The 273317-nt window shown below is 45.3% G+C and overlaps 1 protein-coding gene, 1 long non-coding RNA gene and 1 pseudogene across 4 annotated transcripts; 2 read left to right on the top strand and 1 right to left on the bottom strand.

Moving 5' to 3' along the window:
• Positions 1-31112: 31112 nt before the first annotated feature.
• Positions 31113-31704, top strand: LOC102970232 (annotated as a pseudogene).
• A 44580-nt stretch (positions 31705-76284) lies between these two features.
• STAC (SH3 and cysteine rich domain) lies at positions 76285-216032 on the top strand. Of its 2 annotated transcripts, none has more exons than XM_042956631.1 (11): positions 76285-76476; positions 134555-134801; positions 168078-168178; positions 169915-169996; positions 171148-171263; positions 177766-177844; positions 188194-188258; positions 189967-190055; positions 206602-206653; positions 206770-206907; positions 213821-216032. In XM_042956631.1, the coding sequence occupies exons 1-11, from the start codon at positions 76366-76368 to the stop codon at positions 213917-213919; spliced, it is 1179 nt and encodes a 392-aa protein (XP_042812565.1). In that variant the 5' UTR covers positions 76285-76365; the 3' UTR covers positions 213920-216032. The 2 variants fall into 2 exon arrangements, with proteins under 2 accessions (XP_042812565.1, XP_042812564.1); XM_042956630.1 differs by having other exon boundaries at positions 134522-134801.
• LOC122230608 lies at positions 117938-123859 on the bottom strand. Of its 2 annotated transcripts, XR_006207615.1 has the most exons (3): positions 123320-123859; positions 121061-121186; positions 117938-118009 (listed from the first exon to the last, which is right to left on the bottom strand). It is a non-coding gene; the product is annotated as an uncharacterized LOC122230608 (long non-coding RNA). The 2 variants fall into 2 exon arrangements; XR_006207614.1 differs by lacking the exon at positions 117938-118009 and having other exon boundaries at positions 120981-121186.
• Positions 216033-273317: the final 57285 nt, after the last annotated feature.

Below are 273317 nucleotides of genomic sequence, written 5' to 3'. Positions count from 1 at the left end.
GGCCATAATTAATACTGTTTACGAGGAAAAAAATAGAGACATGTGTTCATAAACATCAGTAAAGTGCCAGGAAAGGGACTGGATGGACACACGTAACTTCTCACAAGGTTGGCCATGGAAGAGCAGAGACGGGGGCAGGATGCCCGTGTTCTTTTCATTAGTATCATTGGTGTTAGGAACGTGACTGAATACTAAATGTTTTTAACAGAAAAATTATCATATAAAATTCCCGGATAATTGGGGGAGATAGAGCTAGAAACGCTGAACAAGTAAAAGCAGAGGAAAAAGAGCTAAAAGGCATAAAATTAAATAATAAAAACTCTAAAGATGCTGTGAGACTAAGAATCTCAGATAATGAAAACAAGAACCGTCACTTGTAACGTAAAAGAGCAGAGAAGTTAGAAATAGATACCGGACAAAGATGAATACGTTTCGACAGGTAACAACATTTGTAGGGATCGAGTATAACTCAAAGCAACAATTATTAGATGGGGAAAAAGAATTATTTTGTAAGGAAAAAGGTACAAATGTCTAAGAAAGACATAAATGTCATGAAGTTTTATGTACCGAATACCATGCCTTTGAAACGTATAAAGCAAAATTATTAGAAATCCGAGAAAACCGTCCAAAACAGCAGGATAGCTCATGCTCCTTAGATTGATGCTATATCAAATAAGTATAAAGATAGACATACGGTAAAATAACGGCACTGAGAATGCACATTCAGAGGCAGCATAATACAACAGTGAAAATGGGGTCTGCAACCCCTTGGCCTACAGCAGAATCCAGTATCTGCCGCTTACCAGGTGTGTGACCTGGGACAAACATTTACCTACCTGTCTGTGCCTCAGGTTTTTCATCAGGTAAATCTGTCCAGGAAAAAAAAAAAAAAAAAAAAAATATATATATATATATATATATATACACACACACACACACACACATATATATACACACACATGTATATTATATATATATACACACATATGTATACATATATCTATATTTTATATATTTATATGTATTTTAATATTTATATATTTATATATAAATATAAATTGTGTATGTATATATATACACATACACGCAATAATGCTTAAACTATATAATGTGCTATGTAAAATAATTCAGAATTTTTGGTTAAATGTGTGCATCTCAAGGACACTATACATGATCAGAATTGGTGGCAAAGTATAAAAGTGGCCATTTACTGTAGGAAGAACTGAAAGATTTATCTCCCATAAAGAGCAGTTCTCAATGATTTGTGAATCCTTCAAACTATGCAAGGGGAAGGATGAAAGCTATTTGAACGGAAGTGGACAGGGATGGAAAGCTTTGGAACTCGTATGTAAACTGATATGAAAACTTGACAAAGATGTTAAATAACGCACACGCAATTTACTTGCAAATTTTGATGTAAAATTTCCTAAGGGGAGGGGCACCAGGATGCCTCAGTCAGTTAAGCCCGAGGCTCCTGGTTTCCGCTCAGGTCATGATCTCATGGTTTTGGGAGTTGGAGCCCCATGCAGGGCCTGCTTGGGATTCTCTCTCTCTCCTTCGCTCTCTGCCCCTCCCCCACTCATGCTGTCTCTGTCTCTCTCAAAATTAATAAATAAACTCAAAAAAAATTCCTAAGGAGGTAAAGAGTACACTTATGATGAGCACTGAGTCACATATACAATTGTTGAATCACTGTGTTACACACCTGAAACTAACAGAACGCTGTGTGCGGAATTTTAAAAAATAAAATAATACCTGACACATATTTTACATAATGCTTTTCTAAATAAAAAAAAATAAGTGACAGGGCTCCTGGGTGGCTCAGTCGGTTAGGCATCTGACTCCTGATTTCGGCTCAGGTCACGATCTCACAGTTGTGAGTTCAAGCCCCACGTCAGTTTTCTCTCTCTCTCTCTTTCTTCCTCTCAAGAATAAATAATTAAAATAAGAAATGTGACATGATAAAAACATCCTAATTAATTTAGGTAAATGATTCTAACAATATCTTAAGAGTCTAAAACCCCCATTACAATTTTAAGTACAATTTATTCCGAGAAGCAAGCCTAATTCAAAAATTTAAGCCCACTAATGTTATCATCAGCTAGTATTTTATACAAGACAGATGAAAATGACAATGCTATTATTACAGTAGGTTTGACCCAACAAACTGGTAAACGTTTCAAAGAACTGTCATACATGATAAGGTGACAATTAAAACCAATGTACAAGCTCCTCTTAGTCTAAACTGTAAAAGATCACTCAAATGAAGCCACACCCACAGGAAGGAGTGAAATGGTGTTTGTAAGGACCCCTGAGCGAAAGAATGCGCAGCACTTGAATAACTGCAGGGGACCCCCTGTGCCTGGGGCCCCCAAGAGCAAAAGGGGAAGAGATGAGACAGGAGATTGGACAGGAAGCAGGGGACCAGGCGAGAGGGCATAGTATTTCCCGTGCATGGCTCTCCATCAACGATCCACAGAGGCCTGTTTCTTTCCTGTGCTAACATTAATGTACGTTAACTGACTATTTAAGGTGTAGTGTAGTATGATTTGCCATTTTGTTTCAGTTTTTCACTGAGCATTTTTATCATATGCCCTGTCTCCTCCAGTCATCGCACTTCAGGGTTGCCTCTCATTTGTGTTCTGCAGGAAAGGGTGAATTAGTGATGAGTTGGACGTACATGACCCACTCAGCATAAATCCTGTCGGGAGTTCATTTTCCCAACGGGTTTTTGCAGGGTAACTTGACGTGGGTAGCAGCGTTTCATAACCATATAGATACGCGTACATAAACATGTGCATGCAAATGCCTATAGATACATATCCAGACACCGGTACATGACTGTGTACACGGAGTGAGCTCCACGTACATTCGGTCATGCGCTGAGGTTCCTATCAGTTGCCATAATTAGTTCAAGGAAGCACAGCTAGGCACAGCAGATTTTTTATGCCAGGCTGCACAAGTCATTTGTCCGAATATACTTGCTTGTTCTTTCTGGGGTAGGATCTTTTGCTCAGGGATGTCCCCGTATTTAGAAAGCAGGTGACTCAAAGGACCATTCTGGAAATAAATGCGGGTTCCAGGTAACTGGCAATAAAGAAGTGGAGATTGGCAGTTAAAAAACAAGAAACGAAGCACTTGTGTTCCAGAACTTTAATGAGTTTTGACCTGTGGCCTCAAAGACCTGCTGTGGCCTCATGGACACTCCTATTGGTGAGGAGTTAGAAAAACGAAAGTCTTACAAACCGGAATTTGACCCTGAGGAGCACACCAAGCTTCCATTTATGAGTCGAGTGGTGTTCACGATACGGTATTTCAGAACATATAGAATTCAGGGGAAAAACTGTAATATTTTTCTTTTCTTCTTTGAAGCCTCCTGAGAGCCCTCTTTGACAATAAAGTTTTAAAACTATCTAGTGATTAAATGCTTCTTAAAACATTTCCAACAGTTCCCCCAGAAGATCTTTGGTTTCCTAAGCCCACAGACCATTTCCATATCATTCTCATTCCTTTTTTACTGAGTCATATTATTATATTTTGCTTCATTTAGGTTCTATAGGTGTGAGTTTCCTAACCCGGAGACGGTGGGTATATGCTCGGGGCTTGACTATTTCAGCGGTATTTTTTACTGAAGTGGTATTTTTCTAATTGACATACAATGTTATGTTCATTTCAGGAATACAACATATTGATTCAACAGTTCTACACATTACTCAGTGTTCACGAGGATAAGCATAGTCACCATCTGTCATAATATAACATTATTACAATATGCTTGACTGTATTCCCTATGGGGTACTGTTCTTGTCCATAACATACGTATTTTATAACTGGCAGTTTGTACCTCTTAATCCCTTTCATCTATTTCACCTTCCTCCCACCCACCTCCCCTCTGACAACCACCAGTTTGTTCTCTATTTAAGAGTCCATTTGGGTTTTTGTTTATTTGTTTCATTTTTAAATTCTTTTACTTAATGTGTTTATTTGTTTTTGAGAGAGAGAGACAGAGAGAATGCAAGCAGGGGAGGGCCAGAGAGAGAGGGAGACACATAATCCGAAGCAGGCTCCAGGCTCTGAGCTGTCAGCACGGAGCCCGATGCGGGGCTTGAACTCGTGAACTGCGAGATCATGACCTGAGCCGAAGTCAGACGCTTAACCTACTGAGCCATTTTTATTTCATTTTAGATTCCACATATGCATGAAATCATATAGTATTTGCCTTTCTCTGCCTGACTTATTTCACTTATCATAAACCCTCTAGGTAACATCCACGTTGTCAAAAATGATAAAATCTCATTCTTTTTTATCGCCGGGTTATATATATCACATCTTCTTTATCCATTCATTTATCGATGAACATTTAGGTTGTTTCTATATCTTGGCTATTGTAAATAATACTGTTATAAACATAGGGGTGCATGTATCTTATCAAATTATTAGTTTAATTTTCTTTTGGCAAATACCCAGTAGTGGGATTACTGGATCATATGGTGGTTCTACTTTTAATTTTTTGAGGAACTTTCATACTGTTTTCCATAGTGGTTGCACCAATTGGCATTCCCACCAATAGTGCACGAGGGTTCCTTTTTCTCCACATCCTTGCAAACACTTGTTGTTTCTTGTCTTTTTAATACTAGCCATTCTGACTGGCACGGGGTGATATCTCATTGTGGTTTTGATTTGCATTTCCCTGATGAGTGATGTTGACCATCATTTCATGTGTCCGTTGGCCATTTGTATGTCTTCTTTGGAAAAATGTCTATTTGGGTCCTCTGCCCATTTTTAAAAATTGGATTGTTTGTGTTTCTGATGTTGAGTTGTATAAGCTCTTTATGTACATTGGATATTAATCCTTAATCAGAAATATAATTTATAAATATCTTCTCCCATTCCCTAGGTTGCTTTTTTTGTTTTGTTGATTGTTTCCTTTGTTGCGCAAAAGTTTTTTATTTTGATGGAGTCCCGGTAGTTTATTTTTGGTTTTGTTTCCCTCACCTGAGGAGACGTATCCAAAAATGAGTTGCTATGGCCAATATCAACGAGGTTGCTGTGTATGTTTTCTTTTAGAAGTTTGATGGTTTCAGGTGTCACATTTAGGTCTTTAATGTAGCCTGAGTTTATTTTTGTGTATGATGTAAGAAAGTGGTCTAGCTTTTATTCTTTTTCATGTTGCTCTCCAGTTTTCCCAGTAGCATTTATTGAAGAGACCATCTTACCCCCGGTGTATATTCTTGCCTCCTTTGTCACAGATTAATTAACCATATTGGTGTGGATTTACATCTCGGCTCTCTATCCTGTTCTGCTGATCTATATCTGTTTTTGTGCCAGGACCATACTGTTCTAATTACTACAGCTTTCTAGTATATCTTGAAACCTGGGATTGTGGAACCTCCAGCTTTGTTCTTCTTTTTCAAGATTGTTTAGGCTATTTGGTTCCATACAAATTTTAGGATTATTTGTTCTATGAAGAATGCTATTGGTGTTTTGATAAGGATTGCATTGAATCTATAGTTTACTTTGTGTACTGTGGATATTTCAACAACATTAATTCACCCAATCAATGAGCATGGCATATCTTTCCATTTGTTTGATTCATCAAGAAACAGAGAGGACTCGCATAAATAAAATCAGAAATGAAGGAGGGTAAATAATAACCCACATCACAGAAATACAAAGGATTATAGGAGAATATTATGGAACGTGACACGCTAACAAATAGGACAAATTTGTTTGTCCTAGAAACATATTAAGTTGTTGTTTGAATACTACCTTAATAATGACCCCCCAAAAAAGGAGTAGAGGCAGGACTTATTTTGTGAAGGATGCTTTCAACGTGCATAAAGGCAGATAGTAAGGTGGAAAACGGGCGTTGGGGGTGGGGGGTGGGCAGGGGCGACCATTACACAGTACTGTGTGAGACAGTCATCTCTGTCAACTGAGTCATCACTCAGCCCATTAAGAATGAGAGAATGCTGGGGCGCCTGGGTGGCTCAGTGGGTTAAGCGTCCGACTTCGGCTCAGGTCACGATCTCGCGGTCCGGGAGTTCAAGCCCAGCGTCGGGCTCTGTGCTGACCGCTCAGAGCCTGGAGCCTGTTTCAGATTCTGTGTCACCCTCTCTCTCTGACCCTCCCCCGTTCATGCTCTGTCTCTCTGTGTCTCAAAAAGAAATAAACGTTAAAAAAAATTTTTTTAAGTAAAAATAAAAAAAAAAAAAGAATGAGAGAATGCTGAGCTGGGGGGAATAAAAAAAAAAGAACCACAGCAAGGCGGTCTAGCACATTCGATCCGTGATGTTAATTTCATTTTAATTTGTAGGATTTTTTTACTTGCAAATTTAACTTGGTTTTTTTTTTTACAGGAGCAAAGCCATAATGTTAAGAAGTATCTAAAACTTTAAATGTTTCTACTCGTTTATACTTTGGCCGTGTCCTTTTGCATCATAATGAAACCGTCTTAAATCAACCGGAGGGGTCTGAAATACATTGTTTTCCCTCAACGGGGTCTCTGTAGTCTTTCGGTTTAGAAGTCCTGCTCCTCTAGCCGTGTCTTGTCACTTCAATTAGATCTGAAGCTTCTCAGGGAGAAGCTCTCATTTCTGCCTCGATATCCTTCAGGTCAACAGTTGTTAACATGCTCATTAAATTACCAAGAAAAAAATGAGACATGTTCTTAAAATGTTGTTTTATGATCTTGTGCACGTGAATGCTCCTTCCTGGGGCCCAAATTTTCGCTCGTGGGATATTATGGCTCCCCATCGTGTTCCACCGGTAGGGACAGACGTGCTTGTCTTAACAAATGTAGAGGCGAGGCAAAATTCAGAATAAATTATCTCAAAAGTGTTCTCCAGCCTTTTTAATCAGTCCAATTTGTCCCCTATAGAAAACTGACGCGCTGAAAGGTCTAAGTGGCCGCGTACATTGATTTCACGGGAGTAAAATTTTGAAAGTCCGAAAAGCACATTCTTACATGCTTTGGTTTTTCTGGAAACTAACTTGAACTGTGTCCTACTTGGCTTTGCCGCAGTGACCCCCAACTCCCAAAGGAAGTACTGTGTTTCGAAGTGGTAAAACCTCTGATTCCCAAGTCCTGACACAGAACGGAGTTTCCATGTGGAAAACTGAAACCCACCAATTAAGCAGAGACACGGAATAAAAATAGCTTTCCCATCTCAGCTATCACGCTGTAATGGGACAGGCTTTGTAAATTTCCAGAAAGTGAAATAAAAGTGTCAGTTACTGAAATCTTAAGGCGGGTGATGTATGATGTCATGTAATAAAACTTTAAATCATGAGACGTAGTAGTGCCACTCAGCAAGCCTCGTTGAGGAATGTTGGAGAAATCCCTGCAGTGGCCAAGTCACCCACATTATATCCTTAGAACCAATAAAAAATACCCTGAAACACATATTTGAGTGAGACCAGAAGCCCGCTACTCTGTATAACCCTGCCGATGTGACATACACTATGAAGAATCAGTTCTTCCTCGGTAACTAGACTCCGGTTCAGAAATTCTGGGTCGATTGATCAGAAGGTTAAGCACTGATTTTTGTTTGGGGATTTTGTCTCTGTTTTTGTTTTGTTATGTAAGCTGGCACTGTATTATAATAATTGTATAATAGTAATTATAATAATATAATAATTGTGTAATAATTACAATAATTGTATAACAATTGAATAATAATTCATCCTAACCGTTCAGATTCTACGGGAGTAGATGACGGGAGGGTTACAGTTCCCCCTCTCTCTTCTCTCGAATCTACTTTCTAGAGCTGGCCAACTGTTTACAGTTCGGTTTCATCTACCCAGACCACTGAGCACACACGGAAATCGTGTTTGTTAGACTCGCGGCGGGGAAACAGCGCCTGCAAATTAAAACGGCGAGTGGAGTTTATCCCCCTTGTTACACGGAGTTCCATTCGGTGGACTTATTCCGGCAGCCACTTAGTGAGCGGGCCCTGGGCTCCAGGCGTCCACCAGTTCAGACGAAGCTGTAGGGTCCCCGCTCACAAGGCCGTGTCACAGGCTGGTGGGAGCCGTCTGTGGCAAGGAGCCGCCGGGCCAAAGGGTTTGCTGCTGTCTAAAGAAACGAAAATGCCCTCCCCACCTTCTCCTTGTGCAGACTGGGGCTCTCAGAAAGCCAGCGAAGCTGCTGATGGCCTGTTGTGCCCACTGGCGATCAAGTCCAAAGGGGACGAACGGGAGGAAGAGCCAGAGGCGGGACGAGGCACCGCAACCTTGCGGGTGGCCTCGCGTCACCTCCTCGCTGCTGCTGACTTGCTTCTCCGGACGCGGCGGTCACTGTCCCCTTTCCCCCACCCCGTGCAGTGGCCTGGCATCCCTGAGGGCTGTCTGAGGACATTCCATCAGGACGTCCGCTCAGCAGCACAGATCCTGAGTCTCCAGCGTAAGGACACAGCTGGGGGGGAGCCCTTCCCACTCTCCCGTGCCCTGACGTGCTCGTTGCTCGGTTAGAGACGTTTAGGAAGGGGCAGACTTCCCACATGCCGGAGTTTGCTTTAGGACACTTTCACGATAAGTGACCTACTGCCGAGCGATGCCCTTTCTTACCTGTGCCATCGCAACGTTTCATGTGTGAGTGTCTGTGTGTGTTCACGGATATTTCGACGGGAAGAGCATTAGAGAGCCAAATCTGCTAAAGATTGCAAGTGAGGCTTTCCGGGCTGTAGGAAATATTTGTTGCTGTTTTCCCATCCATCCCTCTGGGGCCAATAACCATGAGCCAGATAAAGAGAGGAAATGCAATTATTTTTGGTGCTTCTGCGCTGAGGCAACAAACCTCTCCCATGGCCTTTCTCTTGGCTCGGTGAATCTGCTCTGACAATTCTTCCGGCATTCGAGTTTTATTTCTCCAAATGCCACACGTGGAAGCATCTGCAACCCTTTGTCGTGACGGCCTCAGGAGGGATATTTCCCCAGACACGTTCAGAAGGAGTTCAAGTTCTCTGCCACCAGCCACCAGCCACGATGCTGGGCAGGAGGGGATCCTGCCCACGGTCCCCCCGCTGCCCTTCCCTGCTGTCTCCTCTCCTCTCTCTCTGGAGCAGGATGACCAGGAGACAGTGGTAGGATGCCGTTTCCAACATCCGAGACGAAAGCAGGCCTCCAAACAAATTATGTGCTGGAATGTGTTTTATTTAATTGGAAAAAAAAAAGAAAAAGAGAAAAAAATCCTATAATGGCAACATAGGGACAGATGAGCGGTTTTAACATTTTCTTGTTCGTTTGTAGTCCTTCTATTCTGTGTTATTCGGTAAAATGTTACACTGTAGGCACTTGTTCGTGAAGTTATGTCATCTTTACGAAGACTGATATAAATGTCAGCACAGTAATTCATTAAGAGCCTGTTCCGTGGGCAATATCCCATTTGCCCGTGTTTGGGGATATTCAATTTTATTTTATTGTCATGCTTTATAACAGCACCATAAATGATATACTCATGTGTGAGTAACATTCTTATAGTTTAAGCAAAATTGTCTTTAGGCTCCCAGAAGCAAAATTCCTGAGTCAAAGGACTGAACATTTTTAGAACTACTCAGATGGATTGTCCAACTGCTTGCTAATACCGTTCATGCTCTCAAACATTGTGGGGTCAAAAATAACCAAATGGTTATTTTTTTTATGAGTGAATATTTTTTAATGTTTTTTATTTATTTATTTTTGAGAGAGAGAAAGGGCACAAGCAGGGGAGGGGCAGAGAGAGAGAGAGAGAGAATCCGAAGCAGGCCCCAGGCTCTAAGCTGTCAGCGTAGAGCCTGACACAGGGCTGGAACCCATGACCCGTGAGATCATGACCTGAGCCGAAGTTGGACGCTTAACCAACTGAGTCACCCAGGCTCAGTGAGTATTTAAAGGACATTTCTTCTCTGTCCTTGGCTCAGTGTTGGGTGCATCACTTGTTTGGACAACTACTGTTGTTCAGGTTTTCATCATTTTGAAATGATCCTGTCATAAGAAAAAATTGCACCGGAAAGAGGAGGTTTGTGCCAATGCCATGGGGACGGCTCGTGGATCCCTGCCTTCCTAAGGATGGTTTTGTTTACACAACGTGAAAGGGCTGTGCAGTCGCGCAGGGTGGAATGCTCACCATCCGTGAGCAGGGTGCAGGGGAAGGGGCTCCCTGTGCCGTAGCCACTCCGCGAGGGACTGTGCGTCCCAGCCCTGGCCTCATGTTGAGCCTTAATATCACACCCTGGAAAATAAAGGCGATTTGGAAAATCAAGCAAGAGACTGGTATCAAATAGACACACAGCAAATTGTGCTCCCCCCCGCCGCCCCCCGCCGTTAGGTAGAGAACGCTACTCTTTGAAGGAATTCTATATAAAGTCTTTCAGATGCTCACCCCCTCCCCTCCTGGCTCTGGTAAATAAACTCCATCCTTCCCCCTTAAAATCCAGATGCATGTCTCCAAGTCCTCCCTCCCCTCACTTCCTGCCACCTGCCCGTCCCTCCCACAGGCTCCAGCAGCACTCGTCTGCTCTCAGTGCCCAGAACATGCCAGGCTTCGGGTGGTCTGAGGGTCTTGGCGCTTGGTTTCTCCCGCACAAGGTAACTCACTGCCCGCCTCTCTTCTCGTCGTCACGCAGGCATCAGCCAGGTGTCCCCGCAGCCTTCTCTGTCTTCCCTGGCTGAGGCCCCTTCCTCCACCGAGGCAATCTCTACCCCACTGCTTGATTTTCCTATCTTCACAGACCCTATCGCTTCCCAGGATTATGCTACTCACAGAGGTGTTTACTTGCTTATCCCAGAAACCCCATTCGCTGCCAAATGCCCAGGGCCCAAAACACTGCCTGGCACACAGCAGGCACCCACCAGCTATTTCTTGCTCCGGAGCCCGGCCGTAACTCGTGCGTAACATCGTGAGCAACAAAACTTGTCGACTATTTTTTTCAACCTTGCCGAAGAGTTTTCTTTTTTATTCATCACCAAGAAATTATACGTGGCAGTGCACTTAAAATGTCTGTAGCACTGGTCACACTTCAGCTTTTGCAGCAAAACCCTCCAGATTCATGCTCCAACGGGCCCCGTCTCCACAGTGCAGATCACTGATGTGAGAGAGCGTGCATTTACAGTGACCTCATCCGAAGGGGGAATGGCGATTCTTTTTCTCACCAAGTCTGCAAGGCTTTTACGTAGCCCTACCTTCCCGTGGTTGTGGAGGGAGAAACCAGCGAATTCAGGGGGCTTCTTTCTTGGGGACTTATTGTGAGATTAATCAAAGCTCTACTTTTGTTTGATTTTCGCTCATGCCGGCCCATCTCCTTTGTCATTACACCAGCCTGTAAAAATAGCCGGCACATAAATTATGCATCAGGCCTTTAAATATCCTGGTCTTTCTCCTTTCTTGCCCGAGGAGAGAGATTGCAATGCTTTTAGGAAGCACGTGTTGTTTCTACTGCTAGACTTTCTCTCATCGTACTAGACCATTGTCTTTTTTGAAAGAAACTGATTTGGGGTTTTTTTTTATTGTTTTTTCAATGTTTATTTATTTTTCAGAGACGGAGAGACTGAGCCTGAGCAGGGGAGGGGCAGAGAGAGAGGGAGACACAGAATCCAAAGCAGGCTCCAGGCTCTGAGCTGTCGGCACAGAGCCCGACGTGGGGCTCGAACCCACCAACCGTGAGATCATGACCTGAGCCGAAGTCGGACGCTTAACCGACTGAGCCACCCAGGTGCCCCGAGAAAAACTGATGTTTGATGAGAATCTTTCTCCAAGCAACACATCAACACACACACACACACACACACACACACACACACACAGGCTAATGAAAGACATTTTTTAAATTCAAAGTAGGAAGCAAAATAACTCATTACAGGAATTTGCTATATGATTGGCACATCATATAGAGGCATAGGGCCAAGGGGGTGCAAAGAGGACTTTCCTTTTATTAGTCATGTTTTATGTCTTATATTTGAAAATATGAAAATGTAACAAAAAGTCAGATTTTTGAATTCTGAACAGTGTATAGCTATATTTTTATACTAAATTTTTTCCAACTAATAAATGTTTATAAAGAAATAAGTGCGTATTTTCACTCCAAATCTCTCTTGATTAAAGTAGGAAGGTGAGGGGCGCCTGGGTGGCTCAGTCAGTGGAGCACCAACTCCTGATTTCGGCTCAGGTCATGATCTCGCAGTTCATGAGTTTGAGCCCCGTGTGCAGAGCCTGCTTGGGATTCTCTCTCTCCCTCTCTCTGTTCCTCCCCTGCTTTTGCTTTCTCTCTCTCTCTCTCTCTCTCTCAAGATAAACTTTAAAAAAATTAAATTCAAATTAAAGTAGGAAGGTGAGACGATCTATAGACCAACAATGTGAATACATGAGACAAATGAGTTGGGCCATCCTATCCCGGAGGAGCTCACACGGTAAGAATTTGCTCGGTCCCTGGCACTAGGCCAGGTGTTGGGCACATGTTAGAGGAAGCTCCCTGCACAGAAGTAATGCAGAGAGTACTGATGCGGAAGACAGAGGAGGGGAGAGCATAATGTTTCAAAAGGTGTAATTCTGGAGAGGGAAACTCCAGGGTTCAGGCACACATCTCTGCCATTTCTCGAGATAAAGCCCAGAAGAACAGTTTGGAGAACACCAGAAGCCTGACTTGGTTTTTATTTAAAGGTGTTTTCTATTCGTAAGATTTTTAAACAGCTAGCGAAACTGAATTGCAAAGACTAAATGTGATTTTTAAAAAAATTTTTTTAATGTTTATTTACTTTCGAGAGAGAGACAGAGAGACAGAGAATGAGCAGGGGAGGGGCAGAGACAGGACGACACAGGATCTGAAGCAGGCTCCAGGCTCCGAGCTGTCCGCACAGAGCCCGATGCGGGGCTCAAACTCACGAACCTCGAGATCAGACCTGAGCCGAAGTCAGACGCTTAACCGACTGAGCCACCCAGGCGCCCCTAAATGTGATTTCTAAAAATTATGGACAAACATACATAGGAACGCAAAAGTTCAAATCGGAATCAAGCAGGAAAAAGAGGTTAACTTGTGGATGCAATTACATGATTGAGTGCATTTTAAAATATACCCTAAATGAGATTTTCAAAGTCTATGAAAACCATTCAAATAGATACTTAGTGCTTTCTTATTTTAGAACTAGAGGTTCTTAATGGCAGAGGGAAGCAGAGGAATATTATGCGTATGAAGAAATCATATTCTCTACATTTGTGTGTGTGTGTGTGTGTGTGTGTGTGTGTGTGTGTGTATTTAATTTAGCTACACTCAGAAATGTGGTTCCGAGACTTTTTATGAGGAGTTTTAGCATAGCAAGCAGCAACAGGCAGCCTTCGTAGAGAGGAAAAGATCAGACCACGTTTTCAAATGCCTTCTCATCAGAATCGGAGGCTTATAGTGAAATTCGGGGAGTCTGAACCCAATATCCCACCCTGCAGCCTTTTCTCAGCAAGGTGATGCCGCATAATGGTTTCCAGAAGGAATCTGCTGAGAATCCCAGACCCCAAAGCGGAGCGGTCCGAGGAGTCCGTTAGCCCCAGGCAGACGGGGGCCTGCTGATTGTTTCTCTCAGACCTGCGGGACCCTCGGCTCAGTAGACCTCCCTGAGCCTGGCTGTGCCGAATGCTACTCCTTCCTGACACCCCCTCCCTCCGGGGCCCTGCTGCGCCCTGCGACACGGTTCCTCCCACCGGTGTAGACACGATTCTCAGCTTCCTCTTCTCCCTTTCGTGACCCGTCTTTGAGCGATTTGCAGATTCCTATCATCCGTCTTGCTAGAGCGGATCTCTTGCCTAAGCTCCAGACCCACCCCGGCTAATGGCGCAGACTCTGAGAGGGTCGTGGTGGTCAGGCGTGACGATAAGCACACGCAGAGAGATCTGCAAGGCCGGTTTGTCCTCGCTGCTCAAACTTCCCAGCACACTCTGGTCCATACATGCTGGTGCCTCAGCCGGACGGGATGGCTTTCTCGTCTTACCGCCCCAGTTTCCAGACCTTCGAGGACACCCGCCAGATTCACGACGTTCCATGTCCTCTACGAAGGGCCTTCTTCCTGTGATGCTGAGAAGTGGTTCTCTGAGCCTGACCAAACCCAGAAGGACATAGCAACCTGCTCATCTGTCTTTCCTGCCCTGACCGACATTCCCTTTCTGTTTACACACCCATCGTGCCCTGTACGTCCCCCCGCATTCAATCAGGCACAGACCCTCTCTCCTTGTGGTCTCTTAGGCTTGTCCTCGCCTCCACCTTTCTATTCCCACCCCCAGAGTTCAAACCTTTATCACCTCTTACCTGCTCCCGTATCTGCTCAGCCCCCTCAAGGGGACGTTGTCTATTTCATACCCCTCTCGCCTTAAATTCAGAGGTGTGACCGGCGTCATCTTGCTCTCCGAGGCCACTTACATGTAAAACATGGAAACAGACGCATTGTTTGCAGGCACTCAGGCAGTTAACCTCCATCCCTCCTGTTCTGAATAAACTTCCGGTCAGCCTCTTCATCAGTCGACGAATAGGTCACCTTCCATGTCCTGACGTCACCCTGGGCGACTTCCGTGTCCACCCGGACGGCACATGAGAGCATCCAGCTTCCCAATTCCTCAAATGAGCCCACTCCAGTGATCTCGCCTCCGCTTCCTCCTAAGCCTCACGTCCCCTTGGCCACAGTCTGGACCTCTTCTTTTAGGCCTGGACTAATGACACCTCAGCCTTTCAGCGCTATTACTCAGTCCCTAAGGCTTCCGGAGTTTCTTAAACACACTCTGCTAAGAATCATTTTTCCAGCTCTCCCCCTCTCTCTCAAGCCCTTTCTGCCATCACTTGCCTCAGTATCAAGGTTAGACCTCGGTCACCACCGCTTCGGACACAATCGTACGCGTGGCGGTAACTCCCTCGCCCCTGCCTTTGGGCCACGTATCCCAAAACAACCCTTGTCTCCATTTCAGTGTCTACACCCAGCAGAGGGATGCCACAGAAAACCACACGCTCATGCAGACTATGGTTTCCAAACTCAATTCTCCAAAACCAGACATAGAGACCCTCCTTCCCACGATTCCTTCCTCCACTCCACTCCACGTGGCCCTCCCGGTGGCAGCTCCTGGAACCACCTCCACTGTCGGCTCTCCTGCCTCAACACCTGCCTTCTCACCCTCTACCTACTTCTTCTAGAAACTCAAATACAAAGCACTTCAACTCCCTGTCAACCTGCGAACTGAGGCAAGCACTGAGCTGGGCGCTGAGGGTAAAGGGGACGTAACTTGGGGCTCTGGGCCTGTGGACCGCGGTGGGGTCTTGCCGTGGGGGGAGGCACGGGCTCAAGGTCTGCTCTGCTGCACGCCTTACCCCACCTCCTTCATGACTTTGAACTGGAGAACAGAACGGTTGTAAGTTAACGCCGACCTCTTGGGGCACTTGAACGCGTTACGTTAAATGAGATAATGTAGAAAACTGCGTATCTCCACGGTGGTTATTAAACATTGCCGCCCTGCCCTCGCCCTGGAGGAACCCACAGGTCGTTGTGGGCGACGAAGCCAAGCAAACAACCACCTGCGACGTGAGAAGGACGTCTTGGAGGTGTGACCACAACGACGGGAACTCAGAGGGCGTGTCGGGGGGTGGGGGGTGTTTGGTCCAGGTGGGTTTGGGTTATGTATTCTTACTTTTATATCCCTAAACTGTTATACACATGCATGAAGGATTTGTTTGGGTTTGAGAGAGGATTCAGAGAAAGGGGGGAAGAAAAGGGCCGCCGTTCTGAGATCCGCAGGGGTTTTTATGTGATTCAGTTCAGGGAGTCTCGGCATATTTTTCTCAAGCAAACATAACGTGATTAATGTGGCTTATTATTGGAGGAAGAGCTCTCCTGACACAACTGTTGGTCCCCCTCAGATCCCGAGGGCTGCCCGGCAGGAAGCCCATCTCGGCTGGTAATTCAGGAAGAAGAAATGCATTTATAAGTGGCAGTCTTGTTTATGAAGAATCTCGCTGTCTGACCGAGGACAGCAGCGCTCTACTTTACGAAACATTTTGTGAAGCATGACAGATGTCCGTAGAGGGGCTGATGCCAACCTGTGTCTTTCCCTTTGGCTGGCTTCTCTCGGAGCTCAGGGTTCCCAGGCCTGTCCGATTCACCCCTCTGCTGGTGGTCCTGGAGCTCCCCAGGACGGGCTCTGGGCTAAGTATGGATGGTGGCCAGAAACTCTTTCTGCCCCCAGGGACTATCCAGTCATTGTCCAGTGTGGTGGATTTCAGTTTTAGCAGATTTCCAACATCTTCCTTGGAACGTCGCTAAAACGGATTACAATCCATAAAACGTAACAAGGAAGAGTAGTTCTGATTGGTGCCAGGAAGTAAGACCTAGAACTACCCTCTTTGGAGCAAACTTGGAAGGAAACAGGGGTGGTGAGTGAGGGTTCAGATGCTGCCGGAATTCGGGGGGAGAAACATCGAAGACCCTCGGGCATGGTGGCCCGAATTATGCCGTTGACAGGATATCATCAGGTTAGCCTGACCCCCTCCATCCCATCCTGTAGATACCTGCCCCTTCTCTCCAAGTACACCTCCAGGGAGGGCGGCTGCTGTACCATAGGAAAGCTGTCCATTCATCCCTCTTTCACGCCAGAGTTCGAAGGTTTCCGTCTTTTTCATCTTACTTTCCAGCCTCTCTCTATCCACGTAGGAGCCTTGGATTCACAACTCTGCTCTGTGGAGACGTTCATCTACTTCCTTCCGATGGTTGTGTCTGGGGTCTATGAGGACTTCTGTTCCATCAGTTTGCAGCGCCTCCTGCTCTGGGACATCGCAGGCTCTCCCACGGAAACCCCGACCTTCGCCGAGGGCGTGGTCATCCCATCTAGGGTGACCAACCGTCCACACTTGCCAGGGACTTTTGTGGGGTCCAGCTAAGGGATCTCGGACCTTTAACTCCTCTTCTGTGGTGTGGACCAGGGAAGCGGGATGGAACTCTCTCTCCACCTTGTCCTGCCCTCATAATTACTCTCTCACCCCCCCATCCAGGATACCAAGCACCAGCTCCCCCGTCCTGATCGTTACAAGGAGCTAATCCTGTCTACAGCATCTGCCTTCTGTCCCGCAGAACCGCCCCCCCCCCCCCCGCTTGGCGGAGAAACACAAAAGCTGGCTGTCCTTTGACCACCAACAAAGAAAGGAAACCCTAAGAAGGAAAACAGCCCAACTAATCAGCCTGCCTGCCATATAGGCAAATCGTGGGGCACCGTGCCCGATCCGTGGCAAGCGGTAACAACGATTATTTTTCCTGTGTGCCAGATGCAGTCAACGCAAACTGACACACAAGGGCCTCACAGTCAGGCAAGAGTTGCTGAGTGACTCCTGGCATTAAAAACTGTATCTGGCCTGGTATGTGTCAGGTGGGTCCCATTTTTCTGGAGTCAGGAAGACACTGATAGAAGGCACATGGTCCGCAGGATATGGGAGGACAGCGCTTGCCGCGGTCAGAGAGGCTATGTACAAGTCCGCCTGTGCATGTTCGTGTCTGACGGTTTCTCCTCAGGGATGTGCTCACGTGGCTTCCCACAGACTTCTAAATCTTCCCCTGTGGTTAAAATGATCTCCTTCCGCATGTCTGGGAATGAAGTAAGAGGTTATTTCTCTAGATCTCCCTTTTATTGCTCTCAGTACGTGCTGCAGGGTCTGGGGACGTCTCATCGTCTATAGCTGACGGGGACAAGGTTTTAAAAGTGGCTTGTTCTCTTGCCCTTTTCTAATGAGGTCAATAAACAGATACACTCATGAAACGCTCTCTCTGCACACTTTTGTTAGCTGTGCATCTAGAGATTGCCCCGGAGACCCTTCCTTTAATTAGATTCAGTGGGGGGTCTAGACACTTGCACGGTGTGTAGAGTTTCTTGGTGTCCCTCTTCAGGTATGCGTTTAGGAAACTGCAGTTAGCACACGACTCCAAAACAAAGCATATTAAAAATTCAGATTTCTTCTTCAGCGCGCGGACAACATCATCACTGAAGCTCCTCGTACTGCTCTGCTTTTCGGATGGTTAATTTCCCAAGTTGAGGGAATTCTGTCCCGTTCGCCACAACTCTGTGGACAAGAGTGACAGCTGACAGTAGCCTAGAGGTGAAACCATAGACCGTGGGTGGTTCATCCATAGGATCCACGACAGCCCTTTCAACTTACGGATCCGAGCATACGCCGAAACAGAAACATCGATTGGGAGGACGAAATGTATGTACAGCCCTGTGTTTTGATACTCGTGTGATTAAAAATAAGGACGGACTGTTCACCGTGATGGCATTCCGACATCTGAGTCACGGGAATATGATGATTTTTGCCTACCCGAATATTCTGTTTTCTGAATACGGGTAAATTGCCGGTGTGTGACAAACTAGCATAACTACGGCGGAAGAAAATAACATAAATTTGGAGATAGAAGTGGTTTTCTGTTATGGCGGAGAAGGTCTACTGACTCTAGTGCCCAGCGGACCTGGAAGGTGACTCACCATGGCAGGGACTCAGGGCACATCAGATCCAATGGGACCCCGGAGACCCAGCTTTACTGCCTCACTTCATGGGGAAGTGCTAAAGCCCTCGCCGCCAAATGTCTGGCTCTAAACCCTCCTGTTCTGCAGAGCGGTAGCTGGGTTTTCTGACTCACATTTGAACTGCTTTCACGTGGATCGCAGTCTTAACGAGAACGGCTCATATAAGCCCATCAGCTCCTTGCCTGACACACGGTTAGACTCTTTGAAGAACTGAGGATAAATGTTAAATGCGGATGCTACTCACACATAAAAGAGTGGAAAGTCTGGAAGTTCCTGGCATGAGCCAGGCTTGGCTCCCTAGACGGACCTGTCTGGCTGGGGTCGGGCTGGGATGGTTGGGCTGAGGGGCTCCTCTGTCCACACGGTCCGTCATCCGCCAGCAGGATGGCGGCGGTCCAGGCTTGTGTGCGTGGCTCCCAGAACACGGGGTGGAAACTGAAAAACCTCTTGGAGGCTAGGCACGGAACTCGTGTGCTGCCGCATTCACCACATCGTGCTGGCCAGAGCAAGCCGCGAGGCCAGCCCAGATTCAGGGTGTAAGGAAGCTGTTGCTCGATGGTGGGAGCTACAAAGGAGTGTGGCCACTTGCACAAGGAAAGCAGTTCCAACGGGAATAACCTAATGTGAGCCTGGGTTCTTCCGGCACCCGGACCGAAGCCCAGATACAAAGATGAGCCGATTGAACAGCTTATGATAATTGAGTCCCGGAGCTGGAATTTGGGCTGGGGCAAAGCAAGGCCAAAACGAGGCTCTTAGCCATAATTCTTTACCGCTCAAGTCAAAGAGCAGCTCGTCCGAGTTATTCGTATACCCAGACCAGACATACCACGTGTCTTCCCCGGAGCCTCGGTTTATCTGCCAGAGTCCTTATCTTACCCTGCTACGAGGAAAGTCATGTTCGTACCTTGATCCCCGATTCTTGATTTAAGCTGCTTGAGGGCAGGTGCTACCGCTTGTCAGTTACTGCATCTCCTGAAGCATCAAGCATAGGAAGCCCACGGAAATGCACTGGCTACACTTTTAAGACTGTGTGTGTGTGTGTGTGTGTGTGTGTGTGTAGTTGACACACAATGTTACATTAATTTCAGGTGCACAGCATCGTGATTTGACAAGTTTATACAGTATGCTATGCTGGCCACAAGCCTAGTTACCATCTTTCACATTATATCACTATCGTTATGTATTATATACGTATTATATCCTCATTGACTGTATTCCTTATGTATTATATAAATCATTGACTATACCCTTATGCTGTGCCTTCCATTTCTGTGACTTATTCATTCCATAACTAGAATCCTGGACCTCCCACTCCCCTTCACCCATTTTTGCCAAATCCCCTACCTTCCTCCCCTCTGGCAACCAGCAGGCTGCTTTCGGTATTTATAGGTCTGATTCTGCTTTTCGTTTGTTTATTCATTTCTTTTCAGATTCCTCTTATGAGTAAAACCATATGGTATTTGCCTTAGTCTGACTTCTCTCACGTAGCATAATACCCTCTAGGTCTATCCATGTTGTCTCGAATAGCACAATCCCATTGTCTCGAATAGCACAATCCCATCGTTCTTATGACTGCATAATATTCCTCTGTGTGTGTGCACTTGTGTATATGTATATACACCACATCCTCCTTATCCATGCCTCTAGCTTGGCTATTGTAAATAATGCTGCAATAAACATAGGGGTACATGTATCTTTTTGAATTCATTTTTTTTTCATTTTCTTTGGGTAAATACCCAGTCGTGGAATTATTGGGTCATACGGTATTTCTATTTTTAATTTTTTGAGGAACCCCCATACTATTTTCCACAGTGGCTCTACCAATTTACATTCCCACCGACAGTACATGTGTGCCTTCCTTGTTCGCCATATCTTCATCGCCTGGGTGGTTCAGTCGGTTGAGCTGCCGACTTCGGCTCAGGTCGTGATCTCACAGCTTGTGAGTTCGAGCCCCGCGTCGGGCTCTGTGGTGACAGCTCAGAGCCTGGAGCCTGCTTCGGATTCTGGGTCTCCCTCTCTCTCTGCCCCTCCCCTGCTTGCGCTCTGCCTCTCTCTCTCTCTCTCTCTCTCTCTCTCTCAAAAATAAATAAACATTAAAAAAGTTTTTTTAGTGTCTATCCAGGTCCTCTGCCCATTTTCTGGTGTTAAGTTGTAGGAGTTCTTTATATATATTGGATATTAACTCCTTATTGGATATATCATTTGCAAATATCTTCTGCTCTTCCTTAGGTTGTCTTGTTTTGTGATGGTTTCCTTTGCTGGGCAAAAGCTTTTTATTTTGATGTAGTCCCAATAGTTTATTTTTGCTTTCGGTTTCCTTGCCTTAGGAGACATATCTAGAATAATGTTGCTACTTTAAGACATTCACATTTAAATTTGTAACTGAATTTGTTCTGTAGTTTATCTTCTATTTAGCTATCTTTAGGGGGCTTTTTAAACAATGTATATCTACTTTACAAAAATAATTTGGAAATTCCTTTTTTTGTTTCATGAAATAATTGAAGTATCATTGGAATGATTTCTTCCTTAAAAGTATAGTAGGGGTGCCTGGGCGACTCAGTTGGTTGAGTGTCTGACTTCGGCTCAGGTCATGATCTCACAGCTCGTGAGTTGGAGCCCCACGTCGGGCTCTGTGCTGACAGCTCGGAGTCTAGAGCCTGCTTCGGATTCTGTGTCTCCCTCTCTCTCTGCTCCTCCCCTGCTCACATGCTGTCTCTCTCTCTCAAAAATAAATAAAGATTAAAAAAAAATTTTTAATAAAAAATTTTAAAAAGTATAGTAAAATTCTCTGAAACCACCCATACCTTATAGGGAGGCAGCCTTTTGCCCCTTTTTAAAATTTTTCTATCATAATAAACTTGTTCAGGGGTGCCTGAGTGGCTTAGTCGGTTAACTGTCTGATTCTTGATTTCAGCTCAGGTCATGATCTCATGGTCGTGAGATCAAGCCCCACACTGGACTCCATGCTTAGCATGAAGCCTGCTTGGGATTTTCTCTCTCCCTCTCCCTCTGCCCCCCCCCCAAAATAAATAAATAAATAAACGTTTAAAAGAATAATAACAAACCTGCTCAAAATTTCTATTTCTATGAGGGCTGGTGGTAGTAATTTATTTTCCTAGACAATCATCTTCTTTCAAAGCTCTCAAATTTATTGAATAGATATGAGTGTAATTGTCTCCAATCATTCTTTTAATTTATTTCCCATGTATCTGTGTTGACTTCCCCATTATTACTGCTAATTTTGGATATTTGTGCATTGTCTCTCATTTCTTTAATTGTAATTAGCTAATGATTGTCAATTTTGGGATTTTTCCAGAGGAATCAAATCTTGCACTTAAATATTAGCTTTGCCATGTTTCTATTTAATGTGATACTTTTATGCAGTATTATAAAATATAACACTCATACCTAAAGGTTCAAGGTAATGAAATAATGTATAACTTCATGAATTATTATTCAGTTAAAATTTGTATAACCATCACTTAAGAAATTGAACATTTCCAGAAACCCAGAGCCCCCAGACATGACCCTTACAATTTCAACATTATCCTTCCCCCTTAGAGCTAAACACACTGACTTTTGCGGTCATCATTCTTTGCTTTGCTGAAGAACTTTAGCAACTATGTTGGCAACCTAAAAACCATAATTCAGCTTTGCCCCTTTTGGACGGAATGACACAGCGTGTATGCTTCGATTATTTCATGTAGCTATGTGCAATTGAAGACTGTTAATTTTATTGCTAAATAACATTCCATTGTACGAATTTCCTTTTTTTTTTTTGCTTATTTATTTATCTTTTAATGAGATGGGTAATCTTCCTAACTTTTTACAATTACAAACAATCTTGTGAAATGTGGTCTTCTACCTCAACCCTAATGCGTGTCTCCACAAAGATGTCCTTAACCCTTGGGTCCATGGATAGAATTCAGAGAATCCATGAACTTCAATGGGGAAACATCGCATCTTTATTTTCACTAACTTCAATCTGAAATGTGGCATTTTCTTCCATTACAGATGTAGACAAAAGAAAAGCAAGGCCTATACCTGTAACTTTGTCACAGATAACTTTGTTGTGATACAAACAACAGATATTTTATGCCAGGTTATAGTTGCCAGTGTCTAGACCTGTGTGTTCATTTGTGTTCATCACTATTTTGAAATCATGGTCGAGGGGCGCCCGGGGGGCTCAGTCGGTTGAGCGTCCGACTTCGGCTCAGGTCACGATCTCGCGGTCCGTGGGTTCGAGCCCCGCGTCGGGCTCCGGGCTGATGGCTCGGAGCCCGGAGCCTGCTTCCGATTCTGTGCCTCCCTCTCTCTCTGCCCTTCCCCCGTTCATGCTCTGTCTCTCTCTGTCTCAAAAATAAATAAACGTTAAAAAAAATGAAAAAAATTTAAAAAAATGAAATCATGGTAGTTATTAAACCTACTAGCTGCTGTTATTTAATATATTAACAAGGATGGACAAGTTTTACTATGGCACAAATCTGTTGTTTTAATATTTGACAGCGGTTTTCTGACACAATTGTTTTCCTTTGTAAATTCTATGTGTACTATGTATTTAAAATTTTTTTTGAGTTACTGTGAAAAAGGATCCCTAGGCTTTATCAGACTGCCAAAGGGTACCTGTCACAAAAATAGTTTGGTATTCCAGGGAATGTAACTGGGAGGAGAATGGAGTTTATGTATCAGTCAGGGATGAACTAGGCTAGGCTCTAGTAACAAACGATCCCCAAATCTCAGTGGTTTAAACAGCAAAGGTCTATTTCTCACCCACTCTACATCTCCCTGTGTCTATCTTAGGGAGCTGAGGATCTCACTCAGCAACGTAGAAGGCTAGAGTTTCCGTCACGTAAGAAATGACTGCTGTAGCAAGGAAAATGGAATATGGCAAATTATTGCATTCGACCTTAAGGCGTTCACACGAAAAGGAGTGACACATTTTGCTCTTGCTCACGTTTCATTGGCAAAAAGCAAATTACATGATGAGACCTAACTTAAACAGAGGTGGAAACAAAGAATTCCATCAAGTGTCCAAAAGAAGGAAAAACTAAAACTGTTGGTAAATAGCTTTATTGGCTATCGGACTAGACATAGCTTCAATTTTATGTAATGCCCAGCATGTTTCAAAAAAAAGTTTGTCAGTGGACGTTCCCATCGGCACTGGAGAGAAATCTGTCTTGCTCTATGTGTCCTCAACGACACTGGTATTGTTGCCCTTTTTTTCATTTCGGTTATTCAACTTGTTTTAAATTTCCTTTTCATGGATCTTTTTACATATGAGTATTAGCCCTTCGGATACCCTGTTTTTTTAAAGTGCCTGTTCAAATCACTTGCCCAATTTTTTTAAAAAAGATTTTAATGTTTATTTATTTTTGAGGTGGGGGGAAAGGAAGAGAGAGAGAGGGAGACACAGAATCAGAAGCAGGCTCCAGGCTCTGAGCTGTCAGCACAGAGCCCAAGGCAGGGCTCGAACTCACGAACCCTGAGATCATGACCTGAGCCGAAGTCAGACGTTTAACCGACTAAGCCACCCAGGTGCCCCTTGCCCATTTTTAATTAGATTGTCTTTTTCTTATTTATATTTCCTACATTTATCTAACTTACATTTTATCCTTTTCTGTTATCCTCTGTTCCTCATCCCTTTTGTCTCTGTGCTTACAGAGACAATTGCTTCATTAATTTTTTTTTAATTTGGGGAGATAGATTTGATGACAGTTTTCATGTCTGCCAATGTAACATAAATCTTTTTTATTTGTAATTTTCTCCCATTCCTTCAATCATCTGTTGTGGTAGTTTTTGTTTCACTGGTAGCATTTTGTGAAAGATCTGTTTGGGGTCCTTTTAATTAATTGCTCACAAGTGAATGAGATCAATTCTTCCTGGACTGGCTAAAAGCAGGCAGCTGATTGAAAAGGGCATCATGTTCCTGACTTTGAGGAGTTCTCATGAAACAGCGTTTTGTGGATGGGAATGCAAATCTGTGGCCTTAACTTCTTCCCAGACCACCAAGATGGGCATCTGTGACTCCCACTGTGAGCCTCTCTTTTTAAAATCGCCTCATGAACACACAGTTTCCTGCATAAATGCCTAAGTATTTCAGATTTGGTACCATTGAAAATCTAGGGACGATCCTGCGGCCAGATCAGGCACCCAGCACCTGCTGTGACAAACGAGGGATTGTTAGTTTTGTACTAAAGTCCTGGCACACACATAGGGAAGTACCCTGATTTGGCTTTTCGTGAGCACTCTCTCTGAAGCGTCCCACACCTCTGTCGTACTAGAGTTGTTTAGCCTATTTACGGTGCAAGTTTTCAGGTGTATCTTAGTTCCATCAAACACTGAGGCTGTCTTTCTATTTCTTATTGTCCTAGTTTTTACGAATACAAAAATAGACAGACAATACCAACTTTACATCATCTTTTTGAAACCAGAAGTTCATCAAAGGTTAAAAAATGAGATGGGACGCCTGGGTGGCTCACGTCGGTTAGGCATTGGACTCGTGGTTTCGGCTCAGGTCATGATCTCACAGTTCGTAGTAAGCTCGAGCCCCGTATCCAGTGCTGTGCTGACAGTGTGGAACCTGCTTGGGATTCTCTCTCTCTCTCTCTCTCTCTCTCTCTCAAAATAAATAAAAATTAAAAAAAAAAAGACTTCGTGTCTGTAATTGTGTCAATTGATAATAGCAATTTGTGGATCAGGACTGTTAGAGACAGGAGTCTCCAGATTTAAGAACCGGTAGAAACTGAGGGACAATTTAATGTGGTACGGAAGAATTGAGAGGAAAAACATTCTCATGCTCACAGAATGTAAGAAGAACCTAGATAATTTTCCTCGTATGATATTTAGAGCAACTCAGAGCATATTTCCACATATACTCTATACTCCTCTGAAACGTGTGTATTTACTGGGAAGAAGATGTCAATGCTAGCGAGGACCTGAGATATTCCAATAAAGACAACAATGTGAGTTACAACCATGATGCTGAAAGAGATGTTATTTCTGTGATAGGAAACCCTCCGGTGGACTTCCTTCATTAGAATTCCTGAAAGATCCGTGACCCTCTGTCCATCGTTGAAATAATCCAACCCCTGACAGTCTGACTACTTAAGTCACTCTCACCTCGATACTTACGTTATGCTTACACTTACCTGTGCTTTCATTCCATTTAAGACATAAAGTTTCAGGGTGCCTTGCTGGCTTAGCCAGAAGAGCATGTGACTCTTGATCTCAGGGTCGTCTCACGTTGGGTGTAGAGATTACTTAAATAAATAAAACTTAAAAGCATAAAAATTAAAAACTAAAGCATAAAATTTTATCCCATTTCATAAAGATAGATGGATGAATGCACAGATACGCCGGTGGGGAATAGATCAAAGATCTCTATAAATGAAAGGTGTGGATGATGGTTATTTTAGAAATTCGTAGGATTACTTCTGACTCTGAGAACGACGGGGTAAACATACCAGATGTATGCTGCTTTGTGAAACAACTGAAAATTAAAAATAAATACACAGATAAAATAAATAAGACAACAGTTTCCAAGACACCTTGCAGGTGACGTAAACAGTGATCCTTCAAAGAGGGAAAACAAATCAGTTGAGCCCCACAACGGCCCTAGTCTACAACCTGGAGAAAGTTTCCAGGGGCGCCTGGGGGGCTCAGTCAGTTCAGCATCCAACCCTTGGTTTCGGCTCCAGTCGTGGTCTCACGGCTTCATGGGTTTGAGCCCCGCATCGGGCTCTGCGCTGGCAGTGCGAACCTGCTTGGGGTTCTGTCTCTCCCTCTCTCTCTGCCCTTTCCCTGCTCGTGTTTTTTTTCTGTCTCTCTCAAAATAAATAAAAAGAGAGAACATTTCCAGTATGTGGTACAGGAGGGAATCCAAGCAGAGCCCAGCAGGCTCCCTAAATTGAGGGGATGGACCGGATATTCTTGTGAGATCGAGGCAACTAGAATTTGCAGAACAGAGTCACGGACAGAGAGCTGCACAGAGAGAACATGCATATCTTACAAAGATCCCACCATCTATCTGTTCAGCAGAGATCATCCCATGGCATGTGAGGAAACTACCAGAAGCCGGGGAAGAGCCATCAGAGAGGATTGGAGGGGAACCAGGCTCTCCCACCCAAAGCTGAGACGATCTCCCACCGGCCAGACTAGAAAAGCTCCTATTTCACAGAGCAATAAGCAGAATTCACAGAAGGTTCTCATCTTGGTGGTAGGGAACAATTAGCCCCAGACTACATGCTGCTCCCGTCCTAGTCCCACCTAACAAATCATAGAAATAAGACATAAAGGGATCAAACTGTTCGTAAGTCAGATAACTGTCCCAGGACAGAGCTTAGGAATATTTACAGAAATGCAAAAACGTCCAGTACCCAACAAGGTAAAATTCAGAATGGCTCACATCAATTCTAAGATTACCAGGCATTGCAAAAACAAACAAATAAACAAACAAACAAACAGGAAAAGATGACTCCAATGAGGAGCAAAATTAATCACAACTGACATAGAACTGATAAAGATATTAGAAATAGCAGACAAGGAGATCAAAGTTATTAAAACTGAATTCCAGGTGTGCAAAAAGGTAAAAAGATCCCATTCGAATGTCTAGAGATGAAAAGTCTGATGACCTAGATGAAAAAAATTTAAAAACCCTGAATGAGTTTAATGGAAGATTAGATATTGCCAGAAAAAAAAAAAGTAAAAAAGATCAGTGAAGTCTAAGACATAACAACAGAAACTATCCAAAGGGAAATACAGACAGAAACCATCAAAAAATGAAAACACCTTCAGTGAGTTCTGCGGCCCCCAAACATTACAATATATATTGAGGGAAAGGACAGAGGAAACAAGAAAATGATATGAACTGATTTTTCCAAATGTGATGAAAGCTGTAAAGACCCAAGAAACTCGATAAACTCCAAGCACAAGAAACATGAAGAAACCCTAATCAAATTGCTGAGAACCAGTGATACAGAGAAAAACCTTAAAAGAAGCCAGAACAACAACCACCAAAAAAAAAAAAGCCAGAAGAACAACAACAACAACAAAACACACACACACACACACACACACACACACACACACACACATTATACACAGAGGAACAAAGAGAAGAATGACAAACATTTCTCACTGGAACCGGTCTGAAGAATAATAGCGCCCCAAAGATTTCCGTACCCTTAACTCCTAAACCTATGAGTATATCCCTTTACCTCGACAAAAGAGGCTGTGCCGATGTGATTAAGGTTAGGACCTGGAGATCGAGAGAGAACCCTGGTTTATGCGGGCGGGCCCAATCGAATCACGTGTTACAACCAGAGAAATCTTCCTGGCTCTAACTCGGGATGGGACCCGAGCTAGCTGTGAAGGTGGAGGACGTTGCTCACAAACCAAGGAGGGCAGCGACTTCTGGAAGCTCAGAGAACAGCTCTGAGTTCAGAGCCAGCAAGAAAACAGTAAGCCTGACGCCACCCACTGCCGAAAAGAAGTTCATTCTACAAACGAGCCAAAAGGGCAGGAAACTCTGTCCTGGGGCCTCCAGAAAGTAACACCATCCGCCGACACCTTGATTTCAGCTCCGTGAAACCCACCCAGGACTGATGACTGACCGAACTGGAAAACAAGGGGTTTGTGTTGCCTCAAGTCCGGACTTTATGGTATGGTATGTTACAACGATGGTATGCAACCAATATGGAAAGAATGCAAGGGAGAAGAGAGGGGAGCATTATATTTAAAGCAATTAAAGGGAGGGGCGCCTGGGTGGCTCAGGGGGTTAAGCGTCCGACTTCAGTTCAGGTCACGATCTCACGGTCCGTGGGTTCGAGCCCCACGTCGGGCTCTGGGCTGACAGCGCGGAGCCTGGAGCCCGCTTCGGATTCCGTGTCTCCCTCTCTCTCTGCCCCTCCCCTGCTCGCAACTCTGTCTCTCTCTCAAAATAAAATAAAGACAAAAGGTATAGTCTACTTTAAAAAACATAAAATAAAAAAAAATAAAGTAATTAAAGGGGAGAAAACACTATCAACACAGAATAATTCAATGCCCAACAAAATGTTTCAAAAATGGAGATAAGGTAAGGTCTACTTCAGATATACAAAAGCTAAAGGATTTCATCACAAGCAGGCCTGTGTTGCAAGGGTTAAAGTAAGTTCTTCTGATTGAAAACGAGAGCCAGCCCAAAGGAAGTAAGAGCACCAGAGAAGATCACTACCTGAGTAATTTTATGAGAATGTTTTTCCATTATTTAAATCTCTATAAAGTTAAATTGATTGCAGAAACAAAAATAACAACATATTATTTATATGTTGCTTAATATTGTGTATATAACATGCTCAAGTAAGATGTATGGCAATGATAACAGAAAAGCCAGGAGAGGGAAGTGGAAGTAAATTCCTGTGAGCTTTTTATACACTATGTGAAGTTATAGAATGTCACTTGAAAGTAGACTGGGAAATCCACATATAAGTGAAAGCATATGGTATTTGTCTTTCTCTGATTGACTTATTTTGCTTAGCGTAATACACTCTAGCTCTATCCACGTCATTGCAAATGGCGAGATTTCATTCTTTTTACGGCTGACTAATTCCATTGTGTGTGTGTGTGTGTGTGTGTGTGTGTGTGTGTGTGTGTGTATCTTCTTTAGCCATTCGTCAGTCGATGGGCATTTGGGCTCTTTCCATAATTTGGCTATTGTTGATAGTCCTGCTATCAACATTGGGGTGCCCGTATCCCTTTGAATTAGTACTTTCTTACCCTTTGGGTAAATACCTAGTAGTGCAATTGCTGGATTATAGGATAGTTCTATTTTTAACTTTTTTGAGGACCCTCCATAAGATTTTCCCAGAGTGGCTGCACCAGTTTGCATTCCCACCAACAGTGTAAGAGGGTTCCCCTTTGGAGATTGGCATCTCGCCAATACCTATTGTTTCTTTACTGTTGTTAATGTTAGCCATTCTGACTGGCATGAGTTGGTATCTCCTTGTGGTTTTGATGTGTATTTCCCTGATGATGAGTGATGTGGAGCCTCCTTCCATGTGCCTGTTGGCCATCTATATGTGTTCTTTGGAAAAGCGTCTATTTATGTCTTCTGCCCATTTTTTTAACTAGATTATTTGATTTTGGGGGCTCCAGTTGTATAAGTTCTTCATAGATTTTGGATACTAACCCTTTATCAGATATGTCATTTGCAAATATCTTCTCCCATGATGCAGATTGCCTTTTGGTTTTATTGATTGTTTCCTTTGCTGCGCAGAAGCATTTTATTGTGATGTATGTAAGTGTGGAATCATGAAATTCTACACCTGAAACTAATATTACACTGTATGTTAACTAACTGGAATTTAAATAAAAACTTGAAAAAAAAGATAGACTGTGATATTAAGAGGTATATTAGAACCCTAAAGCAATCAACAATATAGAGCAAAAAGTTATAAGTAACCAATCAACTCAGATAAAAGGGAATCATAAAATGTATTCGACTGATCCAAAAGAAGGCAAAAAAAAGAAAAGAAAAAGGAAAAAGGGGGTAACAAAGAGCAGATGAGACCAAAAAAAGCAAGATGATAGTTTTGCACCTAATCATATCAATAATCACATTATATGCAAATGAGCTCAATACCCCATTAAAAGCCAGAGATTGTCAGATTGGATTAAAAATCAAGATCTAGTTAATGATACTATATTGTATATTTACAAGCTGTGAAGAGAGTAGATCTTAAAAATTCTCATCACAAGAAAAAAAATGTAACTCTGTATGGTGATGGATGTCGACTAGAATTATTGTGGTGATCATTTTGTTTTCTATGTAACAAACATCATATTGTACACCTGAAGTTAATATAATGTTGTGATATAATATAATATCATATAATATCATATAATATAATGTTATATGTCATGTTATTTAAAAAATAATTTTAAAAAATCAAGAGGCCGGGCACCTGGGTGGCTCAGTTTAAGTGTCTGACTTCAGCTCAGGTCGTGATCTGATGAATTGTGGGTCAAGACCCACATCTGGCTCCAAGCTGACAGTGCAGAGCCCGCTTGGGATTCTCTCTTCCTCTCTCTCTGCCCCTCCCCACCCCCACACACGCGTGCTCTCTCTCTCAAAATAAATACATAAAATCAAGATGCAGTGATATGCTGTTTACAAGCAACACTAAATATAAAGACACAAATGGGTGAAAGTTGCAATGAAAAGTATGTCATTTTAACACTAATCGAAAGAAAGGATGACTATATTAATATCAAAGCTGACGCAGAGAGAAGAATGTTACCTGAGATAAACAATGTAAAACCAAAAGCTGGCTCTTGGAGATCAGCAAAGTTGATGAGTATCTAAACAGACTGATCAGAAGTAAAAATGAGAAGACGCATGTTACCAATTTCAGGAATGAGAGAAGTGTTGTCGCCGCAGACACTAAAGCTTTTGAAAGGATAACGATGGAATATTTTAAAGATATTAAAAGAATAATGATGGAATATTTTCTGCAATTTTACGCCAGTAAATTCAATAATTTAGATGAAATTAACAAATTCCTTAAGGACGCATAGTACCAAAACTCACCCAAGATGCAACAGATACACTTCGGCAGCCAGCACGAGAGCAATGGGCATCTCTGGGGACAAGTGGCAGAAATGCCACAAGACCGGTGGCAAGAGAAAGCCCCACCACAGGAAGCAGAGGTATGCGCTGGGACCCCCCAGCATACACACAGTCCGCGCTTTGGGGAGGGGGGGGCAGAAAGAAGTCCCGCGCCTGGAGGCTGGATGTGGGGACTTCTCCTGGGGCTCCCGGTGTTGTGCACAAAACAAAGGTTGTTCCTGTTATTTACAATGCATCCAGCAGCCAACTGGTGAGCACGGAGCCCCTGGTGAAGATCTTGCAAGGTGCTGGAGGACGGCACACCCTACCCACAGCGGCGTGGGTCCCTCCAGCACTGCCCCCGGGCCACAAGAAGGGGGCCAAGCTGACTCCCAAGGAGGAAGAGATTTCAAGCAAAAAACGATAAAAGCAAGTTCAGAAGACATTTGATGAAAGGCAAAAGAATGCCAAAATCAGCACCTTCTGGAGAGGCAGTTCCAGCAGGGCAAGCTTCTTGCGTGCATCTCGTCAAGACCAGTGTGGCCGCGGCTACGAGCTGGAGGGCAAGGAGCTAGAGTTCTGTGTGAGGAAAATCAGAGCCGGAAAAGGCAAGTGAATCGCCCTCCCTCCTGTCTTTGGTCCTGTAATAAAGGTCTTTATTGCTCAACAACAAGAAAAGATGTAAAAGATCATGTGAATAGTCTAGTAACGAAGAAACTGAATTTGTAGTTAAAAATCTTCCCACAAAGCAAACTCCTAGGTCCATGGCTTCATTTATATTTCTACAAAATATGTCATGAAGGAATAGTTAGTACCAGTTCTCCTCAAACTCTTCCAGGAAATTGAACAGGAGAGTATCTACCCAAACGCCAATCACCTGTTACTAATTGTTATATATTGATATAGTGAAATATTACACGACGATAGTGAAATATTACACAACAATGAAAACAGAGGGTCTACAATGATATGCATCACACTAATAATTCTTACCAACAAATGTTGGGAAACAGACTCCAGGTACGTTTGCATAACGTACGTGTGGTTCAGTTCAGCGCGTAGAAACACGGCCAACGCTAATCTGTACCGTTAGAAACCAGGAGAGTGTTACACTTGGGAGGTAGAGGGTATCTCCTGGAAGGAGGCACATGCTGGCAATATTCTATATCTCCATCTGGGTGCCAGATGCGTGCCTGTGTTCATTTCGTGAAAATCTGATGATGCAGACACTTAGAATAAATACATACGTTTCTATATATGTACGTATGTTCAATAAAACATTTTTTAAATGGTAGACTCGCAAAGCCTTTTTCAGTTTCAGATGTTCTCTGTTGAATTATGCCTGTTTTCATTTTTCTAAGCATAAGGCAACAGATTTTCTAGCTTTCATGCTGTACAGATAAGTGGGTCTTTCTTGGAAAAGCAACTTTTCCCTCATTATCTCTGTAACTAGATGATCTCTCACTCCACGAGCAACCCACAGAAGATTCTGTAACTTTAATATTTTTGTTGTGCTCTAGTTTTATGGGTAGTTTTCCTTCCTTACTTTGGCTCTGCAAGAGTTTGCTGCCACACAGCTGTGCTAAATCAAAGAGAACGTGACTTATCTGCTCTGTAAACACAGACAAAGCCAACACAGCTGATGTCCAAGTGTCACAGAGGGTGTTGTGAGCAAGAGATTTAAATCTAAAAATCTGAAATAATAAAGCCGTACATGAAATTCTTCGGCTGATTGAAGGCACGAAAAGAAACGATTTTGTCTTCAAACAAACGTTCAACTGTGGCCGTACGTATTTTGGCTAACTTATTTTGGATTTAGGTGGTGGTTTTGCTGAGGAGGTGTTGGGGTCCTTTGCTGACTCTCAGCTACTCCCAGGGTTTACCCCAGTTATCCCAACTTGGGATCCCAAGGAGAACGACTGTGGTCACAGCCACCTCACCTCCACAGTCCCATATCACATCTGGCTACTGTTCAACACAAATTAGACTGAAATGGCACAGAGGATAAAGCAAGATCAATGTATGTAAGTATGTGGCCAAAAGCCTAAAAGCAGTGATGGATGAGCCCTACTATTTGTGCCTGAACATTAGAGGCTATAAGTAAATAGGCAGAATCATAGAAATACAACGTTGACTTCATTCTAGAAGGTTTGCTCTTCCCTTTGGACATGACCGCATTTTCTTAATATTGTGTCATTGAATGTTTAACTATATACTGGACAAAATATTATGTGTGAGTGCATAGCTTACATGTCCTAGTTTTAGCCCCTTTATCATAATTCATAGAAAATACATGTTAGATCTTCAGATTTCCCTAGATTTTGCTATACTTTGCACATGGTGGTAACATCTGCATGATGGCACCACCGTATAATTTCTGGATTTTATCATTAATTGGGATTTTCCTTGTTCTTCAGTTCGTAATGCATTTTTTATAAATGTCCTAAAACAGTTGGAAAAAGAGATTATAGATTTTTTTTTTAAGTGGGCAGCAGAATTTTGTGTTTCTATTATGTGTGCGTTTACCTCTTTAAAACAATTATATAAGCCTCATCGGGTTTTGTTTGTTTTGTTTTGTTTTGTTTTTGGTTTGGTTTTTTTGTTTTGTTTTGTCTTGTGTTTCTGTCATAGAGATTTGTGCTAATGTCAAAATGGCAGCAATGGTTTTGTTAATTTATCATTTTAATGCTGATGACTTTCATTTGATATGTTGATATATTGTAATTTTACATAGTACACTTAATCCCATTTTAGTATCATTATGGATTTGGATCTTTGAAAACTATATATGAAGTTACAGTTTTGAAAATAGGATTCTAATTTGACTAAGATTTAAAAGGGGAAACCTAGTTTTAATACACTTTTATGGAAAATAGTTAAAGGTAATTTTACTTCATTTTTTTGTCCTCCTTACTTTATAGATTAATATATCTAAAATAAATCGCTACACATTTAAATGTAAATACATAATATAAATATAAATAATAGTATATTATTATATTATTAATATAAATTATATAAATAAATAATATCTAAAATAAATAATATTTTATTTAGCAAGTCAAAGTAAACTTTACCTGATGACAGAGACTCAACATATATAAAGTACAAATTAACAGCTCCGCTAGGAGAGACTAAAAAATTCACCATCGTCATGGGAGATTTTAACATCAGTTTCTCAATAAACAACAGATTAAGCAAACCAAAAAACAAACAGAACTTTAAGTAGGCAATTTGAACAGCAATGTTGACAAGATTAATCAATAGACATAGAAAATTAGGTGCCACACATTTTTTTCATACACACAATTTACAATGATAGAATACTTTATACCCCAAGACAAATCTCAGTGAAAAATGTGTAGCATTGGAAACAATGTGTTCTCCAATCACCAAACAATTAAACTAGAAAACAATTTTTAAAAGGGTAATGAAAAAAAGTATATACACATATATACACACACATATCTATCTGAAATTAAGAAACGTTTCTAAATAAATAATGACTTGCAGAAATTAATATAAAAATTAGAAAAATATTTAGATGCAAAATATAATTCAAATACTACATATCAAAATGTGGAATAGACATAGAGCTAACTTTAAAAAAAGAAAATATGAAAATTAGAAATTACTAGTGAAATTAACAATGTATTTTTTAAAAAAGAAAATATAGACCATTTCAACAGATGCAGGAAAAGCATTTCTGAAATTAAACATATATTCATGATATTTACTTGTTTGTTTTTTTGATAAAGAAGAATAAAAGAAAGAAACCACATGCTATCGGCTGGATGGTGTGTCCCCAAATTCACACTGAAGTCCTAATCCCGGTACCGCAGAATGTGAGTATTTGAAGAAAGGGCCTTTAAAGGGGTGATCGAATCCAAATGAGGCTGTTAGGGTAAGCTACGTCCGATCTGATCGGTGTCTTTGTAACAGAGGAAATTTGGACACAAAAGGAGATACCAAATTTGGACACAAATTTGGACACAAAAGGAGATGCGGGAGCACAGGGAAGGGCCGTGTGAGCCCAGGGAGAAGGCAACCCTCTGTAAACCGAGGCGAGAGCCCTCGGCAGAAAGCAACCTTGCTGGCACCTTGATCTCAGACTTCCGATCCGGGATAAAATAAATTTCTGTTGTTTAAGCCGCCCAATGGATGGTAGGTATTTTGTTATGGCAGCCCGAGCAAACTAACACACCGTATGTTAAAAAACAAAATAGAACAAATATATTCTTTTATGTTGAAATGTCCAAAGCATTCCCTCTCAGATTAGGAACAAGGCAATGATAACCGCCATCAACTCCTTTACTCTGTATTTTATCCAAAGTCCTAGTCAATGTCGTAAGAAAGAAACAAAGCGGGTAATGATCAGAAAAGAGGACACACTGCTGACGCTTTTGCAGATGATCGGAGCTGCACATTTGAAAAACCCAAACACGTTATTAAAAGAGATGAGAGATTTTAGCAAGACTGGTTAGCAAGAAAACAGTGTCACATTTTATATGCAGTGAACAATTGCATGTAATTTTATGTAATTGAAATGTAATTTTAAAACATTTATAAAAGCATCAAAAGTATAATATACTTAGAAAAATACCATTAAAATGTTAATTTTCAGAGAAAACTGGATAAAACTTTAATGAAAGTCATTAAAGAAGAACTGAATAAACAGTGATGCGTATTTTGTTTCTGGATAAGAAAAACCAATGCCGTAAAGATGTCAATACCCCAAACTATCTAATGGAGTTGATACAATTCTAACCAAAATCCCAAAGCCCTGCCCCTACCCCCAGGTACTATAAAATTTACAAGGAAAACCAAAGAGCCAGAACAGCTAAGACATTTTGCAGAAGAACAAAGAGGAAGACTTGCCCTATTAAAAATCAAGATGGATTTTAAAGCTACAATAATTAAGACAATATGCTAAAAACACCAAGATGGACAAATAGCACAGAATAGCAAATAAACAACAGGAGAGAATTTTCAGACATACAGAGACTCTCACATATGTGGAAGCTTCCCATGTTGCACAAAAAGCATTTCTGACCAATGGGAAAATGATTGATGTCTTAATGGCCCTGGGAAAATTAGATATCTATTTAAAGATTAGAAAATGGACGGGGCGCCTGGGTGGCTCAGTCGGTTGGGCGTCCAACTTCGGCTCAGGTCATGATCTCACAGCTGGTGAGTTTGGGCCCCGCGTCAGGCTCTGTGCTGGCAGCTCGGAGCCCGGAGCCTGCTTCGGATTCTGTGCCTCCCTCTCTCTCTGCCCCAATCCACTCGCATTCTGTCTCTGTCTCTCTCAAAAATAAATAAACATTAACGAAAATTTTTTTAAAATATTAGAAAATGGATCCTTTCCGAAAGAAAGAAAAAAGGAAAGAAAAGAAAAGAAAAGAAAAGAAAAGAAAAGAAAAGAAAAGAAAAGAAGGAAGAAGGGAAAGAAAGAAAGAAAGAAAGAAAGAAAGAAAGAAAGAAAGAAAGAAAGAAAGAAAAGAAAGAAAGAAAGAAGAAAGAAAGAAAAAAAGAAAGAAAAAAGAAAGAAGAAAGGGAGGGAGAAAGGAAATGTGTGCTAATCATGTAACTTACTTAAAAACACCTCTAAGTGGCTTAAATATGTTAAAACAAAAGTAAAATATTTTAAACTTACATAGGTCTCTGGGTAGAATATGGTTTAAGATATAAAAAAGGAACAAACCACAATGAAAAGACATATAAAATCAACTGCATTAAAAATAAGGTGTTCTATCTAAGTGTTGGTTTCCAAACTGGCCCGCGTACACATGCGGCAGGGAGAGACTGAAGAGACAGTCACCTGCAGGTTGGGAGGTGGCAAGTTGAACAGGAAGGGAACTTCAAGGCCAGGAGGGCTCTGCACCCACTGCTACAATCCTAAAGGTTTGCATACAGGCCTTGGTGGGACCCAGTCATATATTCCGTCCAGATGGTCCCCAAAACACCTTACTCCCTTAAGGCTATGACCTTGGAACAGCTCCTGGTGTGGAAAAGGCAGATGCAGCATTCATTCCAAGGACAGTGGATGAGGTGAGCAGCCTCTGAATGTCAGGGTCCAGCTCCTGGGTCAGCTGGGGTCACATGTTCTCGACCTCCAACAATAGTAAGAAAGGCAGAATATGTTTGCAAAAGCAGAAACTGATAGAGGAATAGTATCATAATTAGAAAACAAAGTAAGAAAAAAATTAGACAACTCGGAAGGAAAAATGTGTGAGAGATAAAAACAGATGAGGAAATCCAAGTGGCGAACAAACATACGGTAAAAAAAAAAAAAAAAGTTTTAACTTCATTTGTTCTTATCAAAAGCACAATAAGACACAATTTCACTCCATGTCACTGGAAAAAAATTTAAAGTGCTCTTATAAAACACTCTTGACATTTTTGATATACAACCACAAACACAACTGCATGGCCAGCTACATACTCTATTAAAACTCTTGGGGCGCCCGGGTGGCTCAGTCGGTTGGGCATCCGACTTCGGCTCAGGTCATGATCTCATGGCTCATGAGTTCGAGCCCAGCATCGGGCTCTGTGCTGACAGGTCAGACCCTGCGGCCGGCTTGGGATTCTGTGTCTCCTTCTCTCTCTCTGACCCTCCCCCACTCATGCTCTGTCCCTCTCTCCCTCTCTCTCTCCCTCAAAAATAAACATTAAAAAAAAATTTTTTTTAAACTTAAAAACATTCATTGAGTGAGACGTACAAGAATGTTCAAAGCAGGAAAAAAACTGGAAATCATCCAAGTATCTATCCAGCGCAAAATGGATTAGCAAATTGGGGCACATATGAAAATGAATGGACTACAGCCACACGCATCAATACAGATGGCACCTAAGAACTTACAGGAAAAATGCACATCCTAGAAGAATGTACTTGGTTTCGTTCCCTGTATATAAAGTACAACAGCAGGCAAAAACTGAGCAATACTTAGCTTGAGGAGACAAAAACGTGTGGAAACCATAAAGAAACCAAGGAGATGATGAACACAACATTTAAGAAATTGTTAACTTAAGGGGGGGAAGTGGAATAAAATTAAAGAGACATACATGAAGTTTCTAAAGTACAGTAACATTCTATTTCTTAATCTGGGTCATGAGTACATAGCTGTTCATCTTAGTATCTAAAATATGTATCATTATAAAAATTATGAAAAAAGTTAAAGACCAACGGCCAATATCCACCAGGTACAGAGAATTTAGGAATTTGAAACCACTCGACCCTTTAAGGAAAACACAATGCAAACAAAATTTTTTCCGGAGTATCCAAAAAGAAAGAAACATTTCCAAAATACTTTTTAAACAACCCTATTTGAATACCAACCTATAAAAGGTAAACTAAAACACAGCAACATAGAAACCTGACCAAATTCGTGACTATTGGTACAAAATATCCATTAGAATACCAGCAAACAAAAACCCGCAGCACTTGAACCCAATAGCACTTTCCTCCCGTTAACGAAAAAATGGCTAAACATTACGTAGTCTATTAATGTAAGTCGTTGGCTCAATAAGTCAAATGAGAAAAAAAAATACGGCTGTATTCATAAGTGACAAAGTCATTCAATAAAATAGAAAAAGAATGAAAATTTTCAGGTAAGGTAATCAAAATGAATCTTCAGCCACCCCACCCTCCCCCTGCCCCACCACCAAGAAAACCAACTAGCAAGTATCCAGAGACAAAATACCATTATAAAAATCCCAGGACCTAGGGGTAAGGCTGGAGCACCCCGTTGGATGACATTGATTTAAAGTGCTCACCTGCCGTAGAGAAAGAGAAACAAAGTAGGGCAATGTGTATCCACTGACAAGTTATAGCTATTTTTTATTTCATTTTATTTTATTTTATTGTATTGTATTTTATTTTATTTTATTTCATTTCATTTCATTTTTAAACATTTACGTATTTATTTTGAGAGAAAGAGAGAGCAGGGGAGGGGCAGAAAGAGAGGGAAAGAGAGAGAGGTGAGTACTGTCAGCACATAGTCCCACATGGGGCTCAGACTCTAGAACCATGAGATCATGAACTCCGCTGAAGTCAAGAGTCCGACGCTTAACCTACTGAGCCCCCCAGGCGCCCCTACCTATCATTATTTTAATACATTTGGTTTTTTAACTTCTAAACTAGAGCTCTAAAGATTTCTTATAAAAGTATTAAAATATAATTTGTATGTGACTTTCATGTCCTAGAATTTTCACATGTATGTTTTTCCTTTGATCCTCCTTGTGGTTTCTAGGTACAGCAACTATTTCTTTTTTTAAATTTTTTTTAATGTTGATTTATTTTTGAGAGAGACAGATACAGAATGCAAGCCAAGGGGGGTGGTGCAGAGAGAGGGAGAAAGAATCTGTAGGCTCCAGGCTCTGAGCTGTCAGCACAGAGCCTGATGCGGGGCTTGAACCCGCCAACAATGAGATCATGACCTGAGCCGAAGTCGGACGCTCAACCGACTGAGCCACCCAGGCGCCCCTACAGCAACTATTTCTTTGACACTATCCTATTACGGGCAACAAGACTAAACCACGTATATAATTGAAAACTTTCTATATGTTGTACATATTATTCTATCCGAATTTTTTAATTTACTTTGGTCTGTATTTCCCTTCTTTTTTCCCCCCTTTTATTGTTGCTATCTATTTGTTTTGTAATTTCCTAGACTGCCAACATTTTATTTTTAAGTCTTTCCAGAAAAACCTATTTGGCTTTCTTGATCCATTTGGTGTCTTTTACTTCCTTGATTTGGTGCTTTTTAATTGTTCATTTCTTCTATTTTTTTAGTTTGCTTTTTTTCTTTACCAAGTCCTTTCAGCAACCTTGCATTTTTATTACTTTCTAGAGAATGCATAAAGTATCATAAACATGACCTTGGCAGGTGTCCTCACGTGCGCTTGATGGGCTCCTTTACCTGAAAAAACCTGCCTTCCTTCAGCTTCACAGCAATATCCACTCCTCCTCCTCCTTCTCTGACTCCTGGCTCTTCTTGCTTTGTATTTCCATCCATCACCTGCCGCTCTCTCCTCCTCTGTGTGTGTCTTCATAGATACTAGATCTTGTATATTTGTCCTCCAAGCCTTATCATATTTAAATGTAAATAATATTAATAATATCTCTTATGATCCATCTTTTTGTGGGTTTGCTCTATTCTCAGATATTTCCCAAACTTGAATAATAATGATTTCTCTCTCTCCCTCTCTCTCTCTCTGTCTGTCTCTTTTAGAAAGAAAGAGTGTGCCAGCAGGAGAAGGGAGAGGGGTAAAGAGACAAAGAGAGAGAGAATCCTAAGCAGGCTCCATCCCAGCTTGGAGCCCAACGCAGGGCTCTATCTCACGCCCCTTAACTGAAATCAAGAGTCGGTCGCTTAACGGACTAAGCCAGCCAGGTGCCCCTGAATTTGCTTTTTAACTTTTGTGATTACATAGCACCCTAATTAGATTTGTTTCATGGAGGTCCTACCTTCTCAATTTGCTCTGAACATTCCATCTGGAATGTTCTTAAGGACTTATTAAAATAGCAACCTCCCAAGTTTGACATAAGAAGGAATTTTGAAAGCCAGCTTTGAAAAGAGATGTTGAATACCAAATAGGGAGATGCAAGCGTGGCTTCAGGGACAACCAAAGAGGAAGAGAGTGTCCCGTGCCCTCTCTGCGATTTTGTCTAGTTTTCTCCAAGCCACGTCTGCAGCCTGGCTTTCTTGCTGTTCTGTGTAACCACAAGTCTTAAGCATTACAAAACACAGGTAAGATGAAAGGCTGTAACAAATACAATGAAACAATAACCAGAGTGGAGAGATTAAGAAGAAGTAAAACTGGAAACTGGAAACAAAACAGGAAATTAAAATGATTAGAAGAGAATTTTAAAAACAGCAAACATATAAATCCAGTAGCAAAAAATGATGTACTTTATATAAAACCTTAGGAAGAAAAGATAAAAAGCTGATCAGGCATAAAAGCATATAATACGAATGCGAAACCAATAGAGCATAAAAACTGGTGCCAGAATATTAGTTAAGGAAGAGAAAAGGAAAAGTTAAGGATTAAGAATCAGAGGACAATTAACATTTTTTTAAATGAAAATGAAAATCCAAGTGCGTCAAGGGTCCCCAAAACCTTGCTCATGGTTCACGATTCACTAGAGTGACTCATGGCACTCAAAACCTGTGGGCCTCGTGGTTATGGTTTATTATGGTGAAAGCACAGAATAAAATCAGCAAAGAGAAATGTACAGGGAGTAGCGACCGGGAAAACCCAGAAGCAATCTTCCAGCTGTCTTCTCCCAGTGGAGTTAGTAGTTGGGCTTAATTCTCCCAGCAACGTGTCTGAGGACACGTGCAAAGGTTTGCCAACCGAGAAGCTTGCGGGAGCCTTGGTGTCTACGATTTTCACTGGGGCTCCGCCTGTGGCCCCCGCGTGACTTACCTTATCTACCCTGTGAGTCCTGAGGCCGGGGCACCCAACAACACTCTCATCAGGCAGAATATCCCAAGGACCCATTGCTCATTCTCCCAGGAACCAGCCACTGGGTCTTTCTTGGGCACGTACAAGGCTGGAGCAAGCCAGGCCTGCCGAGTTAACCCTTTCCAGCACAGTAGAGTAGAAAAAAAGAAGAAAAGAAAATGGGAAAGAAGCAAAAAGATGGGAAAACCCAAGAGCTAGAAGAATCCAGTGATAAATCTAAAAAACAAAAAACTCAACATACATCTCAGAAACTAAATCTATCAAATCATGCCAAGATTGTGAATTGAAATAACAATACAGAGAAACAAAAGAAGGGAAGGAAGTGAGGGAAATCAGTTGGAGGCAAGCCAAGGGAGATTCGGGGGCACCCCCTTCCTTCCTTCCTTCCGCCTCTCTCCAACGGCACACGCCCAGGAATGTCCTAAGTTCTTCCAGCATCCATCAAGGCGCACCGCCCTGGTGGGAGACACCCCCCTCTCCAGCAGCTCAGCCAGCAACCACCTGTCCTATGCCCACCTTCCACCAGGACTGTTACCACTCTGTTGTGCTTGTAAACGATGCAGAGCGTTGATGTAAGCATCTGTATTGCAAGCTGTGGCTTTGCTGCTTCACTAATCATGTTAGTTACATCGTGGCTGTTTTCTCATCATGTTAGTTACCTCTCAGCTGTTTTCTCATGATGCATCACCTGCCCGGAGTCTACCCTTCTTCACCCCCATGTATCTACTTGCAGAAATGCAGAGATTGCCCATTAAGGACAGCAAAAAGCCTAATGAACATCATGTCATTGTAAACAGCGGAGGTCTAAAAGCTTCCATGTTAACCTTCGAGAGCAGGACAACAAAGAGAAAGAGAGAGTGCCACAGGCTTTTGAGAGCCTGTTCCACTCCACTGCAAAGTGAAAAATGCATTTGCTGAAAGCAAACCGTCACCACGTATGAAAAGCTATCAGGGCTCCGAGTCCAATTAGAGAAGAAGAAAAAAATCAATAGCGATTCACTTCCTTGTTAGAAGAATTGATTTTCCGGATAAAGTTCACAATATTCTTGGAGTTTGTCTTAATCATTTTCTGGCAAAATGGCCTGGTTCCAACTCTCCCCAAATTGTATAGTTACATCGAGATCAGTGGTGTAGCAAAGCAGGGAGTTGCAAATCAATCTCACCAAAGAGGACAACACATCCCTCGGACAGAAGGTGGACAAAATACCAGCCAGTCGTCCCGTTCCTGCCAAATACTCAGTTGTTCGTTTTATCTTTTTTAAAAATCGAGGCAAAGACCACCAGCTTCCAGTTTCCACATCAAAGTGCTATCTGGTTTCAGTTTTCTCGTAATGACAAACAAAGCTCTGCCCTTGAAGCCTGCTGCCTTCCAGCTGTGCCTCTCGCCGGTCGCATGACCTTGAGAACATCATTTCACTTCCCTGAACTGCTTCATCTTTGAAAAAGAGGTTGGATTTGACGGTGTGCGCGCTAGATACGCGAGCGACTGTAAAACAGCGACACGTTTTCCCCGCTGTCCGAAAGTAGAGCGCTCTCACGAAATCTTAAATCATAAACTGAAAGAGCATAAAGCCGAGTGTCCCTTACTTTCCGAAGGTTCACTTCGGATTCACAAAAGACCTACATAAAATCTGCCACGAAAAGGAAGGTCCTCTTTGGATTTCTTTTGGGTAGCAGAAACGGGTACCAATGTAATTTAACAATTACAGGTAATTAAGCAATTCTGTGTCACACACACCGACCCTTCCCAGCCACTCCATGAAAAGGCCAACATTATAATGCGTTTTTATGCACGCGGGCTCAGGGGCTGAGGGAGGTTTAGGTACTTTGTCCAATCTTAACCCTCACCTAGGGCGACGCGAAACATACGCTCTGGACCCCTATGCTCCTAAAAAGGATTCTAGAACCAAATAAATTTGGGAAACACCCCATCCTATGGTCCCCTTTTGGCAATTTACATTTCACATCAGCCTATGAAAAGTTCTGGGGCGTCCTGAAGCAAAGACACCGGTTCATCTCAACATTTCTCAGCTAGTTGAATTCTAGAACTTGCCTTTTCATGTACTATCCAGCAACATCCCAAAGTAGAGGGAAAAGAACGCCGGACTAAGAATCAGAAAATATTTGAGTTCTTGTCCTAAACATACGCGACTAAATGTATTACTTGCGAATTGCTGGGATTTCATTATTAAATTAGTGAGACACCTACCATGGCAAGACTGGAGGCGCATTAAGCAAAACGCAACAGGGAGAAGCTTTTTTGTAAATAACACAATACTACACAAATACTAAGTGATAGTATCATTAATTCTTTTTTTTAAGTTTATTTATTTATTTTGGGGGGGGGGAGGAAGCGAGAGGGAGGGAGAGAATCCCAAGCAGGCTCCACATTGTCAGTGCCCAATGCGGGGCTCAAACTCACGAACCATGATCATGACCTGAGCTGAAATCAAGAGTCAGACACTCAACCGACTGAACCTCCCAGATGCCCCAACGGTTTCCCAGCCACAGCCAATACTTTGTCACTCAGTCATTCATAACACTTTTTTTTATAAGACCCTTTTCTTTCTTTCTCTTTTATTTTTTTAACCACCTAGTCCACTCCGAAACATCCAAGGAGCAAATAATTGAATCCGTTCAAAGGCCTGTTTCTCTCACACTCATTTGACACGAATCCCCCTATTCAAGCTTGATTATTTCAAATAATCGCCCTAAAAATCAATTGTTATAAAACACACAGGTGCTAGTTGAGACTAGGTTTTAAAGTCGGCATATACATAAAGCTAGTATTGTCCCAACAAATCACATACACATTACCTGCGTATAACAACTTGTGTTCTGCAGCTCAGCCCATCGCACGTTTTATTCGTGTCCATCATTTCTTGGCTTTTTCCCTATTGTGGCTGTCATGTTTAAATGTCCTATACATCGTCTGAAATACTGATATGTCACTACTGTGTGATACCTGAAGATTGAGAATTCGGCCTGAGGAAAATCTCTCTAGACTCAAGGAGTTTCAGTGCTCAAAGTGCCATGAAACATCCTGTGTGTGTGTGCGTGTGTGTGTGCGTAAACTGTGGTCCACAGGCCAATTCAAATCCTGCCATCCTCCTATTTTTGTACAGCCTGGGAGTTGAGGGTAGTTTTTACATTTTTTGCTGGTTGCGAGGGGAAAGGAGAAGTGTGTTGTGACAAGCGAAAATGATACGAAATTCAAATACCAGCGTCCTAACGTTTCACCGGAGTGAAGCCACACCTGTTTGCTTCCTCACTGTCTGCCGTATGGCTGCCTTCACAGTGTAACAGCGGAGTTGAGTAGCTGGGACAGAGAGCGGAAGGTTGGCAAAGCCTGAGACATCTACTGTTTGGCCCTTTACAAAAAAGTTTGCCAACCTCTGCCTTATGCTCAGGCTTTTCATCCAACGTGTTCCGGCTGAGAAAGTACAGTTATTCCACTGAACACACATTGGGGACAGATTTGGGGGAGTACGCTGAGTTAGCTTTTTGCCTTAACTCACAATGGAGGGCAGTAGGGGTTAGCAGAAATCTCGCAGCTTTGGGCCTGGGTGTGAACCTTGGCTCGGGGTTTCTTACCATGGTCTGTTCTCGAATATGCCGCTTGAACACCCCCATTCTGCATCTCCTCGTCCGTAAAGTCAGACTCACGAATTGAGCCCAGCGTCTACCACAAAGCAGTCTTCCGAAAAACGTCAGATTGCTCTCTCGGGGTCCCAGCGAGGGCGGCAGGGGACACCTGAGGAGTGGACCCCGCAATTCAGTTTGCAGTCCAGACCACAGCACAGTGGGAAAATGAGGAGCAGACCAGCAACCCCCCCCCCCCCCGCCAGCCCTCTTCCCGCAGCCTATCCACAGCACTTTTGGGTCTAGCGGGCTGCAGAATGACACATTTCAGACCGATCATTCGATTTAGCCCTCCCTTCTTGTAGACAGTGACCTAGCTGCCCGCCCTCCTCTCTGGAAACGTGCTTCAAGCCAGACCTGCAGCCGGCACCCTCAGAGGAAGAACCGTGGAGAACATCAGTGATCATCCCTACAGTTGGGGGAAAGGCAGAAGGTGTGCGCGGCTGGAGAACTGGCTTCCCAGGGCTCAGACCGACCAGTCACATGAGGTGGACACTGTCTCTGCCCCCCAGCCGCCCCGTGCTGAAAACACAAAGCACGTGGGCTTTGCCTGGCCGTGAGCTCAAGTGCTTTTAGGCCTACCTACTCGCATGATTCACGGCTGCCTTCCTGCAGGGTCAGAAAATGTCCAGTGCGGCGCCCTCCCCCGGGTCCCCCCGCGGCAGGCTGCTGTACCCACCCCCAGACTTCTGCGAGTGACCGCTGTTGCTAAGGGGCACAGGGGTCCCTGCTCAGGAGAACCGCCCTCCCCCGAAACCTTGCGGTCACGGATGTGCTCCCCTCCTCACTGCAGGAGCAGCCCCAGCCGAGATAACTGGAACAGGGGTGCCGGAGGCTGCACAGCATTGGACGGACCCATGCCCGGGAGGGTGAGGCAGGCCAGGACCGGCCTGGCATCGGACCCCCCATCGGAGCACCTCACTCAGCAGGCGGTGCACACGCGATCGACTACGGGGCCAGGTGTGGACATGGGTGGGGGGGGGGGGGGGAAGAACAAGGGGGCCTGTAAGGGAAGGAAGTCCAAGATTGTTCTTGGAAATTATAATCTTGGAGTTAACGCCTGAAGGCGCGGTAGTGGTTTAAAAGCCAGCACAGAGGGAAAGATGGACCTTTTGCAAGGCTAGGCCAAGAGGAAGGCCAGGGGAACAGCCCTGGCTGGGGAGAATGCTTACAGAAATTCAGCCCCGCCCTTGGTCAACCCGTGATGCTATTTGACCTCCAGCGCAGCACTAACCTGTTTCGTAAGGGGGCTGTGCCAGGTCCGTAGGGAGCTTAAAGAGGACAGAGGAGGGACAGCGGAGTCTGCGGATCCTGAGGGCGACTGAATGGGTTTTGCTCCGGTGGCTTAAAACTGATCAAGTACGGGCGTGAGGTGAGTTATCTGAGTGTGGTTTTGATTTGTATTTCCCTGATGAGGAGCGACGTTGAGCATCTTTTCATGTGCCTGTTGGCCATCCAGATGTCTTCTTTAGAGAAGTGTCTATTCATGTCTTCTGCCCATTTCTGCACTGGGTTATTTGTTTTTCGGGTGTGGAGTTTGGTGAGCTCTTTATAGATTTTGGATACTAGCCCTTTGTCCGATATGTCATTTGCAAATATCTTTTCCCATTCCATTGGTTGCGGAAAACAGTGTGGAGGTTCCTCAAAAAATTAAAAATAGACCTACCCTATGACCCAGCAATAGCACTGCTAGGAATTGACCCAAGAGATACAGGAGTGCTGATGCACAGGGGCACTTGTACCCCAATGTTTATACCAGCACTTTCAACAATAGCCAAATGATGGAAAGAGCCTAAATGTCCATCAACTGATGAATGGATAAAGAAATTGTGGTTTATATACACAATGGAGTACTATGTGGCAATGAGAAAGAATGAAATATGGCCCTTTGTAGCAACGTGGATGGAACTGGAGAGTGTGATGCTAAGTGAAATAAGCCATACAGAGAAAGACAGATACCATATGGTTTCACTCTTATGTGGATCCTGAGAAACTTAACAGAAACCCATGGGGGAGGGGTAAGGAAAAAAAAAAAAGAGGTTAGAGTGGGAGAGAGCCACAGCATAAGAGACTCTTAAAAACTGAGAACAAACTGAGGGTTGATGGGGGGTGGGAGGGAGGGCAGGGTGGGCGATGGGTATTGAGGAGGGCACCTTTTGGGATGAGCACTGGGTGTTGTATGGAAACCAATTTGACAACAAACTTCATATATTGAAAAAAATAAAGCAAAAATAATTATAATTAAAAAAATAAATAGAAAGAAAGAAAGAAAGAAAGAAAGAAAGAAAGAAAGAAAGAAAGAAAGAAAGAAAAAAGACTGATCAAGTACTGCAGGGAGTGGAGGACGTTTAAAGCAGATGAAGGGGGGGCCATGGAAATAGTCCGTCATAGTAAAAGGAACCATGGCTTCCAAGGCAGGTCGGGGATGCGTCCGTAAACACATCCTGGGGCAACGGAGACTGAACCGGTGACCGAGGACTTCAGCGGGAGAGGGGGGAGCTGAGTCCCTGTGAGACGGCACCTGGCTTCACCGGCAGAGGAAGAAGTGACAAAGGGCCAGCTCGCCAGAAAACCCAGGGAACTTGCTGTGGCCTGGAGGAAAGTGTTGGCTCCCAGGGAAATGTGCAAACGTAATTCCATGCAACCACCTTCTACACTAGACGGCAAAGGGCGTGCACCTTCTGGGGAGGCGAGCGTGTAAGTTGACGCAATGAACACACACTGGAAACGTGCTAATGAGAGGTCATCTTACCTAAAACATTAAGAAACTAATCAGTTACAGTATAGTTAGTTATACAGTATAGATCAAAGGATCAAAGGATCAAAAAATCCTTGAGATCAAAGAACTGTATCAATGGCGTTGGTAGCTAATTGAGCAGAAACACTGATTTTCAAAAATATCAGTTTATTTGAGTGAAAATGTACCAGTTTTATTTCTTACTAACCTACTTTTTTTCCTACAACTTCTTTATGAAACAAGTGCGTATGTGTGAGCTGGCAGGAGAAATAGTTTGCAGTGTTTGGACTAAATGTGCGAGAATTTTGAAAACTAAGTTTTATTATTTCCAGGATGGCTGATAGTCCTCAACTGTACCGAATTACAGTGGGCACAATGGAATCAACAAGAAAATCATTATTTATCACATTGTATTTTTCTGAATTATGTTTTCAGTCATTATTTCTGTGTGTTTTCAGTCATTATTTCCCGTATTTCAGGAATAAGTTTGTTTTGGAAAGAGATTTGTTTGACCAAAGCTAAAAGAGATGGGAAAGAGCGTATACAGACCACTCGTTAATAAATGGCATTATGGTTTGAACAATGCTTGTCAACACGATATTTTTCCTAGCTGAACATTAGGAGGAATTTTTTCCATCTTTTGGCCTGTTTTAGAACCTCATACTGAGGTCTCAGATTCTGTGGCTTCTCTAGGAAAAGGTGATTTTAAAAAAGCAAAAGTCTCACAATATAAGTTTGAACTGTTTTCCGTTTGGAGACTTAATGTTAAAATCTTTTCATGGAAACCAACACATTTAAAGGTATTAGAAATTTGTGTATAATATCACTTCTCGGCCTTTTGGCTAAGATCAAGTGTAGAAATATGTGTAAAAAAACTTGGAGAGCTAATACTAAGAAATTCTCTCTCATACATTCCAAATTGGGTTGGAAAAATGTCTTAGGCTTGTTGTGAATTTTTGTGGGCACTAATCTGTTAAAAGTAAAGTTACTACAGAATATAAAATTGGAAATGCCCTAAAATTTGTTTGACTTTTAACCTTAAATTAGTTTGCTCTTTGGTAGAATATTAGTCATGGTTCTCTAGAGAAACAGAACCAACAGGGTGTATGTATATAGAGATTTATTTTAAGCAATTGGCTTATGTGTTTGTCGAGACTTGCAAAGTTCAAAATTTTCAGGGTAGGAGAGCAGGCTGGAGACTCAGGAAAGCACTTCCGTTCAAATCCAAAAGTAGTCCTACTACCAGAATATCTACTTGCTCGGGAAAGCCATTCTTTTTCTATTAAGGCCTTCAACTCTCTGGATGAGGCCCACTCACCTTATGAAAGGTAATCTGCTTTACTCAAAGCCTACTGATTTAAATGCTAATCTCATACATAGAAGGGCATTTACAGAAAAATAATGTTTGACCAGATATCTCAGTACTGTGGCCCAGCCAAGTTGACACATAAAATTATCCATCACAGGTGGGGAGGAAGAAAAACAAAAAAAATTGAAATACACCCAAAATGACCGGGAATCACACATAACGGTATTGGGGGATATCTAGATTTTAGGTGAATGTAAAAATAGAACTGAAATAGGCTATAACCACTTGTACTCGCAACTTTGACGACATGTTTTTGGTGGACATAGTCCATATTGTCAAAGTCACAAAGTTTTATTATAAAAACATTCCCTGCCAAAGTCTTCTGATTTTAATACGGGCTGTGTTTCTCTCACAGTGGAGTAATAAGAATTCTGTTTTCTGATACTTTCCAATCTGAACGATTTGGCATAGTGAAAGCTTCCGTAATAGTTACTCTGGGGGGCGTCTGGGGGGCTTAGTCGGTTAAGTGTCCGGCTCTTGGATTCTGCTCAGGTCACGATCTCGTGGTTTGTGAGTTTAGGCTCCACGCTGATAGCCTGCTTGGGAATTTCTCTCTCTCCCTCTCTCTCTGCCCCTTCCCCTCTTGTGCTCTCTAAATAAATTAATTAATTAATTAATTATTAAATAAACAAACTTTAAAAAATAGCTACTCTCTATATATCAGGGCCGCTAAGAAATTGAAATTCAACGCTAAGCAATCTACAGTAATTTTTAAGTCGACAGTGGCTCCGGTTAAAAACACAACAGGGAAATCGAGGGAAAGAGCGGCAACAGTCACAGAGGTGGTTCCATTTATCATGGGGCCCAACCATCGCTCAAAGGCCCCTCTTTAGCAAGACCACGTGATTCCTGTTGCTCACAATGGACCATGAGAGAGGCGAGAAGAATTTATCTCCCGGTTGTCATCTCCTTTTGATCGATGGTCTAACCCATAGCCCGTTAAGTCTCCTGCACTCCCCGCTCGTGTAAGTGGGGGTGCCGGCTGGGGCCCATTGGGTCTCCTGTCTCAAGTGGGGAGACCAGGAGCAACACGCCTCCGTAGGGGCGTCCGAAGACGTGCGGTCCGGTGTGCCCGGAGAACGTTTGCTCAGAGCCCACAGGGTGGCTGTCGTGGGTTGGGCTCCCTGGGAACACAGCCTGAGACAGAGATTTAAGTACAGGTGGTTTGATGGGGGAGGGGTGCTCTTAGGAACACCACCACGGGGAAGTGGGCGAGGGAAGCAGGGGGCATCCGGGCAGCCCTCCATTTCAGTAAGTACCACGGTGAAGTGCGATGCCCAGGCCCAAGGTCCTGCAGTCTGCTCAGGCTGAGAGAATCTGCTATGACACGGTAAGGGCTGTGTGACAGAAACCAGTCCTTGTACCATTTGGTTATGCTCATACCCCACCGTTACCTCTGGCTCGTCTGCTACAATATGCAGGGCCTCTGTTTTTGGTAGAACATACTATTCTTCCCTGAGAAAATACAGTTCAGCAGCCCTGAGGTTTACTTCGAGGTCGGAGACCACCTCAGTCGTGTAAAACAGTAGAATTAGGAGGAATAAAAGTTAGAGGAGATACAGCACTGACACAGTTCGCCCAGCCCAGCAGCCGGAGCCCCGCCCCTTGTGGAAGACAGGATTGAGCATGCCTCTTTGCCGGAGACCCAGGCAGACGAAAGCCCACAGGGGCCTGAGCCAGGTTCTACCGGCAAAGACAATTCATTCTGGCTCCCGAATAAACTGAACGAACAGAACAGACTCTCAGATCCCTTGTAAGCCTGCCCAGCACTCTTTCAAACAGTCTGTCCGTAGTGACTCACAGTGAAGGACTCCGCTGTTTTTCGGGCCATGTCAAAACAGGTTATCGGTGAAGAATAAACTAGCAAAAAGGCTGAGGACCTGGCTTCTCTTGATTGCAACCCACTCCTGGGGACTCCTGACTCTGATGCCCCCGCCTGCCGGGAAGGAGAGGAAGACGCAGGCCAGGTTCATTTTGCATGAACGGTGTAAGGAAGTAAATGAGGAATGCTAGGACCGTAGTTGGTCACCAAGAACCCCTCCCAGCCAAGCTGGGTTTCATTCTTTGGCATCGGCGCACACATCATTGTGATCATGGGGTCACCTGCATCAAAAACAAAGGGTTCAAATTACTTGAAGAAAGCCATCTTTGTAAACAAGTGCATTTAAAAAAACAAAAACAAAACCAGAAGCTTGAGGCAGGAAAACGCCACCCAGACATATTACAAGGAAGTAGGATGTGTTCAGAGATACGTGAGCCCCGCCAGAAGAGAGGATTCGTGGAGGTCCAATAGTGACACTTTAGTCATAAAAAAGGAAAATGGTCCTTACAGTCAGATGGAATACATTGAATCTGAAGAAGGAGAGATTCATCCGTAATGATATCCAAAAAGGAGAGAGGAAGATAGTTCAAAGTGAGGTAAACGCTGGCTGCATTAAGTCACAAATTTCTGATATTGTTCATTGACTATGTTATGAACTGGTAAACCTAAATTATGAATTCTACAGTAGTTTCCCCCCCAAAAAACGTTTTATGAAAAATTCTCAAACATACTAAGAATTTTACAGTGAACATCCGTACGCTCACCCCCTAGATTCTAACGTTTTCCTGTACTCCCTGTCTCACGTATCTATACTTCAACCTTCCGTGCCCCTAGCGTTAGTTTGCTGGGACCACCAGAACAAAGCTCTACAGACCAGGTGGCTGAAACAACAGAAATTTATTTTCTCACGGTTCTGGAGGCTCGAGGTCTAAGATCCAGGTGTTGGCAAGGTTACTTTTGTCTGAGGCCCTCTCTCGTGGGCTTGCAGATGACTCCCTTCTCTCCGTGCTTCCTCTGTGCTCTGCATGCTAAGATACTCCTCTTTTATGGGATTAGAACCCACCTAATTACCTGCTTAACCTTTAATGACCTCTTCAAAGGCCCCATCTCCAAACAGGTACCTTCTGAGGCACTGGAAGTTAGACCTTCGGCACAGGAATTGGGGAGGGACATAATTCAGGCTGTAACAACCTCCTTGGACTCTTCTCGTGCTTTTTCAAAATAAATTGAAAGCATCAATACTCTTTCTCCTGTGAGGGACTGTTGACTTAAAACTAGTTTAACAAACCCAGATGAGTTTCATGCAGACCAAGCCTTGCTTCCTGCTTTTTACAATTTTTTCACTTCCCTGACTCTACTGAGTTTCTGCTCACCCTCCCCGCCCCCCCCCATTTCCTCCCTTTTAAATGCCCAGTCACTGGGGGCACCTGGGTGGCTCAGTTGGTTCGGCATCCTACTCTTGATTTTGGCTCGGGTCGTGATCTCACGAGTTCATGAGATCGAGCCCCATGTGGGGCTCTGCGCTGACAGTGCAGAACCTACTAGGGATTCCCTCTCTCCATCTCCCTCTGCCCCTCCCCTGCTCGTGCACGCACTCTCTCTCTCAAAATAAATAGGTAAACATTAAAAAAAAAAACTCCTTAAAAATAAAATAAAGTGCCCAATCACCTCTGTACAAGTCAAAATTGAGTTCATTCATGCTACACTCTTTTCACTATTGTAATAGTATATTACTAATTAAAATCTGTCCATACCACTCTAACTAGTGTCCAGCTGTGTTTATCTTGGACAGAGGGTGAGTTAACAGTTAACAGGCTCTGTCATAAACATGGATCATTTTATTATTACACAGGAAAATAGTGCTGAGGGGTGGGGTTGGGGAACAGTAAGGACAGACAAGCAACAATCATAAATAAAATTCTTTTCGTAGAGAGAGAAAAATTTAGAAAAGCATGGAAAAGATAAGTTCTGTTGACAGGGCTGTGACGATCAAAATGAGGATATATTTCATTGGAGGAAGCAAAGAAATGAAGGTGGCTCAGTCAAAAGTAACTTCAAGGAAATGGGTTGGTGGGTTCAAAAGAACGTGTACAAGTCACCGTGGATGTCGTTACAGGCTGCACTGTGTCCCTCTCAGATTCATATGTGGAAGTCCCAACCCCCAGTGCCTCCGGACAGGGGGTGGGGTAAAATATTTTCATCTTTGTGGCCATAAAAGTTAGATGTGCCAAGAACAGTCTAGGTATGACAAAATGAAGCAGAGGTCCGATGGAGGCAAAATGGAGGATACAACACTACTGACTGCATGCAGGGAGCCTCTTCACCATGCTAGTGACCATACAGTAAGTGAGAAAACATTAGGACTGGGGACTGGATTGTGTTCCCCCCAAAGTTCTCACCCTCGTGTTCTAGGATTCTCTCGGCGGGGTCTTGTTCTTCAGTAGTCATTAGTGGTTCTTCTTGTGAGGGAGAGTGAAGTTAGGAACAACCAACCTATGTTGTCATCTCAGTGACACCACCCCCAGGATTCTTGATTGACAGCTTTTTTTTTTTCCCTCCAGCCTTGCTTCTGTTATTCCATTGCTTTCTGGCCTCCATGATTTCTGCTGAGAAGTCAGATGTTAATCTTATTGGGTTTCCTTGTTAACCAGGAGTCATTTTTCTCCTGCTCTACTACCAGATTTTCTCCTCATCCTTGGCATTTAGTATTTTTGCTGTGATGTGTTTATTTGTGTATCTTTTTCACATGTATTCTACTTGGAGTGTCGTGAGCTTCCTGGCTAGGTAGATTAGTGTTTTTCAATAAATTTGGGACGGTTTTATCTTTTTTTTTTTTTTTTCAAATTATTCTTTCTCTTTTTATTCCTCTATTTTTGGTACCCCAGATCCTTCCTGTGATTAAAAGACCCTGTAGGAACTGGCCTCAGCCTTCCTCTCTAGTGTCTATTAAGCCACCTGCTTCCCAACCTTGCTGGGCTGCTTTAATGTCCCCAGATGGCTTCTCAGCACCTTTATACACATGGTCCTGCACCCTGAAAACCATCTCCTTCAGGCATGGCACAGATAACCTTAATTCATGTTTCAGGTCTCAGTTGAAATGTCACTTCCACCAGCCCTCTCCTGACCCTAAACTTAAATAGTCTCCTATGCTATTTAGGGTAAATCCAGCTGCTCTAAAAACTGGACTTCAACACCGAAATGGCTCAAACCCATAGAAGTGTGTGTCTCACTCACAAAGTAATTCAAGGCAGGATAACTCAAGCACACGGGTTGATGGGGTCTCCAAGTTCTTCAACACGTGGCTTCTAAGATCCCCGTGATTATTTCCATCCTGGTCGGCTAGACCAGGGTAAGAGCATAGGGAGTGTAGATGGGAAGTTTTATGAGCCAACACGAAGTTGGCAGGCATCACATCTTCTCACATTCCATTGGCTAAGATGTCTGTCAGGTGACCATGCCTAACTGCAAGGGAGATTGGGAAATGTAGTCCAGCTGTATTCCCAGGAAGAAGAGGAGAAATTAGATGTGGGCAAAAAGGCAGCGGGTTCTGCCATAAGGCTCCCTTCTCCCCTTCCATTATGCACCTGATATTTCCCTATCGTAAAGCTGAATGCGCATGTTATATGAAAGACATGTAAAGTCTCTAAAGGCAGGGACGGGGTCTGCCTATTTCCACACTATATGCCTTGCAAGCCCAGCACGTGGCTCTCAGCATACATTATATTGAACTTTCTGACATTACTGTTTTGTTTCTCATAAAATGTCTAATGTCAGCAACTTCAAAGAACAATCTTTGAGACGCGTATCTGATGACCTGTCGTTCAGCAGTGCCTCTCCCACAGGTTAGCAGAAACTCAGAACTCAAAGGCTTTTTAGCTTGCTTCTTTCCTCTTGTCTTAAGCCGTGTTATGCAATTTAACTCCTTGCCAGGGAAACGCTTCTAGAACAAAATGTGCTATGGACTACCTTTGAGGCCAGTCTGGGGGAGGAGTGGGGGAGTGGCACGCAGACCTCCACTTAGGTTGAGGAGAAAGCTTTGTCATGCGTGGTTAATGAATGACAGGCCCTCAGTCCTATTCCAATTAAGCAAACATTTGTTCAGCATCTACTATGTGCCAGGCACTGGATCCAGAGGCAAGGACACACGGATGATTACTGCCTTTGAGGAGCTTATAGACTTGCAAGGGGCTCACAGTCAGTTTGTTTTGGAAATACCCCTTTGGCAGTTTTCAGAAGAACAGGCCAAAGAGAACAGAAAACCATCTGGGAGATGATTTTTATAATCCAGGCAAGAGATGGTGTCGCATATTGTTTTCCTTCAGGGCTCTTTCTTGCTGTTTTTCTTTTTAGGGGGACAGAAGGTGGGAGGGGAGGTGGTGATGGGAAGGGTGAAGGGAATGGAGAAAACAGCTAGTCAAGGAGAAAGGCAGCTGTCCTTCGCCTGCTGATGAGAGACGAGGGGAAGCCACAGAAAGGTGTGAGAAATAAGTCTATCAACCCAATCAAAGGAGGGACACTCAGAGCGCAGCAAAGCGAGACTTTAATCAATATTCTGGCAAGAACCGATGTCTGATGGACAGGCACACTGGGGGCAGTTACAGCAGACAATTTATCTCCTAGCGTGAAGTCCCTCCCCTGATTCCTCATTGGCTAAGTACTACAGCGGCAAGTCCCTCCCCTGGTTCTTCATTGGCTGAGTACTACAGAGGTTACGGCCTTACCCGGACAATGCCTATGCCCACCTAAGGCAAAAAGTAGTCTGATTGGAACGCACGTACATTCCCTGAGGTGACGCAGAGACTTTCAGGCCCTCCTGCCTTTGTTCTTTGGCACATGCTCATTGCAAAGCCAGTGAAAATAAGCCTCCCAAAAGGAGAGGGGCAGAAGAACCAGGAAGGGAAGTGTCTAAGGGTCTGGGACTCCACTGCCAGCGGGCAATTCTTACATATTTCTAATAGGTTGTGAGCCTACTGTTAACCAGACAGCACAGCATTTATTTCGTATTCCTGAAAATGAATCATCTCCCTTCTCATGAAAAGGGGCTGTGCGGGTGAACGTTGGGGATGCCGGTGCCTTGTTTAGATGGTGCTTCAACAAAGAAGCTCCCACTCCTTTCCAATCCCTTGCAGTAGAGACATCTGCCTCTGAAATTAGGAAAAACTGGGATCACAATGACGTCAGTAACTGAGGCCACACAGCCTGGACTCCCCCTCAATCCTCGTGAGTGCGGCGCTGGAGAAGCGGGGAAGGAAAACCCACCCCAGGGCGTGTGCATTCCATCATTTGTCAAGCAGGAGCAGTCTTTTTTGCTGGGTCTTTGTTGCTCCCCGGCTCTGAGCTAAAAATAGACTTTCCAAAGAAAGCTCCCTTTAGGTGGTCCTACCAAGGCAATTTACATTATCAGCTCCTAGCTTGGAGACTAATTTGGAACACTCCCGCATTTGACGTGCTCCATTTTTTTTTTCAGGGGTGGCTGCTTTTTCACCACGAACTCTAAGGAGGTGCTCACCACAGGGATCTCAAAATCTGGGGTCTGGAAATAGGACAGGAGGTGGGGGCGGGGCTAGCACAGTTTAGGGGTCAGGTAGACTCCAATCGGGTCCTCTGCGCGGGGCTGTCAAATTCTTCTGCCTATTTTTTTTTAATTTAAAATTTTTCTGTTTTACACGTATTTATTTTTGAGACACGGAGTGAGACAGAGCACAAGTGGGGGAGGGGCAGAGAGAGAAGGAGACACAGAATCCGAAGCAGGCTCCAGGCTCCGACGGAGCCTTCGACACAGAACCCGACACGGGGCTGGAACCCACGAGCCGTGAGATCGTGACCTGAGCCGAGGTCAGTCACCTCACCGACTAAGCCACCCAGGCGCCCCTCTTCTGCCCATTTCTAATCCTAGGTTAAGGTTAAAAATATCTGCCCACATAATTACACTCCTGGAAGCTTCCTACCAAACCCAGTAACTTTGTGGGGTCACAACTCCCTTTTAAAACGCATGGGGGTGACGGGTCAGCTGGAGAGTGGTCTGCAGTTTTCACTGTCGAGGCTGAAGGAGCATTCACATCAGAGCACAGAGCCCCTCCAGGCGGTCCTCAGATTGACTGGCAGATCGCATCCAGGTCATCCTGAGCAGTGTCAGAGAGCCTGAGCCTGGAACCCGGCCGCATGGCCGCTGCCACTGTGGAGCCCAGTCGCAGTGGGGAAGCGCCCCAGCCATCAGTAAATAATAAGCTGTCACTGTTGACCCTGTGCCAGTGACCCCTTTCAGTGGCCTGACCCTGCCAGGTCTGACTTCCGTTACCAAAGGGCATGCGTACACAACCAACCCATCACGTTGTGAAAAGAGCTTTCAGAGACAATTTTATTACTTGGCCAGTTTGACAACTTCATGGAAGGACTTCAACTCTAAAGATGAGGACACGAAAACTTGGGAGGGTTAATTGACTGGCCTGAGTTGAAGCGTGGCCCAATTTCAAGTGTCAGAGTTCTGGAAATAAAACTGGTGATTCTTTTAGTGACGCTCGACGTCTGGTAATACGTTCCTACCATCCAGAGACAGGGTCTCTCTCACCATGTGTTAAAATCTCAAATTTTGTTCTCTATTTACCGATTCAGCTGGTACGGGCTAAGGGCGTAGTTTGTGTATCGGGCATGTGGGGGCTTTTGCTGTTATTGTTTTATTTCATTCATTATATAAATAAGTTCCATGTACTCTAATAAAGTAAATTCCTTAATATACCTTTAAAGTATTCCTGCTGTTTGAACAGAGCCTCGTTTGCATTATCTTTCTCACTTATTACAGGGAAAGAGGAAAGCTATTGCGATTTCTGTTTTAAGTTTCTAACCAAGTGCCCAACTGAACTCTCTAATGAGGTTTCACGGTCTCTGAGTTAGTCCTCGTGTGCTTTTCAAGTAGACAGCTCTGTTATCCGCAAATAACGATACGCTTACTGTAAAATTCTCCTGGGCCTCTCTCTCTTACCTCCTTCTCCTTCCCTCTTCCCTAACTGCCATCCTGAATTGGACTGCCTTGAATCGGTAGGAAGGAAAATGCTCTCTCTATGGTGGACTGAGGGCAGTTGAGATTCAGAGAAAAACTCCAAGTTTCAGTATCTCAGTGGCTTTCGGGAGTCGAGGAGAGGCCTAAAACCGGCTGCGGCCAGCTTTTGAGAAATACACTTAGAGAGGCAGGTCTTTCTGGAAGAGCTGGAGGCAGTGGCCCATTCTGTGCACGGTTCCGATGGACCAGTGGGCAGTAAGGCCCTCGGCGAGTGACGCTCCCTCCAGAACCAGAGAACGTCTGTCCCCTGTTCAGACAAACTCTGGCAACACCCAGATGCAGGATTGCCCAGCAGAAGAGCAGACCCCCCTGCCCAGCACTACACAGACCCCCTGTCCATATGTTCACATGCGTTGGCTTGTCTCATGTGTCTCTTGGGGCTGGTCCACAAGATTAAGAGCCACCCACCACTGAGGGCAAAACGTGACACCGTGGCATGATGGATGTGGCCTCAAACCCTGGTCCCACCACTTCCTGCCCGTGAGACCACCTGAGAAAATGCCCAATGTCCTTAGCTCTAAAATGGTGTTAATATTTGTTTCTACCTCACAGGGATTTAGGGAGGACCCAATTAGTAAATATGTGTAAAGTGCCGAGAACAAAGCCTGGCTTATAGAACGTGCCCAGCAAATCTCAGCTAGAATTGGGCCTGGTGAGTGAGCCTCATTAGAACTAAGGTTCTGGCATGCTCCGATGGGAAGACTTCGGGAAGGATGCTTAAAATTTCCCATGAGTCTCTCTGAGCCCCATTTCCCTCATCTGTGGAGTTAAGAACACCTTCTCTGTTTACCTTTTAGGAGGATGACTTGAGAGAAAGTATATAAAACGGCTGAAACGGTGACAAACTAAAGTTGGTTTCCTTCCCATTAAATGTCTTTATTAGATCATAAGTTCCGTGAGGATGGAGACTCGCCTCGAGGCCTAAATACGTCAGGGGCTCAACTAGATCCGAAGAGGAAGCAAGGTTTTGCGCTAAGTAAGAAGTTGTAGGAGTAAATTCCATTCATCCTTCACTCTGCAACGGAATCACTTTTTTTAGAGCTACCTTGACCTCGGTCTTGTCAGTGCCCCTTCAGTAGGATGACTGAAGGAGGGTCAATTTAAGAAACTATTTACAAAGCGATAAATGCAATTGGAGGGCTTCGTAGGGATAGCGAGTAACACAGGGCTGGTAAAATCAGCACAGGTGTTCCTACCCCTCGGCCTACAGAATCAAAAGGCAGTGCTCGTCCCAGGAACCTGGAAGGAGAGAGTCTTCTAGAAAAAGTCTCTGTGAGAGGCGCTGAGCTCCAGGCAAGGAACAAAGCCAGCCCAAGGTCACCTTGCACAAAGGGAGGCAGAAAAATAAATATTCTGAACTCTCTCACCCACCTCTTGTCAGTCTCCTGCTGGAGCTCCCCTGTGGAACTCCAGCCAGAAGCCAGGTGGGATGAAATTAGGCTGGCCAGATTTAGCAGATTTTTAAAATGCAGGACACACGGGTAAATTCCAAGTTCAGATAAACCGCAAATAAATTTTTAGCCTAAGTATATCCCAAATATTTCAGAGGACATACCTATGCTAAGTCCTTATTTGTTGCTGATCTGAAATTCAAATGTTAACTCTCCCCCCCCCCCCACCCTGTATTTTATCAGGCAATCCTAGACGAGACATCGCTGATGGTTTCCATATAGGTCAGCCTCCCCGAGCAGAGAGCAGGATGGAAAGCACAGGAGAGTGGTAGGAAGTGGATTTTGAGAGGCAAACGCAAGTCAATTCTTTTGCCCCAACACATTCAGGATTTTTCTTTTCTATCTGGAAAAGTTTGAAACTCTAACACAGAAAATACATGAGATCGCAAACACTGCGATGGCATCCCTGGGTCAACTAGGTCCTAGCCCTCTCTAAAAGCAGCCTCCAGAACCGTGAGAAGTAAATTTCTGTTGTTTAAAAGCTACCCCATCTCTGGTATTTTGTTAAGGCAGCCCAGATAGACTGAGCCACCACCATTTTCCTTCTCCACTGACTGGTCCTAGGAAATTCCCCATGAAGCCAGAGGTTGAGGGAGAGACAGTGAAGGTGTTGGTAACATTCTCTTTTTAAGCTGGATCACTTATTTGTACATGAATGTTTACAATTAATATTTGTAATTTCCATTCATGTTATATATCTTGGTTGTATTTGTGCAAAAATGAAAGAAAGAAAGAGAAAGAAAGAAAGAAAGAAAGAAAGAAAGAAAGAAAGAAAAAGAAAGAAAGAAAGAAAGAAAGAAAGAAAGAAAGAAAGAAAGAAAGAAAAAAGAAAGGAAAAAGAAAAAGAGAAAGAAAGAGAAAGAGAAAGAAAGAGAAAGAAAGAAAGGTAGGGACAGGGAGGGAGGGAAGACAGAAGGGAGGGAGGAAGGAAGATTTAAAAAATATACCCAAGTAAGTAAAACATGTCTAGTTAATTAAGCAAGTGGTAGTTTTCTGTACACCAGTTACTAAAGAAAACTTGGCTTTCTCTTTGATATCAGTCTGAGAACAATGTATTAGTCACTCACTAATTTTCAATATTGTAAATTTAGAATGGAATTCGTAGAACCTGGATTGCAGGATTGGGAGTGAGTTTAGAAACAATACACAGAAACTAACACATGGTGGAAGCATAAAACAATTACTTCTTAGCAATATTAAGAGTTCTTAACACTGTGTCATTTTAATATATTCTATTCCTGTAACACAATTATACCACGTGTATTCTTTCCAATTAATAAACTTAAATTGTGTGATGAATTGAATATTATAGTCTCTCTTGATCTTAGGGTTCTTGCAAACAAAAGATGATTTCAAAAATCACAAATCTCCAAGGATCGTAAAGTAGGAATTACAAGGCCAAATACTCATCAGCATTTCAGTTTTAGTTTTAGAGGTTATGTCTACTTTTGGGGTTTTGTTTTGCTTTTGTTTTTTAGAAAGAGAGAGGCAGAGGGAAAGAGAAAGAGAATCTCAACCAACTGAGCCACCCAGGCTCCCCAATGTCTCCTTTTTGAACTTATTCTATTTTACAGCTCTTCCTCTGGGAATTAGTCATTGTGTCTATAATTCTGGCAATGCTAATATTTCATTAATGTGTTCAGTGAATGAATACCATAATTTGGGCACCCGCACAGAAAACGTCTAAAGAATTTCAATAGCATTTTAATGCAGTTAGACTAATAAGAAAATGGGATACTCACACGGGAAATTCTTTGCGATAGTGCTGAAGGAATTTTGTTTTTTTAATTTCAACTAGAAAATTAACAACGTAGTTAGTTGTGGGTGGAGAATGCATCAGGAAACGGGGATAGAATCATAGCGCCAGAAGGATGTGAGTAGAATAGCAGAGAGTATCTCTCTGAAGGACCTGATTTGACCAGAAAGGAAACGGGTACCTGAGACAGTGAACAGATGTGCCATACCATGGCAAGTATTTTTGGCTTTATGTCTCACTGGGGCCAGGCGTGTCTGGAAGATTTGGGACGGTAAGTGGCCACCATAAGTCCCTACAAGGTTACACCAGCTGATCCCGTCAAGATCAGAGGCCAAGACACGTGGCCAAAGCCAGCTTTAAAAGCACCCAAGTGAAGAACTGAAACAAAATTAACACAGCAGCACCAGTGGCAGGACATGCTTGGAAGGAACTGGAACGCAACAATCGTGGCCTTCTGGAAAGGGGTGCTGGTTTGGAAAACAGACTGGATTTTAGGCGCATGGTTTCACGGGATTTGTAAGATTGAGTGAGGCACTTGGCTTCCCTGAGGGTCTAGTTGGGTTAAGAATGGTGAGATTGGGCTTTGCACATAGTCCGTGTTCAAAAGTGTTATTTATAGGGGCTCCTGGCTGGCTCAGTTGGTTAAGTCTCTGACTTCCCCTCAGGTCATGATCTCGCGGTCCGTGGGTTCGAGCCCCGCATCCGGCTCTGTGCTGACAGCTGGGAGCCTGGAGCCTGCTTCGAATTCTGTGTCTCCCTCTGTCTCTGCCCCTCCCCTGCTCGCCCTCTGCCTCTCTCCCTCTCTCAAAAATAAATCAACATTTAAAAAAATTAAAAGTCAGGTGATCGAAATATTTTTAAGTAACACCAGTGGAAAAATTTTAAAACCTACACCAAAATCATTTCCTTCACGATGACTGCAGCTGGGGAAGATCGGGGCTGAACCACACATGGAAAAGAGGAAAGGATTGCATTCGCCAACGGTGGCGGAGACGTGCGTTATTCTTTTTTATTTCTACCTGCCTGAATCTGTTCTTTCGATTAAAGTAGCTTTAATTCAAAAATAACAACATACAGAAAGTTAAGCTCAACGTTGAGATCTACACTGGGGGACGCTGACGTGGGAAATACCACCAACACAACAGTTGTGCCCGTTCAGAGCCGATGACAAACGAGGGGTGAGGCCCAGAGAGAGGGAACCAGACAGAAGAGCACCGAACTGGCCCTGGAGGCCTCCCGGAGGAGCCAACACTGGCCACGGAGAAGAAGGAAAACACAGGCAAAGCCACGGTTCTCAATTTAGCCATGGGGCCCTCGGGGCAGTATTTCATCTTGGCCTCGCTATTTCCAGGAGGGAAGGAAGGAAGGAAGGAAGGAAGGAAGGAAGGAAGGGGCTTCCGAGGACGTGTTTCTCTTAAAGTGCTTTTTGAGCATCCTCCTTAACAGTCACAGACAAGCTGGGGAATCTCAGCTGCACCCCCGCCCCCCCCCCCCCCCCATCCATCCTTGATGTTACTGAACCGAGTGCAAAGTTGGCTCTTCATGCCTTTCTCGTTCGGTGCCTCTAATGTTCATTTCCCTAAAACACTCACTGTCGCTGGCATTACAGGAGCCACGTAAAATCAAAGAAGAAGCAGAGTACTTCTCTAAAATCGAGGGGCCGACAATCAAATGTTGACGATCGCCTTTGCCAAAGGATCCGAGCACGTTGAGCTGAAGGCGGCCACCGCGAGTGTGGCCAGTTGTTCTATGACGTCGGGAAGAGGCCGCAGCTGCTTGCCAGCAGGTGCCTTAGCATGACTTTCTACAGGAAGTCGTTTTCGGTGCCGAGCCGGTACCAGAAACTGGGCCAAGCATCAGGGCCGTAGATACTAGTGAGGCCTAATCCCCGCCTCGTCTGGCGAGTGAACACTGTGTTGTGACAAGTGATTCATTCCGATGTGATCAACGCTCCAGTGGCTGGGCGCACAGAACAGGGGTGGCCAGAGGGCAGCAGAGGGAGCGGGAGCCGAGCAGGGGGGGTGTCGCATAAAGAGAAGGCGAGGTCCCTCCCCAGTGGGGCGGTGTTCTTGGAAACCACGAAGGGATCCGTTTTCGGTCAGTATCAGGCACGGGGGCTTTGGGGTCAGCGTTCAGAGCCTGGCTCTGGCACTTGCTAACTGAGGTCGCGCGTTTCCAAAAGCGGCCCAAGTCCCCTGCTCGCCTCCCAGCGGGAAGCTCCTCCAGGCAAGAGGGGGCGTCCCCTTTACCCCCTTGCGCCTGGCATCGCCATGCCCCCTGCCTTGGGGCACAAGCAGCAATCTGACAAGCCCTGAGCACCGCAGCTGGTCCTCTGCGGGCTCCTGGGACGCCGAGACCAGCCAGATCGCCCACTGTTGGCCGAGAGACGGCGAGACCCGGCTGGTAGGTGACCTCGGATGCGCGAGGGACCCCGAGGAGGCTAGCACTGGAAGCACCCAGCTAAGCCCACCGCGATTGCTCACCCACAAACTTCCGAACCGAAGCAACGGGTGCTAAGTGCTAAGCTAGGACGCAGTTGGTTGTGAAGAAAAGCTAATTCAGAGGCTCAGGGGCTCTGGATAATTTGCTTCGCCTCTTTTTTTTGTTTTTGTTTTTTTAATTTATTTTGAGAGAGGCAGAGACAGCGTGAGTAGGGGCCAAGAGAGAGGGAGGGAGAGAATCCCCAGCAGGCTCTCCACTGGCCGTGGGCCTTGAACCCACGAACCGTGAGATCACGACCCGAGCCAAAATCAAGAGGTGGCCGCTTACCCCACTGAGCCGCCGGGGGCACCCCCATGCACATCTTTAAACTCGGCTCCCTCCTCTCTAACGTGGAAATAATCCGAGTCATCATCTCGGAGGTTGCTGAGAGTGTTAAATAAGAAATCACTCAAAGGCACTCACAGTGCCTGGCACATAGAAATAGTGACTATGCATAGTGGCCCTAGGGGACGCTACATGCCCTGTAACTGCTAGCACCATAAAATGTCCTGTGACATGTTTTAAAGACACGCAATGGGAATTTTTATTTCTTTGTTTGATTTTTCAGTTTACGTGGGTGTTTCACATGTCGGCCAATAGGTTTTGAAATGCTATTTAGTGAAGTGCTCTGCTTATGTGGGGGTTTGCCCCTAAATCCAACTTTCTGTTTTTTTAACCATTGCCTCTGCACCACAAAGTTGAGCAGCTGAATTTTCTGTTTTCTTTGACTTCTTGGCACATAATGGCCTCACATTCATCTCCCATGGGAGAGGTGGGGGTGGGGGGGTGGGGAGTATGATGTTCCCTTTTCAGTAATGTAGATGTAATTTCTTTCAGGTAACTTCAAGTAACATCTCATAGCCAAAAGTGTTTGTATCCTAACTGGAGTCAGAAATTGGCATCAACTTAAGCCGGCTGCAATGACTGTGTACTATTTACGTTTTGAAATTGTTCCTTCTGTGATTCCTGGAGTCCCCCTGACCTTCTCTTCTCCCCTCAATTGTAGTAATCCTGAAACATTAAAACCTTGCTGAAGGTAACACCATTGTCCTTCCGGATAGAACCATCAAAAGAATCTTCGGTGATGCACTTATGAATGGCAGTTTCCTGGCAGGCAACAGCATCATTCTGAGTTCTATCTGAACCTAAAACATGAATGTTTGTAAGAACACACATAAGGGCTACAAAAATCAAACTTCCAGCCACAAAGTCTCCTAATGAGGGAGCTTTTCATTGCCATGTTTCCATTGGTAGCACGAGTTTCTCCAATTTGTTTGAACTAACTTATACCTAGGCTCTAATTATCTATGCCTGTGAATGAAAGATAAGGTGTTTAAGTCACGAGGATATATCTGATTTTCCCCACTTGTATTCTCAATCCTGGCAGGGGCTCAGTTCGGAGGTGATATAACATAGGAGCGCTTGACTCTGCAGTTAGAATGCCTCCACTCAATTGCTCTGTGCCCTTGGGCAAGATGTGTTCCCTCTCTGGTCTACAGGGTCCTCCTAGACTTCCTGTTGCTGTTGCGTTTCTGGTGATGGAAATGGCATGGCTTAGATCACTGTTTATGGGTAGGGCACAACAGTCAATGTCAGTGCTATATACATGGCTCTTTTTTAATGAAAATGATATTGGAAACCAAGATCTGGGCACTTGGGTGTGTTTGTTGCTACTGGGCGTACTTTCTTGTAGGTCTTCTAAAATAGCAAAATACAAATATGTGTGCATACCACCCATGTACATGTGTGTGTGTGTGTGTGTGTGTGTGTGTGTATACACACACACATTAATAAGGTATATGTTAATATAAGTGATAAGGTATATGAGGTGTATACATAAGGTATGGATATAATATATAAAAGATATATATATATATTTATATATTACTAATCTCCACACGTAACCATCTGTGTCTATATTAAGTTACATATGAGCTCAGATGTCTCCAACTTTAATCCATTGCCATGTGGCTCATTCTGGTCCCTTCCCTTACGCATCTGTACATCCCATGCCAACAGTGGGAACCCCGGCTGCCACCATCAGCTATCATCTGCTATCCATTAACATAATGGTTCAATTTCAGTATGCATGGGTAACCCTTGCAGAATTGTTAACCTCTATCCCTGTGGGAACAACCTGATCAACCAGAGTACGGTGCTTATGTCCTCCCCTCCAGGTCAGATAGGGTTCTGAAAAAGTGGTTTTTCTCGAGTTTCTCTGGAGCGTTTGACTTTGTTATGGAGAGTGCCCTGGGCCTAAGGCAAAATGGTTATTTTGCCCTCTCTCTGCCCAAAACATGAGGAGGTTTTTCTGTGATCTTCACTGTGAGAATCCAGTGAGAGTCATAAAAGTTAAGCCCATGAAAGCGTGGGTCCCCCCCCCCAAGACGGGGTCCCCAGAGTTTCTCACTCTCAAGTTGTTCTACCCTCAGCTTCCAGAAGTTCATAAAAATTTGTATTCAGTCATTATTTCTAAAAGTTTATAGCTCCAGTGACTTGGGCTCCAAAGAAGCAGATCTTAGTTATGTATAGCATTTTTAATACTTGCTCGAGGTATGACATTATGTATACATGACTTAGCACAATCTACTGGTGTTGTCATTTGACCAGTTTGAGTGAAATATTAAAACCTCGCCTTCTTTACATTCCTTTTACCTTCCCTCATTCATAATATGTCTTAAATATCCTCTCTACATACCTTTAGAACCCTAGAACTGTCACTGTTTTTCCTTTAGCAGTCAAACATAACTTATACAACTCAAGAAGAGATTGAAAGCCTGCTCTCTTTACTGATAAGTTTTGCTTGCTCTGTTTTTCTTCTTTTCTCATGCATCCAGTTTGCTTCTCTTATCATTACCTTTCCATTTGGAGAACTTCCTTCAGCCGTTATTTACGATGACTTTCTAGTAACATATCCTCTGAGTACTTTCTAATCTAAGAATGTCTTGATGTCCCCTTCATTTCTGAAGGGTATTTTCATCGATCATAGAGTTCAGGGTTGATGGTTCTTTCCTTTCAGTACTCGAAACAGGTGCTACTTCTTTCTGGCCTCCATGATTCCTGATGAGAAGTCCTTGGTCATTTGAACTGGGTTGTATGTGTGTTTTGTTTTGTTTTGTTCTGTACCGTGGAAAAACAAGTATGACAAGGGGCTCCAGTTTTTTAGCCATCACGGAAACGAAACTAAAGCCACAGTGATAAAATAAAACATAATGCAGCATCCATGTTGAGGAGACAAATGGAACCCATAACCAATGCTTATGCAGTCACACCAAAAGTCATATACAAGGTTCAAAGCAGCCCTATCTGTGGTTGGGAAGAAATGAAAACAACAGAACAGTCCATCCACACACACTGGATTAAATAAATTACGACAGATTCATACAATCAAATTCTAGACAGCAAGGGAAGAAAATACATTCAACAGCACGGGTCATCATCCATTTTAAATGATCTTTGCATACTTCACTTTTAAGTTACTTTTCAAAATGAAACTTTTTCCTGCAATAAGTTAGAAAGACAAAATATGCTATAGTGCGATGTGTTTTATGTGATTTAAAACACTTATCCACATAAATTAACTCCACAGATTTCGCAGATAGGCATACATGTCTAAGGTGTATATGTGCAAACCATGATAGTGGGTGTCATTGAGGGAAGGGAATTTTGAGAATGAAGTGGGCTCTATTTGGAACAATGAATCAGACAAATTAAAATGAGAAAGGGGAATTGCCAGGATTGATGATGACATCTCTAGGCCCCTCCACTTCCCCCAGAGTAACAATAATATAATAAATAGCCACAGAAAACATAAGCAGAGACGTAAGCTCATAGCAAGAGGCCAAGAATGGCCTTCCTCTTCTCCTTCTGGAAAACTACTCCTTACCTCCCAATGATAATGTTTTCCCCTTGGGTGAATCTTCCCCTAGCTCCTCCATAGAATTGCCTCTTTCCTGCCCTGGTTGCTCTCTTTTCATACTCATGGTTATCAGTTCTGCCTTCCTCAATAAGCAGAATTTCCCTTTGGGTCAGAGAAGAGGCATATACCTCTCTACATCCTTGGACCTAATAAAGTGCCTTGTACATAGCAGGTGCCAGCCACTGTCAATAAATAAATCAGCAAATCAAGTAAGGACTTCATTTATTTAGACACCTCTACCTTAGTTTGTAATCATCTCAAATATCTTTTTTTTTTTCATTTTAGGGGGGAAAGGGCAGGGGTGGGGGGGGGGGGGAGAGAGAGAGAGAGAGGGGACCCCAAGGAGGCTCAACACCCAGCACGGAGCCTGACGTAGGCCTAGATCCCACGATCCTGGGATCATGACCTGAGCCAAAATCAAGAGTCTGAAGCTCAAGTGACTGAGCCCCCCAGGTGCCCCACGATCTCAAATACCTTAAGCCAAGAAGCTTCTTCCTCCCATGACCACACAAGTGGTGGTCATGGCGACTCACTGGATAAGGTGGTTGAGGAAAAGCAAACAGTAAAATGCTGCAGGTTTCATTTAAAATCTGGGTGTTTCTCTCTTTGCCTACCGTGGCAGCTCTAACCGCATTCTTGGGAATTCCAGGATTCCGCACAGCACAAAGCCACCAGCCAGGCCGGGCATCCTCAGAATACTAGGCCGTTGCTTGGTAGGCTCCTGCGTTCTGGCACCTTGCATTTCAGGGAGGAAACAGGGGACCAGTCAACAACCACCTCCAAAGGTTTGTCTGAGTAAGGCCACCGTCATTACTGACCCCTGCATCATCATTACCTGCATCGAGTCACCTTTATTAACTGAGCAGACAAAATCCCCACTTTTCTGGCCGACTCCGCCAGAGTAAAGACAGATGAAACATAGGGACGCTTCCCAAGCGCAGGCTTTATGGGTAAGTTGCCCTCGGCTGCAGAGGAAAGAGAGTGGCATTTAAGGCTTAAGGCCTGAGTCATCTTTTCCAAGCCGATTGTCAAGTGCCTGACGGATGGCTCATGGCTGCCAAGTGAGTTACCGGAGGAACACAGAGGGTTACAGAAGGCAGGAGGACAAAGCAGTAATATAACCCCTCCCTGGAAAACAGTAAAGGGAATTTGCGAGGTTCATTTGCCCCCAGCATGACATTACAAGGTTTTAGAACATATTTCAAAGCAAGTGCAAAGCTTTGGGGATAAGGAGCAGGAACTATTATCCATTTTTGCTGGAGTTCTGGTTTTTCGTTTTGAGAGTCCCTCCTACCGCTCACTTCTAGGGATGTCGTGTAGGATACAAAATGATTAACGGAGCCCACCCTGGATATTCATAATCCTCTGAAGGCTGTAAGTGTGCGAGTTACACGTGCGTTTGCGTTTTAGGGCCCCACAAGGGGAACACGTAGAAGTCTCCCTCAGCGGGAGCCACAACTCTCTGTGTCGGCCAGGCATGAAGATCCTACGTGTGTCTCTTAGAACTCCGGACGCTGGCTCTTTCTTACTCTGTGACCCATCCAACCCTCCAGAAATCCTGTGATGCTTTCGTCCTCTCTTTGTTCCTAACCAGTGCTATTCCTCCCAGGCTGACTGGGATCCAACTTTCCCCACGGGCCGTTTGTAAGAGTATTCACGATGATTATTCAAAAGATTTCTCCAGCATTTCCCTGTTGGTTTTTTTTTTTTTTTTTTTTGGAGCAGTGCACGTGAGATCAGTACATTTTACCCACAAAGAAAAGGAACCGTAGTTTCCTAAGAACCAAATCTGAACACCCCTGCGTGAGCACTCTTCCCTCCCCGTGTCGATACTGTACATTCTGCTTAAGATCCCTTCCAGCAAAACCACAGTCACCTTTCAAATCCCACTGGAACCTTCCTAAACGTCCTTTCCACGGGTGGGCTTTATCCTCTCCTGCCTGTGCTCTCGGATCATGTTGCTCAAGCCCCTGATACAGCAGCAGTCTCGCTGAGGGTCACGGTTGGCCTGAAGTTTAGAGTCTGAAGATGTGGGCTGGAATCCCTACTCTGCACTTAACCATATCCCATTAGGGAAGTCACAAAAGGCTCTCAGGCTTCCGATGACCTCATCTGCAAAATGGGTCTAATAGTACTTACCTTGCCAGGTTGATGTTTAGGAATACCAGAGGGACAGTTTTTAATTGCCCTCTAACAGTTCCTAGCAAAAATCATAAACGTTCCTTCATAAATAAATAATGGCACATTTATACAAATGGGATACACACTCATTTGAAAAAGCATAATGCATACTTATAGTTATTGAAACAGATCTATCTCTATGACATTTTATTAAGGGAAAGGAAGTTATAAAACCACTCCGTGTCCAGAGATCATTTTTATGTAAATACACATAAATTTAAAATATACCCATATATACATGTGCTTTGAGAATGAGGCTTACCAAAATGCTAATGGTTGTTACCAATAGGTGGTAGAATTTTGGAAGATTTTTAATTTCCCTGGGATTCTTTTTGATATTGGTGGAATAATGACAAAGGTATTGACTTGGAAAAGAGTATGGTATGGTATGGTATCACATGGTATGGTATCACATATAATGGCATGGTATCACAATAAATTTGAAAACTCAGGAAAGAAACATGTGCCATTGGTAGTTCATTCATATATTCCAAATCTGAATAAAGCAATGAACACTGGGGAGCAGTAAGCAAGTAGACAGACACTGGTTTATTGTGCCATATATTAATTGACTTTGCACAAGTGTTCAACCTACGTGAGTTTCAATTTTCCCCTCTACAAAAGAGTTTTTCATCAGACCCGTAAACTTCTCTCCAGACTGACGTGTTATCTTTCACTCTTTTAATGAATATTAACTGAGCACTATTATATGAACACCTAAGTACCAAAAACAGATGAAGAAGAGGAAACACGAAGTCCTCAACCTCACAGAACTTAGATTCTAAAGGACACGAAATAAGAAAATAAAGAAACTGGATTCTTTAGATGGTAAGCTCTAAGGTCCAAAACTAGCAGAGAGCTGTCTGTGGGGAACAGTGGTAAGAGATTCTCAGATGCAGAAAATGGCAAGAAGTACCAAAACTGGAAGAATAAAACAGGCATTTTGAAGAACAAAAAGGCCAGGGTGAAGGGGTTCTCCTGTCTCTTAAACTATTACCCTGAACTCATAGAAGAGGATATATAAAGGTAAATGCTAATTATTAATCAAAAGACTAAAATCTGTAAGAAATTGTAGGTATCTATTGCATCTGAAGTTTCTAGTTAGGAGCTATTCACAATTTTAGAAATGGGATACCTCCAGCTTGTTGCTACTTTTCAAGGTTGGTTTGATGATTCAGAGTCTTTTGTTTGGCCATAACATTTTTAGAATTCTTTTTTCTAGCTCTGTTAGAAATGCTGTGGGTATTTTGATGGAGATTGATTAAATCTGTAGATTGTTTGGGGTAGTATGGACAATGTAACAATATTGGTTATTCCAATCCATGAGCATGGGATATCTTTCCATTTGTTTGTGTCATCTTCAATTTCTTACACCGGTGTTTTACAATTTCCTGAGTTCAAGTCTTTCACCTCCTTGGTTAAGTTTATTCCTAGGCATCTTATTATTTTTGGTGCAAATGTAAATGGGGTCGTTTTCATAATTCCTTTTCCTGCTATTTCATTAATAGTGTATAGAAATGCAACTGTTTTCACATTGTACATGCATTTGGCTGTAAGGGACAGAAAACCCAACCCAGAGTGAACATTTTTGAGCAAAATCATATGACTCATGATGATGATGATGATGATGATGATGAGAAATCATATGAGGCTAATTTTGACCAGGCATTTAACCCTCTAATCTTTACAGAAACTCTACAAAGCAGGGATCATTATCTCATTTTAGACTTGAGGCAACCAAGGCTAAGACAGATCAAGTCAATTGTCTAAGATCTTGTTGCTTTTCAGTGGAGGAGTTGGGATGTTTGAACATTAGGCTCATGGCCCTTCCACTCAGTTCAAAGATTCAAGTCTCCCTCTAATCTCCCAGAGGCTATAGCCAACTAGAAGCAGCCCACCAATTTGCCTTTGAGAGAACAGATCTCTAAACCAGCTCTAAGAGGCTGCCTTTTGTAGGTCCATCCAGTGGGAGATCGTTTCTACGCAAACAGTGCTGTTCAAATACAACCTGCTATTATCATTGCTGGCATTATTATTAATTGGCACTCCAAAAAACAGGTTAAGGACCAGGACACTGAATCTCATTCGCCCTGACAATGTGAGTCTCCAAATTAAATGATTAGCTTTGATGCTGAGGGGAGACTAATCAGGAGTTGTTGTGAAGACTCGAGTCTGGCACGAACAGTCGCTCAAAGTAGGGGCTGGTGGTGTTAGCGGTAGGACTTTGGGCAAAGCATTAGGTTTCTCTGGCATGCGGGCAACTAACTCCCTCAGGCAAGGTGGCCGGAGGTGACGACTACTTCTGGCCTTCCCGGGGCACTTAACAGGTTGGATGGTAGCAATTGGTGCCTCCTGACACATTTGTCTTGACTTCTTGCCTGTCGCCTCCAAAATGTAGATGTGGTTATTATTCACTTTTAAGAACGGAGTAGGCAACTCTTCATTCTTTGAGGACCCTCCCTATGCTGCCATTATGCTTCTGGCTCGCAGTCCACGTGACTCTTCCCTTGAAGGCCCGCAGCCTCTTCACCAGATCTGGGTTCCCCATTTGCCTAAGGGGCGGCAGAACAGGGCAGCCCAAACTTGGCCCGGGAGCAGAATGTATCTTATTCCAAGTCCCTGTTCCCACACTCACTGTGGAACCTAGCGTAACCATTTTATTACATGAAAGATGAAATGAAATAATATGTAGAAAACTTCTACGACATAGAAGAAGCCCAGTACAGGTTAGCCATTATTAGTATCATCAGTTTGATTGCCAAACCCCATGCCCTTCACATATCTAAGATATTCACAATGACTATGATGCAGGAGACAAGGAGAACCAACTTACTGAAACCCTCTCTCCTTTATTCTTGTCAGTTCCCCATCCCCTGGTCATTCCGATCACCCTCTCTCTTCCTTGCCTTGCTATTCTTGTTTGTACCCTTCATAAGCATGGCTTTTAAAGGTCGTAAATAGTCTTGCTAGTAGCCTTTTACCAAATGGCTCTAGAAGAAGTCAAAGTCCACAGCTTGAAAGTCCTGTCCACGTATCCAAACTTGGATCAGAACAATGGGAGAAAGTCGAAAGCATGAGACACTTTTCTGCCCAGCAGCATTACTGCAGGAAGAGGTTGCAGGCCGTCACAAGGAAGGCTTGGCCCTCTTTACAAATTAACAAAATGCGTAAGTGACCCAGTAGTGGTAGCTCACAGATCAAGTTTGGAGAAAGATTCTTGCACCCCTCACACTTGTGCTGGCTTGATACTTAACTAGCAACCAGAGAGAAGTGGACCATGAAGGGAATGTGCAAAAATCACAGGGTCCCGTTGCAGACTCAAGACTTAGGATAATTATTTGCAACCTGAATTTCCTCAGGCTTCCCCTGCCTACAGTAGAAATGAATAGCCATAGCTAAAATGTCACTGCAGCTTCTGACCCCGGCTCTTTCTTTCTCCATCTAGTGCATGCAGGGCTCTCAGAGGAACCAATGCCTGGGCTATCTTAGGAGCCTTTCCTTCTCTCACCATCTTGTTTGCAAACATTGTGCCAGGAACTGAGGAAACAAGATAACACGACAAGTTCCCTGCCCAAGAGCAGCTCACGGGCCAGGGGGACGACAGGACGCTTCGTCATTGATAACTTGGGACAGGATGCCATGTGCATATGGCATTGCTTTGGGAATCTCAAGCAGACCAAAGGGGTCAAGAGAGAAGCTTTCAAGAGTAATAAACGTTTGGAGATGTGTTTTGAAGCATAAGAGAAGTTAGCTAGGTGCCCAGAAAAATAAGACGGAAAGGGATTTACGTGCAAGAAATACATGAGCAAAGGCTGGCTTCGTTTGGGCAACTACAGGTAATTCCACGATCTCCTAAGAAAGGAACCTACTATTTCTCAGACCAAGGAATTCTGTTACTAGGGCAGAGGTGGGGTGAGGAACAAGGACGTACTAGCTTCTTTCCAATTTCCCTCAGGGGGACAACATTTAACTTGTACCACTGGCTAATGACTATTAACCAGAGCTAAGCATTTACGAAAATGCAGAGTGATATCATACAGCTGCCCTTCAATTCTTAAAAAAGCAAACAAGATCCAAAGATGAAAAATTCCTTGTATTTGTCACAATGTGCTTGCCCACCAAGATTGGACTTGCCCATTGGCCTTGGGGGGAGCGAGGAGGGGTTCACTTCCTTGGAAGACCATTCTCTGCCCACACCCTTACTCGGTCCCTGCATTTGTGTGCACTCATTATGTCCCTATACTTTTCTCGATCACAGTTCAAAAAATGTGTGTGTGTGTGTGTGTGTGTGTGTGTGTGTGTGTGTGTGTGTGTGATTTAATTAATCTCCGCCTCTCTCTCTCACCAGGCTCTACATTCCAGGACAAGAGACCGAATCTGTTTCCTCCCTGCTCCATCACGATTTTCTAGCACCAAGTCTGGTCCAGAACAGATGCTTGACAAAGATGTGTTGAAACTGTTGCCCCTGTCATTGTGTCCTCTGGTTGCCACTCTTGTGATTTCGGCTGCTCGAATTTCGTACCTGTTGAGCAGTTAGGAATTGCATTTCGAGGAGGAAAGAGCTGTGGCCATTTGGGTTAGCCCATCTGGCCTGGTCCAATGAGAAGCTAGGGGCCACTAGGGTATTCGGAGCTCTCTGAGAGCCAAATGCCCATTAGGAGCCTGGCACTTAGAACGGGAGCTTTTAATCGACGTCTACGATAGAAAGAGTAGTAAGTTCTCTCCAAAGGACATGAGCTAAGGCAAACATGCAGGACCAGATACACAATCCCCAGGATCTGATACCAAATGAAAATGCAGGGCCCCTTGTTCAGATATTCTCAAGAATTTCAAACAGACCCATAAATCCAGAGAACAAACTGGTGCCTGCCAGAGGAGAACGGGGAGGGGAAGTTGGGCGAAAAGGGTGAAGGGGAGTGAAAGGCACCGGCTTCCAGTCATGGAGAGAATAAGTCACCGGGATGAAACGCGCAGCACGGGGAATATGGTGAGTGGCCCCGCAACAGCATCCGATGGTGACACAGGAGAAACGCACGCGGCGGGCACAGCGTAGGGAACAGCGATGCTGAATCACTGTGTCCTACACCTGAAACTAATGCAACATTGTGTGGCGTCTACCCTCCGGCCGAAAACAATTTAAAAGTTAAAAAACAAGAGGACTTCAAGATGGTGACAGGAGAGCATCAGAGCAAGTCCAGCGGCCCGGGTGAGACCGCACAGGTGGCGTTCCCACGACGCTGGCCTCGCCCAATTTACGGCTGATCGGGAAAAGCTGGACACAAGGTCACGATTTTCTGTTAGACAACCGAGGGAGGTTTGCATTTATGAAAATGAAGGCCTTTTAAATGGCCAGATGTACTTCCTTTCCCTGCAGGCTGAGGAGGGGTCTTGGGAAAACTAATGGATCCTTCCGTCCCCGTACCCAATGGGGCCACCTCTGTGTTTCCAAAGGCTTCCTTAAGGCACACTGGTTTGTCCTTCTGCGAACAGCCCTGAACTCCTTGCTATCCGGCAAAGCCCCGTGGGCTCTTCGGCCTTGCAGAACCGCCTCCACCTGAGGGTCCAGGGTCCAAAGACACGGATTCTGAAGCCAACACGGGCTCCAGTCCCAGCGCCGCTACTTACAACCCAATGACTTGGAGCAAAGTGCTTCGCCTCCCCAGAGCCTCGGTCTCCTCGTCTACAGCGTGGAAGCGACGGTACCCGGCCCAAGGGGGCGGCCGCGAGGACTAAACACGGGACACAGCGCAGAGGGCTGCGCACACGAGCGCACAAAACGGGGACGCAGCCTCGCCCGCACCGCGCTTCTGCTTTAGCCCAAAGCCGACCGGGGAGCGCAGCCCGCCTTCGAGCAGGGAAACCCCAGCTCTCTCCCCACGCCCGTCGCTGCGCCCTATAAATAGCCGAGCTAAGTCACCGTCTCCGCCGGAGTCGCTGTTCCTTGGGGCGAGGAACCGGGCGGCTGTCGCAGGTGCTCCCTCCAGGCCGACTCCTCCTCGGGCGTCTCGTCCCCGCACCGCCCCCCCTGGGCACCCCCGCGCCGCCCCCGGGCGACGCGCGTCCGGCCGGGCGGCGGGACGCCCCGCGCCTTGACCCCCGCCCCCCGCGGCGGCCGCGCAGCCCCGCCCCGCCTCGCCCCGCCCCGCCCCGCCGCCCCGCCTCGCCCGCGCCCCGCTGCCGGCTGCCAGTCCCGGCTGCCAGTCCCGCCCGTGCGCTGGGCCGGCCGGGGGGCCGCGGGCGTGCGCACCGGCGAGTCCGGGGGAGGGCGCGGGGGCGGCGGGGCGGGCGCGGGAGCCCCCGGGACCGGCCGCTGAGCGAGCACGCCGGCGTGCGGCGGGAAGGCCGGCCTCGCGGTTCCTCCGGGAGCCCAACTCCGTTCCCGCGCCGCCGCGATGATCCCCCCGAGCGGCGCCCGCGAGGACGGCGTGGACGGGCTGCCCAAGGAGGCGCCGAGCGCCGAGCAGCCGCCCTCTCCGGCATCCACCGGCAGCCAGGAATCCAAGGTACCGCGCGCACTCGCCCCAAGAGAGCACGAACTCACTCTCCTCCTGCCCTTCTCTGTGTCCACCGTCGTGTCCCCGGACCGGCGCCGGTGCCGGCGGGAGACGTGCCCCTAGCTGGAGCCGGGCTCCCCCGAGACCTGAATGTCGGGCGGGACGCGCGGAGAGCTGCTGGAGCGCGTCGCGTGGACCCGGCCTCCTGCCCACGCAGACCCGAGGCTGCGCGGGCTTCTCCCCCCCGGAGCGCACGCCGGGCGGTGCGCCCCGACTCCCGGGCTCGGAGAGACCGCTTTCGCGGGTGCTTGGCGGCCGGGCGGTTCCGTGCTTTCCGCCCGCCGGAGCCCCAAGCGCGGGGTGGGCGTTGAGCGGCTTCTGAAGGCTGAAGGAGGATAGACAGCGAGGGATGCGCCTGCGGAAGGGCCGGGGCGCCTGCGGCCGGCCGGGGGTTGTCTGTGTCCCGGGCGTCCCCGAGGCGAGACGTTTGGCTTAAGGCAAGGGCTCACCCCTGACTTCGGAGACGCCGCGCGAAGGGAAGAGCCGCGTGCGTGGGAAAGTTGGTGTTCCTCCTGTGGAAGTTAGTACGGGAAGAACTTACACTTGCTTTTGCGGGCGGCGCTAACGCGCACACACAAAGCCACCCCCGCAGCACCCCTGCGCGGTTCCGCTTCCTCTGAGACGCTGCTGGGCGCCAGGCACGTGCTTGGAGATCTCGGACGAGGAGGGCGTGAAATGGGGCCGCCGGCGGTGACCCGCCACATGGCCTCGCGGCCTGGGGTGAAAACCGTGCGACGGAGCTTGTGGTCGTGAGGGTTCCTTTACGTGCGGGCTCCCGGCGCCTTGCGCGGATCTCCTCGTGAGCTCCCCAGGCATCTTCGGAACGCCGGGCAGGTCCTGTGCAGGAGCGAAGGCAAGGGGGATGCCGGTCTGGAGGGCAGGTCGGACGGGGCAGAGAGAAGCCTCATCCCTCTGTCCCTGTGCATACACCCGTCAGAGCCGTTGGCAAACCAACAGGATCAAAATCCCGGCTAAGCGGCTCTTGGTGTAAGTGCTGCTGGGCTCTGGGACACATCTCAGCCTCTGGCAGTAAACCATCAAAGAGAGCTTGGCATGTTGTTTTACTTTACTCTACTCTACTTTACTTTACTCTACTTTACTTTATTTTACTTTATTTTATTTTATTTTATTTTATTTTATTATTTTATTTTATTACTTTATTTTATTATTTTATTTTGTTTTATTTTATTATTTTATTTTATTTTGTTTTATTTTATTTTATTTTATTATTTTATTTTATATATTTTATTATTTTATTTTATTTTATTTTATTTTATTATTTTATTTTATTAATTTATTAACTTATTATTTTATTTTGTTTTACTTTATTATTTTATTTTATTTTGTCTTATTTTATTTTTTTATTTTATTTTATATATTTTATTATATTATTTTATTATTTTATTTTATTTTGTTTTATTTTATTTTATTATTTTATTTTATTATTTTATTAATTTATTATTTTATTTTGTTTTATTTTATTATTTTATTTTATTTTGTCTTATTTTATTTTATTATTTTATTTTATATATTTTATTATATTTATTATTTTATTTTATTTATTTTATTTTATTATTTTATTTTATTATTTTATTTTATTTATTATATTATATTATTTTATTTTATTATTTTATTTTATTTTATTTTGTTTTATTTTATTTTATATTTTACTTTATCTTATCTTGTTTCATTTCATGTTATGGCCGATGTCTGATCAGGGATATATGGGTCAACTTGCCTAAATCTCAGTTGGAAATGGGGCAGAAGCCCCACCGCCCCCCCTTCCAGAACCACTGTTAAGAATTCATGAAACGGCCCAGTACCTGTAAGAGCTCCATCAGGGTTTATCCTTTTCCTTCCTGAGCTGAGGCCGATCCACCCCACCACGGATGATCCACCCCGAAGCAGCCTCACGTCCTGCACACACACACCACCTCTCCTCTGACTGGAAGTTTCTGGGCATCTCATCACTGTCTTGTCACTGGCCGTCAGCCACCTAAGGGCTGTGGGTGGTGTGGGTTAGTGGCCGTCTCAGAGATGATCCAGAATACGGTAAATGAAGGCGGCAGAACTCAAGAGTGAGACTAGTACTCAACTTTCTCAGTTGGGCCGGCCGCTCCCGCAGTAGGCTGTTCTGGAGAGGGCTTAGCATTTGCGGATGCAGCAGCATGGTTTAAACACACTGTATGGATTTGCTATTTATAGATACCCCGATGCAAATTCCTTGGCAGAGGAAAAACTACATATGCGATACCCATAATTATCCACTGATTTATCTGACTGTGGTTTCAAATTTCGCACATGCCAGTTTTTCTCCAAGTGGCCTAGACACCTGAAGTGCGCGTATACGGCCCAAAATTTATGGTCGGTGTTCTTGTCAGTGGAGATGGGCCGCCGGGGGGCCATGAACCCCAGGAAACTGAATGCAAAACAATGTGGCTGAATGTGAGTTTTTTGGGGTGGCATTGGTGATATTCTCAAAGCCCTTGTCCCTCAGAAAGGCTGAACCGCCTACACCTAAGAAGGCTCTATTTATTCTACACCAGGAGTGTCAGATTTGAAAGCTCACGGCTGTTTACACGGATGTTCCACCCTGAGGATGGAAGGAAAGGAAGGAAAGTAGGAACCAGGCATTAGGAGGCATTCCACTTCTGAGATGGTCTGTGAAAATACCACTAAAATGTTTTAGGTCCCTCTGAGCATTAAGCTTCCTCAAGAAAGACTTTTAAAATTACTTCCAAAAAAAAACAAAAACAAAAAAGAAAACCCTTTTCTTCTCTGATTGGAAGGGTGGCAAATACCCTTTGTAGAAATTTGAAAAGCCCAGATCAAGAAAAAGAAAGAAAAAAAAAAATCCCTCATTGGCTCACCATCCCGAGGTGACTACCGATAACATTTTGATCTACGTCATACATCTATTTTAAGATCTGCTTTTGTATTCTCGTAGCTGAGCGAACTATGGTCAGCATCTGCTGAACGTGTGCCGCGTATCAGGTACAACTTGAATCTTCACAATCACCCTGTGAGAGGGACTTATTTTATGAATAGGAAGCAGAGCTCGGAAAGGTTAGGGGACTTGCCCAAGATCACAGAGCTAGCTGAGGGCCACAGCTAGGCCAGAGCCCCAGGCGGCATAGCTCTGGAGCCCAGCCCTCCACCCCTACTCCCTGTCCCGCTTGGGCACCGTTTGCCTTCCTCCTGGTTCCCCTAACACCCCACTCAAGCATTCCACACGCCACTCAAAGTCGTCTACAGCAGTGTTTCGGGCTTCTCTCGAGAAGAAATCTTTGAAAATAAATTGAGCCACATTATCGTGTGAAATGATGAAAAACCAAGTCTTGTCCAGCTTCTCGGTGTTTGGTTTTTCTACTGTCCCCCTCCCCGCCCCTGAAAATATACTTATGGAAACAACTAAATGGGATGTCGCAGAATCATCTAGAAAGGGGGGGCCGCAATAAATCCTTTGGTCGAGAGAGTCCATTAGGAGAGGACGATGATGGTTCAGTGCCCTGAGCCCATAAGATGTTTCCAGAAGTCCACTTTTTTTGCAGACTGTTTGGAATGGTACATCATAGATTATGGGCGCTGGGAACACTGGGGATCATCTACTCTCAGTGTTTTTTTAAATTACGGATACTTTCTATTGTGTATATTGATTTTGGTATGGAAAATGTCAACATACACAAAAGCAGAGAAAACAGTATAAAGATCAGTCGGTCTGTGACTAATCACCTGGCTTCACCAATGACCGATTGATTCATGGATGGTCTCTTTTCATCTCTTACCTCCCACTACCGCCGCCATCCCTCCTCACGCACACTGGATCATTTGAAACCCAGTTCCAAACATCGAATCATTTCATCCATAAATATTTCAGGCTGCATCTCTGAAAGCTTCTTTGGGAAACATGACTACCATTATCACATGCTCACATACTTTTCTGTCGAGGGTCAGTAAATTCTTGGGGGGGGCCACGGATGGTCCTTGGGAGATCCATGAACAACCAGAACCGGCATTGAGCATCGTGCAGTTACGTGTAGATGTGCAGCATCCAGGGAAAGGATCCATGGCTTAGGTCAGATCCGTAAACTATCTGTCACCTTCACTGGTTATTTAAATACCCTCTCCTTTTTTCTCTTGAGGAAACAGAGGCCAAGAGGAAGAGGCAATGACTTGCCTAAAATCACACACATCGCTAAGTGGCAGTATTTTTGCTTGACAACCCTGTCTCGGAGTTTAGTCCCCAGGGCACATTCCTGTAAACAGAAGTAGTAATGTAGTTCATGTGGTTTTCTTTTTCATAAAATTAGTTGCATTGAAAGAGTTTGAGAGCCACTGATGAACCTCACCCTTCTGTCTTTCCATTAACTATTCCAGAAAGACCACAACCTCATTTTTTTTTAAGTGCTGACAGAGAGCATGGAATACTAAGAAAAATGTCATGTTTCAGCATCTCTTATTTCAATGAGTGTCTTATTGGTAACATAGAAAACCTTACGAGGGTCTAGTATGAAAGTTTAATATGGATGCCCTTGGCCATCACTTATATGACCCAAGGTCACATTTTGATGATGTGGAGAGATTATAGGTTTTGAGGTCCAATAGACGAGAGTTGAGATCTTTCCTTATCGGTTGCCCTGTGACTGTGGGATAGTTGCCTAACCTCTCTGAGCCTCAGCTTCCTAATCTTTAGAGTGGGCATGCTGATACCCATTTGACATGTTTTGTTTTGTTTCTGTAAGGCCAGTGACCTAATACGTTTTAAGCATTTAAAAGCGTGTGACATTGTTGACTTTCTCTTCCTGCTTCACATTAGATGACTTCTGTCACCAGCCAACCCCAGATATCACCGGAATCATTTCAGTAACCAAACCCGATACTGCGATAGTATAACTGAGTTTTTCTCCCTTTGGACTATACCGATGCTGTTGACTGTAGAGCGTGTTACACCTTAGCTGTTTTGTATCCCCGGGAAGATAAGCCACAGACTCACCAGCCTGTGGCTTCAATTTTGAAAGGGTGATATAAGCCACCCAGTGGCCCACTGGAGCCAGGAACCAAGGACTCCCCTTCTTCCTGGATGGTTCTCTCTGAACGTGGACCACCATCCAAGTTAGGGGAGAAAAATCTCTTCACCATGAGGATGCATCTCCCAGAAAGGGCGTGTCCATCAATCAGCGGCTGTTTATTGAGTGCCGTCTTTATGCCCAGCTTGTCCCATACACATACATGAAGCTATCGTTGGTAAGGATTTTAACTTCTACTCAGGGGAGATGATGGCACCTTGGCTTTGCATCCAGATCTCTTGGGGAGTCCAGTCCACAGGTTAGAGCGCTAAACTGAAATCTCTGAACGAGGGTCCCAAGCATGAGTATTGTTGTAGAGCTTCCTTCGCGATTTCATTGTACAGCCAAGTTGGGGGAACGCTGGCTTAGGCCATCAAAGAAACCGAAGAGAGAATAAGAATTGAGTAAGAATTGTAGACTGTCGAGATTCTCTTCTTTCCAACCACCGTACCTGAAGGAACCATTTGTGATTACTCCTCTTCTTCCCTTCCCATGTATCCTTCCTTTCCAAACAAATGGCTCTGACAAGTGACCCACTGTTGACTTCCACACGGCCAGATAATCTTAAGCATGTCTCAGATGCAGCTGGATTTACAAGGCTAGCTATGCTCTTATTATCTTATTTTCATAATCAAAAATAAAAGGTGGAAGACAGAAAACTACAAAGAAAAAAGTTCTTTATCATACAACCTAGATATAAGGGTTGTTTCGTTACTTGCCATACTTTTCCCACTTACGTTTCCTTTATATGTGTGCACACACGTACTTGAAACAAAATTGGAACAGTGTATACGTAAATGCACATGTACTTTTTCTTGAACCTGATGTTATACAGAAATTTCCCATATACTCTGAGATAATCAATAACATGAATAATAAAAATAGTACTTTTTCTTGAACCTAATGTTATACAGAAATTTCCCATATACTCTGAGATAATCAATAACATGAATAATAAAAATAGTACTTTTTCTTGAACCTGATGTTATACAGAAATTTCCCATATACTCTGAGATAATCAATAACATGAATAATAAAAATAGTACAACATTCTACTTCACCGTTAGGCCGCATCTGTTTCATTGGTCCCTTCTGACTGCATATTTAGGTTCTTTTTACCTTTCACATATTTAAAAACATTGAAATTTGGGGCACCTGGGTGACGCAGTCGGTTAAGCATCCGACTTCGGCTCAGGTCATGATCTCACAGTTTGTGGGTTCCAGCCCCGCGTTGGGCTCTGTACTGACAGTCCAGAGCCTGGATCCTGCTTCAAATTCTGTGTCTCCCTCTCTCTCTCTGCCCCTCCCCGCTCTCACTCTGTCTCTCTGTCAAAAATAAATAAACATACATACGAACATACATACATACATAAATAATAAAAACATTGAAATTTATATCCTGATACATAAACATTTGAATATATTTCTGACCGGTTTCATAGGAAGTAGAGCTGTTGGGTCTGGATATAAACACTTCCAAGGTCTCTTACTCTCATTGACACGGTGCCCTCAAGAAAGACTATTACCGTAGCTTTTCATCTCTTAGTAACTTTTTTATTGAAATATGGCATCCTACCAAAAAGTGCACACATCATAAGATTCCAGCTTAATTAATTTTCAAACAATAAACTTTTGATCTGTCTGTAACCAATGCAAAAGTCAAGAAATCAGATGTTACCAGCACTGTGGAATCTCCCTCAGACCCCCTTCTCTCATCTCTAGCTCCCCAAAAGTAAACGATATCCTTCTAACACCATAAATTAATTTCAGTCATGTGTGCTTTGTGGAAATGGAATCATGTAGTGGAGACTCTTTTATGCCTGGCTTCTGTCACTTAGCAGGATGTTACGAGCTTCATGTATGCCCGTGCGTGTAGCGATCATTTTCATTTTCCTTGCTGTATAGCATTCCACAGTAGGAATGGTTCACTATGTATCCACTCTACTGATGATAAACATTTGGATTGTTTCTTGGTTTGGGCGGCTTCAAGTAGGACCCTATGATCATCTTATATATGTCCTTATAGATATCTTATATATATTCTTATAGATATCTTCTATCTATCCTTATAGATATCTTCTATCTATCCTTATAGATATCTTCTATCTATCCTTATAGATATCGTCTATCTGTCCTTATAGATATCTTCTATCTATCCTTATAGATATCTGTTGGAGCAGCATTGCTGGGTTGTAGGCCAGACATGGGTTCAGCCTTGGTAGGCATTGTCAGCTTTCCAAAGTAGCTGTACTAATTCATACTCCCTCTAACAATGTAGAGTTCAGCCTCCTCCTTATCCTACCAATACTTGGTATTATTGTCTGTCTTTTTCACTGCAGCCGTTGTCATAGGAGATTAATGGCATCCCACTGTGTTTTTAACTTGTATTTCTGCAACGAATAATGAATTTAGCAGTTGGCAGTTTTTGTGCTTTTTGGCATTTGAATATTCTCTTGGGTGCAGTAGTCGGGCAAGCCTTTTGTCTCTTTTCCTGTTAGGTTGTCTATCATTTTCCTTTTAATTTATAGGAATTCATTACATGATTCTAGATACAACTACTTTCAGAGATAAATGTATTGGAGATATCGTCTCCTACTCTGCAGCTTACCTCTTCTCTTCTTAACAGAAATTCTTATTTAATTAGTTTATTAATTCACCCTCTTATGGTTGTTAGTGCTTTCTGTGTTCTGTTTATGAAATCTTTGCTTACCTGAGAGGCATGAAGGTATTCTCTTACATTCTTTCCCAGAAATGTTATGTTTTGCCTTTCACACACAGGTTTATAATCCACTTGGAATTGCTCTTTTGGTATGGTGTGAGGTAGGGGTCGAGATTCATGATTGAACTGAATTGCCACCTTTGTTCTACCCGTGATATATACCACTCAAGTGTGTTTGCTTCTGCAAGTATCCCAGGGTATCATTAACTGAGAAGCCAATTTTCTGTTACTTCTTCAGTTTGGGGGTTCTCAGACCAAACTGTGTTGTAGAAATTCGAGCCTCAAATCTATGTAAAGGCAATCTGTGATTATGAATTCTCAGGAAATATGTATGTTTGTGTGTATTTTCCACTTTATGGCTATGCTAAGATTTCTTTATCATCAACCCAAGTTGGTGAGAAATTTGTTTCTAGTTCATTCTTTCTTTGTTTTTCAAATATCCCCTCTATCCAATCCCCCTAGGTGGTTTTTTTTTTTTTTAATTGGTGGTAAAATGTGCATAACATACTATTTCCCATTTTAACCATATTTTTAAGTGTACAGTTCTGTGACATTAAATACATTCACACTGTTGTGCAGCCCTCACCACCATCCATGTCCAGAACCTTGTCACCTGCCCAGACTGAAACTCTGTGCCCATTAAACAGTTATTCCCCATCTCCTTTCCCTGGCCTCTGACATTCTAGTTTCCAATTCTATGAATTTGACTACTCTAGGTACCTCATATCAGAGGAGTCACGTAATATTCATCCCTTTGTCATTGGCTTATTTCACTTACCATAAATCTTTAAGGTTCATTCAGGTTTTGGAATATATGTCAGAATCTCCTTTTGTTAAGGCTGAATAGTATTCCATTGTATGAATATGTCACATTTTATTTATCCATTCACCCATCAGTGGACATTTGAGTTGCTTCCACTTTTTGGCTATTGTGAATAGTACTATTACGAACTTGGGTATATAAATATCAGTTCAAGTCCCTGCTTTCATTTCTTTTATGTGTGTAGTCCAAAGAGTGATTGCTATATTACATGGTAAGTTCTTTGTTTGATTTTTTGAGGCATCATCATATTGCTTTTTCCCCACTGGCTGCACCATTTGAGACTCACAGCAGCAAAACCCTTGTTCACAGGAACCAGGGTTCCAGTCTCTCTGCATCCTCTCCAACACTTGTTATTTTCTGTTTTGTTTTATTTATTTTTTATCCTCCTGGGCATTAAACGGTATCCCATCATGGTTTTTATTTTGTATTTCCCTGATGGTAAGTTGAGCATCATTTCACGTACTTATTGGCCATTTGTATGTCTCCTTTGGAGACATGCCCATTCAAGGCCTTTGCCCGTTTTTAAATCAGGTTGTTTGGGCTTTTTGGTTGAGTTATAATATCGTAGCCTTTTACATCAGAAAATGTGAAGGACAAAGACATATGGGGTTTTCTTATTGTTTTAACTACACACAGGGTTATTTCTATGTTTTAAAAACTAGTCTTTCTTTTGCATATTATCTGCTCATGTCCTCATCCATTTTAATAGAACATTCATCCATTTCCTATTGATTTTTAAAAATTCTTTATAAATATTAAAGCGATGATCTTTCATAGATGTTGTAACATTTTCCCAGACTGAAATTTGCTTTTTGATTTTATTACATTTTCAATCTAGAAGATTTCTTTTACGTTGTTAAATGTCTCAGATTCATTTAGCTGTGGCTTCTTTTTTCCATATATTTAGAAGAGTCTTCCCCACCCTGGGAGCAGATAAATATTAACCTGTTTGTGTCTCTAGATTCTTAATATATACTTGTTCATTTTATCACCTTAATCCATCTGGAATGTATGGTGTTATGTGGTGTGGAAGAACTCTAATTTCTCCCCCAGAGATTAATAAGTATTTCTAACCCATTTATTGAATAATTCATCCTTTTTTTGCTGATTTGAAATGTTACATTTATTATGTAATAAATGCTAATATGTACTAAGTTCTCCTTTAGAGTTATCTGTTAAATTCTAGTGATTTTACATATATTACTATAGAGTATTTTGGCATTACTATTATAATGTTTTAATTATTGTAGCTTTATAATAGATAATTGGCAATGCAGGTACCTCCTGGGAGTTTTATTTATTTAGCTGCATGCCTTTTTTGTTTTTTCATCAAGTTACAAAAATAATATTTGGAAAGTACTTGCGTGAAACTTTGAAGATAGTTTCAGTGAAATCTTTACAAGTGACGGGATTTCGTATCCAGGAACACAGTATACGTATCTTTCGTCGTCGATGTGTCTTTTATGACATTTGTAAGTGCTTGGGAGTTTTCCTCAAATACTTTTTGCCCAATTCTCTGTTAGGTATTGTTTGGGTATTTTATACTCTGGGTTACAGTTCTCATCTGTGGTGAGAACTGACATACAGGAAATTTGTTTTATATTAATTTTATAATCTAAGATCTTTTAGGTTCCGTTTCATCCATTCCATCAATAAGGAAATACAGTGTCGCTTAGTGGTCCAAATCCCACGGCGCCACTTTGAGATGCCGCTTATATAAGCTTCCCTGTCCTTCCCTTTCCTGACCTTCACTGTTCTTTCTGGAAAGTGAGCATAATCCCGTCTGCAGCATCATCGCTAGGGTTAAATTAAGGAGTGTATGCTAAGCGCTTACCACAGTGTTGAGCCCATAATAAGTAAATGCTAGCTATTGTTATTAGATTATCATAATACCTGCAATAATAATTTTGCCTCTCTAAATATAACTCTCATTTTTGGAGGTGGGGGAGTAGAGTAGGCTTGGGATAAGGCTTATTGCATGAGAACTCCCCAAATAGGGTAAATATGAGCGGAGGTATGGAGCTAATACCTGGCCCACTTTAAATGTGAGCAATATTTTCCTGTAAATGGACACTGTCTATAAGTGTTTATTGTGCAGTTGTTGGTACAACGGGGTGGCCTTAGCACTCTTGTTCATCAACCCACTGTGAAAGTCATTACAAACTTACACATTCCGCCTAAGAAATACAAGGTGGTGTTTTGCAAATTTAACTTCAAGACAAATCCATTTGCAACCAAATCATTTCTTAAGACCTCCTTCTCTACAAATCCCAGACTTCCCACTCCTGTTCCCAATTAAACTGAGACAGTCTTTCTTGTGTTAAGATGGGGAATGTTCTTAGCTTACTAAGAATTTCCATCAAGAATGGACGTGGAATTGTTTCCAGCAATTTTTTGGCAAGTATCAAAGTAATCATGTGATTTTTTTTTTTCCTGTCCTTTGGCCTCTTTATGTGATGGATTATATTAATAGATAGCCTAATATTAAACCCTTCTTACATTCCTGGAAAAGATCCTACTTGGCCATGAGGATTTTCTTTTAATAACCTGCTGGGATTTGATTGCCAATACTGTATTATTTTTACATCCATATACATAAGGGAGATTGTTCTGTGACTGTTACTTTGTGTTCTTGGTCAGATTTTATTTTTAAGAACATGCCAAGCTTTAGAAATCAATTTGAGAGGATGTCCACGGAGGCTTTCACTTGTTTTGTTTTTATTTTTTCTGTGGAACAATTTGTAGAACCCGGAGCCCCTCATTTGATGTGTGGGGGAAAAAACCCTGCTAATAATATCTAGACCTAGCACCTATTTTCAAATAAATTTTGAACACATTGTTTTTGATTTTATTCTCTTCTGTCTTTCTCTCTCTCTTTTTTTTTTTTTTTTTTTTTTTTTTTTTTTTTTTTTTTTTTTTTTACAAATTGGCATGATTCAGGTTTGTTAATTTGGGTTTTTCCATAAGCTTATTCATTTCCTTTAAATCTTAATAGCATCTCTGGATGAGTTGTCGTAGAAGGAGCCCTGCACCTCCCCTCAATCTCTCCCTATCCTCACTTTCTCTAGCGGGGTGCCCCTGCGCTCCCATGCTGTGCACACCCGGTTTTGTAGTTCTCTGTGTTTATACAGCATCGGTGCCTCGATCCGGGTTGGGATCGGGGGCTTTGTTAAACCCCAGTGCCCCCTCCTTAAATCCCTCACTGCGTTGATTCCCTTCCTATTGGTAGAACAGTTCCTCTCTGGCCCTTTGGGCTATCACTTCCCCTCCAGCCGTCACTCCCGTGTTGGTCCTCCCCAGCCTCCTGCTGTCAGCCCTCAGTCCCTTGTCACTCTCCGTCATCTCTCTGCGTGCCTCCTGGCACGTCTCACCTATTTCCATTTCACCCACCGGCCGGTAACTTGCAAATCTGCATCCAGCGCTGACATCGGTCTTCTGAGCTCTCGACTGACATACCCGGCTACCTTTTGGACAGCCTGTCTTGCTCCCCCCCCACCCATACCTTTTCAATTCAGCCCCCCTCTCAACCAAACCCCTCGTTCTCAACTCAGATGCCAGCCCAGTTCTTTACGTATTCTCACCCGCATGTGAGCATGATGCACGAAGTCCACCAACCCGAGCCCGAAAACCAGAAGTCATCCTTGATGACCACCCCCCAGGAGACAAGATGACTGTCAGCCCCCGGGGGGTGCTTCATTGATCTGGAAACGAAGCTTGTCCACGCTGCCGGTTGCTAAGGGCCCCGGAGCTTGAAGTTCCCATCGGCATGTTTCCCCCAGGGCCGGCCGCGGCTGTGACCATGGCCTGGAGGACTGAGTTCGGACACAAGAAGAGGCCCGAGAGGAGGGATCCGGAACAGGAATGCCACTGTTCTTTGCCCCCCAAACCGACATGAGGGAAAGTAGTAAGAAGAGGTGCTGGAGGACCCCCGGCTGCCCTCCCTCCACCTCCAACACTCTAAGTTTTATCAGAGCAGGGTAACTTGGAGAACTCGGGGAGGGATCCCCACGGCCCCTCGCCCCGGTGATGCTGGTCACTGGCAGAAGCCCTGTCACCGTGTGCCCGCCCCCCACACAGATCTGCTCGCCTGCTGATCCCGCCCTGTTGGCCACCCTCCCCAGGGTCAGCACCCCCCCCCCCACACTCCGCAGTCACCTGCCCGCCCTGGCGGGTCTGTCTGTCCCCTGCGATGGCAGAGCCAGGCCCGCTGTCACCCGTTGCCGCCTCACTTCTGGCCTGACCGTTGGTGACGTTCACGGGCTACAGGTGACTCTTCCGGATACCCTGGATTTTTCAGTCCTTGAGCTTTTCTCCTCCTAAGGTCTCATCTTCCGTTCCCTTCTACATCCCCACCGGCTTCTGTGATCATCCCCGAGAGGCTTCCCGTCCTGGGACCTGCACCTGGCATCTTTCCATCTGATCCCCTCTGACACCTCTACTCCGGGAATGTTTCAGCCCGACCAGACCATAAAATCCATTAGGCGGCGAGCTCACTGCCTTTTATTTGTCCCTCACGCATTTTAGGTTCCCAGATTCCTTTTTGTCATCATCGTAATTACTCCCTCGCCAACACGCTGAACTCCTGCGCCCTTCTGTCCCTTTGTTCAGAATCGCCTAGAGAAACCTCAACTCTGCCTGAAGCCAATTTCCCACCTACTCCATACCCACACTTCTGGAGAAAGCAGAAAGGACAGATAACAAACAAGGTGACAAAATGCGTAACGTTCATTTCCGGCAGTGCGCAGGCTCTGTGGAAGGGTGTAGTGTGGAAGTGCGTAGCATTAGAGCAATTTTACTTTTCTGATCGGGGACGGATTCTACGAGAAAGTGACCTTGAGTCACGGCCCGGAATGGAGTGAGGGTGTCAGCTGTCATTTCAAGATCTAGGGTGAGGGGAGAGTAGGGGAGAGATCTGGACAAAGCCCTGGGCGGGAACAGGTTTGTGTGCCTTGAGGAACAGCAAGAAACCTTGGGTGCTTGTGGCTGAGCGCTGAGCCCAGAAGGCGATACTCACCTCTAAAGAGTTAAGTCCCGGGGCTAGAACCGTACTGTCCAGTATGGTAGCCGTGACGTATGTGTGGCTCCCTGATTTTAAATCAATTAAAAACTCAGTTCTTTTGTCACCCTAGCCACGTTCCGAGTGCTTGTAATCATCTATGGCGAGCGGTTACCGCAGCAGACACCGTCGGTTACGGAACATTTTTATCATTGCGGAACATTCTTCTAGACAGCGCCAGCTAAATCCTGTGGGTCTGCAAGGGCCATGCTAAAGAATCTGGATTTTGCTCTCACTTGGAGAGACCACCACTTGAGAAAGCCCGGGAGGAAGCGGGTCTGGACGGTACCGGGTTTACACCGTACAAAGGTTCCTGAGGCCGCTGCACGCATCGGGACTACAGCATAGCAAGGGTGGAAATAAGGAGGCCGCTTAGAAAGCTAGAGTAGTCCCGATGAGGGAGAATGCTGTGTGGGCACAGGTATCAGTTGGCGGAATCTCTAAGAAGCGACAGGCTTCAGGGTAACATTGTGAAAGGGGAACCCATGAGATTTGCTGTGAGTGGTGATGCGAGGCGTGAGGGAGAACGAAGAACTCCGGACGCTTCCTAAAAAGTTAAAGGGAGGAAGCCCTGTGCAAGCATGTCTGGGTAGCAACCGCAGTAAACTTGAGCGACGTGGAGCGTGAATTCTGTCTTCCGGGTGACCTTTCAAAGATGGAGACAGGATTGGCGCGATTGATTTTGCACATGGGGAAGAAGGCGCAGGTCAGGAAAGTCGACGAGGTCAGATGAACGCCTTAGAAGCTGGGCAGAGGAGAGAGTTAGATTTGAAGAGTGAGGACGAGAGGAGCCATTAATGCTGCACCAGGGAAGTGGCAGGTGGACCGGCCTGGAGAGAACCTACATCGGGAAGGGGAACAATCCAGTCTCAAGAACCTGCAGAGGGGAAAAGGGAAGGAGGAGGAAAGAGCAAGCCTGAGAGGACTTTCAAAGACCAGGGCGAGCGCCTGGTTCCTCCACGGAGAGCCAGGCTGCACGGGGGTGGAGGCCGTGTTCAGCCAGGAGGCCCCTTAATAAGCTGAATGAGATTTGCAGACTGATTTCTTTAACTACATCTCTTTAGATGATATTGAACCGAGGTTTCTTCGGGTGGGGTACATGTGACTTCGATACACATACGAAAAAAAATTTATAAATTGGATCTCTGTTCATTGAACAGTATTTTCCTACTGACTCTTGTTAAGAAATTTGAGACGAGGTTCCTGGGAAAAGCAATAATAGTCACATGATACAGATGCAGTAAATCTTTTAAATCAGATTTATGATTGAAAAATGCTAGGGATGATTTGCTGATAACATTAATACTACCATGCAAACTCAGTGACGACGTTTTGTTCCAGAAGCATTTTCTTGGAGTTCCATATCTTGGGGGAAGTGAGTTCCTTCCACCTCAGAGAAGTACCAGGAAACCTTATCAGGGAAGGACGCTCAGAAAGGGGTCATCCTAGTTGGTCAGACCTTCCTGATAACAGAGAACATGTCCTCGTGTGTGCCAGGCGTTTCCCTGTTGAGAATCGTCCTTGCAAATCTCTCTCTAATCTGGCTCACCTTTCCCTGCCTTCCAACCCAGAATATGCCACATGGAATTTCATTCACTTATAACAGAGGTGCACGTGCTCTGTCAATTTCAAAGCAATTATATCGATTTTGTACTTGACTTTTCCTAACGACTCGGGATTCCCATGTAAACACAAGTTATTGAACTTTATGCACGTAGGGGAGTTTTTGTCCCTTGTACCAGGGATTCTGCACTGCGGTACTCTCCCGGCTCTTGTGCCTGATTCCACCATTTTTCTAACCTTCCTTCTCGAAGGCCATTTCTCTCTGCAGACCGCTTTGAGGCTTTCAACTTGCTTCTTCTAATTTGCTTTCGTGTTGGAAGATCAATCAATCATCAAACTGGTTGGAATTTCATGTTCCTTAAAACAGAATGGAAACTGAACCCTAATGGACTACCAGGTTAAAAAAAAAAAATCCATGCTAAAGAAATTGACAACAGAGGGAGATAAATAGAGGATTGTTGTGTCTTCGGGGTTTGTTTCCTTGTTTGTGATTTTTACTTAGTGATTGGTCTGGAAGTTCATCAGGCTTTTGCTGATACATCCTGGTTCTTGGCTGCATTTTCTACAAGCCAGTTTCTGAGTTCCTGATAGGTTTTGTGTTTCCTAATTCTTGCTTAAAAGGCAAAGCTGGTATCCATTTGTTTAATTAACACATTTTTACAGGATGCTTCATATGTTGGTCAGTTTGTTGGGAGTCACCCCCGGAGGACCTGACCTTCCAATTGAAACATTTGAAAAGATAAGTTCCTAAATACAAGGTCTCATTATCGTCAATTACTGTAGTGTGGATTTTTTTCTAACTGCCATAGCGGACTCTTTATATAGCCTGTAGATACAGCCAGGCAGATACATAGCCTATAAGCGAAATGATCCAGATAAATGTTCCGTGAATAAGTTACGTGAGGAAAGAAAAGGAGCAAAAGGAAAAAAACATCCAGCTTACAAAATTAAAACCTGCAGTTACAGTTCTTCTGATGAATTCGAGGAAGCACACAATGTAAAATCAGGAGGCTTCACGTCCGATCACGACTCGAGCCACTGAAACCCCTCAAACCCTCAAATGTGCAGATTCTTGCTATGAATGCCCTTTTTCCTGGAAGGAATACATTCAGTCTGGGTCTGATAACCCAAGTTCTCTAGAATTTCATGGGTTTTATGAACTTGCCTGAGAAAGCAATATGCACTGTTTCCTAGGTGATTTGTTTGTTCCTGTGGTTAGAATTACTTCGGCAAAGTTCCTTTCATAGACTGCCCGTAGGATGATCTTTGCAGATAGAAGGAAGTAAAAAAAACCTGATTCTCTAATTCATAATAAATCATAGGGTCGAAGACGAAAGACATTTTAAACTGCTGTAGGGAGCCAAGAGCAAAGTGCCAAGCCCTTCAGCTTCATGGAAGGACGCTTTCTGGTTTTTTTTTTTTTTTTTTTTTTTTTAATGTGTAGTTTTGAGAGAGAGAGAGAGAGAGAGAAGAGAGCACGAGCAGGGTAGGGGCAGAGAAAGAGGGAGACACAGAATCCAAAGTGGGCTCCAGGCTCCAAGCTGTCAGCACAGAGCCTGATGTGGGGCTCGAACTCACGAGCCGTGAGATCATGACCTGAGCCGAAGTCGGACCCTCAACCGACTGAGCCCCCCAGGCACCCCGACACTTTCTGGTTCTTCATTGGACCTTCACTTATAAGTCTGTCCATAGCCTGGTTGGACATCAGTCCAGAGAGCCTAAATCTCACTCTTAAAGCCCATGCACCTGGTTCCCAGGCTCTGGACAGCAGCTGTGAGATTCACAGTGGCCATTGAGGAGCCACAGCTTTGACCTCATCCCCAGTGGTCAGATTCACCAAATCACATAGAGGAACCTCGGAGGAAGCCGGCTTCCAGCACATAAAGTTGATGTACCTGCAGAAGTTACCAGGCTTCTCTGTTTTTGTTTTTTTTTATTATTATTATTCCCTTATCTTTCACCTTAAGTTGGGCCCTCTAGAAGCAAAGCATGAGTTTCAGAAGCATGTAATTTACTGAAGGCATGCTCTTAGGAAAAAACCTACAAGAAGGGAAGGAAGCAGGAGAGGACAGGAGACGGGACTGAACAAGAATGCAGCCTAAGGCGAAGTCTTCCCTGGTCCACAGTGGGGCTCTGGGGCATCAGCTGCACCACCGAGTTGTCCCCGTCTCAAGGCGACATGACTGGACTGTGTCACTATGTACGGGTCAGTCTTTGGCCGGAAGTGGAGGGGTGGGTGCGGGCACGTACATCATCTCCTACAGGAGACACTTCCCATTGGCTGAGGGCAATTCCCAGAAGAAGGAGCCATCCGCAAACCAAAGCAGCTGTGAGGTGGGCTCAGGGGCCCCAGTAGAGATGACTCGGGTGGGGGACCCATGCCCTCCCCCCACCTCTCCCTCTGTTGTTTTAGCCAGAGTGGCCCTTTCCCTCTTTCATGCTCCACACGGTTAGGAATTTTGCTAACATCTTTGGTCAAAAAACAAAAAAAACAAACAAAAAAAAGAGTGCTGCATTTGAAGACAGTCTGACAGACACCAGATGAAAGCATATAACAGCTGCTGGCTGGGGGAGCTGGTCGCCTACGCCATAATGCAGCAGGTGACGCAGAGCAGGAGAGTAAGCTAGGGATCTTGGTGGGACTGAGCACTGATGGAATCCCATATACCACCCCCCCCCCAGGAAGTAAGGGCATTTCAAGAAGGATGCCACGTGTTACAATTTCAGTTGGCCAACTTGAAGTGCGGAAAGAGCCGGGGGCGGCCCAGTTGCCTTGCTCCTCCAAGATGACCTTAGTGGTCTTATCCTCTAAGGATAAGTGGGCATCCTTTTAGCCTCAAGATAAAGACCTCCCCCCTCCCCCTGAGAAACTTGCTGCCATGAGGAAACAAACTCCAGACCCTTAGAAAAATTTTAACTAACGTGACTTGCATACGTGGGCAGGTTTTTAGAGAAGTTCTTCCGACTGACTTAGAAGTCATTGGAATCAGTGCCCGGAGCCATCTGCCTGGACGGTGGCTCTAGGTTTCGTGGGTTTGACCGCAGAACCATCAGTTCTGGGCCTCACACAGCCCCACACAAAATAGGAGCACTCGTGCTCGAGTGTCGTGGGAATATTGGGAGAGATGGATAAGGAAAGAAAGGGATGAATGTGCTTTAAAAGGGGGTGGAGATAATGCTCAGGTTTGTGGGCATAAGGCAACAAAGTAACCGTGGCTGCCCTTTGGAAGCTTTCAAGTTCCAGACCCGGTGCTGGACACTGTATATTCATCACCTCCCTTGCAAACTTCCCAATTTGACAGATGATAAGTAGCCGGTAAGTGTCAAATTTAGGTCATCGTTGTCCAAACCTGGGCTGCCATGTTCCAGATTCAGCTAGACCATAAGATAGGCAAATAGATACAGAAATAGAAATATATAAATAGATACGTTGTAATAACTGTTCATCCATCTGCTGTCAGATGACCATCTGTCCGTGTGTTCTAGAACTGTCTGAGAAGGTCACTGGATCGTTTTGAATCCTCGAGCATAGAAAATACCACGTGGAAAGAATGGATGAGATCATCCCAGACAATCCCGTAGCTTCAGGGTTGGGGAAACTGAGGCCCAGGGAGGTTGAATTCTTCTCCCACTTCCACAACAAGAAGGACTACCCGAAGCCGCAGGACAGACCGTTTAGGCATCTACACTGGGTTAGGAAGCCTCATGAATCCCTCCAAAGAACGCCGGAGAGCAGTCGGTTGCCACGTGAGTGTGCACCAGCATCATGCTAGGGAGGGGAGGCTGTGAAAACACAGACGAGACCCTGCCCCCAGAATCTCTGATCCGGTAGGTCTGAGATGGGACCTATTTTGCAGTTCAGACAAGGTTCAGGTGATGTTGACACTGTGCGTACAAAGCCTTTCTGAGAACTGTGGCCATTGAAGCAGCTGCCTCTGTGCATCGCTCTGGCTATGGTTATATACAGGGGTTCTCTTGACTCAAGATAATCTGCACGTATGCAAGGGCTCCTGCCGCGGCCTCTCTCAACCCATAGATGGCCAGAATTAATTCACTGGCGGGAGGGAAGCATCAGGAGCACGCTGATGACCCAGCGTCTCTCAGCCTCCTGTACCGACCGCCTCCTTCACCGGCTGTGGACTCGGATAAAGAAAGCAAAGGAGGTTAGCTTCACGGGACTGAGGTTTTCCTTCCCAAAACGTCCAAACTTTTGCGTCAATTTTGAAACCACCAGGAAATCAAGCCTCTAGGAAGGTTGCTTTCCCTTCATTTTGGAGTCATATTGGCCTGTGAAAAGCAGTCTGTGTCCCCTCTGGAAACAGAGAACAGATGGCCAACTGGAGGTTCATGAAGGAGGCAGGGGAACCTCCCAGCTATGCATTTCCTTGGCAGGGATTTCACATCCAAGGCCACGCACAGCCTGAGCCTGCCTTTTCCAGCATATTCATGGAGGTTTTCTTATGCTCAGGAAATACTCTTTTTTTTTTTCAAAGTCATAAACAAAAAGGCAGTAAGGCGCATCACTTCCGAAGTCTTGCAGAGAGATACCTTAAGAACCCAGACAGAAAATGCCAAGTCGAATTGGAGCCACAGTTTCAGCTGCCGCAGGGAACCCAAGAAGCCTGCGCTGACTGCTCTAGGGACGTGGCTGGAGATGAAGCTGGGAGGGCTGTAGCCACAGGACTCTAGAGCTGTGTCTTTAGGCACCTGGGGACCTGCTTCCTCTGCCCCTGGGAAGACAGCAGTAGGGATTCTCCCGCGCATTGTGTCACAGCGAGCAAAGCCAGCCACGTGATGCATGGGGGCTCGTGCAAAATGAAAATACGAGCTCCTTGTTCAAATGCCATGAAGAATTGTAAGACCGCAGCGGAAGAGAATTAAACCAAATGCAGGGCCCCTGTAAGTGCGACCACACACAGGCCTTCACCGACGAAGCCGTCCCTGCAGGAGAGCCTGGCGGGGCAAGAGCGCTGGCAAGGAGGTGGGGGGCAGACCTTTCCCGGGGACTCGCTGTGCAAGGCGATCTGCGCACATCGTTTCATTTATCCTCATTTTACGGTTGAGGAAGCCGCAGGGGCCCAGGCCCGGGGAAGTGACCTGACTTGCCTGGAGGCCTGTGGCTGCCAGGGGTCTACGCTCAAGTTCATACCCAGTTGTGGCTCTGAGTCCCGGCCGGTTGGCTGGTTGGTTTTCCTTTTTCCGTATCCACATTCTCAAAGCGGCAACAGCTTGTAGGGGAAGGCTTTACATCTGTTTTCACATTTTATTCCCCACAAAGCCAAAGTAAACATTTAATATATTTTTTTTATTTTTGTGACTTTTTTTTATTTATTATTGAGAAACAGCATGAGCATGGGAGGGGCAGAGAGAAGGGGAGACACAGAATCCGAAGCATGCAAATGGTAATAGCAGGTGCCATTTGCTGGGTCCTTGTTTACCGACTGCTTGCTACTCACCAGGCTCTTTAAATCCTGTCTGCAATCCTGAGAAGAGCCCCCTTGTCGTAGGTTAATACTCAGTCCGAGGTAACCAAACTGAGGCTGAGAAGGTAACTTGTCCAAGCAAATGGTCAGCCCTGCGTTATAGGTCATCAACGTCTTGGGGCGCCTGGGGGGCTCAGTCAGTTAAGCGTCTGAGTCTCGATTTCCGCTCAGGTCATGAGCTCACAGTTCGTGGGATCAAGCCCTACGTCAGGCTCCCTGCTGACGGCGCGGGGCCTGCTTGGGCTTCTCTCTCTCCCCCTCTTTCTCTGTCCCTCCCCCACTCACTTGTGTGTCCTCTTTCTCTCTGTCTCTCAAAATAAATAAAGAAACTTAATAAAAATAAAGATCATTACAGACTCGCCATTCAGAAACCAAACCAGGTGTAGGTGTTTAATTGTCTTTCCTCTCAAAACTCCCATTGGCATAGCAGAAACCGTATGGGAAGAGATCACATGGCTGACAGTGTGGGAAAACCCGGAAAGATAGCGTCAGCAGGCTGGAATTGGTGAGAAAGTTGTGGACGATTTGAAGCAGAGAGCATTGAGGTAATGGAGAAAGCAGATGAGAGACAGCTGTCGTCCAAAGCAGGGTCTGGAGTTGGTAGTTACGCACACGAGTGCAGATGTCTCCAGAAGATCCCTGGAGACTGAGTCAGCAGCCGCAAAGAGCAGGGGTAGTCTCAGCAGGCCGCCAGGTAAGTCACGAAGAGCTGCCCACCTTACAGAGTCCCCGTCATTCCTCCTCATTCTCCAAATTTGCAAAGAGCTAGAAGCACGGGCTTCTGCCCGAAGCGAGCACCTCAGGAGTTGAGTCTGAACAACGCAAAGCATCGGCCTAGGAGGTCACCCAGAATGGATGCAGGGCCCAGGCAGAGGGCCAGAGCCCAAGATAATTCCAGACTTCAAAACTCCTGACTACAAGACAATAACAGAAGACAGCTCTACCCAGGAATAAGATATATGAGGGGCGCCTGGGTGGCTCAGTCGGTTAAGCGGCCGACTTCGGCTCAGGTCACGATCTCACGGTCTGTGAGTTCAAGCCCCGCGTCAGGCTCTGTGTTGACAGCTCAGAGCCTGGAGCCTGTTTCAGATTCTGTGTCTCCCTCTCTCTCTGCCCCTCCCCTGTTCACACTCTATCTCTCTCTGTCTCAAAAATAAATAAACGTTAAAAAAAATAAAAAATAAAAAAGATATATGAAAGCATTCAGTTCTCCAAGTAGAATCCTCTGGACATTGGCATTTATGGGAGTGTCCGTCCTGCCTACTTGATCCCCAGCCACGTACCCCAAAGCAAAGGCTGCCTCTCCACGTTCCCGAATCTGACAGACGCAGGGGAGCAGAGGAGACAGACCCCAACCCCCCCCCCATGATCATGCTAGTTCGTCGCCCACAAGTATGAACAGAAGCACGTACGAGAAGGGCCAGCATACGAAAACCCGGCACACTAACCCGGAGAAACGAGAGCTAGCGCAAGGATTATGGCCACACGTAAAAACTTCCCAACTGGCAACTGCAGAGACATTCAAATGTACCGTGACCGTATCAGAAGAATGCGTTTCTATTTAAAACAAACCATCAGAGGATCGGAACAAATTTTGGGGAAAAAAATGGGGTTTCCAAAGTAAAAACAAAACAAAACGATCGGTGCAAGGTCTCAAAAGGAGGGTAAACAACTGTGAAGACAGAGCAGCAAAGGTGGAAGGTAATGTGTCCCCCAAGAGATACACCCAAGGAAGGTAATTTATAAGAGAAAAGTCTCCTATTGAAAGTAGAAACGAGACCAGCCCAATCATCACCACTGAGAGAGAGCAGCGAAAAGAAACAGAAAAAAATAAGAAGAAGAAGAAGAAAAAAAGTTCAACTATGGAAAAGAAAGTGGGTAGAAAATTACATAAAATTGGCTTTATACGTTCAGATTGGAAGGCCCCAGTCCATGCCAAGCGATAAAATTATTTCTCATAACCGAGGAGAATGTACCCCCAAAAAAGCAAGGGCAGTGAAACACAAATAAATATGTAATCCCCTTCTTTGGTAGGAGACAGGAGAAAATTGCTTTGGCTCCACTGATGCAGGACCAGTTGGGATCCCTGATTACCAAAAAGGATCCCTAGCAAGCTGGGATGTATTTACTTGCTGTAGGAACCACCCCGTGAGTCCCTTTAAAGGAAGGAACAAGGCACGCACACTCACCGTTGCCTTGGAAGTTCCAGGATGGGAAGCATGAGCAAGAATTAATATTAGAAGCAAAGGGACAAAGCTTCCATCCCTGAGCAGTTGGTAAGAAAGTCTATCTGTTTAAAACAATCAGTTGGAACTCTTACGACTAATAGGATACTTGGGTACGCCACAAGCTCAGAATCAAAACAGAAAATCCGTTCGTTGCCTTCGAACCAGCAAGAACGACTGTGATATACCTCGGAATGTCTTTAACGGGAAATCTGCACATCCAGTGTGACGGAACAGGCAAGCGGTATGGAAAGACAAATATGTGTATTTAAGTGAAAAGACATGACATTTTTATCCACCCGTTCATCTTAAGTAGGCTCTGCACCCAGCACGGAGCCCAGTGCCGAGCTTGAACTCACGACCCCGAGATCAAGACCTGAGCCTAGATCAAGACTTACATGTTTAACCAACTGAGCCACCCAGGCTCCCCAAGACAGGACGTTTTCTAGATGGGCAGACTCAAATACTGTAAAGATGTCAGTCCCACTCAAGTTAGTTCTGATCCTAGAATGACAGGACGTTTTTTTATTTTTTTATTATTATTATTTTTATTTATTTATTTATTTATTTATTTATTTATTAACGTTTATTGATTTTTGAGACAGAGAGAGACAGAGCATGAACAGGGGAGGGGCAGAGAGAGGGAGACACAGAATCTGAAACAGGCTCCAGGCTCCCAGCTGTCAGCACAGGGCCCGACACGGGGCTCAAACTCACGGACCGTGAGATCATGACCTGAGCAAAGTCGGACGCTTAACTGACTGAGCCACCCAGGCGCCCCAGGACGTTTTTTTAAAAAATGAAACTTAGTGGCGCACCTCGGTGGCTCAGTCGGTTAACCATCTGACTTTTGGTTTCAGCTCAGATCAGGATCTCAAGGTTCCTGAGATCACGCCCCACATTAGGCTCTGAGCTGACAGCATCTAGCCTGCTTGGGATTCTGTCTTCCTCTGTCTTCCTCTCTCTCTCTCCCTCCCTTTCTTTCTGCCCCTCCACTGCTCTCTCTCTCTCTCTCTCTCTCTCTCTCTCTCTCTCTCAAAATAAATAAATAAACTTTAAAAAAATGAAAATTAGCAAGTCCAGTCCACTATCCTTCTTGGGGAATTAGTGGCAGTTTCCTGAACCTCTCTTAGGCACAGTCTCTTCATTTGTAGTATTGGGATCGTTAGGAAACCGACTTCAGAGGGTAACTGAGAGAATTAAATGAGTAACACGTGCAAGCACTTAGCACAATGCCCGACCCACAGCAGACCGCAGACAGTTCCGTTTTTATTATTATTACTCAATGTGCCTGTGCATTTGTGTATACAGATATGCGTAGGGTAACGGTCATTGCTGCAGCGCTGACAAGAGCAAAAATTAGAACCACCCCAAATTGCCTCCAATATTATAGTGATCACATGTAATACACCGTATCCACAGCGTGGAAAAATATTAGTAAAACTTATGATGCGTACGTCTGTAATCTGATGTGGAAAGAACAAGTCATGGAACGAAATGTAAGATTACTCATGTATTTAAAAAGTATTGAAATAGGGGGCACCTGGGTGGCTCCGTCGGTTAGGCGTCCGACCTCGGCTCAGGTCACGATCTCGCGGTTCGTGTGTTTGAGCCCCGTGTCGGGCTCCGTGCTGACAGCTCAGAGCCTGGAGCCTGCTTCGGATTCTCTCTCTCTCTCTTTCAAAAATAAATAAACATTAAAAAAAATTTTAAGGATGGAAATGGTAGATCAAAGGATAGATGCCCGAAATTTTTAAGTAACAGTATATATTGGTAAATTCTGGAATGTTAAGAATGGTGATAGAGAGGCACCTGGGTGGCTCAGTCGGTTGAGCGTCCAACTCTTGATTTCAGCTCAGGTCACGATCTCACGGTTTGTGGGTTCGAGCCCTGCTCTGTGCTCACACGCTCGCTATCTCTCTTGAAATAAATAAATATACTTTAAAAAAAAAAGGATGGTGATAGAAATTATATAAAGTAATTCTCTTTCTTTGTGACACACACAGCAATCCCCCTTTACTGTAGGAGATGTGTCCCAGGACCCCCAGGGGACGCCAGAAACTGGGGAGTAGCAAACCCTGTATGTGCTGTGTTTTTTCCTACACTCACATACCTTAATTTACAACATAGGCACAGTAAGAGAGTAATAATAACTAATAGTAAAATAGAACAGTCATAACGGTTTAGTATAATAAAAGTTACGTGGATGTGGTCTGTCCCAAAACCTCTCAGCGAACTGCACTCATTCTTCTCGTGATGACCCGAGAACATAAAATGCCTGAGAGGAGGTGAGAATGACGTGGGCATGTGACCCAGTGCCAGGCCGCTGTTGACCTTCTGATGATTTGTCGGGAGGGGGAGCCTCTGCTTCCGGACCGCGGGGCAGAGCAACCACGGCAAGCAAAACCGTGAATAAGGGGCGGGGGGGGGGGGGGCTACCGTGCATCCACGTTATTTGAATTTTGTTAAAGTTCATATATTGTTCATTTTTTTAAACTGTAAAATAAGAAAAAAGATTTTTTTATTATTATTTCAGAGAGCGGCGGGGGGAGGGGGGGAGAGAGAGAGAGGGAGAGGGAGAGAATCCCAAGCAGCCTCCACGTTCAGCACAGAGCCCGACGTGGGGCTCGATCCCAGAACCCTGGGATCATGACTGAGCTGAAATCAAGAGTCAGGGCGCTCAGCTCACTGGGCCATGCAGGCGGCCCCAGGAAAGACGTAGACCGTTTTTATGGGTCTCACTGGGCTTTAGGAGATCCGGGTGCCAGAGAAGCAGCTTGTGCATGTCCTTCCCTTCCTGTATGGCCCTGTTCGCACCCCCCGACCCCGCTCCCCTCCCTCTTGGCTTTCGGAGCCCCCGTGCATTTAGCCACGACCTCTCTGGCAAAGCCACAGTGTCCGAGCATTAGGCCACCAACAGAGAAAGTCACCGGGGCCCCGGCTCTAACCGAGGCCTCCTCCGGGCCCTCCGTGGAGAAGCAGCCCTGCCCCCAGCTGTCAACCCCCATCACCTCCTTGCTTAACACCCCCCACCCCCCCGCCCCGGGTGCAAGCCCTCGCAGCCAGGCGCTCTCCCTTCTGGCTTCTCCGCTCTGGCCCGGGCTTGCTGTCCCCGACGCCTGTGCGGCTCTCCGAGGCCCAGCCTCCCGCTGTGGCCTCTGAAACCTTGAGGCAGGGTGGCCATGCTTGTGAGGGGCTTCATATTTCCTCCACCTGGTGGCTCCCCGAGGCCAGACCTTCCCCAAGACACACAGCCCCCCGCAGCCCTCTCGGTGGGGGCAGCTGCGGGCCCCGTACCCCCACCTCGTGGTCGGAAGGAGGAGAAGGGTCCAGCCTCCCCCCTCCCCCACACCATGCCTGCCTCTTGGCCATGAACCCACCCTCACTTGTAAAAAATGCTTGCTCTCGAAGCCTGGCGTGGCCTCAGCCACACGTGACACTCCAGCCACTGTGAACCACGTGTGGTTCGCGGAGCCCCTCCTGTGTTTCTCGATTCCCTATCTCCGCCCTTGCTTTTCCCTCTGACCGGAAGCCTCCTCCGAGTCTCCCAGGCGCCCCTGCACACAGACTCGGAGGTGGAGAGTCGCATGCCGGGAGCTCCCTGAGAGGCGCCCTTGAGGACGGTCCCTGGAAGAGACCAGCAGGACCGAGCAGAAGGACGCGTTCTGCTTCGGTGCAGTGACCACAAAGGCCTCAGCCCGCTCCCTGGGGAGCTCTGAAGCTAGGGTGGCCCATCAGTTAGGTTGCCCCAAATTGAGGGAAGGGCACATCGACCAGGCCTCAGCGGAGAAGCAGTGCCCTCAGACGAAGTAGATCCCTTCATGGAGAGCCTGTAGCCACCGGCATCCAGACAGCAGGGGGCGGCTAACCAGGCTGTGCACTGCACCTTCCACGGGGGGGGGCCTTCTCCATGCTCCTGTGTGCGTATCTCGCTGCACTTGCCAGGGCGTGCCACGATTCAACCGTCTTCTCGCTGGACCGGGGAGTCCACGAGCCAAATCCAGCCCCCTGCCTGGTTTTGTGCCTCACATTTTATTGGAGCCCTTTCCTGCTCACTCGCTTACGTATCTCCTGTGGCCATTTCACGCTATCACAGAGCCGTTGTGAAAGAACCATGGCCCCCAAAGCCTAAAATAGTTTTTAAGTGGCCCTTTACAGAAAAAGTTTACCAACCCTTGCTCTGTTGTCTTATGTATCACTCCATAACTGGTGCCTGGAAATGAAATTTTGGACGAATGACGAATGACTTCACGTAGGGGTGAATGACCGGTCCATACACGTATCACGTGTGGACCGGGGTTCGACTCTCGGCGGTGCCATTCAAAAGCTGTGATCTCAGGCACGTTGTTTAACCTAAGTCTCAAGTGTCTCATCAAGAAAATGAGACTTATATTACTTCCTTTTCAGGGTTGTGGTAAACACCAAGTAAGGAAAGCATGTGTAGATATTTACTACGTGTTCATCGCAGTGAAAGCCATCAGGTCTATTCAGAAGGCTACGTGACATTTTTAAAAAGCCTGGAATGGGGCGCCTGGGTGGCTCAGTCGGTTGAGCGGCCGACTTTGGCTCGGGTCATGATCTCGCGGTCTGTGAGTTCGAGCCCCGCGTCGGGCTCTGTGCTGACAGCTCAGAGCCTGGAGCCTGTTTCACATTCTGTGTCTCCCTCTCTCTCTGACCCTCCCCCATTCATGCTCTGTCTCTCTCTGTCTCAAAAATAAATAAACGTTAAAAAATAAATAAATAAATAAATAAATAAATAAATAAATAAATAAATAAAAAGCCTGGAAGCCTACTAGGGTGGACCACATGTTCGCGTGTTTGCTTTATTCAAAAATACATAGGGGCACCTGGGTGGCTCGGTCGACTGATGACGCGTCCAAGTCTTGATTTCGCTTCAGGTCATGATCTCGCGGTTCATGAGATCGAGCTCCGCGTCAGCTCTGGGCTGCCAGCGCAGGGCCTGCTTGGGATTCTCACTCCCCCCCCCGCCCCTCTCCCCCCTCTCAAAATATAAAATTAAATTAAAATGAAATGAAATGAAAATAAAGTCAAATAAAAACGTTAGCACCTTCCAGAAATGCAAGACCTTTTCTGCTGCCTAAATGTGACACACAGCCCTGATGATCCTCAGAGATATCATGCTTTATGCATCTGGCCCGGATTATAACTAATTGGAGCAAACCAGAACCCATAAATGAAAAGTGATGCCGTTTGGAGGCGACAGCGGATCAGTCACCGCTCTTCCGAATTCCATTTCATTAGCAGGTGCAGTCATGCTACAGGCCAGCCCCGGGAGACCGTCTCTGTGACAAGATTTCCAGAGGAGACAGTCCCTGAACATTTGATGGGGCTTTTACTGCCTTTACACCAGCAATCTTGTTAATACTACGTTGTGATTGGTTAAGGGAGCGCTAGCTGCTATGAACCACCAAAGCTTGATGGCTTAACTTGCAAAGAATAAGTTTGTTTCCGGCTCATCCAAAAGTCCAGAGTGGGCGTATTCATTTCTATCGCATGACAAAATACCACGAATTTGGCAGCTTAAAACGCCCCACGTGTATCCGGTCCCCGTTCCTGTGGGTCAGGAGTCTAGGTGCAGGCTAATGGGCTCCTTTGCTTGGCTTCTATCTTAGCAGGACAAAACTGAGGTGTCAGCCAGCTCTGCAGTCTCATCGGAGTTCCAAGCTCACCGGTTGTTGGAGGAATTCAGTTCCTGGCGGCTGCATGGCCGAGGCCCCCATTTTCTTGCTCCCCCCAGGCCAGGGGGGCTTCCCAAGGCCAGCAGGATGACCTCCCTCCAGTCTGCTAGGACGGCATTTTATGTAACATAGTAATTCTGGGTGTGATCGCCCCATCATCACCTTTCTCAGAGAATGTGTCCTAGCCGAGGCCGAGGCCGTGCTTCATCATGTTCACAGGCCCTGACACACCCTGGGGCAGGGGTTATGTATTTGCACCCCTAAGGCTTTGCCTTCCTCTTCCGTGTCTCCCCTCCTTCCCGTCATTCTGTACCGAGGGTCCCTGTACGTTTAAGAGACCCTGGGGGTTGCCTACCCATAGCCGTTTACTCCTCTTTCTCCTAAGGAAATGCTATCGCCTTAGTAGTCACCCTAGTGGCAGCCCCGTTTTTTTTTCAGGAAACACTGTGCTCAGCTCATGTACCAAGGAGGTAAATCCTGATTGATCTAAGCCAACCATGGCGGTTTCGTTCTCCTTGCCAGCGATTGGGGTAGGAGGGACACGTGTCACTGTTCCCCGGCCAAGAGGCGGAGGGCAGTCTGATGACGAGCTGCTGGAAAAGGTTCTCCAGGCCAGGAAGATCAGACATAAGGGAAGATGTCTGGTCTGCTGTTCGATAGGCAGCCATTGTTTGACCATGAGGGAAGCTAACTTTAAGGCTGGGATGAGGAAGGCAAAGTCACATGATGAAAAGAACTCAACTTCTTCGTGATGTTATTCTGCTGCCATCCCTTAGTGACTCCCTGCCTTACAGCCTCTTGTTATGTGAAGCAATATCCTTATTAGGTTGAATCTAGGTTTCCTAATACCTGCAGTTATAGGTACTAAATAATCTGGGGGTGTGTGTGTGTATTAATCTTAAATTGTGGCACCTGCCCTAGATCACAGTGAATCGGTGTCAAATATTGTATTTCCTTTATTTACGTACATACCGTAGCTGCAAATATTAATAACAATGTTGATGATGATGACGACGGCGACAGAAGCATAAAGAGGAGGTCCCTCTGCCCAGGGCATGGTGTCAAAGTCACCAACATGAAATTTGCGAAATCCGTTGCCCTCAGTTTTACTGAATGGCATCTAGAGGATATACATATAGATTTGGCATATTTCCAATAGCCCTCGAGATTCAGTGCTCCCCGGTTTGAAGGTCCAGAGTGAGTGTGCCAGGACAGATTTTGGAGGAGCCAGTGATGATTTGGTACTTAGGTCTTGAGAGAATGACTCTTTCCGATCCAGATCAGGGAAGCAGAGCGATCCACAATCGGAATTAGCTGGTTTATGCATATTAAGGTGGTAAAGAGGTAAATAGAATTCAGGCTCAGGCTCTGTTAGCATGGGGACAGTGGTGTTGATTTTCCCAATATAAAATGCATTCTAAATATTGTAGTGTGTTGAATTTTTTTTTTTTTTGGCTTTTGTTTTTGCCATAAGTATATGCGTCCCAGCAGTATGGATGATGTGAACTAAGTGGTCCTTGACCCAGAAAGTCAAGCGAACTCTTGGGGAATTGTATGATGAGACATACATGTATATATGTATGTTCAAAACTAGGGCATTTTGAAAAAAAAGAGAGAGAGAGAGAGATCTGTTCATTTCCGTAGAGTCACATTGCTCGGGATAGGTTAGCAGTAAATCTCTGAAAAGAGTGGAATTTTTCTCTTCCCTTCAAGGTGTATGGAAATGAGAATTGAAGGTAAGATCATCTGGGGTGGTCTATTTTTAGAGAATGTGATTTGCTGAGGGTATTTGTCATTCACTCAGGAGGACAGCCAGCTGTGAACCACGGCAGACATCCGTAGTAAAAGCCAGCTCTTGGGGAGACAAAAAAGAAAATAATCTTTCCATTCTTGAAAAGCATTAAAAAGGAATGTTATCAAGCCAAAGGCGGGCGAGACAGGCACTGGGGGAATGAGAAAATTTAAGGCATCTTCTGCATCTGTGCGTGCGTGTGCTATTTACCGGTGTGTGTTTATCAGTGCATGGGCGTGAAGCTACGTGTTCAGTGGGTTAGGAGCGTCCGTGTTGCGTGCTCCTGTAAATGTAAGCAAATCGTGGCTAATATTTATTAGGTTGATACTTTGCCCCAGACTCTGGGCTAAGAGCATCTTGGAGATTCTCTCTTTGAATTATCTCAACGGCCTATGTTTTCGATTCACAAAGGAGTGAATGAAGCTGTTAGGAATGAGAACCAGAATGCAGACCCCAGTAGCTTGACCACTGGGAGAAGTCCGCTCCCCAGGGCCCTGGGCTCTTACTCCATTACCATGCTGCGTAAAGTGTAACAGCCTATGTTTATGTGTGTGTGTGTGTGTGTGTGTGTGTGTGTGTGTGTGTATTTTGTTTGTTTCGGAGAAAATCTTAAAGGGAAGCTGTTCTCTCTGTTGTCTGCATTAAAATCCAACCGGCACATTTCTCAGGCTGAGGCAATTGACCGAACAAATAAATACACCCATCTTTTCGGTCACGTATCAGCGGGCTCGGCAGCAAAATGAGTTGCAAGGCTAAAATCTCAGGATGCGTGTTGGTTAATTCCTGACTCATCTCTGTCTTCATCTTCAAGCGCGTCTTATAACCTATACAGCTCAGTCTGGTGCCTTGCCAGCTGGCCTCTGGCTTCATCAGAATAGTTTGGTGCGATGTTCGGGACTGTAAATTTAGCGGATTTGAACTCTCTGTATACCACGTCTTCACATGGGGATCTAACAGTCATCTCAAAATCAACCCAGCGAAGCCAGTCGCCCTGTTTCCATCCCCTCCCCCATCACATGTGCTTCTCCCCACCGTGTGACATCTCAGTAGACGCCACTCCTCAAATGGTGACGGCTCGGGACACGTTCTTGTCTGTATCCTTTCCTCCTCCTGTCTTTCCCTCAGTTTGTTCTGGTCACTGATGTTCAAGCCCCTTGGCGTTCCTCGAACACACACAACAGACTCCCGTCTCAGGTTGCGAGGATGGCCAGGCGCAAAGGGTGCTTGCTGGTGGGGGATGTTCTCAAGGTGCTTTTAAAGAAAACAGCCAGGAGGGGCGCCTGGGTGGCTCAGTCAGTTGGGCGTCTGACTTCTGCTCAGGTCATGATCTCACGGTCCGTGAGTTCGAGCCCCGAGTCGGGCTCTGTGCTGACTGCTCGGAGCCTGGAGCCTGTTTCACATTCTGTGTCTCCCTCTCTCTCTGACCCTCCCCCGTTCATGCTCTGTCTCTCTCTGTCTCAAAACATTAAAGAAACAGCCAGGAAAGGCAGGCAGGACTGGCCCGCAAAGTTGCACCGCCACCGTAGGAAGCGAGACCACGGCATCTAAGCCAGGAGAGAGTGTTCCTCCAGGATGAGGCCTTTCGAGGACTTCGTGTGTCCGTCAGGCCAAGGAGCGTGGGCTCTTGCAGGCCCCACATACCCTGTGATGAGGCAGCACGGGCAGGCATAGGCGTGGGCTCGGCTGCCTTGAGGGACCTGGCTTGGGTTCTCGACTCTGCTGTTTGCCGTCAGTAGACAACCCCTCTGAGCCTCGGTCTCCTCGTATTTCAAATTTTTGCAGTGCTGTGCTTCCCTACAATAATATTTGGGGTTTGTCGAAAGTCTGCATATAATCTTGCGAGTATGGTATATATACTCTGTACCCGTTAAAGACATCAGCTGGATGAGTTAAAGATAATTTTGGCTAAAAGTGACAAAAAAAAAAAACAAAAAAAAAAAACCACCAGGCTTCCAGTGATAAACAGCTATGGGTTTGTTTTTCTCACGTAGCAAGAAATCTCGAGATGGGAAGTTGCTGGCCTTGGCACGGCTACTCAGCAAAGCTGTCAGGATTTTCCCTTTCTCTGCTCTGCCGCCGTGGCCTGTTGGCTTCCGTCCTTGTGTTTGATGTCCTGAGACGGCGAGGTGGCACTATAATTTTAGACAGCGTGTCTGTGTGTCAGACAAGAAGGAAAGAGGGGAAGGCAGGGCCGAATACGTCTTCCCTCTTTTGTCGGGAAAAGGAAACTCTCCGGAGACACCTAGATCGGATGTACATTTCCTTGGCCACAGCCCTGTCGTGGCCATTTCACGCTGGAACAGGAAAGCTGGGCACCAAGCTTGTTGTTCCAAGAAAAATGGAGGCTTTGCAAGGAAAAGGGAAGCAGAAACTGGAAGTTGGGTTCGTAGCTAACGGAGTCAGCCAGCTAAGACTCTTACAGGGAAAAAAGACTGAATACTGCTTTGGGAGAGGCACAATTGAGAGCTAATCCAATCTACAAGGAATTTATAAGCCTTGGGTGGGGAGACACAGAAAGAGAGTGGATCATAATACCCTACAAGGTGAAATAAGAACTTGGACTACAAGCATTAAGCTACAGCAGACCCAAGAAGCAGTTGGTTCTTATTGGAACAATGGAAGAATCTTCATGGATCCAGGAAGCCGTGATCTTTGAGCACTTCCTGTATACCGGGCATTTCAACACCAATTGCTAAGGTTTCCCAGTGAACAAGACAGAAAGCCTGCCTGCCCTTCCGGAGTTCACATTTTCGGAAGGATATAGACAAGAAACAAACAAATTCCAACTGTTGCAACCCTGATGTAGCAGGTGGCTTTCCGAAAGGGTGAGAGGGTGTTCCCAGGCCGAGGAACGGCATGAGCAAAGGCTCGGAGGCAAGAAAGCGCCCCCTGCGGGATAGAGGGACGTGGTAAGACTGGGCTGCCTGCAAATGTCTGGCTTGGTCAGAGTGAACAGAATTGATTCCCGGGCTCACCACTTACTTGTACCCTGTGCTTTACCACTCTGACCCTCAGTGTCGTCATCTATATAGGAATAGCGGTCTGTCATAGAATTGTAGAATGAGTTTAATGGGAAGGTGTGTGTAAGTGTCACGGTATGTAACAGTGTGTATGTAAGTACACAGTAACTTCCCTATGAATGAAATCTGGTTACAAGCAACAGTGTTCCGTTCATTGTTCCTCTTCTTTTGAAAACTGCTAAATTAGCCGTCCCCACTGAAGCCACTCTTTTCCCAGTTAATAGAACATTTCCAGTTATATGCAATGAGCTAAGACTACACAACAAGTAGAAAAAAAAAAAACCTAATTCATGCTGATTAAAAGAGTCATTTGAACTAACTTGCTTATTCATTCTTTCCTTCAGTGTCTTTTAGTACCTGTAATATTCCAGTCATTACTCTAGGAAGCATTGTCCGATAAAAATGTAATGCAAGGCATTTAAGTTTTCTAGTGGCACATTATCACAGATTTTTAAAAGCAGATGAAGTTAATTTCAAAACTATATCTTACTTAACCCGATATCTAAAACACCATCATTGCAATATGTAACCGATATAAAAAATTATTGCAGAGAGGTTTTACATTCTTTATTTTTCTCTTTGCACCGAGCCTGCCAAGTCAGGGTGTGTTTTACATACAGCGCATCTCAGTTCAAACCAGCTACGTTCTAAGTGCCCTACGGCCATACGTTGCCATTGGTTCCAGGTCGGGCAGCACAGCTCTGTGCACTGGGCAACCAGGAATGAACAAAACAGACAAAACTCTGTCTGCTCTTGAGGATTTTATGTTCCAGTGAGAATGACCAAACTTGCCTCTCTAGATTTTTTTTATGAATTGGGGTGCAGAACTTATGCCTGGATTTTGGTATGGTAATACTGAACTACACAACAGACAATGTGTTCTTCGTTTCCTTGTGTTTCTAGCAGAGTCACCTGCTAGCTTTCCATTAAAATTCCAAACACTGATCTACCATTTCACTATTAGACGTTCGCAGCTCTGTTTTACAAACAGAAATCCCCAACCTCTTGCCAGACCCCCTGCAATCAATACCAGACATAAGCCACACTAACCTTCTCCATTTTGGTTTGCTAGTTGCATTGGTCAGTTGTGCAGCTACCCTGACAACAGTCCCCAAGTCTCATGGTTTATCATTGCGAATGTTTACTTCTCACTCCCATCAAAGATCAATGTCAAGCACATGCCAGAAATTGTTGTTAATGCTATAAAACCCACCAGTATTTTCTTGCCTGGTTTGTGACGACTGGGTCTGTTTAAGAGGTTTTCCCTACCCTGGGCGCCAAGATACTCTCCTTCATTTTCATTCGTTAGCTTTCCTCTTCCACATTTAGATTTTTTAAAAATGTTTACTCATTTATTCTGAGAGAGAGGAAAGGGGCAAAGCAAGAGAGAATCCCACGCAGGCTTCTCACTGTCAGCACCGAGCCCAACACAGGGCTCGAACCCATGACCTGAGCCAAAACCAAGAGTTGGACGCTTAACGAACGGAGCTACCCGGCCGCCCCCACATTTAGATTTTTAATTCAACCGTGAATGTGTGTGTGGTAAAGGAGAGGAAGGAACCCAATTTGTCCGTCTCTGTGGAGTGCTAATGTTTTCCTGACAAACTGTTGTAGCATTCACACAGTTCTGCACACACCCACACACTGTTTCAGGGTTCTATGTTTAATTTGAGTCCTTTGCTTTGTATAGTTATACATAAATAACACGTATCTTTTTATTCCTGTGGCTTTGTCGTATGTCTTCAAATCTGGTTGGGATATCACCATCTTACTCTTCTTTTTCATAGTGCCTTTACTCTTTGCTCTGATCGTTTAGTCTGTAGGGTAGTTTTTATACTATATTCAGATGTTAACCTGTTCAAAATACCCTGTTGGAATTACATTGAATTTTTACAGGAATTTGGAGAGAATTAACTTAGTAAAAAATGTTAGGTTGTGCCATCCATGAACATGGAATACCTTTCTATTTATTCAGGTATTTTTAGATGTCCTTTAATAAAACACTTCACTTGCCTACAGAAAAGTATCCTCGCTGCTGTCAGCCTTTCTCTTGAGTTCTGTATATCAACTCTTAAATTTTTATATTTCGTGTCTCCACATGTCGAATTGGTTCTCTGTGACAGTTTGCTTATTCCTGCATCGTGCTAACAGTGTCCCTTAATTCTTTGGGATATTTATTATGCCTGTGCTAAATTTGCATTCTATTCTGGCCCATTGATTTTCTTCACTGTATCAGGTTATTTTTCCCCGTGAGCTAACATTATCCTGGGAGTATCTGCTGCCTTGGCTAGTGATTTGTACCTGGTGGGAAGTCCATCAGATGCAAAACCCCAAGCTGTAGACCATGCCCCTGATGAGTTTTAGTGGAGAAGGATACACCAAGAGCAGACGGCCTCTGGTATTGTTATCTGGACCCAACCATTTCCTGTTTACAGCCCCCCTGTCCCAACCAGGTCACCCTGCTCTTCAGGAAACTCCCCCACACCTCTACACTGGCATTTCTTTCATATCAAGAGCTGCCATATACCCCTACATGTAGAGGGGAAGTCAGGGAGGAGTTCGGGTGAGTCTGTGGCTCGCCCATGGTATCTCTGTCCCCAGTGGCAACAGGCATCTGGAGATCCCTGATGTTACCCCACGCCCCCAGCTGGCCCCAAGCTGGCATCGCCGTTTCAGTGCCCTGCATGGACAAGAGTGTGGGAGACAGTGAGCTTCCTAAATCCCTGTAGGAGAGGAAAAGGGCCTAACAAAAAGTGTTTCCCCATGTGTCTCATGGCGCTCAATTCTCTTCCAAGTTTAAGCTGTGTGTGTGTGTGTGTGTTTGTTTTCCGATACGATGGAACCCAAAGACCTGCTGGTTTCTCTATTTTCCTATGTTGGGGAGCCTTGTATGTGTGTGTGCGGCATCTCCAACCCCTGGGTATGATTCAGGAGAATCAGGGAGCACAGTCTGCTTAGTCTTCTTTTGGTGATAAATAGTATACTTCACGCACACACATAGACACACGGTGACACACACATACACACTCGCAAAAATTTTCTATTGTTTGCTTTACTGTTGATGACCAGAATTTTTCAGAGCAATGTAAGTAATAGTCTATTCCTAGAATAAGCCCTCATTAATCACAAAATATAATCCTTTCAGCAAACAGATTTATTTGATTTCCTCCTATTGTATGTAGAGTGTTCCCCCTCTGTATTCAGAAATGAAATTAGTTTGTAGAATGTGGATGTTTGGACCCTTTGGGGACCATTCTCCTCATAAAGTTCAAGCAATGGTATTTATAATAGGGTGAGGAAAGAATGAATTACAAAGTCACCCATTTGTATCTATACTATGGTGTAGCTCACAAAGTATAGCATTTATTTGCTCCTTCGATTTGGTGGGGAGGGGAGGAACTTGACCATGACACTGGATCCAACCACCTTTTTGCAGATGATTATTTTCTGTATTTTCTATGGTAATTGAGCTAATTCACTATTCTGCCATTTCTAAATAAATCTTAGTGATTTATTTCTTTTTCTTAGAAAGTTATCTTTTTAAATTTAACGAAATTTTCAAGTATATTACTAAAGGATTGCAAATCCCTTGCATTTGTGATTATGCCTCCTTTCTCATTCTACATTTTGTGTATTTAGTGGAGATGCTTTTTTTCCTCTTGATCAGAATAAAGTGTTTTCTATTTTCATATTTTTTAATACACTAGCTCTTGAATTCATCTATTCTCTCATTTTTCTTTATCTTCTGCATTTATCCATTAAACACTGTCTCCTGGTTTCCTTGTACTCATTTCCTTGTTCTTTTTTTTTTTTTAAGTTACGTTCTTAGTTTGCCAATTTTCACCATTTAATCTGTAACAATAAAATCTTTTATGGCTTTGGAGTCACTCCTGAATATATATCCCCTAAATTTTTATAATTATTATTCTCATCATTATTTTCTGAGTATTCTAAAACAGAAGTGGGTGTGTGTGCACCTGCAAGCTGATGAAATGGGGAGGGGGAAGAGTTCATTTCCAAATGTTTGGGTGTTTTTATGTTGTCCCTTATTTGCCTTCTGGTTGTTAAATTCTTGTCCTATAGCTCTGTGTTCATTGTACATGCCCCACCTAGTTATCTATGTTGAGGAACTCATTGAGGATTCCTTTGTGGTTGCTTATAAGATAATATTTGTGAGTGTTTCGTGGGCCCCTGAAAAGAAAACGTATTTACTGACATGTAGAGAACCTAATACTCCCAATTAAATCAACATTATACATTCAACTGTTCAGGTATTTTATGTTTCTTTTACAGTGTTAGATTTATCCTGGATTGAAGAAAATCTGGTAAAGTCTTTATGGATTCATTTCATTCTCTTTCTTTTTAGAGTTTAAAAGCTTTATACATTCTAATGTCTTGTTATTTGGTGCATAACAGTTCACAACTGTTTCCACATCATTATGGATTGTGCCAGTAACCACCAACTTCCCATTCTGTCCCACTCACATTTTCCTTAAGTTCTACCCTGTGTGATATCAATACTGCGAGTATCCCTCTCCTTTGTGGGTATTTGCCATTCTCTTATTTAATCTCTAGGAGGTATTTTTGTTTGGGTGGGGGCTCTTCTAAAGTACATTTTAAATTTAAGAGGAACGTAATCTGTTAGCACTTATTTACATGTGTGTGATTTTATCTCTGTCATTTCATTTTCTCTTTCTAAACGTTTTCATGCTCCTTGCCCTTTTCTTTTCCTTTCTTTCTTTTTTTTTTTTTTTTTTTTTTTTTTTGAACGATTCTTTGCTGTAGGAATTATTTTTCTGGTAAGTTGAAGACAATACAATTTTATACTCTACTAGTGGCTACTTTTTAATTTTTGCTAACACTTATTGCAACTATGTGAATTATTACTGTTGAGAATAGAATAGCACAGTCTCCTTTTTATCCTGAGGATAATATGATAATAATAACACCTGCCTGATAGGGCAGATTCGTAGATCGAAGCGATGGTACGTGGAAGTTCTGTGAACAGTATGTGACACATAGGAAGGACTCAAATGTCAGCTGTACCTAATACCGTTGTTGTCATCCCTGTCACTTTTCTCCATATAGAATGAGGAAATTAACACAGCCTGATTTCCTCTCCATCCCCTCCCCCCACCGCCCCCCACCACTGGCCCCCACTGCTTGTGTTTTGTTACTACAAGTCATGAGGTTTTCGCTCCTGTTAAAACACTTCTAAGGGCACCTGGCCGGCCCTTAGAAGAGGATGCAACTCTTGATCTCAAGGTCTTGAGTTTCAGCCCACATTGGATGTAGAGATTACTTAAATAAATAAACAAACTTAAAAAAAATTCTAAATCATCTGTCCTCTGTTTAATTATAAATTGAGAACAGGTGACTTTTCTCTGCGACCTGTTTGTGCCAGTCATTTTAACTTACCCATGTTTAAATTATTTCCAGCAAAGTCCTTTTATTCCTTGTGTTCTCCATATTTTCCCATCCTTTGCTTTCTGTGCTCGTGAATGGTCATTTGTCTGGGCTTGAGAAGATGTGGGCCATAATTTTGTCTCAGGGTGTTTCAGGTGATAGAAGAGAGATTTGAAGTGAGACTGGGGTCTCTTTCTGTAGGGATGACCCCTCTTCCTGCCTGTGTGCCCGGATGTCCTTCTTCACTGTTGACGCCTCACCTTTCTGACAGGATACTTCAACATTCCGGCAGGAGGAGAGATGTCTCTTTTCACTAGGCTGACCCGGCACACGGTGATGCCCTCCTTGACAGATTTGGGTCTGTTTTCCTCATTTAGCCAGGAACTCGCTCTTATCTTTGAGCAGTGCAGCTACTTTAGTCATTCTGAAGTCTTCTTCAGGATCCAATTAGTTCTTGATAGCTTCTCTAATCTTATCTGCTCTAACGATTTTCAGCTGACTATATCCTGCCTTTGTTTTGCGTGGGATCCTCTCAAACATACTTGCCCACCCCCCGCCCCCTGTGTCACTGGATCGTCCACCTTCCTGCTTTCACTTCTCCTGTTGTTTGATCTTACTGTGCTTCTACTGGTTTGTTACAAATTCTTTCCTTAACTCTTCCAGATCCCCCCCCTGCTAATCTAGTTTGGTCACTCCAGCTCACGGATCTCACTTTGCAGGGATCGTATTTCCCCAACTGGGTTGAGCGCACAGAGTAGAAAGTACATGCGATTTATTTTTTATTCCAGTAGCGATTAGGTTCTTCCTATGCTATCTGAGTGCTATAGTCTTTACTCCTTTTATGCTTTAGAAGTTTTCACAGGCACCATATTATTGATTTGGGTTTTATGGCCTTTCATTTCTAAGGGAAAAGAGTTTTTCAAGATCTAGAATTTGTACCTGAACATAGTGAGAAAAGCCTCCTGTGAACACTTTAGTATTCCCGTTGATTTTGTTAGAGCTTTTTTTTTTTTTTTTTTTTTTTTTTATATCTTAAGCCAGAAGGAGGTCAGTGGGAGTGTATATCATGAGTTAGGTGATACACAGTCTCAGGGACCACAGAATAAGCCAACAGTAAGTCCTCAGATCGTGTAGGCCATTAGCAGCAGCCGATGATAAACTTGACTCCAGGAAAAATTTTAATTCAGCCACTGTAAACACATTCTGGGAATAAAGTCAAAGATAAATGACGAATGGAGAAAAATATGTACTACACAAATACAAAGTAAATTTATAAATCTATAAAACATTTATGTGTCAATAACAAGATTTATAACCTACTGGAAAAAAAAATTACTGTCTTGAGCATTTAGTTTCCGCTCATTTATTCCACATAAATCAGCTTGTCAACATAAAAAAATTCAGTCCTGCTGATCATTAAGGTATGGAAAGTTTTTAAAGTCTGGATACCATTTTTTACCCGTGAAATTGGCAAATACGTAAAAAATATATAACAAGCTTGGCTAAGGTATGGAGAAAAAGACACTCTCTCATATCAACCAACGGGACTGTGAATTTAAAAATAGATATTTTGGGGGCGCCTGGTCAGTTGAGCCTCCGACTTCGGCTCCGGCCATGATCTCCTGGTCCGTGGGTTCGAGCCCCGCGTCGGGCTCTGTGCCGACAGCTCAGAGCCTGGAGCCTGCTTGGGATTCTGGGTCTCCCTCTCTCTCTGCCCCTCCCCCGTTCATGCTCTGTCTCTCTCTGTCTCAAAAATAAATACACAGTAAACACAACTTTAAAACAATAGATATCTGGCCAAGCAAATCTACTTCGAGCACTAATGCTTTTAGATATGCAAAGATGTAAGTACAAAATGTTTGCACCAGTGTTGTTTGTAATCGGAGGTACACCAGTGAGGGTAAGAATAGGCTGCTGTAACAAAGAAGCCCAACAAATACTCAGTGGCTCAAGAAATACTTATTTCTTTCTCTCATAGTTTCAAGGAAAACTGTTCAGGTAAGCAGGGCAACTCTACTCCTCGTGGTCATTCAAGGACCCATTTCCTTCCACGATCCTGCTCTCCCATTTTCTAGCATGGCCATAACCTCCATGGTTGAAGCAGGATCAACACCACAGCCATTTTGCAGCTGGGGCGGAAGGCGGAGAGAGGTCAGAGCAGGCGTGCACACAGCCTGACAGCCTAGTTTCAGAAGTGACACATACCGTGTCGTTATACTCCATTAGCAAGAATGCTGTCCCACTCGTGCGATTGTCTGCCGAAAGCTTTGGGAAATGTAACGTAACCCTATACCCAGTAAGAAAATGAAAATGGATTTTGGCAAACCAGTGCAGCCCTCTGCCTCAAGAATATGCTAGAAACAATCCAATGTCTGGCCCTTCTATTTGATGGAATATTAGGTGCGCGAGTAAAGAATGAGTTAGATCTCCCATTCTGTTAGATACGTGTGATAGAAAGATCGCAACGTACCTTATGAAATGGAAAAGCAAGATATGGATAAATGTGCACAATATACTCACACTCGTGTTTTTCAAATGAGGATGTGCTGCACACTTACATGCAGGTATGTGCACAGGACATTTCTGGAAGATGAAGCTGTTAATGCTCGACTCTGAGTTGAGCCAGGGATCTAATGTGAGAAGAAAACTTTTCAGTAAGTCCCTTTTTGTATTGTACAATATATATATATTTTTACCATATGTATGCATCAGTAACTTTGTAAAGTGTAAATATATACATACAAATAAGTTCTTCCCTTATTAATTCTTGCCAGCAATTATCTGTTGCTATAAGCTAGTGTCCAGGCTTATTGTCAAACTCCTTTCTTCTTAGGTCCCTGTCTGCCTTCTTACGCCTTTAAACTTGAAGTTCCTTTCCTGTGCGGTCCTCATTTTCTTGCCTTTGCCTACAAATAGTCTATCAGCCTAAAATATTGCCACCCCCAAACCCTGCATTTTCCAATATTCTTTTTGTTTGTTTGTTTCTGGCTTGCAAGACTGAGTTTAGTGCCATACTAATGCCGTGGATCATCTATATATCCCCCCAAGATGAAAACAAGGACAAGGGGCATGGGGTAGCCCTCCTCATCCCTAGCAGAATGGGTGACAAATAGCAGGGAGCTAATAAATACGTGTTGAAGTGAAGAGATCCTTTCACCCACTTAATTTAAAAAACATGTATTAAGGGCGCCTGGGTGGCTCAGTCGGTTAAGCGTCCAACTCTTAGATTTCAGCTGAAGTCATGATCTCACGGTTCGTAGGATCGAGCCCCACATCAGACTCTGTGCTGACAGTGCAGAGCCTGCTTGGGATTCTTTCTCTCCCTCCCTCCCTCCCTCCCTCCCTCCCTCTCTCCCCGCTAAAATAAATAAATAAACATTTTCAAAAGCATTTATTAAATGACTACAAGATTCCTCTCTTAAGTAGCTTCTCTGCTCCTTCATTTTTTTTTTCTGAGTTTTCTCTTTTGGCCTGTATATTTTCTCCCAACTAATTTCCGTCTCCTCTTTCTCAAGGACACTAACTTCAGAGTCCAACCATGCACGTGTTCACCAGGGAACAAGGAAACATTTTTTTTTTTAATAAGTAAGGGAGTACATCTATATGAACTCACGGTTTTTAATAGTTATACAGATAGATTGATATAAAAATAAATACACATATATATATGTGTGTGTGTGTGTGTGTGTTTGGGTATATGACTACTCATGAATATATTTCCCGGTTCTGTCTACTGAGAGAGCCTCAGATGAGTATCATCCCAGTGGCAATGAACACATCTAGTACCTAGATGTCAGTTTGTAAGAACCATTACAAAATGAAACTAACCAGGCTTCCTTGGAGAAATGGCCGACTGCAAAATTGGAACAGAGAAAATACGAGATATGCCCAGAGAGTTCTGCAGTGTTAGAAGGTAAGGAAGTATTCAAAAATAATTGGGGCATGTCAGAAAGGACACAGATGCTAATCTAAAGGAGCTCCCAATGACCAAACCTGGGACAGTTTGAGCAATAAAATAAATAATGATGTTAGCAAATTGTAACTCATGGAATAAAGCAGGCATTCCTCAACCCACACTAATAGAAATGAGTAACTGAGTGAATAAATAAATAAATGAAGGAGAATTCTACAACAGACTGCTAATTAATAAATACAGAAGGAAAGGGCTGATGGAAATCAACATCGCCATTAGGTAAAAACCCCATGTGATAAGTTTTGCAGGCAAGAATCCCCAATAGATCCTGAAGTGTGTGATGAGAAACAGGATATTTGCACGGTCTCAAAGTATTTCTCCTCCACGAAACTCATTCATTACGGGTACAGAAATATGCAGTAATTTTACGGTGCAGCCACCTGGCAGGAATCACCTTAATCCAGCGACCAAAGTTAGTATCACCAGTAATGGGACATACTTGACACTTGATATACCTGAGTACATCCTAATATGCTGCACTGAGAAGAATGTATCATTTTTGTCCTATTGTTACGAGAAATATGTAGACTCAATCTAATAAGAAAACATCAGACCCAAATTGAAAGACGTTCTACAAAAATACTGGCTAGTAGTCTCCAAAAGGGTCAAGGTACAGGAGATAGACTGAGAACCTGGTATGGATTGAAGAAACTAAGAAAACAGGACTAGATGCCCTGTGGAATCCTGGATTGGATCCCGGGCTAGAAAAAAGACATTCCCGGACAACTAGCAAAATTCCAATAAGGTCTATAGATTCGTTAGTTTTCTATCGGTGTTCATTTCCTGGCTACAGCTTACTACAGTTGGGTAAGGTGTTAATATTAGGGAAACTGGGTGACCGATAGATGAGGACTCTACTATTTTGCAACCTTTCTGTGTAGATAAAATTATTTTTAAAATAAAAAGTTGAAAAAACGAAATAGGTCATGCAGTTTATCACCGCGTTACTCTCTGGTAGGTGAGGGAACCCAGAGCCTTGAGGCTGAAAGTTCAGAATAATTCTCCAACACCTAATGGCTAATGTTTAAAATCAGTAGTGTGTTGGTTTGGTTTTTTTTTAATCCCCCTCATTTAGTGTCATCTAACTCTGGGTTTGTCTTGTTTTGTTTTTTGTCTTTTTTTGTTTGTCTTTTGTCTTTTTAATTATCCGGAAGAAGCAACTTTTTTGTTGTTCGTCGGCAAAGGAAATTGCCCTTATCTAATCTTTAGCGAGATAGATTGCTAAACCCAGAGAAAGTGCCAGATGAGGCTCTAAACAGTGGGATTCTTGCTCCTTGCTGCTCTGATTCTCCAAGCTGCCTTTAAAGCTGCAAGCTGTTTAATCGAAAACCATTTACTAGGTTCCTGTAAATCTAATGGGCAGCTTTAGACGTGCTCTACAGTGGTTTGAAAATGAAAAGTCAAGGATCATACACAGTGTATGAAATACACATAGGATGCAGCATACAAACTGACTTAATCTATTAGCCACTTTTTTCAAGGCATATGAGTAAGTTTTTCCTGAGTAAATACAACACTAAAGAGCAGAACCAGGCTATGGGAAAGCTATTCAGGTGGGAACTCAGAGCTTGGGTTCAAGTTCTGATCCCGTCACTAATTATATAGCGTCTATGAAAACAAGTCTTAAATAGGGATAGGGACACCAGTTTATTGGGTGTGCTGAACCCAGTGGGGTGCCCTCAGCTCTCGGTTTTATTTTTCTTCTTACCCTCCTCTCACATGGTTGGTTGGAATTCTGTTCGTTGCCTCTTGACAACGTTTTGGGCAGATGTCATGGCTTCTTCCATTGTTGGTCATAAGAGTCTCATTTTCAGGTAATAAAAGTTCTCCCCATCTGAAACACAACGTAAGCCTGACAGTTACTTCACTGCCCTTCCATTCATCTGCCTCCAAGCCCCTCCCTGCCTCCACCCACAAACACCCCCCGCTAAGGCTTAGTTCAGCCTTTGTTCGAGAACTTGCACCGGGAAAGTGAGCTGGGGTTGCTTCCTTCCTTCCGTCTCCATCTTGTCGATTCGGCCTTCACACTCACCCTTCCCCTTGTGAATCAGCGGGGCGTTTTGCACACAAGAGCTCCGGGAGGCCTCGATCATGTCCCGCTCTGACAGGTGATGAGTAGAGCAGACCCTCTCAATGGTCGGAGGGCTGATGGCACTGATCGGAAAGTCTGTGAGCCTGGGGAGCACCTCGCCCCCCTCCACCCCTAGGAGTGTCATCTAGCCTGACTGCCTGCTGGCACAGTCTCACACACCCTTCCCGGCACCACGGCTCCCTGGGCCCTGCTCTGCACAGCCTCCACTTGGCTGCTGCAACATTCCTGCTAGGTCAGTCTTGGAAGTAAGTGCCTGAGAACCCCAAGGACGCATATACAGGCCTCATCCCGGCCGCTCAAGGTGTCTCGAGGCCGCCCGGCATGTTGTAACTGCTCAAGAATAGGTAGGAGAAGGAACATTTTCTGGAATTCTCTGCAGGATGCTGGGGGTAAGCAGTTTTTCTGGTTTAGAGTGAGCCACACCTCTCACTATTTCTTGAGCACCTATCACGTGCCGGGCTTTGTTTGTGGCTCTGAGATACAGAAGTTAATGGAACAGTGAAACTTCTCTGCCCTCCATGGTGACTACCTTCTAGTTTGGGGGGCAGATCATCAACAAGTGAATGGATGAGTATATAACATAAAATGTAAAGTGACAAATAGGTATCATATGGCCCCCGATATGATATATGGAGAAGGTCATAGCATCACTTTTATGTTTCTGCCTAAAATGCATAATCTAAATCTTTGAAGACACATCAGACAAGCCGAGGTTGAAGGACATTCTGCAAGACAGACAGATTCTACAAGCTCCGATCTATCTAAAATAGAGCTGTCACGGGGTTCCTGGGTGGCTCAGTCGGTTAAGCATCTGACTTTGGCTCAGGTCATGATCTCACGATTCATGAGTTTGAGCCCCACATCGGGCTCTGTGCTGACAGCTCGGAGCCCAGAGCCTGCTTTGGATTCTGTGTCTCCCTCTCTCTCTCTGCCCCTCCCCAGCTTGCGCTGTCTTTCTCTCTCTCTCCCTGTCTCTCTCAAAAATAAATAAAACATTTCAAAATAAAGTAAAATAAAATAGGGCTGTCCCAAAGACAAAAGCTGAGCCACTATTCCAAATTAAATGAGACTTAACTGCACTTATCATGGGGAGCACTCAGCAATGTATATAGAACTGTTGAATCGCTATGTTGTACACCTGAAACTCATAGAACATTGTGTGACAACTGTCCTTCAATTAAAAAGAAAATACAGGAACACTAAAAGCAGTGAGTAATCTTAGATTAGATCCTCAAGGGTTGTCAGAATTTGAATATGACTTGCCTAAGAGATAATAGTATCTCATCAGCGTTAATTTATCGCATCGCGTTTACGTAACACAATGCGTATCTTTGTTCTTGGCAGAGACCTACTGGAATATTTAGGGATAGAGGGTCACGGCCTCTGCAGCTCGTTCTGAAATAGTTCACCGATGAAAACAATAGCAAGGATGACAACGATCAAAACAATACCCGTTACTGAGGGAGAATAATAAGAGGCAAATCTTGCAAACGTCCATAATTGGCGAAGCTGAGTGTAGGGCGTGAGCAGCATTCGTGGAACTATTCTTGCCGGTTTTGTGTGGGTTTCAAGGTTTTCAGAACAAAAAGCCTAACTAAAGTAGCAATAAGCATTCTGAAGAGGGGCGGGGGCGGGGGGCAGAGCGTGGGGGTCAAGGAAAGTCTCTTGTGAAATGACCTTTGTGCAGAGAGCTGGTGGAGGGGAGAGTCAGCTGTCTGTGCGGACGAAAGAGCTTTGCAGGAAGAGAGAACAGGAGCAGAGGCCCCGATGTGACCGCGTTCCTGGTGCCTTTGGGCACCAGCACAGAGACCGGGGGCCCCCGGGGCAGAGTAACGGATGAAGGACGGCGGTCAGAGCGGTCACAGGTCCGCTCACCTCGGGTCCGAGAGGCCCCCGAAAGGACGTGAGCTGCGTTTTCGGTGCGATGAGACACTCGGGCGAGGTTCTGAGCCGGGGCGTCCAGCGGCCTGACTTCCATCTGCGACAGTCACTTCGGTCCACTTTGCAGGAAGGAGAGGACGAGGGGGCAAGCAAATCGGTTGCAGCTGATGTATTTTCCCGGGTGGCCCCGAGGAAGCAGTTGTGTGGGTGAGACGGGATGTCAGGCTGGACCGGGAGAAGGGCGGAGGCAGTGACGCGAAGGGAGTGGATTCCGCACGTGTCCTGACAGTCTCGTTGGCTAGTCTGTTGGCTAATAGACCGGATACGAAGTGTGAGGGGGAAGCTGGAGTCGAGGGCAGTTCTGAGGTCGGAGGCCTGATAAATTCGATAAAGTGGCACGCCGTTGACCGACTGGGGGCCTGGAAAGGGAGGGAAACCGGCTGGGGGTCTGCTTCCTGGGCCCTCCAGCACACAAGGCCACCGGTTCAGGGCCTGTCTCCATGGGAACCCGACTCTCCCGTATGTTCCGCCAAGATGCCGCCAAGAAGCCTTGGTTCCGCCAAGAAGCCTTGGTTCCCGGTGCCTTCTCCATACAGCAAGCGAGAGGGAAGCAGAGCAGACCGCTGCTCCCGTGGCCGGCACCCACCCCGGCGGCATCCACCCGCAGGGGGTGGTCTGGGAGTGACGGGGCCCATTTTAAAACCACAGCTCCCTTTTACTCTCTGCCTGTCCGTGAAGGCCGACATATATACTGTAGAAGGTGCTCCCTGCCCCTGCAGGTCGTTGGGTCATCTTACGGCCATCTCCTGGTTTTCGGGGTTTAGCCCCCTCATCGGGCTCGCCCGGCCACCATCGCAGCTCTTCAGCCTCGCGTGTGTGCCCTCACCTCTCTTGCCCCCTTTGAATGTGAGGAGGAGAACTTTCCCGTTGGTTTCAGGGCTCGAGGTCAACAGGCACACACTCATCTGTCTCCTTCCGTTCCACCCCCTCACGCCGCAGACTGGCCGGACGCACCCCTGTGCCCGTTCTGGATCCTTGGCCCCAGCTCCTGCCTAAGCCGTGCAGGCAACCCTCCCCAACCCCTGGAAGAGAAGCCTGCACAAGTGGGTTGGAAAGGGGGAGACCAAAGCCATAACGCAGCGGGAGAGGGTCAGAGTCGGCGTGGCTTGGAGAGAAGCGGGAATACAAGAGACGTTTGCACAGGAAAAGGGGTCAGCCTTGGGTACTGGCAGAAAATGGCGTTCAAGATCAGGGATGAGAAAAACTCAGAGAATTCTTCCAGAAGATTCTAACAGGCCAAAATATCGAAAGGATGAGTCTACTTTAATGTTCTCACTACCAAACGGGGACAGCTCCAACATGTAAGGCAGGAAGTCGTGCATTCACGTATTCAACACGGAATGCCCGTCCCCATCCCCAAACCCACACCTGTGGGCTGGCGATACGAGAAGGAAGAGAATAGCTCTTGAGCGCAGTGTATAGACTGGAAGTATGCAGAGGGTTAATCGTGGTGGCGTACTATTCCTACAGGGATGGCGAGATGCCGGGAGCTGCACAGAATCGGAGAAGTCAGGGGAGACTTGGGACAGGGCGTGGGAAGGAACATCGGAGTTGCAACTTAGATAATGGACAGAAGGTCTCCAGGTACGTGTGTGAGGAAGGACAGGCGCCGGCAAAAGGGCATGGCCAAGCCAAGCCACCCAGGCTTCCATTCTTCTCGTAGAGACGCCAGTCAGACTGGATTAGGGCCCACCCTAAAGGCCTCGCTTTAGCTGAATCACCGATTTATAGGCCCTGCCTCTTGGGTGCCTGGGTGGCTCAGGTGGTTGAGCATCCGACTCTTGATTTCAGCTCAGGTCATTACCTCACAGGTCACGGGTTCGAGCCTCGCATCAGGCTCTGTACTGTCAGCGTGGAGCCTGCTTGAGATTCTCTCTCTTTCCCTTTCGCTGCCCCTCCCGCTCATGCTCACTCTTTCTCCCTCTCTCCCTCCCACCCCCAAAATAAATAAAATTTTTAAAAACCCTTTAAATAGAAAGAAAGAAAGAAAGAAAGAAAGAAAGAAAGAAAGAAAGAAAGAAAGAAAGGCCCTGTCTCCAAATACAGTCACATGCTGAGGTTTCAAGGGTTAGGGCTCGAAATATATATTTCTACATATATTCTATATGTTAATATGTATATTAATTTGGGCTTCTATATACTAATTTGGGGAACACAATTCAGCCCATAATAAGTCCCTACCATTTGCAAGGCACTGTGGGAGGTGGTGTTAATAAATGAGGCCCAGCATAATCAAGTGTCAATACTTTTGTTCCTTCATCCATCACTTCATCAGTAGAACCATTTAATGTATGAATCAGAATCAAGAACGATCCCCATTCTAAACTCATTTGCCCCTGAAAAAAAAAAAAAACAGTTTTTCCATCTTTTAGAAGTCACTTTTCCATTTTCTCTGTGTTCATTGGCCTTCCTGGGGCCCAGCCCTCTCTCTGCTCGTGGGAATAAAAACCATGATGTGGTCCCTGGGGCTGTATCCCTCCTCGGAAGCTGTCACAACGGTGACAGCAGCAGCGGAGAGGGGACTGGCCACGGCATCAGTCTGCCCGGTGTGACTTCCACTTGCTGGGCCACATGGTTCGGGCTCAGGATTCTCAGTCCCAGCCTCCCGGTCAGGCAGGCCCTGTCTCTGGCGGGATTCCGGGGCTCAGGAGTTTACTCCCAAATGGGCCCACGGGTTCCATCCTAATCCAGGTCATGCCCATATCCTCCCTGAAAAAGGGCCCCCTCGCCAAAGTGTGGGTGAGAAATGAAGACTTCCGAAGATTCCGAGAAGAAGAACGAGGAGGTTTATAATGCATACCCTCTCCTGAATTTATTTTCTCATTGCCTTTTCCCCACACGCCTCCCACATGGCAGCCTGCCCCCTCCACCCAGCTCACCTCTGATGTACGTCGTCGTGCAGCTCAGTCCCTCACGCTGTAGATCTCAGCCTCCTAAGGGCTTCCCAGAACACAGTGGCATCTCATTCCTGTTATTATTATTGAGTTTGGTCTTTGAGGTACCATCTTCCCTTGCCTCTGTCTTCTCAAAGTATTTCTTCTGAGCACGTGTAATACTCTTTCCCAAGCGGAATCTTGAGCCACCCCTGAGGGTGATGGAACGGCCCCGGGATTGTGAAATTGGCATCCACACGAAGGGGAAGGATAAAAGCCATGCTCCCCACCTCATGCCAACCAGAAAGGACAGTGGTGTTCGGGGGATTTTGAGACGTTGAGCGTTAGGACGTGGCCCCTGAGTGCCAGGATTAGGCTACGGGTTTAGATGCTCCTCGTACTTAATCCTGCACAGGCAGACATACCTGCAAGGCAAGTGTTCTTATCCCCATTCTGTGGATGGGGAAGCCGAGGCTCAGAGAAGTTAAGTAACTCCTGTGTGCTCACGTTGCCGGAGACCCACAGGCTTAGAAGGGCAGAGCCTTGAGTGCGTCCTCCTCGGCTTCGGGATCATCCTCTGTCCCTGCACATAAGATGGTCCTTAAAACCGTTCGTCTCCTCCCCATTAAGCACGTCCTCTTCTGTGGGCCTCGGGAATGTCACTTCACGTCTTGTGTCTCGTTCGTTCATCTGTCACTTGGGGGTGATAGTTGCCCTGCTCTATTCACAGGGCTGTTTCGTGGAAAGGTACGTCAGATAAAAAGTAGGTGTGTGTGTGTGTATGTGTGTGTGTGTGTGTGTGCGTATCGCTGTACCAAAAGAGTGAGGTATTAATTATTACCTTGATGTTTGCCATGAAACAAGATCTAACCGACTCACTGTTGGTTTAAACGGTGTAGGTGAGGACTGTTCTCAGGACAGAACCAAGAAAACCCCAAACAAAACTTCCACCACCTTTAGGACTTTCAGAAAGGAAGATGCTGGTATCTCGGGAAATTGATGATCTTCAATTTCTCCGGCAAAGAGGAACAGGTGAGGAGTAGGCAGAAGCTCCCTGCGACCACAGCCTTCCTGTTCTAGCCGCCGTGGACCTGGGAGCTACGGAGAAACGCCTTTGGAGGAGACACGGCAGCTAGCCTGACGGCCAGAGGGAGCGGCTTCCCAACCTGTCCGTCCCCGGGGTGTGCCTCTGAGACGCCCAGGTCCTACCCCGACTTGGCGTTCAGAGCCGGTTTCTTCCTCCGGAACACCTGCCGTGGGTCTCTGCGGCTTACCATCCTCTACGCTCCTTCCACCTGGCTGCCGTCCTCGCCTCGGACACCTCCCCACACGCACCCATACACGTGGCCTTCATCACCGTCGTTTCCCACTCTTGCCAGCACGCCTGGAGGGCCCGTCGGGCCAGCTTCTCGGGAAGGGTGTGCCACACACCGGGTATGTTTGGAGTCCAGTTGTGAGCACCGCTTAAATCCCGTGGGGACCCCGGCGCACCTGCTCGTGACGCGCTCGCTCCTGCTTCTGCATCCAGGTCTCCAGTCTGGCTCTTGGCGCTCATTCAGTCCATCCATCAGCCTGCCTGGCCGTCATTTAACAAACGTGTGTAGAGGCTAAGAGCTGGGACTCTGAAGTCAACCCGTCCTGGATGCTAATCCTGACTCTGCCACACTTTCTGGGTGTTTGGGGGCACGTTATTCCACGTTATTTCGGGGTCAGCACGAACATCAAAAGGTAACTTACATACACCCTTAGGGCAGAGTCTGGTGCATAAGAGGAGCTGAATAGCTATTTGCCGGGGTAATGAATGTCATTACTACGTGCCAGGCACGTGTCGGAAGTCGCCTGATGGTCTGGAGAGGAGCCCAGAGCGGACGGCAGGAAGGACGGTGAGATGTCTCCACTCTGCACACTTGGGTCACGCAGGAGAGAAAGTCCCTGTCCACCTGCCGGGAGGGTCAGGCAGGAAGTCAGAGAAAAGCCTTCAAGGACAATGAGGCATTTTCCAGGTAGGCTGGAGTGCCATTTCCGGGCAGAATGCAGGCATTGAAGGCTCATGCATCACTGAAAATGTGGGGGCTTCTCTTACTGTGTCTGCGCGCCTGGGATGGTGGAGGGGTGACTAGAGGATGCCGGGCAGGTGTATGTATACCAGGGTCTTGTATCACACAGTGAGGAGCCTGGGTATATAACCTACAGGTGAATGGGGCAGGGGGGCACTTACACGGTTCAGTTGTGTGTCTAGAAGTCACTTCACCCTTTACGGTTTGAAAGAATGTCTCCGGACTATTCCAGACGCCATTGAAAGCTCCCTTTTCTGACATACCAGAATAGGCCGTGATGAAAACACTCTGCTTATCACTTGATAATATAATTTAGGGTCTTGTGTCACCCTTGGACCGTCTCAAGCATTGCTACTCGTCTCCAGAGTTAGATCTTAGACTTCCTATAAGTGGAGACCGTTCAAAGTCTTTTGTATTCCCTCACCGCGCTGAGCGGTAAGGGAACTCAGCAACCACCAAGCCCTTCCTCTCTCTTTACTGGATAGATTCCAAGCTAAGGAGCTTGAGGGCCTGCCCAAGCCACACCGCTCATTGATGGGCCTTCAACCGATCATACTCAGTAACCGTTGCTTTGCTGACATACTCACAAACAGCCAGTTCTTGCTGGTTTTGACCAAGCCGGGTAGATGTAAGAGGACTATTAACTGACTTTGAAGTCACATCCAAACTGAAGCCAATCAGGACCTGGAATAGATTGTGTTTGTCTTAAAAGAAATCGGGCTTCAGGGCACCTGGGTGGCTCCGTCGGTGAAGCATCTCTTGAGCTCGGCTCAGGTCGTAATCTCACAGGTGGTGAGTTCGAGCCCCATGTTGGGCTCTGTGCTGAGCGTGGAGTCTGCTTAGGATTCTCTCTCTCTCTTCCTCTCTCTCTCTCTGTTCCTCCCTGCTTGTGCCTGAGCACTCTCTCTTCGTCTCTCTCTCTCTCTCTCTCAAAATAAATAAATATTTTTAAAAAAGAAATCAGGCCACGAATGGGTCAGATGTTGGTGAGATTGCCTCAATAATCCACATGGATGATCGCTACCATTCCAGCTGGCACCAGGAAGCTGGGGCACGCCAAACAGAGGGTTTTTTTTACCGGGGAGGACGTCAGGGGTGGAAAACCTTACGAAAGTCCATTTGACCGAAGGGGCTCTGGAGTTGAGAGAGCTCTGGATATGGATCTTCATTCCACGGCTTACAGCCATTTCCCGTTAAGGTCCCCCAAAGACATTGTCCAAGCCAACCCCTAGCCCTCACGTGACTTATTGGATAAGCTTCGTTCTTCTCTCTTCCTCTTGAATCGTTTTATTCCCGGAGCTTCTAAAACCTCCCTCTCTTTCTTCGCCAGTGTCTCCTTCTCAGCTGCCTTTGTTTTCCCTCAATCTTCTTGACCTTGTAATATTTCCCTCGTCTTCTTGACCTCCAGGTCTCCTTCCTCGGAGCACTTCTCTTCAGCGTCGCACTAACCGCAGTGATCTCATCACGTCTCTTGGTTGTGAGTACTACCTACGTGCTCATGACTTGCACATGTATTTCCCCAGCTCAGACCTCTCGCCTGAACCCGGGGGTCACATATCCAGCTCCACGTGAAATTCCACATAAGCACGTCAAACTCACTTTCCCCAACGCAACTCTGCCTCCCACTCCTTGCCCACACCGACTTGCTTCTCCTCTAGGGCTCTTTATTTGAAAAAATAGGCCCTCCGTTTGACCACTTGCTCAAGCCCCAAACCTTGAAATCATTCTTGAGCCCCCTCGTTCCTTCACACTCCACGTCTCATCCTTCAGCAGGCCCAGTTGGTCCCACCTTCCAAATATACCCCAAATTCAGCCATGTTGTACTGTAACTCGGCCAAGCCAACCCAAAAGTAATTCTCCCAGGATAATTGGAAGAGTTTCTAACTGGTCTCCCAGCTTCCATCTTGGCCTCCTATAGTCTGTTTTCTACACAGCAGCCAGAGTAACCCTTTGGAAATTCAAGCCAGACCTTGTCACTTCCCTGCTCATGCTGTCACCCTCAGGATACGTTCCAAGGCCCTTGCCCTGGCCTGCCAGGCCTAGCATGAAGCTGACCCTTGACCTCTCTGCCCTTTTTCTCTTTCCACCTTCTGCCCCAGACACACTGACCTCTGGTATTCCTCAAACAGCCACCTTGTCAGGGCCTTTGCCCTTGGTTTCCCCCGCTACCCAGAATGCTCTTCTCCACAGTGCCTCACGACGTCACTTCTTGTGTGTCTCTGCTCTGGTGTCACCAGACAAGCCTTCCTTGTCACCTCCTAAAGCCTGGCTCCACTTCTGTTTCCTTCATGGCTCTTATCCTTACCCAAATGCTATTACGTACATCTCTGATTATTTATTTACTTTCTGTTTCTACCCACTAGACCTGAAACCCTTAAGGGAAAGGATTTTACTTTCTTATGCTGCTGTGTCTGCAAAACCAAGGTCAGGGCCGGGCTCATAGTAGTGACACAATAAATATTCCTTGAATGAATTATTGAATCAGTGAATGATCTCTTGCTCATCACGTCACGAGGATAATAACATGAATTAAAGTATATAGAGCCGTTTCTGGCAAATGGCAAAGTACTCAAGAGTATCTGTTCCCTCAACCATTATTATTATAAAAGGAGCCGGGCTGTGGCAGTGGGGCCTGGAAGCTAATCATTTTGCGGTTCCCGCTATTATCAGGGTTTGCTTCTATTTCTGCATTGTATATATTCCCATCTGGCTTTTCCTCTTGGGAATAGTTGGAGAAAGTGTGTTCCTTTGAGCTCACTGCTCAGACTTTGTTTAACTTGTAGGCATTTCTTTTAAGCTGTCCACTTGAAAAAGAGCTGTCACATTGGCTTCCGAGGCAAATTCTCCAGCTCTACAGGCAGGCAGGCTCTGAAAAGTCTGACACAATTTCCAGCCGCATCCCCCAGGACAAGGAAAATGCTACAGGTGTCTTGGCATCATGCTAACCTTCCAGGGAACACAGAATGCCATATTTGGCAGGTTCTGAGGGCAGGAATAAAGCACATGAGCACAGGAGGGAGACCAGACCGGACGTACATAAGCAACACCCCATCACCTTCCCTGTCCTAGCAGGGAAGAGACGCACGGTCTGTTAGAGAAGCCTTAAAGGGGAGTCTGATGCTCCCTTTGATAAAAAGGCATTCCCCCCCCACCTTACTACTTCTGAAAAATTGGAAAGACATAAAATAAAGGAAATAGCTCCCAAAAATATACATTTGCTTTTTTGCTTCACCTCCCTTCCCATTCTAAACGTACACCAAGAGTAGTTCCATCCCCCCTGGGGGTGAGGGGTAACTCTCCCTCATCCCGCCTCCATCACCTGTCAATCACTGGCAGTGCAAACAGGGTGGGTTTAGAGGCAGGTAAATTTCATTCTGAACCTTGGTCTTGATCACGTGAGCTGTGTGACCTCGGGCAAATCCCTTAACCTCCCTGGGCCATTTCTCCAGGGGGAGAACAGCAGTGCCTTCTGGATGATTGGGAAGATAAAGAAGGGGCGCCTGGTGAAGCCCTCCGGGTAGGTGCCATTATTATCATCAGAATGGGTGCTATTGTTCCGTTTTGGAGACGAGAGTAGCCCATTTATTGAACCATCAGAACTCCATGGGGGGCAGGGGGAGGGGAGACAGAAAAAGACTTTATTTTTCTATGTGATGATATTTAGTCTGATAAACCACCCTCGCCCTAGGTTGCCACAGCCCATGAGAAAATCTTGGCAGATTCCTTAACTTCCTGGTCACTTGAATTTATTAAAAATCTGTCTAAAATAAAACTCTCGTCCCATCTATTTAATCCCTCCTTCCTCCAGCACCCGCCCGGTTCCTAGCTGGAAGGAACGGAAGTGAGGAAGGTCTGTTCTGCTCCTTTATGGTTTCCGGGTCCCCACCTTGGTGTGGCTGTTTCAGCGAGTGCTTTTCATGCCCCGTGTCACTTAGTTTTGCTAGATAGGGAAGGTCCTCTTCACAATAAATGCAGGGCTCCCAAGGACGCGTGGCCCTGCTCCCCTGTATCAGTCAGGATGGGCCAGGTTATGGTACAAGAACAAACAACTCCCAAAGAACTCGTGAGCTTCTCCTCCTCCTCCTTTGATGTTTGTAGCTCCTCTGGTGGGTTTGGGCTGTAGAGAAAAGGGCCCACTGTCTCTGACCTTTTAATGTAGGGTGTTGCTGCTTCTCTGGCCAGAACTTTCTGGCTAATGATGCCTCATTGCTGGCCTTAGTGGGGCTCCGCTAGAGGGCCCTGCAGGCCTCTTCCCTGGATGGCTCCCTGGCTTCCCACAGCCACAACCAACATCTCCTGGGCAAGGAATGACAATCCCACCACATTCCAGGAAGGTGGGAAGAAGCAACGTATTGCATCTACATACAATAGACACCCAACCTAATGATTTCAAACACCAGTCATCTCTTTAGTTGATGGTTCTGTGGGTTGGCGATTTGGATGGGACTCAGCTCGACGGTTCTTCTGGTCTCATCTAGACTCTTTATTCCACGCAGGGAAACAGGGTGGCTGTGCTTCAGGGGTCTTGCTCATGTGATGGGAAGTGACGGGACTGTGTGCCCGTCATCATCCTTCAGGCTGCACTGGCTTAGCTCCTGTGGCAGTTTGGTTTCCAAGAGGGAGGACAGAGCATGCCAGGCAGCTTGAGGTCTGGGCTCGGAACTGGCTCGGAACTGCTTCTGCCACCTTCTCTTGGTCAAATTCCCCAAACCAACAAGATCCAAGGAGTGAGGAGATACACTACCTTGGACTGGTGGGTCTGCAAAGTCACATTGCAGAGGTGAATGGGGAAGGGGAAGGGTAGAAAATTGGGGCGTTTTTGCAGTCTACCCCAAGCACCGAAGACCACATCTTCCTGATCTTCTATGGAAGAGGTTGGAGGGGAGATGCAGAGGTGACTAGGTTTGGCATGGGCTTATCAACTCATCTTATATATCCCGTGGGGGGGGTTGACCACACTTGCAGGGGGCCTTATTAGACGAGTGTGCTTTACCACCTTTTTATCTGCAGCTTTGGGTCAAAGACATTAATTCCAGGCGACAGGCAGAGTCCCCTTGGACATTCAGTTACGAAAGGAAACTACCTTCTAGGTAAAGTGACCTCTCGCAGACCACACAGCCACTAAGCGCTCCGTTCCTCTTATTTGGGCGAAAGGGAAACGTTTGCACAAAAGGGGCAGTGAGGAGAAAGCATAGTAAATACCACGGACTTCTAAAAGGCCACCGTGGCTGCCATGGACAGAGCAAGGTACACACTGGTGCAAGCTGTCACGGGGACCCAGAATCTGCCAGTCCCTGGAGCCCATGACAAGGAGCGTCTCTTTAGATTTAAGAACAAAGGAGACTTCATGAAGCTTCAAGAAACTTCATGAAGACCCCCAGGCTCACATGCTCACTTCTGTGTTTCCAAAAGACCCTTCTGGCTCCAATGTGAAGGCTACATTGGTGGTACAGACCGGACCAAAGCCAGACCTTTCGGAAATTAAGGCTTTGCCAAACCCATGTTTTAACCCTTCATAATTCCAATTCCGAGGTCAAAGGAAAAACGATCCTGTTTGCCATGGCCAAAACCCAGCAGCAAAGCAGGGAGAAAGGCAGAGAAGGTCAGACAGATAATCCCACGCACACGCCCACGCCCAGATTACCCGTCCGTACGCTTCAGACCCACACAGGCTTGAGAGTTTCTAGTTCGTGTTCCGTGGATACTTTGGCCACGTGGATTCCCAGTCACGCAGCGGCCTCTCTTGCTCTGCTGTGTATAGAGATGGGTGGCTGCTAAGTGACCATAAGAGAGAACATCCAGCAGAGGTCCTGGCATCGTAGACGCGGCCACCGAGCCCAGAAGGTCGAACGCTTAGTCGTTCCAGTGATTCAAATTCAGAAGGCAGGTGGTGTCAAAAGTCCAGTGTCACGGGACATTCTGATGGCACGCCGGTAGGACCTCCAGGAGCAGGGGCAGAAGCACAGGCGCCGTGCGTGCTCTTTGGGTCTTCTGGCTCCGGAGGGGGCGGGGAGAGAGCGGGCCAACTCCCTCCAGGCCCTGACCTCGTCCCACCCACGCGGGGACGCGCGTGAGCCACCTTGGGTCCGAGGGTGTCCCGGGGTGGGGGGGGGGGGGAATGGCACAAGCGTCTGCAGCCGACCTCACCCCCACAGCCTGAGTCTGCATGATCGATCGTAAGAGCGTGTTCTGTCATTGCATTGCAGCTCCAGAAACTAAAACGATCACTTTCTTTCAAGACCAAGAGTTTACGGAGCAAAAGCGCCGACAACTTCTTCCAGAGAACCAACAGCGACGTGAAGCTGCAGGCGGACATGCTGGCCGAGGTCAGCCCCAGCTCCAGCCCGCTCCCTGCGCCCGGAAGCCTGACGTCCACACCCACCAGGGCCGCCCTGCACCCCGGGGCTGGCGGCAAGGCCCACGCCTTTCAGGAGCACATCTTCAAGAAGCCCACCTTCTGCGATGTGTGCAACCACATGATCGTGGGTAAGGCCTCCCCCACCCCCACCTCCAGGTCCCCGCGCCCGCCGGACAGGCCGGTGAGAGCGGTGCGGCCCGGGTCCGGGTTCCAGGACGGGTTCCGAGCCTCAGAGGCGTGCACGAGGGCAGGTTGTTTGGGGGATCGATAGCTGGGCAAAGGGAAGGGAGGCAGGACGGGGCAGAGGGAGGCGTTGGATGGTGAAGCAGGTGCAACTTGGGCCGGGTCCCCGGGGAGCCCTGTACGGTCGTCTGCTTGGAGGCTGGAGGTCCGGGACGTGGTGCCCCTGCCTCACCTCTCACTGCGTACGGGCAGCCCTTGGGGAGGGGGCAAGATCCTGAATGGAGCAGCTCTTTTTAGCCAAGGGCAGTTGGCAGAGAGGGAATCGGTGGGAGGCAAGCAAGACGTGGGACGCTTGGGCGTGGAATTCTGCAGGGGGGCTCGAGTGACACATCACAGCATCCGCTCCAGGGCGCACGGCGACGTGTGTCTGGGCAGCCTGGGGAGGGGGGTCTGTTGCTTGGTGAATTACAAGCAGATGAGCCAGACGGGCAGGTGTGGGGGGGATGATTCTGGGGGAGGCACTGAACGGGGCGGGAAAGGTGATGGAGCCGCCATTACGTCTCTGTGCCTGGCACGGACCCGCTCGTGGCGGCAGCCTGAGAGTCTTAGGGGGTGTGCCCAGATGACAGGAAGGACCCCCCAAAACGTCCCAGCTACAGGCAGTTCGGGTGGGATTCAGAGTGAACTTGAACCCGTTGTTTCGAGAGCAGCAGTATACCCTGGTAATTGACCCGTCACCGCAGAACAGGAAGAAAGCGCAAGGAGACAGGCCTGTGTCTGCTCCCAGGGGGCCCGAGGATGTCCCCCCCCCCCCACCATATCCCCGCTAGGAGAAGGGAGAGGTCATCCCAAATGGAAGCGAGGCCGAAAATGAAAGATGCAGGGCCGATCCAGTTGTGCCCCGTCTTCCTGAGATGCCCCTGACCCTCCAGAGGTGTCGCTGGGCCAATTCGTGGGGTGCCCTAAGTACTCTGAGGCCAACAGGTGTGGGAGATCTGCTCCCGCTCGTTGACGTCCTAAACGCTTCAGAGTTGGGCTTGGCCACGAACGTTTCAGGGAGGGACGCTGTTAAGGTCCAGAACCTCAGATTCGCAAGCCGGGCCCGGGGCCCAGCGAGGTCCCAGGCAAAAGCTGGTATGTTCTCTAGCCTCACGGCCCAGCGCTCCTACCCTGACGCAGGCACTTCTGTCCGACCCTGCCGTGTCCCCTCCACCAATTTCCTACAGGCTGGCATCCCTTCTGAGGGTGACCGTTGCCTCAGGTCACATTCCCTAGAAGCAGAGCCCCAGAGGGGAGTTAGACGTCTGGGATCTGTTGAGGAGGCACCCTGGGGAGAAGGGGGAGGGAGGAAGCAGATGGGGCAGGGAAGTCGCTAAATAAGGAAGCGTCCCGCCTGGCGGGAGTCTGGCTCCAGGGTTACACAGCCCGGCCTTCCTGGAGGCCAGCCTTTTGTATCCTGCTGGCAGCGGCCCCTCCCTCCTCCCATGGTGGAGGCCCTTTCCTAACCCGCTGGGTCCAGTGGCTCATGCTCCGTTGAAGGCAGTTGTCTGGAGAAAGGGGTCGCTGTGGGCCATGGGGAGCCAGCATACACATCACATCTCCGGAGCAGTCAGGGCTTTTCGCTGCTGTCACCGATTATCACAAATCTAGGAGGTTAAAACAACACAGAGTCACTGTCTCACAGTTCTGGAGGTTGAAAGTCCGCGGTGGGTCTCAGCGGGCTAAAACCAAGGTGTCAGGAGATACGTTTCTTTCTGGAGGCTCTAGGGGAGAGTGTATGTCCTTGCCTTCTCCGGCTTTGATAGGCTGTCCACACCTTGGCCTGTGGCCCCTTCTGTGTTCAGAGTTATGATGGCAGGTACGTCTTTCTCACACTGCCGTCTCCTTGGTCCTCACTGCCCCTCTTGCACCCATCTGGATAATCCTTCCATCTCAAGGCCACCTGACTGGCGGCCTTCCTTCCGTCTGTAACCTTGATTTCCCCTTGCCGTGTAACGTAACATGGTCACGGGTTCTGGGGATTAGGAGGGGGACGCCTCTGGGAGGCCGTTCGTCTGCCCCCGGACACCCGGTAGGGGTATCTGGGCAAGGCATCAGCAGTGTCCACCACAATCATAGAAGAAAACTTCGGTTGAAGATCACAAGACTGGCCTCTGTTGGTTCCTTTCCATCCGGGTTCTGAGGCCAGACACGTGATTGTCGTACTCCAGCCGATGGCTTTGTCGTGTCGCATGGTGAGAGGCCATTTTCATTTGGAGTGGGCAAAGAGACACCTTTCTGGTCAGTGCACAGAATGGGGAGAACGCTGACCCGTATTTTTCTCCTGCCTATTCCCATGACATAATTAGCCTTTCCCTTCCCAGATGAAATGAGGTGAGGGGGTGAGGATAGTAGAAAGACTACGTTCATGGAATCAGCCTGAAGTTGAATCCCATGCAGCCGTGTGACCTAGTGCCAGTGACTCACCTTCTCTGAACCTGTGTCCTCATTCTATACAGCTATGAAAACCTCAGGGTTTTGAATGGATTCATGAGCTGGCAGATGGGAAGCACCAGGCATCTAGAAGGTTCTCCGTAAAGGGAGCCCATTGGAGTTGGTTATCATTAGAGGAGAAAATAGTCATTACTCTCCTGAAGCAGAGAAATCTATTCACAGGATAAACCAAATTAGTTTTACAGAAAAAAGTTAAGCTTAATAGGCATAAATAGTTGGAAAAATAACGTCCACACGTTAAGAAGCCCCTCATCTACATGGCAGTGTTTTAGGTTCACATCGAGGATTGTCTCTAATTCTCCATTTCATATTTTATAAGGGATATGGACAAGCGAGTGGGTGTCTAGACGAGTGATCGGAATGGTGAGCGGTGCCTCCAAACAAAATCCTAAGGAAGCTTTGGGAGTTTGGTGTGTACGAGACTTGGGATATGCAGCTGTGTTTTAAAGTACCATGTTGGGAGAGTCAAGAGACTCATGCTATGCGGCTTTAGAGGAAAGGGTTGGGAACAAGGAGCAAAGTTAAAAGGCAAGTTTCAGTGAGACTATAACCCACTTACCCCAGGCACTTGACCTGTGAATGAATGGCTTCCCTTGTGAGTGCTGAGTAGTTTAACGTCTGTCAGGCCGTGGTCATCCGAAAGTCTTTTCTTACTTCCTTATCTATCTGATAGTCTTCACAATGAGATTTGAAATGTCTGAGCTTCCCGAAGAAGCCCACGTCTGTCGTCGCCGAGCTCGGACCTGTCAGTGGTTTCCAATGTGGCCAGGAAGGCGGGATTCTACGTTTCCCTTCACGCTTGGCCGAGACCCGGTTAAGGAGTGGGATGTTCAGAATGGGGAGGAACATCTTCCCGTCTTGCAAACAGACACACAGGGCTGTCCTCATCTTCAGAGAACCATTATCCATTCACACTCTCATTTTCTAGCCACCATTATTCATGTTCTTCCTTAGAACAAGCCACATTTCAGAGCAGCGCTTGTATCACTCAGGGGTTTCTCAGTAACGCTGTGTAACAAACAAGTCCTCTCAAACGCCAACACTTGGAGTAGCCTTCTTTGACTCTTACTCAGGCATCTTCAGATCAGCTGGGGTTTGGCTGCCATTGCATATGCTTTTCTTCTTCTCTTACCCCTTCCTTGGACGAGTGGGCCAGCCCGGTTGTGCTCTCCTCATGGTGAGGACAAGTGGAGGCATACAGAGTTTCTTAAAGCCTTGGATTGGCGGCATTCCACCAGAGCGTGGACCCAGCCCACACCAAGGAATGGAGAAATGCTCTCAGCCTCTGGTGGCAAGGACTTCAGAGCCACCTGGCCAGAGGCACAGGTACAGGGAGGGGGGAAGAATGGGGTCCATGATCCAATCTTCCTCCGTGCTTACTTAGGGTGGCCTCTTGATTATCGAACCTCTTTTGTGTGGTAGACTGCACGAGTCTTGGGGGCCGTACCACCCTTCCATTCCATTTCTCCATCTGGAAGTGATGATTTGGATCTGACTGTGAGCATGGTGGGAGAGGGTCTCGTGTTCCATGCCCAGGACACTGAGAAAACTTGGCCTCCAACCTAGTCTGCGCGTCTGCCTAACATTCTTCCAAGTCCAATGCATCACTTTCAATTCCACACAAATTTGCACCAGGCCTTTTCAAGGCAGTGCTATCCATAACCCTTAAATGGGTGGTGCTGTGTCTCTAGTTTAAATCTCACTGTGACTGGTGTGAAAAGACAAAGGAACATGTGTTTTGAAAATGAGTGACAGAAATGAGTTTGCCTCTGAAGAATGTCACAATCAATACCCTAAGGGAGGATTTAGGTACTTCTCAAGTACAGCAACAATTTTGAAGGACTCCCATCTTGAAAATCACCAAGAGATGTGCCCCGTGCTGAAGAGGATTCTCACTGTACTTTTCCTTTATTAGAATTAAATTTATATTGTAGCTGCCATTTTATCTTGAAAAAGACAGAGGGGTGCCTGGTGGCTCAGTCGGTGAAGCGTCCTACTCTTGGTTTCCGTTCAGGTCATGATCTCACAGTTCGTGAGATTCAGCCCAACTTCAGGCTCTGTGCTGACAGCACAGAGCCTGCTTGGGATTCTCTCTCTTCCTCTCTTTCTGCCCCTCTTCTGGTTGTGCTCTCTCTCTCTCTCTCAAAAATAAAATAAATGAACATCTAAAGAAATCATCATCAAGGCGCACTGCTCTTTTCCAAGATGAAAGCAAAAGTAAAGAAGGCAGGCTCCTTCTAAGAAAGAGGAAGGAGAATGAGAGAAGCAATTTGAGGCAGGAAGAAGGGGGAAAGGGAGGTGGCCAAGGAGGGAGGTGAGGAGAGGAAGCTACGTGAAGCAGAGGCTGGCAAATGTTCTCACTTCCTGAGACGAGGCACGGAGCACGCTAGTCTGGGATCGCAGGGCACAGTCCATCTGTCCCCTTTCTCTTTCCCTACTCTTCAGACTTAGCCTCCTGTCTCTACATGTATCACCTGAAGATTCATTTCCTTCCAGCCACAGGTCATTTTCATATCCCAGATTCCAGGGAAAGACTATCTGCTGCTATCTCCTGAGAGTGACATTTCAGAAAACAGTATTAGAGCAGGTTTTTTTTCCTTTCAGCTGAGAACCAAAGGCTACATCATGATGGCCAGGAAAAGTCAAATCTCATTTGTGAGGTTTTCTAGCTGATGGATGTTTGTTTAAAAACAGAAGGAATCTGGGGCGCCTGGGTGGCTCGGTCAGTTAAGCATCCAACTCTTGGTTTTGGCTCAGGTCATGATCTCATGGTTCATGAGTTTGATCCCCACGTGGGGCTCCACGCTGACACCATGGAGCCTGCTTGGAATTCTCTCTCTCTCTCTCTCTCTCTCTCTCTCTCACTCCTTCTCTCTGCTCCTCCCCTGCTCTCTCATTCTCTGTCTCTCAAAATAAATGAAAACTCTTTAAAAAAATAAAAAGTAAAAGGAACCTGGCATTCTCACTGTCTAGGATTTCTAATTTGGAATGGACACTCATTGGGTTGATAGGGCGTCACATTTGTTCCTTGCCTGACTGTGCCCTAAAGCTGGGAAGGCTACACATTTTCATCTACCAGTGAAAGTAAACCAGGACCCCACCTGTATGTTGCTAATTTCCTCACCTCTTTCACTCTATAGCTCGTTCCCAGTCGCCAGCTTTGCCCTTGTCCTCAGATTTGCACCTCCCCTGCAAATGTGGCACACAGACCCTTGGGTTGAGCAGGCACTGTGGCAGGCCCTTCTGCCAGTCTGATCTTTGCAAGCCAAAGACGGTCAACCCAACTTTTCATGGGACATAAGAGAAATAGGTAGGTGTACCTCAGCCCCAGTGCTGACTTTCCCAGCCTTTGAGTCAAGAAGACATGACCCAGCCTTAGACTGGGAGAATCCTCTTGGTTTAATGGACATCTTTTCCCCACCAAGCGGATCAACTCTGGCCACCCTCAGGCTTTGGCCATGGGCATGAGGGGTGGGGACTCCTCTGCATCATGTATCAACTTAAATGTATTCCATCAACGGCACCCTCATTTTGGGAGAGCATTGAGTCTGCTTGCGGTAATCTGCCTCTCATTGAAATTTCAGAGACTTGAACAAGTCAAAATAACTATCACCATATCTAACCTATCACCATAACTATCTCAATGCACGAGTCCACTCCATCGGTTAAAGAGGTTTTTTTTCCAAAGGACTCCATTCTCCTGTTGACTGTCTCATGCCTTGTTTCCCAAACTATTTTTTAATTAACTAAATGTTCTTAGTCGGCATCCACTTAGAAGACAGCCTATCCAACGGGCTCCTATTTCCTAAACACATACTTAGCAAAACAGCTGGATGTCCGTGCTTGACATGTCAAGTTGCGTATACAGTCACTGCGCAAAGAATCGTTCACCTTCAAACCATCCGAGTGGCGACCGCCGGGGAAAAAACTCTGGCTTTGTTTTAGGTGAGCAGCCCCAGAACTGGACCTGAGGTAGAGATTCTTGTGAGAGTGGTTTCTTGTGGAGCGTGCCCTCAGGAGAAGGGATTCGGATTCTGCTGCCCTGCGCAGAAGAGGCAGGGCAGGGGCGTGCTCGCAGTCGGAGTTGGCTTCAGACCGAACAGTCACAGCATCGGCAGGAGAAAGAACTCAGATCTGGACAAGGCACTCACAGCATCCCTACATCTGTAATCTTAGATGCAGTATAAAAGCGTCCTCCACTACGAATGAACATAAAATGCAGATGGACCGTGGCCTTGATGTACCTATAACACCGTGTTACCATCAGAATGAACGGTCACATGGTAACATTATAACATGAGGATATCTTGCATGACATGAGTCCAAGGCCTGTCTGCTAATGCTCGTTTGACCATTAGTTTAACTGTTTCCTGACCTGTCCTGACGTCATCTGATTGCTCAAAAACAGCCATAAAATATTAACCAAACGTTGAATGGAAGAAAAAACTACACACACACACACACACACACACACACACACACAGATGCATATACATTTGTACATAAAGCTAAAAAGACAAGACAGTGTTGACTCACCAGTGAAGTCGTCTCTTGATGGGAAAGGCCAAAACAGAAATCAAGGGGAATATGGAAAAGCAAATGTCACATCTGTGTGTTCTTAGAATAGAATGAAACCTCTGAGCTGCCATCAGTCGGTTGACCAGACGATTGTTTTAGCAGCTGTACAGCTTCTAAATGAGAAAAATCACAAATGCTCTCTAGGACCTTTTTCTTAAGTTTCATGTAGATTGCTTTCTTTTGGGTCATGGTACGTGTCCGTCTTAAAATCCAGTACGGAGACCTCGGTGCTTTGTCCAACGGGATCCTTCTCCTCTGGTGTCTTCACTGCTTCCAAGTAGCACTAATGTAACTGCTACTTTTTTTTTTTACCAGAGGACAAACTTGCAATATAACGCCCGGTCCGACCGAGGTCATTTCTTTGTATTCTTTGCTCCTCTGGCCCCCTTGAGAATCGTGTTGATGCTAGGGGCGTATTTGACTGAAAAAATACGGAGCACAGGTGGGGTGTGGAGATGGTGACTCTACCAGATGAGGAATGTTCGCAGGGCGTGGCTGTGTTTGGCCTGGAGAAGCCTTCGGGGAGCACGATCAGGGTCCTCCAGGAGCTGAAGAGATCCCATCCAGAAGAGGGTTTAAACTCGCTCCGGGGTCTCAAGTCCACAATGATGAAAGACACCGAAGGGAAGAGCTTCTAAAAATAACTCCAGAAGCGAGCTCCGCAGGTTTGGGGAGGGGGCGGATTTTCCCCCAATAAAGTGTATGTTTGGAAAACGCTGTGCGCTGCGCTCCCTCTGGATATTCGGAGCCCGAGTTAGCATTCTCAAGTCCTGCGATGCTGGAAACTCCCGAGCGTTATCAGTGGAGAACAGGCAGTGGAGCAGAGGAATTATAACCACGGAGTGCTCTATCCCGACACCTACTTTTCCCCGATTCCACTTGGCTGCTGTTGAAGAGGGTGGGGCTTGTATCTCAATTCAGAAAGCCCTCTCAGTGCTCACAAAGGCAAATTCGTTAAAGAGTTCTTAAGACTCCAGTTCAGGGCCAGTGTTCTCAGAGAGCATTGGACTCGGCGCCTTTCAACTAAAGGGGCAGAGAATACTTTTAAGCTGCCTTCTTCTGTCGGTTTCCCAAAATGTGATGCCTGCTGCCGCGTGCTAAGCCATCTCTCCCAGGAAACGACTTACAAGAAAAAATAATCCACGCTCCTTCCAGGGGAGATTGAACAGCCATGGATGCTGGTGGGCTCCAAGGAAGGAGGTTTCTTGGAGTCTCACGCAGACGTGGAGGCAGCCGGGGGGTGTGGGCTGGTGTTAGGCTCTGGGGCATCTCGTGGGACCTACACGTCATTGCCTTGAAAATGAAAGACCCTTGACCAGCCCCCCCCCCCCAGACATCCTGCTCCCTGGGGACGGTCCCGATCGTGGTTTGGGAGCCCGTTTTCAGTGTGCTGGCGTTTTGTCTTTCCTTGTGGAACATCTTTCCTGCTCCGCCTCTCCATCTGTCCCATTCCGAGATCTGCGAAGACCCAGTTACAGTGCTTTCTCGAGTTCCTTGGTGGCCACCTACTTCCCTGAACGTTCATACCGTTCCTCAAACAGCCTAGACTTTGGTGAGCCGCTTGAAGACGTGAGTCTCCCTGATGTGCCCGTTCCCATAGCAGGTAGCACACACATTGCACGCACGGAGGTTTTAGAAAATGCTAATTAGCGGGTGGGGAAAAACCAGTCTGCCCTGAAGTACGCCAACAGACGTAGAGGCGAATTGGAACGCCTGGATGGCTCAGTCGGTTAGGCACCCAACTCTTGATTTTGGCCCAGGTCATGATCTCATGGTTCGTGGGATCGAGCCCAGCATGGGGCTCTGTGCTGACAGCACAGATCCTGCTTGGGGTTCTCTCTCTCCCTCTCTCTCTCTCTGCCCCCCGCATGCACATGCCCTCTCTCTTTCAAGGTAAATAAATAAACTTAAAAATAAAAGAAACAGAAGTAAATTAAAAACAAAACAGAGAAAGAATATGGAAAATTCCTAATCCCTCTGAAAGTTATCTCCAGGTATATTAAGGCTTCAGCCTGCTTTGTAAAGGAAGCTTGACACAGAAGCCTTATTTCTTCCTCTGTGACATTTCTCTTCATTTCCCCTTTTTGTTGCATATTTTAACGCAAAGGTGGCACAAAGGGGGTCATAACAGGGATATCTTTATTTTGCATTATAGCCACATACAAATACAAGGCCATCCCATCCTGTTTAACCCTCGTGTCCTGAATTCCCACCGTTATAGTAAAACCCCCAACTTCGTTTTGTGTATATTTGCCTTTATCCACCTTTGACTTTAAACCTTTTTTTTTGGTCACGTTATCTAAGTGCTGCTTTGGCAACTCAATATAATTGGACTTTAGATTTCTTTTTTTTTCCCCCAACTTGAATTTTTATTCCAAATTCGAAGAGATTTATGGATTCGCCTTCATTGCTCTGAGTGAAATAGTTGGCTTTCCTTCTGTCTGTTACTATGCAGTTTCTATTTTGTGTTTTCTGTTTCCTTCCGGTGTGTGTGTGTGTGTGTGTGTGTGTGTGTGTGTGTGTGTGTTAGTCATGTGGCTTGTGTGTTCTTTTCCTTTTATAACTTCCCGTGTTTGGGAAGATATGTAATATACTCTTGTCCTAATGATTACCTCTGAGGTTTTCCCAGAACACTGTTCTTCCTCGCCTCTCAGGTTATTAAAAGGTGAAAATACATACGACACTTTGATTTCTCCGTTACTCCAGATAACTTACCAGATTTCTAATCCTGACTCAAGTAAGTGTGCCACTTTTGTCAATCCAGACTTTTACTTTTACAACTCCAATGTTTTGCAAGTCAGACCTTTGAGAATAAGTTTTAAGATACATGCACACCTTATAATAAGATTCTACATCTATTTAGACGGTTCTAATTGTAACTGATTTCAGTATTTACCATCTGTTCTATTACATAACGTCTCCACTCTTAAGCTCTGTTTTTGTTTTGTGTCTCAGTTTCCCGGTGTGTATTTTCAGTACCAAAGGCATATAGGAGTGAATGGCCACGGGGCCACTTGCTTGGCTAATAAACCTCTTGCAGATTGGGGCCGACCGAAGAGCAACTCAGGGTTTCTTGCAGTTTCTGCAAATATCCCTCAGCCATGTCCTATGGCTTTGTCTCCCTGACCAGTCTGCTTTCACTGCGGCTAGTGGCTGGCTCTCCCCGTTTCTATTAGTCTGTGAAATCTAAAGATCTGGAAACGGCTGCCCTATGACAGTAATTGGATCATCCAGGGTGGCAGTTCCTGTCTGGTACTACCTCTCACAAGGACTTGGATGGTGATGTTCCATTCCCCGCTTCCCTGTATTCCCCACCCATTCTTCCGTTTTGATTGAGCACCGACTGTGTGCCCGGCCCTGTGCGGATGTCTGACGTCTTCATTAATTCAGGTGGGGAGCCTGGGAGGTAGCAAAGGAAATGAGAGAGAAGGTATCTAGAAACTGGAAGAATTGACAAGGAGCCCCTCCCACTTTAAGCTAAAGACCCCTTGGGCCTCCTTCCATGACAGACCATGGCGTGCGGTGGACAAGGTGGGTTTAACGGGCCTCTCACGATGCTCTCACGGGCCTTCCCAAGCTATCCCCCCACCCCCATCCAGGTGACCTGACCGGGATGTCCTGAAGCCAAATCACTGTTGGGAGAGTAGCTGAACCCCGTTTCGGGACCAGTTTGAGGAAGTCAGGAAGCCAGAGGAACTGTCAGAATCTAGTTTGTCTAGACCTTAGTAGCATGTTGGCCATACTTATGCATATGCTCCTAAATCTGTTTTTCATAATGTACCCAAGCTAGCATTAGGAAGACATACACCCTGTCTCCCTCCTACACCCCATCCTTAAACATCTCATGACTAGTCAGAATAAGAAAGGGGACCAAGTGGAGAAGGTCTCCAGAATATAAACATTTCCCAAAGAGAAGGCATGATTTTATTTCTGTGGACTGTTTGTTTTACTAGTAATTGGCCAAAGTCTTTTTTTTTAATATGAAATTTATTGTCAAATGGGTTTCCATACAACACCCAGTGCTCATCCCAACAGGTGCCCTCCTCCATGCCCATCACTCACTTTCCCCTCCCTCCCACCCCTCTCAACCCTCAGTTTGTTCTCAGTTTTTAAGAATCTCTTATGGTTTGGCTCCTTCCCCCTCTAAGTTTTTTTGTTCCTTCCCCTCCCCCATGTACCAATTGGGGGGAACGTCATTTTTAAAAAGTCAGCCAAAAGAAAACAACTGTCCCTCTTAAATTATAGATCATGATGTTTGCAAACGCCTTGGTGATTTCTTGAATCACAGCATAGCAATAATTTCCCAGAAGAATAATGTTTTGTGTGCCCCAAAGAAGATACTGGCATTTTTGGAGTCTTTTAAGATTATAACTTAGCAGAAAAAAAGGGACAATACAGGAAAGTATTTTCCCTGCGTGAATAACCCATCAGAGAGGGGAGAGTGATAATTTAAGGTGGTCTTTTGTTCAGTTTTTAGCCATTCCCTGTAGATCACCAGCCAGGTGATCTAGTAATATCTAGTAATATCATAGCAAATATATGCTGAATACATGTGTTTCCATGTTCTCCCATGATCCACTGGGCTTCAGACATTTTTTTCTTTGTCCCGTCCATCAAGAAATAAAAAAGGTGCCCAGGACAGAAGGAAGGGAGAAGGAATCGTCCCAGGAAGACTTGGAGCAGTCAGAAAGTGGGCACCTCTCTGAATCCCGGATACGCTTTGAGAGTTTTCTAAACTCGAGATGGCAGAACCTTTGCCTGACTGTGATACTGCTGATTCATGCCTTCCTGCTTGAGGTTCAGACCAAGTCACGACAAATATAGGGAGGCCGCCTGCCCTTGGATCCGTTCCATTGTTAATTCTGTGCTTGGAGACTAGGGATCCATGGGAACGGGCCGCCTCCTGCTGTGAACACGGGAGATGCAGACCTGTTGGAAGATGTGTATCCTGCGCTTCCATTCGGCTGCTTTCACGGAGAATGTTCCACTGACCTACTTTAGAACGTGGCTTGTGCAGCCGCAGTGGCTACCACATCATAAAGTGACAGAACTAGGCTGGTAGTAAAATATAGGGCAGCGCTTTGTGTGTATCTGGGACTCAAAGCATCAGGCAGGGCGTGTGTGTGTGTGTGTGTGTGTGTGTGTATCAATGGGAGACACCTGTGCATTGGGACCCAGCTATTAAGGACTGCAGATAGGGGTGGGCGTGGGGGGAGAAATCCATTGCTAAATACTATGAAAACCTTTCCTTCGTAGCTTACCAAACACTGCCTGGTTGCTGAAGGAGAGGAAACAAAGCCTAGATTATTCTATCACACTCGAAGCTTACCTGGCAAGAAAATGCAAAAGTCTATGGTTACCCTGCCCCCCACACCCCGACAACATGACCACAGACGAATGCGGGAGGGCCCCCGTGTGCGCATCGCACGTGCACCCACGCCCTCGATCAGGGAGAGGTGTGCTGCCATTGCCATAGCAAGAACATCATTTAAAGAATTCACATCGCTTCAGCCGGTCCACGATGGCACACAGCCTAAGACCTAAGCGTCACCTTTACCCTGTTCTCATGCCACAAAAGGGAACGAGAGAGTTACTCATTAAAACCAAGGTGGGGCACTGAACCGGCCTCCGTGTGACCCCGAAGGCCTCTATCACTTTGCATGTGATCCGCCTGGTATCCCTGTGTGAAAAGGACGTCTCGGGGAACATCGGCTGAGCATCTGTTTTCCCATTTTAAAAATAGAAATCAAAACTGCCTATTCTGGTAGATTTGGGATAAAGATTAAATGAGACCGCGTCCAAAAGCAGTAGTGTCCGGTTATAGTAACTTTCCTTGCTTCCCCCCATTTCCTGTCCTGCCACCCTCCCCCCGGGGGGGGAGGGAGGGCGGAGGAGGGGCTGGGCTGCTGCCCGCCTGCCTTCTCTCCGTGGGCCCAGTCTCTCACTTCGACGGCCAGAACTTGGCTGCCCGGAGGCCTTGGCGATGCCAGAATGCTCGAATACGTCCACAGTGGAGCAGAGCAGCATCTTGGCCCATAAAATCTGCCAATTCACCGAGGGACCATTCCTGCTGGGGCAGGTGGCTCCTTCACGCGCTCAGCTTCTGGCCAGGGAGAGCCTCAAGGCCGTCTGTGACTCCACCCTGTCCCCTTCCTCCAGAAACCCCACACACTGACCTCTCTGCAGTCAGGCCAGGCCGACTTCTCTCCCCCGCTGCCCCCGCCCCAGCCCAGCCTTCGTCCAGCACATCTCACATGAACTAGTTCAAGAAGTCCCTCAGGTGTGTTCTTTCAACCCATCTCTACCTCCTCCTCTGTTGCCAAACCTCAGCTGAAAGCAAACGGACAGTGAGTTCCTGCCTTTCTCAGGAATGCCCCACTCTCCCATTGCCTGAAGAATTACACGGAAGCTTCCCCGGCTTGACACTTACTCTAAAACCTCCAGTAGCCAACAAAGGCAAAGGAGCAAGGGCTTTGTCCCATTAGATTTATAGGAAGTGAAACTTTGCTCACTACCCCTGACAGTAGTGGGCGCACTAGCAAACATCTGTTCGTGGATCACTGCGAATAAACCCAAAATACAGACCTGCGGGAGAGAGCAGGAGGGGGGCAGAATGGGACAGAGGAGCCGGGGTGGTTCCGCTCTTGGTAGAGCGAGTGACCTCGGACAGCTGGTAGACCTCCACCGACTTGTTGGGATTTACTACTAACCAAATAAAGTGATACGTGGGAAGATTCCTTGTGGACCGCGACACTCAAAAGCTGGGCAGTGTTACGAAAGCCGTCTTTATGTACAAAAGGTTGGTACTCCCAGGCAGGCACTTTGGGGATGGAGAGAAGGAGAAAGCCTAGACTGACCAGTCCCTTCTAGGGACCCCTCAGGAGAAATGCCAGTGCTCAAGCCTTAAGCTAGAACAGTTCCGAAGAAAGCGAACGGGAGTGTGAAAACCAGAGACCCCGGACAAGGCGGCAGACAGGGCAGCCGGGATCATCCATACCGGGGTCAGGGATGTCAAGCTCAGATAGTTCCCAGATGGTCGTGGGAAAGTGGTCATTAAGGAGGATGTCTTCTCGCAAAAATTTAAGCCAAACACACGTGATAGAAGGAAAGCGCGGTGGCCAGGGTATTACGACGTGAACTGGTGACCCAGAGGGCAGAGGCTGTGGACTCCAAACACAAAGCCCTGAGCCAACCCAACTCCCGTTGCTATATTTAAAGCTCAGTGCGGGAGGGGTGGGGGAAGTGGGGAGAGTTTTTCCACTAGCAGTCAGGAACCGAAATAGGAAAGATCAACAGAGAAGCATTTATAAACAATGAATGCCATTAATTTTTTTTTGAAGCTAGAGGGGGTTGGAAAGATGTAGTGTAGCAAGGAGTGGGGGGTATAGGCGGGGAAAGATGGCCCAGGGGTCTGCGTGGTGTTTAGTGGTCCTTTCTGCTTGCTTCATGGTGTTTCACCATCAAGTAGGGGAGAGAGAGGATGGGTTATTTTTAATCAAGGTCCCGTGACTAGAGTGCAACTGCGATGGAAAATATGTTCCCTGGTTCCCCCTTTAGCAGAAAACTTTCTAAGTATTGAGCGATATCTAAAGATTGGGGGCAATTGAGGCCGTCTTGCTCTAAGCCCAGAAGAGCTCGAGCTCTTTCTGATACATCACAGCACGAGGACAGTGACAGGTAACCTAGGGCTCTTTGGGGGGACGGTGAGAAAGAATGATAGGTCCTGGTTCGAGCTGTGTCTGCCTAACTTCCCAGCACGGTGGGGCAAGAACATGAGCACAAGAGGCTGGACAGTGGTAGTTTAATATCGTCCCTGCCGTGAAGGAGGGGGTTAATGTTGGTCAGACCGCTTCCCTTCTTTGGGCCTGTTTCTTCATCTGTAAAATGAGAGAGCTTGCTAGATCTGGGGGGAGGTGCAAGTTGGTTTACATACTAATTGATTGGCAGTGATAGCCCAGAGAAGCTTCTAGCTGCCCTGTCGTGCAGTGAGAACGCTATTGTGACGGATGAGTGATGCCTGCCATGTATGCGGAATGAAGCGCTTCTTCAGTCCCTGTCCCGTGTATTTGCCATCCCTGGGCTGCTGATCTCAAAGGCAGGACTTCTCGAAAGTGGAATACGCATGCAGATCACCTGGAAGTCTTGGTGACTTAGCTGATTTAGCGGGTCTGGCTGGATCCTGAGATTCTGCGTTCCTCTCAGGGTCTCAGGCAGTGCCGGTCATGCTGGTCTGTGGGCCACACTTTCAGTTGTGAGGCACCAAGGTATCTTCCCGACTAGATTCTGTGACACCCTTCACTCGGCAAGTCGCTAAGACTTACGTGGAAGGCCTCGCCTTAGGTGCCTGGGAAAGAGAAATGAGGTACAGAAATCGAAGAGCTAATCTTAAATGTTCATAAGATTTCTGACTTTTTCTCTTGCATAGATGTTCTACTTCTTTTCTTTCCATAGGTAATAAACATGGGATGCTTAATAAATAACTGGGGAGACACATACACATGTAAATATATGCACCAAGGCATATAAAAAGTGCCAGGAAAATCCAGTTGAGGAGACCAATAATAGTTCTACCCGAGAAGGAAGAGGTCAATGAAAGTCCCATAAAGAACTCAAGTCAGCTGAGCGTCCAACTCTTGATTTCAGCTCAGGTCGTGTTCTCACGGTTTGTGAGTTCAAGCCCTGTGTCAGTCTCTGTGCTGGTAGCATGGAGCCTGCTTAGGATTCTGTGTCTCCCTCTCTCTCTGTCTGCCCCTCCACCACTCGCTCTCTCTCGCTCTCGCTCTCACTCTCTCAAAAATAAGTAAGCTTAAAAAAAAAAAAGAATGTGAGATTTGAGGTGGGCCTTGAAGGATGAGTTTACCACTTCCTACCAAACTCAGTATAGTTCTTGGAAGCACCTCCCCATTGGGTACAAAGAAGCCAAGTTATGCCATGTTTTCTTTTTAAAACATATAACAGGGAATCAGCTCTTAATTTCTCAGAAACTGATGATAAAGCCTACAGATTTGTCCAGGTTAGCCATTGCCTCTATGTTCTTTTGGGAGGCTCGTCGCATGGGAGGCGCCATATCTGCAAAGCAAACCGGTCGGTTTTTGTCTGAAATAGTATTTGAGAAGGGTTCTGGACCAGTTCATCCTTTTATCCCTGGCTTTCGAATGTATGAATCAAAGCTCTGGGACCATGAAACCACAAAATGTAGCTCGAAGATTTCAGTCAGACCTAGTTGATTGAGGAAAAGAAACACATTAGCAAAGGACACCAGCCCGAGATGCAAAATAAGGATTAAGTCAGACCTGCTTTAGGATTCCAGCCCTACCACTTACGAGCTAAATATACTTGGGTAAATTGTTTAAACTCTCTGATCCTTAATTTTCCATCTGTTAAATGTGGAATAATAACTAACTTCAAGGGATTGTTGTGTTACAGAGAACATATGGAAAGAACGTAATCGGTGGTGATTCAGAGCACCGTCTGCATAGTGGCCCTGACCCCAGTGGTCTCTCCGTTTTCAGCCTCTCGGGAGAAAAGGCGAGTAGTTCTGTGTGCAGGAAGAAAGAGGGAATTTGTCATCAGGAAACCTGGGTTCAGATCTCTTCTCTGCACTCTTGTTTCCGTGTGGCCTTGGACCAAGGATTTCTCTCCCCCAGAGCTTCAGTTTCCTCACCTATAAAAGAGGGCTGAAGATAGTTGTTGCCTTTTTTTCATGGTTCTCAACTGGGGGCGATTTTGCCTCCCAGAAAGAGTTTCAAGATTGAGCAAGTAAAAAGACAGGACACCCAGTTACATTTGAATTTCAGAAGAGCAACCAATAACTTTTTAGTGTGTGTCACAGGCAATATTTGGGACCCAGGTGTCCCGTGCAATATTTGAGGTATTCTTATATTAAAAAATAATTTGTCGGGGCGCCTGGGTGGCTCCGTCGGTTAAGCATCTGACTCTTGATCTCGACTCGGGTCACCATCTCACGATTTGTGAGTTTGAGGCCCGCATAGAGCTCTGCACTGACATTGCAGAGCCGGCTTGGGATTCTGTCTCTCCCTCTCTCTGCCCCTCCCCTGCTTCGGCTCAGTCTCTCTCTCTTTCTCTCAAAATACATAAGTGAACTTTAAAAAAATAATCATTCGTTATCTTAAAATTGAACTGGGCTTTCTGCGTTTTATCTAACAACCTTATCTCCAGGGACATTTGACCATGCCAGGTGGTGTTTCGGTTGTCGCGATTCTGGGCAAAGGGTGCTACTGGGTAGAGGCTAGGGACACTGCTAACCCTGCTACAATGCATGAGGTAGCCCAACACACACACACACACACACACACACACACACACACACACATACACACACACAGCAAAGAGTTATCAGGCCCCAAATGTCACTAGTGCAGGGGCTGAGAAACTTGGATTTAAGAAAAACACTTTGAAATCTAGAAAGCAGTGAAAGCTATTCATTAAATTTGGGGGCAAAGGGGGGGGGTTGGAGATGGGCACTTTTCCCTTGCCAGCCAGAGGGAATCGAGATGGAATAGTCTGGGCAGTCTGCAGATTGACATTGTGTTGCACAGCGAGTCCTGAGGAACTCAGAGGGAGGCCCCACCTTGAAGGATGTTGTTCCAGGAAAGGAAAACAAAGCCCGCTGTGCATGCCCGCAGGCTCAGGGCGCGCGGCCCGGGAGCCAGTGGGCGGCAGGGACTTGCCAAAGTGACAGGACTTGGCATCCAGGACCACACTCTCCACGCTACCCGAGGCCTAGGTGGTGGTGAGTGGGCATGGGGGAGGGTTGCTACCCTCTTTTACCCCCCAAGCTCTTAGACTCCCGACCCCAACTGCAAATTCCCGGCAGTGGGAACCCCCAGGGTGATTCCTCTCACCTCGACATGACCTGGTTTTTCTGATTCTTCACAAATAACACCACTTCCTTTCAAAAAATACGTAGCGTCTTGGACCGCCAGGGTGGCTCAGTCGGTGAAGCGTCCAACTCTTGATTTCGGCTCAGCTCATGATGTCGTGGTCAGGAGTTCGAGCCCCAGGTCAGGCTCCATGCTGAGCACGGAGCCCGCTGGGGATTCTCTCTCTCTCCCTCTCTCTCTGCCCCTCCCCTGCTCACACTCTCTCTCAAAATAAGTCAATAAACTTAAAAAAACGGAGTATCTTCCTTCTCATTACAGAAGGGAAATACACTCTTTATAGAAAATGAGAAAGTACAAATACATAGAAACAAGAACTAAAAACCATGTATAATTCCACCCCCAGACAGAAATATTAATGTCTTACATATGCTCTGCCAGACATTTTTACATGTATGTTTATGTTCATTTTAAATGAGAGATTTCTAAACACGGGTATTACCCTAATTTTGACACTTCGGCCTTATAGGGTGAGCATTATATCCTGCCAATCATTATTCGGTTAAAAATTGTCTCACTAACCAAAAAGTGTTTTGGGTGTGGGTTTACCAAGCTCTTATTAACTCATACCTTATTCTGGGATATTCTACTTATTCCCCATTGTGTGGTATTATTCACAAAGTGACGGTAAGCGTCTTTGGAGTTAAGTCTTTGCAGACACATTTAATTATTTTTAAGACCAGTTCTGAAATTGAAATTGCCGTAGCGAAGAATTACGCATCTGTTTAAAGTTTTTGGTGCGTGTTCCCAAAGTAACCGGACAGTGGTGCTGTCATACCCATCGCCCCACATCCAAGCACTGATGGTTTTCTTTTTTTCTTTTTTAATCTTTGCACATGTGATAGGAGAAAAATGGATATCTTGCTATATTTACTTCCAATTATTTGATTACTAATTAAATCTGCCATTTAAGATGGCTTAACTTTTTTTTAAATATTTAAAAAAATTTTTTTAGTATTTATTTATTTCCGGAGAAGGAGAGAGAGACAGAGTGTGAGTGGAGGAGGGGCAGAGAGAGAGAGAGAGAGAGAGAGAGAGAGAGAGACAGAATCCAAAGCAGGCTCCGGGCTCTGAGCTGTCAGCACAGAGCCCGACGTGGGGCTGGAGCTCACAAACCGCGAGATCGTGACCTGAGCCGAAGTCGGACCCTCGACGGACTGAGTCACCCAGGCGCCCCAAGAAATGCTTAACTTTTAATTACATTTCTTTTACATGGTCTCATGTTAGCCTTTGGACCATATATCTTTCTGCTTATTTATATATTTTTTTAATTGGAAAGAAAGGTTCCTTAATCCCATATAATATGTTACAATATCCTGAATTTTATAAAGAAAATATTTTCTCCAATATATCTGCCTTTCAGCTTTGTATTAGTGAGCATATTTTCAATGTAATCAACTTTATCAATCTTTTGGTGTATTGTTTTCTTTCATAGAATCATTCTGAGAAAGACTTTCTCTATTCAAGAATAAATAAGCTAGTATTTATATTTTCTTCAATTAATTCAATAGTTTCAACTATTATGTAAATTCCATAACCCATCTAAACTTTATTTCAGAATATGTTAGGAGTTATGTACCTGGTCTTTTCCCCAATTTACCAAGTGATTCACCAATATTTGTTTTACAATCCCACTTTTCACTGCTGATTGAAAAGTCACTTTTATAAAACATTAAATTCTTTAAAGATACTTAAAGTATATTTTTTGGTTTTCAGTTCACTTTATCGGGTATTCTGTTTGTTCAGCACCAATAGCCCTCTGGCTTAATTATTATTATGGGCTGTCATAGATTCTTTTTCAAAAATGTTTTGCTATTCTCAGGCATTTATTCTTCAAGATTAATTTTAGAGTCATTTTATGAAGTCCCCCACCCAAATCCCATGGAGATTTCAACTGGAATTCTGGTAAATTTGCAAAACTATTTGGAGAAAATTGGCATCCCTCCATTTCTTATTTAATAATACCGTGCTGAGTATTCCTAACATCAGACATCTTTGTCTTCTTTCAAACTTAAAAAGAATTCATTCAACAAATATTTGTGGAGTATCTCCTTTCTGTTAGGTTTTGTTCTAAGCACTTAGGATGTATCAGTGAATAAACCAGGAAATGATCTTGACTCTTGTCAGGTTGACATTTTGGTTGGGGAGACGATGGATGGATGGGTGGATGGATGGATGGATGGATGGAAGAATTCTCTAAGGTTATAAGTGATGTCGAAGGAAGAATAATGTAAAGCCAAGTGAGAAAGATCAGGAGTTGAGAGGAAGGGACAGATTTCAGTATCACGGGAAGTGCTCAGGGTAAGCTTGTTGAGATCAGACCTGAGTAAGAGGCGCAGAAGGTGAGAGAACTCTGGGCAAAGAGCATTCCAAGTGAAGGAAACAACCAGAGCTCAAGACTTAGGCAGGAGTATGCCTTGTGTGTTAAGTAATAGCCCGGCAGCCAGTGCGCAGTGGACCAGAGTGGATGATGAGCAGAAAAAGAGATCGTGTGTAACCCTGGAGACCATTGTGAAGACTCTCACTTTTACTCTGTAATGTAATTGTATTTGCAAAAGGTTGCTTTAGCTGCTATGTACAGAATAGCAGCTCCTAAGACTTTGGAGGGAGGGGGTAAGGATCGAAGCAGAGAGGACAGACGAGAGGCTGTCACAGCAGTGCAGGTAAGAGAGAAGGGTCTAGATTCCTGATACATTTGGAAGGAAGTGCCCAGCAGGATTTTCTGCGCATGGGCTGCATGAGGAAATCAGCAGACAGGGATGCTGCCCACAAAGTTTCTGGCCCAAGTCACTTGGGAAAATGGTGTTGCCATCGACTGCAATGGGGACACGGCAGGCCGAAGAGGTTCTGGGCCATGTGTTGAGGGAAAAGGATCACTAATTCAGTCTCAGGTGTGTCGGACTTTGAAATGTTTATTTGACAGCCAACTAGAAAAATGTCAAGCGGTCAGGTGTGTGAGTAGATTTGGAGTCTGAGGGGCTTGTCTAGGTAAAAGATATAGATATTGGAGTCATCAGCCTGTGAGTAGTATTTAAAGGGATACGGTTGGAGGCTCTGACCAAAGGAGTTACGTGTAGACAGAAAAGAGCAGAGGACCAAGGATGGAGCCCTGGGACTCTCCAGGGTTAAAAAGTTGGAGAGGAAAGGAGGAACCAGTAAGAGACCAGGAAGAAGTGCCTAGTGTGGTAGAGATTAACCAAGAAGATGTAGCATCGTAGAAGCCAAGAAAGAAAATGTTAAAGAGAATATCAGCCTTATTACATGGTACCACTGGTAGATCAATTATGGGGTGAACTTCGACTACTAGATTCATCTGGTGTCTGGTAAGGACGAGAGCAGTTTGGTGGGCTGGTGAGACAGACCTTCTAATGCTTCCTCATTAAGTATCAGAGAGACTCCATCTTTATTATATTACAGAATATCCTTCTAACCCACCTTCAAGAAGAGCTTACATCAGGGGCACCTGGGTGGCTCGGTCGGTTAAGCGTCCGACTTCGGCTCAGGTCACGATCTCACGGTCCGTGGGTTCGAGCCCCGCGTCGGGCTCCGTGCTGACAGCTCAGAGCCCGGAGCCCGTTTCGGATTCTGTGTCTCCCTCTCTCTGTGACCCTCCCCGGTTCATGCTCTGTCTCTCTCTGTCTCAAAAATAAGTAAACGTTAAAAAAAAATTAAAAAAAAAAAAGAGCTTACATCAGAAGAAGTCTAGTTCTATGAGTAATTAGATTAATAGCTATTTCTAATAATAAACTCTTTTATATATTATAAAATATATAATATACATATATACGAATATCCAGCCATAAGAAGGAATGGAAAATGGAATACTGATACGTGTTACAAAGTGGATAAACCTCGAAACCAAACTAAGCAGAACAACCCAGACACAAAGGCTACATCTTGATGATTCCATTTACATGAAATAGGTAAATCCATAGAGACACAAGGCAGATTGATGGTTCCCAGAAGCTAGGGGAGGGAAGGATGGGAAATAATTGCCTTTTGGGTATGGGGTTATTTTGGGGGTGATGAAAACGTTTTGGAATCCGATAAGAGTGGTGGTGGCACAATATGGTGAACGTACAGAATGCCACCGAATTCTTCACTCAACAGTGGTTAATTTTGTTGTGTGAATTGCACCTCAATTTAAAAAAAATAAAGGTACTGGGGAAAAGGAAAAAGTTATGACCCACAGGCCAAATCGGGCCCCACCACCTGTTTCGAGCCAGGAGATAAGAATGGTTTTTACATTTTTTAATGGTTGAGAGAAAATCCAGGGAAGAGTATTTCATAACACATGAAAATTATGTGAATTTAAATTTCAGCGTCTCTAAATAGAGTTTTATGGAGATACAGCCACACTCACTTGGTTAGTTGTTATTTGTGTCTGCTTCATGCTACAACGGTAGAGTGGGATAGATGCAGGGAAACCGTGTGGCTTGCAAAGCCTAAAATATTTGCTCTCCTGCCCTTTACAGAGATGCTTTTCTGGCCCCTAGTCTAACTCCTCACAAAGAAAAACCAAACAAAAATGAAAAAGACAGAAAAACCCAAAAACTCCTTTATGGCCAAGCTTTGCGCTGTTGACGAGTTTTCTTCTGGAGGAATCCTCCACTCTGCTGCCAGAATCTCCAGATTCTTGAAATGTGTTTTTCAAAAAAGGAATTGGAATTGGGAGTTGTCTGCCTTCCTTCTGGAAATTATGCCTTCCCTTGATTAGCTTGCAAGATAACATTTTAAAAATACTATACAAGATGACAAAAGAGTACTCCTAGCGCTGTGGTGAATGTCATGAAAATGCCACTGGTGTCATGCTTGGTGTGGGCAAGATTGGTACCAGAGAGTGAGCACAGAGGAATAATTCTGTCCCCTCTCCATCCAGAAGGGGTAAACTCCAGAGCAGGCTAAGCTCCATGGTCCTCCCCAGCCCTCAGCCTCTTTTTTCTCTCCCACTTCCCTAAAATCAGAGTGGCAAATGAGGACAAGGGAGAGACCCACTCATGTCGATAGAATGGACCTTCTCAATTCGGACGGCTTCTGTCCACAATCCCTGCCGGAGCTTTCCAAATCCTCGTCTGATCTGAAATGTGCAGCTTGACTTCTCAGTGGCCCGTCTGTCCATAGGATGGATGAAAGTGCATACCTATTCATTTTGTCTTGCTCTGGGGGATGTTTGCTTGTTTGTTTTAATATTCTCGCTCTCCAACCTTGCCCAGTGTGGCCCTTTCATACAGATCCTCTAGGGATACACGTGGTCCTGTGATACACAGAGATGTTCCAGAAGAAAGCCCAACTTTGCAGTGCAGGCATTCTCCCAGGAAAGCTGAGGGATCGAGGTCGTGCACACTGATGGTGCACAGGTACTTTAACCGCTAGTTCTAAGTTCTAACTCTCTCCCTTTGGCCATGGCTCCTAAAACTTCCATCCGCTCGGTCTACATCAGGTTGTTAGAGGTCCTTAAACGGTTAGCTTATCACATTAATGCACAAAGAACATGTCATCATTATACATTATTATATTCAAGTGGTCAAGTATTATTGAAATAAAAATGTTAACGTAGTTAATAAATATGAATCCTATTTGGAAAAGAACAATGGAGTGACTTCTGTAAAGAATACACTTCTTTAGTATTTGATGCCTTATTCGTATTTAAAAGGCATCCGAGGTCACCTTGTACAGAGCAAGGCTCAATCCGCTTGTTTGTAAACTGAGTGCAGGAATTTGGGTGGCATACACACAGGAGAGCAGAAGGTAGGCTGTGCGCTCTCTGGGTCATGCCTCATCAGATCCTAAGTTTGGAATGTCCGGTTCAACCTTCAAGGAATTTGGAAATCATGACCTCAGGGAGAGCCACCGTTCAGACCTGCAGGTGGGGTACTTTCTAGCCCTATTACCGTTTCCTTTTGCAACTTGAATTGCGCTTCCTAAAGAGAGGGCCCCTTGCTTTTCCCACTTTGTGGTCAAGACGCCCTTTCTCAGATGGGGAGACTGAGGTCAGAGAACAAGGTCCCATCCAAGGTCTCAGAGCTAAAGTCTAATATCTAAATCTTCTGATGCCATAAATCCAACCTCTTCCACCTCGCCATGGTGCATTTGTGTTTTGTATATGTGTGTGTGACACACGCATATCCAGATCCGAACACACAAATCTAATACAGTCTACGCACGGAAGTTACAAGTTATAGAACAGCTATCCTGCTTTTGTGCTCTTGTATTCTTTGGTTTATATTTCTCCACGTTGGCTCCGCTCTTCCTTTTAAAAGAATCAACCGGGGCACCTGGGTGGCTCTTAGGCGTCCGACTCTTGATTTCAGATCGGATTGTGATCGCACGGTTTGTGAGTTCAAGCCCTGCATCGGGAGCTGCGCTGCACAGAGCCTGCTTGGGATTCTCTCTCCTCTCTCTCTCTCGCTGCCCCTCTCCCCGCTCATGCACTCTCTCGCTCTCTCAAAGTAAATAAATAAACATTTACAAAACAAAATAAAAGGATCAACCAAGATGAGAACATCTATGACATCAGTGTCATCTTCCAAACAAAAAATCAGTCCCTGAATAAGTGCGTATCAAAGCTAGAGACGGCAGTGTGTACTTATATTGGCTAATGCGTTTGCAGCCTTGACTCCTGATGCATTAATGATCTCGTAAGTAATCACCGGCTTAGCGGGCTTGACAATTAGCGTCTACAGTGGGAAGGACTCTGTTTCCTTCTGCGTGTATCCAAGAGCGTACGCTGAGCTGCCGAGCCGTAGAACCTGTAACTCCTTGCACGTATCTCTTACGTGGACCCGCAGCCTTGCGGTGGCTGGCTCATCCAGAAAACTCCCGTTCGCCCCCGTCAGCTGTGAGAGCCTGTTTGTAACCCACCACATGGGATCAGAATGCCTCTTCCAAAGAGGATGCTGGGACGAGAACCATTTGCAGACCCAGAATCTCCTCGGGGAAACTCCTTGCTCCTTCTCATCCAGTCTTCCAACTCTACCCTCATGGACCGCGGTGACACATTTGTATTTTCATTCTATCATTCTCGTAGGTAGTCAGAGCTGGGAGGACCGTGAATGGCTCTGTAATGTTTCCCACTCAAGTTCGGTAGAAGAAGAAATCCAGACCAGATCAAGGCAGAGATGCCAAAGTGCAGATGGCTGGCAGGGGGCAGCAGGGGCGAGGGAAGAGAGCCGGGCTTCCAAGTTGCGTAGACCCGGACCCTCATCCCGTCTCTGTCCTCGCTAGTCCTGCATCCCTGGGCTTCGGGTCACTCTCCGTAGAAATGAGAGAACAAAAATCCCTACCTCATAAGACTGTGGGGCTAAAAAAAAGGGGGGGAAAAGTTGCAATATTGAGTTCCACAGCTAGTGAGTTACATATTCACCCCAGCTCAACATGTCCTCTTTCTTTGCCGTTGAAGTTCTCGGTTACCCCTGCCTTCTTCAGTTAAAATGATGCTTTGCCTAGAACAGGTAATAATTAGTAATTACATCAAGAGACCTCCAGGAAAACTGCCTAACACTACACAAGAGCTCGATAATTTTTAATTCCTCCTGCTATCCTTTCTTCCTGCAGGATCAGGATGAGAATCCATTTCTGACTTCTAGTACAGTGGTCTTTCATCTCAAATGTGTGTGTGTGCGCCCACGAGCGAGCGTGCAGGCACGTGTGCGTGTGCAAGTGTGTGTGTGTGCATTGACTGCCAGGCTCCTTCCATCTTAACTGTGCTTGGGTTTTCCTCCACTCATTTGGCTTCCTCTCAAGTCACCCATTGTCCACGCGGGAAGAGACAGTCGCGCCCAGTGACTCCATTTGGCTTAGCTGACGTCGAGGAGCAGCGTGTGAAAGTCACGGAAACACCTCCTGCGTTCTGCATGGATTATTTTTAATGCCACATGGGGCTTCGATTCCTCCGAATCGTCCTATGTTATTTGGATTTGGAAGCCACGGTTGCTAATAAGGGCACCAAAGTTCTAGATTTTAAGCATGCCTCTCCTGGAAATCAACACGCCGCGGGTGATCCTTCAGGCCATCATTTACGTGGCTCTGTCGGTTGTGATTTCATTGCATCGGGACGGGAAACCTTGACCAAAGTTTTGTTAACCCCCAGCTATAATCAGGCATGTTTAGGTAGGGAGGGGCAAGATGTCCGGGTCATGTGTGCAGTAAAGGCAATAATGGAAATCTGACGCATCTCTCCGTCAGGATAACAAAGCACTCACAGACAAAATGATACGAGTCAAGGGGCAGGGCCAGTTTGATTCCAGTCCAGATAGTTTTCAACAGGTGCTCCAAAGAGGGTACGGAGAGCCGGTAGCAGAAACAGAGGGAGCGATTCCCCGAATCGGCTTTCAGCTCACTTCCTAGGTCAGGCAGGCATCACGTGGAACAGTGTCTGGCCTGGATCGTGGGGTCACCCAGACCCTGGGGCGTTCTGAGTCCCGGCGGGCCGGGATGCACTCACGTTGGAACGTGGGTATGAAAAGGAGGACCAGCTAGGCAGAAGCCTGTAGAGTCCAGATCTGCGGGCAGAGTAGAACCCCGGAGTGACACAAGCCTCCGGGATTCAAGACCACAAGGAGAAATCTAGCTCTTTCCATAGAATGAGTGGGGTGGACCCCCAGCATTCTCTTCGCCTGGGCACTTCTCTGGCCCAGGCCCGGGTGGGCTCTCGTTCCTGATGGACTGTAGCGTCCCGAGCCAAGCACTTTCCTGGCCACGGGGCTTCCAGCGATGAATGAACTGCCCGGCCTTCGGTGTCAAGGGCCTGTCGTGAAAGGTACTCTGGGAACAGTAAGGGGCTGCAGAGAGTGACAGGTCCCGTATAAAGGAAGGGGGGGGGGGAGGGTGTGTGTGTGGGCGGCTCTGGAAAATACTTCAAAGGGGTTCCGGATGGGAAGCTGTTTAGCAGTTGAACGAAGAAACGCGGAAGGGGCCGTGCGAGCACGCTTCAGAAGGCTAATCCAGCCACCTTTGCCAAGAACCACAAACGATCTGGGAGAACGAAGGAGGTCAAGGTGGAGTACCCTGAAAATGAAGCAAGGCAAGCAGGTGGGGGTCCCGTCACCGAGGGCTTCTTAACAGATTCCCACCTAATTCTTTCCCATCCCTTGTGGTAGTGTTTATCCAGGGATAAAGGGCCGTGGAAGATGCCAGCTGTATTATACTGCCTGTCTTTATTATCCAGCAGAGCTTTTGTTACAGCCTTTAGTTTAAAAACACTGTCCTCTTTCTACGGTTCACGGCTCGCGTAGTTTCTAGCCCTTAAGTGCCTCTGGTCTTCCCAGGCACCAAAAAAATGCACCCGTTGCTTTTGTTTTCATCTCGCTGGCCTTGAGACCCTTGTGTGACACGAATCTCTGGTATCTGCACGCTCCTGATGCTGGGATGTCTTGCCATTTCTTCTCCCAGCCATGGCGTGCCTGTACTGGTGGAGATCAGAGGTAGTTAGTGCCTAAACCCTTAGGGGCAGGGGCTGGTACGTCTTTGAACTTTTCTTATCTTTATTCATCTGTGAATTCTTTATAGATACTTCGTGGAATCCAAGAACTATTTATGGATCTCTTTATAGTCATATTTTTATGTACTTAGTTCTAAATTTTTTTTAAGTTTCTTCCCCCAAATCACCGTGAAGAGTCTTTTTTATTGTCTAATTTACATTCTTTGTAACCAAGTAAATTGTAGGAGTAATTCCGTGGCTGTAGAATCTGGAAGCAAACGAATTATTGCCCACAATTACAACTATTGTTCCCTGCAGAATTAAGTACTGTATTATGATTCCATTTCTTTTTCTATACAGGCTTATTTTTACTCCTTCCTCATACCATTTCTCTGGTTAAGCGGTCCCGATGGTAAACCCTTGGTTTCTCCTGTTTCATCTTTAACTGATAAAATACGATATTTGGCCGAAAGTTAAGCAACGGCTTAGCGGCCGAATCTTATCAGAACGACTCTGGCCAATTGTTTTATAGATGCACGTGACCAATTTTATTTTTCAAATAGAAGGAGCCTGACATCCAGTGTAGCTGATGCATTTGCGTTGAGAAAACCCCTTTCATATTTCTCCCAACATCGATGTAGAGAGCTTTATTCATGAGAGTGTCAGCTCTTGGTTCTTCTGTGGACAGCTCACTTATCCCTAGTGGTAAATGATACCGTACTCATAACACAGCCCAGTGCCTGACATTTCATCAGTGTTGCATCGGCTTGCATGGATCCATTCCAAGCTCCATGTGAGTAGAGGAACTACCATTCTCAACAATTTTCAGCTGGAACGCATAGAACTATCTTAGATTTATCTCAGCAGCTCAGACCCCACGGAAGAAACCGATGGTTATGGGATGCGTTGGCTGCTCTCACCCCTCCAGTACCCCTTGCTTTCCCCCTCTTCCTTGCTCTCATCTTCCCAAGTAGTTTTGTCACAATTTTGTGTTAGCTTGATAGCTTATACACTGTCGTGACTGTTTCTGACTTCTGATTCAAATATGATACTGTGATTACATTTTTTCTCACACAGCTTCTGTATTCCCTCAATTAGAAATTGCCGTTTTGGGACACTGGGTGGCTCATTCAGTTGAGCACCCAACTCCTGGTTTCAGCTCAGGTCATGATCTCGTGGTTTGTTGCATCGAACCCCACATCAGGCTCTGCCTGATGACAGCACAGAGCCTGCTTGGGATTCCCCCTCCCCCTCTCTCTCTCTTTGCCCCTCTCCCGCTCATGCTCACTCTCTCAAATAAATAAACATTTTTTAAAAAAGAAATTACCGTTTTAACTCTCTTGACTTTTTAGGCACCTGTAACTGTTTTTCCCCCAGATGCTTCCATGTATCTGTCAAATGCCATATCTATTGCACTGTCCAAACCTGAAGGGCATTAATAAACTTGGAAGTTCCATTTGTTTTCCAAGAGTATGACCTTCATCTTGTAGCGCCCATCTAGGGCCACCGCAAACTTATCACAGGAGCATGTCATTTCCCTCTCCTCTGTGTCAGTCCTTCTGTCGTGCGTTGGATCCAGCAATTTCCTCTTGCTTCCTGTATTCCCTCATCTTTCTAAGGCACTTTCTTCAGTAGCTTTCTGAGAAAGAGTATGTGGAAAGAAAAGATTTCGAATCCCCGAGTGTGATCCCCGAGTATGAGTGTATTCTGCCTACATAATTGTTGGTAATTTGCGTGGGTATAAAATTCTAGGTTGGAAACTACTATCTCTCAGAATTTTGAAATTCCGCAGTGTTTGAAGGTCCCTGATTTTCCCGTTTCCAAGTTGCTATTAGGAAATCCAGTCCTTCTCTTTTCTGCTAAATTCCTTGCCATTTTTCCAGTTGATCCTCTATTTTTTTTAATTTTTTTTAATGTTTATTTATTTTTGAGACAGAGAGAGACAGAGCATGAACAGGGGAGGGGCAGAGAGAGAGGGAGACACAGAATCTGAAACAGGCTCCAGGCTCTGAGCGGTCAGCACCGAGCCCGATGCGGGGCTCGAACTCAGGGACCGTGGGATCATGACCTGAGCCGAAGTCGGACGCTTAACCGACCGAGCCACCCAGGTGCCCCAACCAGTTGATCCTCTAAATACATGTTGAATTCTCTTCTGCTCTGGCCACTTCTCCCAGTAACCTTGTGATTTGGGGGCTTCTATCACTTTTTATTCCTGGTATGAATAAATGGGAATCTCATGTGGCCAGTCCACCATGTTTCTTTAACGTCCAGTGACATCTTTATGTTTCCAAGTATTTAAACCCATGCAACCCCCTTTGCATATCTTTTGACACTATTACCATTAGCAACCCTAAGAGTACTTAGTAGTATTCCCATATGGTAAGGACACAGCTGAGGCTCCAGGAATGTTAGTAGCTTTCTCAACTTTAGGGAGCCAGCATGTGACAGATTCTAATTTAAAATCGTATTTCTCCCACTCTTACTGAGGCATCAGGGTGCCATTAAGTGATGCCTTTGTGATGAAGGTCACTACTAATGAGTCAGACCAGAGCTTCCCCGTATCTTGCTACGGTAAACGGACACCACTGAGTGATGTGAATTATTCCTTTGAACTAGTCTCTGAGCCACAAAATACAGGCTTTCCTCTTCAGTCACTCCTGTTATTGCACAGGAGAAATAGGAACACCTCAAACCAAATAATTGCTGGTGACCTGACTCATTCAGATAGCGGAGTGTATTAGAACAGACAAGGAAAACTGAAATTATGGGATGCAGGTCTGAAGGAAAATAAACTTTACTATATAATGGTGCTACTTCAGAGTTCAGCACACAATGAAATAACTCCTCTTCGAAGCTTTTACTTACATTCTCTCCCAGGGCACAAATAGCGTTCTGTAATTTGAAAACAAAATATAAGGAGTTGCTTTCAAAAGTCCAATATGCTGAAGACGTTGTAGTCTTTTGGCTAAGTGGTTACTCTCAAAAAAGGAAGAGTGGCTTTCCAGCTAGTATTTATGACTAAGCACACATCCCCAGTAATTTCTGGTTTGTTTACATGTCACTTTGACGTTCTGTGGTTGTAAGAGCGGACGCGCTTTGTGTTCAAGGATATGTGCTCAAAGGGAGTTTTCCGGTAATACCTCCTGAAGGGCTTGTAGGGTCTTTGTCAGACAAGAGTTTGCCCGTTGCTTTTCCCAGCTGAATATCGTGTTCTTGTACTTCCTTTTTTCTTTATCATCTAATTAGCCCCATTCATATCTTCCTGTACCTTAACCCCGCTAAAGCGAGGAAGCTTGGGGTCAAGTAGTGGAAAGGTGAAACTAGGCAATACATCCTCTGACCTGGACCCTCAGGCTTCTCATCTGCGAAACGAAATCGTACATACAGATGATCTTCAAGTCCTCTCCCGGCCCTTGAGTGCCGTTTCTACACCATCAATGAATCAACTCCACTTCATTATCTAAAGCAATCACCCCTGTTTCGGTACATGTGCGACCATGAGAGAATTCGTTCATTAATGTATTTAACACATATTTATTGGATGTTGTAGTCAGAGCTGGGTACACAGTAGCAAATGAGCAAACACAGCCCTGAGCCTCATTGGGTTCACAGCCCAGGAGGAAAGGCACACATAAACAAACTCTCGAATAAATAATTGTGATAAAGCCTGGGGAAAAAATAACAACAGAGTGCTGTAAGAAAGAATTAAAAAAAAATAAAAAAGATCATTTAGACAGAAAAGGGGGAATGTTGCCAAGAAAGCTTCGTTGAAGAAATGGCAAGAGACCCAAAGGTCTCTTCACCGGGTAGCCAAGTGGAGAGTCATAGAGACAGTGTTCTAGGCATGTAGGGCGGCATGTGTGAAAGACCCTGAGGAATTTAAGAGCTTGTGCATCCAGGGGATTTGCAGAAGGCCATGTGACTAGAGCATAGCGATCAAGGGCATGGGCCTGAGATCAAGGCAGATACGGGCTCCCACCACATCATCCAAAGCCTGCCCACCTTGCTGAGCATTTTGTATAATGTCAGAAAGACAGGAAGAACCTACTGAAAGATGTTTACACAAGAGAGGGAGGTGATTCAAGTGCGTTTGTAAACGATTGTTCTGGTCCCTGTGTGTGCACGGGAGGAAGACAAAAACAGATAAACTAGTTCAGTTAGGAATTTGTCCGGACAAGAGCCCAGGAGGCAACGGCAGAGAAGAGGGTTGTGTTTCCCACATGATCTTGGGATGGTCTCCTCATTTCGCTTCGGGAGTCAGCTGCGGGTGCCGTGGGATACTTGAGGCCACGCGTCTCAGGGTATATGTACGTATTAATAATGCCTGTGAGATGTAGGGAGTCCCATTGCCTCCCCAGTGGTCTTCTTGAACAACATTCTTCGTGTGAACATTCCTCGTTCACAGCCGCAGCTGTGGGTCCCACAGGCTCCAGGAGACAGAAGCCAAGCTTTTAAAATCATCTCCTTAATGCCACTCTAAGTAAGACTCGGTAGAGAAGAAGGCCTTATCCTTCTCATTTTGTGGAAGGGGCACGATAAAAGTAACAGTGCCTCAGTGGCTCCACAAGGGCACCCTCTCCAGCCCCCCACCTTTCTCCCTTTTCTTTCTTAAAAACTTTTTTAATGTTTATTTTATTTTTGAGAGAGAGAGAGAGAGAGCATGAGCGGGGGGTGAGGAGGGGGAGTGAAGGGCAGAGAGAGAGAGAGAGAAGGAGACACAGAATCCGAAGCAGGCTCCAGGCTCCGAGCTGTCAGCACAGAGCCCGACGCGGGGCTCGAACCCACAGACCGTGAGATCATGACCTGAGCCGAAGTCGGACGCTTAACCGACTGAGCCACCCAGGCGCCTCCCTCAACCTTTTCTAATGTGCTTCATGTGCTCGGTTATCCAAGAGCTCTACACTCCATTTTGGCAGCCCATTTTTGAGGCCTGTTAGGAGCCAACCGGCTCACTCTGTTTCGCACCTCTTGTCTTAGACCAAGTGGAGACAGACAAACGTCACACACTGATATCTTCACCTAGTCTCCCGGCAACTGCTCTGTAACACACAGACTGCAGGTGGCCGACACCCCTCCCAGCTCCCTGAGGCCCCCACACCAGCCATCTTGTCTACCCCCCAGCCCTGCTGCCTTGAGCCTCACTGCAACAGCGCGGTCCCCAGGGTGCCTCTCTCCTCTCTCCTCCTCTCCTCCTTTCTTCCCACCCCATCATGATGCCCTGTCCCCTGGTGCCTCCTGTCCCAGGAGGCTGTGTGACTCCTGTAGCAGTGCTCTCACGGCTGCCCACCTCCTCTTCCTCTTTTGCCAGACAACGGCTGGTGTCGGATCCAGTCCCCTGTCCCCACGCTAAGTACCGTCAGCCCCCCTCGCACACAGACCATGCTCTTCCCCCTTTGTCGGCCATTTTTCTGAGAGTCTGTCTGACAGCTCAGACTCTGTGAGAGGAACTCGGGTAAAAATGGGCAACATTTCCAGCACTTCCACTACTTGGCAAGACGTACAGAAGAACAGAGACGGGCGGCCTGTAGGAAGGGTAGAGAGACCAGCACTTACCAGCCTGAGCTGCGTGAACAATGGAGGAGGCTGAGATTTTCTGGAGCGATGGGGAGGAAGGGAGTAGGAAGAAAGCAGAGCTGGTACCTTAGTAGAAGAGGTGGGAGAAGGGAAAAGAATGGGCCACAGTATCTTGTCCATTCCAAGACATCATGCGACAGCGACAGATGAGAAGAAGTACCTGGGTTTGGGGAGCAACCACTCTTTCAGGGACTTGATGCGAGTCGGCCAGGTAAAGGGGGGTCGCATCCTAACCGAAGCTCGCGCGTGTCTGACAGGAGCAAACGCTAAGCATGGGCTGCGCTGCAAGGCCTGTAAGATGAGCCTCCACCACAAGTGCTTGGATGGCCTAGCACCCCAGCGGTGCATGGGCAAGCTGGTAAGGGCTGGTGCCAGGAGTGAGCCCAGAACCCCCCCGCACGTCCCGAGTTCCCTCCCCGTGGCACCCTGGTAGCCGGACACTAGGAAGGTGGCCCCAGAACCCCAGGGCTGCCAACCGGGCTTCCTTATTGGCATAAGGATCAACCAGAAGAGGAGCTTTATCAACCTAAGAGACAGACGCTCCCCATGTGAAAGGGCTCAGGGTCTTTAACAGAGTGGCCGACTTGTCCCGGGTTGGAACTTTTTCAACGTCAGCACCAGAAGTCCCACGTCCTGGGACCATCCGTGTTTTAAAGATGAAAGTTGGGCATCCCGGGAACCCCATCAGCCCAGAAAACCTAGGGTGGCTGGTCACCTCAGTGTTCCATTGGCTGACAGCACCGGGGATGTCAAGAAGGGGAGAGTGATTAACCACCGCGTTCAAAAATGGGGAGAGTAATAAAAATTGACACACCACTTTGACAGATCTTGGCGGCCAAAGCCAGGAAGGTCAGATGGCCCTGGCCCATTCTGGGCTGGTCTACCATCTTGGGAGTGTGGGCTCGGTACTGCCGCCCCATGTTGATTAAAAGGAACCTCTTTTGAGGGTATTGAAACTAGGATGGCCAAAGAGCTGTCGAAGGGATGAGAATGTCTACCCTAGAGGTAGATACTTAGGCTATGACAGCGATCTTCAAAAAAATTTAAGACCTGAGGAATTCTAGCCTGCTCAAGGAATTTATCCTTGATTAAAAGGAACATCTTTTGAGGGTATTGAAACTAGGATAGCCAAAGAACTGTTGAAGGGACGAGAATGTCTACCCTAGAGGTAGATACTTAGGCTATGACAGCGATCTTCAAAAAAATTTAAGACCTGAGGAATTCTATCCTGCTCTGTGGCTCCAGGGAAAAGACTGAGGATCAGTAGATGCCAAGTCTTACCAACCAGAGACAGTGTCACCAAAGGCCTGCCTTCAGGGTTACTGAGCACTCCTCCCACCAACCCCCCCCCCCATCACGGGCAGTATTCAAAAAAAGGAAGATACCACCTTCCAGGAATATCGGAGAGGATTCTAGACTTATAGTAGGGTCTGGGCCACAAAATTCCCTTCCAACACCGGGATATAATTAGTCAAGTTCTTAGTGAGTTCATCTCGTTACTCTGGTTGGCAGTATCCCCTTTTCTAAAACCCCTGCCTCACCTGATCCTGTCCTCCTCCTTGGCCAATGGAGATGCCCGCAAGCCAAAGCAAAGACCATGAATGAGGGGTCAGAAATACATAACAGAGTCTAGAACACAAGGCAGATGGCTCTGGGTGGAGCTTGTCATATACACAAGGGCCTTACGGCCTCCCTCTCAGGTCGGCTTCCACTTTTCCAGGCCTTTTATGATTTTAATAAACCTCAATAGTAAGCCACGTTGAAATAATGCATGCCAGTCCATTTGGATCCTGGGAGATGAGATGATGGGAGAGGAGTCTGGGCACAAGGGAGGCTGCTATGGTCTGAGAAGGAGGAGAGGCAAGAAAGGGAAGGACAGGGCTGGGGCTTGCTTTCTAGGTGCAATTGTAGCTTGCTTACTGCCACCTGTACCTCCCGCCCCCCGGGGATAACTTGTAGGACAAGCCAGCATCTTAAAGGGCGACAGAGGGGTGCCCCTGGTGAAACCAGCTGGTATTATCTTCAGAGCTCTTGTGTGGTTCTCTCCATCTCATCAGTGACATTAAGCCCTTCTCTTTCTCATTCTCTCTCCAGCCAAAAGGGTTTCGGCGTTACTACAGCTCCCCTTTGCTCATTCACGAACAGTTTGGATGCATTAAAGAAGTTATGCCCATCGGTGAGTTGGGACGCTGATGGGCCGAGCTGGGTTTTGAGCAGCATGGTCCGCATTCACGGCTGCTGTTCTCCCAGGACCGCAGGCCCAGTGGGGTGTGTTTGTGCGTCTGTCTGCTGGCTGATTGGGTTACGACTGTTGGCTTTGCTGGAGGGGATACATTAGGTGGAGCAAATTCTCCTTTCCTTGATGAAGCTTGAAAAACACCCAAGTCCCAAAGGCTGCTGATATGCTATTCCTTTGGGAATAGCCATTCCTTTGGGAATGCTGTTCCTTTGGGAATGCCATTCCTTTGGGATGGAATAGCATGGAGTGTAGCATCTCACAGAGCCGACTCGAAGCCCAGCTTCCCCGCTGACCCACTAACTGTGTGTCTGGACACTTTACCCAACCTGTCAGACCCTGTAAAGGGAGAACAGCAGAGGCTGATTTTCATAATTGTTGTAAAAAAATAATTGTAAATGATAGACCAATGTTTGGAAGGAACTCTGTGAATATCACTTCTTCTTTAATGAGGACCAAAAAGATGTCTTATATGTATAGATATTTCTGGCTTGAATTTATTCTTTAACAATATCTTTCAGTTTACTTCCATCTTTCTCTTCTCTCTCTCTGAGAATCCCTACATCTATTTTTGCCTTTGGATGGGGGGCGAGTTTTAAACTAGAAATGGATAAGGCAGAAAGCTTTTAAAGAGAAATTCACGAGGCCTGGTGATGCCCAATTCTTTCAACACTTGCCTCCTACTGCAGACTTTGTGTCTCGCTCAAGGCTTCACACCTTGGCGAGCAAAACCTCACCCTAGAGGGAATAAAGCTGGTCCCTGGGAAGAACCTTGAAGTTGGAGTCCTGGGGACAGATAACAAATGAGGAAAACCAATGAATCAGGAAGTGTCTGGGAGCAGAGAGCTCTGGTTGTAAGTGATGGGTGCAGGGGAAGGACCTGGCCAATGAGCACCTATTACAGGGGTGAGAAATCTGCCAGGAAAGCCCGACCACACAGAGCTCCATTTTCCCAGGGATTAGTGGGTCTTCCCCACAAAGGCTTCTTCTCAAGGGCTGTTGACCCAGGAGATGTGATAAAGGCTTGGCTGCATCCCTGATGGTAAGTTGAGGAAACCTGTCACTCAGACGACCTTTCTCTTCCATTGCAGCCTGTGGCAATAAGGTGGACCCTGTCTACGAGACCCTCCGCTTCGGCACCTCCCTGGCCCAGAGAACAAAGAAGGGCAGCTCGGGCAGTGGCTCTGACTCGCCTCACAGAACCTCTGTAATTGTCCCCTTCTTCCCTCGGTCCACCTACAGAGCTCTGGGAGGGAGGGCCTCGGGCACCGCAGCAACGATGGGTTTCCCCCTAAATGCGTCAGGAGGGCGGGTCTGTTGGGAGTCAGGCAGCCTCCGAAGGGAAGTTCCAGGCGCCTTGGGCCACTTGCCTTTCTGTGGCCAGCACCCAGGGATCATTTTACTCTCATCCTCAAAGACCATGCTCTTGGCCTCTGCTCCTTGACTGTCCATGCATTCCCCCCACCTTCCCCTTCCACCAATAATAGATAACAACATGTCGGTCAACACACAGAAAGGTTTCACCCAACGAGTAGCGGGAGCAGGAGAGTCCCAGTTGTGTCCAGTTCTCCTTCCAGCTACATCCCAGTTCAAAACTACAGCTCTTTCTCAGTCGTTTCTCCGTATGATGAGTTACTTCCCTTGGCTTCACACGAGAGCTGCCCCCTCCCCAGAGGCGCTTGAGCTGTATCATTAGTGGGGGCCTGGTTCCATGGGACACTCACCCTCCCAAACACCGCTTCTACATTTTACTTGCTCTAAAATCACTGTTCCCATGCATCCCCGCTGCATGCTGTCATCATCCTCTGGCTGGCTACTCCAACCAGAATTTCTATAAATGCCCCAAGATTCCATACAGCTCTGCAGATCACGCTGAAGGCCACCATCCCTCCTGCAGAGGCAAGGACCTGCCAGTGCATGTTCCGGGTAGGATAGCTCGCACCCAACGACCGTCGCATCCCCTATTAGACTGGGGCTTCCGGGCACAGATGAGCCGCCGGGCGGTCTGCCCGGCTGGGTCCCGTGGATCTTGGGAGAAGGGCGGGGCTTACCCCTGAGAGGGGTCCTCAGGGGCTGAGTTGAAGCAGCTCCCTCAGTGGGTGCAGGTTAATCCGCAGGATAACCTAGATTGTGGTCTGTGGGTAGATATGGAGGTCGGGTGGCTGAGTAGGTAGGATTGCAGGTCCTCTGGTGCCACATGGTTACCCTAGATGCCACCTTTAAACTCCCTGAAAGCCCTGTTCTTCATGCATCCCACTGATTTCTAAGAGGGAAGAACCAAAACTTGTTCGACTCGGTGTCCCGGCTGAACACAAAACTGACGTCCATCCGCTCTCCGTCTCACTCGGCAAACGTGAACGAGGTGCCTCCAGTTCACGAGCACCGTAGAGGACACCAAGAAGTGGAGGACGTGGCTTGTTACCCTCGGAGTTCACAACTTGTCACAGAAGACCAATGCAACAGAGAAGAAAGCGGGTGGCATTCTTTAGCATTTTTTAAGAAATAGACTCTTACAGGGCTTGTACCATTTTTCTTAAGAATAAGAACATACGTGGGAAGGGTATGATACCAACTAAGTCACATGAGCGCTGCGGGATTTCGGAGTAAGGATGGAGTATGTTTCGGCAGACATTGCGGTCAAGCAGTGCAGGTGTAAGTTGTGACATTTTAAGGTACTTGACCCTCATGATCTCCCTCGGGAGGCTGTACATCATATCGGCAGTCCCTGTGGCAATGTTAACTCATTTCCTAAAAGAAGGGTGAAAGTGGTGCTCAATGTGATGAAAACATACAGAGTACACGTGGATGGGATTTATCTTACATGTAAATTGGTTACGGCTGCTACGTGGGTTGGTTAATAGTAAGAGTATAAGTAAAGCTTCTAGCATAGGGCCTCGCACCCAATACGTGGCAGTTGCCGCTATGTTATTTTCATTAAGCATCTAGCCCTTGAATTTGAGTTGTTACTATGAAGTGAAACAAGGATGTGATCCATTAGAAAGGCAGGTGTGTTGTCCGAGAAGGGCAGTTCCCAGGCCATCCCTGAATGGGGCCGATCACTGGGCTCTGTAAGAGGCTAGACACCACCCCCCCCCGCCCAGGGTTCCACCCTGCTCTTCCGCTCAGCCCGTCTCCTCTGATGTTCGTCCAATCACTCCTTACGCCAGGGCTGTTCGGAGGGCTCTGCTTTGGCTTGGCCATTCTGTGCCCCATGCTCTTCGTGGTTATCTCGTTCACATTCCACTGGTCCAAGCACCATGTCTAAAGCTGATGACTCTAGATACTTACAGTCCTAACCTCCTGTCCAAGTACCAGACTGGTCCTACAGAGATCTCTAAATCAGCATGTCCAAGCTAAACTGATACCCTATCGGTGATTGGGTCCTGTCACTCAGAACTCAGAAATGTGTATCAAAAGTGCCTTTTGTCTCTGTCCCCAGTGCTGGAGGTTTGAATCCCACCATCTCTCACCCAGATTATTTCCAAGAAATAGCTGTGTTCCCCTCTTCCTTTCGAGTCTACTCGTATCAGTACCTCCAGATTTGTCTTCTTTTGAAGACATTCTTTGTGCAGGTTTCCTAATGGAAACACTGTATTGATTTGCTTATGCCCAGACTCTAGCAGGGCATATGAGGCCTGTCACTGCCCTAAAGACCCACCTTCCCTTGAACGCACCAAACTCTTTGACATCTCCATATCTTAGGACTTGCCGTTCCCCTAGTTGAAGTTCTTTAAGACCAACTTGTTGGTCTTAGTTTTTACACATAGTTTTTACACAAACCATGGAGAGTTCTCAGACTCCCCGAAGCACGATGAATTGCTCCCCGCCCAGATCTTCAAAAACTTCCTTTCTTATAGGATAGAGACAATTGAAGCATAATTGTCTGCTTTTGCCTCTCTTTCCAAAATTACAGACCCAGCGACTAGACGTCAGGGCTCTCTGTTCCCTAGTCATCTCATTATACGGGGGGCTGGCACCTAGGGGGCACTCAGGAAATGCTTGAAGAATTAACAAGGGATTCTTCAAGGCTGACCTCAGAACCCTCAAAGATACACACAGCCTCTCGTTACTCATGTTCCCAACACTGAGCACACTTTGCAACTCTCTAGGTAGCCACGTTCTTCCCAGAGAACTGGTTGCTTTCTGGAGTTTTGAAAAAGTTGATTTGGATGCTTTTTGCCTATGTTCTTGTGTTTTTCACGGGGGAGAGCATTTTTGGATGTCCTTATCCTTTATTCCCATTCACATCGCCTGAGTGTTGCCGGGCCTTGCCCACATCTTGTTTCTACCTCTGTGTAGACAACATCCCTCTTCCAGGTCTGGGTCAGGTGCCCTTTCCCTGGGCGCCCAGAGCAACCGGTTCATGTATCACAGTGATTTGCAGATTGCTTGGTATTTTGCACTTTTGTGTTTCATTTTTCTCTCTCCTTCAACTAGACTAAGCTGCCCAAACACAAGGACTCTCGATTGGCCTCTAATTTCTATTGTTTTATACCACCGATTCTCAAAGTTTGGGGGAGGGGGTATCTGGATCCACTGAAGAGCTTTGTAAAAATATAAAGAGCAGGGCCCTGTCCTGCTGCAACAAGCCTGGGGCCTCTGTGTGCTTCATTAGCCCTCCGGGTGATTCTGATGCCCACCCAAGTTTGAGAACCACTGATCTAGGTACAGATCGTGTCCTTAACCCCACACACCATGTGGCATCTTCTTTGTTAGGAGAGTGAGAAGGGCCATCGCTGCCAGTAAGGTGCTTCCCCCAAGGCCACATTCAGCCTGGAGCCGTCACCCCTTCCGAGTCAAGACCTCTGTCCAAAAGAAAAATACAAACTGCTCCGGCCGGAGCGGAGAGACCCCGGTCCACTTTACCTGCTTGCTCGCATGGGCCTTTCTCAAGTCTCTGGTGACAGCCAGCGTATCCGCAGTCCACGTGCAGCACGTGTATCTCCCGTGCTTGGCTGATACTCGCACTAGTGGAAAGGCAAATGGAAAACCAGCCCAGGGAGGCAAGAGCAGACGGGGGGCTCCCCAGAGGTGGCCCCGAGGTGGCCGCACCAGCAGCACATGGCTGTCCCTGGCCCCTGCCGTTCTGGACTGTGCTGAACGCATGATGAGGAGACGTCCTCAGAAACACTCCACCGTAGGCAATGAACATAACGTGTTCGCCTCCATATTTTTTAGTCATGGTAGCAATGGCAAGACCATCAGGGAGACAACTTAGGGATGTCCGGTTTGCTTTTCTGTCTAAAGTGGTTCTGTTTCTAGCCATGCCTGGACCCTACAGCCTGGTTTCGAGGGCAGAAGCCATGGTTTTCTGCATGTCAATAAGGTATCCATTCATCACAGCCCATTTCAACTTCCTGCCACCGGCTCTGTCAGGAAATTTTCTCGGAACTGTGCTCTCTGAAGGCAGCGTTCTCAGAGCTGCAGGGAGACAAAGACAGATCAAATTGTCCTTAAGTATCTGTCACTCCACTCTTTCCCCAGAGTCCACCTTGCCTCAATGAAGAAAACAGAAACAGTTGATCGGTACTTTAAAATGATGTTGCTTCCTTCCTGCAGGGTCACGTGGTAATGAACTTCAGTCGCTTGCCTTCCTTGCAGTTCCGTTATGTCCTAGAGCTAACATATTCCCACATAGCAAAGCTCTGTCCCACGCGTTTATTTTCTTCCAGAGCTGTCGAAGCACCGGCTTTACTTTGTAGGCAAGTCGCTGCCTGGCTGTTTCGAAATCGTTATGTTTCCTTTAATGTGCTTTCAAATGTCCTAGAGTGTGAAAGGCTTGATGGCTTGGGAAGGCCAGCAGAAACCAGATTCGAAAACTTTCTGGGAGTTGGTTGGCTAGTGTGCGAACACTCTTCAGTTTCATCAGATTAAATTAACATAATAAGAGCAACTTTTGGTCAGAAATAGCCTCAAAGGAGCAGGGGATGCGTGACTTAGAGACCCCGTGACATCTGTGTTTTTTTTCTTCTTTTCTGATGTGTCATGAAAGTAAGAATGGCTGGGGAGAAGCCTAAAGCTAAATTGTGAGAAAAATCAGTCTCTAGAAGGTGATGCTAACGTGCTCTAGCCCCCTGGATGGGCTGGGAAGGCAAACTTGTTCCTCTCTGTTACGATACAAACAAATTGTTTTAAAAATGTGACTCTCCTCTGAGGCCACCTGAATTCCCCTTTCAAAGAGGAGGGAGCCAGGCAGATGAAAGCTGGGGCATCGGCAATCAGGGGTACGCTCCTAGGCGTTTAACTGGCGGCTGGGGCTGGTCTCTGATCTGTATCATTGGCCAAATTCTGTGGTGTAAATACTCCCACCCAGGCCTATTTCAGGCCCCCAATGGGATGGCCATGAAGGCTGTCACCAGCCCATGTGAGCCGCTGCCCCACATCGCTGGATAAAGCACAGTGCATGAGCTCTGGAGACGACACGGGAGGTTCAAACCCCAGCTCCAGCACTTACTAGCTGTGGGACCTGGAGAAGAGTTACTGATTTCTCCCTGGGCTCCACATCCCTACCTGAAAGGCAGGTCTAGCATAGGATTACTGTGAAGAATAAATGGATAATATACATATAGAACATGAAACAGCAAGTGGTAAATGATCAGTAACCATTAGCCACTTAGAGGAGATGTTGTTGTTATTTCTGTAACCTAAGCAGGTTAGGTTGACCAACTATAAGCTATAATGACTATGGCTTCTCGTATTAAAAGGAAAAAAAAAGAAGAAGAGTATTACAGAAACAATTTTGCAGCAAGGGCAATAGCATTTAATTCATACCTAGGTAATGCATCCCTCAATACTCCATCTTGTTCTCTATAATTAATACAAATCTTCCTCAACGTACAGTGGGGTTACATACTGATAAACTCATCATAAGTTGAAAATATCACGTTAAAAATGCACCCACTACACCGAAGCTCCGGAAAGTCATCTTACTTAGCCTGGCCCAACTTCAACGTGCTCAGAATACTTCCATTCCCCTACAGTTGGGCACACCCATCTAGCAAAAAAGCCTATTTGATAATGAACTGGTGACTCTCTCATGTAATCGATTGGCTACCGTACTGAAAGTGACCAACAGAATGGCCATGTGGACACAGAAGGGTTGTCAGCATACCTGTTGTCCACCCTTGTGATCGGGTGACTGTCCTAAAGCTGTGGTCGCTGCTCCGCATCACCAGAAAGGATCATCTCACATAACTCCAGCCCGGGGAAAGATCCAAATTCAAAATTCGATGTACAGTTTCTATTGAACGTGTCTTGCTTTTGCACCATCGTAAAGTCAAAAATTCAAAGTCGAACCATCTTGGGGACTGCCTGTATTTAGAACTCCCCTACAAAAGAGCTCTAGTTTTAGTGAGAATTTGACACGACAGGGTACGGGCAGGAATTCTGAGTTCTCTCAGTTGTCTCTTCCTGGGAAGAAGACTGACTATGACCTGTGCATCTAGACATTCATGCAATGCTCACTGAGCACCTATCATGTGCCCACCCCCTGAGCCCTGCAAACACACCTGCAGGGAGCCATGGTGCCCACGAGGGAACACACACCCTTTCTAAATTTAGCCAAATAGACTGGACAGCAATGATCGGGTTCTCAATCATTGAGAATCAGGCAAATTCTTCCTTAGTTCTTCTACTGACGTCAAAATCTCTGCCCAGTTGGCCCACTGAAATGATTTTGTTCATTCCAGCTCTTCCCTCTTTTCTCTAAGACTTCAGATCTCGTGGAGGTTCCTGAAGAAGCTGATGGGCCAGGAGGCGGGTATGACTCACGAAAACGCAGCAACAGCGGTGAGTGAGGGGGTTGCGGGGGGGGCGGGCGTTGCCCCAGCATGAAAGTGAATCACACTGTGCATCGAGGTCTGCGGGCAGGGAGTGTTGACTGCCAGGTGTCTTCCTTCTCTGCTCGCTCTGGAATTCGGTCTTAGCAAGTGTTCAATATTCTGGAGGCAAACTGGGCATAAGTACCGATGGACTTCCTTGACGTGACTGCGACGTTCCCTTGAGTTCTGTCTCCTGGGTTCTCATCCGGGACTAAGTGCGGTCTTAGCTACATTGGGGTCCAGGAGTCACTTCTGGACCTTTTTGTTAATGCATCATTTCCCCCACTGACCTACATTAGATTAGCAACCTATTCTGGAAGAAGCTACTCCCCGAAACAGCTGAAGTACCTCATACCAAGGGGGTGGTGGTACCAGGCGAGTACGGACCTCCCATGTGGCTTCTCCCCAGCAGAGATAACGAACGCTCAAAAACTTCTCGGTATGATCTAGCCATAGCCCAACGTTCTGTATTAATACTACTTAATTTTCTAATAGCTTAGGCCTTTGTTACGAGAATTTCTAAAATTTACATGGAATGCTAACTACGTATGTTGCTTGCTAACGTTAAGAAAGAACATTAAGCCAGAGTTTAAAGAAACAACCAGCCCCTTATGGATGAATCTTGCCGAGCCTCTCTGATGCCGAGCCTCTGTTAATCTCCACTCACTTATGCAAAAGGTATTTATGAAGTGTGCACCATGCCCCGCAAAAGTACGGGAGTCACAAAGCTGTCCTCAGGGTGGCTCGTGACCTAGCAAAGTTGTGGGTTCTGATTTGCGTTGTTAACCTGGGCTGAATGCGTCCTCCGGGGCGGAAGTTATGCCTGCCAGCTCTCATCCCTGCATGGGGAGCACGGGGACGTGCCGTCTGGGGTAGATCTTGCACTTGACTAGTTGCCTCTGCCTTTGCCAGATTGGGAGCAGAAGGTCTGCAATCAGTCCTCCGTAGCTGCTTTATCAGCAGCTGTCTTACAAGCTATCGCTTCTGCTTCCTTAGCTCCAGGAGTTCATTTATGTCTCTTCTCTAGTTAGGACGGTGTTTCTGTGATTCTCTCGGGAGAATCCTCCACGACTCCTTCCTAAATACGCATCAGTGTTCACCAGGGCCCCCCCCCCCCACCAAGCCCGCTCACATCTGCGAAAGCTCACTGCTAGGGCAAGGATGCTCTGGCATCATATGGGGAGAGCGGCACTTTCGGATCAATGCGGACGTTCACTGAGCGCTTGGTAGCACCATCGGAGAGACAAATCAGACGGTGCCGGCCGCCAGGGGAATGTCACGGCCGGGCAGTGATGCCGCAGGAGCCTGTCTAGCAGCGCGGATACAGCCGCTGAATTTGGCCAGCAGCCCCGGACGTCTTCAGCAGCTGAGCACAGACCCACCAGACACTGGTATTCACCTAGACCTTCATTTTAAGACTTCTGGTCTGATCGGCTGCTCTGTCCTCTGAGCCTCGCTTCCGCCCGCATCGCTCACTGACACCAAATCGCCAAATTGCCAATGGTCTGCTCATCACTAACTGCATCGGACGTATTTGGTCCTCGGCCCCTCCTCGCTCTGGAGGCTGCCCACTGGACTTCACTCAGCGGTCCTGTGGCCTCCAAGCTGTGCCCTAATCTCTCCGCCCCCATCTCCTCCTTTCCGGAATGAAGATAATAATAATACCGAATCCGTGAGGTGCTGTGGCCGTTAAATGAAAGAACCAGCAGTATAAATAACTATTCCATACATCGACGACTCTGAAATTTCAGGCTCCTTGCTGCCTCCAGGTGCATATCGCCCGCTGCACTTGGCCATCTTGAATGTGAAGTCGACATCGTAACGTTAACACGCCCAAACCGGACCCTCGGTCCCCTCGCCCGCCCCAGCCACGCCACCTGGCTCTCAGTTGTCTCTGCTCAGTAAATAGGAGCTCCATTCTGCTAGTTGATCAAGTCGAAACTTCTGGCGTCAGACTTGACTCTGCCCTCTTGGCCAGTCTCATAGCCAGTCTGTCAGTACATCCTGTTTTCTCCTCTGCACAGTCGTTCCCAGCATGTACCCACCCCTTACCTCCCTGCCTCAGGCATCCTGGCCAGCGTTTCTGGCACTCTTGCTCACCCATTCCTCAGTAGTTAAGGTCTCTATTTGCCCCGGGGATTCCTCAAAAAGTGCTCTTCAGTAGGTTTTTATAACGCAAGGAGCTATATTTAGGAATCATCCGAATGAGGCATGTTGCTCTTAGTCAATCCACCATGAGGTCATCAAGTGTCAGAGGGGCAGCCTAGAGCCTCACTGCTCTCAAGTGTGGCCCAGGGGCCAGCAGCCTGGGCATCACTTGAGAGGCCGTTAGAAACGCAGCACCTCAGGCCATTTCCAGAGCTGCAGAATCCGAATTTGCACACGAATCTTATTAAAATTCAAGAAGCAGGATAAGGAGTCATTTAGCCCAACTCTCTCCCCTCCAACACACACACACACACACACACACACACACACACACACTGTATAGATAAGGAAACGGAGGCACAAAGTAATACACTGAAAGACACAGTTGAACAGTTGCCATTTCTTTTCTGTTAAGAGGCATTTTCAGAGCCTTATTCAAAGAAGTCTGTTGGAAGAATTTAGCAAGCAATAAACCTCTAAAAAGCTTTGGAGATCTATTAACTATTCCTTTGATCAGCAGGAGCTTTCTTTACAATGTGCCCTTGGAAGCTAGAGGGATTAATTATGTAACAGTTTGCCTCAAAACATTTTCCTTTGATTGGATTTAATCCCCTGTCCATGCAATTTGGGAAACAACACAGAGAAAACACTCTGCTTGTGTATCCAGGCGGCCACCGGCCTCCCCACGGCCATGGCAAGGAGGGTGCTGGCTTTTCAGAAGCAGTGCGTGGCTTCCGGTCACAAGCTGTTCTGTGCGACATGTTTCATTTGCGTTCTAAAAAATACACAGGGCATACAGATGCTGTTTCTGCCAGCCAAGAGTCATGTCAAAATCCTTGAGGAAGATTTCCAAAGGCACCTTGGAAGCGGGTACTCTTCCTACCCCTTTCTTCCTGACGAAGCGTAAGAAGTCTCTGTGTTCTCTCTCATGGAAGACTTTGGGAAGGTCTGGCTGTTTCTGGTTGTTGTTTACAACCCTACTTGTGGATGCACCAGAAATAGAGAAGCCCGTTTCAGCTCGAATAACGCCAAGTAATGATGTTACCCGGTGCCTCCCATAACTGCATTTCGGTATGACTCCATGTGGTTATAACTTTCTTGGAAGAGAAGCAGAGGGAATAGAACATAATTAAGACAAATTCCTAGAAATATTCTTTAGAAAAAAACTGGGTTAGTCACATCCACTGGAGGATGTCGCAAAGCCCCATGGTACCTTACTGTTCACTAAAGCAACGAAATTTTGTCCAGAAAGGAAAAAAGGCAAGCTTGGATTTGGAAGATTTATCCTTGCCTTTAACATGTGCTGGGGTTTTTGTTTGTTTTGGCTTTTTGATAATTTTTTAATGTTTATTTGTTTATTTTGAGAGACAGAGAGAGAGGGTGCGCAGGGGAGGGGCAGAGAGAATCACAAGCAGCTCTTCTCTGTCAGTGCAGAGCCCTTACACGGGGCTCCATTTCAGAAACCACCAGATCATGACCCGAGCTAAAATCAAGCCTCAGACACTTTTAACCAACTGAGCCCCGCAGGCGCCCCTAACATGCCCTGATTTTATCTCTCGCATTTTGGTTTGTCACCCAGAAAACAGAGCAAATATTTCAATGGCTTCCTCAGCAGATACCTAGAATCCAGATGTGTGGTATCTACAGCAGGTTAAGGTCTGTTTAAAAGCAAGGAGGACTCTCTTTCCGGCTATGTGGAGGGCTGGATGTTTAGAGAAATTTTTTCTACTTTACCACACCCCTCAACTTGCTGGGAAAAAGAATTTAAAAGAAAGTTCTAGTTAACGCATGGTGGAGCTGGCAGCAAAATAAGGCAATTCCTTAGCGTCTGGAAATAATAATAAAGCAGGAATCCAGAGACATAAGCGGGTGAAGACCAGTGTTTACTCTGCACATCCCTGGGGCCTCAGACTGGAGAAGAAAAAGGCCCATGTGCGATCAATAGAGGACAAAACCCGATAAGCAGGCAGAGTGATAGGTGTGATGAGAGGCCCTTTGGGAAAATGCCGATACCCCAAAGTAAGTACCTTTAGTGACACCAGGAAAAAAGAACGCCCTGTAGAGGAATTTAGTAAAGAAAAATGCTATATTGACCTTAACTCGCGTGGGGAAGAAAAGAAAGAAATGGGGGAGGAGTAGGAAGGAAAGAAAAAAGGAAGCAAAGGAAGGAGGAAGCTCTTCTTACTTGGGTTTAGGGCCTGAATTCGTACTACCTCCATGGACAAAGTAGAATAATGTAACATTTTAGTTTAATTTGTTTACAGTGGCCCACTGGGATAAATGCACCAGGCACTTGGCAGAAGTAACCCAAATGGCCTCTGAAGTAAGAGAAGTTAAACCCCAGACCTGAGAAATTTCCAGAATTGAAATTTCTGTAATTTCAGAATTGAAATACACCAAGTATATGTGAAAATGAGCCACCATGAGTAAGAGTGAGCCGAAACAACTTTTTTTATGGTCAGACTGGTCAGAGATTGTCTATGTTGGAATTATCAAATAAAGAAATATATAACTGCATAGGTATATATATTTAAAGGTATGAAAAATGGACTAGAACGTATAGCAAAGGAGTAGGACACCATCGAAATTGAACGGGCAAATTTTAAGAAAACCAAACAGAACTTTTAGAAATGTAAAAAGAGAGAGAGAGAAATTTGATTGTTGGATTTACTACCGTACTGGATATACCTGAGGAGAGAATTAGTGCTGTGAAATATATAGCCAAAGAAATTGCTTAGAGTATAGCCAGGGTGACAAAGTGATAGAATTCACGACAGTAAAAGAGACACAGAGGACGAGCAAGAAAGTCCAATGTGCATCTAATTGACACTTTAAAGGTACATAAAGAGAGAATGGGAGAGAGACAACGTTCATGAAGATACTGGTTAATATGTTTCACAATCGATTACAGCTACCATCCCTCAAATTCAGAAGATTTATACTGAGACCATCCTGGCAAAACTGCACAATTTCAAAGGTGAAAAAATATTAAATGCAGACCGAAAGATCACCTGCAAAGGAATGGAACCACATGGAGAGTAGAACGGTACCTTCAGTAATCTGGGGAGGAAAAGTAACTCCTAACTTAGAACTATAAATGGAACAACCACAAAACTGTCTTCCAATATATATATTCAGGCAAATGCGGTGTCTCCACTGCCATGAAGAAAGACCAGCTCAAGAAATTTCACAGTGATGTACTTCAGAGACAAAAATGTGATCTCAAAGGAGGGACCGAGAAGCAAGGAATGAAGCACAAAGAAAGAACCAAGTGAACATTGGCCACGTAAAAAGATAATAATGTTAGCAAAAAGCTGTCAGTAAGACATTAACTGAAATACGAGACATCTCAGTGAGAAATGGGCATTCAAAGATCCTTGTATGAATTGGAGGGAAATGAAGGATACTATTTCACTTTAGGTTTTGTTAAGTAAAATGCACCTCGTAAAATGTTGAGAGTAGCCACCAGAAGATTAAAAAAATAGATTCGACCGTATAAACTAAAAGAAAGAGGGGGAGGGGGCACAGAGACAAAGCATACAATATTTGAGACAAATAGAAAATACAAAAGAAAATGCTAGAAAAGCATCCAGATTTATCAGTAATCAAAATTAAGGCAAATCAACTAAACCCTAGATTACAGAGTATTACGCACTGGATTATTTAACTGTTTATAACAGCCTAAAATACAAGGATGCAGAAAGTTTAAAAGTGAAAAAATAAGGGGTGCCTGGGTGCTCAGTTGGTTAAGTGTCCAGCTCTTGATTTCAGCTCAGGTCATGACCTCACAGTCCTTCATCAGGCTCTGTGCTGATGGCATGGAGCCTGCTTGGTATTATCTCTCTCCCTCTCTCTCTGCCTCTTCTCTGTCTCTCTTTCTCTCTCCCAAAAATAAATAAACAAATAAATAAATGTGAAAAACTACATCTATTTTAAAAGCTCCACGGGCAAAAGATTGCATAGCTGTATTAATGTGTGGAAAAATGGACTTTAGGACCAAAAAAGCATTACTAAAGAAAAAAATTATCATTACATGATCATGTCTACTTCACCAGAAGACATGAATTCTAAACTTACGTCTACTTACTGTACAGCCTTAAATGACAGGAACTTAAGGAGCAATTGACAGAAATATTAGGGAAATCGACATTCCCCTTTATAGTGAGAGGTGGTAACATGCCTCTCAAGTCATTGGCAAAGCAGGTGCATAAAAAGATTCAGGATTTAGAGGATCTGAGGACACACTTGACAATCGTAATTAAATTAAAAAGGGCACTCTATCTAACAAATGGAGAATTCACATTCTTTTTAAGGACACACAGAACAATTATGAAATTGATTACCGGCAGACCATAAAGTGAGCTTCATAAATTTTTACAGAATTAATATTATATAGACTATATCTTTCTGACTATCATGCAGATGAGTTAGAAACCAGTAGTCAAAAGATACAGAAGCAACCATAATTTAGGAATTGAAAACATACTTTCAAAAAGCTCATGTGTCAAAAAAGAATTCATAATAAAAATTGGAATATACTTAAAACTAAGTCATAATGAAAATACTACATATCAAAATTTGTGAGATGTAGCTAAACTGTGACTAGAGTATTTAGCTTTGAAAGTATTCCATTAAACAATAAAAAGGCGGGGGGCACCTGGGTGTCTCAGTTGGTTAAGCATCCAACTTTTGATTTCAGTTCAGGTCATGATCTCACAGTCTGGTCTCGTGAGATCAGACCCTGCATCAGACTCTGCATTGAGCATGGAGCCTGCTTAAGATTCTCTCCCTCCCGCTCTTTCTGCCTCTCCCTCACATGCATGCCTCTCTCTCTCTCTCTCTCTCTCTCTCTCAAAAATTAAAAAAATAATAAAAATAGACAATAAATAAAAATTAAAAGGCTGAAAAGCAAACACCTAAGCATCATACTTAAGTCAGAAAAAAAGGTACAGAATAAGCCCCCAAAAAGCGGTAGGAAAAGGATAAATAGGTGGTAAGAGGAGAAGTTATCAAATGACACAGATAGGTTAACCAGTTTTAACAATGGGCCTTAAAAGAGGTAAATAAAACCTACAATCACAATTTTTTTAAGAATAAAAGAGAGTGATGAAGCAAAACGCAGTAATAAAAAAGGATGAACATAACAGAGATTGAAAGGAAAATAAAAGACTCCCATGACCAACTTCATGCCGATAATTAAAAAAAATTTTTTTAAGTTTATTTGTTTTGAGAGAGACAGAGCGCGAGTGGGGAAGGGCAGAGAGGGGGAGAGACAGAGAATCCCAAGCGGGCTCCACATTGTCAGCACAGAGCCCGATGCGGGGCTCGAACCCACAAAGCTGCGAGATCATGACCTGGGCCGAAACCAAGAGTCAGATGCTTAACTGACTCAGCCACCCAGGTGCCCCCCAATAAATTTTGAAGGGGCAGATACCAAGAAACATATCAGTGACTAAAGTCTGACCTAGAAAGGAATAGAAAACTTGAGAACTTGAATTGGCTTCTAGTCACGGTAGGAACTGAATCAATATTTTAAATTTTGCACCCTGAAAATACGAGGCCCAGACAAACTTTATAAGTAAACTCAACCAAACAGATAAGGAATGGAGAATTTCCAGATGATGTGAGCTCTTTCAGGGACACGAAAAGTTGCAGAGAAGAGGGCTGCCCCTTTCTTTTAGTTTATGAGGCTAGTTTAATACTGACCTCAAAACCAATTGTTCTTGATAAAGAAAAACCATTGGCTATTCTCTGTCATGAAAAAGGAAGAATATAGGAAAGGAAAAGAGGAAAGTCCTTTGGGGAGGCGGCAGAAACTAAAGATTCATTTGCTTCTGTAATGTTAAAAAATACGCCTTCTTGAGGCCCCCCGGGTGGCTCAGTCGGTTCAGCGTCTGACTTCGGCTCAGGTCATGATCTCACCGTCTGTGAGTTCGAGCCCCGCATCGGTCTCTGTGCTGACAGCTCAGAGCCTGGAGCCTGCTTCAGATTCTCCCTCTCTCTCTGACTCTCCCCCACTCAAACTCTGTCTCTCTCTCTCTCTAAAAAGTAAATAAACGTTAAAATTTTTTTTTTTCATATGCCTGCTTAATGGACACATTCTTTGAATAGTTGTCATGAGTGAAATCAGTAACCAATTTTTTTTTAATTTATTTGATTATTTTAGAGAAAGCACAAGCAGGGGAGGAGGCAGAGGGAGAGAAAGAACTAGAGAGAGAGAGAGAGAGAGAGAGAGAATCTTAAGCGGCCTCCACGTGCAGCACAGAGCCCAATGCAGGCCTCGATCCCACGACCCTGGGATCATGACCTGAGCTGAAATCAAAAGTCAGATGCTCAACCAACAGAGCCACTAGGTACCCCAAATTATTTTTGATAAAACAAATTTAAAGCACTAAATGTAAAAAGCATATGGTGTATTTGTAGTAAAATAGTTACCTTTTCCTTATTCTTTTCCCCTCAAATCAATGTCTTAGAAGTAGCCCACAGGAATGGGTTTTAAAATCTTTTTTTTTTTTTTTTTTTGCAGTGTTATGCTTTCAGTCATATAGCTGAAAATACATTTGGGGTCACTTGAAATAATTTGCAGCACAGTTCACAAAAATGGTACACATTTTGAACCAGATGGCTAATCGATATTCAACAAAAAGCTACAATAATGTGAAAATGCAAAATTGTAAAGCCGGTCCAAACTGTTATGTACCCTACGTAGTCTCCCTTTGTATCTCCAATCAAGAATGTTCTAGAAAGATTCTCTGCTCTTTTCATTCAGATAGTCAATATTCTTATAGAAGTATCCAGTTTTATGCTTATGGGATCAAATATTTACCCTGAGGCTTTAGGGAATCACATAATACCAGGGAAGAGTGTTGGCCTCCATTCACTTCAGACTAGTCAGGTGACTAGCCAGATGCCGAGGCAGAGAAGGTCCATAGGATCATTTCCACTTACCTACAAACCAGACTTCCTCCCATGACTGCATATTTATGTCTAGGCTTCAAAGGAATCATAGAATTTCCTGCACAGGCTCTGAACTATACACTGTGGAGAATAGACGTTTACTAAGCATCACTACGTTTACAAAGGCTCTTGTTCTGAAGCGTGTTTTCTGCATCACAATTATCGAGTGCATTGGAAGGACCGTGGAAATGTCAGTACGTAACCAAAATAGATCATAGGGCTTTCTGTGGCGTGTTTCTCTTCCTTTACTGGTATTTTTTAAAATCATTTGAAGGGAGACCAAAGGGAAGAATAAAGCAGCAATGTGTTATTTTTAAATGTTAAGTCACCTAAGCGGTAGGTTAATTTAGACACCAAAATTCCATTGTACAAACTTGGAAACATTTGCCACGTTTTTGTTTGAGGCAGATCCACGCGGTGAGACTAAGGCCGTCACACTGTGTCACTGAGGTAAATGTGACTGACCGAACTAGCTAAGGCAGAGCCCTCCCCCCAGTACCCACCGAGCACCTCCCATAGCTGTGCCTGTGGACAGTGAACCGTCCTGCCCATTTTGGGAAGCTTTGTTCTTTACTAAAGACCGCAGAGTCTCTGCTTACGTGCGAAAGGAAGAGAAGTACATATTTCAAAACAAACTAAATGAGAAACCACTGTTTATTTTTTTATCCCAAATAATAGCCCCAGTGCATTGGCAGTAAGAGATGGGGGAAATATTTTGAAGTTTAAAAGCTAAAACTTGGATGTGCAAAATAGAAAATAGCTATCAGGAAACTGGAACCAACACATTGGAAACAGATAGAAGAATCTGGTATTTCAAAAAGGTAATTCGAGTGCAGTTAGGCCATACCTCCCCCACCACTCCATTAACCTATAAGTTTCGTACTTTGACAGAGATGAGTAACATTGTTTCAAGGATGAATGAAGGGCGTTGCCAAAGGAGGCCAAGGGGCGGACAACCAGTTGCCAAGTTCAGGAGCGTGCTAGCTGGCATGTGCCGGGGTGTGGGCATGCAGAGATGGGGGTGCAGAAGGCCACCTGGGAAGGCCGGGGAAGCATCATGCGGGAGGTGACAGGAAGGCAGGGTCGCTGACGATGAGGACAAGGCAGTGAGGAGTAAAGTAGAAGCTGTGGAACAGGGAATACATAAGCCACGTCTTCCAAGCATGTTTCCGAACCATTCATGAAGCACCTGCTTCTTCTTGTCTCCTACAGTGTTTACTTATCCAGAAAATGGCACTGACGACTTCAGAGACCAAGCAAAGAACTTACACCACCAGGTATTTATGGCTGCGTTAACCTTAAACAATCATTCTACCAAAAACAACGTATATGGGTTTCTTCAGAAACAGCAGGAAATTCCAGTGCGGGACAAGCTAGCTAGGACAAAACCACGGGCAATCCCACCCAACAAAGCAGAGAACTGCTCTCCTAGGGACCAGAGGGGGAAGTTGGGAGGCTCTTATAGAGGAGAAGTCCACCGGAGGGACCTGGGAGCTCTAAGCGTAGTAGCCCGTCGTTGGCTGAGCCGAGACTGTCTCTCATCGGTTGGGCTGTTAGCCTGCCTTCCTCCTTCTGGGATTGTCCGAGAAAACAGACCAGGCAGGGTCCTTAGATCACATTGCAGATCGCCACTTAAGTAGGTGACGAGATCAAGTTAGTAGGTCTAGAACAGGATAGAGTGTGGAATGGGAGACAATAACGTAGCCTAATGCGCCATGGCACAGATAGCGTGACAACTAGAGAGCGCTAAACAGAACTATCGCAGTGCATCAGAAGTAGAAAGGATAAGTACTGTGTTGGATACTTTTTGTTTCTATTGTACATGTTATATACAAATTGACACATACTATAAAATGTGTAAAGTACACAATTACAGAATCTATTATGACAATATTTTATAGTATAGAAGTACATATTCTATTTTATTTCATTTATATATAATGTATGTAACTATTATATAATTAGAAAAGGATAGACTAGGACAGAAATATATATAGCATAAGGTACTCTTGAGCTTTGGATGCAGAGTGAATCAGTTGTGTACAACTTCTGTTTATGTCTGATATATATTGTATATGTTTATCATATTATGTGTTTAAACAGATTATACAATAGTATATCACATATATAATCTAATATGCACATATATAATATGTTAAATAATGATATGTGTATATATTATATATGCTGTGTATTGTTATACAAGATTAATATTACAATTATATTTTACATATTATATAATTTACATTTATTGCATATATTGTGTATATTATGAAGTATATGTAGCATTGATGTTCATTTGGATAATAATAACGGGTAATATTTATATACCGCTTGTAAGACTCTTGTATAATCTCTAAGTTGGGGACAACAATTGGGGGCTGTTGGGAGGTTCAAGTATGCTAATGCATGTAACATAATGCCTGGCACACAGAGTAAACTATCAGAAGGGTAGTTTTATTATCATTATTACAAGGTCATAGGAGATACTGATTCTATGATAGCAACTAAATCAAGCTGATGCCAAAAACCATGTTTTTTCCACAACGTGCATGAACTAACTGCCAGATGAATATACCTTAGCCCCTTTGATAGGCTAGATACCAAATTTTAGGCTAATTGGTACATCCATTTGAGGAAGCGAAAGTTGTTGACTACTCTTCCTATGTCCCTGTTTCTATAAAGCCAATATTCCCCTTCTTGGGGCCAAACCTGGCACGTCTCGTGACCAACTATAGCAAAGGAAGAATTCATTTGAAGAAATTTGTAGCTATTTCTGACAAATGAAAGCAAACCTAGCTAAGAAATGTACAACAGACCTCTGGTGGAAACAAGGCCTTTAATAATGGTTAGATATTTTAACATTTACAATCCGTACGCTGGAATTACGTTGCGTTCACTTACTCGTTTTCTAGTTTCTTTCTTCTCCCAGTTTCTTCCTCCTTCCTTCTCTCATTTTTTTTTTTTTTTAATTTTCTCTCTCAGGGATCTCTTTCCAAAGAACCATTACAGATGAACACCTATGTTGCCTTGTACAAATTTGTACCACAGGAGAATGAAGATTTGGAAATGAGGTAATAAAAACCTTTTTTTTTTAAAGAAAGACTAAAAAGAACATTTAAAGTCCATGTTTTTCACGTGAAAAAAAGAATGAAGCAGTGATTCTCACATGTCATTGTGCATCCAGTGACCCGCTGTGCCTGTTAGCAGACGGATTGCTGGGCCCTCTCCCTGCGGTTTCTGATTCTGCAGGTCTGGGGGGGGCACGAGGGGAGGGCCTGAGAATTTGCATTTCTAGCTGGTGGGCAGGTGGTTCTGATGCGACTGATCTGGAACCGCTCTTGAAGAAGCGTGGTTCAGCGTATCATCCGCAGAACTGCCAACGGGTGTTTTCGTGAAGCTTGAGCGTCAGATGCACTCGGCATCCTGGGGGGTGTAGAAGGGAATAAAAAGACATATATGTACCGCCCAAATGAACCTAGACGGAAGGATCCGACTCCAGCCACGTGTGGAACCTGCGGGAGAACGGCAACTCCCCACCGCTGCCCTCCCTGAGCTGGGCTTTTGTTTCATGGTCCCTCCCAGTTCATGGCCACCGGGAGGAGAAGGTGGGATTGGGGCCCCTCGTGAAATCTGAAACTTTCTCCTGACCGGTTTGTGTTGTTCCTGTCTCAGGGGTAGTTCAGCTGGAGTCAGTGCCGCGTTCACATCCTACTTGTCGTGTGACCTTGAGCAATTTTACAAACATCTCATTACTCTGATCTCCTTATTTATAAAAGAATAACAACGACCCCTGCACCCTGAGTTATTTTTGAGGATAAAATGAATAAGCTTCAGAGAGCATAGAGCACAGTGCCTCGGCATTGGAAACACTCGGTATCTGGTGGCTATTACAGGTTTCGTAACGTGCTGTTTACCGGCTCGTCTCAACCAAGACGCCTCACTCCTCTCCTGCCTTCACGACCCCAGAACTTAAGGGTTCGGTGCTTTTTAATCCCAGAGCGGGAGAGAAGGGGCCGCTTGTCTAGTCAGATGCCCCCTGGGAGATGGGTTGTTTCCTCTTCCAAAGAGAGCAGAGAGCTCCAGGACGCTGAAAACTATGTCAGCACATTAGAGAGCCAGCCTCCATTGGGAGGGGGACCCCACTTCCCCGAATAGCATGCAGGCCAAATTACAGGTTCCCGTTCACTCCCCTCGCGTGGCTTCCGGAAGCTGTTGTCTTTCCACCCTGGAGCTCTTTGGGCTTCTCCTCCTCGGGTTGGGCCATTGCCCGGGTACGGTGCCCCCCACACTTGCCTGAGTGTGGTCTCCCACTTCAGTGAAATCGGCCTCTCCTCTTTCACTTTACCCAGAGCCCCATAAAAGGGGCTGCCAACGAGGCTCCGGTTGGCCCCGCTTTCCCAGGTTCTACGTGCCGTGAGGTCAAGCTCAGCAGCTCGGCTGCCCCCTCGTCCAGCGAGACTCCACAGCTGACGTGTATATCCTGCCGGAGTCTGGGTCACACCCAGGGTCAGCATGGTGTCAGCATTCATTTGCCATCTTCTCCCGAGTGATTCTTGGGGCCTTCCAGAGCAGAGCTCGGGGCCCGAATCCTGGCACCTTAGATTTGTTCAGACAACCGGGCTCTTGTCCCCGGAGTTTTCTCCATCGCTCGTTGAGAATCGCCATGCTGAACTCGCTGGCTGGAGCTGTAAACGCACCCGAACCGTCAGGCGTCAGTGCGGGAGGAGGTGGTGACATTTGCCAAAGGAGGCCCCATTCTAGCAGAGGTATAACAAGCCCTAGAGGTTAGCGCCTGCTGGGGGGGGGGGGGAAGGGGGTCATCCCTGGAGGGGTGTCTTGCCTTCAGCTGACCGTCCACAGTCAACTACCTGCCGATGAAGGGTGATATATATTCACTTTGCAATAAATACAGCGTCCCATGTCCTTGAGCTTGTCATTTGGATATCTAGGACTTAAACTGTAACAACTTCCTATTGCGTCAGTCCCACCATTTTATTCTGAAGCCATCAGATGAAAAAAAAAAAAAACAATTTCAGAGAAATATAGGATGTTATTAGGGTACTGAGAAATGGCGCCTAGCTGCCTGGTGACGGTCATAAATTTTCGTGCTTATTTTAGGCAGTGGCAGGTCATTAAAAGTCAAGTCGTCTGGTCACGAATCAAACATTTACAGTCTGCTTTGAGGCAAACAGGACTCTTCATTCCCAGGAGTGAAATGCCTGCATTACATAGACTGCAAGATTGGAGTGATAAATCATAGTTTCTTATTTCTTTTTCTTTTTTTTCTTTTCTTTTCTTTTTTTTCTTTTTTCTTTTTTTTTTTCTTTCTTTTTTTTTCTTTTTTTTTTTTTTTTTTTTGGCCAAAAGATTGTGTATTCCCATTTTAAAAGCCAGGCACTGGATTCAGAATGTGTAAAGCAATACCTTGGGGATTTGGTATGATTCCTTGAATGAACTGGGGCTTTGTGAATTATCCTTTTCTCCGTAAACCGTAAAGTAGGGGAAAAAATCCTTTGAACAAAATATCATTCTTATCCGCCTGAGTTCTCGTCCAGGAGGAGAACGCAGGTGTCCTCAGGACAGAGGACAAATGAGAGGAAGACACAGGGAAGGTTTGGAGTGTAAGCTTGAGGTCGAAGAAGACCCAACTGGCAAAGCCAACAAGCCGTGGATCAGAGCGGCTACCCCATTGCTTCAGCAACGTTGTTTCTCCTCAGTAACAGGGAAAGCTCTTCTGCCAACAGCTAGCCATCCAGACCTTTCTACCAACCTCCAGATTCACATCCCTACTGGCCCGCCCTAGGCACACAACAGCACCACCCCCGCTCCCACAAGCCTGCTCCTTGGGGTGAATAATGTCATCGTCTGTCTCCCTAGGCTCCAAGCCAGCCACCAGAGGCTTCCCTTCACCTTGCGTCCAAGATGTATTTAATGTTCAAGTCCGACTGGTTCTCTTTGCCTGAATCTACTGCAGCCATCCTATGTCCATCCCTCCCCAGACTGGGGCTCCAGGCCCTGACTGTTCTCTGTGTTTCTAGCCTTGCTCCCCATCCCTCCCTTCCCATCCACTTTGGGTGGAGAAGTCACTAAGGTGACAGTACATTGTGCTGGGGGTCATCTCAACTTGGTACTCAGATAGAATGGACTCCTACCCTGACCCCTCTCCTTTCTAACAATACGACATCACCTACCTTTCCGAACCTCTGTTTTGTCACCTTGAAAATATAGTAAGGCTCTCCCTTATGGAATCCCTTTGATTAAATAAAATAACAGTATTTGGTACAGAGTAGGATCTTGATAGTGTTAACTCCGATCGGTTCTAGTCCTACTCCAGAAGTAGGACTTCCAGTCCAGTCTTAAGAAATGAGAGACAGAGGAAGACAGAATGAATATATATCAACAGAGATTTGCCGAATGCTTAAGAGGAAAAAAAAAGTGTGGGCATCGCTTGATAAGGGTTTAGCTCCCAGCCAAGTCACTCACTAGCCGTAGGACCCCCATGAAACCCAGAAAAGTTACACAAGCCCCCGCTCCTTCACACGTAAAAGGAGATCATCATTATGCCTGCCTTCGGTCTGCTCACAACACACACATCTTTGCTTAAAGGTCTCCAGTGCCCGGGGTACCTGGGTGGCTCAGTCGGTAGAGCATCCGACCTCAGCTCAGGTCATAATCTCACAGCTCATGGGTCCGAGCCCCACGTCGGGCTCTGTGCTGATCGCTTGGGGCCTGGAACCCGCTTCGGATTCTGTGTCTCCCTCTCTCACTGCCCCTAACCCACTCACATTCTGTCTCTGTCTCTCTCAATAAGTAAATAAAACATTAAAAAAAATTTTTTTTAAAGTCTCCAGTACCCTCCCATTTCCCTTGGGTGAAGACCACAGTGTTTACAAGGACCTCCAGGACCAGCACAGTCTCATCCCTGGGGACCTCTCTGTTTCATCTTGTACCACGGTTCCCTCACCTCTCTGCTCCCTCCACACTGGCTTCTTTTCTTCCCCAGAAGGACCACACTACTACCTGCCGAGGGATTTTCCTTCCTGCAGGCTGGTCCCCCCGCCACTCCTCCTGTCCACCCTCCATCACCATCACAGGCACCCACAGGCGTGCATGCCCTCGTAGATCTTAGCTGGGATTTCGCTTCCTCGGTACGCCCTTTCCTGATACCCCCAGTCTGGGTGAGATTCCGCTGCTACCTGCTTTCATGACCCCATGTATCTTTCCTTTAAAGCCCTTACCTCAGCTTGTATTTATATATTTCTGGGATTATGTGGTGAACCTCTATCTCCCTTATAAATTCCATGAGAACAAATATCTGCAGTTGCTAACCTACCCATCCCTGTAGCCTGGTTCCTGAAACATAGGAGATGTTTAATAAATATGTCATGAATGAATGGATGAACTAATGCTGTGCCTGGCACGCACAGTTCGTGGGCATATCAAGTACATGATGATATAATGAAACTTATAGAAGAGGAAGCAAGCTAAGCTCAGAGGGCTTAGTCAGGGCCTGTTTCCTGGAGGAGATGGGTCTCGAACCCATGATGAATATTATTTGCCAAGAAGAAATTGTAGGAAAGGAGCTCAAAGGTTTAAGATGGTTTGGAAGGAGCCCTGCCGAACCCTTACTGGACATTCACAGTTGAATGGGGGACTAAGCCTCAGAAAGGAGAAGCTGGGATGCCACCCCCCTATTCTCAGGGCAGTGAGTACTCCTCTTAGAAATGCCATGGTCCCGTCATGGGTCTCCAAATGCTGTCTGAAGGCAGAGGCTTCGCACAGTCTGCTTTGCTACCGTTTCAGTGCAACATCAGCTTCCCTCATAAGTGCGTCCACCATTACCTCCCCAAATGGCTGGAGTTCTCTCGATGACACTCTACCTGTCCATCAGGTGCAGAGCGCAGGGCAGAAAAGAGCAATGACTGGGAGTCACATAGACCTGGGTCTGCCTTCCAGCTCTGACCCTTCCTAGCTGCATCTGCTTGAGCCAGCTACTCAATCTCTCGGGGTCTCCGTTTTCTTCTTCCAAGGGAGACTGAGTATGCAACTAGATAATATAAATAAAAGGTGGGATTTCATTCCCGGTACGAAGTAGGGTACCCAGTATATTTTAGATAAACTTCTCTTAATTTGCATCTTTTCACAATGTGTTTGGTGTCCAAGTCTCCTGAACCTCATTAACCCTACCCTAAGGATATATAGTTGCAAAAAACACATTCAAAGGCTCTCTCTGGCCTTTGAGCACACCCAAAGGGACTTGATCCAATTTGTCCAGCAATAAGGAGGCTGTGATACCCTTTCCTTCATCTTACGAGTAGATTTTGCAGTTCCTGGTTTGTAGGCATGATGTTTTACCACTGACATGAAAGATGTGGGGCCGTCGTGCTCTGGATCCCCTAACTGTCACTGACAATTTGAGGCCTGATAACCTTAAAGAATACCCCCATCCCTCTGTCTGAGTGCAATGAGCTTGTACAGTAGATAAGCTTCTGTAATTAGTCTTAAACAACTTCCACCAATGACCTTTATTGTCAAAATTTTTCAGAGCTTTGAAAATTAGGCTGTATGCACGAACAGCTGAGTACATAAGCAAAGATTTTTAAAGTGCTACTTGAGGGGCGCCTGAGTGGCTTAGTCAGTTGATTCTTGATTTCGGCTCAGGTCATGATTCTAGGATTGTGGGATTGAACCCTGCATCGGGCTCCATTCTCTTTGTCTCCTGCTGCCCCTCTCCCCTGCTGGTGCTCTCTCTTTCTCAAGATGAGATGAGATGAGATGAGATAAGATGATAAGATAAGATACACACACATTCATACACCCATGCACACTCGAATACACATTCATTCACACACACATACACACACTTTGTAAGCAAGATAGCACACGCCTAGCTTGTTGATGAAAGTAAAGCGTGCCTGTCACATTTACCACATAACCAGTCCTATTCGTTACCCAGGCTGATTTGGGATTCAGAAGTCTGCAAAATGGTGTTAGAGCCATTGCTCATTATTCACACCAACGCGCCTTTTAAAACTCAATAAGGATAATTTTTATGGCTTTGGCGTGCTGATGTATCATGTAAATAAGCAGCAGATGTAAATAACTCCGAGTAAACACAAGCCCCTAAAATATCTTAGGGGCTCTGAAATAAAGGATGGGGAGTAAATAAAAGACAGAAGGGTTCAGATGCATATCGTAGTGACCATATAATGCCTATTCCAAAGGACCCATTTTGGCTTCCCACATCGAAGTCATTTTCATTTTTATTAGTTCTCCCCAAGCAAATTTATATGATAATGGCCATGTTTCATAAGGGGCCAAAAAAGAGGAAAAAAAAAAAAAAAGAAAGACAGCTTAGAAGCCAAGAGAGGGAAAGAGGGAGCTGCTTTTCCAATATTGTTAAGTTCTGAGAAAGATACAAATTAATTTCCACTTCAGCGTGTATCTGAACACCTAAATCTGGCGGGGGGGGGGGGGGAAGGATCAAAGAAAAATGTATTCTTTTGTAATCCCAAATAAGGATTTAGATTCTTGAATCGCCAGCCTCTTTCTCGGAAACAGCGAGTCTCAGATTTTTCCGTGGTTGCATCTGAATGAAACCAGGCAACCATTGGTCTCATTAGCTAATATTCATGAGAACCTCTGGAGATGGGATGGCCTGAATTCATCTCTCTCTGATTTTTCCAAAGCTTCCCTCGAAATCGAGTTCAAACTGATTTTAACCCTTGTGTGACCATTCTCAGAATTTGTGTCATCTCTTTACTGCTCCCCACGTAGCGGATGAGCATCGACTCGCTGCTGGGTGAACAATTCACAGACCCTGCCCTCAAAGAGCTCAGGTGGTCATGGGCTGGGCGTAGCAGAAAAGTGGGCAAGAAAGCACACTCCATTGTGAGCTCTTGTGGGCGGGGATGCTGCCAGATCCACAGCACTTCAAGGAGACGTTAAAGCAGCCTGGGGAGGCCTCAGGAAGGCTTAGCAAACAGGTGGCATTACAAGCAACACAAGGCTTCCAGCAACAGGGGCCCTGGGTGCCTGTGCAGCTTGGTTAGCGAGCATTCATTCTTTCCAGTCAGGAAGGGGTGAGGAAGGATGGCTTGTGACAGAACATGAGAATCACTTTAAAGGTACCGGATAGGGGGCAATTGCCAACCCCATCACAAAGAGGTGGTACACATTCTTTTAGGGCGTTAAGCCTATTTTCATAACTACTATTCCAGTCCTCATTATGGAAAGACTATCTTCAACTTCAGTAGGGCTTAGTGAGTGGACACGTAGCTGTTATAGTTCATATTCCAATGAGACAGTTTATGGTTCTGATGAAGTTTTGGGGTCGTGGGGGTTTGTGGGGTCCAGAGCCGACAGCCAAGAAAGAATTCTTGAAGACATCTTTGGTGCAAAATGGTGATTTTATTAAAGTACGGGGACAGGACCCGTGGGCAGGGAGAGCTGCACTGGGGTCGTGATAGGTAACTCATTATATACCCTCAGCCAGGAGTGTCTGAGAAAGATCACCCATATTCCACCTGGAGGGGGAGGGGTGTGCCAGCCTGAGTTTTGCCCTTTAGCCTGCCTCACGCTCCCTCATCAGTTCCTTACCTTTTGGGGGGTAAGTTGGGAGAACCAGGGCCAAAGACTGACCGGAAGAAAGCAGAGACTCAAGCTGAAACCCAGGGAGGCCGACTCTCGGCCCACCGGCCTTGTTCCTACCCCAAACTCTCCATCCTGCACTGACCGTGTGGGTTCCCTCTGTGATGAGGTTGACAATTTGTTCTCATCAGCAGATTGAGACGATGTATTAATTTAGCCAGTGTGGGCCATTCTTACCACTTCTTACGAGTTTCTTAGGATTGTTACGTCTTGCTTTTAGGACCAGGAAGCTAGTGATCTATAGAGTGCGTTATGAAAAATCACTCCCGTTCACTGACCATTTTTTTTAAATTAAGATAAAATTGGGGCACCTGGGTGGCTCAGTTGGTTAAGCGTCCAGCTCTTGGTTTCAGCTCAGATCATGATCTTACGGTTCATTCATAGGTTGGAGTCCCGCATGGGGCTCCACACTGACAATGCAGAGGCTTCTTGGAATTCTCTCTCTCTCTCTCTCTCTCTCTCTCTCTCTCTCTCTGTCTCTCAAAATAAGTAAATAAACTTTTTTTTAAAATTAAGGTAGAGTGCCCGGGTGGCTCAGTTGGTTGGGCATCCAGCTTCAGTTTAGGTCATGGTCTCATGGGGTTCGTGAGTTTGAGCCCCATGTCGGGCTCTGAACTGACAGCTCAGAGCCTGCTTCCGATTCTATATCTCCCTCTCTTTCCGCCCCTCCCCAGCTTTTGCTCTTTCTCTCAAAAATAAATATTTAAAAAAATTTTAATTTAAAGTAAAATTATGACTCTATAGAAATATAAAATGAACACATATCGAAAATTTTATTTGACTCTTTAATTCACAAGGGAACCAGTATAATGTCCCAGGCGGTACAAAGGAGAGCTCAAACATCCCACAAACACGCAATTGGGAGTGCTGACGTGAATTTACAAATGCATGCTGAACTGGTCAATACTTACAGGTAACTACTGGGTGTTTTCCACCGGACAAAATTCACATGCATTTCTAGGGACAAGAGTCATTTACAGTACCATCAGTTTTCCTGCAAAGGTAAAACAGCTCACATGACAAGGAGTTGGCTGGGGGAAAGGGGCACTAAACACCCAGATCACTACTATTTCTGCCTATTTCAAAGTCTTCCCAATTTTCCCAATTTTCCCCGACATCCCCTTGGTTCTTTTCGCAAATCTGTGAGGTTACCCCAGCGATTAGTATTCTACAGGGGAGGAAACTATGGTTAGGATTGCCAAACCACTTGTGACAAGCCCTAAGAACCTCCTGGAGAATGTTATCAAAATAGAGATTCCTAGGCTCCCCCCAGGCCTAGGGGGTCAGATCCCACTCGGAAATCTGAATGGTTAAGTGTTCCCCTGGATTCTGAGTTAATCTGTGCGACTTGAGAACGGCTGTGACATCCAAAGATACGCGGTGAGCCAGTGGCATACCCAAGGCCACGAGGCAAGTTCCCTGATCCTCGGTCGTGTTCAGGACTCGGGACTGCATTCGGGTTCTTGGCCTACAACTTGTGTGGCTATGTCCTTCACTCTGTAAGGCTTTATAACTCCTCCATAAAATAAGAAAAGGAGAGCCCTGGAGACAGAGTAAGAGAGAATAAGACTCCCTCGGTGTCTCGATTCCATTCTCTAAGCACATTACTGCTTGGCAAATGCATCAACTTAATTAAAACTAAATGTAATTCTAATGCACCAATTTGATTTAAAAATAATCTTCACGGTCACCAGGACATCAAAATGCAATTAAGGCTATTTGAGGAAAGTCTCTGATGCATATTATGTTCCGATGCCGCACTGTGTCAGGAAACCCAGACCCTCTTGAATGCCACTAATGTGCTTTGCGGCCTCCCTCTCACTCAGATGCCTCTTTCAATTAGGTTCCGGAGAGCGTGATCCGTGACAGTTCAGGAACATTTACCAAATCCCATCCAAATGGCCCTTGCGCCGAATGTCTTTTCTCTGAGCTGGTCTCGGCACCGGGGGGAAGCGCAGGCAGTCTCACGGACGCCACGATTAAGACCAAATCAAACTGCAGGATTCGGGAGTTTCTGGTCACCTGCTCCGTGGGCACAGCCTGTAAGCTCTGGAGCAGGATGATGGAAATCGAGAAGCGGGTCTGGCGAAAAATTAGGCCGTAGATCTGAAGTTAACGGAGCAGTCTGGATCCTTCTTATGTTGCCCTGACCTGGTTTTTCCAGGACATCTCTTTTGGCTGAGTGACTCCGATGGCTGTGAGATTGATTGGGTTTGTGCTCAGTTGTTTGTTTTTGTTCGGTTGGTTGGGTTTTTTTGGTTCATCGGTTGATTTTTTTTTCTCCCTGATGAATGGAAAAGGGAAAGAAAGGCTAAAGATATCTCAAAATACTTGCCGAGTAAAATGGGCACTTCTGGTGAATTTCCACAAGGCGTGGGTGGGTGGGAGAGGCAGCTTGATTTAGTGGCGTTAGTAGTGGATTCAGATCCCGCCTGTAGCTGGTGAAGTCTCTGTGAACCTTCTTACTTGTGTGCAGATTGAGCTGGCCACGCCTGCTTCATTCACTGAACCCGCTGTCCCTCGCCAGACTAGTTGACTGTCCTCCCGCACTATTCCCACACCTCCATTGCCATCGGCCCCTGGGCACGGCGATACAAGCTCTAGCCCCCAGCCCTGGCCACATTTCTGGTCACTACTCAGGGCGGAGGGCAAGAGGGATGGAGAGATGTAAAGAGAGAGAAAAGCTTTTTCAAAGCTCTGAATCATACTGAAGCCACTTAAGAGGCCAAAGATGATTTCATGAACCAACGGTCCCTGCCAAGAACCTAAGGGAGCACTCATTTAAGAGGTAATAATCATTAGATCTTCTAATTTCCAAGTGAAAAAGTTACACTTTTAGGAAGAAATTAGAATGTGTAAGCCCTTATCGTGTGTCGGTCAGCGCTAAAGACCAGCACATATGCCTTAGCGATGAATCCGCACAGCAGCTTTGCGAAGTAAATATAGTTCATTCTGTATTGGTGACGTATAGTGGGTAGTTATATAAATATAATTGAGGTAGCTGAGTCTCAATGAAACCTCTGTATTGGGGTTTTTGCTTGGGGTCATTTCCACACTTGTCTGTCCCCCTCCCCTGCCCCAGCATATTTCTTCTTGTCCGGTGACGACACTTTGTTGTAAATTACCACCTTATGTCTTTCTTTCCCCCTTAAGAGTACCAGCATCTTCCTAGAGTAAAATCTCTTAGCTCTTTTTTAAGTTTATTCATTTATTTCGAGAGAGGGGTAGAGAGAGCAAATGGGAGAGAGGCAGAGAGAGAGAGGGAGAGAGAATCCCAAGCAGGCTCTGCGCTGTCCCCACGGAGCCCAGTGCAGGGCTCAAACCCGCAAACCGTAAGATCATGACCTGAGTCAAAATCAAGAGTCAGACACTTAACCAACCGAGCCACCCAGGCTCCCCTAAAATTTCTTTACTATTAAAAAAGAAAAAAGAGTATCAGCATCTTGAAGGCAATAACTATGCCTTAACAACAATACCAGCTACCATCTGTTGTGGGCTTGGCTAAACGTGCTGTACAAGGATTACCTCACCTAATCCTCAAAAATATTGATGAGGTACGTACTAGTATTTTAAGAGATAAAATATTAAGATGAGGAAACCAGTGCTTAGCAAAATCTTTTCATTTTGTCCATTCAACACACGCCCCAAACCTACCGTGTCACAGGCATTCAAAAACTACTGGGATGTCCTATAATTTCCTTTGGCTCAGTTGGCAGAGCTAGAGGGGTAAAGGAAGACCAATGTCCTTTGCATTCCAAAATATGCGGTATATCCAAAACACCGTGAAAACAAAGAGGGCCCTAGTGGAGGGCCAGTCTGAGATCTCAGGTTGTCTGAGACCGTGGAGAAGGGGCTTCCCAAATGCGGTGTCCTCATCAGGAGGGTGTCTGTGTCTGCACCGCTGGGAATCTGAGCTCCACGCGGGAAATGGAGAGACGTGGCAGGGGGCGCCTCAGGACAACTCCCCCTCCACCCTCCAGAAGCCCACCCCTAGAAGACCAAGCCGTGTCCCTACCACCTTGCAGAAGATGTCCCTGAAGCTGACTGAGCTCAGCTGACCTCGTCCACACCCTGTGACACTGGGCCCTCTAAGTCCTGAAACCAGTTACCGGGTCGTGGAAGAGAAGGCTTCCTGTGTCCGAGTGCAAAACTGGGAAATGAGGGAGGCAGAGCGTGGCTGAAAATGAACAGACGGCACCCATGCAGTTCCCGTGCACAGACGCAGACGCACACACTCGCAGGTCAACGCTGTCCCCTCCGCTGAGTCAGAGTTCTACAGTTAGCTGCTATGACTCTGTTCCTACTCTTGTTGGTAGCCCACGGTTCCTTCATCGTGTCAAGACTTTCCAGGGGCACCTGGGTGGCTCAGTCAGTTAAGCATCCGACCCTGAATTTCGGCTCAGGTCACCATCTCCACGTTCTTGCGATCAAGCCCCGTATCGGGCTCTGAGCTGACAGCGTGGAGCCTGCTTGGGATTCTCTGTCTCCCCCTCTCTCTCTGCCCCTCCCCTGCTCATGCTCTCTCTCAAAAATAAACAGGTGAACTTAAAAAGAAAACGAAGGATTCTCTCTCTCTCCCTCTGCCTCTCCCCACCTCAAAAAAAAAAAAAAAAAAAGACACTTAAAAAGACTTTCCAAAAACCAACCCAAAGGCCTTCCTCTGGGTCCAAGCCCAATTTTACTGAGCAGACAAAAAGAAAAGACCAGTTGCGGTGCTCTGATCAGTCTGCACCAAAGAGGAAGCTGATGCCTTTGTTGTTTATGAATCGCATTGTATTTTGCACGTGTGTAATTCCCGATTACGGTGCAGCGCAACGCTGACCTGAATTCAGGAAGCTCTGATTGAATTAAACAAAGGGAGTTTTTTGTTTTGTTTTGTTTTGTTTTAAATATTTGGGGGCCTGACAAGTTCATCCTCAAGAATTTGGAAATAAAGAGAGTTAAAGTAGAAAATCTCTGGGCCTGCTCGGCCACGGCAGCATGAAGCCCGCCGGAGGGTCGCGCACGGGCAGTGTCCATCCCGAGAGCAAGCGGGGCAGAGGGGGACTTGGGGCGCCAGGCCTCCATTCCTCCAGGAACCCTGGAAGCGCCCTCTCTACGTGCAGCGAGTGGGCAGAATCTTTGGACTGAGCTCCCTGGTGGCCAGACATCACGCACCGCCACCATGGTGGGGGAAGGAGGAGAGAAGTGAATCGAGAACAGGCTGAGCAGAGAAGTCACAATTAACAGCAGAGGGCTGGCCCCAGGGCCACCGGGCTTGCAGCTGGGATTCAGGGGGACAGCAGACCCAAGCTGGAGGGGAAGCTTAGGTAAGGCCAGCAACCGGGGTCCCCCGGTTTCCTCCGCGCCCTGTGCCTAGTAAAACGGCTCTTTCAGAGTCGGCCTTCTGGAATATTCGTGGAATGGGTGGGTAAACAACAAGGACAACAAAAAAGGAATGAAGAGTTGAGTGTGCCCCTTCTCCCTCACCAGGCAGTTTTCTGATCCTGACGGTGCTTTTATAGGATGAGACAGAATCCACATCACTCTCAAGAATGTGTCTGGTATTGCTCATGAAATTACGGCTTGGATTCCAGCGAGTGCCTCATCCTAGTATGTGGGTTCGTTAACACGGGTCCTACGCTCAGGGACTGCCCACCTCTGGGCATGGGAAAGAGCGTGTCCGTCTCCAGGCTGTAAAGCTGCATCAAAACTATCAACTGCAATGCCTCCCCCCCAGTCTCCAGCATTATCCCCTCCTTAACACTTTCTCCCAGACCATCAACAACTCGTGGTTCCCTAGGTTCTTAGGTTGAGTAAAATCTGCTGGAGCTGGAAAGATTGTTCTACATCAACTTCCATCCTTGCTGCTTAATTAAATCCCTCACCTGGGAAAAGAGTGATTTTCAACCACGTCGCTTTCCGTGGCATCAGCACGAATCTGTGACTCGTGAAATTCCAAAACGCCTCTGTGTCTGACGCTTCAGGTGCAACAAGGGCTGTAGGAATCCCCTCTACAGACATTAAAGACAGACATTAACCGAGAATTGAAAATGACAGCAGAGGAGATTGAATCGGAATGGCAAGACGAGCACACGGCCCTGCTTCCCCTCCTGCTCCAGTCCCTTGAAATGGCAGAATATATATATATATATGTATATACACACATATATACGTATAAATATACATGTACATATATATACATATACATATGCATATATATGCATATATATACATATTTTTATGCATATATATTGCTTGAAATGTCAGAATATATATATGCATATACACACATATATATGTATATATATACATGTACATATATACATATACATATGCACATATATGCATATATATACATATTTATATGCATATATATTGCTTGAAATGTCAGAATATATATATGCATATACACACATATATACGTATATATATACATATACATATGCATATATATGCATATATATACATATTTATATGCATATATATTGCTTGAAATGTCAGAATATATATATGCATATACACACATATATACGTATATATATATACATGTACATATATACATATACATATGCATATATATGCATATATATACATATTTATATGCATATATATTGCTTGAAATGTCAGAATATATATATGTATATACACACATATATACGTATATATATATATACATATACATATATATACATATACATATGCATATATATGCATATATATACATATTTATATGCATATATATTGCTTGAAATGTCAGAATATATATATGTATATACACACATATATACGTATATATATACATGTACATATATACATATACATATGCATATATATGCCTATATATACATATTTATATGCATATATATTGCTTGAAATGTCAGAATATACATATGTATATACACACATATATACGTATATATACATGTACATATATATACATATACATATGCATATAAATATGCATATATACATATATATGTATACATATATATACATGTACATATATATACATATGCATATATATGCATATATATATTGCTTGAAATGTCAGAATATATGTGTGTATATACACACATATATACGTATATATATACATGTACATGTATATACATATACATGTGCATATATATATATTAAGAATACATCCATAATGGTACTAGAAAACAAGAAATAATACTATCAGAGACCCCCAGATTTGGAGACTTTCCTGGCAAAATGCAGCACATAGAAGTGAGAAGAGAGAAGATGCCTGGAGACCACAGTGCTCAGGAAAGAATGACTTTAGATGTAGGGACACTTCCAAGGAGACGCTGAACTCACAGCAGATTCACCGAAGAACACGAGGCTGTCTGTGTCCAGTGACTTGATCGCATTCATGACCCCCATTCCTGTACTCGTGCCCTTGGCCGTGATGCTTCACAGTTTCCGTCACCACAGAAGGTGCATCTGTCTGCCATCCCTTGAATCTGGACTGGCCTTATGACGTACTTTCCCCAATAAAGTGAGGCAGGAGTAACCGTATGTCAGTTCCCAGCCCGGCCTGAGAGGCCCTTAATGTGTTTCTGCATGTTTCCATTTGCCGCTCTTGATATTCTGGCACTGTCACGAAAGTCCAGATTGGCCTCGTGGGGTGTGAGAAACCGGAAATAGGGCGACGTCTCCCCCGGTCAACCTAGCCAACAGCCTGCCTCCCCCCGGGCACGCGAGGGAGCCACTGAGGTTTTGTGGCAGTATGTTACACAGTGTTGTCACGGCAATATGTAACTGATATGGACCCCCAGCCGACACCCCGTCACTGCTTATAACGACTAGCATTTGATGCCAAAATCGAGGAGTACCTGTACTCAAAAGAAAGAGAACCCAGGCCTAGGGAGGGCTCCTGTGTGAGCACAGAAGTCTCACAGAAGGGAGAAAAGGAGCTGTGTTTAGATGAACTCTAGACTCCAGACTTCCTAGAGAGCAGGAGGAGGGAAGGAAAAGGCGGCTGTACTTAACGGGCGAATAAACTGACGTCTCCCTCAACAGGGTTAAGAGAGTCCTCCTATTGTAGCCATGGGGGTACTGGTAGGAGGCCCCAGACCCCTTGCCTCCTGTATTTTCGAGCGTCCAAAAGTGAGACACCCCAGTCGATGCACTCTGCTTGCTTAAACAGAGCCTGGAATTAGGTCTTGCACTTGGGAGAGAGACCCAGTGCAGACACAGAGGCAGTAGTAGTAGAGAAGCTCGCCCAGCGGTCCACACCCGTCTGCCTCTGTCATCAGCCATTAACGTAAAGGAACAGCCAAGGGACACAGTGTTGGAGAAAATCTCGACATGAAAGAGAAGCCGTAAAATAAAGACGAGGCCAACCAATTCTAGAGGAAACAAAGAATTCAATAAAGGAAAGAAACATCGTTTTAAAAACATAGTAATATCCTCAGAAAGATCCATTATAATGTCACATCCATAACAAAGTGGCAAATATGAAAAGGAAATTTTTCTAAAAGAATAATAAAGAACCCTTATCTATATGTAAAAATAGAGCTCATCTTTTTTTTTTTTTAATACGGCACAGAGAGGGCACCTGGGTGACACCCGACTTTGGCTCAGGTCATGATCGTGCAGTGCGGTTTGTGGGTTCGAGCCCCGCATCGGGCCTTGTGCTGACAGCCTGGAGCCTGGAGCCCGCTTCAGATTCTGTGTCTCCCTCTCTCTCTGCCCCTCCTCCACTCATGCTCTATCTCTCTCTGTCTCTCAAAAAATAAATAAAACATTAAAAAAATTTTTAAATACAGTGCAGAAATAACACTTACTTTGAATATATAACAAAACTATTTTTATGGGTGGAAAGAACTGGTCAAATGTCATAATTATTTCACTTCTGTTTATTTTAGGATTATTTGTATAAACACCAAACTACTGCTTCTGACTCTAAAGTAATCCTCTTTTTTTTTCTTTTGGTCCCCCCTCTCCTTCCTCCCTCAACTCATTCTGTCTTCATTATAGGCCAGGAGACATGATTACTCTTCTAGAAGACACCAATGAAGATTGGTGGAAAGTAAGTATTTCTCTTTCTTTGAAAGAAAGAGAAATTTATTTATTTGGTAACTATCTGGTAACTATAATTACGACAGATGTTACAGTTGTGGATGCATGCCTCCTTTTTCCTTTCAGGGAAAAATTCAAGACAGGATTGGCTTCTTTCCGGCCAACTTTGTTCAGAGAGTACAACAAAATGAGAAGATTTTTAGATGTGTTAGGACCTTCCTTGGGTGTAAGGAACAGGGGCAGATGACACTGAAAGAGAATCAGGTGAGTACAGCATACACGCACATAGCAGGTAGGACCAAAACAGAGTCACAGTCACTAACAAACATAAATCTCAATGAACGCAGTCATATTCAAAGTATTCACTTTGAGGAAAGATACAGACGCGCCAGTGATAATTGTGTAGTGTGTAGGGTCTAAGCCCGCAAAACCAGAATGTTAGCAAGTTCAGCTGGTGGGGTCTGTTCACAAAAGGAAATACACATAACATCGTAGCAGCAGAGTAAGGACTCTGGTCCTGGTGCTTTTCTCTGAGGACCACTCGTCTCTGAGGTGGACCCCTGCTCCAGTCCAGTTTGGGTTTTTTGCTGGTCTCCACCGATGCATGGTTCGCAGTCTCTTGGGAATACATTGCTGTTCCCCGCTGACGCGTTCCACAGTTCACTGCATTTGCCTCCAGTCACGAAGACCCTTCTCAGTGATGTCTACTTGTCCAGACTCCAAGCTCCTGCCTTTTCACTGGAACGCAAGACACCTTCACATGGCTGCATAAAACGGTCAGGACGTAGGTAACCAGGGACTAGCTCTCACCAGTGCCCGAATATCTCCCTACATCTAATCTAGAGGTGTCTGGTGCCGTCTTGCTCTTGTGCCATGTTGAACTTGGGGTTCACTGTGATACCGTTGATTTCCTGAGAAGTAAGGCACGAACGCCTTGTACCTGTATGTCTTCAGGCTCCTTGCTTCTTCCTCTCCCATCTCACTTCTGGAATGTTGACAGACACAAAGGGAGAAGACACACACGGCTCAGCTCTTTGTCCTAACTCTGCCTTTCTTGGCCTTCTTCCAGCCGAGAGAGGGGGCTTCCTACCGCCCCTTCTTCTCTGACTCCAACTTCCTTCATGTCATATCCTGTATCCTTGCTACAGAGCAAAATAATATGCTAAGACCTCCAAGTTTGCTCTTGGTGTATTTGGAGATGATCCGAAAAAATCAGACCAGAGAAATTTCTTCTATTTCCTAATAGAGTCTCACAATTGACTCTAATTTCCAATTTTGGAAATCAAAACCTTGCCTCTCTTTTGTCTCCATTGTTGGTATGGTAATTCTGATATCTCCTGAGGCAATTAAACCTCTGGTTGGAAATGATGAGGCCCACTCTACAAAGAAGTACAAAAAGAAAAACACGTTAATAGCTTTAATACTATCCCTGTTCAATAATTGCCCAAAACACATCTTGAATGTCATTTTTGGAATTGCCTGAAAAGATAGTTTCTAACTCCCATTAAAAAAAATCAGTCATTACTTCGTAATTATATCTGATTTATAATTTTTTAAAATTGGTTTTCCTAATTTGATCAGCAATTTTATATGCCACACATAGATCAAAATACTTGATCATTTTCAAACTAACAAATACACCCTCAAGAAATAATGATTTACCTTTTCTTTATGGCTATTTAAAAGAAAAATATTTAGCTCCAGCCCCCAGTTCAGAGAGAAGGAAAGAATAAATTAATACAGTCCTAAACATTGTCACAATGATAATTATTATAAGTATCATGATTATTATTACTTATTATTTAATTATGTCATACATATGTATTTATAAAGTATATATACCTACAGCATTTTACTTGAGATCCCAAACAAAAGCTCATGGAAGATTTTGCCTTGCTCAAGGGGGCAAAAACCTGGTAAGTAGCCAGAATGGAACTTAAGCATAGATCTGCACATTCTAAGCCCATACTTTCCATGGCGTCATCTGCCCTGGACCATGTGGACCAACCTCGGAACAGGACAGCACCATTTGCATAGTTTGGCTCCCAAGGAAAGCAAATGTCATAAAGGCAGGTGTCCTAGGACCAGAGAGCCCCTTGAAAACAAATTCTTGCTCATACGAGTGCCCTGCTGGGTCATTCCAGGCAATGGAATCATCCTTGTCAAACCGAGACCCCATCTCTAATGCCACACGCCCCCCAAAGCAAACGCCTACTTTCCCGTTGCCTCCATGCCAATGCCTCAAAGTTCTCCAAATTCACCAAATTATATCCTCCCTGGTCCAAAAGCTTGGAAAGTCTTTTGAATGAAATAAATTTGAGAAGGATATTCATTCATTATTGGCAAAGTGTTACTAAATAATTTTGCTAGCATGCTTGATTTTCTTCCTCAGAATATTCTTGCGCTTCCCCACTTGAAAGTAAATGTTGTTTTTGTTTTATTAATATACAAGTCAGTGAAATCAGAAGGCAAATTAAAACTTGCTCAAGTTGATCCATTTCCAGAGGCAGAACATCAGCTCAACGACTCCTACCAACTCCTTGGCCTTTGTCCCCCAAATTATGTTTTCTGGGAATGGGCTCACACCTGCATTCTGGACTCTTTATGGTTGAACTGACCATCTTCCAGGATGGGCAGGGGTGAGACAAACAATCCAACCTCTTCAGTTAGACATGCTGAAGACACAACACGGGCTGAAACAGGAACAAACTGGATCTGCTCATAATCCTTTAAAAAAAAATTTAAGTTTATTTATTTATTTATTTATTTAGAGAGTGCGTGTGTGTGTGTGTGTGTGCAGGGGAGGGGCAGAGAGAGAGAATGTCACGCAGGCTCTATGATGTCAGCGCAGTGCCCGACTTGGGGCTCAAGCTCACGAACCGTGAGATCATGACCTGAGCTGAAACCCAGTCAGACGCTTAACCAACTGAGCCACCCAGGTGCCCCTGCCTATAGCCCTCTTAAAAAGTTCCATAACCCCTAATATTTGCCCAGCCTGGTGTTTCTGGGAGTGTGGTCTTTGCACCACCTGAATTCTAATCACCTGGGAGGTGGTTGAAAATACAGACTCCTGGACTCCATTCCAGACCTGGTGAAGCAGAACTTCTCAGGGTAAAGGCAGGGAATCCCTTTACGAAGGCCCCAGGATCAAAGCTGAAGTGAGAGCACGACCTTCATTTCCATGACCTCACCTTGATGTCCTGCAGTGGTCCTGTGACGACCAAAGGACACCGTGGCTGTGACAATGCCAAGTGGAAAGCATGTGGACGTAATGGATTCCAGTTCCAGACAGGTCAGCAAAAGGCACCGAGGGCTCGTTAGCCCCGCACGATTTTCCGTTTTCGATCTTTGTCATCAGCATGGCAACCAATTTCGGAAAAATGTCAGCCACTTGAAAGAAAATTTACATTTTAAAAATCTGTTATTGAGAAGGATTTTTTGAAATTTTGGCTCCACTTTTGTGGCCTCCCATTATTTTAGGTGTCAAATTTCAAATAGAAGGAATTCGATTCTAAAAATAATGCAATGCATCTCTGATTGCATCGCATTTCTGCCTCTGGGGTTAATTTGTCTCATAATTCTATTATTTTTTCGCAGAGCTCTTGTTTCCAAATAGAATCAAGTTATCCTTATGTTGCGAACACGCCAAAGTGTGTTTTCTGCATTTTTGAAATTTAAAAAATACCCTCATGAAATCAACTTTAAATACCATAACAGTATTGCATTAAATTCATCCAAAGTTCTGCCATCCCCGTAAAACTACTTTTATTGATTCTTTGCATTTTCGCCAAAGCTTTCAAGACAGGTAAATTATTTTTAGATTATAAAACTGAAATGCATTTCTTGTGGAGAAAATTTGAAAACTACCCCCAAGAAAGTATAAGTGCTTTGTTTGGTACCTTCCATGGCACAGGTGAATCCTAACTGAATTGATCGTTGCCGGCGATGGTTTTAGTGGTTGGCCAGTCCCCCAGTTCCTGTCAATGGGAGAAGTCAGAAGGTCAGCTAAGGGCATCCGCTGGGCTCAGTAGTGCTTGTGTTCCTGCACGTTCTTGGCCCCTCCAGCCTCTCTGACTTTTTCCCACAGATTCCCCACCTCCAAAGTGCCACACTCCCTTGATACTGAAATATGTTCATCTCCTACTTTTTCCCCCTCGTTTTCACCTTGCTATCTTTGCTTAAAGGCCTCTTCTTTAGGGAGGTCTTTCTTACCCCCTCGGCCAGATCAGATTGCCATAGATACTCACATCAGCACCCCTTTCCCCATGAGTGAGGAATTAATTCATTCAGCAATGTGCTCATGACATGTGTAATTACTCAGTGAAATATCTGCCCCCTAGTTCTGCCCAATAAGCTCCAGGAGAGCAGGGATCTGCCCTTTTTTCACCAGTTTCCAAGTTTCTGGAGTGGTATCTATTACATAGTAGGCACTCAATAAAAACTTGAATGAATGAATGAATGGATGAATGAATGAATACAGGAAGTGGGGTATCTTTCACGTGGCCTGACCAAGAAAACACTTGCTGGAATAATCAACAGCCCTACTTGGTCTCTGGGACTGACGAATTTCCTGCGATGTAGGACTTTCAGTGAAAAGATTGAGAAAGTCCCTGGCAAACCAGGACAAGTTGGGCACCCTCTTCATGGCCCTCCGAACCAAAGGAGTTGCTGTGGTTCTCCCTCACCTCCTGCCCTTCTCTACCCATAATCTTCTGGGCTCATCTTTCCATTCTACCTCGAAATGCAATGCTTCCAGCCCGGTTACTGCTTCCTAAAATGGTAGGTTCTCAAGCGTGGCGAGTTATGTTATTTGTACCACCAGAATTTTAAATTCTAGACCCTTCATTTCCGGGAAGAGTACAAACCACTGAAGCCTATTTTCAACCATTTCTGTTCATCTTTTTTCAACTTCCTTTAGCTTCCTCCTCTGTTTACCCATTGTCTGCTCCCAAGACTGTCCAAGGAGGGCATGGTGGGTACAGAACTCCTCTTCCTTTGGAACGTCTCCCCAGATCAAATCACTGTAGGGGTGCCAATTAGGAGGTGCAAAACAAGTCCATACATGCAACAAAGCGTGAACATTGGTGCTTCTAGGCCTCCCTACTTTTTGAGACCCCCTCAGACCACTCTTCCATTGCCTCTACCAAACCATGTTTCACTTCCACGCTGAAATCTCGGGAGAGAAGGAAGATTAAAGGTAGTGTGTACAGACACACAGTGGGATTTTGCTGGAGAGACTGAAATTGACTGCTAATGTAAATAACGGAAAACTCAGAAACCGACCCAGAAAGCCAACAGAGACCCAAACTGCAGTCATTTTTGGTATGTTCTCAGGCATGGGGTAATGGTGTAAGGCTCTTAGCTCTGGCCAGAATTTCAGTTTTCTGATTCCTTTTCCAGGGTTCTCCCTATTAGACATCACCATGATATAACATCTGTGTGTGTGTATGCCAGTAAATTGTTTTCAGGTTTGATTTCTTTATTTAACTATTTCAAACTATAAACTCAATTTTTAAAATAAGCATCTAGAACAAATCTGCACGAGGAAGCAGATGTTGATGCAGATTGCTTAGACTAATAGTAAAGGTTGTCGAATTTGGGACAAATGTCAAGAAGGAAGAAAACTCCGTCTTTGATGGGTTTTAATGGTAAATCCTGCCCTCAGGGCATTTTTAATGGGTTCTTTTAAGACATATACTCCCTGCCCATCCCTAGGGTCTCCTGCCAGCAATGTTTCTGTCGTGGGCAATGACAGGCCTTAGTTTTTGGTAATCAGGTGGTTCACCCTCCTTTCAGGGGTCACCTTACCCCATCAGGCTCTAGTAGGATCTGACATGGCCCCTGGGCTATTCCTTTCTCACAGATCACCTCTGGCCTTCGTGAAACAGTCAACACATCTTCTGTTAAATTAACTCCTGTCTGAGCCTCTTTCCAGTCAAGCTTATCACACAGCAAGTTTCTGAAACATGAACCAGATACCAGCCTGTTGTGTGTCCCAAGCCCCAGGAGTCACATATGAGCTCTTTAAGTGGCCTGTTAATGCCTGTCCTTCCATGTGAAGGGGTCTCTATTGGGGCCCTGCCCACGTCCCCTTCTCTAGGTGGGTGCACCTATCTCCCGGTGGCTGTGTCGGCTAGTATCTCACAGCTGCCCTTTGTCCAGCTAATCCCCCTTCGTGGAACAAGAGCTGCCTGGCCTGATAGGTTGCATCTCTCACAGCCCACGTCGGCCAGTGGCCAACGACTGACACACAGGGCCCAGAAGACCGGACCCCCTGCCTCAAGGTGGGTCCGCTCTGTGGTGCGCTTCATGCTCCAGAGCTCCCTGCGGGATCGGGCTCAGGCTCGCCTCCAGCTGAGACCTCACCTTTGCTCAGCTCCTTCCACTGACCGCCATGCTTCCCTCGCTTCCCACCTCCCGAGGGCACACGCTCAACAAGTCCCTTCACGAGGACTCCTATCTCAGGCTCTGTTTCTGGGGAATCCAGCCTAAGACATAACCTACCACCCATGGAAGCAGGTCGACCGGGTGAACTCACAGCACACCAAAGGCTCTTTTTCAAAGCCTCTTCTGTACCTCTGACCACACCCACCCTTCATGCCGTTTGGTGGCCTGGCGGTGGTAAGTGACAAGAATACCCAAATGGATTTTAAGCACCTTCTTGTTAAGTCCGGCACAGGTGGACTAGGGGAGACATTAGCGTCTCTTTTCTTTGCTTGGGGCCAAGAATGGAATAGCTTCTTTGGATTTTCTGATACAACGTATATAAATTTCCAAGCACATGACCAGAGTCCTGCTGAATGGTAGCTATTTGTTTGGATCTTTAAAACGTTTTGAGGACTCATTGCATGGCACCCGCTAGGCTCTATAGGAAGCATTATTTCATTCTGTCCTCGTAGTGACTCTTCAGAGGGACACAGTATGATTAATTCCATTTTATTGATCTTCGTTCATAAAGCTGAATCTCAGAAAACATATGACGCCTGGGCATAGTTCCAAAGCCAGGATCTGCCTAATATTTATTCAACCTTTTTCTTACAGAGCCAGTCCCACTCCCTGAAACTCCTCTCCCTTTTCCAGTTTGGTGCTCCTGGCCTCAGTCTGCAGCGATTCAAGCCATAGTAGCTTCTAGCTTCTTCCTTGCTGACCCTTTGGTGTTTTCTTCCTTGGCATTCAGATCTGCGTGACCTCTGAAGAAGAGCAGGATGGCTTTATCAGAGTCCTCAGTGGAAAGAAGAGGGGCCTCGTCCCCCTGGATGTCCTAGAAAACATCTGATTGCTGGCCCCCCTGCTTTTGCAGTGGATGGGCTTCGCCGCGATGCCTCATCTCACACTGTGTCCACACAGAGGAGCTGTCGCGCTGACCCTACACCCGGGAAACAGTGAGACAAGACTCACGGATCTGAGACTGGAGTCCCAGCCACAGGACAGAGGGCCCATCTCACAGCATTGCCGGGCTGCCCAAGGTGGGGGCGAGGCTGAGCTGAGCACTTTGCAGGTGGCGGTGGTGGTGGCGGTGGGGCAGTAGTCACAACTGTCCCTGAGGATTCACCTCAGTCCCCATCCATGTGATGTAAGTTAGCCCGCTGGAGTGTGCTCCGGCTTGTGGTATGGGCCCTGTGCAAGGCTCAGATCCCTATAGCCAAGTGTGATTCTGATTCCAGACCTGTGTCCCCAGTCCCGGCCCATCCACGTCACCACGTTTGCAGTCTCTGCATCAGGAAGTCCTGCTTCCCAGCCCCCAGCGTCCTAGGGCTCCTCTCAGCCCCTCTCACTTTGCATTTGTACTGTCTCTTCTGTCCTCTGAGTCAGTCGTGGGGTGCCCTTAAGGTGTGAGGGCTGAGCTGGTGGCACCAACCACCGAGAGAGACCTGATCTGCCCAAAGGTGGCTGACAGGCAGTCCCTGCTGCTGCTTTAGTTACCAACAGAGGTGACAGAGCAGGACACGAGGCCCGACAAATACAGAGAGCGAAGCGCGGGGTGAGGTGGGGCAAAGAGCCCTACTTATTGAAGAATATACAGCCCTTCCGGTTATGAAAGCATTTCCCTGAGGCGATGGGCCTGAGGAAGAGAATGGGGCAAAAAATCTCAGCGATCAGCCCTGTTTCATTCCACGTCCCCTGTACTAGGGGCAGCGTTTTCCCTCAGGCCATCCTATAGGACCCCCTTTTGGAGGCTGAGCCCAGCTTGTAGAGAACCAGGAACCTGGAGGAGAACCAACCGCATCTTAGGAGAAAAGTAGCCAACTCTGAATCCGTTCCTCTTTAGGGCAGTATATTATACCCTAGCCGATGTAAAGTGGAAAAGAACCTTTAGTGCTTCATCCCTCAGAAAGTAGAGGAACTTGGGGCCTATTTAACATCAAGTGGGGAGTCCCTCTTACTCTGTACTTGTACTAATGTTTACAAGCATTCAATATACTGTGATGCCTTCCTCCACAAGCCTCCTCCTAGCATTCGAACTTGCATCCGATTACTTAGTCATTAATACGGTTAAACTTCAATTCACAGTGACCTTGGAACCAACGTCAGCTCGATTCATTTTGTTACAGAGCAATAAAAGCATTAGAACAACTGGTTTTTAAAAGACTTAAGTGGGTGCATCTTGTGCATGTAAGCATTGTTCCCCAAACCCTAGTATCATTAGTCTCCATTTATTTCTTTTGTTACTACTCAGCATGATGTTGGGAGCTGAGAGAGGATGGCTGCTGGTTTCACAGTAGTTTGGATGCCTTACTGTCGCTTTAAAGCCAGCATCCAGAATTCCCTCCCTCTCCGGTACAACCTGCAAAACGGAGTGTGCCGAGACAAGATGGGTTCTCTGAGAGCCAGGGTGGATAATAGGACTGCCATTCCCTAAAACGGAATGGCAGAGTCCAAACACTTTCTGCCTCTAATTCTGTATTCCATTTAATAAAGACAACACAGTGCTGGAAGGAGCATAGAAAACATGTGTCCTGATCTCTTCTTTCTGGTAGAATATCCACTGAAGCTTTTTGGTATAGCGGTGTCACAAGACAAACTTAACTTGCATTGAAAAATCAGTTTGCCTTTGGAAGCTGAATAGAAGGAGGCTGTTGTAGCCTGCCCCCAAGGCGTTCCCCCAGGGATCTCTGCCTCCGGATATCCTTGCCTTTGTGTAGCCCGCTCCCACACTGAATCAGGGCTGGTCTTCTGTGACCAGTAGAATACAGCAGAAGTGATGTGGCATGACGTCTGAGTCTAGGCCAAGACGTCCTTGCAGCTTCCGCCTTGCTCTCTGGGAACACTCACCCTTGGAACCCCAAGCCACCATGTAAATTCAACTCTGAGGCCACCACGTGGGAGAGGCCCAGCAGGGAGACCACACGTTTCTGCGTCTGAGATCCCAGACATCACAGAACAGCAAACATCCCTGCTGGGCCTGCCCAAGGGATAGCTTTATGAACAAAATAAATACGCTTTGGTGGTTTTTAAGTCACTAAGTCTTGGAGTGCTTTGTTATACAGAAATAGATAACTGGAACAGGGACTTTGTAATTTGAGCCAGTGTTAGAAATGAGGCCCAAAAGTTTTTACAAACATCAAGTATTGGTGGGCAGCTAACCCTCCAAATGCAGGATTTCTAGTGTTCCTTCAAGGTCTGGAGTCATGCAGATATCAGAGAAAAAGATAGATGTTGCTGATGGCACAGATTGTCGCAGATGTTCGCACACGTGCACGCACGCACACACACACACACACACACCAACACACAGATTTTAGGAACCACGGCATTCTTCTGCTTATCTATGGAAATGGCAGGAACAAGGATAGCTATGACCTACCAGAGTCTTGAAGGTTTCCCAGACTCAAGAAATGGCGGGGAGAAGAGCCACGGTTTTGGTATGGGGACGAGGTGAAGACTTCAGGAGACTGACTCTGGAGAGGGGGCAGGGGCAGAGAAGAAATGCTGATATGAAGGAAAACAAGGGGGGGGGGATCCGGGGGGATCGTCTTCACAGTGTGAGAGAACAGCTCCGTAGCCCCTCAGCTCCTCCCCCTGCCCAGCTGAGGGTTGGCACATATCTAACTGGCGCTGTGCCCTACGCTCCACCACCAATGCTGAAGGACTGGGGTTCTGTCGTGGTGAATTTGAAGTGAAGAACCGGTCGAATCTTCCTCAGGGCTCCGGGTGGTAAAGAATAGAACATTTTTAACCCCATCACTAGCACAACTGAGACACCTTTAGTGTGGGCCATGGGCTGCAAGGAGAGCCCCGTGTAGATGTCCAAGTGACTACGAGTAGGGTTGATTTCATAGACCACCTTCCTCCTCAGCTCTAAACACACACACACACACACACACACACACACACACAAAACTCCCATCGAGAATAAGAGACCAGCATCTGGGTTACATATTTATTTGTTTATTATTATTATTTTTTTAATAAGGCAGTATATCCCGTCACCGGGGAAAGGGTAGACTTTTTTTTTTAATTTTTTTTTTTAACGTTTTTATTTATTTTTGAGACAGAGAGAGACAGAGCATGAATGCGGGAGGGACAGAGAGAATGCGGGAGGGTCACAGAATCTGAAACAGGCTCCAGGCTCTTCACCGTCAGCACAGAGCCCGACGCGGGGCTTGAACTCACGGACGTGAGATCATGACCTGGGCCAAAGTCGGACGCTCAACCGACTGAGACACCCAGGCGCCCCTGGGTTACATATTTAAAGCAACTAGTGAGACAGAACTAATTATCAGAGTTAGTGTTCTTTGTTTTTCTTTTTAATATATGAAATTTATTGTCAAATTGGTTTCCATACAACACCCAGTGCTCATCCCAACAGGTGCCCTCCTCAATACCCATCTCCCACCCCCCATCAACCCTCAGTTTGTTCTCAGTTTTTAACAGTCTCTTATGCTTTGGCTCTCTCCCCCTCTAACCTCTTTTTGTTGTTGTTGTTCTTTGTTTTTAAAGGGAGGAAAACAAAATCAGTGGAAAGATCACAGTACATATAAATAGCCTGATGTCAAGTATTGCTAAAAGGTAAAAACACACACACACAAAAAAAAAAAAAACAAAAAACAAACAAAAATAAAAAACACAGATCTCCAAAAGCCAGTCCAAGGTCCCTGGCTGTCCCAAGGAAAAGACAGTCAGGAAGGAAACTTATTAGTTGGCCCCAGCCTAGAGCCAGGCCCAGGCGGCTGTGAAAAAGAATTTTGGGCTCGGGGCGCCTGGGTGGCTCAGTCGGTGAAGCATCCGACCTCAGCTCAGGTCACGATCTCGCGGTCTGTGAGTTTGAGCCCCGCGTCGAGCTCTGGGCTGATGGCTCAGAACCTGGAGCCTGCTTCCAATTCTGTGTCTCCCTCTCTCTCTGCCCCTCCCCTGTTCATGCTGTCTCTCTCTGTCTCAAAAATAAAAGAAAGAAAGAAAGAAAGAAAGAAAGAAAAGAAAGAAAGAAAGAAAGAAAGAAAGAAAAAGAATTTTGTGCTCAAATAGTGTAGATTTAAATAAAATAAACCAGGCTTCTTTTCTCAGGACTTCTCAGAGCCTTTAATTGCCTAATTTTGACAGTAAATCTATAAAAGGGGATTTAGATCTACTGAACACCTATTAGGATCAACTAGACTATTCCAAGGCACATAGTTTGGAAAATGCTATGGTAGTGAATTCTCATGTAATATTGGGTCCACCTAATACCCCCTCTCTTCCTACATCTCATGAAAATACCTATGAAGTACTGAAAAGGGCAAAAATGCATAATCATAGTAAAAATGGAAGCTCTGGAGTCAGTTTGTAGGGAGTAGGAGAAAGTGGGATCTGTGTCCCCAAGGGGTGAAAAACTCAAAAGAAGAGTAGCTTCCTCATGGCCAATAGCTTTAGCAAAGACTGACTGACCATCCGGGCGTAGGCTGGTATAAATCTGGGAATAAAAGAAAGTTCAGCACTGCCCAAAATAGTCTCCCCAGGAAACTGAGTGAGCAGGTGTGTTCCACAGATTTAGCACAAAACAAAAATCCTTACAAACAACTTGGAAAAAAAAAAAAATTGGTTTAAAGATATCCTGTAACGGTCTCTTAGATTTTGCCCAGTTGCTATTCTGTTGTGTGTTTTGTAGAACACCTGGTGTTTTTGACCCTTAGAACATGTTGTTGTTGTTTTTCTTAGCTTCCAGTAAGGAGTTTTAAATAGTCCTCAATCTTCCCCTGGGCAATAGAAATTTAACTGTACCTCGAAATATTAACAAGATAATAGCAACGTATTTTAGAGTTCTTTTTTTAAAAATAAAAAAGTAGCAGACTTTTTTTTATCATCGCACCAGCAAGTTTAAATAGCTATTGAACTTCTTCCATGTCTTCATGGAACTCAGGATGTGCTGAAATCCTGAAAATACACCTGGAAAAGTAGAGTACCTATTTCCAAGAAAAATGGTGGGTCATCTTTAGATTTTCTCCACTGAACTCATTAACTCAGGTTCTCAGGTTACACCTGACTCTGACTGTTTTTGTACATGACAATATCTTTCTTTTCTATCTTCTCCTTTTAAACCAGTTGCTTGAAAATCATTTGCTTAGTGTATTTACTTTCATTCTTACTAAGGTAAAAAGAAATCATCCAAGGTTATGACTTTTCCTCTGAGTTCAGCTTTGACCATATGGAAGTGTTCCCATTTTCATTCATTTCTAATACTCTGTAATTACAGTTTTGATTTTCTCTTGCTTGTGTGTGTGTGTGTGTGTGTGTAGCTTGTGTGTGTCATTAAAACCATTGTGTGTTGTGGTCAAAAAATATCCATAGGGTTTCTGCTTTGGCGAATTAATTGGCATTTTATTTTGGGCTCTAATATATGAGTAATCTTTAGAAATGTCCAGTGGATGCTGGTAAAAAAAGAAAAGCCATGTCTGCAGGATGTAAAGTTGAATGTGTATCTATGAGATAGGCACCCATGTGTCTCTCTCAAAGACAAAGGAAGTCAAGAATCAGCAACAGTGGACTGAAATAAGAAACAGCCCACAAGGGTCTCCAGTTGCTTGCTTGGTGCCGGGCCTTGGAGGGAGGACGTGCTCTTTGCCACAACTTCCCCCTTCTACATTTAGGAGGAATCACTAAAACCATTTCCTAAGTAAACGTTCTCTTTAATTCCCTGGAGGAAACTGTAAAGGAATCACTTGAAAGCGAAGAGATTCCAAAAATATTCCCTGAAAACTTTAGTACTGGGACAGGGAGTTTTGAGGGAGAAAAATTATAGTGAAACACAATCGCTGTTGGGTAGGGACCTCCCCACGACTCCAATGTGTCCCACGCACGAGACTGGTAAGGGTGGAAATCATATCATAGGCTGATGAAATGTATTTGTACCTAAGAGGCTAAATCTAAATGTGGTGGATCACAAGCTGCTGGTTTCAAACATGGAGGTTTCTTTGGTCATTACATGGTTGGCATTTTTGCAGTCAGATCAACAAATGCTCGCTGGAGTCCACTGGGAATGATTGTCATCAAACAAGTAACACTGAAAAGGGATTAGTGCTACAATAGAGAAAGAACCGTGAACCACAAGAATAGGCCGGGGTGCCTGGGGGCTCAGTCAGTTGAGCGTCCGACTTCAGCTCAGGTCACGATCTCACAGACCGTGAGTTCGAGCCCCGCGTGAGGCTCTGGGCTGATGGCTCAGAGCCTGGAGCCTGCTTCCAGTTCTGTGTCTCCCTCTCTCTCTGCCCCTCCCCCATTCATGCTCTGTCTGTCTCTGTCTCAAAAATAAATAAACGTTAAAAAAAAATTTTTTTTTAAAACAAAATCTTTAAAGAATATGCTGGAAATAAGCTAATTTCATTAGGAACACGGTCTACAAAAACTGAAACCTGTCAGGCCAAAAATGTGATTTTGGACTGAGAGTGGTAGTAATGCAACTTTTCAGCTCTCTCTTTTAGAATATACCAACACCTGAAGCAGGGCAGTCTCACTAGAATTTAGGGAGGGGGGGGAGGAGATTTTGTGGAGACGAGCTGTGTTAACCGTAAAAAATAAAACTTCCGGTTATTTTGCCATCACAAGTGGGCATATTCCGGAAGAGCAGAGAATCGCAACCCCACGCAAGCAAGCTACGGCAACACCGTAGGAAGTCTGTGGAACCCAGGGGAGGACCCCTCTTTCTGTAGAGGAAAGGAGGAGGGGAGGCTGTTAGAAACAAGAAGTCCATTGGAGGACCCTGGGAGTTTGAAGTATAGTGGCTTTTCATTGGCCGGCTGTCGTCGTGCCTGTCTCCCATTGGTTGAGCTGTTACCGGGGGAGAAGGAAGCCTTCCTCCCTTCCTTCTGCTGGGAGATCGGTAGCGTCCAGCTGCAAGAGGCGGCTCTGCCGTTGACGCCACGCGGGGATGACCGCCTTCCCTGATGACCTCCTGACACCGCGCTAGGCAAGATTTCCTTTTATTAATTTTCTCAGGTGAAGCTAGATTTTGTAAAGGCGAGATCATTCTTCCTATCTTGTTAGTATGTCTCCACCAGGGTGCTCCCTCGATGTCTAGGGCCCCAGCAAAAGCGATTCAGAGAATAATAGAGTTTAAAACGTCATCAAAATGGAAACACAGTAGAGACGTCTTCACAACAGGGGGGACCTGGGAGTTTTTTAATCACAGACCACGTGTGATTTGGGCCAGATTCCTCACCCTATTCATGATGAGCCCCCCAAGAGTCTTCCTGCTATAGAGATCACGAAACTTCTCATCCCAGGACTGCAGAAGTTTCTTTTTCCTCTTTCCATCACAAGGGGGGGTGGTGGGGGGGGGGGGAGTTAAAATCTTAAGCATTCAGAAATCGGTTTTACAGAATCTGTAACTCTTACAGGCATGTGATATTAAAACCATAAAATTCAACGCAATGAGGCAGTGCAAGACAAATCTTCTTGAGCCAGTGCTGGAAATAATGAAACCTGTGGGCTTTGGGGACCAAGAAATGTTACTTGTACCCAGGAGGATCAGCCATCAGAGGAGTATCATTTATTCTGTGCAAAGGGCGTTGGGACAGTGAGGGTGCCAGGACTTGGCCAGGGGGGGAAGGCCCAGGAAGAGAGCTGGACTCAGAAGAGATTCCGGTTCGTGCATTCTGTAGGGTACAAGGTGGGAACAGCACCAGGCACTAAAGAATCAACTAGCAAAGAAGCAAGACCTTGCGGACGGTATTTCTCCGAACTCTGTGGCAGAGATCTGTGTTGGCAGAAGGACGAAATTCTTTACAAGCCCCAGGGGTGTGAGACCCTCAGGAAGGAGCCGAAGTAACAGCAGGTGGATACCAACCTGACGTTTAGAAAGGGTAGATCCTGGTATCTGCAGGGATTTACTTTTGCTCTGGGAGCCTGCAAGCTGGACCCCCCCCCCCCCACCCAGAGCTTCCTTGAACCTCAGAAGAGACAGCCCTGGGCCCCACTCCGGTGAGACCCATTTAGGACTTTTGACCTCCATAACTGCAACAGATGATAACTTTGTATGGTTTAAGCACTACGTTTGTGGTCATTTCAGCACCAGAAGGAAACATACGGCCTCACACTGCCATTCGGGAAGGGGGAGAGATGATTGCGGAAGTCTAACCCAACGTCCTTGTTGCCTGAATGTCTTTAAGAGCATTGCCAAGGAGGACCAGAGCCTGCCAACACAGATTAGGAGCAGAGAGCTCCCCAAAACTCGGAAAAAGCTAACCAAAAAGACTAGGAAAATGCAATAGCAAGGTATTAATATGTAACCAGTGTGGGAAGCTGTCGGTTCCTTTCCTGGGTAGTAATAGACCAAACTAGCCCCTGAGGATGAGAAAAGTAAGAAAGGTGCCTTAGATTGGCCAGTAAGACTGCAATCCAAGGGTGCATAGGGTGCACACATACACACACGTTCAGGTTGTGCACTGTGCTGTGCTACAGATTTAAGCGGCTGTACGTTCTTTGATTCAGTTCATTGGTTTCACAGCTATGCCTTACTCGTGTTTTACACATGAAGCAAAGTGTCACTGCCCTCAAGGGTGTCTCCCCTGGACCTCTCTTTTCTTTCTCGCTTTAATCACGTGTCCTCCACTGTCCCCATCACCACCACCACCCAAGACTCATCAGTCCCTACAGAAAAAAATCCAGCCTCCTTAAGTCTCGTATCTGGAAAATTTCATAGCCTCGGGAGATGAAAGTAAAGGATTTTTCCCCCTCCCCATTTCGGTTTCTCCCGGAGGGGAATTTTAGTCTCGGTGACCTCAGGCTTTGAGCGATAAGGAGGTAATGGGATCAGTCAAAGGTGAGTGCAATCACAAGGGGACGGTTAGATGATGGGCACTCCACCCCCGGCTGTCACTTGTTTTTCCAATGCACTTTATATTTCAAGACGGATGCCTGAATGCAGTGATAAGTAATTTATAAAGCACAGGGGAAAGGAGATGTCTAATTGTGCTAGGAGAATATAGCATGATTGGGGTGAGTCAGACAGATGAAAAAACCCAAGAGGTTTATGAGACATCATAAAATCTGGGTGAGATCAATATCCTGTAGGGGGTGGGGTGGAAGCAGAACTGGCACTGGGAGAGCTGGCGTGGAAGGGAAGACGCTCCTGGGAGCGAGAGAGAGGGCAGGCTAGAAACAAAGGAGGCCCGTGCCCAGTGGCAGGCCATAGCCATATAGGGCAACGACAAGGGGCCCGCGGCAGCACAGCAAGTTTAGCCAGCCTGCTTGGCAGCCTCATCCTGGCACCGGGTGCTCACGGCTCCCCCACCATTGCAAAGCCTTTTTTGGTGGCGGTTCTCCTTCAGAGTCAACCTCAAAGCCAGAATCATCTTCCAAAAGCACCACTTTGATCCCGCTGCTGCCCTGCTCAAAACCCTCCGGGGGCTCCCCGAGGTCAACAGAAGCGGGCGCGGCCCCTTCGGTGGAGTCTTCTTCTCCGATGGCCCCAGACCAACCTCAGTGCCTCTGAAACTGCACAGCCCCGACCAGACTCACTCGACTGGCGTCTGTCACTGCTTTCCTGACGGCTGGTGACTTTTCAGATTCGTTGCAGTAAATCGCCTCTATATTCCTTGAGGGCAGTTCAGGGCACCGTGGAGTCAGGGCATCAATCCACAGCCCCTCCGTCGTGACCAGCACGGCATCCACCTCTTAGCACATCTGGGTGTTTGGATGGCCACGGCCTCTGCCGACAGCAGGTTGGATCAGTCAGCAAAGCCCACCCAAATAGATATTAAATGCAAGACCTGGACGAGAGCTTTGGTTTTGTCCCCTCCCTTGGCCGGGAACTCAGCTGCAGCCCCAGTCACAAGGGGTGTGATGTGGCAGGCCCATCACCCCCCCCCCCGGAAAATCAACTCCAAGAACACCTGCTGGACAGGGCTGCCTCCACACGGGCCCCTTTTACTGCCCTCCCTCTCCACCGCCTTCAGAGACAACTCAGGTTGTGGGGACACGAGGGGAAAGAATGTTAGGACTTTTCAGTCTCGAGTTATGAGGGAGGTTAAAAGCAAAGCATACTGAACAAGTCTGTGTCTTAGATCAACTGTGAGACTCGCGTTAGAACCCCGAAGGAGAAACCGTGAGCCTTCTACCCAGGTGTTCCCACCAACTGTCCCGGCCCCGTGTGGCGGAGGGACGGGCGTGGGCTCTGTCCTCAGACCAGCTGTGTTCCAGTCTGGCTCGGCTCTTGCCAGGTGTGTGAACTTCCAGCCCGTTTCCTCAGCTGTAAAATAAATACCAAATAATGCCCATCCACGAGGCCGTTTGGAGAATTAAATAGAAAGATCTTAGCACAGGTTATGGTTCGTAGGCAAGTACTCAGTAAAACGTATCTGTAAATACACATCATACGCGCGGCGAGAATCACCTCCCTGCATCTACTACCCGTTTAACAGATCGCTCTCTGGCTGTCTACACCCCGCCAGGACTTCCTACTTCCTCTGCTTTGTAAACTAGATGCTCACCTGTCCCTCTCACTTACTAGATTATAAGCCGCTGAGGGGAAGGGACTGATTTCTCTCACAGTTTTAGCAACGCACGATGTGAAATGTCCAGGTAAATCTCTATTTTCTTTGCACCTGGCACGGTTCTCTACGTATGGCGAACATCCAATAACTGCTTTTTGGATGAAACTCAATTTGTCTCCAAAGCAGAGGTGCTCTCTGGAGTTTTTTCAGCCTCTGAAATCTATAGAGGGTTCCTCAGGAGTCTCAAATCCATGGGCCAGAAAAGTCTATAGCCTCCATTACCGGGAATACAATTGGTACAGCCACAGTGGAAAATAGTATGGAGGTACATCAAAAAATTAAAAGTAGAACCATCTGATCCAGCAGCCCCACTTCTGGGCATATATCCAAAGGAAATGAAAACAGGGTATCGAAGAAATGTCTGCACCCCCATGTTCATTACGGCATTATTCACGACAGCAAAGACATGGAAAGAACCCAGATGTCTGTCAGTGGATGAACTGAATGAATGAATGAGTAAAGAAGATATGGTATATATAGATACCTCTGTGTATATGTATTATCTACATATAATTCCGATATTCCAATAACATTCCTCTGGTGTGTGTGTGTGTGTGTGTGTGTTTCAGCCGTATTATTCGGCAATAAAAAAGAAGGAAATCCTGCCATTTGAAGCATTGATGGCTCTTGATGGCATTAGGCTAAGAGAAATAAGCCAGACAGAGAAAGACACATACCCCATGGTGTCACTGACACGTGGAAACTTAAATATCCAACCAAACTCATAGAAACAGAGCAGAAAAGTGGTTGCCAGGGGCAGAGGGGTGTGGGAAATATGGAAAGGTTTGAGAAGGGTACAAACTTTCAGCTCTAAGACCTAATGTATATCATGATGACCACAGCTGCTAACTCTGTATTGTATATTTGAAATTCTCTAAGGGAGGGGAACTTAAATGTTTTCACCAAAATAAAAGAAAGGCAAGACAGAAAGGAAAGAGGGAAGGAAGGGAGGGAGGGAGGGAGAGAAAAAATAAATATGTGAGGTGATAGATGATTAATTAACTAGATAGGGAGAATCATTTCACACTGCATACATTAATCGAATCACAACAATATACACTGTAAGTGTCTTATAATTTGGCCATTTGTACCTCAATAAGCTGAAAAAATCAAAGAAATATTTTTAAAGAAAAATTACACAGCCAGTCCTGGTTATTGCATTTTAATCACCACTTAACAAACTCTGAGCTCAAATTAATTTACTCAACTGAGCCTCTATCACAGTCTCCAGAAATTCCCAAGTCCTGTGTTTCTTCTGGACCCCCTCTATGCCTCTCCCTGTTCCTATTCTCTCGCAAAATCTGTTTCTGTTCCTATATCAGGCGGGATGCTAAACTCAGTCTTGTCACCAGTGTTTACAAGAAATCCACTCCCATAAATCACGGGCTGAGGTTCCTACGCTTGACATGATGATGTCAGCAGGAGACCTAGAGAGGGGTCCTGGCACGTGACACTCCATCAACTCCCTGTCCCCTCACCCCCACCCTCCTCCCTCCTCCTTCTGCTTCCTCCTGCCTTGCCCCCACCCCGGAGCCCCACTCTGTCCTTCCCTTTGCACCTCCAAATGCTCAGCAGGGTAAAAGGTCTTTCTGATGACACCTACTCTCTGTCCAAAGACTTGGACGACCCTTAGAATTGTAAATAATAAAGGGGTGACTGGGTGGCTCAGTCAGCTAAGTGTCAGACTCTTGGTTCTAGCTCAGGTCATGATCTCGCGGTTTCCATGTTCCGCTCTGTGCTGGCAGCTGGGACCCTGCCTGAGATCCTCTCTCTCCGCCCCTCCCCCACTCTCTCTCTCTCTCTCTCTCTCTCCAAATAAAGAAATAAACGTGAAAAATAATAACAATAAAATAATAAATAAGTAACAAAAAGACAATCTTTAGTTACCAAGGAAAGCCTCCAGTTAGAACAACACATGAGAACAGCTCTGGGGGGTGTCTCCCCTCCAGGTCGTGGCCCGGCACAAGCCCAAGGGGACACAGCTTCCTCCTCCACATCTCAAAAGGACACTTCCTACACCCTCGATCTGTGCAACGCAGCCAAGCCAACTGGGATTTCTCTCCCCTGTTTCCAGGGCATCTTCTTGAAGGTTTCCCCATGTCAGCTCTTCAGCTGACTGTTGATGCGAGTGAAATATATGATGCTCATTTGTTTATTAATGTCCTCCTTTCGTGCTGAATCCAAAAGGATTTTCACTGGGGTTCCGATCTGAGATCTGGATAATTACAACAGACGACTTTTGGAAAGTCATCTTTCCAACGCACCACAGACAAGAAACAGGGAGCGATTCTTGGTGATGGCTCACTCTTGGAGAAACAGAAATGATACTCGTGACCAGACAGCAGAAATGGGATGGTCTGAAACACTGTGATGTTACCGCACTAGTAGGCTTTTTGTTTTGTTTTGTTTTTTAAGTAATGCTCCTGGTCTCTTTTGAACATTTGTATGATTCAGCTCCCAGGAACTTCCTTACCAGAACTGGATGTATTTGGCCTCCCCGTCACATGAATTGCCATTAACACAAACTTTCTTGCAAAGAGTATAATCTGTTTCACAAAGGCACAAAAATAGTGACATCTTTGCTCTTTTAAGCCTAGGTATGCTATTAATCTAACCGTTTGCTCTAAAATATAATACCTATAGTCCTTAAAAGATTTTTATCTTTTCCTGTATTGCCACGTTATCACATAAGAACATAAATAGTAAATGCTTAAGAGTACAGCTGTTGACCTAGAAGACAACTATTAGTGTTGGATAATATAGTGAGAAGAGCACGGATTGATTGATTGATTGATTGATGAGAGAGAGAGAGTGTGGGGGGAGGGGCAGAGAGAGAGAATCCCAAGCAGGCTCCACACTGTCAGCGAGAAGCCCAATGTGGGGCTCGATACCACAGACCATGAGATCATGACCTGAGCTGAGGTCAAGAGTCAGACACTTAACCAACTGAGCCATCTAGGCCCCATGCATCTTTTTTCATGCAAACCACTTAAGTTGGAGCCCTGACTTAGTTCCTTCCTAGCTTGTGGACAAATTACTTAATCTTTCTGAGCCTGAGAGATAATAATACCTACTGGGAAGAATTGTGGAAGGGATGAAGGGAGAAATTGATTTGAAAGGCTTGTAGTGTAGCGACCGGCACGTGGAAGCTTCCAGTTTTTGCCGTTGTCCCCTAAGAGTGGTATCTCTCCAGTGAGAGGCTGTTGCCCTATTGTAACCTGTTGACTAAAAAGATCCTCCTTCTATTACAAGACAAATATTTTCAGAACATCTTTGTTCGGTGGGCGAATAGTTAATAGTTAATAAACCAGCATAGTATATACTGATCTCCGATTCTCCCCCGAGCACACCAAACAGTAGCCCACACCCCTGTTAACTGACCACCGCCTCCTTCAAGAGCTATGGGCAAAATTCTTTATGCTTATATGGTCCCTATGTCTGAAACACTCAAAGCATTTTTCCAGAGATTAAATCAGGGCGTTCGTATGACCCTGGTTAATAAATGTCAACTCTCCGATGTGAAACCTCAAAATATCCTTTTGAGGAAGGTGGCCGACAACCTTATCTCCCATACAAATAAACTGAGGCATGGAGGGATGAATCAGAGGGCTCATTACAGATTCTTCACCCCTCGTGTACGCTTTTTAGTTTATCTGTGAAGACCAGTGTTCGTGGGAACGCGGAGTGTCAGCAGGGATCCCCAAAGAGCCTGGTTGTGGATTCTTGGAGAAAACCAGCTTACCTTTCTCTACCGTGGCTGGGAAGGTTATGGGACACAGCGGCCACACAATGTGGAGGCAGGCGGTGCCCTAATTGGGTAAAGAGTCTGAGTCAGTGGGGCGCCTGGGTGGCTCAGTCAGTTAAGCGTCCGACTTCAGCTCAGGTCATGATCTCGCGGTGCGTGGGTTCAAGCCCTGTGTCGGGCTCTGTACCGACAGCTCAGAGCCTGGAGCCTGCTCCGGGTTCTATCTCCCGCTCTCTCTGCCCCTCACACTCTGTCTCTCAAAAATGAATAGATGTTTTTAAAAAAAAGATTCTGAGTCAGGGATGTCAGCACAAGAAGATAAGCCAGAACTCCAGAGGTGGGTGGTTGTGGCACCTCTCGTGGAAAACCCAAAGTTCCCATTTTGAGCTACCCTTTGCCTCTTCTCAGGAGGAAAATAGAGCTCAAGAGGTGCTAGGAGGGGGGAGGCTTTTGCGCACAGAGAAGGCGAGAGTGCTCTGATAGGCAGATGTCAGAGGACTGAGGTCCAACCTGGCTGCTTAAGACTGTGTCAGCAACTATGACAGGAAGAAGCAGGACGATTTCCACCTCCCACAGTGACCACGTCCACCTCAAACACGCACCTCCAGTGGACGCTTGGGGAGGCCCACCCTTTGTCCCAGTACTGCTTTTCTCAAAGACTGTCTACCTCTTTCACGAACCAACAACACCAATAAAGTGTATTATCATTTATTCTATGCCCACCCTTTCACATGTCACGCTGGCTTTGTCGGCTTGGCTCTGTAACAACATAGAGTCACAAGCTGGAGTCACATCTCCCAGAATTCCCTTCCCTGAATGGCTCCATGTCAGGGCAAGCCACAGGAGATATTCTGCTCGAGACTTGAAAAGTGGGAGGAAATCAGCCTCCACATTTTGTGTGCTCTGAGGTCAGGATAAGGCAGGAGGCACTATGGCAGCTGGCTCACATTGTCCCTGTCACTCCCGCACCTGCTCTGTCTCCTCCCGCGACTTCCCCGCGTGCAAGTATGGAATCTCAGGGGAGGGTGCGGGCTCCCCCTGCATGTCAGGCACGGCATGGAGTTTGCAGGCGGGTGTCAGTTCATCTTCGTGGGTGCCAGTTTGTCTGTACTCTCGGCTGCACTTGGTTTTCTTACCTTACTGCCAAGCTGGTTAATCTAATGCTACTATAGCCTCGGTGCTAGATGAAGAAACAGCCCAGCCTAGTTGTCAGTTTCTACAATGCAGAGTCCAATCCTTCGAAGGTTTGTTTTCTCTATCACTTAGAGTAGTTCTGTTTCTCTGGTTGAACCCTGAGTGAGACACACACATTGTGTCACTGAATCCTCACAACAGTCCCAGAATACAGGCACTCTTACTATCCCTATTTCACAGGTGACCAACCTGAGAAACAAGGAGATTGTCCTTTGTCACTTAGCTGCTATGTGGTGATGCTGAGATGTGGACCCAGACGGTCTGATGCCAGAGCCTGAGTTTCACTCCTTACTCATTTTTTCCCAGACTCTGTGTAATCTGGCTTCTGTACTTGCAGCTTTTTTTTTTCTTGAGAGATGTGTTTCAACACTTCCCAAAGAAAACGTTCCCCTATCGTTCTCCTTCTAGACCTCTTTAAAGCCCCTGATATTTTCCTTTGTTCTTCCCTTTGACTATCCAAAGTTTTCTTTTTTGTTTCCCTTACTAACTCTTCTGCCGTCTTCTGCTGCATAGCACACACGCACACGGGTGTGACCGTGCCACTCGGGCTTCAAATCGCACGCTCATCCCTTCCGACTGCTGGCCCAACAGTGAACCATCAGCCCCTTGGCCAGCCCGAATCCCTGCCATCTGCCACTAGGGGCTGCCAGGGACCCTACCCCCGCCACCCCAATAGTAAAACAGAAGTGATCAAGCATAAAACACACAGAACAGAGACCGAATGGGAAAAAGACACAACAGGGAAGGGAGGAGGGGAAACTGGGAACATCGGCCAAAGTAAAGCGGGGAAGGACCCCGGGAGGTCTTCAAAGACAGAATAAACTTCCATAGGGAGAAAAACGTCCACGATGCTTTGATGGCTTTTATAAAGAGAGAAGGGGCCAGGTCCAAAGCCATGGAGACAAGGGAGAAAAAATACAGATGTCCCAGAGAAGAGGACTCAGAAGGACGACAGCAGGATTCTTGATGGGGTCAACTGAACAATGAGAGCTGCTCTAACATGAAACTAATCAACAGAGGGAGGACTAAGCGATATCTTACTCATCCCAAAAGTAGGAACTGGAGCTGAGCAAAGCCAGAAACCAAGGAATAGATGTAGTGTCTGCACCTGCTAAGTCAAGAGAAGTGGTCACCAAGGAAGAAATTGCAACGTTCTGCGAAACTTGGTTAAGTCAGGAGGCGTGAACTGCGTGTACCAAGGATCCCAGCAACCCTTGAGAACAGGCAGGGATGACCGGCCCAGGGACCTGTCTTTCATTGACGACTGTCCCCCTCCACCCCATCCATTTTCCTCTGGGGATGGAAAATTGCAATTGCCCAAGAATGAGACAGGGTCCCACGTCTGTTTTTCCACCAATGTGAGAACTGCAAACTCCAAGAAGTAAACAACAAAATTCACACCAGATCCAGGAATAAACCTTGACTGTGTTGACTCAGTTGACTTGGTAAACCTTTGCAGAGGAAAACTTAGCTGACAAGAAACCGAAGGCATCCAAAAAAGAGGCAAGAGTGGGAAAAAAAAAAGTGACACTCGTAGTCCTTAAACCCAGTGATCTCAGACTCAGGAGTCCCATTTCTGAACCTCATAAACAGAAAAATACTAAACAGAGAGACAGCTTTTTGCCCAAAGTTGTTTCACTGCTACTTATAATAGTGTAAAATTGCAAACTGTCTATATATGGGGCAAAGGGGAATGGTTCTAGAGTAATATAAATAAACAATACAGTACCACCCTACTATGAAATATAACGCAGGCATTAAAAAAAACGAAGTGTGCGTGCGTGTGTGTGTGTGTGTGTGTCCTCTTACAGGGGTGAGAGAAGAAATGGAGAACAAAAGAAATATTGGTACGTGAAGAGAGAAAGTTCCCTTATGCTATGTAAAGCATGCACTCATTTTGGTGAGTCTCTCTAAGAGGGTCTGTTTATCTCTGGTTACGTAAGCCTAGTAAAAGTCCCAAGAAATATTACAAACCGTTAATCGTGGTGACCTCTGGGGGCGGGAGGCGAGAACAACAATGCCAAGACATCCATCTTCCTCATTTTTATACTTCCAAATTGCTTGAGCTTTTCTAGATGTCAAGCAGACACCTGTCCCTTAACATCTATTCACCCCATGCATAGCCGCATCTCAGAAGCTGCATAGTTTACGAAACAACTACATTTCCCAGTACCCTTTGGAATTAGATGCGGCCATCTTTGCCAGAGCATAAGCAAGGATGTGAACCACTTCTAGGTCAGGGGTTACCAGAGACAGTGAGCCACTGACACACATTCTTTCTCCTTCTACCAGGGTGACTCTGGACATGGCGACCCAACCTCTGGACACGGCGACCCAAGGTCCACAAAACAGAAGGAACAGGTCCCTGAATTATCATGGGGAAGAACCCACCTGGGACTGTTACATGAATGAGGAACTAACGTCTATTTTATTTGAATGAATACCTCTGGGCCTATGTACGTGGATGTTTACGGAAGTGCTATTTACAATAGCCAAAACTGGAAAGAATGTAAATGCACTCCAACTGATGAAAGGCAACTTAGATTAGCCTAGCTAAAATGTCCAGTGTTACTTTTTGGTTGGCTTTTTAATTAAACTTCTTTTATTTTGAGGTAATTGAATATTCACATGCTGTTGGAAGTAATAATACAGAGAAATCCTGTGCACCCTTTACCCAGTTTCCCCACCCCCCCCCCCGTGGTAACATCTTCCAAAACCACAGCACGATATCACAACTGGAATGTTGCCCTTTCACCCTCCAGCCCCCATCTCCACCTTAACTCCTAGCTGATGTATTGCCCATTTCTATAATTTGTCATCTGGATAACATGATAGAAATGGAATCATAGAGCGTGTAACCTTTTGGGATTGGTTTTCTGCACTCAGCATAACCCTCCGGAGATTCATCCAGGCTGTTGCATGTGTCAATAGATTGTTCCTTTTTGTTGCTGAGTAGTGCTCTAGGGAATGGACATACCACAGTGTGCTTGCCATTCATCCAGGGATAAGACAACTGAATTGTTTCTAGTGATGGGCCACTGCGAGTGACGCTTCTGTAAACACCCATGAACTGACTTTGCTGCGACTGGAAGTCTTTATCTCTCCGGGATAAATTCCCAGGAGTGCAACTGCTGGGTCATATGGGGGCTGCATTTTTCATTTTTTTAAGAAACCGCCAAATTGTTTCCCAGAGCGGTGGTAGCATTTTACATTCCCACCCACCACGTATGAGTGGTAGTTTCTCCACATCTTCATCAGCATTTGGTGTGGTCACCACTTTTTTATTTTAGTCATCCCAACAGGTGTCCAGTGATGTTTCATTGTGGGTTTTATTGGCATTTTCCTAATAGCGAAAGATGTTGAACATCTCTTTGTGGATCTATTTGCCACCTGTATATCCTCCTCTGAGAAGTTTCCCTTCATGTCTATTGTCCATATTCTGAATGAATTGTCTGCTTTCTTACCGTTGAGTTTTGAGAGATTCTGATATGTTTTAAATACTAGTCTTTTATTGGATTGTGATTTGCAAATACTTTGTCCCACTCTGTAGCTTCTCTTTTCATCCCCTTCACCCTTGCCTTTCACAAGCAAAGCTTTAAATTTTGATGACATCCGATGTATCAATTCTTCCTTCACCTGGATCATGATTTTGATATCAAATCGAAGAACTCTCTGCCCATCCTTGGATCCCTAAGATCTCCTTTTATGTTTTTTCTAAAACTTCTATAATTTTGCACGTTCCATTTTCAGTTCACATTTATATAAAATGTGAGACCTACATGGAGGTCCATGTTTCGTACAGTTGAAGTTCAAATGCTCTAGCACCATTTGTTGGTCTCCCTTCCCTCCATTGAATTGCTTCCGCACGTTTGTCAAAAAAAAAAAAAAACAAAAAAAAAGAGGTAGTTGGGTATATTTGTATGGTTCTAGTTCTGGGTTCTCTGTTCTGTTCCACTGATCTCTGTGTCTATCCCTTGATATTGTAGTTGTTTAGTAAGTCTTGGAAGTGGCTCAACTGATTCCTTCCATTCTATGCTGCTTTTTCAAAAGTGTTTTGGCTACCCTACTTTTTACTCATACAGACTTTAGAATAATCTTGTCTACATCTGCCAAAAATCTTTAGGGATTTTGATAAGAATTTCATTAAACCTGCATATTAATTTCAAGACAACTGACTTATTTGCTACGTTGAGTCTTCTAATCCACAAACTGGGAATATGTTTGTGGATATGTGTCATCTTTGATTTCTTGCATCAATGTTGTGTAGTGTTGTATAGTTTTAGTCTTGGATATTTTTGTCATTTCTTGACCTAATGTCAACTAAATATCCCACCGAGATTGGTAAATGTTATTTCTTTTTGCACAGGTAACAATATTTTCAGTTTTTTCTCAGAATTGATATTTGTTTCCGACTCTAGCATTTTGAGTTCAAAATATTTTCTTCCAGGGGCACCTGGGTGGCTCGGTCGGTTAAGTGTTCGACTTTGGCTCAGATCGTGATCTCTCAGCTTGTGGGTTCAAGCCCTGCCTCTGGCTCTGTGCTGACAGCTCAGAGCCTTAGAGCCTGCTTCGGATTCTGTCTCCCTCTCTGCTCCTCCCTAGCTCACTCTCTCTCTCTCTCTCAAAAATAAACGTTTAAAGAAAAAAATATATATTTTCTTCCACTCAGAAATTTGTTAACTTTTGACTCTGATAATATTTTACGCTTAGAAAAAGTTTACAACAACAGTACAAAGAACTCCTACATATGCTTTACGTATGTTCACTAATTTTGCTGTATTTGTTCATTTATCTCATCCCTGTATTTGTCATCCACTTGAAAGTAAACTATAGACAGAATGCTCCTTCATTCCTGAATATTTCAGTGTATATTTCCTAAAATCAAAGATGCATACTTCTATCACAACTGTACTATTACCGAGGTCAAGAATTTTAACATTGACATACTTCTATTATCTAACCATCAGATCTTATTTAAATTTCACTACTTGTCCCAATAATGACTTTTATAATAATTTTTCTCTTAACATTTAGTGTAAAGCCTGATGGCCGTCTATTTTTTTTTTAATTCCTTTTTAGGTTTTTTTTTTTTTTCCTGTCTGGAAGGTTAGAAGATTTTCCCTTTCCTCTTAAGGTTATAAAATTTCACCAGACTTGGACGAGATTAAATTTATCTTCCTTAGCACTATGGACGAAAATGCACTCTGAAAACGTGTGCCTTTGTTCAGCCCAATAAATGTTTCACCTTCAGTTCTTACATTACTTCCTTTCGTCCATTTTCTCTGTTCTGAAACTTCTGGTGTCTCATTCTTTCAACCAGAATCTATTAGGGGCATTTTGTGTGCCAAACACCGCTCGGGGGGGGGGGGCGGAAAAAATAATTTAGCCTCAGACCAAGCAATTGGCTGAGCCGATCATTCACCAGCAAAAACACAAAGCTTGGAAAATTGCAAGGCAGGACACGCATCCTTCTAGGGACTCGTGCTCCTAGAACAGAACCAGCGTGCCCCCAGACAGAGGAGAAGCCGTTCAAATTTCCTTGCAGCTAAACAGGGTACTTTGAAACCTGAAGGCTGACAATCCAGAACCTTTGACCAGTGCTTTATCACTCAAAATAACCCACCTATACTTATATCCATTACATACAGACAGACTGGATGTTAGGAACTTCTCTCGAGAACTTGCCCTGGAAACATGTAATGGTGTGTGTCCTCTCTACACCAATTTAAAAAAAACAAAAAACAAAAAACAAAACAAAAAAAAAAACAAAAACAAAAACTTGTCCTGCCATTATCAGCTAAAAAATATGTTCTTATTCTTTGTGGCGTGGCTTATCAAATCTCTGAAAGTAGATAGTCATATTGTAAACTTGGAGCTTTTGTGGATTTAGGCACAAACCACATTTTTTTTTTCTTACAGAATTTCCCCAAACCACTGCCACTTGCTATAGGGAAACTACAAACACACTCCTGTAGTGATTTTCTTCCCTGACTTCCATAGCTCCCTTCTGGAGGTTTGTGATGTTAAAGCTAGAGAGAGAACGCAAGGTTGGGATCTTTTCTGGTAAAGATGGAGGCTGAAGCAGGTAGAGAGCTTGGGGGGACCACCTATCCAGACCCCCGGTCTCAGCTTTTCAGATCCAAGAAACTCAGCTTTGTCCTGGTCTCCAGAGTTGGTCAGTCTCTCATGGGCTTCCTCAGACTAATCAACCTCATGAGCATCTGAGAGAGAAACTAGGTAAATGAAAAATCAGAGCACCAGGAATGCCTTCGCTCTTCAAAGACTAAGCCAATCTCTCAGCTCTGCCGCTTATAAGAGTGGGGTCGCGGGCAGTGACTTAACACTTCTGAACCTTGACGTCCTCCTTTGTGAAATGGGGACAGTAAAAATACTAGCTCATAAGGCTGGTGTGGGAGAAATTAGTATAATATGTACCAAATGCTTACCACACTCCTGGCACAGTGATAGGCACTCCGTAAGTGATGACTGATAAAAAAAAAAAACTCATATTCACAGTCACGGGTGGATACATTTTCCCACACAGGCAAATTCACACGGTAATATAAATTATAGTCCCGACTGAGTCCCTACAGAAACTCGAATGAAAGGAGCAGGTTCCGGGGTGACTTGGAATGGAACCGTGGAAGGGAGCTGACGCTTGAGAACCGGAGCTGAACAGGTTGTGGTGCGGCGACTGCCCTTTTGTTTAATTAGAAAACAGTTAAAATTGAATTTTGAAACGAAGCAACAAAATTGAATTTGTACCTTTAAAATTTGTATTTGATCCATTATGTTAATTTCTAAATTCAAAATTTGAGAGTTTCATTAAACTCTTTTAAGACATAAAAAAAAAAATAATAAAAAAAAATAATAAATAAATTATAGTCCCAAGGTTGTACAAGGCACAGAAAAGCAGGGGAAAGAGGAGACTGTGGCAAATCCCAGGACCTGATATCCCTATCACCCAAACGCAACATCACAGCCAAGTTGACTAGAATAACTTGTATTTACAACACACTTACTCCTGGGACCTCCTTTCTAGAACTCGAAGATGCTCTTCTGCTCCCTTGTTGTCTCTTTAGAATCTGTTATGCCAACATTTAAGCTGACTTGTAGAGGGCTCGCTACTGTTGGTTTACTGTGATCCCTCAAAGAATCACAACGTTCTGGTTTTGCGAAGGTCCCTCCCTGACCCATTACAGAGTCACCCAAGCTAAGGGGTTGTTTTTGTCCAATGCCCAAGCCTTCATTTCTCTATCTGTTGACCCACAATCTCATAAGAACTGATCAATAATTATGACAAATAATAGGTAATTTTTAAAATAGGTATCTCGTCATCATTCTCTGGGTGCCAAGAACCCGTGGTTTACCGTTGTACCACAAATCACTTTATAGAACCATGGAAGTATGAAAGTTAGCTTGCCTAGTGATAATAAGATGAAAATTCAAGAAGTTGGGGCTTTTTCCTTCCTTACTTCTTACAGTTCTGAAATAGCTGTAACTCTTTTTGGAAAAGATCGATTATCTGCTCCTTTGGCTGAATTACAATGTATGCCAGATGCTTAGAAAAACAGGCTTATTTCCTCTATTTCTTAACTTAATGTAGCAAATGAAGGAAGAGTGTGGAATCATAACATGAGAACACTTACAATAAAACCTAACTCTTTTTTACTAATTTGGAATCTCCCCAAAAATACTCTAAAATATGTAAGACATACTACAAGTTCAATATATAAATACATTATAATTATTAATCATTAACAATGAGTCTTCTCTATGCGTTTTGCCAGGGGTTAATACACAACATGATATGTATTCAGAAGAAGTAAAATGAGTATTTTTAAAATAAAGCTTTATGACAATTTTCAGCAATTCAGATAGAACTCGCCCACACTTGTAATACAATCTGTTTGTTCCAAAAGGTATAATCATGTGATAGCCTGGGTAGTAAATGCAGAGAAATGTCTGTCCTGCCATTGGTTTCTGAAAGTGTATTTTTCCAGAACGGTTTAGAGTTATATAGGAATTGAAATCCAGTAAACAGATCACATTTCTGTTTTCTTTCCTGAAAGTTGTTAACACACAATTTAAGAACATTTCATATGCCATCATTGATGATTTCTCTCTTCCTACCTTTAAAAAAGGCTGTATTCATAGGCATAAAATCACTGTTATGTTCCCATTTGAATTTTCCTTCAATTGGACTTTCTAAAATACTTCTCTTCCTATGTTTCTATAAACAGAAATATAGCATCATGTTTAAATTTGCTTCAACTTTGAGCTAAGATGATAAATATTCAGGCCAGAAGGAAGAACATTCTGGACTATGGGGAAAGATGAGGTGACTAGGGAGGAAAGGAGAGAAAGATCAAAATCTCTTTCCAGTTCTGCCATTAACAAACTGGAGCCTCATTTTCCTATCCATTACTAAGCCTTTACTAAGGTTGTTTTCAAGTCGTTCTAATGTTCTATGATGCTAAATTATTTCTTAATTTTTTGAGAGAGAGAGAGGGAGAGAGCATGAGTGGAGGAAGGGCAGAAAGAGAGGAAAGAGAATCCCAAGGAGAGCTTCACGCTCAGTGTGGAGCCCGATGCAGGGATCGATCTTATGACCGTGAGATCGTGACCTGAGCCCAAATCAAGAGTCGGATGCTCAACCAACTGAGCCACCCAGGCACCTCAATGACTCTAAATTACTTCTTAAAATAGGTTCACCCAAACCTGAGACCCTTGCCACTTCATTTTTTAGGTAGAGATGATGCCTACAAAAGAAAAAACATGTCCTGACTGACTCTCCCATAAACTATACCTTTGGTACAAGTCAGTTTTCTGGAAACTTCTGCCTTCTGTTGGGAGTTTACAATGCTGGGAACCCTGGCCTAGACAGGATGATGCCTGTCAAATAGGCCGTCCATACCAAAAGCTTTTTTATGATGGGAAAATCTCATTTCATTCCTGTTCATGACGTGCCTTCACACCAAAAGGGGGCACTATCCTAAATATTTTCTTTCTGCTTCTTGTATAAGTGCGTCTCCTGTTATAAAGCAGTGAGGTCATTACTCGGCCAACTCTCTGAGGTTTCCTTCAAATGAAAGGGATGGTAGGGCTTCCCATGGCACCATGTTGAAAACCTCCATCAGGTTTCAGCTCCACATCCAACTCCCCTTTGGCCTTTGGAATGGAGCAGGGAGGGATGGGAACACCAGAAGCAAGGCTTTGTTCTGAGTGGCCTTTGGTAAGTAACTTCTGTTGAAGGAACTTCTTCCTTAAGAAAATACTGTCTGCAGAAACGCCCATAATTTTCTAAATAAGAAAGTTTCACTGTTATCATGGGGCCACATGACTTCCGGGCTAATGATCTCACTTAGTCTCTAGGACCCGCTGATCACAACCCCCTCTTCTGCTATTTTGCTGACCGGATGGAAAAACCACAGCCTACTGTCACAGGACTGCCCGCCAGTTCTGCTCTTGAACACGGCCCAGCACAACAAGCCACAAACCCATCAAGTCATACAAACAGGTGTCCAGCCGGTGGCTGTTTCCCCACAGGATGTTGAGTCATGTTCTTACAATTCACAACAGGGTTTCTCTAAACTTGCAACATTTTCCTAGGACCTAAGTGCCATGCTGAAAAGAAAAGAATATACCTAAACCCGATCCTTTAAAAAGCCCAGCTGATTTCTGACAGCATGGATGCACCTAGAGGGTATTAGGCTAAGTTAAATAAACCAGATGGAAAAAGGCAAATATCGCATGATTTCACTCGTGTGCGGGATCTAAACCACAAAACAAACAAACAAAGCAGAAACAGACCTGTAAACACAGAGAACAAACTGATGGTTGCCAGAGTGGAAGGGGATGGGAGAATGGGCAAAATGGGTGAAGGAGAAGGGGGAGGTGTTTTCAGGCTTTCGGTTGTGGAATAAATAAGTCATGGGGATAAAAGCATGAGGAATATAGTCAATGGTGCTGTAATAGCCTTGTATGGTGACAGATGGTAGCTACGTTTGCGGTGAGCGTAGCATAAGGCACAGAGTTGTTGAATCACTATATCGCACGCCTGAAACGAACGTAACGTTGTGTGTCAGCTCAACTTCAATCCTAAAAGGGCAAAACAAAACCAAAAGACTGGTTGCCCCCAAACAAAATATCGTAAAAGTTATGCAATTCTGATATTTCTTCAGGAAATAAAACGATACTCTTTGGATGGGAAAGTCACATTCTTACAGCTGTGAAAACCTGAACAACTGAATAGGTATGTAAGCACCTTCAAACTCATAGAGGAGTAATTCTCTTTCGAACACTCCCCTAGGAAAATTCCCTAATTTAGGTTGATCGCCGTGGATAGAAAGAGCCCCAGGCAATTTGTCCAGCAAGAAAATTGGCACTTGAGCCCGGATGTCCATGTCTCAATCAACATTTCCTATTAAGGGAAAATTGTTGCTGTTCTCCATTAAAATGGGTTCACTATTCCATTTCAGTTTTTTGTGTCAAATGCCAAAGTAGAGGGAACTTTTAATGTAATTGGAAAGCTATCAAGTGAAGTTTCTTGTAGCTCCATGCACTAACTGAAACGTGGCTGAACCCAAGGACATGTTTCTCCTACAGTCCTCTTAGGAGGTGGCTGTGTTTGTCTCCCAACCCGCAAGGCTCTCTCTATCAGGGAGAATAAGGTAGATAGGTGTCCTTCCAGCAACTCATTGCTACTTGTAGACTTTTCTTCTCTCTTCACTTTCAAAAACCACATCTCCTTTGCGATGTGTGCCAAAGCTTGTGCCACCTGCCACCCCTACTTCCTGTAGCCACCTCCTGACTTTTGTCTCCTCAATTCTTGTCATTGTTCTTGGTCACTCCAACATCCATATGGATGATCCAGTCAACACCACGGACACAGTTCCTTGGCTTACTTTCAACGTTCTTTTGGTCCACTCTACCTCGACTGCTCATTTCACGTCATCCCCTAAATCTCAATGCCAACCTTCTCATTCTCCACACACCATCTCAACAACCCTTACTGGGAACGTCCAGCTAAGCTTCCTGGCCTCGCCAGGTTGTAATACAACATCTTCAAGAAGAAGGCATGAGTTAGAAGAAGAAAAGCAAAAGATGGGAGAGAGTAATAGAGATCAGAAGTGGCTTCGAGAGACGAAGAGTAAACCATAAGAAGAAAAAAAAAGGTAACAGATGCTGGCTACAAAATTCAGATTCCCCTCTCCTGGCATGCCCTCCTGGGCCACAGATCTCACCGGTGTGAGTCTTGGTCAAGAGTTGACTGGCCAGAGGAGGGAGACAATCAACAGTTCACCGGAGACGACTGTGGGGTCCCCTCCTGTATTTAAGGTCCAAGGGACTGGGGAAAAGTGCCACAAGTGGGGTAAAAGATGGCTGTATGGGTCCAAGAGGAGACAGAGCACAGCCATGACAGACAGAAAATAGTCCCCTGAACATAGGAGTCCCCTGGGACACGCCATTCATACCAGCAGGGGAAGAGGTTGAGCATCAGAACCTGAGGGTGAGGAGAAGAATTGGAAAAGGAAATCTCCCAGTTATTGGAGAGTCCATATACCGTTGACATCCCTAACATTTGGAATGTGTCATCTGTGTTCTCTGTAAGTTCCTTTCTTCTTCTGTCACAAGAGTACTTTTTAATTTTTTTGTAATTAAAATTAATAAATTTAAAGTGTAAAATTCCATGACGTGATACTGTACAACCACCTCCTTTCTCAAGGTCCAAAACGTTTCTGTCACCTCGAAAGAAAATCCCACATCGTGAAGCAGTCATTCATTCCCCTTCCCTCCTTGCCAGGCTCCTGGAAACCACCAGTCCGTTCACGTCTCCACGGATTTACCCGTTCTACATATTTTATGTAAATAGAATCATGTAATTTGTGATCTTTTGCTCCTGGCTTTTTTCACTTAGCATGTTTTGAACATTCATCCACAGTGTAGAACATATCAGTGCTTTATTCCTTTTTATGGCTGAATAATATTCTACTGAAAACATATACAGAGGATTGTCGGAGTGCTATTCCCTAGTTACTTGGAGAAGTGATATAAAAATGCGTGGCCCACACGACTGAACAATCCACGTAACTAAGGCATATGGCACTGGGTCCTGGTCCATACAATTCAGTCAGTGTTCACTACCATCACTATTGTTATTATTGAGATGGTAATGTTTATTATCATTTAACTAGCTTTCGTTGTAAAGTCTGCAAATTCTAATTTAAGATCAGCTCATCTCTCTCATCCTCTATGATGGCTGGTTTTATGTGTCAACGAGGCTAAGCCATGACACCCGTTTCTCGATGTTGCCAACAAGGTATTTTTAAAATCAATTTTGCAGAGAGGTTAACATTTAGATCAACAGACTTTCTGTAAGCAGGTTACCCTCCATAATATGGGTGGACTTCATCAGATCAGTTGAAGCCTTAAAAGCAAAGACTGAGGGTGCCATAAGAAAAGGGAATTCTGCCTCAAGATCACTATAGAAATTCTGTCTGGGTTTCCTGCTTGCTGGCCTGCCTTACAGATTTCAGACTTGGCTAGCCCCACGCTCATGTGAACCAGCTCCCTACATGCACACACGCATGTACATGTACGAGTGCATACATGTATGCATGCATGTATGTATACACCGGCAGAAATATATGTATATGTATTATTATTTTATGTATATGGTTGCACTGGTTTCTCTGGAGGACTCTAACACATCCTACCTAATCAAGAAGGGGAGCCAGCCCACCCCTTACAGTCCTTTATCTCCCAACAGTGAGCAGCTCCCATTCAAGGCTCATTCAAGTAGTTTCTCTTTCTCGCCGACTGTCTTTAGATCTGTGTCATCTCACCTAGTTCATACAATAACATTCAAAGTCAGCATCATTAGATGATGAGGCTGAGGTTCAGAAAAGATGGGCGACTTCCCCAGGCTCCTAGGATTTGTCCATTACAGTGCCTGATAAGAATCGAAAATTATGTCAGTGAAATACTCATGCTCTCTCCAGTTACCTTGCAGGTAGGTATCTGCATCGTTGTAAGGCAGGCAGTATCCGGCACAAGCCTTGCCAACTAGTAGGCACTTAACAAGTGTATCTTTCGCCCCATATCAAAACTGTAGTGTTAGTTCCTTCACTGGAGAGTGTGATTCTAAAGACTCATCTTTCTGATGTCTTGAGCTTCTTGACCTGTTGCACGAATTCGAAAAGTATCCTTAGATATTTTCTGTATTTTCCAACAGGTGATCGAATGCTTATGGCTGTCACACAAGTCATTAAAACCAAGCACTAATGTCCAAGACTTGGCGATAATAATCTAATCCACTTATTCACTCCCCAGAAAACAGTCACCCATAGGTTATATCACAAGTTTCAGGAATTTAAAAAAGTAAACAAGAAAAGTATTCATTCAAATGGTGACCCCTGTTGTGTCTTTCAGAAGTTTGGACTTTGAATACCTTCTCTTGTCCTTGCTCTGAGGCAATGATGCAAAGTCTTCTAGGGTTTACATTTAATGGGGAACTATGTTCCCTCATCTGGTAAGTTTTGCGTGTTTGTGGACATGTGTTCAATAAAGATGTAGTCCATAATGAGTTTTCCATGAAAGGATCCAGTTTTGAGTTGGAAGTCCATTTCAGTTCGTGGTTTCCTTTGGCAAATCGTTGTTTGGAGTGGAAAAAAGAATTGGTTAAAGTCCCACTGGCGAATGAGTATGTGTTTAATGTTTCCGGGTCAACTGGACGCTTACCTTTTTTTTTTTTTTTTTTTTCAGTTTTAATTGTGAAACCATGTTTCGTGCCTGTGATTCTTTGAATTGCAACTTTCTGCCAGTTAACGGGTTACACAGGCAAGAGAAGCTCCAAGAGTAATTCTCACCTGTCCGGAGAACAGTGAAGCGCGAGAAGTCGATGGATATTGTTTACCTAGTACAGATCGTTACCGGTTTGTTACAATTCAAACCTCCTATGTGCCAGAAGCTAACCCGGTGGCTACAGAGAAGTATACAGTCCTCTTCCACAGTAAGTAGAAAATCTAGCGGGAGAGAGAGCTAATGTTTCTAAAAGGTACCTAAAAAACAAAGCAGGAAGTGTAAAATTGCCAGCAGGATGGTGTGGAGGTAGGAGGGCAAACCTTGGGCCACTCCCATCACTGATAATCCATGGCTGACGGTGCTAATCAAACTCCCTTTGCACCATGAGCCTAGATGAAGCCTCATTTCAATATCTCCTCAGTACAGTATCCCTGGTAACCGCTACCAGTCACTCGCACTAGGAAATGCAACGTTTGCCCTTTTTTCTTTCTTTTTCTTTTTTCTTTTCTTTTTTTTTTTTTGCCATTTTTATATAGAAAATGCTTAGAAGTTCAAAAGAACGTGTAGACCTATGACAACGAAGCAGACTTCTTTTCCTAGGTCAGGAAAGCAAATAGAATCGAGACTAATTTCCTGTCCTCCTCCTCCTCCTCCTCCTTCAAGGATTTTGAGACTCAGAAGGACACATCCAGAAGAAACCCTGCCTCCAAACACGAAAGGGCGACGTTCTCAGAAACCTGCCAACTTCAAAAAACGTACACCAGCCCTACATCATTGACTCTAAATATATCGGACATGAAGTAGCTCGACACTCAGACCCCTAGTCTGCAACAACTTATATGGGATTTGTTGTGGTGCCCGGATTCAAGCCCACAAGGGATCCGTTTTCAGCTCAGACTCCAATCAGGATCCTTTCAGGGGAAAGAGAATGCCCTTGTAATGCAGAACACAGCTGCAAAGCTGCAACACAGGGCTGCTGGTTCTGGGCAGATAGCAAAGGCCCCCATCGCAGAGCAACTGTCCCCAACCATCAGGATTCAGCAGTTTTCCAATCATTGGACAATATTGAAAATAAACTTCAAACCAAGATATAAGGAGAGAGTGAGACTCAGCATTCTGATAGGAAAAAATCTGCTTCCCTTGCCTTCCTGAAAAAGGCAAAATTGGGGTAGGCCAAGAGGAGTGATTGACACTCAGCAGAACGCGGACAAAGGAAGAAAAGGACGTCCAGACTGGATGACAAAAGAGAATATGCCCAAAGCGCCTGGCTGGCTCAGTCGGAGGAGCACGTGACTCTTGATCTCAGGGTCGTGAGTTTGAGCCCCACGGTGGGTGTGGAGATTACTAAAAACATAAATAAAATTTTTTTTAATAAATAAATAACTCTAAAAAGGGGAGAGAATATGCTCTTGGAAAAATCTACCTGTTCAAAGATTCTAACTAAAGCTTGAGTGAAAAGGGAATTCAAAATTAGTATATGTATGTTACATACGTATATGTATAATGTATATACATATTATAGCGTATGTGTAATTATCTACAAATTAGTTTATGAGCTCCATTAAAAGTTTCTATAGCTGTTGCATGTACTGATGTGTGAATTCACTTTTTCAAAAAGTCTATATGGCTGTTATTCTATAAGTGGTTTCAGTTATTCTCAAATGGCCTTTTTAATGTCTCCTACAATCCATTAAATGATTCCTTCGGATCATATTAGGAATGGCTATTAGAACAATGTAGACATTGCTCAGCTATTGCATTCAAGAGTCTATGCTCAGGGTGAACCGAATAGGTAAGCAGACTATCTTAGGTCAATGTCCCTAGAAGCACAGCCTGAGACAAGGATTCAAGTACACATGGTTCAAGGATTCAAGTACACAAGGATTCAAGTATACATAGAAAAAGCACTCCCAGGAGAAATCTGTGAAGGAAGGAAAATAGCAGGATAAGGCAAGGGGAGAAGACTGAGCAAGGTTGTGGTCTCAGGTATAGTCTGGCCTCGTCCTGATCTACAGAGGGGCTATCGAGCAAAATCCACACCCTAGAGGTCTCCCTTCTTAAAGCAAAGGAGGTTACACTTGCGTACTAGCCATTCCGTAGCTCTTCCAGCCAGATAGCTTCCTGCAGCCCCAGACAATTTTCCAGCTGTGAAACATTAGCAGCCAGCATTCACAGAAGCTGAGAGAATGGGTGCAGCAGCCCGATGTAAGGGATATTGGGGGACATCACAGTCCCTTTAGAGAGTGTTGCCTTCTTTGGCCTCATTTTTGTCTAGCAAAAGTCTGTAAGCAGCACTGCTGGAAAACCTTATTCTAGCAATTTCAGACTCCTTTAAGGTCCTTTGGGAATAACTCTATGGAACCAGCCTCCAAAATCCCATTTCTGAAATGCATTCTGAAGTAGAAACAATAGCAGTTAATGCAGCGGTATACATTATTGCTGTCAGACAAGTTTTTGTTATGCTAGAGAAACACACTAGGATTTGTCACGGAGTACTGGAGACCAGGGAAAAGAAGGAACCCAGGGGGAAATGGGACCAGGGGATCGACCCCGCGAATTCCAAAGTGAGTCGGGCTACTATTAGAAAAATCACATTTTCTAGAGTCAAGTATATACACTTGCATTCCAAGGTCTGCAAAATTATGGATACTTTCAGACCCATAGTCTGTCCATTGGTTACAATGCCGTAAGATGTGCCTTGCATATCCATTGGAGGAGAAAGTGTTTCAGAAGCCCCTAATGCTGTGTTTGGCTTCTTGTGTGCACCCCTCAATAAATGGTATTTTATTACCATGACATATGTCTCTGCTCTCCACTCCCACCCACTGAACTGCTTCATCCTCCAAATCCAAATTGCTGGATTGGATTTATCCAATGCAGAACCCAAACCAAAGCCACAAACACTCAAATACTAACCAAAAAAGCATGGCCAGAGCACCGATCATGAAAGTAGAGTGTGTTCTTATAGAGCAACTTTCCCTAAGAGATGATATTAAGCCCTGGGGAAAGGAGGAGGAAGACAACCCTGCTGCCATAGAGAGGGTAAAATGGACAATTTGCAAGCCACATCTTGGGCCTGGATCAGCTCAGCCTTGTAACACCAGCATTGAGCTTTGAGTAAAGATGCTAAGTTGTTGTCTTTGCCACTGCCTTCTGATAAGGACCACAAATTGCCAGAAGCCAACCCATTGCTCTTGTCATCTAGCGTGGGGTAACACTTGTGTGATCCTGGAGATTCTCTCCAGCCCCCATCCAAACAGTCTCATATGGACAACCACCATATCTGATGACAAGGGTTCCTCGTAAGTCTGGTTCACCTCATCCCCACCATGGATGGTGAGGATGAATATTAGCGACCATGGAGGTGAATGGAGATTATGAAATGTGCTTCCCCAAGATGACCTTCTGTCTTGCCCACAGTTGGCCCTTCACATTTACTCAACAAGACTCCAAGAAGCACCCAGTGCTGTTGAAAGCCATATAACTCCACCACCCAGAGGGAAATTGCCCAAGGTGCCAATTCTATCCCACCTGCAGAGCTGTTTGGGAGAAGAGCGGTGGGGTTAACAATTTACACTGGAGTTTTTCTTTTATTTGTTCAGAATTTGGTGTCCTCTTCCATTTCTCCTCCCTCTTCTTTTGCCCCAGCTCCAATTAGAAAATTCCATTGTACAAAATCCCACTCCACAGGAACCTATATCCAAATGAGGAAGCCATTGGTGTATAAAGGACGCTCGTTTCAAGAGGGTAGAACACAGTGTGCCGTGTAATCAAAGGCAATTAAGGACATTCATGCAATTGTGAATATACACCCTTTGCATAAACAATTATGGAGAATTGTTCACAAAGCTTACATGCTGTGGCATTGGATGGTTTCCAAATGGCACTTAAGGCATAAGAAGTACTTATTTGGGGCTTGCAAACATGAGTTTTGTTTGTGTTCTTATGCATGTTTGGCAAATACAATGCAGGCTCTGTTTTCAGAACATTTGGCCTTAAATAAAAAGCAACGTGTCAAGCAAATCCACCAAGAAGTACACTAAATCTAAAACTTCTTCTGTTGGACCCAGAGAGAGGCTGAGGTAGACTCTTCCTTTTCCAGTTAAAGGCAACATCTGGATCCAATTGCCAAGAGTTCTGGCTGACCCGGCCACATCTAGCAGAGAGGCAGAAAGCCTTACCCAAGACCCGTGCATTCACTGTGAAGCTGCCCACTGCTTATAGCACACCTGGAGTCAGGAGGGCAAAATGTCCATGTGAGCAGGATGATCTCACCCTGTGCCTCTCGATGACCTCAAACATTTGCCATCTGCTCCAAGACATGCAAAGTACTACCTACATGCATATCGGATTTCCTGGATGGGGGCAGAGGTGGGGAGAAGGACACGTTTCTATCACCTTCACTTAGCAAATAAAAAACAAGCCAAGAGGGGCACCTGGGTAGCTCAGTCGGTTGAGCGTCCAACTTCAGCTCAGGTCGTGATCTCACCGTTCGTGGGTTCGAGTCCTGCATCGGGCTCTGTGCTGATAGCTCTGAGCCTGGAGCCTGCTTTTTATTCTGTGTCTCCCTCTCTCTCTCTGCCCCTCCCCTGCTCATGTTCTCTCTCTCCCTCTCTCAAAAATAAATTAACATTAAAAAAAAAAAACAAGGCAAGATTTTACAGTCCATCTAATAGGCTGAAATACCAATTTTGCTTGCTTTGTGTCTAAGCAAGTTATATAACATTGGCCTCACTCTCCTCACTGGTAAAACAAAGGTAATAGCACCTGCTTCATGAAAGCTGTTGGAGACTAATAAGATGACAAATATAAAGTGACCACACACAGTAGCCTTTCAGAGAATATAGGCTAAAAGTATTAAATTATATCATATTCTCCCTATGCCTTCCCTTTTACCTCTATGTAGAAAAATCTCCTCCATTAAAAAAAAAAAAAAAAAAAAAAAAAAAAACTTGGCCCACCACTCACCCTCACAATGTACTACACGTCCATTTCCTTAAATGCCAAGTTCCTTAAAAGAGGAGTCTGCACGTGTTGTCCTGCCCTCATTCCCGTTCACCCTCAGCACCTGCCCCTTCCCCCACAATGAGCGATGAGGATCTTTCATCCACAGCCTTTGCCCCTTGACTATGAGTGTGTCCCAAGCTACCCCACTGATGGGCTGGCCACATGGCTGCTGTCAATCAGTAGAATGTGGACAAATATGATGGTTGCCCCTCGTGAGCAGAAATGTTAACTGTGCCTGCTCTGTTCATTTTGGCCTCCTGTGTCCTTGCCTCCTTCCATGAGAACAGTGTGAAACAGAAAGGCTGCTCTTTAGCCTGAGCCTTGGAATAAGAAGATGTCTAGAGCCCAGGAGAGTGCTCTAGAATCACAGCCAACTCACAGCCATCATTTAATGTCAGAAGGAGATAAGTGTTCGGTTTTATTCTGTTGAGAATTAAGTTGGTTGTCACTGCAGCAAGAGCTGCTGACTGATACCCAAAATCTGTTCGTCTGCCTACCAAATTATCCCCACTATGATGGTCAATAAGGGATGATCTTCCAAGGAACTGTTCTTCATGGAACTCCCCCTCTAATCCCATTCACCAGTCCCCATCACACATCATTCCCCAGAATCTTGCTATGTCTGTTACTGTTGGCCCCCCAGCCAACAATTATTGGCTCATGTGTGGGCATCTGACCCAGTCTACAGTGGGAGAAAGGCACAAAGCCACCATACACACAGAAGCGGAATGAGAAGGAGCATCCAAGGAGACTTGAGCCATTGGCTAAGACTGTTCTGTTTCTACTGCTAAGTGTACATGCACAGAACAGGGTTCCTGGCTACAAGGAGCAGGGCCAGGATGACCCCCACACATGGGCAGGAAGGAGCAAGGTCCTCTGTTCCCACAGGAGGGACTTACCAGGAGCCATTTGGAAGTTGGTGGACAGAAGCTTGAAAAGTCAGGTCCAGACAGAACAGACTGGTATTGAAGTGGTTTAGAGCCAAGTCTTTCAAAGACTCAAAGAGCCATCCAAATATCTCCATATGGTGAAGCTAAATCTACAGAAAGAATCTGAGGGCCCGAGGAAAACTAATGCCCCTCGGGGGTGGGAAGAGGGTCATCAGACACCTCTGGGACACTGGAGGAGCCATCAACGCACCAAACTTCTGACAAGTCTACCCAGGACTGTGGATAAGAGTCTTTCCCACCCTCAACAGCAGCTTCTAGAGCCAGCCTGGGCCCTCGCCTCCAACTTGTTTCCAACAGAGCAAATCTAACCAGAATCAGAATTGCTGTGACCTCCCAGACACCACTCTGATAGTTCACAGGAAAAGGTTCCAGACCAAACACAGGAAAGTTCTGGGATCTAAGGGTAAAACAGTCTCCATACCCCATACCCCGTTTTTCAATTGTGGTAATAAAAAGCGATGTGCACCAATGGAGGTAAGTATTTTACAAACCTAACATCTTCCTTCTTTTATAAAGATGGAAAGGCTATAGCGGGCAGGGAACCCACCAATGCTCACCCTTAGCAGGGTATCCTGTTCAGAAACCTGTAGGTTGTTGGGTCAGAGACTAACTGGGGTGTTCTCCTGTTGGCTCAGCCCTTGCTGACTCACGTGGGGGTGCAAGGTACACTCCAAGACAATTACAACCCCCAGATCCTCCTCCTAAGGCTCCTGGAGACCTTGGATGTACTTGGACTTACCACTTGGACTTCCATGTTTATCATGGAAGATGACTGCTGGGGGAGCCCTGACCAGCATCTGAAAAACCAGGGGAATACAGGCAATAATGACTACAGCTGGGTCAGATTACAGGTTATAGAGAAGGACAGTACAGTCACAATTGCCAACACCTCTTGGGTGATAGATCACGGGCAATGATCTAAACGTAACATAGAAGATTTATGATAATCCTTATAACATCCCCATGAGACAGATGCTATTGAAAGTCCCATCTTCCAGATGAGAAACCTGAAGCATGAGAGAGTTCAATTAACTTCCCTAAAATGTATTAAGGGAGACTATAAAGAGGTAGACAGAGGAATATTCATCACAGCAGGGGTTCCGGAAGATGGCGGCGTAGGAGGACGCGGGGCTCACAACGCGTCCTGCCGATCACTTAGATTCCACCTACACCTGCCTAAAGAACCCAGAAAACCGCCAGAGGATGAGCAGAACGGAGTCTCCGGAGCCAAGCGCAGACGAGAGGCCCACGGAAGAGGGTAGGAAGGGCGGCGAGGCGGGGCGCGCTCCACGGACTGGCGGGAGGGAGCCGGGGCGGAGGGGCGGCTCGCCGGCCAAGCAGAGCCCCCGAGTCTGGCTGGCAAAAGCGGAGGGGCCGGACAGACTGTGTTCCGACAGCAAGCGCGACTTAGCGTCTGGGAGGTCATAAGTTAACAGCTCTGCTCGGAAAGCGGGAAGGCTGGAGGACAAAGGGAGGGAGAGCTGCTGAGCCCCCGGACGGCAGAGCTCAGCTTGGCGGGGAACAAAGGCGCCAGCGCCATCTCCCCCGCCCATCCCCCAGCCAAAATCCCAAAGGGAACCAGTTCCTGCCAGGGAACTCGCTCGCTCCGCGCAAACACCCAACTCTGTGCTTCTGCGGAGCCAAACCTCCGGCAGCGGATCTGACTCCCTCCCGCTGCCACAGGGCCCCTCCTGAAGTGGATCACCTAAGGAGAAGCGAGCTAAGCCTGCCCCTCCAGCCCCCGGGCACCTTGCCTACCCACCCCAGCTAATACGCCAGATCCCCAGCAACACAAGCCTGGCAGTGTGCAAGTAGCCCAGACGGGACACGCCACCCCACAGTGAATCCCGCCCCTAGGAGAGGGGAAGAGAAGGCACACACCAGTCTGACTGTGGCCCCAGCAGTGGGCTGGGGGCAGACATCGGGTCGGACTGCGGCCCCGCCCACTAACTCCAGTTATACACCGCAGCACGGGGGAAGTGCACTGCAGGTCCTCACCACGCCAGGGACTCTCCAAAATGACCAAACGGAAGAATTCCCCTCAGAAGAATCTCCAGGAAATAACAACAGCTAATGAACTGATCAAAAAGGATTTAAATAATATAACAGAAAGTGAATTTAGAATAATAGTCATAAAATTAATCGCTGGGCTTGAAAACAGTATACAGGACAGCAGAGAATCTCTTGCCACAGAGATCGAGGGACTAAGGAACAGTCACGAGGAGTTGAAAAACGCTTTAAACGAATTGCAAAACAAAATGGAATCCACGATGGCTCGGCTTGAAGAGGCAGAGGAGAGAATAGGTGAACTAGAAGATAAAGTTATGGAGAAAGAGGAAGCTGAAAGAAAGAGAGATAAAAAAATCCAGGAGTATGAGGGGAAAATTAGAGAACTAAGTGATACACTAAAAAAAAATAATATACGCATAATTGGTATCCCAGAGGAGGAAGAGAGAGGGAAGGGTGCTGAAGGGGTACTTGAACAAATTATAGCTGAGAACTTCCCTGAACTGGGGAAGGAAAAAGGCATTGAAATCCAAGAGGCACAGAGAACTCCCTTCAGACGTAACTTGAATCGATCTTCTGCACGACATATCATAGTGAAACTGGCAAAATACAAGGATAAAGAGAAAATTCTGAAAGCAGCAAGGGATAAACGTGCCCTCACATATAAAGGGAGACCTATAAGACTCGTGACTGATCTCTCCTTTGAAACTTGGCAGGCCAGAAAGGCTTGGCACGATATCTACAGTGTGCTAAACAGAAAAAATATGCAGCCGAGAATCCTTTATCCAGCAAGTCTGTCATTTAGAATAGAAGGAGAGATAAAGGTCTTCCCAAACAAACAAAAACTGAAGGAATTTGTCACCACGAAACCAGCCCTACAAGAGATCCTAAGGGGGATCCTGTGAGACAAAGTACCAGAGACATCACTACGAGCATAAAACATACAGACATCACAATGACTCTAAACCCATATCTTTCTATAATAACACTGAATGTAAATGGATTAAATGCGCCAACTAAAAGACATAGGGTATCAGAATGGATAAAAAAACAAGACCCATCTATTTGCTGTCTACAAGAGACTCATTTTAGATCTGAGGACACCTTTAGATTGAGAGTGAGGGGATGGAGAACTATTTATCATGCTCCTGGAAGCCAAAAGAAAGCTGGAGTAGCCATACTTATATCAGACAAACTAGACTTTAAATTAAAGGCTGTAACAAGAGATGAAGAAGGGCATTATATAATAATCACAGGGTCTATCCACCAGGAAGAGCTAACTATTATAAATGTCTATGCGCCAAATACCCGAGCCCCCAGATATATAAAACAATTACTCATAAACATAAGCAACCTTATTGATAAGAATGTGGTCATTGCAGGGGACTTTAACACCCCACTTACAGAAATGGATAGATCATCTAGACACACAGTCAATAAAGAAACAAGGGCCCTGAATGATACATTGGATCAGATGGACTTGACAGATATATTTAGAACTCTGCATCCCAAAGCAACAGAATATAGTTTCTTCTCGAGTGCACATGGAACATTCTCCAAGATAGATCATATACTGGGTCACAAAACAGCCCTTCATAAGTTTACAAGAATTGAAATTATACCATGCATACTTTCAGACCACAATGCTATGAAGCTTGAAATCAACCACAGGAAAAAGTCTGGAAAACCTCCAAAAGCATGGAGGTTAAAGAACACCCTACTAACGAATGAGTGGGTCAACCAGGCAATTAGAGAAGAAATTAAAACATATATGGAAACAAACGAAAATGAAAATACAACAATCCAAACGCTTTGGGATGCAGCGAAGGCAGTCCTGAGAGGAAAATACATTGCAATCCAGGCCTATCTCAAGAAACAAGAAAAATCCCAAATACAAAATCTAACAGCACACCTAAAGGAAATAGAAGCAGAACAGCAAAGGCAGCCTAAACCCAGCAGAAGAAGAGAAATAATAAAGATCAGAGCAGAAATAAACAATATAGAATCTAAAAAAACAGTAGAGCAGATCAACGAAACCAAGAGTTGGTTTTTTGAAAAAATAAACAAAATTGACAAACCTCTAGCCAGGCTTCTCAAAAAGAAAAGGGAGATGACCCAAATAGATAAAATCATGAATGAAAATGGAATGATTACAACCAATCCCTCAGAGATACAAACAATTATCAGGGAATACTATGAAAAATTATATGCCAGCAAATTGGACAACCTGGAAGAAATGGACAAATTTCTAAACACCCACACTCTTCCAAAACTCAATCAGGAGGAAATAGAAAGCTTGAACAGACCCATAACCAGTGAAGAAATTGAATCGGTTATCAAAAATCTCCCAACAAATAAGAGTCCAGGACCAGATGGCTTCCCAGGGGAGTTCTACCAGACATTTAAAGCAGAGATAATACCTATCCTTCTCAAGCTATTCCAAGAAATAGAAAGGGAAGGAAAACTTCCAGACTCATTCTATGAAGCCAGTATTACTTTGATTCCTAAACCAGACAGAGACCCAGTAAAAAAAGAGAACTACAGGCCAATATCCCTGATGAATATGGATGCAAAAATTCTTAATAAGATACTAGCAAATCGAATTCAACAGCATATAAAAAGAATTATTCACCATGATCAAGTGGGATTCATTCCTGGGATGCAGGGCTGGTTCAACATTCGCAAATCGATCAACGTGATACATCACATTAACAAAAAAAAAGAGAAGAACCATATGATCCTGTCAATCGATGCAGAAAAGGCCTTTGACAAAATCCAGCACCCTTTCTTAATAAAAACCCTTGAGAAAGTCGGGATAGAAGGAACATACTTAAAGATCATAAAGGCCATTTATGAAAAGCCCACAGCTAACATCATCCTCAACGGGGAAAAACTGAGAGCTTTTTCCCTGAGATCAGGAACACGACAGGGATGCCCACTGTCACCGCTGCTGTTTAATATAGTGCTGGAAGTTCTAGCATCAGCAATCAGACAACAAAAGGAAATCAAAGGCATCAAAATTGGCAAAGATGAAGTCAAGCTTTCGCTTTTTGCAGATGACATGATATTATACATGGAAAATCCGATAGACTCCACCAAAAGTCTGCTAGAACTGATACATGAATTCAGCAAAGTTGCAGGATACAAAATCAATGTGCAGAAATCAGTTGCATTCTTATACACTAACAATGAAGCAACAGAAAGACAAATGAAGAAACTGATCCCATTCACAATTGCACCAAGAAGCATAAAATACCTAGGAATAAATCTAACCAAAGATGTAAAAGATCTGTATGCTGAAAACTATAGAAAGCTTATGCAGGTAATTGAAGAAGATATAAAGAAATGGAAAGACATTCCCTGCTCATGGATTGGAAGAATAAATATTGTCAAAATGTCAATACTACCCAAAGCTATCTACACATTCAATGCAATCCCAATCAAAATTGCACCAGCATTCTTCTCGAAACTAGAACAAGCAATCCTAAAATTCATATGGAACCACAAAAGGCCCCGAATAGCCAAAGTAATTTTGAAGAAGAAGACCAAAGCAGGAGGCATCACAATCCCAGACTTTAGCCTCTACTACAAAGCTGTCATCATCAAGACAGCATGGTATTGGCATAAAAACAGACACATAGACCAATGGAATAGAATAGAAACCCCAGAACTAGACCCACAAACGTATGGCCAACTCATCTTTGACAAAGCAGGAAAGAACATCCAATGGAAAAAAGACAGTCTCTTTAACAAATGGTGCTGGGAGAACTGGACAGCAACATGCAGAAGGTTGAAACTAGACCACTTTCTCACACCATTCACAAAAATAAACTCAAAATGGATAAAGGACCTGAATGTGAGACAGGAAACCATCAAAACCTTAGAGGAGAAAGCAGGAAAAGACCTCTCTGACCTCAGCCGTAGCAATCTCTTACTCGGCACATCCCCAAAGGCAAGGGAATTAAAAGCAAAAGTGAATTACTGGGACCTTATGAAGATAAAAAGCTTCTGCACAGCAAAGGAAACAACCAACAAAACTAAAAGGCAACCAACGGAATGGGAAAAGATATTTGCAAATGACACATCGGACAAAGGGCTAGTATCCAAAATCTATAAAGAGCTCATCAAACTCCACACCCGAAAAACAAATAACCCCGTGAAGAAATGGGCAGAAAACATGAATAGACACTTCTCTAAAGAAGACATCCGGATGGCCAACAGGCACATGAAAAGATGTTCAACGTCGCTCCTCATCAGGGAAATACAAATCAAAACCACACTCAGATACCACCTCACGCCAGTCAGAGTGGCCAAAATGAAGAAATCAGGAGACTATAGATGCTGGAGAGGATGTGGAGAAACAGGAACCCTCTTGCACTGTTGGTGGGAATGCAAATTGGTGCAGCCGCTCTGGAAAGCAGTGTGGAGGTTCCTCAGAAAATTAAAAATAGACCTACCCTATGACCCAGCAATAGCACTGCTAGGAATTTATCCAAGGGATACAGGAGTACTGATGCATAGGGGCACCTGTACCCCAATGTTTATAGCGGCACTCTCAACAATAGCCAAATTATGGAAAGAGCCTAAATGTCCATCAACTGATGAATGGATAAAGAAATTGTGGTTTATATACACAATGGAATACTACGTGGCAATGAGAAAAAATGAAATATGGCCTTTTGTAGCAACATGGATGGAACTGGAGAGTGTGATGCTAAGTGAAATAAGCCATACAGAGAAAGACAGATACCATATGGTTTCACTCTTATGTGGATCCTGAGAAACATAACAGAAACCCATGGGGGAGGGGAAGGAAAAAAAAAAAAAAAAAAAAGAGGTTAGAGTGGGAGAGAGCCAAAGCATTAGAGACTGTTAAAAAAATGAGAACAAACTGAGGGTTGATGGGGGGTGGGAGGGAGGGCAGGGTGGGAGGGAGGGCAGGGTGGGTGATGGGTATTGAGGAGGGCACCTTTTGGGATGAGCACTGGGTGTTGTATGGAAACCAATTTGACAGTAAATTTCATATATTAAAAAATAAAAATAAAAATAAAAATTAAAAAAAAAAAAATATTCATCACAGCATTATTTTTAATAATGTAAGGCTTCCATAGTGATACTGTAGACAAACTTAAATGTCCAACACTAAGAAGCTGATTACATAAATTACAATACACCCACATTACATTAAAAATAACCCTGTAGGTGTGTGGTTTGGAAACGAAAGTCTGTTATCATGTATTATTCAGTGAAAAAAAATCAGGGCACAAAATAAATAAAGGCATAATCCCATACTTTGGCAATTATAAATATATATGTGCATTTTTTAAAGTTCTGGAAGAAAATGCATCCAAGCGTTACCAGTGGTCCGCAAATGGTAAGGTTGTGGATGCTTTGGATCAGCCTTCTATTTATGTAAATCCCAATTATGTAATTCCAATAAAAGGGGATTGCTTTTTCATGACAGAAAAGTTACATTAATTAAAAATTGTTTAATGCTTATTTATTTTTGAGAGAGAGAGAGAGACAGAGCCCGAGCCCAGAGAGAGGGGGAGACACAGAATCCGAGGCAGGCTCCAGGCTTCAAGCTGTCAGCACAGAGCCTGACCCGGGGCTCAAACTCACGAACCAGGAGATCATGACCTGAGCCCAAGTCAGACGCTTAAATGACTGAGCCACCCAGGCGCCCCTATTCTTTGAGTATAGTTAATACACATATTAGTTTCCGGTGTCCAACATAATGATTCAACCTTTCTATATGTTATGCTGTGCTCATCACCAACATAGCTGCCATCTGTCTATAAATAATGGTCTATTACGTAGCCATAAAAAGGGATGAAATCTTGCCATTTGCGACAACATGCATAGACCTAGCGGGTATTATGCTAAGTAAAATAAATCAGACTGAAAAAGGCAAAGATACCATATGATTTCACTCATGTGCGAAGATTAAAGACAAAACAAATGTGTAAACAAACCCAAGCAAAGTCAGACCAATATACAGAAAAACAAACTGATGATTTCCAGAAGGGAGGGGGAGTGGGGGATGGGCAAAATGGAGAAGGGGAGAGAGAGGTATAGGCCTCCAGTTATGGAACGACCACATTATGGGGGGAAAAAAGGTACAGCATAGAGGGGTACCTGCGTGGCTCAGTCAGTTAAGCGTCCGACTCTTGATTTTAGCTCAGGTCACGAACTCACGGTTTGTGAGTTCGAGACCCACATTGGGCTCTGACCACTGACAGTGCGGAGTCTGATTGGAATTCTCTCTCTCCCTCTCTCTCTGCCCCTCTCTTGCTTGCTCAGTCTGTCTCTCTCTCTCTCTCTCAAAATAGATACATAAACTTTAAAAAAAAAAAAAAAGAAAGAAAGAAAGAAAGGAAGAGCTGTTTCCTCCAGTTAAAAAAAGTGTAGCACAAGAAAATATGGTCCATGGTTGGGGCGCCTGGGTGGCTCAGTTGGTTAAGCATCCGACTTCATCTCAGGTCATGATCTCCTGGTCCCTGAGTTCGAGCCCCGCGTCGGGCTCTGTGCCGAGGGCTCAAAGCCCGGAACCCACTTCGGATTCTGTGTCTCCCTCTCTCTCTGCCCCTCCCCCACTCATGCTCTGTCTCTCTCTATCAAAAACAAATAAATGGAAAAAAAATTTGTTTTCAAGAAGATACGGTCACTGGTACTGTAATAGCCTTGTTTTACTTTAAGCCAGCATTTTCCAATTTTCCTTCATCACAAAGCTCCTTTACGCAACACCTATTTATAGTTCAAGAAATGCTTACCCATTCTGGAAGCCATGGCACTGCTCGCCTCTCACCCTTCTGCAGAACATACAGCCCTCATACAGCATAACCTATATTTGCATATCATGGAGCTTGGAAACATCACACAGTGTGGAGCACGGCATTCACCTGCGCCCCCCCACCCCCAGCTCGAAGCCAATACCCTCCCTGCTTCACAGGACAGCTCCCCGCAAAATCAAACCATTCCAACCACGGCCTCATAGTCTATTGCAGACAGGGACGTCTGAAAGAATTAAATAGAATAAAAGGGAGAGCAAGTTAGAAAATGTAAGGAGCTTGCTTACTTACTAGTTATTTTCATGTTTCAAAATGAACTTTGAGAAATCAGATTTTCTTTTTCCTTGCTTTTTCGTTTCTTTTTAAGACGGCGGGTGTTCGAAATGCCATGAGGGAAGACAACACAGAATGATTGCAACGCTGGGTCAGGACTTATTTTCTGTTTCCTCATTTCTGAGGCTTTGAGACGACACGACTGGGATCCGCTCGGCTTCCGCGGTTGGTCTCATTTGTGCCTTTGTGGCATCGTTTGAATCCTTTTCCTATACTTTGGGGAATGTGCCACGTGGTGGGACCTATCTGTGCGAGACAGAAACCGGGGAGCCTGGCCTCCCCCGCAATTAGGGCTCAAGGAAATGAACCCGACCCACCTCCAGAGATTTCAATGACAAACACGAGACAAGCAAGGATGCAGCCCAGAATCCGTTTTATTGGAAAGGGAGAGGGAGCCGGGAAGAGAAATATCAAGCTTTCAGAATCTGGAATGTCAGAGGACTTCACAGCAGTGTCCCGGTCACTGTTTTTGGTGCGAACTGGGGAACAGGGGCGAGGCGTGTCCGGCCATCGTGGGACCGTCTCTGTGAGGAGTCCTGGGGGATATAATTTGGGGGGTTTTCCTGACCGCAGAGACTCCAAACTTGAGTCTCTGAGTTTTCAATAACTTCCTGGTCCACTTAAATGAGCTGGAACGGGTGAGCGATGCGCTGTTCCAGAACCAGACGTTTCCACACACCGCCAAGTCTCCCAAACACATAGCACGGCTGTCCCACCGTCTGGTCTAATGCCATCAGGCTGCCTCTTCTCACAGGGTGAATGAGGGATGCTAGAGAGGAGACAGGTTCATTTTCCCCTCATATTCCAGTGTTCACTGGATGGCCGTTCACTCTATCCCATCCAGTTAGCGTGCGTTTTATATTTGGCTGGGTGAATTGAACTTACTCCGGAAGATCCAGATTCTCTACATGGCTCATTTAACGCCACAACTAAACCAGTAAGAGTGGCTTCCACCCCTTTCCCGTCCTGGATGCTGTCACATGTGATATCCTATTTTTCCCCCTACATAATCGACCCCTTCTCTGCTTCTTGGCACACTCTTCCTCCTCTCCCCAAAATGTCAGTGTTGGCGTTTCTCGGGACTGGGTCTTTTCTCTTGTAAATTCAAGGGTCCTAAAGTTTTCAGTAGGACCCGTATATAGGTAATCACTACGTTCACTTCTCCACCCTCGAGCTCTCTCGTGAGTTTCATACTTCATATATCACCAGAAGATTATCTAAGAGACATCTCAAACTTAACATATCCAGCGTGGAATGTTCAAATGGTGTCGTCATTCATCCCGTTGCTCACGTCAGACACCTAAAGCCTTCTTTCATTCACCTTTTCCCCCTTTGACCTACGTGATTCAAAGAAATAGCAAGCACTTGAAAGAAGCTGCTATAAAACACAAAAGAAATTTTTATAATGGATCTAATTTGTGCTCTCACTAAAATGCAAGAATGTATCAACTCCATTTTTTAAGTGAAAAATGAACAAGAAACGAACAGACTAAAATATGGACTGAGATTACAAGCTCGCTAGGATAAATGAAGAAACCACTGAGAAAATGATGCAGGAAACTAAAAGCACAAAATCAGAATGGAGTTCTGGTTTGATGTTCATAAGAAGCAGGATCAAAACTACTGACAATGTGGGGAGTCTGGGTGGCTCAGTTGGTTAATCAAGAGCTGACTCTTGATTTTGGCTCGGGTCATGATCTCATGGTTTGTGTGATCGAGCTCCACGTCAGGCTTTGTGCCGACAGCCAGAGCCTGCTTGGGATTCTCTCTCCCCTCTCTCTCTCTCTCTCTCTCTCTCTCTCTCTCTGTCCCTCCCTCCCTTGTGCTCTCTCTCTCTCAAAATAAATAAATAAACATTAAAAAAAAATTCTTCTAAACCTACTGATATGTAATGTCACGAAAATTATTCAACAGTAATAATACTCCAGATTTATAATTGCAAATCGGGGTATCAGAGATCAGGAAACGGTACGGTGAGCAGGGGTAAATGCAAGCAATTTTAATACTAAAAGGACATAACGACAACCTGTCCTCATTGAATTGATCTCAAGTTTAAACACTAGGGAAATAGATATGAATGTTCAGAAAGGTTGCACAGTGCGAACAAAATGGAAAGCATTCCACGCACTTAGCAAGTAGCCGGACAATAAGGAAAGAAAACACGTAGACAGGCAAGCGGACAATAAAATTGACAAGGGGCTACATATTTCCATTTCATTCACACAAATGGCCATGAGTTAAATATCCCTATTGAAAGGGGGCAATTCTCCCATTGGGTTAAAAGGAAACCCAACTATATCTTGCATATGGCAACTCCTAAAATAAAGTGGTACATAGAAGTTAAAAGTTAAGCCGTGGGCCAGCAAAACAAAATAATAAAGACAAAAAAAGCCCCTGATGGTAATATCGACATCAAAGTAAACAGAAGTAAAGGCATGAACGTTCATTTTAATTTTTTTTAATATTTTTATTTATTTTGGAGAGAGAGAGAGAAAGAGACAACACGCCTATAAGCGGGGCAGGGGCAGAGACAGAGGGGGACAGAGGATCCGAAGCAGGCTCTAGGCTGACAGCAGCGGGCCCTGTGTGGAGCTGGAACCCACGAGCCGTGAGATCATGACCTGAGTCCCAGTGGGATGCTTAACCAACAGAGCCACCCAAGCGCCCCCAAGTGGGTCATTTGACAGGGTACGGTCTATGAATTAAAATGAAACAAAACCGTGACGCTTTCTTAATACCCTCAAGGTTGACAAAAGAAAACTTCTGCTGGGGCGCCTGGGTGGTGAGCATGCGACTCTTGATTTCGACTCAGGTCATGATCTCACGGTTCGTGAGTTCAAGCCCCGCGTCAGGCTCTGCGCTGGCGATGCAGGGCCTGCTTGGGATTCTTCTCTCTCCCTCTCTCTCTGCCCCTAGATAAACAAACAAATAATTTTTTTAAAAGATAATCTCTGCAGCTGGTCTGGCTGGGGGGCGAGGCGTCAGGGGCTGCACCGCCTGCCCTCGCGACTCCCGCCTCCCTCTCTCTTTCTTTCTGCACCGAATTGCATTCTGCAAGCCCGAGGAAACAACCTTTCAAAAAGAGGGGGACTGACAGTCCGCTGAAATGAGATCCCCGAGCGGGAAAGTCCAAATGCTCTTGCAGCAGTAGGTAATAGAGAGAACGGATTGTCACGGACTCGATTTGTTTGAGAAGAAAGAAGACAGTGGGGATTTAAAAAAATAAATAAAACGGGCACCTGAGTGGCTCAGTCGGTTAAGCGTCTGACTTCGACTCAGGTCATGATCACGCGGTTCGTGGGTTTGAGCCCCACGTCGGGCTCTGTGCTGACAGCTCAGAGCCTGGAGCCTGCTTTGGATTCTGGGTCTCCCTCTCCCTCTGCCTCTTCCCTGTTCATGCTCCCTCTCTCTCTCTCTCTCACTCAAAAATGAATAAACGCTAACAAAAAAAAAATTTATAAACAAATAAATAAATAATGACTCCATTTTCCCCTGCCAAGGGACCCAGCATGGACTGGAGCTAGGAATTATTCACATCCTCTTCCAAAGGGAATTCAGGCAGAATCTGCTCAGACTTAGAACGGGACCATGGGTATTAAATCCGACTCCTGACAAAAGGTGAAGACCAAAGTCAGAGGGCGCCCATTATTCCAACAGCAAAAAGAAAAAAAGTGGGCACTATTAAAACTACTTCATGAGAGCCTGGGTGGCTCAGTCAGTTAAGCATCTGGTTCTGGATTTCGGCTTAGACCGTGATCTCACAGTTCGTGACTTCAAGTCCTATGTTGGGCACACTGGAGCCTGCTGGGGATGTGCCTGCTTGCCTATGTGTGGAGCCTGCTTGGGATCCTCTCTCTGCCCTTTCCCCACTCATTCTCTCTCTCTCTCTCTCTCTCTCTCTCTCTCTCTCCCAAAAATAAAATAAAATAAACATCAGATAAAATAAACTGCAAATTTACATGAAAAATGTAAGTGAATATTTACCCCAAACAGAAAACAGAATCCTGTGAAGTCCCCTGAAAAGAAAAAGGGAAAGAAAGAAAAGCATGTGTGTGTGTATGTGTGTGTGTGTGTGCGCGTTGACTGATGATTGATTAATTGATTGATCGATCCTAAAACAAAGTCCCAACCTCATTCTGCCAACTGAAGTACGTTATCCGAGCCTTCTATATATTCTGGAGGGTGAACTAAACTAAAAAGACAGCCCTGGGAGCTGAAACGCAGCTCTTCGCTCATGGGCACAAGGCAGTGGGTCCGATGATTTGAACAGCATGGAGTAGACCCCTCCGATCTTCCCCTGGAGTGCCTGCTGGGAATAAGAAACAGGATTAGGAATGGAACGTGGGAGAGGCAACAAATAAAATAATAACAGAGAGGCAGCGCAGGGAGTAAGGATAATCATGTGCTATAAATAGGGGTAGGACCGATCATTCCAATTCTTCATGCCGGGGAGGAAAACACGCTTCCATCGGATGCCAGGATAATGTCTATTTTAATGCTTACAACAGTCTGAGGTACACATTATCCTCATTTGACAAGGGAGTGAAACAGATGAACCTAAGCTAGGTACCTAGGGGTGCCCAACTTCACCACGTTGACAAATAGGGATCAAAACCCAACCCCTGCTTAACTCCGCAGCCTGTGTCTCACCCACGACACATGAGACACAAAGAGTTTCTCTTTGTCCTTTCTCTGGGGGGACCAGATCGTGCTTATGCTGTAGTAAAGGGCTCTCCCCACGGGCCACGCCTACTCCATTTCTCCTCTGCCTCTCAGTTAAATTCCCTGCATTCTGTAGGTGGATTGCACATCTGTAACTGGGAACTGGAAGGAAGCTTCTCGCCGAAGACCTTTTTGGCACAGTCTGTGTAAACGTACAGAAAAAGTAGAGGGCCAAGGCCCACGTCTCTCAAAAAGAGTGTCTAGATGATTCAAGTGACTATACTACAACTTCTACGTGCTGCCTCGCTTTGGTGTGTAGAAACCACTGCAGAAATCCTCACGGTCAAAGTCTTTCTCGGAAATCCTTACTGTGCCTTCTTACAACCCACCACGGTTCCTCCAAAAAGAAGGCATTCGCGAAGTCTTTGGGTAAACCACAGTGAACAAGCCCCACTCCTCCTCATAAATCATGCTACTGTTTAGTGATGCACGGACGAGACAGGCCACATTTATCTCCCCAAAGCAAGCCTGGCAAAAGTATGTGCAGAAACTATTGGTCATGTTATCTTTGCAAAAGGTTAAGAGAAAGATTTGCTTACCTATCATGATTTATGGAACTGACAAGGGGGTATACACATGCGGCCAGAAAATGCCTGAGAATAGACAGGACGGCTTAGAACGAAATTATGATGTCAGGGCCCGAAGCTGATAGTTGCGTTCTCCAATGGACCAAAAACAAACCTGGGATTCATACTTTGCATTTGTGAAGAGTAAATACAAAAGAGAACTGGACGAGACCATCGCCCCTTGTTTCCCTATCACAATTTGTTGGCCTGCCCTGCCCTGCCTCTGTCGGAGATGGGGCCTTCTAACTGCTTTCTTCTAGCTCCAGATCAGGTCGACACACCAATAAATAAGACACTCTGCCTTCGGGTCGCGTGTCCTGCCCATATCTGACGCGCCAAGTGCTTGTTAGATGGTGTTCTGTGACTGGATGATTTAAGCCGTGAACAAGCATGTCCGAGCAAGACCCCACGTGGGTCCCACGCAGTGACGAAGCCCTCAGTGGCTGCCACAAGAATGTCCCCATGCCCACTCTTGTTCTACAATTGCCCACCTGGGCGACTCCGGATGCATTTTCCAGTTTCACTTCGCTCATTTGCAACACTGCTGACAAGTACGTCATCCATCCACTTGAAAAGCTGAGGTCACAGTCCGGAAGAAAACAGGAGACGCTGTATGAAATCATACCAGCGACTTCATACAATATTCAATAGAATGAATAGCCCATAGCTATTTCATTGCCAACCAGATTGACAATAAAATTGACTTGAAAGACAGGTCTCCCAGCTCGAAATGAAGAAATGAAATATGTACACACACAGCGTGTGGGTCTTTTGAATTCTGGAATTATACCATTGAACTTGTACAGACGAGTCGCTAACCATCTGCTGATTCAATTGACATTTGAGCACCAACTGAAGTGTTCTGGAATAAAAATATTGTATGACTTCCTGGCTCTGGCAAAACATTCTCTCCTTGCGTTGTACTGTGGCCCTAACGATAATTCGAAGACAAACAAACTTCAGTACCAACCCCCTCCGCCCCCCAACAGTCCGTCGTGCTATTTCAAGCTCTAACTGCACGGTGGGGAGCGGCGGTCTAAGCACCTTCGCCAGGAAAGCTTTATGCTCATTCCCTAGAGAAGACAGCTCACCTCCAGGTGTTCTATTCAGTGGATAATGTGCACGCTGCGATGCGTATGCACTTGTTTTTATCCATTTTGAAGCCTGAGCTTGGAACAAATACCGTTTGCAGGATTAAAATGTGAAAGGTATCATTAGATCAGGTGCTGGTGCTCTGCCCCTTCTCTCCAGCTTCTCCCCATTAAGCGGCCCACACAGCTCCAAGGAGGCGGCCCGCGTGCCCCCCACCTCATGCTGCTCCTCGATCCTTGACCCCAGCTCCGCGCCTGCTCTGCTGGTTCCCGTTTGGCTGGTGAGCGTCCACCTCCCGAAACGGACCCAGCCACCGCCGTTCGGACTTTGTTGCTCTTCCTGGGATGAAGGCTCGTACTTGCTCTGCAGGGGCGTCCAATTTCCAACCAGGTCACCCCATCAAGGCCCGGCCCTCTTAGCCTATGTTGCATGGCCCTCCCACACCCAGGAGGAGCCCGCCGCGGCGTTGGAACTCATGGACCGTGAGGTCATGACCCGAGCCAAAGTCGGACGCTCAACCGACTGAGCCACCCAGCTGCCCCTAAATTATCTCCTGAATTGAACTATAACTATAGAGAGAGGAGTTCAGAATTATCCACTTGCAGGTTGCTAGCTCATCTCAAAAAAATACACCCATCTATCAACCACCCAGATTCAGAAATACATTACCAGCCAGAAGCCACCCTCACGTAAGAAGCCCCTCCTTCCCCCTCCAAAGCAACCAATATCATGACTTCTGTACCCAGATGTTAGTCTGCCTGTGTTTGAATTTACGTAAATGGAATTGTAAGTTATGTATTCGTTTAGGTCTGGCTTCTTTGGCTCAACATTGTGAGATTTAGCCACATCGTTACATTAGATTATTTTCATTTCTGTATAGTATTCCACTGAAGGAATGGATCCACCATAAACTATGTATTTATTCTAGTGTCTATGGGTTGTTGACTTTGCAGTCTGGGGCTAGTACAAGCAACACTTTTCTGATATCCTTGCACTAATTCTCCGGAGACGTATGTTCACGCTTTCGTTGGGTGCATACCTATGGTGAACTTTCTGTCACAGGCCCCAGCAGAGGCTGCAAAACGATTTTCTGGTGTTTATATCAATTGATACACAATTTATTACCAGTGGTATTTAAGAGTTCCAGAAGCCCTATTTCTCACCCGTACTTGGCATTGTCAGTCTTTTTAATGCCAACTTTTTGGGTGTATAAATAACAGCAGTGCTACCTAGACCCAGGCAAGAATAGAAGCTTCTGGGCTGTAAATTTGAAGGCCCTGGTAGGCCCCACCTATTGTCATACCCACCCCTGGAAGTCCCCTGGGCAAAGGCAAATCGGGCAACGAAAGACTCAACTATCAGAACATGCGAAGCCTCGATGATGTATGAACTACATTCCTTGAAGAGAGAAAGTAGATCATTATTTTCCCTGAAAAAATTTATAAAATGCTTTTTAAGAAACTTTATTATAAAAATGTTTTTACAAAAAAAGGAAAAGAAACAAACATGAAGAAGAAATCCTAAGTGTGAATAACTAGGGAAAGAGATAAAACTTAAAGATTAACTCTAGACTACGTTCCTCAAGATTATAAAAAACTGGATGAGGGGCACCTGGGTTAAGCATCCAACTCTTGATTTCAGCTCAGGTCATGATCCCAGGGTTTTGGGATCGAGTTCCCTGTAGGACTCTGAGCTGAGCATGGAGCCTGCTTAAGATTCTCTCTCTCCCTCCCTCTGCCACTCTTCCCTGCTCGCTCGCTCTCTCTCTAAAAAGAAAGAAAGAAAGAAAGAAAGAAAGAAAGAAAGAAAGAAAAAAAGAAAGAAAGAAAGAAAGAAAGAAAGAAAGAAAGAAAGAAAGAAAGAAGAAGAAAAAGTAATAATATGATATAAATATACTTCAAGGAAACATGGGTGAATTACTTTATAATCTTAAATCGGATGAGCCTTTTCTAATTTTGACTCCAAATTCAGAATGCTTTTCTCCACCTCCCCCCCAAATGTTAAGCAAAATACTCAGTTCTCATGAGCATGTTATGGAATCAGAGCCATTTAGGGGATACAAGTTAGTGAAAGTAACGCCCTCAAGATTGCCACTAAGAGACAGCCATGGGACATCAAGCCATGGGATATACTTTTAGGTTCCCTCTTAAAATAAAATCCTGACAACTCCTGAGCACGAAGGCTACTACACTAATCCAGGTATGGAGAGATGGTTTTTTTCCTTATAAAAATGAGGAAATTGAGAAGAGGATCCAGTTGGATGGGGTGACTTGAGGAGAAGGGGTGACTGAATTTGGTTTGAAATATATTTCCTTATCCCTCAACAGTTGACTGTCAAAAAAAGCTACAAGAGGTTCACAAAGTTGACTTGATTCAGTCATTGAGATTGTCAAGACAAACAGCCAATCATTAATAAATGCTTTGGCCATGTGCACTCCTCTCTACTTGGCAATTAACCTGCCAACAGTCCATCATGGTGAGCATTTAGGATTGTCCGCAGTCACCAAAATAAAACCAAAAGACTATGGTTTGGGACGATGTTTCCCTGGGTACCACCCAACATTCTGTTCTTGTCTAGAGTTTGAAAATGACCTTATGATGCGGGATTTCCAAGACAATTCTGCTTCCCTTTGTATGCCAGCCCTCTAGAATCCTAAGAAATGAAAGCGTCTGGTGCAGTGTGTATCACATAGTAAACAGTCACGTTATAGTCAGGTCTTTCTCAAATTCAAGGAAGACTCAGAATACCCTGGAGAGCCTGACCCCAGACAGTCTGCTTCAGGGAATCTGCATTAACACTCCCAAAGTGATTTGGATGTATGTGCTCCATGGATCTCATTGAAGAAATACTCCGATAGAATTGTTTCTCTGTCTGTGTGGTGGGAAAAAAAAACCCACTTTTCTTTCATTTCCAGCCCACTACAGACTTACAGTTTTATAAAATATAATAAAAACGAATTGCTAGAAAAATGACATTTGGAAAAAACTGACACTTGTATACAAATATAAGTCCAAATGTTTTATTAGATTCAGCGGGTACAACATTACATATCCACAAAAATGTCAATTCATTGATAAATATAATCAGAACAAGTAAGAGAAGGGAAAGAAAACATCTGCGTGTCGCGTTCATCGGAAGGGTGCACAGAGGCAACAAACGTAGAGAATCATTATTACGGTCGTAACTTTGTCACCCCATGCTCATAACTAAACCAAAAATTATGAGTTAGCAGTTCCGCACCTTAAACGTCTACGCACGCATTTTGGGCAAACACCAGGTACAGCGCCATTTAAAGACTTTAACGCAACAAATGGATTTGCTACCCTAAATCAGGTTGGCAAAGCGATTCACAAGGAACAGAGTAACTCTAAATTATTTCTGTGTCTCGTTTTAATAACATTCACAGACTCGTAGTAGATAAACCAGTCCCACGGAGGTATGTTGACATAAATGGAAGAAGGAGGTTTCAAGCAATTTCAACAGGTTCAAGTTGTTCATTTATGTGGCCCTTCTGGGCATGACTACTTTGCAGCTCAAAGTGACCACCGGCAACTCACCGTGAGGCCACCGCAGAACTGGTCTAGGTTCTGTTCAAAGACAAAGCCGTTGATCATAGCTTGGGTGGCAGCAACGTCAGGTTGCTATCAAAATTCTAAATGTGTCCTCTGTATTTCCTTCCTCTCCTGCTAACGGGCTGGTCACCAACAGCGGGCCGACTAGTGTGGTCCTCAGACCACACTTTGAACAGCGCTGGTCTGGGGGGGGGCTGAAAAATCAGCCCATCAGTTTTTCCCTCTGCAAAATCTCAAGGTAAATGGACACAACCTCTTTTAAACATCAGAGAGCTACTCAACTGTCTGCGGAAAGCTAGCATGTTTGGGGCAGAACATGTAACCGCTCAGGGCATCCAAAACCACGCGTACGGGCAAAATGGCCGACGGACATTTGTGTCTTGCATTTTAAGTTTCTGTCATTTCCACACCACATTAACTTTACATTTATTTATAAGCGGTATGTTTTGTTCGAAATTCTTGTAAATAATAATTGTCATGTCACATTCGTAACGACATCAGAAGACAGCTTCAGCCAGACAAATCCAATTAACATGAACACATTGCGATTTTGCCAGCAAAGCAAGAGAGAAACCACAGGGATAAACTGGGACCCCAAAGGAGGCGCAGAAGTCAATTCTAAAGGTTCACATCAGTTCACACGCTGACTACTGAAGCCAGCCCCGCCGGCTGGAAAGTTCCAGCCTCGCTGTAACAACCCAGCTAATCAACTGGTGTCTGCAGTCGGTCCGTACACGGGGCATATACTCCCGCCCCATAGGACACCAGGGAAGCCAGGAGTGGAGGCCATAACTTGGCTTGGGAATCGTTTGCAATTGTTTGACTTCTGTGAAAAACAGACTTCTTGTGGACCCATTGAGCTCTTCCACAGCATGGAAAGATTCTCCATCTGCCCCTGTGCAGCTCAACTCCTGCTTTGGGGCTCTGCGTGTGTCTACCCCACCTGTCTGTGTCACTGGCTCCCAATCCCTGCACCCCAGAAAACAGTCACCGCACAAGCGTGCCCCCAGGTCCTTTGTGCACACTTCCTGAATTCCATCAGCGTCCTCATGGCAGAAACAGCTTTCACCACTGTCTTTATCTCTGAAATGGGTATATGTATTTGCTTTTGGGACCTGATTCACAACACTCATAAGAACTTCTTCAGTCATGTTAAAAGTGGGGGCGGGGGGCGCTTGAGTGGCTCAGTCTGTTAAGTGTCTGACTCTTGATTTCAGCTCAGGTCATGATCTCACAGTTCGTGAGTTCAAGCCCCCCATCGGGGTCCGTGCTGCCAGTCTCCTGAGCCTGCCTGGGATTCTCTCTCTCCCTCTTTCTCTCTGCCCCTCCTCCACTCACACACTCTCTCTCTTTCTCTCTCAAAATAGATAAGTAACTTTAAAAAAAAAAAGAACAAGAGAGAAGAAAAGGAAACTAACACGACAGAGCTGCTACGAGGCGTCAGGCACCTTGTGATCCTACTGAGGCTAATCTTCCCAGGGACCCTGTAGTGCTTTCTTATTAACACCCGCCTTATCATTTAAGGACACTGAGACTCTAGAAAGTCAAGTGACTTGTCCAAGGTCATGCAACCAGACCAAGGTCAATGCAGATACAAACCCAAGTCTCTCTGATCCGGGGCCAAGGCTAGCCCCCCTGCGCGACTCCAGCCTTCCCCCAATTTTCACCCTCGCATGTTCTGCACATTCCTGGCTGTTTTGATGCATTTTCATACATAGTTACTTAGTTGGCTGCTTTGCCTTAATATAAAAATTATTCTTACCTTTTGAACGCAGGAAGTTGTCAATCATTATTTGGCAAATGAATGAGTGAACCCTGTGTAGCCTTTCAAATATATAACTAAATCATATATTTCAAAATGCCATGCAAGAAATCTGCAAAAACTTGTTTACTTAAACTCTGAAATTTGACCATTTTTATCATGACAAATCAGAGTTGGCAAACTATGGAATGTGAGTCAAACCCGGCCCATACCCTGTTTTTGTACAGCCAGCAAGCTAGGAATCTTTTTTTTTTTTTTTTTTTAATATTTAAAGAGTTGTTAAAAGAAAAGAAAAGAATATGTGATGGAGACCAGAGACCATATACGGCCTGCAAAGCCTAAAATATTTACAATCTAGCCCTTTACAAAATAAATAAATAAATAAATAAATAAATTGCTGAACCCTACTATAGACGCTAAGAAATTATTATGCTATAACTATGCATTCTTAACAGGGACGATAGCACATAAAATTGATTTTCAGAGGAGTAAAAAAATTTTACTCATTTTATGCACCAACACTGACACACAATATAGGACATAAACAGCTACACAGTGTATCTGTGGTTTGAAATTCCAGGGGGTGGGAACAATTAGGGGGAAATGTCCAAACAGCCTCCTTAAGGGACCATAATGAAAAAGAGGTTGGGAAACACTGTGTCCCTTTGTAGCGAACATTCACGGAAGAGTCATTTCCATGTTCTTTCAGCCCACTCCAACCCACATCCCTCCCATAAAGCAGCCCTCCCTGTGGCATCAGCGGGCTCCACAGTGACATCTACAGTCAATAGTCTCATCTCATGTTACTAGACCTCTTACAAACTTTTGGAATTTCCTCTTCTTCCTGGCATATTTGTCTCTTCTTTTCAGCAACTCGACACTCTGTTGACTTGCCTCTTACCTCCCTGGCTCACCCTTTCACGGTGCCTTTTAAAGATGGTTCCTCCATCTGAATTTTGAATGTCAAAATCCCCAGGGCCACCCTAGACCCTTCCTCTTCTCTATGTTACGTAATCTGTCCCTAGCTCTGAGTGTCAGCTGCATGCAGAGGAGCCCCAAATTTGTATCTTTTCACCTCTCCCTGGGTTCTGGGTCCATATGCAGCCACCTTCTTGACATCTCCATGTGTGTTTTTTGTTTGTTTGGTTGGTTGGTTGGTTGGTTTTGGTTTTTTGGCTGGAGGAGAGCTGCATTATATTTCTATTTTAAGCCACAGATAGAACATGAGGATCTTTTCACCATGGTTTCACTCTAACTGATATAGCCAGTCAGTGGTGAAACAGGAAATGAGCCTATGTCTGATTCCAAGACCCGTGTTGGCCCTTATATGTCTTCCTGATGTTCCTAGACAGGTGTGAGTACGACTTCTCAGTATGATAATATGGCCTCTCCCATTAAGGAAGATGTCAAGGAAGACTCACTCTTTGACACCTCTAGTTTGGTATCTGTAGGATACCACAAATGGTTGGAAATGTCAGGAAACTGTATTTCCCTCTGCTTCCAACCAACCTCGTCCTAACCCAGATATATCAGTTAAAGTCTAGTCAGGAAAACAGAATCACTTTAGGTCTTTCCAGAAGAGAGGATTTAATACCGGGAACTGGCGAGACAAGCGATGGAAAACAAGATGGCGGAGCCACCCACAGACTTGCCACCTAAAGGGCTGGAAGGAAAGGAGAGATGAAGGTGTCACCAGAGTCCAGAAGCCAACCACAGGGAGAGTTGGGCCCATGAAGGCTGACAGAAGCTAGAGCCATAGAAGAGACAAAGCCTCTGCTGGGGATATCTAATGTACAATGAGAGCAAATGCCCCTGGCTTCTTCCTTCCTCTTGCTAATCAGTCTTCCACCACTACCTCCATTGGCCAAACCTACCAAAACCCAGCCGACAAAGGAGTCTGGGGGAATAAGGAGTCTTATAACATGGAGCATAGCATGGTTAAGATGGAGAAAAGACAGAAAACCAAGTAGGAAGTGACCAGTCTCTCCTTCCTTGGTGAATGGCACGATCTCCACTGAATTACTAAAGCCAGATTATAGAAGTCATCCTTAAAGCTACCTTTTCTTTATCACTCATTTATAAGGCTAATATAAAGTCCTGAGAATTCTATCTCAGAAATACATCTGTCAGGGTGCCTGGGTGGCTCAGTCGGTTAGGCGTCCGGCTTTGGCTCAGGTCATGATCTCACAGTTCATGAGTTTGAGCCCCGCGTCGGGCTCTGTGCTGACGGCAGCTAGCCAGGATCCTGCTACCGATTCTGTGTCTCCCTCTCTTCCCCTCCCCCGCTTGCACTCTGTCTCTCTCAAAAATAAATAAATATTTTAAAAAATTTTTTTCATCAGTCTACTTCCCTCCATCTCACCCATTCTCACCCAAATCACCTTTATCTCTCACCTGGCCATCTGCAAGACCTCCACTGGTCTCCTTGCTGCCAATCTTGCCCTGCTTCCAACATGCCCGTAGCCAATGTGATATTTTTAATACCAAATTATGTCATCTTCTGCTCAAAATGTTTGGTTTATTATTTTTTTATTTAAATTTTAGCTAGTTAGCATACAGTTCAATATTGGTTTCAGAAGTCGAATTCAGTGATTCATCACCCACATGCAACACCCAGTGCTCATCACAACAAATGCCCTCCTTAGAGCCCATCACCCATCTAGCCCATCCCCCACACCTCCCCTCCATCAACTCAGTTTGTTCTCCATTGTCAAGAGTCTCTTATGGTTTGTTTCCCTCTCTTCTCTTTCCTCGCTACCTTCCCATAAGTTCATCTGTTTTGTTTCTTATATTCCACATGAGTGAAATCACACAGTATCTCTCTTTCTCTGATTGACTTATTTCGCTTAGCATAATATATTCTAGATCCAACCATGTCCCCGCAAATGGCAAGATTTCACTCTCTTGATGGCTGAATAATGTTCCATTGTGAGCAAACAAAGAGGTAAATATATGAAGTTAAGATATATAACTAAAATATGTAATGTCTTAGTCTGTGATCCCCCAGAAAGTGGATTTTGAGACAAAAACATAAATATAATTTATTTAGGGTGATAATCCTGGGATAGAGGAATGGGGACTGGGGAAAGCAAACCAGAAAAGGAGCAAAAGCCAATGAAAAGGTTCATTAACGAGCAGTTCACTTCTGTGGACAGCTGGA

The sequence above is a fragment of the Panthera tigris genome, chromosome C2 (assembly GCF_018350195.1).
Source record: "Panthera tigris isolate Pti1 chromosome C2, P.tigris_Pti1_mat1.1, whole genome shotgun sequence".
Taxonomy (NCBI): domain Eukaryota; kingdom Metazoa; phylum Chordata; class Mammalia; order Carnivora; family Felidae; genus Panthera; species Panthera tigris.
Note: the sequence above shows the minus strand (reverse complement) of the source record. Positions and strands in the feature narration are given on the sequence as shown.

Bases quoted from the DNA above. Each gene is read 5' to 3' on its own strand.
- STAC (XM_042956630.1), top strand. From the start codon at position 76,366: ATGATCCCCCCGAGCGGCGCCCGCGAGGACGGCGTGGACGGGCTGCCC. The intron at 206,654-206,769 runs GTAAGTATTTCT...TTTTCCTTTCAG, and splicing joins CCAATGAAGATTGGTGGAAA to GGAAAAATTCAAGACAGGAT. The intron at 206,908-213,820 runs GTGAGTACAGCA...CTTGGCATTCAG, and splicing joins TGACACTGAAAGAGAATCAG to ATCTGCGTGACCTCTGAAGA.